The 288,358-nt window shown below is 42.5% G+C and overlaps 8 protein-coding genes and 1 non-coding gene across 15 annotated transcripts; 5 read left to right on the top strand and 4 right to left on the bottom strand.

The window, feature by feature from the left end:
• Window positions 1–90,625: 90,625 nt before the first annotated feature.
• On the bottom strand, window positions 90,626–92,000 carry LOC139413806 (GTPase IMAP family member 7-like). Its single transcript, XM_071161581.1, has 2 exons — window positions 91,917–92,000; window positions 90,626–91,801 (listed from the first exon to the last, which is right to left on the bottom strand). Exons 1-2 carry the CDS (start codon window positions 91,996–91,998, stop codon window positions 91,023–91,025), a joined length of 861 nt encoding a protein of 286 aa, XP_071017682.1. The 5' UTR covers window positions 91,999–92,000; the 3' UTR covers window positions 90,626–91,022.
• Window positions 92,001–96,771: 4,771 nt separating this feature from the next.
• On the bottom strand, window positions 96,772–101,793 carry LOC139413805 (GTPase IMAP family member 7-like). Of its 2 annotated transcripts, XM_071161580.1 has the most exons (3): window positions 101,695–101,793; window positions 99,156–99,245; window positions 96,772–99,040 (listed from the first exon to the last, which is right to left on the bottom strand). In XM_071161580.1, the coding sequence occupies exons 2-3, from the start codon at window positions 99,235–99,237 to the stop codon at window positions 98,268–98,270; spliced, it is 855 nt and encodes a 284-aa protein (XP_071017681.1). In that variant the 5' UTR covers window positions 99,238–99,245; window positions 101,695–101,793; the 3' UTR covers window positions 96,772–98,267. The 2 variants fall into 2 exon arrangements, with proteins under 2 accessions (XP_071017681.1, XP_071017680.1); XM_071161579.1 differs by lacking the exon at window positions 101,695–101,793 and having other exon boundaries at window positions 99,156–99,389.
• An 11,280-nt stretch (window positions 101,794–113,073) lies between these two features.
• On the top strand, window positions 113,074–176,819 carry LOC139414441 (disks large-associated protein 4-like). The gene is made up of 11 exons (XM_071162356.1): window positions 113,074–114,387; window positions 115,144–115,367; window positions 118,235–118,330; window positions 120,527–120,689; window positions 123,899–124,163; window positions 150,493–150,941; window positions 152,416–152,513; window positions 158,466–158,965; window positions 161,233–161,324; window positions 166,938–167,102; window positions 174,370–176,819. Exons 1-11 carry the CDS (start codon window positions 113,074–113,076, stop codon window positions 174,607–174,609), a joined length of 3,606 nt encoding a protein of 1,201 aa, XP_071018457.1. The 3' UTR covers window positions 174,610–176,819.
• A 9,272-nt stretch (window positions 176,820–186,091) lies between these two features.
• Window positions 186,092–193,583, top strand: LOC139413804 (homeobox protein TGIF1-like). Its single transcript, XM_071161578.1, has 3 exons — window positions 186,092–186,389; window positions 188,423–188,673; window positions 189,846–193,583. The coding sequence occupies exons 1-3, from the start codon at window positions 186,371–186,373 to the stop codon at window positions 190,929–190,931; spliced, it is 1,356 nt and encodes a 451-aa protein (XP_071017679.1). The 5' UTR covers window positions 186,092–186,370; the 3' UTR covers window positions 190,932–193,583.
• Window positions 193,584–196,235: 2,652 nt separating this feature from the next.
• On the bottom strand, window positions 196,236–200,900 carry LOC139413803 (myosin regulatory light polypeptide 9-like). The gene is made up of 4 exons (XM_071161577.1): window positions 200,767–200,900; window positions 198,145–198,346; window positions 197,617–197,778; window positions 196,236–197,340 (listed from the first exon to the last, which is right to left on the bottom strand). Exons 2-4 carry the CDS (start codon window positions 198,326–198,328, stop codon window positions 197,165–197,167), a joined length of 522 nt encoding a protein of 173 aa, XP_071017678.1. The 5' UTR covers window positions 198,329–198,346; window positions 200,767–200,900; the 3' UTR covers window positions 196,236–197,164.
• A 10,625-nt stretch (window positions 200,901–211,525) lies between these two features.
• LOC139413802 (phosphatidate phosphatase LPIN2-like) lies at window positions 211,526–235,166 on the top strand. 2 transcript variants are annotated; one of them, XM_071161576.1, is made up of 19 exons: window positions 211,526–211,593; window positions 215,221–215,421; window positions 215,541–215,636; window positions 217,387–217,640; window positions 219,897–220,004; window positions 220,754–220,862; window positions 222,141–223,149; window positions 223,323–223,419; window positions 225,158–225,336; window positions 225,633–225,726; window positions 225,844–225,913; window positions 226,117–226,215; window positions 226,795–226,883; window positions 227,015–227,153; window positions 230,167–230,315; window positions 230,457–230,543; window positions 230,848–231,115; window positions 231,990–232,093; window positions 232,356–235,166. In XM_071161576.1, the coding sequence occupies exons 2-19, from the start codon at window positions 215,230–215,232 to the stop codon at window positions 232,501–232,503; spliced, it is 3,291 nt and encodes a 1,096-aa protein (XP_071017677.1). In that variant the 5' UTR covers window positions 211,526–211,593; window positions 215,221–215,229; the 3' UTR covers window positions 232,504–235,166. The 2 variants fall into 2 exon arrangements, with proteins under 2 accessions (XP_071017677.1, XP_071017676.1); XM_071161575.1 differs by lacking the exon at window positions 211,526–211,593 and adding an exon at window positions 212,391–212,467.
• Window positions 235,167–236,658: 1,492 nt separating this feature from the next.
• LOC139413801 (E3 ubiquitin-protein ligase TRIM21-like) lies at window positions 236,659–245,872 on the top strand. Of its 5 annotated transcripts, none has more exons than XM_071161570.1 (3): window positions 237,350–237,589; window positions 239,696–239,836; window positions 243,501–245,872. In XM_071161570.1, exons 2-3 carry the CDS (start codon window positions 239,797–239,799, stop codon window positions 245,048–245,050), a joined length of 1,590 nt encoding a protein of 529 aa, XP_071017671.1. In that variant the 5' UTR covers window positions 237,350–237,589; window positions 239,696–239,796; the 3' UTR covers window positions 245,051–245,872. The 5 variants fall into 5 exon arrangements, with proteins under 5 accessions (XP_071017672.1, XP_071017675.1, XP_071017671.1 ...); XM_071161569.1 differs by having other exon boundaries at window positions 237,401–237,589; window positions 239,743–239,836; XM_071161571.1 differs by lacking the exons at window positions 237,350–237,589; window positions 239,696–239,836 and adding an exon at window positions 236,659–236,823.
• Window positions 245,873–250,360: 4,488 nt separating this feature from the next.
• Window positions 250,361–261,920, top strand: LOC139413800 (transmembrane protein adipocyte-associated 1 homolog). Its single transcript, XM_071161568.1, has 11 exons — window positions 250,361–250,567; window positions 251,060–251,225; window positions 252,044–252,176; window positions 252,570–252,656; window positions 254,292–254,364; window positions 255,119–255,198; window positions 255,360–255,470; window positions 255,788–255,848; window positions 257,202–257,304; window positions 259,181–259,261; window positions 259,600–261,920. Exons 2-11 carry the CDS (start codon window positions 251,074–251,076, stop codon window positions 259,859–259,861), a joined length of 1,143 nt encoding a protein of 380 aa, XP_071017669.1. The 5' UTR covers window positions 250,361–250,567; window positions 251,060–251,073; the 3' UTR covers window positions 259,862–261,920.
• Window positions 261,921–262,514: 594 nt separating this feature from the next.
• On the bottom strand, window positions 262,515–262,569 carry LOC139414512 (U7 small nuclear RNA). Its single transcript, XR_011634889.1, has one exon. It is a non-coding gene; the product is annotated as a U7 small nuclear RNA (small nuclear RNA).
• Window positions 262,570–288,358: the final 25,789 nt, after the last annotated feature.

Below are 288,358 nucleotides of genomic sequence, written 5' to 3'. Positions count from 1 at the left end.
GATCAATTGTTTTTATTCAACATTTTTTTTGTATGATCAAAACACTTTTAGAGGCACTTTTCACTGTCCTCCAAGAGTTGCTGAATTTTCTCTTCACTTCAATTTGCTTCTCTATTCGTGCACCTTGGTTGAGGAGTGACTTAGCTGTAGTGTTCTTTTCCCTTTGTACAAAGCCCTCACAGCCTCTCATGAGCAGTGATGCCAATAAACGGCCTGAAGAACCTGCCTCCAGGCAGAACCCTGACCCAGGAAGAACCCTGCCTCCAGGCAGAACCCTGACCCAGGAAGAACCCTGCCTCCAGGCAGAACCCTGACCCAGGAAGAGGTGGCGGCGAGGCCGCACGCAGACGGCCAAAGCGGCTAATTAGAATATCTGGACACAACAGCCTTGTGTGGGTGGCCAATGAAAGGGTTGTGCTGCAAGCAAATGTGTCAAGTGATTCATTCAATTTGTTTTGGGGGCACTCAATGGAGCCGTCTCATGCCAATTGCAAAACACTCAGGGCCCTTTTTCCTTTATTTCAAAGGGCCTGGTCCTGGTTTTTGGGATGAGACAAAATCATTATCTCCATGCACTATGAGAATGCATGTTTGGATCCATAGAACAATGATGAAACAGAGAAAATTACTTAATATTAAAGGAATATACACTTAGTCTGGATTAATTTAGTGAACTGTCTGTTTGAATTAAACATCCTGTCTTGTAGCATATATTGAATATTGTAGGAGGTGAGTGAGAGGCAGTAGGGCATATTTCCTGCAAATGCAAATTCATCGTACCCGTTTTTCAGCAGTACTTCATTGTCTATATGTGTGAGTGTGGGATGCGTGCTTGCATCTGTTGTGTGTGCGTGTGCTTGTGTGTGTGTCGATGAGTACTTTTGTGTGTTTGACAGTTGTACTCATAACTACTCTTATGGAATTTAAAGAACTGATCATCAAAGAGCAAGCAGCCTATCTACTTAAAAACCACAAAGTTGAACATGAAACCTGGGTCATATCCATTAGGCACCAAACACAAGAAAACTGACTGAAACTTGGAGGGATAACATGAACCTAAAGAAAAGTTTGTTTTTGTTTTACTTTGCAAAACTTTTTGGTACAGTGTGCCCTTAATGAATACAACCCTGAGATTACTTCTCTTCCACTGTTTTCAAGAGAATAGTAGAGAATTGCTACACTCACTGTTTTCACGTTTCAGCTTTCATTACATTGTAATTACAGCTTTTTGCCTCTACTTCCATTGTACTGTCCAACCTCTATACCTGTCCAATGCTGTTTTCAGGGTCAATATTGTGATTCAAATGACAAAACCATCATTTTAAGTATTTCAATTAGTGTAATTATGAGTTGAAATGGGTGAGGTTGGTAGGGGCATAACTGTTGTGATATGGTCCACCCCGGGCTATATCTTTATTTTATAATTTTTAAAATTCTATTGTGTCTTAGTAGACTAACTAAGATGACGTTATCATAATGAGCTAACTTCCTAGTTCCTACATGCAGACTGCCTTTATGGATTCTTCCCAACGTGGACATGCAGGGTGGCAGACGTTGTAGTAAACCACCAATAATGATAGTCTTGTCAGAGATGAATTCTGCCAATGTTGTTATCTATGAGTAGGAAGATGCCACATTGTTTTTGATGATGTCATTGTGCTGAGTGTACCATTAACCTGTTTTACAGAGTTTTCCGCCCCTGTGTTGGCTCAGTAGTTATACATCTGTCTGGGAAGCTTGTTGAGTGTGTCTGTATATGCACCTCTTTTTCTCCCCCTCTCCCTCCCTCCCTCCATTGCTCTCTCTCTACCTCTCTCCCTCTCCTGCCTAGCTCTTCTTCTCTCTGTCTCTCCATCTATTTCATACAACATCTTTGGCCATAGCAGTAGCCACTTTAAACCATAGAAACATTCAGTGGATTTTTTACAGAAAGGTCAGCCTCACTGTTCTTTCTCTGTAGCCTTACTATAATCAGAAATAAGATCATCCTATTGGCTTGATGTGAGAGGCACTTCCTGTCTTTGCTATGATTTCATCTGAGAGACTATAGTGTGTTGTTGACAGATTATAAGCAGGTTAAACCTCTAAAGGTCTAAGCCTTGGCGGAGGGATGGGGTTCTACTAAGCCAACATATCTTTTTGAGATATTTATACCATGGATCATTTTGCTATTTCATTTAGAATTTTAGGACCCCTGTAGGTATCTGAAAAAATATTGCATTTGGCCTTTACTACTATCGCCCATAGAAACACATTATATAACACATTCATAAATGGCAAAACAGACATTCAAAAATGATCGTAAGGAAGAAGGTTTTGAAGTTTCTGTTCTATATCTAGGAGATATAAAAAAACTCAGGAAATATTTTTGTTTTTTGGACACGTAACCCCTTTTTTGTTGGCACAAAACTACCTCCATACTTCCATAAACCGTTTAAACCCGTACCTGGTTACCTTCAGATGAGTCCCAAGAACACTTATGGGGGTCGTAGAGCAAAACGGAGAACACCATCGTGTTCGTGAGAATCTCCCCTTTCGATATCAGTTTGTAGCCCAAACCGTTCGGACGCTGGAGACGTTTTCGTGAGAAGACACATTTTCGAGATGTCTCATGATCTGACAGACACCGCTGAAGCTCGGCTACCGCGGCCACCCATCTCTAGCTTAAACTGACGGATTTTGATGGGGATATTTTTATTATGTTACTTAGATTGATACACGGGTGGTCAGATAACAAGGTTACAACCAATTATCAACCTCTTTTTCTGGTCGCTAACATGACATCCAAAAAAACGGCATTTTACAATCAGTTTACAACCTGACCAGAATCTCACAGACAATGCTAGAATGAAGTCATTGCAACCACCCGGCTGGTTCAATGCAGGAAACCAGGAGAGGAAACCTTTTTTGAAACAATTGAGGTGCAACCTAACCCCTAGCACTGTGGACACAGATCCTAAGGGTCAATCATGCTTTGTAAGGCCAAACTGGTCCTAGATCAGTATTACTACTCTGAGATGCTCAAGCTCCCGAGTGGCGCAGAGGACTAGTTCACTGCATCTCAGTGCTGGAGGCGTCACTACAGACCCTAGTTTGATTCCAGGCTATATCACAACCGGCTGTGATTGGGAGTCTCATAGGGCGGCGCACAATTGGCCCGGGGTCGTCTGGGTTTGGCCGGGGAAGGCCGTCATTGTAAATAAGAATTTGTTCTTAACTGACTTGTCTAGTTAAATAAAGGTTCAATAAATGTAAAAAATGCAAACTGATTCAATTTATTGTTGCGAAAGCCACCCTTTTTGACCTGGACTATCTTTCCCCCTTTAGATTAGGACATACTGCATTTCATAGCACAAATTGGATTTAAAGATCCCTTTAAACAAAAAGAGGTTTAGGTAAATAGAAAGCACGGTGGCGTAGCTTTACGTCTGATTAAATGTTATTGCTTCCCTTTTTAAGAGGGGTTTAAAAGTAGGGCTTACTTTTTATTTGCTTAAAGACCACCTGCCATGAGTGAGAGAGAGAGAGAGAGAGAGAGAGAGAGAGAGAGAGAGAGAGAGAGAGAGAGAGAGAGAGAGAGAGAGAGAGAGAGAGAGAGAGAGAGAGAGAGAGAGAGAGAGAGAGAGAGAGAGAGAGAGAGAGAGAGAGAGAGAGAGAGAGAGAGAGAGAGAAGCCGGGGCAGTATTATAGTAATCTAGAACAGATTGATGGGTATGGAAGTGTGGGACTGGACAGTGGAAGCTCCACAGAAGAAATGCCTATGCCAACTCTCTCTGCCCTCATCTGTCAGACCTCTCCCTCTTTCTCTCCCCTCTCCACATCTCCTTTACCGTCACCCTTTCTCTCTGTCTTTTTTCACTATCATTGTTCTCTTCCCACCTTCATCTATCCTCTGTCATTCGTCCACCTCGTCTTAATTTCTCTCTTTCTTTCTTTGCCATCTCTGGTCCCTCTCATCATCCCCCTCTGTTGTCTTGTCATCCGTCTCTCCTCTGTCACTATCTCTTCTCTCACTTTGTTTTCTCTCCCTCCATCCCCTGTCTCTCTATACTGTACATGCTGTATATATTTTATCTTGCTATTCTTACTCTACCTCTCTGTGTTCTCTCTCTCTTTCTCACTCTTGCTCTCTTTTCCCAACCACGGCCTAGCTTGAGGTAGATTCAGTCTCCATGGCGATCGCTGGAGGCTCCGCTGCTCTTACCAAGGTCACCTCTACGCTAGTGTCACCCAGTACAGCGCTACTCACCAACAGCTGAAAAAGAGGGAAAGAGAGAGAGAGAGAGAGAGAGGGGGAGAGCAAGAGAGCGAGAGGGAGGGAAGTTGAGCGATGGAGAGGATAAAAAGACAAAAGTAAAGGCAATGCAGAGTGAAGGAAATGCAGAAATGTATGAAAATGCTGAAAATATTTTTTGATTGAAGTTTGATTGAACAGTATAAAGCAATCAGATGAGAGAAAGACCCATTAAAACCACTAATGTCACGTTCTGACCTTAGTTCTTTTATTTATGTCTTTGTTTTAGTATGGTCAGGGCGTGAGTTGGGGTGGGCAGTCTATGTTTTGTGTTTCTATGTTTAGGTTTCTGTTTCGGCCTAGTATGGTTCTCAATCAAAGGCAGGTGTCGTTAGTTGTCTCTGATTGAGAATCATACTTAGGTAGCCTGGGTTTCATTGTTGGTTTGTGGGTGTTTGTTTCCGTGTCTGTTTTGGTTTGGTTTTCGTTCATGTTCACATTTATTGTTTTGTATTTCTTAGTGTTCAGTTTCTGTTATATAATAAACGATATGGACACTTACCACGCTGGGTTTTGGTCCGATCCCTGCTACACCTCCTCTTCAGACGAAGAGGAGGAAATCTGCCGTTACAACTGACTGGTTCTGCTTCGGTTCTGTTGGCACCTAGTGTGCTTGCATATTCCCTTGAAAGACCTTTGCTTGAAAAATGAGACGCCATAGCCAATATACAATTCCTCAGAATAGACAGAATTAATCTAAGATAACTCAAGAAATCTGTAATTAATTAAGAATTAATTAAACAATTAGGTGGAAATTTTAGTCACGCATTTAACATCTAACTAAGTAGGATGTTTGGTGCAGTATTTCTCAAGTTAAAAAATGTGCATGAAAACGAGTCGTCTATCGTTGAATGAAAATAAACACTTCATTGAAGAATCACTACTGTTGACCAATCACCGATTTAGGGGCGTAGACTTCGGCTTCCGAACTTCGGCTTTCCTCAAGAAAATGCTTTGTGTGCACGAACAGCTGAAAACAAAAACCTTGCCAAAGACCAAAACGAACTAAAACATCACAAAATGTATTCATAATATATACACTAACTGTTTTGGATGGGAAGCAAGTGGACACATTTAAAATGTTTTTGTTGCCACCCTTTTATTATAATAAAACATGATCATACTATTTTGGCAATATTGCAAACAAGAGAAGTGGGTTAACAAAAACATTGTGAGGTTCCACAAAGGAGGGGCTTGTGCGGGAGATCATCTAAGCACCACAGTACAGCACACAGAGTGAATAAGAGCACTGAACAAAACACAGGCATTGCAATTGACAAGCTCTAAAGACACGCCATATGAGCTGGAAGCAAGAGAGTGGATGTCTATAAGCCAGCTGGCAAGTGTTTGGCTATGCCATTAGGATGCTAGCAAGGTTACCGATTTAGCCTACAAAGCACTGGCTGTTATACTGTAAATGGATGATACTGTGCAGTGCTACTGACTGACCTACTTGGAAACCAATGATTATGTTAAAAGGTATATTCTGCTATGGTAAAACTGGGTCAGACAAACACTTCTTACACACACCTATCACACATACAACTGTACACACACACACACACACACACACACACACACACACACACACACACACACACACACGCACGCACGCACGCACGCACGCACACACACACACACACACAAACAAACACTCGCACACGCACACGCACGCACACGCACAAACACACACACACACACAAACAAACACACTCACCCTCACCCAGACTTCATACCTCTTCTACAGTTTTCTCATCCCTCTTACTTAGGTTCATCCCCCTCTCTCGTCCTCCCTCTCTCCGTTCTATGGCCTCCACCTCCCAGGGAGTGTGCTGGAGGAGTCTTAGATACATTAATATTTCAGCCACTACCACGCACCACACACACACACTAGGGGATCCACAAGTTCAGCATATGGGAGAAGATAAGAGGCTGAGAGAGATGCAATGGGGAAGTGTGTGACAGCGGGAAGGAGAGGGAGAACGAAGGAGTGAGAGAGATAAAAAAATGGAGGGGATATCAGCGAGTTGAAATGGAGAAGTGAGGGAGGGGGGTTACGAAACAAAGATGGAGCAAGTGTCTCGTTTTTTTCCCCGTAACCATGTCTTTGGTGAAATTGTCTCGCTTTTGTGAAGGTAGTAGTCGCAGTCACGCCACTAAAACATAACATTGAAATGTAAAGCGAAAGAGAGGAAAATAGAAAGAATGGAAGAGTAGCAGAGAGAAAGAAAGGAATACAAGGGGGAGATTTAAAAGGATATGTGTGTATAAGAAAAATTGAAAACACAAGATGAAAATGCATTATTTAAAGAAAGAGAGCGCTAACAGCATAATGTGATCCAATACCATGTAGGAGAAAGAGGGGGAAAGGATAGAGAGAACACGGCCCATCCGGGAAGGAGGAGGGAGTGATGGGGAGGGAGAAGAGGGAAGTGGTGAAGGTGTGCCAGACACAGCAGGATATCCTGTATGGCTGATGATTGAGGGCTGTGGGCAGGCTTCCCCTTCCTCTCTGTGTGAACTGCAGTGTGGCCAACTTTTTACCTCCTGTTAACTAGGGCGGTTGCCACAATGATGTTTGTCATGGTTACGGTTGGTACTTTCCTGTAGTCAAATGACCAAATCGCCCTTAATGGCCTCATGGGTGGAATGTTAATGTTTTAATAATTTCAGAATTAATAAAAAAAAATATTTTTAATGCAGATGATCCGGTGTTTCTATGTCAAATTGTTTTGTTATACAAATACTGGGATTGTTGTTTAAGCCCTTAACCATGTGTGTGAGGTGTATGATTTTGTGTGGTCCTGATTTAGCCCACTGCAGTAAAAGGCTAACACGGCAAGGGCCATCCCAGGGGAAACCAGAGGGATGCTATACCTGGTGGTTAACTGTTTTTTTACTCTATGTCAAATCTACGTTTGTGTGATGCCACGCCAGCAGGAGCAAACATTTTTGCGGTTATCTCAGATTGTTCTGGCAATTTTCATGTAGAAACTTAATTAGGAGGAAATATTTTTTAAATGCTTTTTACACAAACCATTTGTATCACCAACCATTTAAAAAAAAAGATAATTAAAGTGTCCATTTTAGGCCCTTTTCAGACCTATACATGCCTCATGTACATGTAAGATCCTATGATCGGTGAATATTAATATATACAGTGCCTTGCGAAAGTATTCGGCCCCCTTGAACTTTGCGACCTTTTGCCACATTTCAGGCTTCAAACATAAAGATATAAAACTGTATTTTTTTTGTGAAGAATCAACAACAAGTGGGACACAATCATGAAGGGGAACGACATTTATTGGATATTTCAAACTTTTTTAACAAATCAAAAACTGAAAAATTGGGCGTGCAAAATTATTCAGCCCCTTTACTTTCAGTGCACCAAACTCTCTCCAGAAGTTCAGTGAGGATCTCTGAATGATCCAATGTTGACCTAAATGACTAATGATGATAAATACAATCCACCTGTGTGTAATCAAGTCTCCGTATAAATGCACCTGCACTGTGATAGTCTCAGAGGTCCGTTAAAAGCGCAGAGAGCATCATGAAGAACAAGGAACACACCAGGCAGGACCGAGATACTGTTGTGAAGAAGTTTAAAGCCGGATTTGGATACAAAAAGATTTCCCAAGCTTTAAACATCCCAAGGAGCACTGTGCAAGCGATAATATTGAAATGGAAGGAGTATCAGACCACTGCAAATCTACCAAGACCTGGCCGTCCCTCTAAACTTTCAGCTCATACAAGGAGAAGACTGATCAGAGATGCAGCCAAGAGGCCCATGATCACTCTGGATGAACTGCAGAGATCTACAGCTGAGGTGGGAGACTCTGTCCATAGGACAACAATCAGTCGTATATTGCACAAATCTGGCCTTTATGGAAGAGTGGCAAGAAGAAAGCCATTTCTTAAAGATATCCGTAAAAAGTGTTGTTTAAAGTTTGCCACAAGCCACCTGGGAGACACACCAAACATGTGGAAGAAGGTGCTCTGGTCAGATGAAACCAAAATTGAACTTTTTGGCAACAATGCAAAACGTTATGTTTGGCGTAAAAGCAACACAGCTGATCACACCATCCCCACTGTCAAACATGGTGGTGGCAGCATCATGTTTTGGGCCTGCTTTTCTTCAGCAGGGACAGGGAAGATGGTTAAAATTGATGGGAAGATGGATGGAGCCAAATACAGGACCACTCTGGAAGAAAACCTGATGGAGTCTGCAAAAGACCTGAGACTGGGACGAGATTTGTCTTCCAACAAGACAATGATCCAAAACATAAAGCAAAATCTACAATGGAATGGTTCAAAAATAAACATATCCAGGTGTTAGAATGGCCAAGTCAAAGTCCAGACCTGAATCCAATCGAGAATCTGTGGAAAGAACTGAAAACTGCTGTTCACAAATGCTCTCCATCCAACCTCACTGAGCTCGAGCTGTTTTGCAAGGAGGAATGGGAAAAAATGTCAGTCTCTCGATGTGCAAAACTGATAGAGACATACCCCAAGCGACTTACAGCTGTAATCGCAGAAAAAGGTGACGCTACAAAGTATTAACTTAAGGGGGCTGAATAATTTTGCACGCCCAATTTTTCAGTTTTTGATTTGTTAAAAAAGTTTGAAATATCCAATAAATGTCGTTCCACTTCATGATTGTGTCCCACTTGTTGTTAATTCTTCACAAAAAATACAGTTTTATATCTTTATGTTTGAAGCCTGAAATGTGGCAAAAGGTCGCAAAGTTCAAGGGGGCCGAATACTTTCGCAAGGCACTGTATATATTAATATATAATATTAATATTTCAAATCCAGACTTTTTTATTTTGTTCATTTTAAGACATATTGTTTGGAACAATATACTCTTCAATTAAATCACATTTTCAGAGAGGGCTCTCTGCTGTTTCTGAAGATATGATACATTTTATGAGCGCCACCAACACAGTGAATGGGAAAATGGATTTAAATTGAACCCTGCTGGTAATTTGCTGAATGTACAATCTTAAATGAGTGTTGTAATTGGTTAATGACCTATAATATCCATTTCTATTTATAAAATGGGTCATATCATTAAAAGTACCAGAGAGCCTACTCTGGAACTTGGACATGTGTGAAGAGTACAGTATATTCTTACAAACAATATGTCTTAAAATGAACAAAATAAAAAAGGCCGTTTTTACGATATTAATATGAATATTTGTAATGTTGAATTAATTCATGTGGATTTTTTTAAATTTTAGAATCAAAACATACTACATTTTTTAGAGCACACTTTAAGGAGTATGACACCAAGATGTTGTGAGTATCATGTATGGTTCACAGATCATAGGGTCTTACAGGAGGCATGTATAGGTCTAAAATTGAATCAAATAGATTTTTGTGATAAATGTAAAAAGCATGTTAAACATCCTTCCTCCCAATAAAATGTGAGGATTGCCAGAACAATCTGAGATACCAAAAATATTTAACTGTCGTGGAACCGCCCCATTTTAGTACATTGTGTACAGTATACACAGTGCTAGTGTAGATGTGAAACTGACAGCTCAGCCTAAAGTGTCGCCAATTGTGCCGCTAAATAGTTCACTTTTCGGTGTCTCGACTGGTAAGACACTTCGGGAGGGCGGTCACGTGTGCTAGCCAGGCAGAGGTCCTCGGTTCGAGCCTTGGTGGACCCAAATCAGGTGGTACTCGCTAAGCGAGTGGTACTCGCTAAGAAAGCAGTGTGACATCCTTTACACTAGCAACCCATATGTAGTTGATAAAAACACATTGGATGGCTTCACATTCAGTTGAAATTGCTGCTATATTTGGTTGTCTCATGGTATTGGCATGGTCAAAATACTGCACCAATCGGGCCTCCCGGGTGGCGCAGTGGTCTAAAACATCGTAGTGCTAGCTGTGCCACCAGAGACTCTGGGTTTGAGCCCAGGCTCTGTCGCAGCCGGCCGTGACCGGGAGGTCAATGGCCTAGCATCGTCCGGGTTAGGGAGGGCTTGGCCGGTAGGGATATCCTTGTCTCATCGCGCACTAGCGACTCCTGTGGCGGGCCGGGCTGACCAGGTCGCTAGGCGTAAGGTGTTTCCTCCGACACATTGGTGCGGCTGGCTTCCGGGTTGGATGCGCGCTGTGCAGCTTGGTTGGGTTGTGTTTTGGAGGACGCATGGCTCTCGACCTTCGTCTCTCCCAAGCCCGTACAGGAGTTGTAGCGATGAGACTAACAATTGTATACCACGAAATTGGAGGTAAAAAAAATTATAATAATTAAATACTGCACCAATCAAGTGTCACACACATGATATTTTATCAAATTCAATAAATGTTTGTTATATCTTGTTATATTTGTTATATCTTGCAACTTGTTATTACAACTCACTCTTTGCTGTCTTGTAATAGAAGACAAAGAGCATTTGCGCTTGCATAAATCAATGACAAACTGATTCCATCGAACAAACAACTTTACAAACCACTGTCACATAAGACATCAAACTACAAACTCTTCACAATGGCCAAATCACTCACCCAAACACCAAACTCACATTTGAGCTAAATGTCCCCATCATCTCTACAGTCCCTTCTTCCTTATGCACCACAGCTCCCCCAGTTCCACAGTGTCTTTGTTTTTGATTAAGGTGTTTCGATGGATGTTTTTGATTCAAGCCTTATTTGCCTAGCTATGAACCGCATGTTGCTCTCTCCATATTTACCCCGGACTATAAGGCTAGGCCTGTCGATGACCATAGAGAGGGAAACAGACTCACTGCACCCCTCCAGCCAAAACAGATTATGGGAGCATATCTCCCATGGTGCATTGCGTGGTCATTGTGTGTGCCTGAGGACCTTTGTAACGGCCAGGGGGTGCATATCACAATAGAATGAACAGAGAGAGAGAGAGAGAGAGAGAGAGAGAGAGAGAGAGAGAGAGAGAGAGATAACAGAGGGGTGATATGTTCAGTTTGTTTATCTGGAAATAGATTTCTTCACACTGATCTCCCAGCGGAGTAGCAGCCGTTGCTATGCGCCCTCTGTGATTCGAGTGTGAGAGGAGAAGCATGGAGGAGGAGGTGGAGGAGAAACGGGGGGAAGGTTGGACTGTCTTTTTAATCTCAAGAAGAGTTTGGTCATTCATGCTATAGATGCTGAGGTAGAATGATAAAAAGTAGGCCAAGTGTGTGCGTGCGTGCGTGCATGCGTATCTGTATGAGTGAGTGAGTGAGTAAGAGAAAAAGAGAGAGACGGGGAGAGAGAGTGCCCTGAAGTTAAGATTTCTCTGAGTGGACTGTGAGTGGTTGAGCTCAGATGGCCCCACTGCGCTGCTGAAACAGAGGCTGTAATGTATGTGTGTCAGTGGAGTGCTACTGTAGGTTAATGCACCACCACTCACTGAGCTATGTATGCTATGAGGGTCCTGTGGTTAGCACCAGTGTTAGCGATGCCTTAGGAAACTGAAACTGCATTGAGCCCTAATGGCTGGTCAGCTGTACAATACATGGTCAAACAAACCCTCCAGTCAAGACTTCCTGATGACTAATGTTAACTTGTGAGCTATGTGTACATCTTTTGTCGCTGCTCAGTCAGCAAAACATGAAGCCTTTCTTTTTCTTCTATGTCTAACATGATCCGACATATCCCTCTCCCTCAGGCTTCAGCATCTTAACTCAAGCTTCCATCGTTTTGGCTGGTCTATTTGTGCGGTCTAGTCCGAATATTGATTTAACTTTTTTTCTATCTAGTTTATCCTGTCGGTCCTGTCACTATCATTAATTATCATGGCTCTCACCTTGTGTTGATGTATGTGGCTAAAGGCTAGAATGATAGGAATGATATGTTCAAATCCCTCTTGATGTGTCTCTAAGGGGGTCCTGTTCTGTTGGATGAACAAGAGCTGAACTGTGATAGCATTGATTGAACAAGAGCTAACTGCATGCAGACACACACACACACACACACACGAGTGTACGCACGCACGCACACACAGAAACACTCACTCACACACACACACAGGATCAAACTCAAGCGCAACAGCAGGTTGCAGGGCAATGGTAAACTATGACTCCAACCTGGCCTAGATGGCCCTATTGGGTTCAAGCCAAGGTATCATGGGACTAGGCTTCCATAGTAGTAGTCAGGGCTGGTACGGCCACATTTGCTATCAATCAACATTCATCCCTTATCAGTGTGTGTTACCAAAAAGGAAGACAGAATTAGTAATAGACTTACTGTGCAGTGGAGGCTGCTGATGGGAGGACGGCTCATAATAATGTCTGGAACGAAGCAAATGGAATGGCATCAAACACATGGAAACCATGTGTTTGATGTATTTGATACCATCCCACTTATTCCGCTCCAGCCATTACCACAAAACCCATTCTCCCCAAATAAGTTGCCACCAACCTCCTTTATTATTGTGACAACTCTTATCCACACTACTGTATATGTATGGGTTTTGCTATGTGGCGTCATGTGATGGTAATATGGGTGTAGCTTTATCTCATTGAGGACCTCCACCAGTATTGTAAGGGGGCAGAGTTTTGTCTGGTTTTCTCAACTACCATGCACGTTGTTGCTTACACTCAACTCTATGGTTTTGAAGTTTTAATGATTATTACAGCCAACAATGCTTTTCCAACGCTATGTGGTATGTTCAATATTGTGAAACAATTCTCATTGGGAAAATATCCTTTCTAAAACTTGGTTCCCTTTTAAGGGAAAGTACCTGCCGGAGCTTCTTTCTGAAGAATGATCTTAATCGGAAGTTAGGATTCTTAATTAAATTGTCTGATCTCCAAAGTTGCTCCAATTCGCATACCTCTGAAAGATTGGCCTAATTGATTTCCAAAACAAAGAAATGGCTGGATAATTAAATTTCTTCTGTTGATAATTACCGAAAAGATAAATAGGGTTTTGAAGACACTAGATTAAGATGAAGTGCATTAAGTCTTCTGTTATTTGCTGACTCATTGCCTTTTAAGCTAAAGCTATTCAAATCTCTGAAAAACTCATTAATTCAAACTCGAATCAGCAGTATTAATGTACAGATTCTATATCCCTTAATTCCTTGTACCCTGCCAAGTCCTCTATTTACTACAGAAGGCTCACAAAATATGTGAATGTGTATTGTAACTTTCACTATTACTATGGCTAATCATGCTAATGTTTCCCTCCATTTTGTGTTGCAGGATTTCTTTATCTATTGGCCACTACGTCCATGTCTTTGAAGACGGATTATCCAAACCATTCAACAAGGTATGTGTGCTGGAATATCAGATATCTTCTACCAAAGTGTCCCTGGTCTTCAAAAGTGCAAAGTGACATTCCCTCCTCTTTGGGTCCTGTCACCTCCTTGCTTTCCTCCTTCCATCCGAATCTGTCTGACATTGTGAAGGATACCGGTGGTTTGAGTCCTAAGGAGACACTGACCTACTTGTGGTTGATGATGGATTTTTTGAAAAGGCTGAACTACCTAGGGAACTCGCTTATGGGGGAGGCAGTTGACATTGTCCTTGCCCAGGTTAAATGTTGATGGATACCAGACATTTGGATGGAGCGTCACTGTCAGGCTCACAAAAGGATGGGTCTATGAACGGTGGAACTTTTTATCCAGTGTTATGAGCTTTGATGAATCTCTTGCTTTTCTAAGCTCACTTTTGTCCTTTTGAGCCTGATGCTCAACATTATGAGTGGTGTCGGGATATAACCCTAAAGTACACCACTGGACTAAGTTATTTCTTGTAGTCTTTTAGGATTTAATTCAGAGCAAGTGTAGATATGTTTAATTTTACCTGGGATACTGTTCCTTTTGAACAGCTACTTCTGAAGTACAATGAAACATTTTTAAAACAATCCCTCCTCTCTCCTCTACCAATTGGATGGAAGGAATCAAATTAGGATGATTAGAAAATAAATAAATCCACTTTGGTTTTGTATAAAAACAGGAATGTGTGTATTTGCACTCTGCTAGAAGCATGACTCTAACTAGTTAAGCTGTTTAACGGTGGGTGTTAAATATTCCAGGACAGTGATAGTGGCTACTTGGTTATCACACTTCAGACCAATTCAATATTTTGCTGCAGCTGTGATTTCTCGCTCTGTTGGGTTCCCGGAACATACATGGTCATGAAACAGTGACCCATTTGATAAAAGCTTATAGAATGAAACATCAGAGAAAGCAGAAGCTACACATACTTAGAGCTGTTGTTTTCAAAGAAGACCCATGTGATAACAAGGAATACAACATGCATGCTCTGTGTATGCATTCTGCAATCCTCAAACATCCCCTTTTACATAGAAATGGTTGTTCCCATAATGCTTCCTAAACACACACACACACACACGCACAGCAACTCTGACCTCTGAATTCAAATCTTATAGGGTTCATTTAGAGGAGCCTGTCACTCTATAGCAACATGGTGATGTTTCAGAGCTCAAGGCCAATCATATTCCTCCTTGAGTTCAAACAGCCTTGGGAGACCAGCACATGATTGGGCCTGAAATTAGCACATGGCCTATGGCCTCTGGAACAACCGTTGCAGACATTCGTCATCATTTTAAGGGGTAATAAACATGTAAATAAACATGCTAAGGAGGAACAAACCCATTCATTTATTTCTCTAATTGCTCTTTACATGGCAGGGTGTTGGGAAGAGGATCAGTGCCTCCCTGGAGGGCTTGGGTTCCCCGCCCTCCAGGGATTCGAACCAGTGTTTCTGTTTGTCAAATCAGTCTTTCCCCCTAACCTTCCAGGCCATATTGTTGAATGTTGTAGATTTTTACATTAGGGTGTTCCTACAAATAAAAGGCAGCAGGGTTATTAGGGAGAGCTTACCATTTCATCTGAATTGCAAATGGAAGTGAATAGGTGTACTGTAAATATCTATGCATACTAATTACAATGTACTTTAGGCCGTGTGTTCTCTCTCCTGTGTCACCAAGAATAGAAGCTTCTGCCCAGCTATGATGATTTATGATTTCATTACAGAAATGTCCGCCACACTTTCCCGCTGTTCATCAAGCAAGCCCATTGAGAAATGTGGTTACACTTACAATTTCAGGTATGTTGCAATTGATGATAGCTATGCTGTACACATACTGTCTATAGACTGTTGTAAGGCTAGCTCTATGTCAGCAAAACATGTAGCCCTTGGATTATGTCAAGTAATTATTTCATCAGTGTTCAGAAATTCCAATTATATTTATCTGTCTGATACCCAGAGGTTGTAAAGCTCTGGTCTTAAATAAAACAGACAGAATTCCCAGCTCAGAATTGATCAGATCCCAATTTATTTGCGAGAGTTTTCACAAATACATTTCTTCTTATACCATCCTAAACTACGCACATACATACACACCAACATGGATTTTCTCATGAGTCTAACCACAGTTTATAACCCCTCAGCTGACCGTTCCAGTCTCCCCCAGACACTATAACTCTGGAGGAGCTCTCCCTGTCCTCTCTTATCTCCACATACATTCCTTTCTTCCTAGGTACATGCCATATAACCTCTTCCTAAGGAACAAACATTATGTAATACTACAAGAAAGACAGGGTAGAATTCTTGCAAGTTATAGTGCAGTATACCTCATTTAGTCATTATTGATAAAAAATCCCATAACAGATTATCAGAAGGAGTGCTAGTAAACAAATAGCTGATTTATCCCATGATGATACTGTTTGAGAAATATTTAATATCCAAGCACGAGAGATTCTCTAGGTTCCCCCAAGGCTTATTACATTTGCTTCAATCAGCCCACTCACTTTTACTCACTTCTATATTGTTTTCTCGGAGAGCTCGGCTTATTGCATTGCATTTTATCTAGTTGATGAATTGTTGATGCTATTACTCTGTTTTGATTGTATCTATCAGAGGCTACTGTGTACTAGTGTATCTACTGTACACCCACTGCATATCTTTTTTTGCAAAAGCTCCACAACATGATGCATATAAACTGATACCAGGTTGGCAATCCGCTTGCGTTATTTATCATGGGAACGTTGCAAGGGAGATTGCCGATTTTACCCTATGACTGTGGCATACTGTTTAGTCAAAGTAAACCCATTTACAAGAGCTTGGGACTATAAAGTTCTGTCTGCAAAAAGATAATTCAGAGATAACTGGCTTTAAGGTTCTGAAACCTCATTGTTTGAATGGTGTCAGCAATTTTTTATCTTCAATTCTTTTGAACTTAACCTGAATTGGGGTATTTAGACTACTGTACGTATAGGTAGTGAACATTGAACAGAACAAGGCAATGTCAATAACTCAATCTTGACCAAGATGCAGATAGAAACTTATAGTCCCACGCTCTTTATTTACTATGATTTCTGCTGGAATCATACACTTGATAGACGAGTATGAAGGGGCTAGCATAACATTTGCTCAGGGGATATTCCCCCTGACTGCTGATTGGCTGACAACCGTGGTATATCAGACCGTATACCAGGGGTATGGCAAAACATTTCTTTTTACTGCTCTAATTATGTTGGTAACCAGTGTCGTGTCTTTGGCTATGCCGGATTAAGTGATATGACATGCTATTCTATAAAATCCTTTCTCTGTAATTAATATTACATGATTATGCTATTCATATAAATGTAGTTAACTAGAAAGTCGGGGCACCACAAAAGAGTGTTTATAGAGCTGTTATCTTCCGAATAAACTCTTAAAGACCTAGTAATATTTTACATCAATAGCAGTCAATATTAATCGTCACCTTATTTCAGTCTCATCTGAAAGTTGTAAGTTATTGGTTATCTTCACGAACCCTGGCTAACAAGTTGAATCAGCAATACAAAATTGGGTTTAATTATTTATTTTTAAAATGTCCCTGGTGGATGGAGCCGACATAATTTCTGGTTACACAAAGGAAAGGAGGTTGGGTTTGAGTGAAAGAGCGGGAAGACTGAGGAACAAAGGGAGAAGCCATGCTATCGTAAATACAGTATCTTATGCATTCTAAATTACCGCCCATTTGGAAAAGGAAAATGCAATAAGTATTTACTCTGAGCTGCGCTTCGGTAGGTTGGACGTAGATGCTGGCCGTGTTGGCCAACAGAGACCTTCCTGTCCTCGGAAGAATGTCTCTGGTGGTAAATTGGATATGTTGTAGTATCGTCGTTGTGTGTTAGACTGGGTATGTCGTCCATCCTTTCCTAGCCCACGTTTACAGCGGCCGCTGCTAACTCAACGGCTAGGATGTCTCACTTCTTTAGTGAATAAGAGTTCAAAGTTCATACCATTCACAACCAAAGCTCACGCTGAGGTTGGCTTAGTTCTGTAGTTGACATGTTAGTCATTTTTAACGTATGGTCCATCGTCCTATTGTCCTCGGAACAGAAAGTTATTCGCCCTTTTAACGCAGAGGCTGCAGGCCTCACGTACTCGGAACAGAAGGTTACATTTTCGTCAAGGACTTATATAGTGGTGGGAGAGAAGGGTGTGTTTCATAGTTTATAACCCATGTCTCTTCACAGGGACGGGCCACTGATTGAGCAGAGCTCTAACCTTATGAAAACTCAATTCTCTCATTTGGAAGCTAAAATTACATTTAATGTTTTCACAAATAGTTTCATATTCAAACATTTAAATTGCAGAACAATTCCATGTGAATCTGATCTGTGAATCTGACTTTCCCAGATACAGTTAATGTCGTCCTGTCATCAGTCATAATGTCTCAGATGACAACCGAACTGACATCATATTCATTAAGTACCAACGCATATTTTCAACTGGTCCTATTACAGAAATATGGCTCCTTCCCCCTCACTTGTTTGATGTTCCCAGACTCTCTATGTTTAACAAAGGCTATTCAAGAGTCCTTCAGTAGAGTCAAGAGAGAGAGAGGGGAGAAGGGTATATATGAGAGGGTCATAAACCTTACCCACAGGCCAATGTCATGACACCAGTATAATAGCAATAAGGCACCTCGGGGGTTTGTGATATATGCCCAATATACCACGGCTAAGGGCTGTATCCAGGCACACCGTGTTACGTCTTGTGTAAGAACAGCACTTAGCCGTGGTATATTGGCCATGTACCACACCTCCTCGTGCCTTATTGCTTAATTATACTGTATGTAATGAACCCATTAGACAATACAGAGCTATGCTATGTTTACAGTAGCTTATAGCAATTCATTGCAGGGTATAGACCCACACTGCCAGTCATTTGTACCACTCCACAGCTCTGTGTATACCTTTCAGTCTTACCTTTGGCTAAATGTAACCATGTCCATACTCCATATGTTATGCACGGATGCTTTTCTCATCCACGGCGCATAAAGTCACTCACCAACTATCTCAGTGCATCTGGCTTTTCCATGTTAAATCAAATCAAATAAGATTTTAATCATCACATGCTTGGTAAACAACAAGTGTAGGCTAACAGTGAAATGCTTACTTATGGGACCTTCCCAACAATGTAGAGAGAAAATGAGAGTAATCAGTAAAACACGTAATAATAAAATGAATAATAAATACACAATGAGTAATAACTTGCCTTTATACACGGTGTACACGTACCGAGTCGATGTACAGGGGTATGAGGTAATTGAGGTAGATATGTACATATAACTAGGAATAAAGTGACTAGACAACAGGATAGATGATAAACAGTAGCAGCAGCGTATGTGATAAGTCAAAAAAGTCAGTGCAAAAAGGGTCAATGCAGATAATTAACCAATTAGCTACCCAGACTATTTAACTAACTATTGGTAAAAACTGTTGAGAAGCTTTTTGGTCCTAGACTTGGCACTCCGGTACCGCTTGCCATGCGGTAGTAGAGAGAACAGTCTATGACTGGGATGGCTGGGGTCTTTAACAATTTTTAGGGCCTTCCTCTGACACCGCCTGGTGAAGAGGTCCTGGATGGCAGGCATCACTGGGGGCGCACAACTGATCGCTGTCCTGATATCCAGAAGCTATTTTCTGCCGTAGGATACGGTTGCAGAAACATTATGTACAAAATAATTTACAAATATCGCGAAAAAAACCCACATAATGGCACAATTGGTTAGGAGATCGTAAAACGGCGGCCATCTCCTCCGCCGCTCCTCCTGCCCTGACACCACACTGCCAGGTCTCTGACCTCCTCCCTATAGGCTGTCTCATCGTTGTCGGTGAGACAGTGGTTTTGGTGTCGTGCCTGGCCATGCAGTCGTGGGTGAATAGGGAGTAGAGGAGGGGACTAAGCACGCACCCCTGATGGGCCCCTGTGTTGAGGGTCAGCGTGGCAGATGTGTTGTTGCCTACCCTCTCCACCTGGGGGCGGCCCGTCAGGAAGTCCAGGATCCAGTTGCAGAGGGGGGTGTTCAGTCCCAGGGTCCTTAGTTTAGTGATGAACTAGGAGAGACCTATGGTGTTGAAGAGCATTCTCACATAGGTGTTCCTCTTGTCCAGGTGGGGGAGGGCAGTGTAGAGCGCAATAGAGATTACATCTCTATTGTGTGTATATGTATATATATATACATACACAGCAAAAAAAGAAACGTCCCTTTTTCAGGACCCTGTCTTTCAAAGATAATTTGTAAAAACTCAAATAACTTCACAGATCTTCATTGTAAAGGGTTTAAGGATACATCAATTCTTTTCAATTTTCGACTAAAATGACATACCCAAATCTAACTGCCTGTAGCTCAGGCCCTGAAGCAAGGATATGCATATTATTGGTACCATTTGAAAAGAAACACATTACACTTTGCGGAAATGTGAAAGGAATGTAGGAGAATATAACAGAATAGATCTGGTAAAATATAATACAAAGAATAAACCAACCCTTTTATATATTTTTTGTACCATCATTTTGAAATGCAAGAAAAAGGCCATAATGTAGTATTATTCCAGCCCAGGTGTAATTTAGATTTTGTTCACCAGATGGCAGCAGTGTATCTGCAAAGTTTCAGACTAATCCAATGAACCATTGCATTTATGTTAAAAATGTTGTTTCAAGAATGACCAAATGTGCCTAATATGTTTATTAATAACTTATCATGTTCAAAATGATGCCCTCTCCTCAAACAATAGCATGGTATTTTTTCACTGTAATAGCTACTGTAAATTGGACAGTGCAGTTATATATACACAGTACAAGTCAAAAGTTTGGACACACCTACTCATTCAAGGGATCTTCTTTATTTTTACTATGTTCTACATTGTAGACTAATAGTGAAGACATCAAAACTATGAAATAACACATATGGAATCATGTCGTAACCAAAAAAGTTTATTCAAAGAAGCCACCCTTTGCCTTGATGACAGTTTTGCATTCTCTCAAACAGCTTCATGAGGTAGTCACCTGGAATGCTTTTCCAGCAGTCTTGTAGAAGTTCCCACATATGCGGAGCACATGTTGACTGTTTTTCCTTCATTCTGTGGTCCAACTCATCCCAAACCATCTCAACCGGGTTGAGGTCGGGTGATTGTGGAGGCCAGGTCATCTGATGCAGCACTCCATCACTCTCCTTCTTAGTCATATAGTCCTTACACAGCCTGGAGGTGTGTTTTGTGTCCTTGTACTGTTGAAAAACAAATGATTGTCCCAATAAGAACAAACCAGATGGGATGGCGTATTGCAGCAGAATGCTGTGGTAGACATGCTGGTTAAGTGTGCCTTGAATTCGAAATAAATCACTGACAGTATCACCAGCAAAGCATCCCCACACCCTCACACCTCCTTCCTCCATGCTTCACTGTGGGAACCACACATACAGAGATCACCCGTTCACCTAGTCTGTGTCTCTCAAAGACACGGCAGTTGGAACCAAAAATCACACATTTGGACTCATCACACCAAAGGACAGATTTCCACCGGTCTAATGTCCATTGCTCGTATTTCTTGGCCCAATAAGGTCTATTCTTCTTATTGGTGTCCTTTAGTAGTGGTTTCTTTGCAGCAATTCAAACACGAAGGCCTGATTCATGCAGTCTCCTCTGAACAGTTGATGTTGAGATGTGTCTGTTACTTGAACTCTGTGAGGTGCAATCGGAGGTGCAGTTAATTGCAGATTTCTGAGCCTGGTAACTCTAATGAACTTATCCTCTGCGGCAGCAGTATCTCTGGGTCTTCCTTTCCTGTGTCCTCATGAGAGCCAGTTTCATCATAGCACTTGATGGTTTTTGCGGCTGCACTTTGAAACGTTCAAAGTTCTTGAAATTTCCGCATTGACTGACCTACTTAAAGTAACGATGAACTGTCGTTTCTCTTTGCTTATTTGAGCTATTCTTGCCATAAGATGGACTTGGTATTTTACCAAATAGGACTATCTTCTGTATACCACCCTTACATTGTCACAACACAACTGATTGGCTCAAACGCATTAAGAAGGAAAGAAATTCCACAAATGACCTTTTATCAAGGCACACCTGTTAATTGAAATGCATTCCAGGTGACTACCTCATGAAGCTGGTTGGGAGAATGCCAAGACCGTGCAAAGCTTTTATCAAGGCAAAGCGTGGCTACATTGAATAATCTTTGTTTAACCCTTCTTTGGTTACTACATTATTCCATATGTGTTATTTCATTGTTTTGATGTAGAAAAGAGTAAAAATTAAGAAAAACCCTTGAATGAGTAGGTGTGTCCAAACTTTTGACTGGTACTGTGTATGTGATGGGATGTATAGACATTATGGACAGTATGTGGATAAAATATATAGTATATCTGAAGAATACTTGGATAGAATAGTATATGTACAGCAATCGTTGAATAGAATGGACTAGAATACAGTAAATACATGTGAAATGGGTCAAACAGTATGTAAACATTATTCATGTGACCAGTGTTCCATTTGAAAAGTGACCAGTGTTCCATGTCTATGTACATAGGGCAGCAGCCTCTGAAGTGCAGTGAGGAATAACCGGGTAGCCGGCTTGTGACAGTGACTAAGTTCAAGGCAGTGTACTGGATGGAGGCCCGCTAGTGATGGCTATTTGACAGTCTGATTGCTTTGAGATACAGTAGATGCTGTTCATCTGTCCCAGCTTTGATGCACGTGTACTGACCTTGCCTCCTGGATGATAGCGAGGTGAACAGGCCGTGACTCGGGGGGCTGAGGTCCTTGATGATCTTCTTGACCTTCCTGGGACACCAATTGCTGTATATATCCTGAAAGACAGGCAGTGTGCTCATTGTGATGCATTGGGCTGACCGCACCACCCTCTGTATGTATGTAAGTATGTACAGTGCATTCGGACAGTATTCAGACCCCCTTTTCAAAATGTTGTTACGTTACAGCCTTACTCTAAAATGTATTAAATAATGTTTCCCCTCATCAATCTACACACCATACCCCATAACGACAAAGCGAAAAACGTTTTTTTAGAAATGTTTGCAAATTTATGAAAATAAAAACCAAAATGCCTTATTTACATAAGTATTCAGACCCTTTGCTATGAGACTTGAAATTGAGCTCAGGTGCATCAATTGTGGTAAATTCAATTGTTTGGACATGATTTGGAAAGGCACACACCTGTCTATATAAGGTTGCACAGATGACAGTGCATGTCAGAGCAAAAACCAAGCCATGAGGTCGATGGCATTCTCCGTATAGCTCTGAGACAGGATTGTGTCGATTCACAAATCTGGGGGAGGGTACCAAAAAATGTCTGCAGGTCCCCAAGAAAACAGTAGCCTTCATCATTCTTCTATGGAATAAGTTTGGAACCACCAAGAATCTTCCTAGAGCTGGCCACCTGGCCAAACTGAGCCATCGGGGGCCTTGGTCAGGGAGTTGACCAAGAAACCGATGGTCACACTGACAGAGCTCCAGAATTCCTCTGTGGATATCAAATCAAATCAAATTTTATTTGTCACATACACATAGGTAGCAATGTTAATGCGACTGTAGCAAAATGCTTGTGCTTTTAGTTCCGACAGTGCAGTAATATCTAACAAGTAATCTAACAATTCCCCAACATCTACCTCATACTCACAAATCTAAAGGGGTGAATGAGAATATGTACATGTAAGTATATGGATGAGCAATGGCCAAGCTGCATAGGCAAGGTGTAATAGATGGTGTAAAATACAGTATATACATGCGATATGAGTAATGTATTTAGTGTGCATTGTATAAAGTGACTAGTGATCCATTTATTAAAGTGGCCAGTGATTTGGTCTCAATGTAGGCAGCAGCCTCTCGGAGTTAGTGATAGCTGTTTAGCAGTCTGATGGCCTTGATATATAAGCTGTTTTTCAGTCTCTCGGTCCCAGCTTTGATGCACCTGTACTGACCTTGCCTTCTGGATGGTAGCGGTGTGAACAGGCAGTGGCTCGAGTGGTTGATGTCCATGATGATCTCTTTGGCCTTACTGTGACATTGTGTTCTTTAGGTGTCATAGAGGGCAGGAGGTTTGCACCCCGGTGATGCGTTGTGTGGAGAGCCTTGCGGTTGAGGGCGGTGCAGTTGCCGTACCATTTCTTCAGCCTCCTGAGGTTGAAGAGGCACTGTTGCGCCTTCTTCACCACACTGTCTGTGTGGGTGGACATTTTCAGTTTGTCTGTGATGTGTACGCTGAGGATCTTAAAACTTTACACCTTCTCCCCTGCTATCCTTTCGATGTGGATAGAGGGGGGCTCCCTCTGCTGTTTCCTGAAGTCCACGATCATTTACTTTGTGGAGGAAACCTGGCACCATCCCTACGGTGAAGCATGGTGGTGGCAGCATCATGCTGTGGGGTTGTTTTTCAGCTGCAGGGACTGGGATACTAGTCAGGATTGAGGGAAAGATAAATAGAGCAAAGTACAGAGAGATCCTTGATGAAAACCTGCTCCAGAGCGCTCGGGACCTCAGACTGGGTGAAGGTTCAGCTTCCAACAGGACAACGACCCTAAGCACATAGCCAAGAAAACGCAGGAGTGGCTTCATGACAAGTCTCTGAATATCCTTGAGTTGCCCAGGCTGGACTTGAACCGGATCTAACAGCTCTGCAGAGACCTGAAAATAGCTGTGCAGCGACGCTCTCCATCCAATCCACCCAATCCGCTCCCCATCCAATCAATTCGAACACCTCTGGAGAGACCTGAAAATATCTGTGCAGCTACGCTCCCCATCCAATCTCACAGAGCTTGAGAGGATCTGCAGAGAATAATAGGAGAAACTCCTCAAATACAGGGGTGCCAAAGTTGTAGCGTCATACCCAAGAAGACTAGAGACTGTAATCTCTGCCAAAGGTGCTTCAACAAAGTACTGAGTAAAGGGTATGAGAACTTATGTAAATCAGCTTCTTTTTTTTTTTTGCTGAAATTTCTTTAAACCTGTTTTTGCTTTGTCATTATGTGCTATTGTGTGTAGATATGTATATTTTTTACCCATTTTAGAATAATTATGTAATGTAACAAAATGTGGAAAAGGTCAAGGGGTCTGAATACTTTCTGAATGTACTGTATTTATATATGTATATATGTATGTCACAGGAGGTTGGTGACACCGTAATTGGGGAGAACGGGCTCGTGTTAATGACTGGAGCGGAATCGGTGGAATGGTTTCAAATACATCAAACACATGGTTTCCTGGTGTTTGATATCATTCCATTTGCTCTGTTCCGGCCATTACTATGAGCCGTTCTCCTCGGCAGCCTCCTGTGATGTATGTACTGCATGTATGTATGTTTTGAGCTGTTCTGTGTGTGTTCACTCTCTCACACTCTCTCTCTTTCTGTATTCCTCTCTCTGTTTCTCTCTCTGTGTGTTAGCAGTGTGTCCAGTCTGTATAGGGCTGTAGGCATTACATTAACATGCTCTAATCCTGTGGGTGGCTTATTGGAAACAAATCCCCCTCAAAGCTTTTAAAGCTCCTGCCTTTTTATTTTTACCCCACTCTCGTCACCCTCCTCGCCCTCCTCCCCCCCAAATGGCCACCGTGGCCCTATGGCTCAATTCTAAATAAACCAATAGCTAGATGTGAAAGGATTGGTATATGGAATATGGTAATAGTTCCACCTGACTTTCTGATAGGCTATATTGAATTTTAAATCACCTATCCAGTCCTTTCAGGGGGTGTATAACAATTTGAACGATATATATATAATTTTTTTTACAGGAAAGCTCAGTAGTTAATTTTTCCTAGACCTAGTAGGCCCCTTCACTCGTGAGTTGGTTTGCATGATTTAATTGACATGCCATATCTAAGAAAACCTGTTTCTGTGCTGTTCCTCTATCCCTGTGAACAATGAAACAATGGAGAGTTTGTGGAGAGTGAGTGAGTCATTGTTGACTGTGGATTGTATGCTTGTTTAAGTCCTAGATTACCATGAAGTATCTGGATGCTGAACATGGGAGAGTTCACCTGAGGCCATAGATATGGATATTGTTCATATCACTTGTCCTTGTATGTGCTGAGTGTATCATCTGTGCTGTCAGATGAGGACACATGCAGGGTCTGGCTTTTGTTTTCCTAGCTTTTGTTCTGTAAGCTGTCCCTATGTGGGAGGGACATGGGTTTTGTAGTTCAGTGTTCTATGTCATACCTTACATTTCTAGCATTGAGAATGGACTGTTCCTTACTCTAGGTAGATGTCACCCTTACAGACACAGACCTATGATCAGATTACTTCCTTTTCAGAGAGTTACAAATGGCTGCCTTATTTTGTGACCTCCTTGCTCATGCCTGTATATTGCAGTAGTACACAAGCTCTCAGCATCCAGATACTTATTGCTGACCTGTCGGAATAACAGACAGGGATCATATCAGCATACGCCGAAAAGTAAGAAAAACAATTGCGAGAAGAAGGGGGGGGGGGGGGGGGGGGGTTGTAGTTCAGTGTTCTATGTCATAACTTACATTTGTAGAGAATGGACTGTTCCTTGCTCTAGGTCAGTCCTTCTCAAATAGTGGGGGGCTCGGAGTGATGCCAGGGGGGGCGCGTGTGACCCCGGGGAACATGCTTTTTTTTGCCGCAGGGAGTAGGGTTTTTTTGCACCGAACAAGAACACACAGCACAGAGCAGGAGATATGAACCCCACTCCATAGCAGAGGAGCTGATACTGCCTGCAGCATTAGACATGGTCTCTGTCATGCTGGATGAAGCAAGTGCTGCAAAAATAAAAACTATCCCTCTGTCCAATGACACTGTCGCCAGACGTATAAATGACATTGCTAACGATCTTAAAGAACAGCTGGTAGATAAACTCAAAGACAAACACTTTGCCTTACAGTTCGAAGCAACTGACAGCAACAAAGACTGTTTGTTTATCGCTTATGTACGTTTTGACATGACAAACTCCCTGTGTGAGGATCTACTGTTTTGTAAATATGTCAGAGACAGAGTCACAGCTGAAGACATATTCAAAATGCTGGACTGCTTCCTGACTGAGAATTGGCTAAAGTGGGAGAACTGCATTGGTGTTTGCAGAGATGGTGCACAGACCATGGCAGGGATGAGAAAAGGACTTCGGGCACTCATCAAGAAGGCCTCACCTAATGCTGAGTGGACACACTGTGTTATACACAGAGAAGCACTGGCATCAAGGCACCTTTCCTCTGAATTAAGTGAGGTTATGACTGACATTGTAGGTGTAGTCAATTTTATAAAGACCAGACCACTAAAAACAAGAGTCTTCTCTGCTATCTGTGAGGAGATGGGAGCTGAACATCAAGCTGTGCTGTTTCACAGTGAAGCAAGGTGACTGTCACGAGGAAAAGTCTTGTCCCGAGTTTTTGAGCTCAGAGAGCAGATAAGAATGTTTTCGGAGCAGGAGCACAAGTATGACCTCGCAGAAACATTTTGTGATGAGAACTTCCTGGCAAAACTGGCCTACCTGAGTGACATATTTGGAAAGCTAAATGAACTAAATCTACAGCTTCAAGGGAAAGATAAACACCTCCCTGAGGTCACAGACAAGATCAGCTTTTTTACTCGAAAGCTTGCAATGTGGGGCAGGCGACTTGATGAAGGAAATACTGATTCATTCGAGAACCTGCATGAATTTGTTGACACTACTGACTATGATACCACCTCAGTGATTCCATATATTAAGGAGCATATTTAATCACTGATGGGATTCTTTAAAAAGTACTTCCCTGAAAACAGTTCCCAATATGTTGGGTGAGAGATCCTTTCAATGCACCAGCTCCAACTGGTTTCAGCTCTGCAGAGGAGGACCAGTTCATTGATATGACGTCTGACTCCACATTGAGACTGAGGTTCACATCACAGACACTGAGTGAATTCTGGCTGAGTGTAGAGAGGCAGTATCCACTCTTAAGGCAGAGGGCCATGGGCATTCTTCTTCCTTTTGCAACATCTTATCTTTGTGAGACTGGCTTCTCTGCTGTTGCTGCACTGAAGACCAAGTACAAGTCCCAGCTAAACATTGAGCAGGAGCTGAGAGTTGCAGTATCATGCTTCAAACCCCGCTTCGAAAAGATGTGCACTGCAAAACATGCTCATTGTAGCCATTAATCCTGACTTCCTCATTTTGATTTTAAAAAATCAGCACAAATGTTTTTATTCATTTTTGTTTTATAGGTCAAAGTGTTTCATATATTGTGCTCCTGAGTTAATGTTGCTGATTAATTTTAATTTATTATTATTTATTGATTATATTTTATTTTATTTTTCAGTATCAAATGGTCAAAAAATGTTTCCAGTTTAAATAAGGTTTGAATTTTATTTATTTTTTCAGGCAAATTGATGCACTTTAAGTATTTTCTGTTACTAAAAAACAATGTTAATAAAGTTATTCTTTGTTGTAAGTTGATCTATATTTCTTTCTTCTTTTTTTATTTTCTTTAATGTTAATAAGGATACAATGTTATGCAGAGGTGTACTTATAACAATTTTATAGACAAATTATACTATTTACAGTCGCGGCGGAGAGTTGGGGGGCGCAAAATGTTTACTTCTTCCTAGGGGGGGCGTAACAGAAAATAGTTGAGAAGCACTGCTCTAGGTAGACATCACCCTTATAGACACAGACCTACGATCAGATTACCCTTCCCAAATCCTAACCATAACAATTGATGTTGGATTCTTAACTGACTAGTATTTAGGGTGCGACCTTCATCATACTCCCAGTTACTTCTCCGACACACATGAAGCAATGGCTCCTTCTCATAGAGCTCGGACTATAAAAGAGAACGAGTTTGACAATGCATACATTTATTTTCTGCTTATTTGCATCAGTTCTCAAGAAAGAAAATGAAATTCCATTTTTCTTTCTCATTATTCCAAATGTCTGGCTTTAGCTCTGTTCGCACGGGACTAGTATTACTAGAGAAGGTTGGTCATTTATTTATTACCCCAGAATGTCTGTTATCCCAGAGGATGATTCGGAAATTGCCCCCTGTAATTCTATCTTTTGTTTTCTATAAATTGACAGTTATGACGGATGTCCAGGCGATAACAGGCCACACTGACAACTCCAGCTTGGTTCCCAACTTTCTAAACCAAACTAAACCATCTTTGATATAGTGTCACCATAATATTTGAACTGAGGAAGTGTGATCATAATCATTAGGATATTTTAGTGATCCTAAGTAGAAGTGCTCACTTGCACTTGATGTGCATTTTTAGGCTATGGGTGGGAAAGTGAACTTGTCATTTGTTAACGTTTACCTGAACTGTATGCTGCTTTGAGATCCAGTAAATAGGCACCATTTTTTTTATGATGCATTGGCCAGTGTTCAGTGAATTTGCACAGTACCTATGAAGAAAAGTATTCACTGTGAAAGTTGATACATGTAGGCCCTTCATCTATAGGCCATGTGCAGCACTTTGTTCTATTTATCGCTTTCTTGCTCAAACCGCAAGTAACACCTGTCAAACTCAGACATTTCTCTCAAAACACAGGGTTGTGCATTCGCACAGGGCTAGTATTATCAGAGGACTTTGGAGTTTGCCCCAAAAAAGTAGGTTATTCTGGCTGGAATTGCTACTCTCCTGCCATGTAGAAACATGGCTGATTCAAACAGGAATATAATCACAGATGTGGTGTTTGTGCTCATGCACATAATTACATTACCGGACCTCCACCAGTAAAACCAATCCTGTGTTGGAATTACACTCAGTCAAGACAACTAGAATGATACAATTGGCTTAAAATTAACTTGTGGTTACCATCCCTCTACTTTGGGTTTCCATTTGTGACTAACAACACATTTAATGTAGTGTAATCAGATCAATGTGACAGATAGTTGTGAGGCTTTTGTTCTTGGACAGAGCTCTTTTTCATGCCACTGTGATATTGTAGGCTATTAAGAGGATAAGGTGAGTGCAAGCTCAAAAGCAGCTTCTTTGATTGACAGGAGAGTTGATTGTGTATGAACGCTCGTGTAGTTGTCCGTTATGCGTTTCATCTGTGGAAAACAGCATGTGAAAATATCTGACCCACGTTCAATCAATAGTTAGTTATTTTGATACACACTTAATAACGCTATGGCAGTGATTCCTAAATAGTGGTACATTTTGTTGGAAACATAGATCCTATTTACACTTTAGATTACCTTAATACGTTAATAGTAATGTTAAAATGATACAAAATATGACAGTGTGATACAAATAAAATATGCTAGACATGAAATGGTATGTTTACACTTCCTGTTCAGCGAGTTAAAAATGGTTGCCTTATTTTGTGAACTTCTTGCTCATGCCTACTGTATATTGCAGTAGTACACAAACTCTCAGTACATGGTCACCTTGCTGACCTGTCGGGATAACAGACAGGGAGGTAACCGTGTTGCCATAATTCGGGTCAAGCCTCAGCCAGACGTCAACAACAAGTTGACAGCTGCAGGACAAATTGGCCACCTTTGAATGGTGCTAGTTTCTTTATCGACATTGCTTGTTAGAGGTTCCTGAGACCCAGCTCCACTATCGCAGCTCACACATTTACTTTTTTAGCCTCATCGAACAGTGAAGTAATTAAATATACATAAAACGGCCCAGTTTTTATTTCACATTGATATCTTAGCCTTGTGAGTTCACCTTCCCTTGCAAGCCGACATGTCTCTTTGTCCTAGTTTATGAGTGAAGCTGAAATAGGAGCTCTGTATTAGTGTCAGGAATGAACATCGATCACTTTTTTATAAAGACATAATCCTGTAGATGAGGTGTATTTAACAAACAATGCAGGCTTTTCGAAGAAAACTTTCTAGTTTGGAATTACATTTTCCTCACAGATTGACAGTGTTCTTGTTGTTGTTTCAACACCTGGCTTTGCCCCATGCATATTTCAAAATGTTGTCCAGAGTTTTCAACATGCACATGATGACGGTAAGCATTTTTTAAGGACAGTGTTGTGAGCTACACTGTCTCGTAGCTTGCAGTGACAGCAGGGCTTATACTTCCTGTGATTTTCACTGACTCGTTTCTCCTTTCTTGCTCTTCCTCTCTCTCTCTCTCTCTCTCTCTTTCTCTCTCTCTCTCTCTCTCTCTCTCTGTCACCTACCTCTCTCTGGTGCTTCCTCCCTTTCCTCTCTCTCTTTACCTCTTTCTCTCTCCCATTCCAGTGGATGCTCATTGTTTTACCTCAAATCTGCAAGTCATCTGCTCTCAAGTCTTCCTCCTGCGTCTGTTTGATGTATCTCTCTGCTCGGAATCCATTTGGCAAGATTGATAGATTAATACAGTGAATCTCAGACAAAAATAAGCTGCTCATTTCGCTAAGGGATTCATGAATCGCTCCAAGCAGATACAGTCAGTTCTACGTTCAGCTCTGCTCAGGAGTCGTCTTCTTTTTCTCCTCTTCTTTTTGTTTTACTGTTGACGGTTCACCGGGCCAATCAGATAGGATTGTGGGTAAACACTGAACTGTGACCTATTCCTTTATTGCATTAAAAGTGTTCTGTTTAGATTTTTACAGTTCAGCCTTTTAGACCCGAAGTGCAGTATGAAAAACAGACATGCAAGCATGACCCTGGTGTTTTCATAGGTCTTCTTGGGTCGTAGATAAATTACATCCCATTGGATTGAGTTGGAGGGCCTAAGAAACCCTGTTGACCTGAACCAGGGTCAGATTTAGGTAGCATCAGGTTCAGTCACGACAGAACCAGGCTGATCTGGAGGTTCAGGTGTAGTGTGCGATGCAGTGTTCTTTCATTTGGGAGACAGTGGCCCATGATCCTCTGCTCTGATCAGATTGTTGTTTTTTTACCTCCCAGAATTAGTTTTATTTCACAATGAAACATATGACGAAGATAAATGATGTAATCATGTGTATTTCAATTGTACCGAACCTACATAGCCTTCCTCCTGGGCTTGGCTCCTCCAGTATAATAGTATAACATCTCAACATCAACTGTTCAGAGGAGACTGCGTGAATCAGGCCTTCATGGTCCAATTGCTGCAAAGAAACCTCTACTAAAGGACACCAATAAGAAGAAGAGACTTGTTTGAGACTTTTGTGTCCAAACTTTTGACTGGTACTGTATATATACACAGTATATTAGAATGATGGTGGATGAACGAGGACAGGAGATGTTGAGAACAGGCACTGCCTGTCACAGGGGGACAAACCAACTGGCACTGGGACAAACCACTGGGGCAGGGGAGGAGGGGTGGATGATTTAGGCAGTCAGGACATGAGGGCATCTAAGAACAGAGAATATATCTCTAGAGTAGGGAAAAGTGGTGTGAAAATCAATTATGTGTATATTTTTTCATTGAGATATCGGTTGACACTTCTGAGATTGATCAGAAGAACCCTGACCTGCAGAAGTGGGAAATGAACTACAAAAATAAGTCTCTGCAGCATGCATACATCACATTAACTATTTATGAAAAACAAACAGAATACATTTGAATGAAGTACAGCTTTTTTATGGATGTGAAGACATAATAAGCAATGATGAACATAGAAAGAACATTATGATCTGAACACAGTGGGTTGATGTGAAAAAACATATGGTTAGATATGGCTCCATAGATGGATGGATGTGATGTATCCGCCCCTCCTGATGTGAAGGGGACTGCTTAGTGTGCGAATGTTTACTGTTTGCAGCTCCCTCACGACTCCCATCAGCCATCACACCTCCTGTCAATCACCCAGTGCCCACACCGCTCCACCCACTAGAGCATCCACCTATAGAGAAACCCTTATAAAGTACTGTATCCTCTGGCACTGTCACTGTGCTTCCTCAAGAGTAAACATATTAGAACTCAGAGCTCATTGCCTGAACCTAAAGTTCCCTCCTGCAGAATCTTCGGTATAGGCTTTTATTTATGTCAAGCTAAAAACATGAAACGTGTCTTTAACATGCTATTTGACCTTTTCTTCAACCTTTATCAATTTATTAGCTCTGGAAAAAACAGCTGTAACCTTTGCACTGGTGCAAACCAGGGATGGGGTCTATTCTGAATTTCTGAATCTAATTCAAATTCAAACAATGGATTTGAATTGAAGGAAGTAGAATTTAACTCAAACCAATTCAACTAAGACATGAGACATGAAAGTCTCATTCATTTGACAAATCATTTATCAAAAGGATATGCCACTTATTAATGTAAAATACACATACCATTTCAGATATTACTTTGATTATAACTCAAATATATCAAACAGTATTCTTCTTTGTCATGAGATAGATTGTTCCCTTCCATACTGCAGTGTTTGATCTAATGCATTCTGGGAAATGTATTCTGATACTTAAAAACATTAAGGGAATTTTGAATTATTATAGACAACCCACAACATGATCTTATAATATTTCCAGACCACTAATTATGTTTAATTGTTTTAAGAACATTTGTTTTAAAAATCAAATGTTTCAAGATTATAGTGGTAACCATACAGATATAAATGCAGAAGCCATTTGAATTTCATTGAATGTGATTGAATTATATTAGACTTCCTTTCATTCCAATTCAATTCAAATTCTGCTTTCCGTGGGGTGTGGCCAATTTAAATTAAATTCAAATTCAAGAATTTAATTGGAATTAAAGAGCAATTCACAACTCAATTCAGAGTTGACCCCAACCCTGGTGCAAACGCTTTTCAAAGCCTATGTTGTTATTCTGTAATATGGGTTTGTTCTCAACGGAGTCGTGATGAAGACCTGAGTGGTCGAAACATTGTCAACAAATCCCACGGGAGCATAGAATGCAGTATGCAGAGTCTTTTAACTTTCACAAGCTTACAGTGAAACTCCCCTTAACTTACCCCAGAGTCCAGGTGAAAACATGTACAACCCAAGCAATAATTCTTGCGATCTGTCAACATTTAAGAGCTTTTTTGTATTTACTCCCCCAGGTCTAGCGCATTGTCCTCTTCCTCTCTTTTGTTTTCTCCCCTAGTCTCCAAACCTCTCGCACCCTCTCACTGCGTTTTCCCTTTCCAGACAGCTAATTTAATTTGTGAGTTAATTAACGAGGTTGACCTCAATTAAAAACAATAATTGCACCGTTACGTTTGGAAACCCAGACTGGGACACATTGCAGACACATAGGAAACCATTTGCAGCAATTGGAGAACCAAAGTTTATTTTTACTGCAGATATGAAACATCAGAGAAAGATGACTGAATGATATTCAAATTTACTAGACTATTTTCTGTTGTGACATATCATGGTAACTAGAGTTAGGAGAAACAAAGTGCTGATGAAGAGAACCATGTTGATAGAGTTGAGGAACACTTACTCTCCTGAGAATGGAGAAAATAACTTGGATTGGAAATCATCAGTTATCTGAGACCTTGAGATTGGGGCAATTCAGAAAGGAACGATTGCCGGCCAGCACTTGCAATCGCCTACAGTTTTTCCTGTAGATGTCCGTTCTTGTTGTTTCCAGGCTGCTGAGGAAGTACAGTGGTGTGTTGCTGGTACCCCGTCTGATGGGTTGGTAGCTCACAACTTGTTAGCCAAGAGTGGAGTGGAGGAGGCAGGTTGGACTAGGTCAGATCATGTACTCAGACTAAGTCTCATCTCATATTCATCAACCTACTTCAGGTTCTCTCTCTCTGTTTCTCTCTGTTTCTCTCTCTGTTTCTATCTTTCTCTCGATCTGTTTCTCTCTCTTTCTCTCTTTCTCTCTCTCTACTTTTTCTCTGTTCATAAGAGTTGGATGATGGATTATCATACAGAAAATGATACCCTCTGTCTTTAATCCCATATGTTCTATGCCCACATGAACAAAAGCACTTGCATAAAATCAGTGTCCCATAGTGCCTGTAATGGACCTCGTGAGATGAACAGAGACCAACATCCATGATGCCTAAAATGGACCTCGTGAGATGAACAGAGACCAACATCCATGATGCCTAAAATGGTCCTTGTGAGATGAACAGAGACCAACATTCATGATGCCTATAATCGTCCTCGTGAGATGAACAGAGACCAACATCCATGATGCCTAAAATGGTCCTTGTGAGATGAACAGAGACCAACATCCATGATGTCTATAATCGTCTTCGTGAGATGAACAGAGACCAACATTCATGATGCCTATAATCTTCCTTGTGAGATGAACAGAGACTAACATTCATGATGCCTATAATGGTCCACGTGAGATGAACAGAGACTAACATCCATGATGCCTATAATCGTCCTCGTGAGATGAACAGAGACCAACATCCATGATGCCTAAAATGGTCCTTGTGAGATGAACAGAGACCAACATCCATGATGTTTATAATGGTCCTTGTGAGATGAACAGAGACCAACATCCATGATGTCTAAAATTGTCCTTGTGAGATGAACAGAGACCAACATCCATGATGTTTATAATGGTCCTTGTGAGATGAACAGAGACCAACATCCATGATGCCTATAATCGTCCTCGTGAGATGAACAGAGACTAACATTCATGATGCCTATAATCGTCCTTGTGAGATGAACAGAGACCAACATTCATGATGCCTGTAATGGTCCTTGTGAGATGAACAGAGACCAACATTCATGATGCCTGTAATGGTCCTTGTGAGATGAACAGAGACCAACATCCATGATGCCTATAATCGTCCTCGTGAGATGAACAGAGACTAACATTCATGATGCCTATAATCGTCCTCGTGAGATGAACAGAGACCAACATCCATGATGCCTATAATGGTCCTTGTGAGATGAACAGAGACCAACATCCATGATGCCTAAAATGGTCCTTGTGAGATGAACAGAGACCAACATTCATGATGCCTATAATCGTCCTCGTGAGATGAACAGAGACCAACATCCATGATGCCTAAAATGGTCCTTGTGAGATGAACAGAGACCAACATCCATGATGTCTATAATCGTCTTCGTGAGATGAACAGAGACCAACATTCATGATGCCTATAATCTTCCTTGTGAGATGAACAGAGACTAACATTCATGATGCCTATAATGGTCCACGTGAGATGAACAGAGACAAACATCCATGATGCCTATAATCGTCCTCGTGAGATGAACAGAGACCAACATCCATGATGCCTAAAATGGTCCTTGTGAGATGAACAGAGACCAACATCCATGATGTTTATAATGGTCCTTGTGAGATGAACAGAGACCAACATCCATGATGTCTAAAATGGTCCTTGTGAGATGAACAGAGACCAACATCCATGATGTTTATAATGGTCCTTGTGAGATGAACAGAGACCAACATCCATGATGCCTATAATCGTCCTCGTGAGATGAACAGAGACTAACATTCATGATGCCTATAATCGTCCTTGTGAGATGAACAGAGACAAACATTCATGATGCCTGTAATGGTCCTTGTGAGATGAACAGAGACCAACATCCATGATGCCTGTAATGGTCCTTGTGAGATGAACAGAGACCAACATCCATGATGCCTATAATCGTCCTCGTGAGATGAACAGAGACTAACATTCATGATGCCTATAATCGTCCTCGTGAGATGAACAGAGACCAACATCCATGATTCCTATAATGGTCCTTGTGAGATGAACAGAGACCAACATCCATGATGCCTATAATCGTCCTTGTGAGATGAACAGAGACTAACATTCATGATGCCTATAATCGTCCTCGTGAGATGAACAGAGACCAACATTCATGATGCCTGTAATGGTCCCTGTGAGATGAACGGAGACCAACATCCATGATGCCTATAATCGTCCTCGTGAGATGAACAGAGACCAACATTCATGATGCCTATAATCGTCCTCGTGAGATGAACAGAGACCAACATTCATGATGCCTATAATCGTCCTCGTGAGATGAACAGAGACCAACATCCATGATGCCTAAAATGGTCCTTGTGAGATGAACAGAGACCAACATCCATGATGTCTATAATCGTCTTCGTGAGATGAACAGAGACCAACATTCATGATGCCTATAATCTTCCTTGTGAGATGAACAGAGACTAACATTCATGATGCCTATAATGGTCCACGTGAGATGAACAGAGACTAACATCCATGATGCCTATAATCGTCCTCGTGAGATGAACAGAGACCAACATCCATGATGCCTGTAATGGTCCCTGTGAGATGAACGGAGACCAACATCCATGATGCCTATAATCGTCCTCGTGAGATGAACAGAGACCAACATTCATGATGCCTGTAATGGTCCCTGTGAGATGAACGGAGACCAACATCCATGATGCCTATAATCGTCCTCGTGAGATGAACAGAGACCAACATTCATGATGCCTATAATCGTCCTCGTGAGATGAACAGAGACCAACATTCATGATGCCTATAATCGTCCTCGTGAGATGAACAGAGACCAACATCCATGATGCCTAAAATGGTCCTTGTGAGATGAACAGAGACCAACATCCATGATGTCTATAATCGTCTTCGTGAGATGAACAGAGACCAACATTCATGATGCCTATAATCTTCCTTGTGAGATGAACAGAGACTAACATTCATGATGCCTATAATGGTCCACGTGAGATGAACAGAGACTAACATCCATGATGCCTATAATCGTCCTCGTGAGATGAACAGAGACCAACATCCATGATGCCTAAAATGGTCCTTGTGAGATGAACAGAGACCAACATCCATGATGTTTATAATGGTCCTTGTGAGATGAACAGAGACCAACATCCATGATGTCTAAAATGGTCCTTGTGAGATGAACAGAGACCAACATCCATGATGTTTATAATGGTCCTTGTGAGATGAACAGAGACCAACATCCATGATGCCTATAATCGTCCTCGTGAGATGAACAGAGACTAACATTCATGATGCCTATAATCGTCCTTGTGAGATGAACAGAGACCAACATTCATGATGCCTGTAATGGTCCTTGTGAGATGAACAGAGACCAACATTCATGATGCCTGTAATGGTCCTTGTGAGATGAACAGAGACCAACATCCATGATGCCTATAATCGTCCTCGTGAGATGAACAGAGACTAACATTCATGATGCCTATAATCGTCCTCGTGAGATGAACAGAGACCAACATCCATGATGCCTATAATGGTCCTTGTGAGATGAACAGAGACCAACATCCATGATGCCTAAAATGGTCCTTGTGAGATGAACAGAGACCAACATTCATGATGCCTATAATCGTCCTTGTGAGATGAACAGAGACCAACATCCATGATGCCTAAAATGGTCCTTGTGAGATGAACAGAGACCAACATCCATGATGTCTATAATCGTCTTCGTGAGATGAACAGAGACCAACATTCATGATGCCTATAATCTTCCTTGTGAGATGAACAGAGACTAACATTCATGATGCCTATAATGGTCCACGTGAGATGAACAGAGACTAACATCCATGATGCCTATAATCGTCCTCGTGAGATGAACAGAGACCAACATCCATGATGCCTAAAATGGTCCTTGTGAGATGAACAGAGACCAACATCCATGATGTTTATAATGGTCCTTGTGAGATGAACAGAGACCAACATCCATGATGTCTAAAATGGTCCTTGTGAGATGAACAGAGACCAACATCCATGATGTTTATAATGGTCCTTGTGAGATGAACAGAGACCAACATCCATGATGCCTATAATCGTCCTCGTGAGATGAACAGAGACTAACATTCATGATGCCTATAATCGTCCTTGTGAGATGAACAGAGACCAACATTCATGATGCCTGTAATGGTCCTTGTGAGATGAACAGAGACCAACATTCATGATGCCTGTAATGGTCCTTGTGAGATGAACAGAGACCAACATCCATGATGCCTATAATCGTCCTCGTGAGATGAACAGAGACTAACATTCATGATGCCTATAATCGTCCTCGTGAGATGAACAGAGACCAACATCCATGATGCCTATAATGGTCCTTGAGAGATGAACAGAGACCAACATCCATGATGCCTATAATCGTCCTTGTGAGATGAACAGAGACTAACATTCATGATGCCTATAATCGTCCTCGTGAGATGAACAGAGACCAACATTCATGATGCCTGTAATGGTCCCTGTGAGATGAACGGAGACCAACATCCATGATGCCTATAATCGTCCTCGTGAGATGAACAGAGACCAACATTCATGATGCCTATAATCGTCCTCGTGAGATGAACAGAGACCAACATTCATGATGCCTATAATCGTCCTCGTGAGATGAACAGAGACCAACATTCATGATGCCTATAATCGTCCTCGTGAGATGAACAGAGACCAACATTCATGATGCCTATAATCGTCCTTGTGAGATGAACAGAGACCAACATCCATGATGCCTAAAATGGTCCTTGTGAGATGAACAGAGACCAACATCCATGATGCCTATAATCGTCCTCGTGAGATGAACAGAGACCAACATTCATGATGCCTATAATCGTCCTCGTGAGATGAACAGAGACCAACATCCATGATGTCTATAATCGTCCTTGTGAGATGAACAGAGACCAACATTCATGATGCCTATAATCGTCCTCGTGAGATGAACAGAGACCAACATTCATGATGCCTATAATCGTCCTCGTGAGATGAACAGAGACCAACATCCATGATGCCTGTAATGGTCCTTGTGAGATGAACAGAGACCAACATCCATGATGCCTATAATCGTCCTTGTGAGATGAACAGAGACTAACATTCATGATGCCTATAATGGTCCTTGTGAGATGAACAGAGACCAACATCCATGATGCCTATAATCGTCCTTGTGAGATGAACAGAGACCAACATCCATGATGCCTAAAATGGTCCTTGTGAGATGAACAGAGACCAACATTCATGATGCCTATAATCGTCCTCGTGAGATGAACAGAGACCAACATCCATGATGCCTATAATCGTCCTCGTGAGATGAACAGAGACCAACATCCATGATGCCTATAATGGTCCTTGTGAGATGAACAGAGACCAACATCCATGATGCCTATAATCGTCCTTGTGAGATGAACAGAGACCAACATCCATGATGCCTAAAATGGTCCTTGTGAGATGAACAGAGACCAACATCCATGATGCCTATAATCGTCCTCGTGAGATGAACAGAGACCAACATCCATGATGCCTATAATCGTCCTCGTGAGATGAACAGAGACCAACATCCATCATGTCTATAATGGTCCTTGTGAGATGAACAGAGACCAACATCCATGATGCCTATAATCGTCCTTGTGAGATGAACAGAGACCAACATCCATGATGCCTAAAATGGTCCTTGTGAGATGAACAGAGACCAACATCCATGATGCCTATAATGGTCCTTGTGAGATGAACAGAGACCAACATCCATGATGCCTGTAATCGTCCTCGTGAGATGAACAGAGACCAACATCCATGATGCCTGTAATGGTCCTTGTGAGATGAACAGAGACCAACATCCATGATGCCTAAAATGGTCCTTGTGAGATGAACAGAGACCAACATCCATGATGCCTATAATGGTCCTTGTGAGATGAACAGAGACCAACATCCATGATGCCTGTAATCGTCCTCGTGAGATGAACAGAGACCAACATCCATGGTCGTTGTGCTCATGACTCGCCTAGAAATTCACTTGATTATATTCATGCTATGTGCGTTATGAAACGTTGACATATGGCTGAGCTTTTGTCTGGATGATGAGATGTATGGGAGTTGCTGAAAATTTACATAATGATATCAAATCAAATCAAATTTATTTATATAGCCCTTCGTACATCAGCTGATATCTCAAAGTGCTGTACAGAAACCCAGCCTAAAACCCCAAACAGCAAGCAATGCAGGTGTAGAAGCACGGTGGCTAGGAAAAACTCCCTAGAAAGGCCAAAACCTAGGAAGAAACCTAGAGAGGAACCAGGCTATCCTCTTCTGGCTGTGCCGGGTGGAGATTATAACAGAACATGGTCAAGATGGTTCAAATGTTCATAAATGACCAGCATGGTCGAATAATAATAAGGCAGAACAGTTGAAACTGGAGCAGCAGCACAGTCAGGTGGACTGGGGACAGCAAGGAGTCATCATGTCAGGTATTCCTGGGGCATGGTCCTAGGGCTCAGGTCCTCCGAGAGAGAGAAAGAAAGAGAGAATTAGAGAGAGCATATGTGGGATGGCCAGTCCTCTTCTGGCTGTGCCGGGTGGAGATTATAACAGAACATGGCCAAGATGTTCAAATGTTCATAAATGACCAGCATGGTCGAATAATAATAAGGCAGAACAGTTGAAAGAAACTGGAGCAGCAGCACGGCCAGGTGGACTGGTGACAGCAAGGAGTCATCATGTCAGGTAGTCCTGGGGCATGGTCCTAGGGCTCAGGTCCTCCGAGAGAGAGAAAGAGAGAAGGAGAGAATTAGAGAACGCACACTTAGATTCACACAGGACACCGAATAGGACAGGAGAAGTACTCCAGATATAACAAACTGACCCTAGCCCCCCAACACATAAACTACTGCAGCATAAATACTGGAGGCTGAGACAGGAGGGGTCAGGAGACACTGTGGCCCCATCCGAGGACACCCCCGGAGTTTCTCCCATTCAACAATGATACTTGTGTGTCAAATTATAAATAATATTTCAAATGTATTACATTTCTATAGCGTTTTTTATATAAGCACTTCAAACTATTTAGTTCTACTTGTGCTTTCAAAAGCAGCTCAAACATAGAACATGTAAGAACGAACTACAAAGCCATTGAATTATACTGTGCATTATAGGGAAATAATGCACTCTCTAGAATGCCCTTCTAGCCAATTAGAATTGAATATTCAACAATGCCATGGTATAAGTGAGGTATAAATGTCAACGTTCTGTACATTACCTTGGAAATAATGATTTTGCCTGAGTTTGCCTTCTCGTCAGGACACTCAACACTGTTCTTTACGAGGAGATTGCATTGCATATCAAACACTATGCTAGAAGCTACCTAAGCTAAACAGTTTGTTGCTAGCAAACCTGCCAATATACCGAGCATTAGGAAAGTATTCAGACTCCTTGACTTTTTCCACATTTTGTTACGTTACAGCCTTATTCTAAAATGGATTACATCATTTCCCCCCCCCTAATTAGTCAACACACAATACCCCATAATGACAAATCAAAAACAGGTTTTAAGAAATGTTTGCAAATTTATAAAAAATAATAAACATAAATATCACATTAATGTAAGTATTCAGACCCTTTACTCAGTACTTTGTTGAAGCACCTTTGGCAGTGATTACAGCCTCGAGTCTTCTTGGGTATGACGCTACAAGCTTGGCACATCTGTATTTGGGGAGTTTCTCCCATTCTTTTTTGCAGATCCTTTCAAGCTCTGTCGTGTTGAATGGGGAGCGTCACTGCACAGCTCTTTTCAGGTCTCTCCAGAGATGTTCGATCGGGTTCAAATCCGGGCTCTTGCTGGGCCACTCCAGGACATTCAGAGACTTGTCCCAAAGCCACTCCTGCGTTGTCTTGGCTGTGTGCTTAGGGTCATTGTCCTGTTGGAAGGTGAACCGTCGCCCCAGTCTGAGGTCATGAGCACTCTGTACTTTGCTCTGTTCATCTTTCCCTTGATCCTGACTAGTCTCTTAGTCCCTGTCGCTGAAGAACTTCACCACAGCATGATGCTGCCACCACCATGCTTCACCGTAGGGATGGTGCCAGGTTTCCTCCAGACGTGATGCTTGGCATTCAGACCAAAGAGTTTAATCTTGGTTTTAACAGACCAGGGAATGTTGTTTTGGATGGTATGAGAGTCGTTTAGGTGCCTTTTGGCAAGCTCCAAATGAACTGTCATGTGCCTTTTATGGCCACTCTACCATAAATGCCTGATTAGTGGCGTGCTGCAGAGATGGTTGTCCTTCTGAAAGGTTCTCCCATCTCCACAGAGGAAGTTGGGTTCTTGGTCACCTCCCTGACCAAGGCCCTTCTCCCCCGATTGCTCAGTTTGGCCAGGCGGACAGCTCTAGGTAGAGTGTTGGTGGTTCTAAACTTCTTCCATTTAAGAACGATGGAGGCCACTGTATTCTTGGGGACCTTCAATGTTGCGGAAATGTTTTAGTACCCTTCCCCAGATCTGTGCCTCGACACAATCCTGTCTCGGAGCTCTACGGACAATTTCTTCGACCTCATTGCTTGTTTTTTGCTCTGACATGCACTGCCACAGGCTAACCCCCATTAGCATTTCCGTAGGGAAACTTACGTTACAGTAGTTAGCCTTAAGATTGTTAAGGACACAGTACTAGGGTTAGCCCTTGCTAATGCTAACAGTATATCATCTAACAGTTAACCACTGTAATGATCACCTTTACTCCCTTTTAGTAGTGCATAGGGCTCACTAACTGCCTTTAGCCTTTTGTGTATTTTAAAATGGGGCATAGGAGCTTGAAGTAAGAGGATTCAGTTAGCACTGAGATGCTAGCTCGTGTGTCCGTATGTCACATGCTATTTTCACTGCCGTTGTGCCGAGGGAATTCGAGTAGGTAGCTAAAATAGGTAGAGGTCTGAGGCTTCAGTTAGCAATGAGTCGCTAACCTCACTGCATCCGCAGGCCACATGCTAAGTTTGATTAAGCCCAGATGAATGGATGAGTTGGCCATGATCCACGCTAGTCGCGAGTTTTAGCATCGTTGACGCACCACAACAGGATGTCATCACCGACACGCAAAGCCTCATCAAAACGTGCCTGCCCAGATTCCCTCCTCCTGACACACTCACACCCTGCCAACAGCCAAATAACTAGCACACATCAGGGTCAACAAGTCACAGTCTATCTCTCTCTCTCTCTCTCTCTCTCTCTCTCTCTCTCTCACACTCTCTCTGTTTGTCTCTCTCTCTCGCTCTATAACACAACTATATTTGTAGTTCATGGTGCGCTGTTATTAAAAAGATGACACATTTTGATTGTAGTCTTTTTCAAGGCTTCCATTTCTCTTTCTGATAAACTGTCACTTTTCCACATAGCTCACGACCCATTCTGTGGCAGTCCCTCATCTTATCTATTCAAGCTAAATGTGTAGCTGTGGTGGCCCTTCCGATGCCATTATATGCCCTCTGTGCTCCAGAAGCTTTGATGTCATGTGCCCAATAGAAACAGATGACTTGTGACTCTTGTCTGGTTTAGGATTCTGAGAAGCTGGCTTCTGTTGCTCCCAGTCTGGGATGGAGGGATGTTGATGGAGGGAAGGATGGAAAAATGGATGGAGTGAATGAGGAAGTTGTTTTGCATTGAACAGCTGCACTGAGGCCTGGAAGCATGATGGGGGCCTGCGTATACATTGTAGGATCACAGACAGACATGGATAGTCTCTCTCTCTGTCTCTCACAAAAACACACACACTCTAATCACAGAACCAGTGCTAATAAATATTATATCAGACACACACATTCATAGGCATACACATAAATATGCAAGCACCTACAGTACACACACACAACATCAATATATAAACTTCCTCTCACTGTCAACTGTGTTTATTTTCAGCAAACTTAACATGTGCAAATATTTGTATGAACACAACAAGATTCAACAACTGAGACATCAACTGAACAAGTTCCAAAGACATTTGACAAACAGAAATGGAATAATGTGTCCCTGACCAAAGGGGGAGTCAAAATCAAAAGTAACAGTCAGTATCTGGTGTGGCCACCAGCTGCATTAAGTACTGCAGTGCATCTCCTCCTCATGGACCACCAGATTTGCCAGTTCTTGCTGTGAGATGTTACCCCACTCTTCCACCAAGGCACCTGCAAGTTCCCAGACATTTCTGGGGGGAATGGCCCTAGCCCTCACCCTCTGATTCAACAGGTTCCAGAAGTGATCAATGGGATTGAGATCTGGGCTCTTCGCTGGCCATGGCAGAACACTGACATTCCTGTCTTGCAGGAAATCACGCACAGAACGAGCAGTATGGCTGGTGACATTGTCATGCTGAAGGGTCATGTCAGGATGAGCCTGCAGGAAGGGTACCACATGAGGGAGGAGGATGTCTTCCCTGTAACGCACAGTGTTGAGATTGCCTGCAATGACAACAAGCTCAGTCCGATGATGCTGTGACACACCGCCCCAGACCATGATGGACCCTCCACCTGCAAATCAATCCCACTCCAGAGTACAGGTCTCGGTGTAACGCTCATTCCTTCGAGGATAAACGCGAATCCGACCATCACCCCTGTTGAGACAAAACCGTGACTCGTCAGTGAAGAGCACTTTTTGTCCGTCCTGTCTGTGGACAAACCTATGGGTTTGTGCCCATAGGCGACATTGTTGCCAGTGATGTCTGGTGATGCCTGACAACAGGCCTACAAGCCCTCAGTCCAGCCTCTCTCAGCCTATTGCGGACAGTCTGTGCACTGACGGAGGGATTGTGCGTTCCTGGTGTAACTCAGGCAGATGTTGTTGCCATCCTGTACCTGTCCCGCAGGTGTGATGTTCGGATGAACCGATCCTGTGCATGTGTTGTTACATGTGGTCTGCCACTGCGAGGATGATCAGCTGTCCGTCCTGTCTTCCTGTAGTGCTGTCTTAGGCGTCTCACAGTACGGACATTGCAATTTATTGCCCTGGCCATATCTGCAGTCCTCATGCCTCCTTCCAGCATGCCTAAGGCATGTTCACGCAGATGAGCAGGGACCCTGGGCATCTTTCTTTTGGTGTTTTTCAGACTCAGCAGAAAGGCCTCTTTAGTGTCCTAAGTTTTCATAACTGTGACCTTAATTGCCTACCGTCTGTAAGCTGTTAGTGTCTTTACGACCGACCGTTCCACAGGTGCATGTTCATTATTTGTTTATGGTTCATTGAACAAGCATGGGAAACAGTGTTAAAACCCTTTACAATGAAGATCTATGAAGTTATTTGGATTTTTACGAATTATCTTTCAAAGACAGGGTCCTGAAAAAGTGATGTTTTTTGTTGTTGTTGCTGAGAATAGAACTGTATGAACTCAAGAAAATGCATAATGTAATTCCCACGTAGAAAAAATACTGCATTTGACTATAGAATACGACAGTACTTACTGTAGAATTTTGTAGAAATTGTAGTATACTGTAGAATACTGTACTACACACTATTTTTTTTGTTATTTTTTATTTTATTTCACCTTTATTTAAAACTAGGTAAGCTAGTTGAGAACAAGTTCTCATTTACAACTGCGACCTGGCCAAGATAAAGCATAGCAGTGTGAACAGACAACAACACAGAGTTACACATGGAGTAAACATGTACTCTTTTAGTTTTTGTCCTGTAGGTTTCCACAATGAGAAAGCCTCCACTTCTATGTCAAAGGTAACAAAACAAAAACACTTCACTAAATACTACAGTAATGTCCCCAAAAACACTACAGTATACTACAGTCTGCAATTACTTTCATTTACATACTATTTTTTTACTACAGTATTTATACTATAGTAAACTGTAACTATTACAGTATACTACAGTAAATACTACAGAGAATACTATAATATTCCTACCATAGTTTACACTATGGTATTTTTTCATGTGGGTACACATCTGTGTCTGTTCAACTCACCACCACTGAAACCTGTAGGCATTATTCAGTCCCTGGGGCAAAAATATGTTCTAATAAAAAAGCATTCACACACACATTCATGAGTAGGCTAAACACACACACAGACAGACACACAGCCTACTGACATTCACTCCAGCAGAGACTAGACCTAAGCACCTCAAGGCAATCCAACTCCAGCATGTCATGTATGTGTCAGGTATTCACTCCACCATTGGGGAAACACAATAAGCGGGGAGAGGAGGTGGAAATATATATAAATAGACAAACCACAATGGGGGTTTCATAACCTTGTGTGTCACTGAGAAAAGGTCGACACTCAGCTCTGACTCACATTTGACATGCCATGTTTGTTTTGGTATTAGCAATAACTGCCACTTGACCCTGGGCACCTTGTGTGTCCGTGCGTACTGTAAATATAATTATGTAAATGAGGGCTTTGGATGTGTAGATCAGAAGTCAATTTAGACAGTAGGTTAAACAGCTTGAGAGGACTAATCCTCTATAATTATCACTGGCGACTGGGCAGCAGGCCTGGGTTCAATTACTATTTGAAATCCTTTCAAATACTTGAGCTGGCTTGATTGAGTTTGCCTTGTGCAAGGGAACCAATAGGATTATTTAAAAAAACTGCCAATCCTGCCCATCTGGTACTCCAGGCAGGCTAAAGCAAACGCTAAACATATTTGAAAGATTTGTAATATTATTTGAACCCATGCCTGCTGGGAGGATTACAGAGAGGATGGGACTTCTCTTTAGGGAACATTTTCTACTAGTCAAGATGGCATTTTTCAGGCTGTTTATAGTCATTGTCAATGTGCAGATACTCTGTCAAATGTACATTGTAAATCTTATCTCTCTCGCTCTCTCCCCCTGGACAACTTTACAGAACAATTCTGCTGACATTAAATGGCTTTGTATTTTTCTCCTTTGACTGGTTTGTTTTATTTGACTTGTCTGTATTATTTGACTTGTCTGTGCTATTTGACTTGTCTGTATTATTTGACTTGTCTGTGCTATTTGACTTGTCTGTGCTATTTGACTTGTCTGTGCTATTTGACTTGTCTGTGCTATTTGACTTGTCTGTGCTATGCCATTTTGATGCGTGTCGCAGTTTTCTGACATTACAACACCTTCTATTAATCCATTAAAGATAAGACAGCAAAGGCTAAACATTTCAAACAGTTCCATGAAAACGGATCAAAAGAGGGCATATAGACATAAACAGTCTTTACTGGAAGTCCCTGACACGTGGTTTCAGCCAGCAGCAGTGTAATAAAGAGCATCCATAGCCTAATGGTTACCAGGATGGAGACAAGACACTGTCCTTTTCCTCAAACACTGTCTAGGAAGGAAGTGATGCTACTTTCATTTTGCAGGTTGACATTTATTGTCATGAATCTCTCCCTGGAGGCAGCTCTGCAGTGGTCACTAGCTGGCACAGCCACAAAGTCATACAATCTTATGTTAAACCTAACCCTAACCTTAACCCTAACCACGCTGCTAACCCTAATGCCTAACCCTAACCGTAAATTAAGACCATAAGACCATTTTCATGAATTTTTCCAATATGTGACCCACCACCTGGATTCGGGCCTATGTAGCTACATTTTAAATAGTGTTTTTTACATTAGATAAAAGTAGAGACATGCACTGCAGTTGAGGAACAATGAGAAAATGATTCTGCTTTGAAAGATGATAAACTTTTTTCCCCACTTTAGAGAAAATGGCCTGTGAATGTTTTGGTACACCTACTGGAGAGCCGTTCTTTGTCTACACCCACTAAGCATCGTTCACACCCTCTTAAGCCTTAGCCCCACCCATCTATTTAAGGATTCAGAGTGTAGGTAACAACCAATGTTTTCAACACTAAAAGTGGTGAAAGTAGTAGAAAAAATTCACTTTATCTAGTCCTTGGCCTATATCCTAATCTGACTTTGGTTCAGGTCATGTTGTTCTTCACATTACCGTCTCTGGTAAACACACACTATATCAAATCAAATCTAAGTTAATTTATCACATGCACAGGATACAGAAGGTGTAAACAGTACAGTAAAATGGTTACTTGCATAGTGGAGTCTTTTGTTTAGACATGTAGCTAGCTAAACAATGAACCATAATCCCAACTAATGCCGCATTCAAAACAACTGGGAACTCAAAAAAAACGTGACTGGAAAAAATCGATTTGAACTCTCATCAAACTCGAAATTCCAACTCTAGAACTCAGGCCTCTTTCTAGAGCTCATACACAGATCATACACGTAATGTTAGCTAGCGAGCCAGCCAGCTAATATTAGCTAGCTAGCTAGCAGTATGCTTTAACTTGTAATGAAGATGACTTTCTGACAAAATTATAAATGCACAATATCAGAAAATGTAGCGAGACTCCTACACAATGATGAACGCTTCTCCTTCTGTCATGGATGCCATGGTTGCCCTTAGTTTGAAGATGTAATCCGGAGACGGGTGTTTCTGTTTTCTCTTTTTGGACTCTCTGTATTTGGTAATCATCTCTCTGCTTCCCCCGGGCATTCCACTGATTTCAAAACCCGGTCAACTTCTTCAGTGACAATGAAACCGTTTCATCCCCACCATTGTTATCAGAAGACTCTACGATGTCTAGTTCAATTAAATAGTTTTTAGCTAAATTACGTAATTTCCTCATTGTCTGATTCAGAGACAATGAGCATTGCACAATGATTCTCCAGAAAGTAGTCCAGCACAATGTTTTCCCACTGAACTTTGTCGATAGCACAATTAACTTCAGGGCAGAAATGTTGAGAGCAGTAGCAAAAAATAAATTCAGTTCTTCATGATATCTTAAAAAAAGCAGTGGTAGACAGGATTATCCACACATATTTAGCAGCGCATGTTATAGACAGAAGCATGCTACATGGCAGACCAATCTGAACTCATCTCTCAGCATGTCCAGCCCAGCCCTTATCTCAGCCAATCATTGCTAGCAGGAAGGTTCCTGTATTTTCCCATGGCTAAACCAACTAGGCTTGTTATTTAACAATTGTATTCATATTTACAGATGGCATAAAAGTTTGTTATTAAGGCACATAAAAGTTTACATGTTCCAGAAGGCATTTTTGCCAAAAAAAAATTTTCAAAAATTTTGATAACAAAAAATCAAAAAATTTTCAAATGCCTCTCCTGTGAGGTATTGATGTGCAACATATGCCTAGTTTCTTGAAACGGGTCACATATATCCCATTTTGACTTTGCAGCTGGCTGATCTACGAAATCGCTCAGTTCTGCCTCCAGGGCAAGATTCATGACAATATACGTCAACCTGCTATCACTTTGTGGCACTGAAACTGAGAGAAGAAAGCCTTCACTGTAAGGGTGACTTTTTCTCTGGCTTCAAAATCATGGCAGCCATTTTGTCTTTGTCGCATTATGTACCGTACTGCATTTGGTGTCAGGTGAAGGCAGATATAACTATAACCAGGCTGTATTCTTTTGGTGGAGCAGAAATAGTTCAAGCGGAAGTTGTATTCAGTAGTGTCTCTAAACAGGCGGGTTGCCTCCCAAAATGTACGAATGTTCCAGTTTACACGTCTGTATGGATACAGTTTGGCATAGAGGAACTACGTAATTGCCGTATCCCCTTGTTGCCCACATCCCCCGGACACAAAATAGTAGCTAGCAAGATGGAGGTCACAGAGGTTCTTTTTAATGAGTGCATTTCGCAAGTGGCTAGTTTGCTTCAACTACCTTCACTAAAACTAATGCAAAGATTTTGCCTGCACATTGTGGTTTTGAATGTTTGCCTGCTGATTTGTTGGAAGAGTTGTCTTTCTGATGAGGACTCACCCTGGAACATTTTTTTTTTCCTTTTGAAAGTTTCCAAGAGAGTCCGTTGCCTACGGTCTGGATTTACGAGAATATTCATCAGTTGGCAAATTGCGAGAATCAGAACAGGACAGAGCAGAGAATATGCCAACAGCTGAATGAGGCAGAACAACAACAGAATAGAAAAAGGAACCAATATATCATACAGTATAGTGACATACAGTATAAGTAATATGTTGCTGTATGTGACATAAAGTACAGTATGTTACTACAATGGTTACGTGACTATTTTGACATGTTGTAGTGAGAACATGTTGTCGGTACACAGGAGTTTAAAAATGAGGGTTGAAGGTGCTCTTTGGTTTGGGGTCTTCTAAAGTCATGGGACAGTGAAGGACGAAGGCACTCTTAAAACCAGTCTTTATAATAGCTTTATGAACACGACATAGAAATAGTCGCTTATACATTTTTTTTCAAGAAGTCTTCGTTAATCCCACAAAGGCAGAACAGGGCTTTTAAAAAATCCTCACTCTTTAGAAATCATCTGTCTTGGTATGTCATCATATCAGCTCTCTGCATGCAATGGCGCCATATATTTTCTTTTTTCTTTCTCTCCCTCCTCCCGTCACTCATTTTTCTCCCCGTTTCTCTGTAAATGTCCTTTGTTCCAGACTTCCAACATAGTAGAGTTCGGCCCACTGACTTCCATTCAGGATTTCAAGGGCGGACGGAGAAATCAGACTGACAGGCCCCTGAGTGAACCGTGTGTCTCTCTCCTAAATATGGACGTTTCCAGAGAGAGGGGGGTAGGGGACAAGCAGAAAGTTGAGTCTCCTGGACGATAAACTTTGAGTGAGAGTCACTGCAGGCTTGAGTGATGGCTAAACTGATTTAATTAATTCTATATCTAAATCCATCCAAAAGAGGACTAATCGTAGTACAGTATTTTGAGAGACACATTATGAATCTCAAATAGTCCCCTATTCCCTACATAGTGTACTCCTTTTAAAAGTAGTGCACTATAAAGGGAATAGGGTGGCCATTCGGGAAGCAGAACATAGGGTAGTAGAGGGGAATAGTAGAAATAATGTCTTCTAGTATCTGAATTGTCTACACTTTAGAGACTTGCTAGCTAGTAGATGTGATCAAAATAGCTTTTTACCACCTGAGGAACATTGCCAAGGTGTGGCCGTTTCTATCTCAGGCTGATACAGAGAGACTCATCCATGATTTTATTACAAGCAGGCTTGACTACTGTAATGCTCTCCTGTCTAGTCTACCCACGACAGCCATTGGTCAACTGCAAAACATACAGAATTCTGCAGCACAGGTAATGACCAAGACCAGATGGAGAGCACACATTATACCGTTTTTTTAGTGTTTTAGAATTCATTTTATGGTTATTATTTTGTTTTTTAAATCTATCCATGATTGTGCACCACAATACATATCAGACATGCTTTTGAGTTATGTACCCAGTAGGTTCCTCAGGTCCTCTGGCACTGGCTTTTAACTATCCCAAAGTCTAGGACAAGAGGCATGGAGAGTCAGCATTTAGGTAATATGCCCCCAGCTCTGGAATAGCCTGCCAGAGAACCTGAGGGGGGCCGAAACTGTGGACATATTTAAGAGATCTTAAAACACACCTTTTTAGCTTTGTTTTCTTTAAGGTGCTTTTTAGTCTTTCAGTTTTTATTGTTATTCTTTTGGTTTTCATCCTCTTATGTTTGATGTGTAGTAAATATTTCTGTATTTATTTTCATTATTTTTCATTTATGTTTTTTTCCTGTGAAGCGCATTCATGTCTGAAATGTGCTATATAAATAAAGCTTGAGTGGATTTCATTTAGACAACAACAAAGACAAACGGCTTCATCATTCACTACACTCACAAAGACGTTTTGATACATTTGGGAACTCTCTTGTGCTCTGATCATGCCCATGCCATGTGTGTTTCTACCTCAGCTGTTGGCTACACACACATTTTATTTTTAAAATATTTGTCTTATTGTTTTATTGTAATGATTCATGAGCAAATAATGTAAAGTATTCTTAACTCTTATTTGGGCTGGATAACTGCACAATGTTATAACAGATGTCAGAAGATCAATACTTGGCCAGATCAGTGTATTTAGTAAAATGAATGTTTCCCTAAATACAGTAGTCCAGAGAGGACATATGAAGAAAATAATATTCCTCCATTATGTTGAGATCACAACTTATGTATCTCATGATCATGACATAACAAAAGTTGTTTTGTCGAGATCACAAAATAATTAAAAGTACCATGCATCATCCATTAGTTTGTTCAGATCCCTGAGACTGCAGTTGATCGCAATGCGCTCGTGGGGCATTTAAGCCCTGAACGATGCCAGATTGACAACACTGTTTCCCAGGCTGCGTGTGCTGCCCACAAAACCACAGCCAATCGCATGCAAGGAACAACGCAGCTAGTCTTGTGAGCAAGCCAGTTAGCTAGTTAGTCTTGGTAGCTAGCTCGCAAGCTAGCTTGTTATCTATGCTGGTTGTTAGCTTTCATAACTGATACAGTATGTGTATAAATATAAGGGACACTTCATGTTTTGTAGATAATAAAAAAATGTACCGTGGGTGAGCTTCATTCTTGACAGGCTGGTCCGATTCCATTTCAGCTTCAGAGGCTGATGTCAGGATGCTGCCTTGTAGGCTGTTTCATATGTAAAGCTCCTTGCACGCATATTAGCCGTCAGCACTTTATAGGCTGATTCATATATGCTGACGACTGTTTCAGATCATAGTCACATACATCATGTAGCCTAGCCATTAGGCCTATATGTTTTTACAAGGTTTTTATCAGAACTAAAGTAGGCAAATAACCTTAAGCATAGCCTACATGCCTAGAATCCCTGGAACAGGGTTGGAAAGCCCATAGCCTACTGAAACGTGTTCTAACAAGCCCAGTCATTGAGCAATCGCGTGTGGCCGCTATTTGGCCACTGTTTAAAACATGATCCCAGCTTTCTCATGCTGCTATATCTATTGCTCAATTCTTAAATTGAAGCACATTCATCCACTTTATAACCGGTGTAGCCTACCTGGCATATTACAAACGTAACTGCGGGAAGTGCTTTTTTTATTTTTATTCAAATTTGCTATTCGAGAGCAGGCTACGGATTATGTTTTTTTTGGTGGGATATTCGAATAAAAAAATAATTCCACACATATAGTAGTAGGCTATATGTTAAAACCAGATTAAATTTAGAATAATCTGATGGGTGAGAATATTATCAAGTTCTTGTCAAATTGTTACTGAGAGACTGATGAAGTCTGTGTAGCCTGTGCAAGAAACAGAGCGGACCGCATGCCTTTCATGTGAGTCACATCATGCAGCCTGAGAATGTATTAGAAATCAAAATTTATAGCATAAAATGTGTATCACAACTAAAGTTTACATGAATAATACTAAATTAGGCATATAAGGAGGACCTGTTTCATATGATCACTTTGACATGGAAACCAACCACTAGGGTTTTTATACTGCCCTCTGGGTAGCCAATGTTATTTCAACCGGCTTTGGTTTTGATAGGGCGTAAGCGTCTGGTTCCACAGGTTGCATGTTCAAATCCAGCTATAGAAAGATTTTGTTCTATTGTTGTTTTAAGCCTATCCCAAACCTTAACCCTTACCTTAACCATTTGGCGTTAATGCCTAACCTTAAGAATTCAGAGTTAATGTCTAAACGTAACCTTGGAATGATACAGAGAAGTAACCAAACACTTTGGAACATGGATGAATGTGAGACTGTGAGTGTCTGTTGCTTTGTTAACTGCTCAACACAGAATAGCCACATGTCCTTTCTATTGTATTCAGCTACGTTCAATTGTATTCGTCTTCCTATAAGATGATTCCATGGGCATTATAAGCCAATCTTGTCTGCTAAATGAGCGTGTGTAGACCACAGCCATATGACATAGCCAGATCAGGGACTAACGTAAGGACGACTCAGAATATGCTATTCTGTCTGTTCTTCTGAAATAGGCTACACTTTCTTTATATCATAGTGTTTCTTTAGACCTGCCTAAAATAAATAGTGGATTTATTGTGATGTGTAGGCTATATTACATTGATTTATTTGACTTGTTTAAATGTAGATGGTCCAAAGGTCTGCATCAGTGGCTTGTAGGCTATGCGTGGGAGCCTGGAGATATTAAACGTGTTTATGTTAATTCATGGTCAATTACCATCGGTTATTTGCATGACAGTTACCGGCTTATAAAATTTCATGACCGCTACAGCCCTAGAGGCATCACACCGGTGGTCTGTGGTTTGGGCTGTGTGTTGCAAAATGTCCCTAAAATGTTTTTTCTTTGAATACACACACACACGTATACACACATACACATATACACACACACACATATACACACATACACATATACACACACACACATATACACACACACACATATACACACATACACATATACACACACACACATATACACACACACATATACACACACACACATATACACACATACACATATACACACACACACGTATACACACATACACATATACACACATACACATATACACACATACACATATACACACATACACATATACACACATACACATATACACACACACACAAGCACATATAACTATGTACAGTGACACTGGCAATCAGACCTATGACAAACAAGCACACACACACGCACACACACACACACACACACACACACACACACACACACACACACACACACACACACACACACACACACACACACACACACAGCACTCTTCCCTCTGACCTTTACCTCATTGTGTCAGCCAGTGTCAGGTGACGTGGCCACATCACATCATGTCAGATATGTCCAAAAGGAGACCTCTCTTCTCTGTACATCATGCATCAAAGGCTCCATGACGCTCTGAGCCTCTGAGCCAATCACTGTCTATACAACAACAAGGCCAGTCAACCCGCATAGCAACACCCACAATGTCCATCAAGTGCACATCCAAATCAAATGGAGTGTACTGACCTTTTCACTGTGGAGGAGGCCCTCTGTATTGTATCTATTCCATCATTCATTTGGGTGCCAAGGCTGATGTATTCGGAGATCTGCCTCTTAGCTTTGGATGGATCTATCCATCTTCCTAGTGCTTCTTCCCAAATGTCACCCAATTCCCTATTTAGTGCACTACTTCTGACCGGAGCCTTATGGGGCCTAGTCAAAAGTAGTGCTCTATATAGGGAATAGGGTGCCATTACAGCCATTAGGGATGTAACCTAGATATGCCCCCACAAGTTCCTCCTCGATGGGAAATAAAAAATGAAGCCTTAGTAGCGACAAGAGTAAATTGATTAGAAGAGCATTCCCCTTTTTGTATTGTGTTGTGTCAACTTGTCTTTTCTTGAGCTGTATGACTTTCTGTTACCTGCTCTGTTGTTGCATCGTTTCGAGTGTTTAGAGAGAGACAGAGACAGAGAGAGACAGAGACAGAGAGAGAGAGAGAGAGAGAGAGAGAGAGAGAGAGAGAGAGAGAGAGCTGAAATCTGGTGGGGGTTTTCAGTCTATATCCTTGAGTGTGTTTGGTGTACTCAGCTCATGGGGGAACACCTGGGCTGTGTGAGCTTTTAATTTCCTCTTGTGCTCTATCTATAGGCTATGAGCAACATGTTTGTCACGCAAAACAGCACAAAAAATACCTTAAAACTCCTCATTATATGGAGTACGGTTTTATTTTGAACTTTTCTTCAGCAAGGTGTATTATAATAATGTTTCTGCATAATTACATTGTGTGTAACAAAGCATACAACACTTACCAATGATACACAAGTGGTTAAATAAGGATTTCAAATGCATTGAGAGGCCATGGTTCCATAGCATGACATGGAATGTGACTGCGGACTATTGAAGCCTCCAGGCTTTGTCCCAAATGGCACCCTTTTCCCTGTTTACAGCACTGCATTTGACCAGGGCCCATGGTAAAAACTAGTGCTTTATATAGGCAACAGGGTGCCATTTTGGGACGTAGGCAGCGTTTCACAGAGGAACATATACTCTTCCCGGAAAAGCCTCTGTGACAAAGACATAAGCTTTTCATTGGCTTTGGATTGGTTTGAGTGAGACAGGCTAGTGTAATAATGTTAAAGTGGCTAAGCCTTCGGGCATCTTTAAAGCTCTTTGAAATGCTGGGCAGGGAGAGAGTGAGAGAGAGAGAGAGAGAGAGAGAGAGAGAGAGAGAGAGAGAGAGAGAGAGCAAGAGAGAGAGAGAGCAAGAGAGAGAGAGAGAGGACTAAAAGGACCGAGTGGCTTGTCTGAGTGTCCACTGTTGCCACATGCACAGGTCTATGCTGTCACATACATTATGTTTCCCTCCATAGATTTCCCTGAAATGTCGTGATAGTGTCTGTAGTTATGGATGACAGATCGAATTGTCTTTAGCCCCTTTAATGTGACACAAAAAGCCTTGGTGGGCAATGCCAGTTAACCCATCTCCCCCTGCATGTCAGAGTTGGCATGAGACTGTCACTGTGTCAAAGCAGACAAGGAGCATTTGTAACACTCTAAATTGTTGATTTGACTGTTTTATATAGGAATTGAGTTGAGATTTGAATGTGTATCTGCTACTCAAACCGTTATTACTTGTTCAAACCAATGCGGTGACTTCTGACCCATTCACTTGCTAAATGTATACTCAAAGTATGGAACACTTTTAAACTCACTCCGCATACTGTCTAGGCCATTGAGCACAAGGTTAAATTCACATTAAATGCACATACAGTATATCAGGGTTAAATGCACATGCAGTATTTCAGGATTAAATGCACATACAGTATCTCAGGATTAAATGCACATACAGTATCTCAGGATTAGATGCACATACAGTTCCTCAGGATTAAATGCACATACAGTATCTCAGGATTAGATGCACATACAGTATCTCAGGATTAAATGCACATACAGTATCTCAGGATTAGATGCACATACAGTTCCTCAGGATTAAATGCACATACAGTATCTCAGGATTAAATGCACATACAGTATCTCAGGATTAAATGCACATGCAGTATCTCAGGATTAAATGCACATACAGTATCTCAGGATTAAATGCATGTATAGTAAAACCGGATTTCAGCCTTGGATGAATCCACGTGGTGTAAACACCAGTAAATCTATCTATCTAGCTAGGCCTATCTATCAGACGACATCAAGGTCAGGAATATACCGTCTCATCCCTTTGCTCTCCTCCAGTTGGTTTGATCATCATTCTTAAAGCGGGCGGCTGTTGCAATTCCCCCTGGGTAGAACGAGCGGGACGTCCGACGGTGGCAGCTTTTGACGAATCGCTGCCTTTAAACTATTAAACATTATGCAGTTAACGTAGTCCGCCATACATTCTAAATCCAACCAAGAGAGAGGAGATGAGGGACTATTTTCTCTCTTCCAGATACCATAAAACTCCCAACTCCCCCTACCGCCGCTGCCGCCGCCGGAGAGAGCCTCCTTCGCCACCGCGTTTGAGGGACGGTATGTAGCTGAAAATACCTGTTTCCCAGTCCTCCTCCATCTGTGGCGTCGGTTCAAATAAAATCTAAATCAAATGAAAGTGTATTGGTCGCAAACACAGATTTGCAGATGTTATCACAGGTGCAGTTAAATGCTTGTGTTTCTAGCTCCTACAGTGCAGTATTATCTAGCAACACAAAAAACAATACACATGAAATCCAAAAAGTAAAAAGAAAGAAATTAAGAAATATCCAAACGAGCAATGTCAGAGTCCAGAATATAAATATGCAGTGTTTAACCCCTCTAGGGTACGTGGGACGGTAGCATCCCACCTCGCCAACAGCCAGTGAAATTGCAGGGCGCCAAATTCAAAACAACAGAAATCTCATAATTAAAATTCCTCAAACATATATGTGTTTTACACCATTTTAAAAATACACTTGTTGTAAATCCAGCCACAGTGCCACAGTTTCAAAAAGGCTATACGACAAAAGCAAACCAAACGATTATGTTAGGTCAGAGCCAAGACACAGAAAAACACAGCCATTTTTCCAGCCAAAGAGAGGAGTCACAAAAATCTGAAATATAGATCAAATGAATCACTAACCTTTGATGATCTTTATCAGATGACACTCATAGGACTTCATGTTACACAATACATGTATGTTTTGTTCAGTAAAGTTCATATTTATATCCAAAAATCTGAGTTTGCATTGGCGCGTTATGTTCTGTAGTTCCAAAACATCTGTTGATTTTGAAGAGAGCCACATCAATTTACAGAAATACTCATAATAAACATTGATAAACGATACAAGTGTTATTCACAGAATTACAGTGCTTGCGAAAGTATTCGTCCCCCTTGAACTTTGCAACCTTTTGCCACATTTCAGGCTTTAAACATAAAGATATAAAACTGTATTTTTTTGTGAAGAATCAACAACAAGTGGGACACAATCATGAAGTGGAACGACATTTATTGGATATTTCAAACTTTTTTAACAAATCAAAAACTGAAAAATTGGGCGTGCAAAATTATTCAGCCCCCTTAAGTTAATACTTTGTAGCGCCACCTTTTGCTGCGATTACAGCTGTAAGTCGCTTGGGGTATGTCTCTATCAGTTTTGCACATCGAGAGACTTAATTTTTTTCCCATTCCTCCTTGCAAAACAGCTTGAGCTCAGTGAGGTTGGATGGAGAGCATTTGTGAACAGCAGTTTTCAGTTCTTTCCACAGATTCTCGATTGGATTCAGGTCTGGACTTTGACTTGGCCATTCTAACACCTGGATATGTTTATTTTTGAACCATTCCATTGTAGATTTTGCTTTATCTTTTGGATCATTGTCTTGTTGGAAGACAAATCTCTGTCCCAGTCTCAGGTCTTTTGCAGACTGCATCAGGTTTTCTTCCAGAATGGTCCTGTATTTGGCTCCATCCATCTTCCCATCAATTTTAACCATCTTCCCTGTCCCTGCTGAAGAAAAGCAGGCCCAAACCATGATGCTGCCACCACCATGTTTGACAGTGGGGATGGTGTGTTCAGGGTGATGAGCTGTGTTGCTTTTACGCCAAACATAACGTTTTGCATTGTTGCCAAAAAGTTCAATTTTGGTTTCATCTTCTTCCACATGTTTGGTGTGTCTCCCAGGTGGCTTGTGGCAAACTTTAAACAACACTTTTTATGGATATCTTTAAGAAATGGCTTTCTTCTTGCCACTCTTCCATAAAGGCCAGATGTGTGCAATATACGACTGATTGTTGTCCTATGGACAGTGTGATCATGGGCCTCTTGGCTGCATCTCTGATCAGTCTTCTCCTTGTATGAGCTGAAAGTTTAGAGGGACGGCCAGGTCTTGGTAGATTTGCAGTGCTCTGATACTCCTTCCATTTCAACATTATCGCTTGCACAGTGCTCCTTGGGATGTTTAAAGCTTGGGAAATATTTTTGTATGCAATCCGGCTTTAAACTTCTTCACCACAGTATCTCGGACCTGCCTGGTGTGTTCCTTGTTCTTCATGATGCTCTCTGCGCTTTTGACGGACCTCTGAGACTATCACAGTGCAGGTGCATTTATACGGAGACTTGATTACACACAGGTGGATTGTATTTATCATCATTAGTCATTTAGGTCAACATTGGATCATTCAGAGATCCTCACTGAACTTCTGGAGAGAGTTTGCTGCACTGAAAGTAAAGGGGCTGAATAATTTTGCACGCCCAATTTTTCAGTTTTTTGAAAAAAGTTTCAAAAGTTTGAAATATCCAATAAATGTCGTTCCACTTCATGATTGTGTCCCACTTGTTGTTGATTCTTCACAAAAAAATACAGTTTTATATCTTTATGTTTGAAGCCTGAAATGTGGCAAAAGGTTGCAAAGTTCAAGGGGGCCGAATACTTTCGCAAGGCACTGTAAATATATACTTCTCCTTAATGCAACCGCTGTGTCAGATTTTTAAAAAAACTTTACGGAAAAAGCAAACCATGCAATAATCTGAGTACGGAGCTCAGATGACAAAACAAGCCAAATTGATATCCACCATGTTGGAGTCAACATTAGTCAGAGATAGCATTATAAATATTCACTTACCTTTGATGATCTTCATCAGAATGCACTCCCAGGAATCCCAGTTCCACAATAAATGTTTGTTTTGTTCGATAATGTTCATAATTTATGTCCAAATAGTTACTTTTGTACAAATCAAACAAATCCAAAGTCACGAAGCGCGTTCACTAGGAGCAGACAAAATGTCAAAAAGTTCCGTTACAGTCCGTAGAATCATGTCAAACCATGTATAGAATCAATTATTACGATGTTTTTAACATGAATCTTCAATAATGTTTCAACCGGAGAATTCCTTTGTCAGTAGAAATGCAATGGAACGCAGGTTGCTCTCACATGAACGCACGAGACTGAGCTCGTGGCTGCTGGCAGACCTCTGACTCATTCCCCTCTCATTCGCCCCCACATCACAGTAGAAGCATCAAACAAGTTTCTAAAGACTGTTGACATCTAGTGGAAGCCTTAGGATGTGCAACATGAACCCATAGACACTGTGTATTCGATTCTAGCTTTTATGGCAGAGTAGCAGGCAATTTAATTTGGGCACACTTTTCATCCAAAATTCCCAATGCTGCCCCCTACCCTAGAGAAGTTAAACAATAAAGCCCTCGAACCCGGGGATTATCATGTGATAACTTCCGACTAAGGGCTGTTCTTAGGCCTGTGTAAATTAGTTTTTAATTTTTTCAACTTCATTCTGAAGTTGCTACCCAAGTGGGCTGGTCATTAGTTATTTTCTCATGTTTTGACCCAGTTGTTAATTATAATAATTATATTCATTCAACATTGCTATGCTAAACAAATCATTAACATGTAACTAGCCAGCAGAGATTAAATGATGATGAGAGAATAACTTTTTTTAAAATAATTGTGTGTAGATGGGTTAGAGATTTTTTATTTAATACATTTTGAATTGTAAACACAACAAATGTAACAAAACAAATAATTGGAATAAGTCAAGGGGTATGAATACTTTCTGAAGGCGCTGTATAAAGTGGATAAAACAGTATGTAAACATCATTAAAGTGACCAGCGTTCAATAACTCTATGTACATAGGGCAGCAGTCTCTAAGGTGCAGTGTAGAGTACTGGGTGGTTGCCGGCTAGTGACAGTGACTAAAGTCCAGGGCAGGGTACTGGGTGGGGGCTGGCTAGTGGTGAATGTTAAACGGTCTGATGGCCTGGAGATAGAAGTTGTTTCTCAGTCTCTCAGTCCCAGCTTGGATGCACCTGTACTGTCTCCACCTTCTTGATGGTATCGTAAGGGGGGGGCATTGGTGGCTGAGGTCTTTGATGATCTTCTTGGCCTTTCTGTGACACCGGGTGTTGTAGATGTCCTGGAGGGCAGGCAGTGTTCACCCCGGGTGATGTTGACTTGACTGACGGCGTGGAACTTCGTCATGTTAATGCCTGTCAGGGAGGAGGAGACGGCGAATGAGACGAGAAGAAGTGCTTTCTATTTAGAACATGCCCTCACTTCACATGAAGTAGGAATTAGCAGGGGAACTTTTGTTTCAAGTGTGTGTGGTGTCCTTTGATTTGGACTGTGTGTTCATATGATTTGCCCCTATTTGTCCCTTTCGCTTGGCCCTATTGGTTGGCCCTTGTTGTTTTCCTTCTGTAAAGGAAAATGTCTGCTTTCTCGACATGCTCCTATCACAAGAGTGATGATGCATGCTAGGAGTGCCTCTGGGTGAAGCAGGGAGGGATTTGAATGTTTCTCTCTCCTTCACTCGTTGCCTTGTTTCTCAGCCTCTGCCTGAAGGAAAGATGGTGATTACTTAGTTTGTCTGTCTCACTTGTGTCTCTCTCTCTCTCTCACCCTCTCTCTCTCTCTCTCTCTCTCTCTCTCTCTCTCATTCACTCTGTTTTTATGCATCTTTTCACTTTCCTGTCTCCTTCTCTCTCTCTATCTGTATCTTTGCTATCCTACCTTGCTAAGAGGAGGCTGGGGCGGAAATGGTGCTTCTTTTAGAAGTGTGCGTGCATGTGTTCTTGCGTGCAGGTGGGTGGGTGGCTGTGAGAGCATTCAGGAGCATGTGTCACAGAGACAGCTCTTACAAAAGATGAGTTACATTGCCGTTATTATACAAAATATTACATTTTCTCACTTCACAATGCCAGTCATGTTTTGTAAGGCGATCAGCAGGATCAAGAGTCTGTTTTGGGGTATATATTGTTGTCAGAATTCCCCACCACACCAGTGTAGGGACAGGGACAGCCCCTGGAGTTGACCGACATGCAAATGGTGATAATACTGCTGCAGACTGTCGCAGTCCCCATCCTGAAACAGCCCGTGGGAGTGTGACACAGCTGTAACTCAAGGGATCTGGGGCAATCACTGATTCAGACAGTCTGTGTACTGCAGCAACAGAGCCACTACAAAAGAGTAGCTACTACAGTGCATACTCAACCAAACTATGTGGTACATGCTGTGTTGGTTAGTGCTGTTATTTGTCTTTTATTTGAGACGATTAAGTGAAATGCTTGTTGTGGCTACTTCTCTATGATATCTCACATCCACTTAGGCTGATAACATACGGCAATATAATGTTTTATTTAACTAGAAAAGTCAGTTCAGAACAAATTCTTATTCACAATTACTGAATTGTAATTATTCGCCTACCTCCTCGTGCCTTTTGCACACAATGTATATAGACTATTTTTTAAATTAAATGTTTAAAAAAAAATCTACTGTGTTATTGACTTGTTTATTGTTTACTCCATGTGTAACTCTGTGTTGCTGTCTGTTCACACTGCTATGCTTTATCTTGGCCAGGTCGCAGTTGTAAATGAGAACTTGTTCTCAACTAGCCTACCTGGTTAAATAAAGGTGAAATAAAAATGTAAAAAATAAATAAATAAAAATTACGACCTACACCGGCAAAACCCAGACAATGCTGGACCAATTGTGCACCACCCTATGGGACTCCCAATCAAGGCCGGTTGTGATTCAGCCTGGATTTGAAACATGGTGTCTGTAGTGACAGCTCTAGGACTGAGATACAGTACACAACACCATATTTGCGGACCAGCAATGTATGGCAACAACCATGTGAATCATCTTGTGATCAGTGATCTCTCAAAGCTGGCACCAAATCACCAGCTCTATCATACACTGAAGTAACTACGGTGTCAGTTTTATTCACACATGGGGACAGACAGGAGATGATACCAGAACCAAAATGATGACACATTTATACTGTGTCCCAAGATGGATAGACTAGAACGTTCTGGAACATGGAGCTCTGGGCCTGTATTCACAAAGAATGCTGATCTAGGATCAGGTCCCCCCTGTCCATGTAATCATATTCATTATTATCTACAAAGCAAAACTGATCCTACATCAGATCAACACTCCTACTCTACACTTTGCTGAAACTGCCATTTTGATCTTAATCCTTGGCGTCTCCCGGCAGTAGCTACTGGAGAACAACTGTCAGGTTGAGGATTACTGTAAGTTGAGTTGAACAGGAATCACCACAATCATATACTTACTCTTAGACCCATTACATGGTCTGTATTATTTAAACGTTTCCATCAGATTTTTCCTAGTTTTCATCTTTCCTGGAAATACCTGATCTGATAACACACCCTGTTTCTAGGAAAGCACATGGATATGAAATGTGCCCTCAGAAAGTACGCTAGACATAAAGTACACAGATTCCATTCACACACCATTCACACATCATTCACACAACATTCAAAATATACCTTAGCTAGCCGATAAGCATCAGCTAGCATATGGCTACATGTAATATAATCAGAAATAACACTAAACTTCTAACAGTGTTATGCATTTGTCTTTCCAGAGAAAACACACCAAAATAATACATGTACAATATACATAGCAACAACTGTACAAATAAAATCCAAATAATAACCAGAGTAGTAACGGAAAAAGATGAAACCTCACAAAGTCTTTACCCTGGTGTGATAATCATCATCTCCAAGTGAATGCCCGAGGCAAAGTGAGCTAAATAAATAGCCTTCCCTCCAGCTGTCTTCTTTAGTTACTCTGCTGATGAAAATCGAGCCTGTCCCGAATGGCTCCCTATTCCCATAGGGCTCTGGTCAAAAGCAGTGAACTATATAGGGGATAGGGTACTATTTGGGATGCGATCCCCTTTCAAACAGTAATGTTCAGCTTCTTTTAGTTCATCCTCTATTCACAGTTGATTCATGCAGCAATAAACTCCAAAGTGTTTCTCATCCACAACAGACTGCATACATTCCCCCCGATTAACGCCCAAAACGAGTCATGCCAATCCAAAATATGGAGCATTCAAAAATCTCTGCACACTCTTGTTCATGTTTCCCCCTCAGTTTAGGGGGACGGCATAGGCAAATTAAGTGATTAGATCAATGACCAGTGTGCTGTAATAGCATGTTGTTCTTGAAAAACACCTGCGCATTGACATTGCCCCTGAGTCTCATTCAAACAACCTTGTTGCAGTAATGCTCAGGCAGATGTTAGCATTAGCGCTAGCACTCGAGGAGCAGACCAGATGTCTGCTTCAGCCTGTTGTTCTGGAGAATAAGTAGAGCAGATTGTAATGGTGTGTTTGGGTAATCGGGATCCCTATTGTGCCAAGGAAAACACATCCACACTGCACTGTACCTTCTGGTTCATTCTCTACTCTTATTTCCTTCGGCATCCCCTGCTTGACCATGCATTTGTTCTATGTGATTATTTTAAGCCTTCTCATTGAAAGCAGGAGGATGTGTTAAGTGGGTCGGCTGTGTATTTTAGATCAACCTAAAGGGAACACTTCTCTTTTTGAAGAAATGTTCTCATCAAGTCACAGTGGTTCCCACTTCTGACACCAAATGTGCCTAAAGAGTATAATCTCGCACTTCATTATAGGTGAGCATGCCCAAATGCCTATCCTGCTGTTCTGGGTCATTTGAAGGATTCTACAAGCAGACTGGTAAGAAGTAGAACTAGGCTGGTATGCACAGATCCCTCTGCAGTAGATCCAGCTACAGGTAATTTAGCACTCGGCGGTACCGTTCTGTAAACTTGTGTGCCTACCACTTAGTGGCAGAGCCGTTGTTGCTCCTAGACGTTTCCACTTCACAATACCAGCACTTATAGTTGACTGGGGCAGCTCTAGCAGGGCACAAATTTGATGAACTGACTTGTTGAAAAGGTTCCATGTTGAAAGTCACTGAGCTCTTATGTAAAGCCATTCTACTGCTAATGTTTGTCTATGGAGATTGCATGGCTGTGTGCTCGATTTTCCACACCTTTCAGAAACGGGTTTGGCTGAAATAGCCGAATCCACTAATTGGAAGGGGTGTCCACATTTTTTGTATATATAGTGTATTTCCTAACCTTAACCCTAAAACCTAACCCTAACCTTAACCCTTAAACCTAACCCTAACCTTAACCCTTAAACCTAACCCTAACCTTAACCCTTAAACCTAACCCTAACCTTAACCCTTAAACCTAACCCTTGCAGGTCAGGAGTGTCCATATAGCCTTTTCCTTCCAGTAAGGGGAAGTGAGGTATGACTTTTGCTGCGAGCACCATTTATGGCCAGAACAACATTGTTGGGACCGGCAGCGATATTTAGACGGAAGGTCTATGTGATAATTGTGTTGTTACTCGCGGTCTAAGTGTTGCTCCACACTGTAATTGAAAGTGACTGATTCAGTTACAGATATTTATTTATCCCGCAGGTCTTAGGAAACCTAATGGTCGGGCCTTAAGTGCCTCCAGTGCCTGCCATAAAGGAAGGAGAGGCCGTAATAATTGTGACTGTAGCTTGGCTCACATAATGGTGGCTACCTGCCACAATAATTAATCATTAGAGATGGCACGCTGGTGTTTGGGGTATAGCGGCCTGGCGAGGTAATTGCGTTAAACACCCCGTGAATCAATCAAAACAACAGGTGCAAGAACTGTAACCACGGGCCCACGGCAACGCCTGTGGGAAACCATCACACAGCCCTCTTGAGTGTCTAACAAGTCAGTTTTACCCCCAGACAGAGCGTCCGGGGCATTGGAGTGATGGCATAGCCGACATGCTATACTGAAACAACTTCTAGTTAGTCTGGCTGGCGATGCAAGATATCCTAATGGTCAGTTGACAGGCATGGGGAAACGGATTCCTGTGATGTGTTGACTGTGCTTGATTGTCTCTAACGTCTCCAAGAGGCTTAAGAGCATGATTCTGAGATTGAACCTGTTGTTCCACTGCCCACGTTACATAAGGGCATGAACAGGCCTCGGGCAATGTACCATATGGGTATGGCTGCTCTTGTCAGCAACAAAACAATTCAGACTGCTGTCTGTCGGTCTATCCATCTGTCCCTCTGTCCTTCATTCCATCAGTCTGCCTGTCTGCTTTCCCTCAACCTGCCAGTGTAATTAAATGATGTGATATTCCTTTGCCTCATTGAGTGTCAATGCAGCATGGATGTCAAACTAATTTTGCCTCGGGGGCTGTATTTGCTTTGGTATATATTGGTATCTTGGTATATTTCCTCAACATTGTTTTGGGAATTTTCTATACCTCCTGACTGTCTAGCTTTAATTTCAGTGATTATTAGTGGGCTGGACACAGTCAATAAACGGTATAAATATAGGTCCATTATCTCTTCTACACAGTTTTCATTTGGCTATAATCATTTTTAAGTATATTGAGATCGTTGTATAAAAAAAAAGTAATTATTCAGCCACCTTAGGGAAGAGTGGTGGTGTTGTTGTTCCATGTCAAGTCTCTGTGATGAGGACGCCGTGGAACTTAAAACTCATGACTCTCTCTACTGTAGTCCCGTTGCTGTGGATCAGGGAGTGTTCCCTCCTCTGCTTCCTGAAATCAACATCCAACTTCTTTGTTTTGCTGACTTTGAGGGGCAGGTTGTTATTTTGGTTAGGTCAAGGTGTGACGAGGGTTGTTTGTTAGTTTTTGTATTGTCTAGGGTTTTTTGTATGTCTAGGGGTTTTTGTAAGTCTAGGTGTTTATATGCCTGAATTGGTTCTCAATCAGTGGCAGCTGTTTATCGTTGTCTCTGATTGGGGACCATATTTAGGTAGCCATATTCCTTGGGTATTTTGTGGGTTCTTATTCTATGTTTAGTTGCCTGTCTGCACTAGCCATATTAGCTTCTTGGTTCGTTTTGTTGTTTTGTTCAGTGTTCTTTCTTTATTAAAGAAGTATGTACGCTTACCACGCTGTGCCTTGGTCTCCTCCATATGACGACCGTGACAGAACAACCCACCATAACAGGACCAAGTAGCATGAAAAGGAGGAGCAGCGTTTAATGGGGAGATGGACCTGGGAGGAGATATTAGATGGAGCAGGACCCTGGACACGGCCGGGGGAGTATCGCCGTCCTAAGAGGCAGCGAAAGCAGAACGGTGATACTATGAGGAGAAATACCGGAGAATGGAGGAACGGCAATGATATTAGGGTACACGGCTAGCACGGAAGCCCGAGAGGCATCCCCAATATTTTTTGGGGGCGGGGCACACGAGGAGATTGCATGAGTCAGGTTGGAGACCTGAGCCAACTCCTTGTGCTTACTGTGGGGAGTGTGTGACTGGTCAGGCACCGTGTTATGCAGAGATGCGCATGGTGTCTCCAGTTCACATTTCTAGCCCGGTGCGCTCTATTCCAGCTCCTCTCATTGGCCGGGCTAGAATGGGCATCCAGCCAGGAAGGAAGGTTCCGGTTCAGCGCTCCTGGTCTCCGGTATACCTCCTTGGACCAGGATATCCTGCGTCCTGTGCCAGCGCCCTGCATATGCAGGGTGAAAATAAACATCCAGCCAGGACGGGTTGTGTCAGCTCTACACTCCAGACCTCCAGTGCGCCTCCACAGCCCAGTACCACCAGTGCCGGCACCACGCACCAGGCATACAGTGCGCCTCCAGAGTCCAGTACGTCCTGTTACTCCTCCCCGCACTTGCCCTGAGGTGCGTGTCCCCACGCCGGTACCACCAGTGCTGGCACCACGCACCTATCAGGCCTACAACCATGGTGTTGTCAGCAAACTTGATGATGAAGATAGTGTCGTGCAAAGCAATGCAGTCGTGGGTGCACATGGAGTACAGCAGAGGGCTGAGGACACTGTTTGAATAGGACCCTTGATTATCTATCTGGTCTTTGAATCCTGGCAGCACCCATCAAGAACAACATAGACAAGCAATATTTGTTGTATCTGAAGTATATCCGCCGAACTCCTACACCAAGGACAGGTGAATGTATATAATTATCTATCTAATCTAGTCTGAATACATCTAGATGAATAGCTAAATGAGGTGGGTTGAAAGGATGGCCTTGTAATTAAAACAACCAATTGAACCAGTCTAGCATAAATACTTCACCCCCACAGTATTTTTAGTTACTAAATACTTTGATTTGATTTATTAGGATCCCCATTAGCCGCCTTACTGGGGTCCGACGTATAACGAGAAATACATTACAGACACGGGCCGAGTGGTGCAGTGGTCTAAGGCTGTGCCGCCAGAGATTCTGGGTTTGAGTCCAGGCTCTGTCGCAGCCGTTTGCAACCGGGAGACCCATGGGGCAGTGCACACTTGGCCCATCGTCGGGGGAGTGTTTGGCTGGCAGGGATGTCCTTTTCCCATCGCGCACTAGCGACTCCTGTGACGGGCCGGTGCAGTACACGCTGACACAGTTGCCAGGTGTACGGTGTTTCCACCGACACATTGGTGCAGCTGGCTTCCGGGTTAAGTGGGCATTGTGTCAAGAAGCTGTGCGGCTTGGCTGGGTTGTGTTCCTGAGGACGCATGGCTCTCGACCTTCACCTCTCCTGAGTCCATACGGGAGTTGCAGCGATGGTACAAGACTGTAACTACCAATTGGAGACCACAAAATTGGGGAGGAAAATATTATAAATAAATGCCACAATTTACGTACAATAAAAAACATTAGCATCTAGTGTGTGTGTGCATCAGTTACACATACATGTCAGTACATACACACAACAAGTAGGTCACATGTGATGGAGGGACACAGAGCCAATGACAGCTTAGTCAAGTAGATGTTAAGGCACACACCGCTCAAGTCCCAAGTAATCAAGTTAAATTCTAACAGGCTGTACAGTACTCAGGAGATAGGCTTTCAAAAAATGTAGTGTTTTTAGGAACTGCGCTCTAACTTTGTTTTTAAGCTACGCTAACAAGTCATTTTTCCCCTGTATGACTTCTCAATCCCTCTTGTCACCTATCCTCCACAAACGCAAGCTGTCCTGCTTCATATCACTGTCACTGGATATTTCTCCTTTTCTTATTTTGACTTCAAGTGTCTCTGCGAAGCCATGAATGTGCTATTTGTTTCTTTGAACAAATCTATTTTGGGCAGTGGGTCCAGGACATGCTGTCCTCATAACGTCAAGGAGATAAAGAAGAACTAGTTCAAGACTTGGACTGGATTTTTTTCCCTCATTGCGTTCACATTTGCCAACTGGTGCCTCTGACTTATAAAGTACACTACTCATAGTGAGTGATAGGCACTTTCGTTAGTTAGGTGACATATTATAAGGGATTGAATTGAGATGTGAACACCTGCGCGAACTCTCTATGTTAATGCCTAGGTTTTAGATCTGCGGGCTAACATAGTCTTATGGTGCGCAGGAGCCCTGGGTTCAGATCCATTTGGTCAATTACATAATTATAGTGATGTATTGTATACTGTTGAGGTAATCACTGTAAATGAGGGAACTCCAAGCCTATGTTTGACCATTTTTGTACAGGAGCATAAAATAGTATGATAAAGATGGTGCATCTGATTTATGAGAGAGAGAGAGAGAGAGAGAAAAAAAAAATTGGCATGATCTACATTCTCAGCTCAGAGGTAAATGACAGACATTACATTTAAAGTTCCTAGCAATCCCTCGCCAGTGCTTATAAAGGGTCTTTGCGTCATAGCTGATGTCTTTATATTCACACCCGTGACTTTAATAGCTTTACTTCAAGACCATAGCTGTACATTCAATCATGAATTAGTGAGGCAGCTTTTTGTTATCCTACACAGGGGAAATAGAATCCACTGAGTGTACCAAACATTGGATTGTGTGTGTGAGCCATTCAGAGGGTGAGTGGTCAAGACAAAAGATTGAAATCCATTTGAACAGGGTATGGTAGTAGGTGCCCGGCGCACCGGTTTGAGTGTGTCAAGAACTGCAAAGCTGCTGGGTTTTTCACGCTCAACAGTTTCCCGGTCCACCACCCAAAGGACACCCAGCCAACTTAACAGCAGTGGAAAGTACTGGAGTCAACATGGGCCAACATCCCTGTGGAAAGCTTTCGACACCTTATAGAATCCATGTCCCAACGAATTGAGGCTGTTCTGAGGGCAAGAGGGGGTGCAAATCAATATTTAGGAAAGGGTTCCTAATGTTCTGTACACTCAGTGTATTTCCTCAGTTAAAAGATTTTCCTCAACTATATGCATGCCCAGAAACTATTTCAGCACTCAATTATCATTGCTCAGTTTGGAATTACCCATGCAAAATCTCTAACAGATACATTGTTATTGTTACTCAGTAGAGCCATTTACTGTTAGTGAGGACTCCTACCCCACACACATGCCCAATCTGGGAGAAAAATGTACCCACGAAAGTTGAGTTGACATTCATTATGCATTTCCTAAATTAAAATAAGAGCCTAATCCAACAACCCATCACCCGCAGATCCCTCATTGTGCTTACAAATGTTTTCTCTCGTTTGTCTTATAGTACTTTCCACTCCACAACCCCAGTGTGTGTGTGTGTGTGTGTGTGTGTGTTTCTATGTGCCTGCATGTGTTGTGTGTGTGAGTGTGTATGTTTTCTAGCGCCTGTGTGTGACTTCAAATCCATCTGCAGTGGGCTAAAAGAAGCCAGTGAATTCTGCTCAACATTACTCCCACTACTTCTAAATTCTGCTCAACATTACTCCCACTACTTCTAAATTCTGATCAACATTACTCCTACTACTTCTAAATTCTGATCAACATTACTCCCACTACTTATAAATTCTGATCACCATTACTCCCCCTACTTCGACATTCTGCTCAACATTACTCCCACTACTTCTACATTCTGCTCAACATTCTGCTCAACATTATTTTTGAATAATCATAATTCTGCCAAATGTGAATTATTTCATTGTGGTCAAAATGATCTTGTTGTTGTTGTTACAGTAAGTGCTCTAACTGGGTAGAAGGCTATGAGAAGATGACTGTGTTGTTTTATCTGATTTTGTTCCATCCGCACGCAGCACTATTGATAGACATTGTGACGATGAGGGGTTTTGAAATGAATCTGACTGAAAGAAAAGTGGAATGGAGATGGAAATAGAATGAAGTAGAAAGACATAACATCACTTCCACCACAGTTTGAAAGGATTCAATGTTTAAGGGGTACTTTCACATTTGCTTTGCTGTGCTACATTAAATGCTGCCTAACACCTTGACAAGGAATGACAAACCAAAACAGTTTTATTTTAAAACTGGAAGATAAAGTGAGATTTCAGTACTTGTGCATACTGGCTGTTCGTGAACCAAGACAGAGGTTGAGTCAGACACAGCATCACTTTTTGTTAACGCAAGTCTCTCCTCTCTCCAGCCAGTCTGTGCTGCTGTAGTCTGTGTCCCTCCTCATACAACATATTGGCTGTCTACTTTCATTCTTCCATAAAACAAGAGCAGGACTTCATGCCGTGATACTTTTGCTCCCCCAGTCTTCAAACGGGCTACATCCACTTTGAATAGACATATAGAGGAGCATATTTTCCGTTCCTTCATATAGGAAAGTATTAAATGCTTTATGCGTCATTTCTACCATCTCCCTTTCTTGAACCTTTGTAGTTGGTCTTTGTTTTTTGGGATAGAGCAGTGGTTGATGGTCCTTGTACAGTATGCACACACACACACACGTAGGCGCGAAGCACATGCACGCGCGTATGCACAGACACACACACACACACACACACACAAACAATTAATCTCTGACAGAGAGACTCTGAGGCAGTTCTCCCTATGTAGTTGAAAGATTAGCCTCTGCCCTCGGGCCACTGTTAGCTCTGCCCAAACGAGCCCTCCACACATCAGAGTTGCCTTCGCTGGGACCCACTATGGTCCTCGATTAGTGAGCTCCAACAGGGCCTAGCCATGTCCAAACTCCAGCCTATAGTCCCAGAAAAAACAGACTGGGGGCATTATAATTGGATGGTCAAACTGAACTCCCATAGCTAAGCTAACCCATCCCTAGTCAGCTGGATCCAACCCCAGCCTAAAGGCCCATAAATAACCCAGCCTAAAGGCCCATAATAACCCAGCCTAAATGCCCTTAACCCAGCCCCAATCAACTGGCTCCAACCACAGCATAAACCCAAACTTTTTCACTCAGGCCCCCATTCCAGCATTGGGGAACATCTACATCCCTATATATGTCACTCCCTTGGGTTCTTCTGCCTGATTACCATCCCTATATATGTCACTCCCTTTGGTTCTTTCCCTAGGCATATTGTTTCTGTTCCTGTGTTTCGTGTCTCTACGCTACTCGTGTTTGTTATATTGTTCAATATTATGTTTATTATTAACTCACCACCTGCACTTGCTTTCCTACTCCCAGTGTCCACATTACACATAAGCACTGTTCACGACACACCTCTGATGTTGTCGGAGAGAAAATGTTGCATGTTCCTGCAATTCCACACATTTTTTCATGGGGTTCATAGGAAATGTAGCCGTTTTAAAGCAAATTTTCTAGCAATTCTAAACAATTTGCCAGGTCTAATGTAGAGGTCGACCGATTATGATTTTTTCAACGCTGATACCAATACCGATTTTTGGAGGACCCACAAAAAAAAGCTGATACCGATTAATCGGCCGATTTTTTATTTTAATTTATTTGTAATAATGACAATTACAACAATACTGAATGAACACTTATTTTAACTTAATATAATACATCAATAAAAATATTTTTAGCCTCATAAATAATGACACATGTTCAATTTGGATTAAATAATGCAAAAACAAAGTGTTGGAGAAGTAAAAGTGCAATATGTGCCATGTAAAAAAGCAAAAGTTTGAGTTCCTTGCTCAGAACATAAGAACATGAAAGTTGGTGGTTCCTTTTAACATGAGACTTCAATATTCCAAGGTAAGAGGTTTTAGGTTGTAGTTAATATAGTATTTATAGGACTATTTTTCTCTATACCATTTGTATTTCATTAACCTTTGACTATTGGATGTTCTTATAAGCACTTTAGTATTGCCAGTGTAACAGTATAGCTTCCATCCCTCTCCTGGGGAATAACTACTCCAAGTCTCAGAGCGAGTGACGTTTGAAACGCTATTAGCGCGCACCCCGCTAACTAGCTAGCCATTTCACATCGGTTACACCAGCCATTAGGCTGATAGGCTTGAAGTCATAAACAGCGCTGTGCTTGCTAAGAGCTGCTGGCAAAACGCACAAAAGTGCTGTTTGAAGGAATGCTTACGAGCCTGCTGCTGCCTACCATCGCTCAGTCAGACTGCTCTATCAAATATCAAATCATAGACTTAATTATAATATAATAACACACAGAAATACGAGCCTTTGGTCATTAATATGGTAGAATCCGTAAACTATCATCTCGAAAACAAGACGTTTATTCTTTCAGTGAAATAAGGAACCATTCAGTATTTTATCTAACGGATGGCATCCCTAAGTCTAAATATTCTTGTTACATTGTACAATCTTCAATGTTATGTCATAATTACGTAAATTCTGCCAAATTAGTTCACAATGAGCCAGGCTGCCCAAACTGTTGCATATACCCTGACCCTGCGTGCAATGAACGCAAGAGAAGTGACGCAATTTCACCTGGTTAATATTGCCTGCTAACCTGGATTTATTTTAGCTAAATATGCAGGTTTAAAAATATATACTTCTGTGTATTGATTTTAAGAAAGGCATTGGTGTTTATGGTTAGGTACAGTCGTGCAACGATTGTGCTTTTTTCGCAAATGCGCTTTTGTTAAATCATCCCCCTGCGTTGCATTGATTATATGCAACACAGGACACGCTAGATAAACTAGTAATACCATCAACCATGTGTGGTTAACTAGTGATTATGATTGATTGATTGTTTTTTATAAGATAAGTTTAACGCTAGCTTCTACTGCATTCGCGTAACAGGCAGGCTCCTCGTGGAGTGCAATGAGAGGCAGGTGGTTAGAGCGTTGGACTAGTTAACCGTAAGGCTACAAGATTGAATCCCAGAGCTGACAACGTACAAATCTGTCGTTCTGCACCTGAACAAGGCAGTTAACCCACCGTTCCTAGGCCGTCGTTGAAAATAAGAATGTGTTCTTAACTGACTTGCCTAGTTAAATAAAGATTAAATAAAGGTGTAACAAAAATAATAATAATTGGCGTCCAAAAATACAGATTTCCGTTTGTTATGAAAACTTGAAATTGGCCATTCCGATTAATCGGTCGACCTCTAGTCTAATGTAATAGTTGAGTGACTCGAACATTACTACAAAATCTATGACCTAAAAAACATTGTTTTGATCTGGGCATTTTGGGACATTTCTGACAGGTTATAAATAGCTCTCTAAGGTATACAATGACAGGCTTGACAAGAGAACACTCACACTTGTTATTTCAGGGTCAGTAAGCAGTGTATGGTGATCAGGGTCTCACACACACACACACACACACACACACACACACTAAGGCTGTAGTGCCCTTGTCTCCACTTGTATCCCCCTGTAGTATATCCTCTATGCATGGCTACACACACACACACACACACACACACACACACACACAATCTTGCATAATGAAGAACACACAGTTCACCCCAAGCCCCAGTCAAGCCCAGGTGTGAAAGCACCCTGCTGTTGAAAGGAATCTGAGCCAGCAAAAAACGTAACGGAACAATTTGACAACCCCTAACAAACGTTGAAGTTGTTACACAACAGCTTTTTAATACAGATGAAGATGAGATGTTGTGAAGCCAGTTGGTACCTTTGTTCTCTATACTCTCAGGTGCAAAGAGAGAGAAAGATGAACGTAGGCCAGGGAAGTACAGTACAGTACGGTTGAGTACAGTACCGACTAGGACAGTACAGAATAGAATAGTACAGTACATATTAGTACAGTACAGAATAGAATAGTACAGAATAGAATAGTACAGTACAGACTACTACAGTACACAATAGAATAGTACAGTACATATTAGTACAGTACAGAATAGAATAGTACAGAATAGAATAGTACAGTACAGACTACTACAGTACACAATAGAATAGTACAGTACATATTAGTACAGTACAGAATAGAATAGTACAGAATAGAATAGTACAGTACAGACTACTACAGTACACAATAGAATAGTACAGTACATATTAGTACAGTACAGAATAGAATAGTACAGAATAGAATAGTACAGTACAGACTACTACAGCACAGAATAGAATAGACAGTACAGAATAGTCCAGTACAGAATAGAATAGAATAGTACAGAATAGTCCAGTACAGTACAGTACAGACTAGTACAGTACAGACCAGTACAGTATAGTATAGTACAGAATATTACAGTAATGTATAGTACATTACAGTATAGTACAGAATATTACAGTAAAGTACAGTATAGTACACTACAGAATAGTACAGTACAAAATAGTGCAGTACAGTATAGTACAGTGCAGAACAGTACATAATAGTGCAATACATAATAGTACAGTACAGAATAGTGCAGTACATTACAGTACCAAATAGTACAGTACAGTACAGTACAGAATAGTACTGTACAGAATAGTACAGTACATTACAGTACCAAATAGTACAGTACAGTACAGAATAGTACAGTACAGAATAGTACAGTACACTACAGTACAGATTAGTATAGTACATAATAGAATAGTACAGAATAGAATAGTACAGTACAGACTAGGACAGTACAGAATAGTACAGTACATAATAGAACAGTACAGTACAGAATATAATTGTACAGAATATAATAGGACAGTACAGAATATAATAGTACAGAATAGAGCAGTACATAATAGTACAGTACAGTACAGAATATAATAGTACAGTACAGGATAGATTAGTACAGTACAGACTAGTACAGTACATAATAGAATAGTACAGTACAGACTAGTACAGTATAGTACAGAATAGTACAGTAGAGTATAGTACAGTATAGTACAGTACAGTGTAGTACAGAATATTACAGTGAAGTACAGTATAGTACAGTACAGAATAGTGCAGTACAATATAGTATAGTGCAGAATAATACAGTACAGAATAATACATAATAGTGCAGTACAGTACAGAATAGTAGAGTACAGAATAGTACAGTCCAATACAGTACAGAATAGTACAGTGTTTTTTTTATATATATTTCACCTTTATTTAACCAGGTAGGCTAGTTGAGAACAAGTTCTCATTAACAACTGTGACCTGGCCAAGATAAAGCAAAGCCGTGTGACAACAACACAGAGTTACACATAAACAAACGTACAGTCAATAACACAATAGAAAAGACAGTACAGTACTGTGTGTGTGTGTGTGTGTGTGTGTGTGTTACTCAGGGATTTTCCATAGCAACAGCGTGTTTTGAGTTTACCTAAATTACATTAGTTATTCCCTTTACATTACTAAACTCATAATTGTTCTATTTTTCTTTGACAGGAAACTCCTTCCTATCGAGACCTTGGCTCCCCAAGAATGAGCTGTCAATGTAAGTACCTGGGTTGAATAAATTATTGAATGAATAAATGAATGAGTGAATGGGTGAATGGATGAATGAGTGAGTGAGTGAGTGAATGAATGCCCTGATTGAAGATCATAGGAACACATTCCCAAATGCAGCCCAGTCTCATCAGTTTATGTATATTGGCGGCTTTGGTGCTGTCTTTTCATTAGACCATCTTCCGTACCAGGAGAGAAAAGGCAGCATTCAAAATGGATGATCAGGGCTGCTTTCAAGGAGTGGCACTGCTTGTAGTCGTAACCTTTCAGGCCTGTCTCCCTGACCCTTGGAAGGAGACGTTGTGATTCCAGTGTTGAGGAAAATCAAGCTTCCATCTGCAGGTTGGGTACCTGGGTATTCTAAAGTTCCCATAGAATTGCAGTCCATGTCATCAGAACTTTTCATTATAGCCTCAGATCAAAAGATATGTGTCTTTATTCATAAAACGCTGATCTAGGATCAGTCTGTCCATGTTATCTTATTCATTATGATCTGACAGGCAAAGTTGATCCTAAATCAGCACTCCAGAAGCTTTTTGAAAGTGACATGGTCTGAAAGTGGAGAAAAGTATCATCAAATAAATGTTGCTAGTCTCTCTCAGACCATGTTGCTGGTCTCTCTCAGACCATGTAGTTAGTCTCTCTCAGACCATGTTGCTAGTCTCTCTCAGACCATGTAGCTAGTCTCTCTCAGACCATGTTGCTAGTCTCTCTCAGACCATGTTGCTAGTCTCTCTCAGACCATGTAGCTAGTCTCTCTCAGACCATGTTGCTAGTCTCTCTCAGACCATGTTGCTAGTCTCTCTCAGACCATGTAGTTAGTCTCTCTCAGACCATGTTGCTAGTCTCTCTCAGACCATATAGCTAGTCTCTCTCAGACCATGTAGTTAGTCTCTCTCAGACCATGTTGCTAGTCTCTCTCAGACCATGTTGCTAGTCTCTCTCAGACCATGTTGCTAGTCTCTCTCAGACCATGTAGCTAGTCTCTCTCAGACCATGTTGCTAGTCTCTCTCAGACCATGTAGCTAGTCTCTCTCAGACCATGTTGCTAGTCTCTCTCAGACCATGTAGCTAGTCTCTCAGACCATGTTGCTAGTCTCTCTCAGACCATGTAGCTAGTCTCTCTCAGACCATGTAGCTAGTCTCTCTCAGACCATGTAGCTAGTCTCTCAGACCATGTTGCTAGTCTCTCTCAGACCATGTATCCAGTAAAGAGACAGACCCATATCATCCTTCTATCCAGTCAAGAGACAGACCCATAGCATCCTTCTATCCAGTCAGTCAGTCAGTCAGTGTCTTTCAGTTTATCTTGTCCCAGTCTGTCTTTCTATCTTTCTGACCATTTGACTGTCTGTCTGTCTGTCTGTCTGTCTGTCTGTCTGTCTGTCTGTCTGTCTGTCTGTCTGTCGCAATCTATACAGTCTTTCTCTCTCTCTCTGTCTGTCTCCATCTTGGCTGTGTCCATCTTATGTAACCCCCAACTTAAGGCCCTTTTCCAAAGCTTTCCAATGCATCGTCCAGTTGTTACTGAGCCATTGATTACTTACTCTGTCTGTCTGTCTGTCTGTCTGTCTGTCTGTCTGTCTGTCTGTCTGTCTGTCTGTCTGTCTGTCTGTCTGTGTCGCAATCTATACAGTCTTTCTCTCCTCTCTCTCTCTCTCTCTCTCTGTCTGTCTGTCTGTCTGTCTGTCTGTCTGTCTGTCTGTCTGTCTGTCTGTCTGTCTGTCTGTCTGTCTGTCTGTGTCGCAATCTATACAGTCTTTCTCTCCTCTCTCTCTCTCTCTCTCTCTGTCTGTCTGTCTGTCTGTCTGTCTGTCTGTCTGTCTGTCTGTCTGTCTGTCTGTCTGTCTGTCACAATCTATACAGTCTTTCTCTCTCTCTCTGTCTGTCTCCATCTTGGCTGTGTCCATCTTATGTAACCCCCAACTTAAGGCCCTTTTCCAAAGCTTTCAAATGCGTCTTCCAGTTGTTACTGAGCCATTGATTACTTCCATTGAGCGAGCATGGATGGGTCGGTGGGTGGATGGATGGACGGATGATTTTCCATTGTTTTTGAATAGGTCCTTGGTATAAAAACATCCCAGCCTGTCCTCCCTCCGGGAATGAGGACAGAGGAGAGGAACGGAGGAGAGAGGAAGGTGGAGTAGAAAGAGAGGGATGTGATTGATGCATTTGTCTGTCTCCACTGTCGCAGCCGGGGGAGTAGACTGATTGGCAATTTCCTTGAGTCAGAGAGCAGAACTTCTCTTCCCTACCTCCTTCTCCTCTATCTCTTTCTCCCCTTTTCCTTCATTATGTTCTCATCCTATCCTCTTGGACTCAAAAACAACAAACAAACAACACATATGATCTACAGTACCTCAACTTGCCTACTGTACCTCAACTAGCCTACTGTACCTCAACTGGCCTACTGTACCTCAACTGGCCTACTGTACCTCAATGGTCCTACTTTACCTCAACTGGGCTACAGTACCTGAACAGGCCTACAGTACCTCAACTGCATTCTGTACCTCAACTGGCCTTCTGTACCTCATCTGGCCTACAGTACCTCAAGGGTCCTACTTTACCTCAACTGGCCTACAGTACCTCAACTGGCCTACTGTACCTCAACTGGCCTAGAGTACCTCAACTGGCCTTCTGTACCTCAACTGGCCTACAGTACCTCAAGGGTCCTACTTTACCTCAACTGGCCTACAGTACCTCAACTGGCCTACTGTACCTCAAGTGGCCTAGAGTACCTCAACTGGCCTTCTGTACCTCAACTGGCTTACTGTACCTCTACTGGCCTTCTGTACCTCTACTGGCCTTCTGTACCTCAACTGGCCTTCTGTACCTCAACTGGCTTACTGTACCTCTACTGGCCTTCTGTACCTCTACTGGCCTTCTGTACCTTACCTGCCTACTTTACTTCAACTGGCCTTCTGTACCTGAACTGGCCTACTGTACCTCAACTGCCCTTCTGTACCTCAACTGGCCTACTATACCTCAACTGGTCTACTGTACCTCAACTGGCCTACTATACCTCAACTGGTCTACTGTACCTCAACTGCCCTTCTGTACCTCAACTGGCCTACTGTACCTCAACTGGCCTACTGTACCTCAACTGGCCTACTGTACCAAATGGTTTACTGTTACTGTATATATATATATATATACAGTAGTATATGCTGAGCAAGAGTGTGCAAAGCTGTCATCAAGGCCAAGGATGGTTACTTTGAAGAATCTCAAATATAAAATATATTTTGATTTGTTTAACACTTTTTTGGTCACTACATTATGTGTTATTTCATAGTTCTGATGTCTTCACTATTATTCTACAATGTAGAAAATAGTAAAAATAAAGAAAAACCCTTGAATGAGTAGGTGTGTCCAAACTTTTGCTTGGCACAAATTGCAGTCGTTGCCGTGGTGACGGGCGGCTCATCCCAGCTGATGTGTTGATAGGTTGATAGACGGCCATTAGTGTATTATGGTGACATCATGAAAGGATTGGGAAACTGACTGACACAGTTCTCTGAGAGGGAGGGGCCCCTGACCCTGTCACACTACTGTCACACTGCCACCCTACTCACACTCCCAGACAGGAAATGTTGAACGTGACCTCCAATACCATCTGTCAAAAGAGGAAGTGCTCTTTCCCTTTCCTTCCTGTGGAAGGTCAAGGTCATGTGACTAGATCAGAACGGCCGCCATGACCCCTGAATGCTGTGGATTTGCTAAGCATTTTGAAATGGATCACAGCTAGTTTGGGTTTATTGTGTAGATTTTAAGGATTTAATAGCCTAGATATGTTGTTTGTTCATTAAAATAATGTTATTTGTTTATACTGCAGTTGGCATGAGATTATGTGTGTATCCTGTTGATGGAGAGATAAACTGCTGTAGTGTGAGAGCTTTGGGTTGAGCATGTGGATTTTTGGACCATGTGTAAATAGTGTAATAGGCTTTCTATTGTACTGGTATGGAATATATTCCACTTTGGTCTTAATAGAATAGTATGCACAGATGGGGTTACATCACAGAGTTATGCTGCTTTATCTGCTGGTGTGTGTGTGTGTGTGTGTGTGTGTGTGTGTGTGTGTGTGTGTGTGTGTGTGTGTGTGCGTGTGCGTGTGTGTGCGCGTGTGCGTGCTTTTGAGCGTCTCTATTAGCCTCAGCTCTGCTCTAAGCGCGGCACTTTGGGATAGCTTCCCATGTCCGTTTTATCCTCCCTTGCTAAATAAACACCCATTGTGCTACACACACACACAATCATGAGAGGCTGAAAGTAAAATAGCACAAGACTGGGACAACCTCATAACGTTGCTCCAAACTGCCGCAACAGACGTCAGCATTGCCTAATTTAAAGGGAAGCTCTCTTGAAATAGAGTGAGTTCCAATCTGGGATTCAAGTACACTACCCAGTTGACTTCACTCTCTTCAATCTGATTGGACTGGATTAGGTAAGGAAGTGTCATAACAATAGGGTATTCCATCCTGTTGCTCTCACCTCTCCATCTATCCACCTCAAATCCACAAGGGGAAGTCAACAAGGTTAGAGGGTAAGGATTTAGGTTTTCAGAGTGGAACTCAGACCATGCTTTCTACTTGTTCAGAGTGGACCTCAGCCCTGCCATCTACTTGTTGTCACAGATGAGAGGTAAACACATTTCATGGCTAAATCACCACTTGTTGAAGCATCCCTTTTAAGCTGTTAGTTCATTCTCTCTGTTGCGGCTTATAACTTGCGATATATCTGAGATTCAGAATAGGAGCTATAGACAGTATTAGGTAAACACACTTTTGTATACCTATACACTGAGTGTACAAAACATTAGGAACACCTGCTTTTTCCATGACATAGACTGACCAGGTGAAAGCTATGATCCCGTATTGATGTCACTTGTTAAATCAACTTTAATCAGTGTAGATGAAGGGGAGGAGACAGGTTAAATAATTAATAAGCCTTGAGACAATTGACACATGGATTGTGAATGTGTGCCGCTCAGAGGGTGAATGGCCAACCAAAAAGATTTAAATGCCTTTGACTGGGGTAGTAGGTGCCAGGCTCACTGGTTTGTGTCAAGAACTGCAATGCTGCTGTGTTTTTCACACTCAACAGTTTCCGGTGTGTTTCAAGAATGGTCCATCACCCAAAGGACATCCAGCCAACATGACACAACCGTGAGAAGCATTGGAGTCAACATGGGCCAGCATTCGATGGGCCAGAGTCCATGCCCCGATGAATTGAGGCTATTCTGAGGGCAAAAGGGGGTGCAACGCAATATTAGGAAGGTGTTCCTAATGTTTTGTACAGTCAGTGTATATGCCATAGCATGAGGCAAATAACTGCCCAGCACCAATTTATTTATATTATACTAATTTAAAATGATCGTTAGTTCCATTGCTGTAAATGGCTCTACCTTCCGTTAACAGACCCAAATTAAATCCATTCCACACAGCCACGATAAATACTTATAATTCCGTGTTCACATCTTAGCTTTTAAATTAACAATTTTTTGAGGGCACAGAAGTTCCCTATTCGTCCCCACTGTTGCTAGTGAAGCAATGCTTCTGTCTTTCAGTGTGTGTGTGTATGTGGATGTGTGCGTGTGCGTCTGCCTCATGGTCTTCAGAGATTGGCTGAATTGAATTGGCCATCCCTCAGAACAGAGGAGTGGTACATTAATAGCTGTGAAAATAGTCCAGAGCCCAGTACTGAGGTATACAGCGTATACAGCGTAGTGTAATTAGGACACGGTTAGCACAAGCTACTGCTGCCTCACACACAAGACTGCCCACAGACACACACATACACATATTTAGTTAAATAAACAATCTCAGGGACACACACATAGTCTACATATTGTATCTTCTTTCATCTTCTCTCTTTCTCTTGTCATTGATTTTTCTTTTGCCCTCCAGCTCTCTATTTCTCCTCCTTCTCTCCTGTTCTCTCTCATCATATCCCTACGTCCATCTCTCCCTTTCTCTCTCATCATATCCCTTCATCCATCTCTCCTGTTCTCTCTCATCATATCCCTACGTCCATCTCTCCCTTTCTCTCTCATCATATCCCTTCATCCATCTCTCCCGTTCTCTCTCAGCATATCCCTTCGTCCATCTCTCCTGTTCTCTCTCATCATATCCCTTCGTCCATCTCTCCCTTTCTCTCTCATCATATCCCTTCGTCCATCTCTCCCGTTCTCTCTCATCATATCCCTTCGTCCATCTCTCCCTTTCTCTCTCATCATATCCCTTCGTCCATCTCTCCCGTTCTCTCTCATCATATCCCTTCGTCCATCTCTCCCTTTCTCTCTCATCATATCCCTTCGTCCATCTCTCCCTTTCTCTCTCATCATATCCCTTCGTCCATCTCTCCCTTTCTCTCTCATCATATCCCTTCGTCCATCTCTCCCTTTCTCTCTCATCATATCCCTTCGTCCATCTCTCCCTTTCTCTCTCATCATATCCCTTCGTCCATCTCTCCCTTTCTCTCTCATCATATCCCTTCGTCCATCTCTCCCTTTCTCTCTCATCATATCCCTTCGTCCATCTCTCCCGTTCTCCTCTTTCATTTTACAACAGATCTTCTAATTCAGCATTTAGCTTTAGATCTTTTAGTTTTTTACCAGTGTCAGCACACCTCTCGTTTGCACCTCTCTCTGTATTATCCTTCAAATGTACATAGAATTTTCAGGTGAATCTATCAAATGTTATTTGTATACTGCTTTGTAAGTTTAGCATTCCAAATTGGGAAATTATTGATGTTGGTATGGAAACATGTGGCTGCCAATATTCATTCATGTTGAAAAGCGAATTGGATAGTGACTAATCAATAACACCGGTTTTGACATATATATCCGTCCATAATTGGAGATACATATTGTGTAGTATTGTGTCTCCTGTGGGGCTTTATTGCTCCTGATGGCCCAGTCACACTTCACTTTATAAAAATGACCTTGTAATGACCAATCCTAAAGCGTTTCTGAGCTAAAACGTTTGGGATCCACCTGATACTAAAGGAGGCTCCAACGCCAACTGGATCCTTGAAGAAAATAAATATTTCCCAACAAGGCTTATATCCGGCAGCTTACATCTGAGAGACTCTTGGTGGCTTTTACACTTGGAGTTTATCACCTCTAACAAAACAACCAAATGGCCATTGTGTACAAAGATTTCACAATAAGATAAAACAATAGTGATGCATTTTTACACCTGTTATTGTATTAAAACACCACGTTGATTTTAAAGGATTACCCATTTTAAAACTGTATATTATGATTCTCTCTGTGTAGAAGTTTCCCTTTAGTACAGATCTGGGATCAGCTTAACCATTACATATCTTAACCTTATCCAGTAGGTAGTAAAAACACACAAATGCAAAAACAGACCTTAGAAAAGTGTCTAGGGGCAAATCCATCCCACTCCATATGAATGCAGGGAGATAGTTATGTTTGTATTGGATAATATCACCCCCTAATGGTTAGAAGGGCACATTGTTTCTATGTTTGTGAATGGAAATGTGGCGAGGTCAGGGATTGGACACCATGCCAAACTCTCCCTTCCCATTGGACTACGAGCAGATGGCAGCTCCCCTGTGCACGAGGCAGGGATAATTCTCCTCCCATAAGCCGGTAGCAGGGCATGCACACACAAAAGCAGACATCTTGACACAGATATACACACAGACAGACACATTGACACAGATATACACACAGACAGACACATTGACACAGATATACACACAGACAGACACATTGACACAGATATACACACAGACAGACACATTGACACAGATATACACACAGACAGACACATTGACACAGATATACACACAGACAGACACATTGACACAGATATACACACAGACAGACACATTGACACAGATATACACACAGACAGACACATTGACACAGATATACACACAGACAGACACATTGACACAGATATACACACAGACAGACACATTGACACAGATATACACACAGACAGACACATTGACAGAGGTAAAAACACAAAACATCCAGATACAAATACAGACAGGACAGACACACAGACTCAAATACAAAAACAAGCCGACAGACAAACGGACACGCACGCACACACAGTTCAATTGGTCCTCCAGGCCTGCCTTTGATGCAGCTAACTGCATAATGATGCTTTCTGCTCACCCCTCCTTTATCTCTCTATCTATTCTCCTCTTGAATCACCTCTTCTTTCTCTGTTAAAGAGATGTTATGGCTATAATGGTAGCAGGAGTTATGCAGTATCTATACCATTGTGCTGGTTATAGATTTCTTATAATAGTCATATTTTTGTGGACCGGGGTACTAAATGTTTGAAGAAATAGTGGGATTGTAAGTCGCATTGGATAACAGCGTCTGATAAATGAGTAAAATGTCAATGTAATAATCAGAGTGTTATTTCCTACCACAAGTTTCTTCATAATGAAAAGTCCATCAGACCATATTGACCTCGCTGCTCTATCAATCATCGCAGTGAGAAGCAGCTAGACCCAACTCAATACTTTAAATAGAGAAATAGCTGAATCAATTCTCTCCTACCACTGCATGTGCTTCCATATTTTCAACTGCATGGACTCACTCACTCATTCAATTATATTATAGAATTTATTACAGTAACAGACAGAACTGCATGCAGAAAATAAAATCAGAGTAGGCTAGCTACCTAACCCAGGTCTATTCCAAACACAGGGCTAAATCAGAGTAGGCTAGCTACCTAACCCAGGTCTATTCCAAACACAGGGCTAAATCAGAGTAGGCTAGCTACCTAACCCAGGTCTATTCCAAACACAGGGCTAAATCAGAGTAGGCTAGCTACCTAACCCAGGTCTATTCCAAACACAGGGCTAAATCAGAGTAGGCTAGCTACCTAATCCGGGTCTATTCCAAACACAGGGCTAAATCAGAGTAGGCTAGCTACCTAACCCAGGTCTATTCCAAACACAGGGCTAAATCAGAGTAGGCTAGCTACCTAACCCAGGTCTATTCCAAACACAGGGCTAAATCAGAGTAGGCTAGCTACCTAATCCGGGTCTATTCCAAACACAGGGCTAAATCAGAGTAGGCTAGCTACCTAACCCAGGTCTATTCCAAACACAGGGCTAAATCAGAGTAGGCTAGCTACCTAACCCAGGTCTATTCCAAACACAGGGCTAAATCAGAGTAGACTAGCTACCTAACCCAGGTCTATTCCAAACACAGGGCTAAATCAGAGTAGGCTAGCTACCTAACCCAGGTCTATTCCAAACACAGGGCTAAATCAGAGTAGGCTAGCTACCTAACCCAGGTCTGTTCCAAACACAGGGCTAAATCAGAGTAGGCTAGCTACCTAACCCAGGTCTATTCCAAACACAGGGCTAAATCAGAGTAGGCTAGCTACCTAACCCAGGTCTATTCCAAACACAGGGCTAAATCAGAGTAGGCTAGCTACCCAAACAAGGTATAGTACACACACAGGGCTAAATCAGAGTAGGCTAGCTAGGCTGATGACTCTGTAAGTGAGGCTGGGTGAGACCTAAGCATAATTATAAGGCATCTTTCTAATCACGTATAGCATATTGACTCTATTAAATCTTCACAAATGTGTGTGTATCTTCACTGACAGTCTGTACCTTGCTTGTCACAGGCGACAACAGCAATTATCATTCAGGAGGCTACACTAAGCCAAGCCGCGTGGCAGGATGTGATATGAGACAGTCAGCTAAATGCACTGTGAATTGATTGTGAGGAGTTGACCCTCTAGGCTATCAATCGGTGTAGAGATTGTATTTAGAGTTCTCTGTGACATTAAATGAGCATGTGTAGGATGCACGTTAATAGCGGTAGGATAGAAGTGGCAGTTGGTTGTGTGGGGAGAGATGCGCTAAACTAATCGTCGGTTGTGTGGACGGGTGTCGTAATGAATGATAGTTAGGCTACTCTCTGGGAGCTGGGTTATCAAGCGTGTGTGTGCATTCTTCCTGCGTGTGTGTACGCCAGTGTGTGCATTCTCGCTGCACCGTCAGCATCATTAATCTCATTTGCCTATAAGTAAATCACACTCCATTTTCATGGGGCTGTGAATTAATGGAGATATAATCCGTGAGGTATTTGTTTGTCTGTTGCTATCATTTGCAGTCAGCCTAATAGTACTGAGCTTCATGCATCTATTCTATTTTATTCTTCCCTTTTTAATGAGTGTTCAAGGTTGTTAGCATGTGATTGGAGAGTAACACGGTTTATAACATATGTCCTCTATTCCTAGATTACGGTCTAATAATGAGTGTTCAAGGTTGTTAGCATGTGATTGGAGAGTAACACGGTTTATAACATATGTCCTCTACTCCTAGATTACGGTCTAATAATGAGTGTTCAAGGTTGTTAGCATGTGATTGGAGAGTAACACGGTTTATAACATATGTCCTCTACTCCTAGATTACGGTCTAATAATGAGTGTTCAAGGTTGTTAGCATGTGATTGGAGAGTAACACGGTTTATAACATATGTCCTCTACTCCTAGATTACGGTCTAATAATGAGTGTTCAAGGTTGTTAGCATGTGATTGGAGAGTAACACGGTTTATAACATATGTCCTCTACTCCTAGATTACGGTCTAATAATGAGTGTTCAAGGTTGTTAGCATGTGATTGGAGAGTAACACGGTTTATAACATATGTCCTCTACTCCTAGATTACGGTCTAATAATGAGTGTTCAAGGTTGTTAGCATGTGATTGGAGAGTAACACGGTTTATAACATATGTCCTCTATTCCTAGATTACGGTCTAATAATGAGTGTTCAAGGTTGTTAGCATGTGATTGGAGAGTAACACGGTTTATAACATATGTCCTCTATTCCTAGATTACGGTCTAATAATGAGTGTTCAAGGTTGTTAGCATGTGATTGGAGAGTAACACGGTTTATAACATATGTCCTCTATTCCTAGATTACGGTCTAATAATGAGTGTTCAAGGTTGTTAGCATGTGATTGGAGAGTAACACGGTTTATAACATATGTCCTCTATTCCTAGATTACGGTCTAATAATGAGTGTTCAAGGTTGTTAGCATGTGATTGGAGAGTAACACGGTTTATAACATATGTCCTCTATTCCTAGATTACGGTCTAATAATGAGTGTTCAAGGTTGTTAGCATGTGATTGGAGAGTAACACGGTTTATAACATATGTCCTCTACTCCTAGATTACGGTCTAATAATGAGTGTTCAAGGTTGTTAGCATGTGATTGGAGAGTAACACGGTTTATAACATATGTCCTCTACTCCTAGATTACGGTCTAATAATGAGTGTTCAAGGTTGTTAGCATGTGATTGGAGAGTAACACGGTTTATAACATATGTCCTCTATTCCTAGATTACGGTCTAATAATGAGTGTTCAAGGTTGTTAGCATGTGATTGGAGAGTAACACGGTTTATAACATATGTCCTCTATTCCTAGATTACGGTCTAATAATGAGTGTTCAAGGTTGTTAGCATGTGATTGGAGAGTAACACGGTTTATAACATATGTCCTCTATTCCTAGATTACGGTCTAATAATGAGTGTTCAAGGTTGTTAGCATGTGATTGGAGAGTAACACGGTTTATAACATATGTCCTCTATTCCTAGATTACGGTCTAATAATGAGTGTTCAAGGTTGTTAGCATGTGATTGGAGAGTAACACGGTTTATAACATATGTCCTCTATTCCTAGATTACGGTCTAATAATGAGTGTTCAAGGTTGTTAGCATGTGATTGGAGAGTAACACGGTTTATAACATATGTCCTCTATTCCTAGATTACGGTCTAATAATGAGTGTTCAAGGTTGTTAGCATGTGATTGGAGAGTAACACGGTTTATAACATATGTCCTCTACTCCTAGATTACGGTCTAATAAGCTTTTTGTGCAGCAGCTGAGCTTGTATTTCTTTTGTCCTCGGTCAGAATCCCCTCAACTTGTATTCGGGGGTCAGAACTACGGACCGTATGTATTCTAACTATCAACTATGATACCGCATGATGTTTTTATATCACGCTATTAAGACCATATCAAATCAAAAAACAATATCCTGACACCTGAAGTTTTTGAGAGTGCGTATAGAAACTCATACAACGGGTGGGTCTAATCCTGAATGTTGATTGGTTAAAAGCGCATTCCAGACGGTGTCAATTTTTTTTATTGACCCTTTCACTAAATATACTAATCAGCCACGTTCTGCATAAAGAAAACAGTGATAAATCAGACACAACATGCAGTGTTTAAAAAAAAAAAAATGAAAAAAACAGCTACAGGCTTAAACTTGTACAGTTGAAGTCGGAAGTTTACATACACTTAGGTTGGAGTCATTAAAACTTGTTTTTCAACCACTCCACAAATTTCTTGTTAACAAACTATAGTTTTGGCAAGTCGGTTAGGACATCTACTTTGTGCATGACACAAGTCATTTTTCCAACAATTGATTACAGACAGATTATTTCACTTATAATTCACTGTATCACAATTCCAGTGGGTCAGAAGTTTATATACACTAAGTTGACTGTGCCTTTAAACAGCTTGGAAAATACAAGAAAATGATTTCATGGCTTTAGAAGCTTCTGATAGGCCAATTGACATCATTTGAGTCAATTGGAGGTTTACCTGTGGAGGTATTTCAAGGCCTACCTTCAAACTCAGTGCCTCTTTGCTAGAACTGTTTGGCCATAATGACCATCGTTATGTTTGGAGGAAAAAGGGGGACGCTTGCAAGCCGAAGAACACCATCCCAACCGTGAAGCACGAGGTGGCAGCATCATGTTGTGGGGGTGCTTTGCTGCAGGAGGGACTGGTGCACTTCACAAAATAGATGGCATCAGGAGGAAATAAAATTATGTGGATATGTTGAAGCAACATCTCAAGACATCAGTCAAGAAGTTAAAGCTTGGTCGCAAATGGGTCTTCCAAATTTTTATTTTACCAGGCAAGTCAGTTAAGAACAAATTCTTATTTTCAATGACGGCCAACAGTGGGTTAACTGCCTGTTCAGGGGCAGAACGACAGATTTGTACCTTGTCAGCTCGGGGGTTTTGAATTTGCAACCTTCCGGTTACTAGTCCAACGCTCTAACCACTAGGCTACCCTGCCGCCCCCAAATGGACAATGACCCCAAGCATACTTCCAAAGTTGGCTTAAGGACAACAAAGTCAAGGTATTGGAGTGGCCATCACAAAGCCCTGACCTCAATCCTATAGAACATTTGTGGGCAGAACTGAAAAAGTTCTGCCCACAAAAGGCCCACAAACCTGACTCAGTTACACCAGCTCTGTCAGGAGGAATGGGGCAAAATTCACCCAACTTATTTTGGGAAGCGTGTGGAAGGCTACCCGAAACGTTTGACCCAAGTTAAACAAATTGAAGGCAATGCTACCAAATACTAATTGAGTGTATGTAAACTTCTGACCCATTGGGAATGCGATGAAAGAAAGAAAAGCTTAAATGAATCATTCTCTCTACTATTATTCTGACATTTCACATTCTTAAAATAAAGTGGTGATCCTAAATGACCTAATCCTTTACTAGGATAAAACTTCAGGAATTGTGAAAAACTGAGTTTAAATGTATTTGGCTAAGGTGTATGTAAACTTCCGACTTCAACTGTATATGGGTTTCATTCCTTTGACTCTGCTGTTCCATTTTCAATTGTAAAGTAGCAGAACTCCCTGTGATAAAAAGACATGCACCCCAGTGGAGGAGGATGGCTCATAATAATGGCTGGAACGGAGCCAATGGAATGGCATCAAAACACATAGAAACCATTTGTTTGTTGTATTTGATATCCTTCCCCCAATTTCTCTCCAGACATTAACATGAGCCTGTCCTCCCCAATTAAGGTGCCACCAACCCCCTGTGATACACCCCCATTTAACATTTTACTGCAGTGGGCTAAATCAGGGTCACACAGTGTTTCTTGCTCGAAAAAAAATCCACTTTGCAACAAAAGTATACACCCCACGCACATGGCTATGGTCTTTAAAAAAAGAAGACACATGTACCATGTAAGATATAGAGTTTAAATATATTCAATTTTGAGTTTGCATCCCAATATTACACTGTAAATACATCACAGAAAACTGAAATACAACAAAACCGTTTCACATAGAAACACCGGATTTTCTGATTTTACGTTTTTTTTGTGTTTATTAATTATGAAGAATATTAACAACATTCCACCTGTGAGGCCACTAGAGGGCGATTTGGTCATTTGACTGCAGGAAAGGGCCACTACTTTACTACTAAATAGATACTGTAAATATACTATATATATATATATATATATATATATCCCCATTAAATTCCAATTAGACCCAGTTCAAACGGGAGCAAACATATCTTAAAGAACAGTATACAGTCGAAAACACAATAAACGTTGAACAAACTGAACATACCCCTGGTGTTTTAAAGGCCAATCATCTCCTTAGTACATTCATAACCCTGGCTGAGGCCTCCAACTAGACCTGCTGCCATCAATATTGGTGAAAAATAAAATGCCCTGGCTAACGTTACAGCTGCCCCACCAAGTGCTGCCCATGGACAGTATTTCCACATCTCTTCTCTGATCTTTTCCTGTGCCGTCTCATAATCCTCATTGTGGTAGTACTTTCCTCCATTATCCTCCACTATCTGCTCTATCTTCCTCAGCAGCTCTCTGACCTGAGTGTAGTTCTTTCTCTTGACATTGATGATTGAGTGATATCTGTTCCCACAGCTTGTAACAAGTCTCCGCAGCTCCTTGCTCTTTTTCAGAAACTCAGAAACTGATTTTTTCCCTATCTGATCTTCACCAGTGAACAGCACCATGGTGTACATTGAGGCATCTTCCCCAAAGTTCTCCTGGATCCACTTCACAGTGTTCCTTTCCTCCTCTGTGAACCTCCCCAGCCTGATCACCAACAGGAACACATGGGGTCCTGGAACTGACATGTAGATGCATCTTTCTAGTTCCCTTTTCATTTGATCTACACTCATTGTTGGGTCAAAGAGTCCTGGCGTGTCAATCACATCGATCTTCCACCCATCCACCTCTTCACTCCCTTTCTCACACTTTGTAATGACAGAATCAGCTTTGGCCTCCACTGTAAACACCTCTCTCCCCAGGATAGTGTTTCCTGTTGCACTCTTCCCCACTCCAGTCTTACCCACCAGAACAATCCTCAGATCAGAGGGCTGCCCTGAATCTGTGGAAACAGACGAAAAAGTGGGGGATGCTTGAGTTGATCATAAAAGCAAGCTTCTAGATAAGATAGAGAAAAACATGTGTTCTGTGTGCATGTGAAGTATATGGATGCGTACCTTGACATTGACCAGTAAAGATTTGCAGACACAGTGTTACCAGCAATAGAATCATCAGAGTCCTTTCTCTTCCTTGTGCCATCTCAACAACTGCAGTGACCAACCAAAATCACAGAAACAGACAATTATGTCATTAGTAAGGTTGCAAAGTTCTGGTAAATTGTCCCAAACACCCAGGTTTTCCAGAAATCCCGGTTGTAAGATTCCTGGGTTCAGGAAGGAAAAAAAGGGAAATCCCATTATCCTACAACCAGGATTTCTGGAAAACCAAGGAATTTTGGGAAAATTACTGGAATTTTGCAACCCTAGTCATTACCAACAAAACCAGTCCACACTTCTACAGAGACTCATCGGATAATGTATGGCCGCGTTCACAGATGGTTAAACCAATTATAATTTATTCTTAGCTGAATGATAAAACGATCTAAACAATAGGCTTACTCTGCTTCACATCACCTGCCATCACATGGTTGGAGAGTTATTTATCCAATAGAGCCCAGAGAGTGTTCTTCAATGGAAGCTTCTCTAACATGAAAAATGTACAGTGCGTTGGGCCGTTGCTCTTCTCTATTTTTACAATTGATTTGCCACTGGTCTTACACGAAGCTAGAATGACTATGTATGCCGATGATTCCACATTCTACATGTCAGCACCCAAAGCCAGTGAGCTCACTGACATTCTAAATAAGGAGTTACAGTCAGTATCAGAATGGGTGATTAATAATGAACTGGTCTTTAATACATCTAAACCTAAAAGCATTGTATTTGGTCCAGAACATTCTCTAAGACCTGAACCTCAACTTGAGTTGTGTATAAAGGTTGTGACCATTGATCAAGTTGAGGAAGCTAAACTCCTGGGTATAACATTGGATGGTCAATTATCATGGTCAAGTCATATTGACAAAGTTGTTATGAGGATGGGGAGGGGTATATCTGTTATAAACATCAACTGTACTATTTGTTCAGGCTATATAAACGCAGCATGTAAAGTGTTTGTCCCATGTTTCATGAGCTGAAATAAAAGATCCCAGATTTTTTCCAGACGCACATGAGCTTATTTCTGTAAACATTTTTGCACAAATTTGTTTACATCCCTGTTAGTAAGCATTTCTCAATTGCCAAGATAATCCATCCTGTGGCATATCAAGAAGCTGATTAAACAGCATGATCATTACATTACAGGTGCACCTTGTGCTGGGGACAATAACAGGTCACTCTAAAATGTGCAGTTTTGTCACAGAACACAATGCCACAGATGTCTCTAGTTGAGAGAGTATGGAATTAGCATTCTGACTGCAAGAATGTCCACCAGAGCTGTTGCCAGAGAATTTAATGATACATTAAAGCAGCCTCCAACGTCATTGTATGGAATTTGGCAGCATTTTCTTGAAAGAATGAAATAAAACAACATATTTCATGATGGTTTTTATTTGATTTTAGTCCGTTTTGGAGTGAAAGATAGTTTCAGTATAGTTTTAGTTTTTCATACAGGTTTGTCAATTATTCTATTTTAGTGTACTAAATTGTTTTTTCATTATTAGTTTTTGTTTTAGTTTCAGTTTAGTATTATAACCTTGCTATGGAGGAGGGAGGTCAGTGACCTAACATCAATGGTTTTAGATGTATACGCCATTTGGACTGGAAGCTATTGAAACTGTGATCTGTATGTGAATTAATAACCACAGTTGTAATAGAATAAACATTTGTAGAAAATCAAAGATGGGCAATTTAGAAAAAATGTAAGGTGTACATTTGATGAGAGATGTTAAAGAACCTACCACGCTTGTATGTAGATCTGTAGCTCATATGGATAGGAAGGTATTGAAAGTTAGACCTATCACAATAAGTATGTCTGTAAAATCAGGGAAGTGGTGAACTGGAATTCTAACGAATGTAGCTGTCACACCCTGACCATAGTAAGCTGTTTATTCTCTGTGTTTGTTGGGGCGTGATAGTGACTAGGGTGGGTCATCTAGGTTTTTTGTATGTCTATGTTGGCCTGATATGGTTCCCAATCACAAGAATTATCGTTGTCTCGGATTGGGGATAATATTTAGGTAGCCATTTCCTCATTTGTGTTTGTGGGATCTTGTCTACATTGAGTTGCCTGAGTGCATAACAGTAGCTTCACGTTTAGTTTGTTATTTTTTGTTTTGTTTGGTTTGGTTTTGTTTGGTGAGTTTCTCTTTATTAAAATATTTGGAACTCTATGCACGCTGTGCCTTGGTCTATTCATTACGACGAACGTGACAGTAGCATGGATGACGGGGTCAGTGACTTCACATTATCTGGTTTTACATCTCCATTTCATCTAGATATTGAGCACCCTTAGTAGTTAGTGGTAACTAATACAAATATTTGGCCCTTCAGCGACTGGAGGCCCTATGCAGTGTGTGTCATCTTCATATTTGGTGAACCCTCCTGAATGGGAATTGCAATAACCTTTATTGCACTTTTACGAAGGTCCCTAAACCACCTGAGTGCCAGAAAAGCATGTAGACTACTTTCCGGCTTTGTTAAAACTTTTTAGGGCTGCAATCCCGTAAACAGGTTTGATATGACAACAGCCAGTGAAAGTGTAGGGTGCCAAATTCAAAACAACAGCAATCTCATAATTAAAATTCCTCAGACATACATGTATCTTATACCGTTTTAAAGGTAATCTTGATGTTAATCCCACCACAGTGTCCGATTTCAAAAAGGCTTTACAGCGAAAGCACCACAAACGATAATGTTAGGTCACCACCAAGCCACAGAAAAACTCAGCCATTCTTCCAGTCAAAGAGAGTCACAAAAAGCACAAATAGAGATAAAATGAATCACTAACCTTTGATGATCTTCATCAGATGACTCTCATAGGACTTCATGTTACACAATACATGTATGTTTTGTTTGATAAAGTTAAGATTTATATTAAAAAAATCTGAGTTTACATTGCCGTGTTACGTTCACTAGTTCCAAAAACATCCGGTGATATTGCAGAGAGCCACATCATTACAGAAATACTCATTATAAATGTCGATGAAAATTCAAGTGTTAGACATGGAAATATAGATATACCTCTTCTTAATGCAACCGCTGTGTCAGATTTCGAAAAAACTTTACGGAAAAAGCAAACCATGCAATAATCTGAGACGGTGCTCAGAAAACAAATAAAATGTTCCGCCATGTTGGAGTCAACAGAAATCAGAAATTACATTATAAATATTCCCTTACCTTTGATGATCTTCACCAGAATGCACTCCCAGGAATCGCAGTTCCACAATAAATGCTTGATTTGTTCGATAATGTCCATTATATTTATCCAAGTAGCTACTATTGTTAGGGCGTTAGGTACACATATAAAAACGCTCGTGCAGGTCAGGCATAACTTCAGACGAAAACTTCAAAAAGTTATATTACAAGTCTTAGAAACATTTCAAACTAAGTATAGAATCTATCTTTAAGATGTTTTTATCATAAATCTTCAATAAAGTTCCAACTGGAGAATTCCTTTGTGTGTAGAGGAGCAATGGAACGCAGGTCGATATCATGTGAAATGCGCGTGACCAGGAAATGGCTCTCTGCCAGTAACCTGACTCATTCCCCTCTCATTCAGCCCCACAACACAGTAGAAGCCTCATTCAACTTTCTAAAGACGGTTGACATCTAGTGGAAGCCCTAGGGAGTGCAACGTCATCCAATTCATTTCCTGACATATAAGTTTCATTTTCCCTGTAACTAGTATGTTCTAGCCAATCAGAAAGTGTTTTAGGCAAAAACCCAATCCAGTGCAGAGATAAATTCTGATATATTATTATCAAGTACTCTGTAGCCTTATGCCAACAACCATAAAACGAGTGAAAATATGTGTCAGATAGAATCTGTATACAGAGAGTCTGTCAGTGCCATACGGTAGCAACAACACAGTGAAAGCCTTTTATGCATAGTTATAGTATCCAACAACAGGTTGTATAGTATAGGATTCTATTGAGCCTCTGCTTATGTTGTGCTGTCTGTCTATAAGGCAGCAACGTGGGTGGTAGCAAAGCAATGTTAGAAAGTATTAGGAAGGGTGCTCTTTGGATGAAAGGGTCTTGGCAATAATGAAAACACCTGTACTTTCCAAGGCACTGATATCTGGTACTTGATAAGAGCACAGATTTGTATACATTTGTATGGGTGTATGGCTCGGTTTAGGCCATAATCTCTCTCCTCCTCCTGCACCCTTCGCCTCACAGTTTTTGAGAGTGCTTATATATCAAATGTATTTGTAAAGCCCTTCTTACATCAGCTGATGTCACAAAGTGCTGTACAGAAACCCAGCCTAAAACCCCAAACAGCAAACAATGCAGGTGTAGAAGCATATATCATGCTAAGGTCATATCAAGTTAAAAGCAATACCCTGACACATGAAGTTTTTGAAAGTGTGTATAGAAACGGAGGTAACCTGGCGGTTAGAGAGGCGAGCCGGCAACCAGAGGCTGGGTTGCCAGTTCGAGACACGGGTCCGATGGGAAAATTCTGGCGGGAAGTGAGCTGGCAACCGGAGGTTTGCAGGTATTAAATCCTAGGTGCTGTTGTGCCCTTGAGCAAGGCACTTAACTCCCCGGGCACCCCCGCACCTCTCCAAAGCCTGTATGCGTATTTATTTGTGTCTTTCAGAGGGATTGGGTTAACAGAGGAAATAACATTTTGGTTGGACATTGCGGGTAATTGACCAATAAAGTGATCTTAATCTTAATAACAGACAAGAGGTAGTTACACTCTTAATTTATTTTTATTTAGCAATTCACCAAATATATTAATCAGACCCATTTTACATATAGAAAACAGTGATAAAATAGATGCACCTTTTTGTCTTATAGACCACATGGAAAATTCAATAAATAGGATTTATTAAATATGAATAAAGAATTGCTAAAGTGCCAAAACATGTGCGCTTTGACATGTCCCTAGTCATGTTTTTCCAGTTTGTAAGAATATTTAACCCACATCACCCACACATGGTTATACATTATTCCCTTTAACATATTTGTTACAAAAGAAACGTTGAACATATAATAGTCCCATTATAGTGTAATAGCAGGTGAGCTGCTTTCTGATATTTTATGGTGGAAAACTGAGCCCGTTGAGCATATCACGTCAAATTCAACCCTGTTACTTTAATGACACGTCCTTTGAACTTACTATACTCCTTTTGTTATCGCTTGAGACGGGAAAACGTGTTTTTTATGGAGTTGATCATGTGCTCCTTATGGCAGAATGATAAAATGTGGTTAAATGAATCGTTTTTTTGTAATCAAGTTACACTAACCAAAATGTACTCTATTCGTGTAACGACCCAGAACATAATACCACACACCAAACTAAACATAGAGCTTCAGGCTTAAACTTAATTTGGGTTTCATTCCCTTGACTATGCTGTTCCATTTCAAATTGTAAAGTTGCAGAACTCCCTGTGATTTTGAATTGTATATCCCCATTAACACACACTTACTAAATACATACACCCTTAATACACACATCCCTATAAAAACATACACCGCTATGTAATACTTTTAATACCACTAAATGCATACTGTACATACTATATATCCCCACTAAATAAATACACACCCAGTTGGCCTACACCTGCTTTGTTCAGAAAGTGTAGTGAACGTTAAAGTAAACAAAACATTGAGCATTGTAACTCCTGTTGTTGATTGGGTGATTATGTATAGTGCACGCCGCTTTAGCAGGAGTTTTGTGTAAGTCAGTCAGGAAATAAGGGCAAGGCCAGACCAGGACACGTAGATTTTATCGTATCCGTGAATCCAGTGCTTTCTCAGTGGTAATCATACGTTGACGTAAGGGGAGATGACGCATCGATATCCATACAATTTCCATCCATTTCCACAAATAAAAAGTTGAGATGAGTTGAACTTTTGACGTGCCGACTGTTACGTAACCATCCGTTTAGCCAATTAGAAAATAGGGTATATTATACATCGCACACTCTACATGCACCTGGACCATGGACTAAAATGAATCCGTTCTAATTTGGTGTCCACAGACAGTCTGGCCTCGCCCTCAGTTGCCTCTGCTCCATTCCCCGTCATACCCATAAAATAGGAGCAAATGCATCTCAGTTGTAAGAAAACATGTAGTTCAGTATACTGTCGCAAAACATAGCAAAACATTTAACCAACTGAATGCACCCCTGGCATTTTCAAGGTCAAGCATCTCCGTAGTGCAGTGTTTCTTAATCCCGGTCCTGGGGACACAAAGGGGTGCACATTTCTGGTGTACAGTATTGTTTTTGCTTTACACACCTGATTCAAATCATCAAATCTTGATGATGAGTTGATCATTTGAATCAGCTGTGTAGTGCTAGGGCAAAAATGTGCACCCCTTTGTGTCCCCAGGACCAGGATAATAAAACACTTGCTTAGTGAGTACAGGTACAGGTATTGGCCACAAACCTGCTAAGCCAAACAACGTCCATGGACTGTGGTATTTAAATTGAGGCCAGATCTCTTCTCTGATCTTTTCCTGTGCCGTCTCATAATCCTCATTGGTGTAGTACTTTCCTCCATTATCCTCCACTATCTGCTCTATCTTCCTCAGCAACTCTCTGACCTGAGTGTAGTTCTTTCTCTTGACATTGATGATTGAGTGATATCTGTTCCCACAGCTTGTAACAAGTTTCCGCAGCTCCTTGCTCTCTTTCAGAAACTCAGAAACTGATTTTTTCCCTATCTGATCTTCACCAGTGAACAGCACCATGGTGTACATTGAGGCATCTTCCCCAAAGTTCTCCTGGATCCACTTCACAGTGTTCCTTTCCTCCTCTGTGAACCTCCCCAGCCTGATCACCAACAGGAACACATGGGGTCCTGGAACTGACATGTAGATGCATCTTTCTAGTTCCCTTTTCATTTGATCTACACTCATTGTTGGGTCAAAGAGTCCTGGCGTGTCAATCACATCGATCTTCCACCCATCCACCTCTTCACTCCCTTTCTCACACTTTGTAATGACAGAATCAGCTTTGGCCTCCACTTTAAACACCTCTCTCCCCAGGATAGTGTTTCCTGTTGCACTCTTCCCCACTCCAGTCTTACCCACCAGAACAATCCTCAGATCAGAGGGCTGCCCTGAATCTGTGGAAACAGACGAAAAAGTGGGGGATGCTTGAGTTGATCATAAAAGCAAGCTTCTAAATAAGATAGAGAAAAACATGTGTTCTGTGTGCATGTGAAGTATATGGATGCGTACCTTGACATTGACCAGTAAAGATTTGCAGACACAGTGTTACCAGCAATAGAATCATCAGAGTCCTTTCTCTTCCTTGTGCCATCTCAACAACTGCAGTGACCAACCAAAATCACAGAAACAGACAGTAATGTCATTAGTAAGGTTGCAAAGTTCTGGTAAATTGTCCCAAACACCCAGCTTTTCCAGAAATCCCGGTTGTAAGATTCCTGGGTTCAGGAAGGAAAAAAAGGGAAATCCCATTATCCTACAACCAGGATTTCTGGAAAACCAAGGAATTTGGGGAAAATTACTGGAATTTTGCAACCCTAGTCATTACCAACAAAACCAGTCCACACTTCTACAGAGACTCATCGGATAATGTATGGCCGCGTTCACAGATAGTTAAACCAATTATAATTTATTCTTAGCTGAATGATAAAACGATCTAAACAATAGGCTTACTCTGCTTCACATCACCTGCCATCACATGGTTGGAGAGTTATTTATCCAATAGAGCCCAGAGAGTGTTCTTCAATGGAAGCTTCTCTACCATGAAAAATGTACAGTGCGTTGGGCCGTTGCTCTTCTCTATTTTTACAATTGATTTGCCACTGGTCTTACACGAAGCTAGAATGACTATGTATGCCGATGATTCCACATTCTACATGTCAGCACCCAAAGCCAGTGAGCTCACTGACATTCTAAATAAGGAGTTACAGTCAGTATCAGAATGGGTGATTAATAATGAACTGGTCTTTAATACATCTAAACCTAAAAGCATTGTATTTGGTCCAGAACATTCTCTAAGACCTGAACCTCAACTTGAGTTGTGTATAAAGGTTGTGACCATTGATCAAGTTGAGGAAGCTAAACTCCTGGGTATAACATTGGATGGTCAATTATCATGGTCAAGTCATATTGACAAAGTTGTTATGAGGATGGGGAGGGGTATATCTGTTATAAACATCAACTGTACTATTTGTTCAGGCTATATAAACGCAGCATGTAAAGTGTTTGTCCCATGTTTCATGAGCTGAAATAAAAGATCCCAGATTTTTTCCAGACGCACATGAGCTTATTTCTGTAAACATTTTTGCACTAATTTGTTTACATCCCTGTTAGTAAGCATTTCTCAATTGCCAAGATAATCCATCCTGTGGCATATCAAGAAGCTGATTAAACAGCATGATCATTACATTACAGGTGCACCTTGTGCTGGGGACAATAACAGGTCACTCTAAAATGTGCAGTTTTGTCACAGAACACAATGCCACAGATGTCTCTAGTTGAGAGAGCATGGAATTAGCATTCTGACTGCAAGAATGTCCACCAGAGCTGTTGCCAGAGAATTTAATGATACATTAAAGCCGCCTCCAACGTCATTGTATGGAATTTGGCAGCATTTTCTTGAAATAATTAAATAAAACAACATAATTCATGATGGTTTCTATTTGATTTTAGTCCGTTTTGGAGTGAAAGATAGTTTCAGTATAGTTTTTGTTTTTCATACAGGTTTGTTAATTATTTTATTTCAGTGTACTAAATTGTTTTTTCATTATTAGTTTTTGTTTTAGTTTCAGTTTAGTATTATAACCTTGCTATGGAGGAGGGAGGTCAGTGACCTAACATCAATGGTTTTAGATGTATACGCCATTTGGACTGGAAGCTATTGAAACTGTGATCTGTATGTGAATTAATAACCACAGTTGTAATAGAATAAACATTTGTAGAAAATCAAAGATGGGCAATTTAGAAAAAATGTAAGGTGTACATTTGATGAGAGATGTTAAAGAACCTACCACGCTTGTATGTAGATCTGTAGCTCATATGGATAGGAAGGTATTGAAAGTTAGACCTATCACAATATGTATGCCTGTAAAATCAGGGAAGTGGTGAACTGGAATTCTATAAATGTAGCATGGATGACAGGGTCAGTGGCTTAACATTATCTGGTTCCATCTAGATATGGAGCACCCTTAGTAGTTAGTGGTAACTAATACAAATATTGGGTCCTTCAGCGACTGGAGTCCCGATGCAGTGTGTGTCATCTTCATATTTGGTGAACTCTCCTGAATGGGAATTGCAATCACCTTTATTGCACTTTTACGAAGGTCCCTAAACCACCTGAGTGCTAGAAAAGCATGCTGACTACTTTCTTGCTTTGTTAAGGGAAGAGTTCGACTATCGGTCTAAAATAATAATCATAATAATTTAAAATAATCTAATTCTAGATATCACTCTCATCATCCTAGGACCCTCCGTCGGAGAACTATTGATGAGCCAACCCCTGAATATCGAAAGTCAAAACAAAGTTAATGTGGTGATCAACCATGCATAAAGACTTGGCATGAAGGTATCAATAAACCAGTTGCTATACAGTTATTCAACTATTGTAGAGGAATTGCAGTTGAATACTAGCCGGCTTTCTAAAACTGGCACATTTACAGTAACATTGATTCATGTGCACTGTCCCTGTAAAACGAAATTGAACAAAGGAGAGTAGATTGTTGTAGAACGTTTAGCAAAATATTACTCCTACGGTATGAAGTTGAATACTCACTTTTACTGCAGTTAAATGATTTGTGAATTGGTGCCTCTTGTGACTATGAGAGCTGAAGCAATGTGCAGTGCCATACGTTATGAGTTTCGTTTTCCCGGCATATATAAGTTTCGTTTTCCCTGTAACTAGTATGTTCTAGCCAATCAGAAGTGTTTTAGGCAAAAACCCAATCCAGTGCAGAGATAAATTCTGATATATTATTATCAAGTACTCTGTAGCCTTATGCCAACAACCATAAAACGAGTGAAAATATGTGTCAGATAGAATCTGTATACAGAGAGTCTGTCAGTGCCATACTGTAGCAACAACACAGTGAAAGCATTTTATGCATAGTTATAGTATCCAACAACAGGTTGTATAGTATAGGATTCTATTGAACCTCTGCTTATGTTGTGCTGTCTATAAGGCAGCAACGTGGGTGGTAGCAAAGCAATGTTAGAGAGTATTAGGAAGGGTGCTCTTTGGATGAAAGGGTCTTGGCAATAATGAAAACACCTGTACTTTCCAAGGCACTGATATCTGGTACTTGATAAGAGCACAGATTTGTATACATTTGTATGGGTGTATGGCTCGGTTTTGGCCATAATATCTCTCCTGCTGCACCCTTAGTCTCACAGTTTTTGAGAGTGCATATATATCATTTTAAGGTCATATCAAGTTAAAAACAATACCCTGACACATGAAGTTTTTGAAAGTGTGTATAGAAACGGAGGTAGCCTGGCGGTTAGCACAATTGGAAATGCAAACTTGTAGTGTATTTGAGGTTTAAAAAACATATAATTTCCACTGACATTTCAGACTCGAGTTGCCCTAACGAAAAATGTATCAAACCCTACAGAAATGTCCATTAATTATAATCTACATAATAATTTACGTTTCCTGTTGCTGAAGGATTATTTTCCTGCTGTATAAAACTGGCTCAAATTGAGATACTACATCTGTGTGGCTTGGCTATGGCCACATCTCTCTCTACCTGCCTCCACAGCAACTCAGACTGCCATTCTAGTCAGTATTTCACAGATTTCATTAATGGCTTCCATGGAATCAGCCTTCATCCATCCACCTTCTGTAAATTCTTGTTAATCTAACTGCACTGCCAATTTACAGTAGCTATTACTGTGAAAGAATGCCATGCTATTGTTTGAGGAGAGTGCACAGTTATGTACTTGAAAATGCATTATTAAACCAATTAGGCACATTTGGGAAGTCTTGATATAAACAATTTAACAGAAATGTATTTTCTATTTAACTACACAAGTCAGTTAAGAACAAATTCTTATTTACAATTACAGCCTAGGAACAGTGGGTTAACCGCCTTGTTCAGGGGAAGAACAACAGATGTTTACCTTGTCAGCTTGGGGATTCGATCTAGTAACCTTTTGGTTACTGGCCCAACACTCTAACCACTAAGATACCTGCCGGCCCAGAAATACAATGATTCATTGGATAAGTCTAAAACTTTGCACATACACCGCTGCCATCTAGTGGCCAAAATCTAAATTGCGCCTGGGCTGGCATTGCGCCTGGGTAGCATGTTTTTTCTATGTATTATCTTTTACCAGATCTAATGTGTTATGTTCTCCTACATTAATTTAACATTTCCACAAACTTCAAAGAGTTTCCTTTCAAATGATATCAAGAATATGCATATCCTTGCTTCAGGTCCTGAGCTACAGGCAGTTAGATTTGGGTATGTCATTTTAGGTGAAAATTGAAGAAAAAAAAGGCTGGATCCTAAAGATGTTTTAACCACCTTGCCAGGCAGGGCACTGGCACAGACCGTCTGGGGCTTGGCAGGCTTGCTGGAGTGGCACCAACCAGCCATCCCCCCTCTGCCACTCCCTGCCACCCGCCGCCGGCCCAATCCTCTTTACCTGCCTCACAATGCCAATCGGTGTGCCACCCTTTGTGCCTCATGCCAGGGATGCCCGTTGGAAAAGCTCTTCTGTTTTGGAGTCTGGCGAGAGAGAGACAGATGGGAAGCTGGGAAGAGGGAGGGGTCTACCCGGAGGTAAGGGCTCTCCTGGTGACAAGACACTAGGGCTGTGGCTGTGTACCTGCCGGCTGTGAAAGGGGAGGTAGGGGAGATAGTCAGCAGCAGAAGGTGTTGCTATCAGAGTGGAACAGAAGCGAGGTGGAGGTTTGATGTTGGACGTGTGAGAGGAGAGGAGGGGACTCCTTGCTGGGTTTCAGCTGGCTACTCATGCGATGCTGAGAGCAACGACATACTGTATCTCCATCCATCCCCATGCATGAACACACACACTCTCTCTCTCTCTATCTCTATTGCACGCTCTCTCTCTCTCTCACACACAACATACACTCTCTCTCTCGCACACTCTCTCTCTCTCTCTCGCACGCTCTCTCTCTCTCACACAACACACACAATCTCTCTCTCTCACACACACACACACACACACACACACACACACACACACACACACACACACACACTATATAAAATGAACAGTTAACAAAAGTTCCAAAGGAATAGAGACATTTCAAATGTCATGTAGTGTCTATATACAGTGTTGTAACGATATGCAAATAGTTAAAGTACAAAAGGGAAAATAAATATGGGTTGTATTTACAATTGTGTTTGCTCTTCGCTGGTTGACCTTTTCTTGTGGAAACAGGTCACAAATCTTGCTGCTGTGATGGCACACTGTGGTATTTCACCCAATAGATATGGGAGTTTATCAAAATTGGATTTGTTTTCTATTTCTTTGTGGCTCTGTGTAATCTGAGGGAAATATGTGTCTCTAAAATGCTCATACATTTGGCAGGAAGTTAGGAGGTGCCGCTTAGTTTCCACCTCATTTTAAGGGCATTGTACACATAGCCTGTCTTCTCTTGAGAGCCAGGTCTGCCTACGGCTATGCTCACTGAGTCTGTACATAGTAAACACTTTCCTTCATTTTGGGTCAGTCACACTGGTCAGATATTCTGCCACTGTGTACTCTCTGTTTAGGGCCAAGCAGCATTCTAGTTTGCTCTGTTTTTTTGTTCATTCTTTCCAATGTGTCAAGTCATTATCTTTTTGTTTTCTCATGATTTGGTTGGGTCAAATTGTTTTGCTGCCCTGGGGCTCTGTGGTGTCAGTTTGTGTTTGTGAACAGAGCCCCAGGACCAGCTTGCTTAGGGGACTCTTCTCCAGGTGAATCTCTCTGTAGGTGATGGCTTTGTTATGGGTTAGGAACCACTTCCTTTTAAGTGGTTGTAGAATTGAACAGCTTTTTTCTGGATTTTGACCATTAACAACAACCATAAAGGACAATGTATTCTAAACTCAGCAAAAAAAAGAAACGTCCTCTCACTGTCAACTGTGTATATTTTCAGCAAACTTAATTAACACGTGTAAATATTTGTATGAACATAAGATTCAACAACTGAGACATAAACTGAACAAGTTCCACAGACATGTGTCATGTGTCAAGTGTCAGTGTGTAGTGGGTCGGATGAAGTCAGGCGCAGGACACAGAACTGAGTAAAAACGTAACTTTACTCGAAAATAAACCAAACACCAGCTCACAGAAATACTGACCACTTAACAACGAACAAACACACACAAAAACCATGGGGAAAACAGAGGGTTAAATAATGAACATGTAATTGGAGAATTGAAACCAGGTGTGTAAAACAAAGACAAAACAAAAGGAAAATGAAAGGTGGATTTGCAATGGCTAGAAGGCCGGTGACGTCGAACGCCGAACGCCGCCCGAGCAAGGAGAGGGACCGACTTCGGCGGAAGTCGGGACAACATGTGACTAACAGAAATGGAATAATGTGTCCATGAACAAATGGGCGGTCAAAATCAAAAGTAACAGTCAGTATCTGGTGTGGCCACCAGCTGCATTAAGTACTGCAGTGCATCTCCTCCTCATGGACTGCACCAGATTTGCCAGTTCTTGCTGTGAGATGTTACCCCACTCTTCCACCAAGGCACCTGCAAGTTCCCGGACATTTCTGGGGGAAATGGCCCTAGCCCTCACCCTCCGATCCAACAGGTCCCAGACGTGCTCAATGGGATTGAGATCCAGGCTCTTCGCTGGACATAGCAGAACACTGACATTCCTGTCTTGCAGGAAATCACGCACAGAACGAGCAGTATGGCTGGTGGCATTGTCATGCTGGAGGGTCATGTCAGGATGAGTCTGCAGGAAGTGTACCACATAAGGGAGGAGGATGTCTTCCCTGTAACACACAGCGTTGAGATTGCCTGCAATGACAACAAGCTCAGTCCGATGATGCTGTGACACACCACCCCAGACCATGATGGACCCTCCACCTCCATATCGATCCTGCTCCAGAGTACAGGCCTCGGTGTAAAGAATATGCCTTCGAGGATAAACACGAATCCGACCATCACCCTGGTGAGACAAAACCGCGACTAGTCAGTGAAGTGCCAATCCTGCCAGTCCTGTCTGGTCCAGCGATGGTGGGTTTGTGCCCATAGGCGACGTTGTTGCCGGTGATATCTGGTGAGGACCCGCCTTACAACAGGCCTACAAGCCCTTACAATGAAGATCTGTGAAGTTATTTTGGTTTTTACTAATTATCTTTGAAAGACAGGGTCCTGAAAAATGGCTGTTTCTTTTTTTGCTGAATTTATAACTGATGAAAGTATTTTTAGCCTGAACCTAATTGGTATGTCGAATTTTATGTTCCTTTTGATGACGCAGAAGGCCCTTCTTGTCTTGTCTCTCAGCTCGTTCACAGCTTTGTGGAAGATACCTGTGTCGCTGATGTTTAGGCTGAGGTATGTATCGTTTTTTTGTGTGCGCTATGGCAATGGTGTCTAGATGGAATTTGTCTAATCAACAAGAGTATGAGAAAACTTTGCCTTTGTTTTGGTTTTTTTTTTTTGTCAATTAGGGTGTGCAGGGTGAATATGTGGTCTGTCGTACGGTAATTTGGTAAAAAGCCAATTTGACATTTGCTCAGAACATCGTTTTCGCTGAGGAAATGTACGAGTCTGCGTTAATGATAATGCAGAGGGTTTTCCTAGGGTTGCAGTTGATGCATATATCATGGTAGTGTCATGACGTTGGCCTCTTTGGGTATAGCAAGCCCATCCCCCTCTCCCTGCCTCCCCCTTTCCTCCTTCAACTAGGTTGCTGTGGTCAGAGAGACGTCGTAAATTCCTGAGAATCTCCTCATGGACACACAGTATAGAGAGAGTAGATTTTCATGGAAAACAAAGGAAATCCTTCCACCTCACAGAACTTGAGGTACAAACATTTAATGTTTCGGAGAAAGTATAAAAGATCGGTGAAGAATCCAGCTACGAACTGGTCCGTTTGTCACAACTTGGGGAAGCTCATGGGAGACGGTGTGGCCACATTACCATAACGCTGTTTATATAATAGCCTCACATATGAGGTTTACCTAATTTATATAATTGTTGTATAAGATGAATGAGTGAGTATGATACTGTTTGTATAATTGTGTAATATGATTTTGGACTGTTTAATGAAGAAAAATACAATTCCCTTTTGATTTGAACTAAATCAGAGGACCGCCCCTGAGCCCACTTAGGGTCAGGCCTCCTGGGACAGCCCCTTTTCTGCCATTCCAAATAAAACCCAACTTTAAGAAATTATCAGCAGACCGAGCTTACCTCAATTACGAGATGGCTAAAGGCTGCAGAACATGTTTTTCTCCATTAGGAGGACAAAGGTTGCAGACCATTGCTGAATCTTTTAACCATACCACGTGGTTAAACTCTTAGACTATCGATACAGACATAATAAGAACAAGTCTTTGATATGAATTACTAGTCTGCAGCTAGGAATTCGGTATCATTGAACGTGAACAACGACAACCCCCGAAACAGACATTCTATAACAAATTTCACTCTGAACAATCCCCTCTAACCACAACCGAGAGAGAAAGGGAGAGAGACGGACAATTCTACAAAAGACATGAAGTTTTCAGCAACGATCAAGACGACACCCTGAGCGTAAATATATATATATTGATTGCAATTGTTCCCGAATGAGTGAGCGTTCATGTGTAAAGGATTAGCATTTCAATTGTTATAATTATCACTCTGTAGTGACTTCTTAGTCGACCCCCACTTCCCCTTTTGTCTAACAAGCCGCCATGCCGGTTTAGCCCACTAGGGCACATTCTCCTATCATTTCATGTAACCACATTTACCTTGTTTGTTTATGCATTTCTGTGAATTACTTAGTTAGTAATAAATAAATGATTTAAAACAATTGATGTATGGATGACTCATAGTGAAGACTGGGTTTGTGCAGATAACCAACAATTTACGACGTTTAAAATGAGACTAACGTGAGGTAAAGTAAATAATTCATTAATTCGAAGACTAATTGATCAGATAAAATATCTGAAAAGTTATTTTAGGAAATGATAACTTTGTAATCTGAATATTTTTCCTTGGTGCCCCGACTTCCTAGTAATTACGGTTACATGATTAATCAGTCTAATAACTAATTACAGAGAATCTTTGATAAAACTAGAAGTCTTCAGTTAATGATAGTAAAGACATGACAGTAGTTATTGGGGTCAAAATTGTGTCCACTTTTGTGGATTGGGGTCATCAGTCCTTGGTTCCAAATATTGGGGAAGATGCCAGAACTGAGGATGATGTTAAAGAGTTTAAGAATAGCCCATTGGAATTTGTGGTCTGTATATTTTATCATTTAATTTAGGATACCATCAACACCACATGACTTTTTGGGTGGGAGGGTTTGTATTTTGTCCTGTAGTTTATTCAATGTTTTTGGAGAATACAGTGGGTTCTGGTAGTCTTAAATAGTTGTCTCTAAGATTTGTATTTGATCATGTACAGTGCCTTTGGAAAGTATTCAGAACGCTTGACTTTTTTCACATTTTGTTAGGTTAGAGTCTTATTCAAAAATGTATTCAATTGTTTTTTTCCCCTCATCAATCTACACACAATACCCCATAATGACAAAGCAAAAAACAGGTTTTTAGAAATTGTTGAAAATAAAATATACAAATAAACTGAAATATAACATTTACATAAGTATTCAGACCGTTTACTCAGCACCTTTGGCAGCGGTTACAGCCTTCTTGGGTATGACGCTACAAGTTTGGCACACCTGTATTTAGGGAGTTTACTTTCTAGAGCTCTGTCAGAGTGACCATTGGGTTCTTGGTCACCTCCCTGACCAAGGCCCTTCTCCCCCGATTGCTCAGTTTGGCAGGGCGACCAGCTCTGGGAAGAGTCTTGGTGGCTCCAAACTTCTTCTATTTAAGAATGATGGAGGTCACTGTGTTCTTTGGGATCTTCAATGCTGCAGATTTTTTTCTTGCCCTTCCCCAGATCTGTACCTCGACACAACCCTGTCTCAGAGCTCTACGGGCAAATTCCTTTGACCTCATAGCTTGGTTTTTGCTCTGACATGCACTGTAGAACATTATATAGACAGATATGTGCCTTTACAAATCATGTCCAATCAATTGAATTTACCACAGGTGGACTCCAATCAAGTTGTAGAAACATCTCAAGGATGATCAATGGAAACAGGATGCATCTGAGCTTTTTTAAATCAATTTTAGAATAAGGCTGTAATGTAAACAAATGTGGAAAAAGTCATGGGGTCTGAATCCTTTCTGAAGGCACTGTTTGTTTACGCTGTTGGTTCTTTTTTTATTTCTTTTTTTACAGCTTTTTTGCTACATATTCATACATTTTACATGTACATTTTACATACGTGGTACTTTTATATAAAGCAGTCACATAACAATAATACATTACCAAACATAAACTCTTTAATCCCACCCCTCAGCCACTCTCAGCCCATCCCACCTATCACCATAGACCTCAGCTCTTTAATCCCACCCCTCAGCCACTCTCAACCCATCCCACCTATCACCATAGACCTAAGATCTTTAATCCCACCCCACAGCCACTCTCAGCCCATCCCACCTATCAACATAGACCTCAGCTCTTTAATCCCACCCTTCAGCCACTCTCAGCCCATCCCACCTATCACCATAGACCTCAGTTCTTTAATCCCACCCCTCAGCCACTCTCAGCCCATCCCACCTATCACCATAGACCTCAGTTCTTTAATCCCACCCCTCAGCCACTCTCAGCCCATCCCACCTATCACCATAGACCTCAGCTCTTTAATCCCACCCTTCAGCCACTATCAGCCCATCCCACCTATCACTATAGACCTCAGCTCTTTAATCCCACCCTTCAGCCACTCTCAGCCCATCCCACCTATCACCATAGACCTCAGTTCTTTAATCCCACCCCTCAGCCACTCTCAGCCCATCCCACCTATCACCATAGACCTCAGTTCTTTAATCCCACCCCTCAGCCACTCTCAGCCCATCCCACCTATCACCATAGACCTCAGCTCTTTAATCCCACCCTTCAGCCACTCTCAGCCCATCCCACCTATCACTATAGACCTCAGTTCTTTAATCCCACCCCTCAGCCACTCTCAGCCCATCCCACCTATCACCATAGACCTCAGCTCTTTAATCCCACCCCTCAGCCACTCTCAGCCCATCCCACCTATCACCATAGACCTCAGCTCTTTAATCCCACCCCTCAGCCACTCTCAGCCCATCCCACCTATCACCATAGACCTAAGATCTTTAATCCCACCCCTCAGCCACTCTCAGCCCATCCCACCTATCACCATAGACCTCAGCTCTTTAATCCCACCCTTCAGCCACTCTCAGCCCATCCCACCTATCACCATAGACCTCAGTTCTTTAATCCCACCCCTCAGCCACTCTCAGCCCATCCCACCTATCACCATAGACCTCAGTTCTTTAATCCCACCCCTCAGCCACTCTCAGCCCATCCCACCTATCACCATAGACCTCAGCTCTTTAATCCCACCCTTCAGCCACTCTCAGCCCATCCCACCTATCACTATAGACCTCAGTTCTTTAATCCCACCCCTCAGCCACTCTCAGCCCATCCCACCTATCACCATAGACCTCAGCTCTTTAATCCCACCCCTCAGCCACTCTCAGCCCATCCCACCTATCACCATAGACCTCAGCTCTTTAATCCCACCCTTCAGCCACTCTCGGCCCATCCCACCTATCACCATAGACCTCAGCTCTTTAATCCCACCCTTCAGCCACTCTCAGCCCATCCCACCTATCACTATAGACCTCAGCTCTTTAATCCCACCCCTCAGCCACTCTCAGCCCATCCCACCTATCACCATAGACCTCAGCTTTTTAATCCCACCCCTCAGCCACTCTCAGCCCATCCCACCTATCACCATAGACCTCAGTTCTTTAATCCCACCCCTCAGCCACTCTCAGCCCATCCCACCTATCACCATAGACCTCAGCTCTTTAATCCCACCCTTCAGCCACTCTCAGCCCATCCCACCTATCACCATAGACCTCAGTTCTTTAATCCCACCCCTCAGCCACTCTCAGCCCATCCCACCTATCACTATAGACCTCAGCTCTTTAATCCCACCCCTCAGCCACTCTCAGCCCATCCCACCTATCACTATAGACCACCCTCGTTTGGTTTCCATGTAACATGTATTTTTCAATTGTGATGTTTTACATAATTTTTTTACCTTTCTAATCGTATAGTATCCACAGATTGTGATGAAAAAAAGATGAAAACCTTTCCTACGAATTGTATTATATTATTTATTGACTGACTATTGGAGATGTGGTTTATCCATACATCTCTGTTTTGGATAGATAACTCTTCGTGTTGTTGTTTGTTTAGTGTGTTCCAATTTTCCCAGAAGTGGTTAGATTCTATGGATTCTTCAATTACATTGAGCTGATTTCTGACATGCTATTCCTTCTTTTTCCGTAGTTTATTTCTGTATTGTTTTAGTGATTCACCATATTGAAGATGTAGGCTCAGGTTTTCTGGATCTCTATGTTTTTGGTTGGATAGGTTTCTTAATTTCTTTCTTAGGTTTTTCCATTCTTCATCAAACTATTTGTCATTGTTGTTAACAGTTTTAGATTTGAAAGGGAATCTGAGAGGTCAAATATACTGTTTATGGTTGGATAGGTTTCTTAATTTCTTTCTTAGGTTTTTCCATTCTTCATCAAACTATTTGTCATTGTTGTTAACAGTTTTAGATTTGAAAGGGAATCTGAGAGGTCAAATATACTGTTTATGATTCTACTGCCAAGTTTGCACCTTCACTATCACAGTGAAATGTATTGTCCAGGAAGTTGTCTAAAAGGGATTGAATTTGCCTGATTGTTTTTTGGTAGGTTTCCACACTACTTTCCTTCCATCTATAGCATTTCTTAATATTATTCAGTTCCTTTGGCTTTGATGCCTCATGATTGAGTATTGCTCTGTTCAAGTAAAATTTGATTTTGTTGTGATCTGATAGGGGTGTCAGTGGACTGACTGTGAACGCTCTAAGAGACTCTGGGTTGAGGTCAGTGATAAAGTAGTCTACATTACTACTGCCAGTAGATGAGCTATAGGTGTACCTACCATAGGTGTCCCTTCGAAGCCTACCATCAACTATGTACATACCCAGCATGCGACAGAGCTGCATGAGTTGTGACCCGTTTTTGTTGGTTATGTTGTCGTTGTTGTGTCTAGGGGGGGGCATATGGGGGAGGGAATGCTGACACCTCCAGGTAGGTATTTGTCCCCCTGTGTGCTGAGGGTGTCCGGTTCTTGTCCAGTTCTGGTGTTTAGGTCGCCACAGACTAGTACATGTCCCTGAGCCTGGAAATGGTTGATCTCCCCTGTAGGATGGAGAAGCTGTCTTCATTAAAGTATGGGGTTTATAGTGGTGGGATATAGGTAGCACACAGGAGGACATTATCCTCTGTTGAGATAATTTCCTTTTGAATTTCTCTCTCTCTCTCTCTGTCTCACACACACACACACACATTGACTCTACAATGCCATAGCTTTAGTTGTTCATGACTGCTAACATTTGTTGGTTTCCACAAGACAAAGTTAAAATGAACCCCCTGAATTGCATTGTTTCATTTCACTTCCAGTGATTCAACACTGATGTTCACCATGGAAAGCTGTGGGAAGCTGGCTCATTGAGATCTAAATATTTCCTTCACAGCCCTCAGAGGGCTAGTCTGTTTCTGAGCATAAATGGGTGTGTTTGTTTGCCTGCACATTTATGTACTGTATGATCAAAATGGTGTGTGTGCATGCGTGCGTGTTTTTGAAAGTGTGTATATTATATTGTACAATGGTGCCTTCAGGGGTGCGCTCGTGTGCATATTTGTGTGTACAGCATGACAGCATGCATCGGTGCGTTTCGGTCTGTCTGGGCAGAACCTACTCTCGCTATCTCTCTTTTTTTTGTAGGACTTATCCTCCAGGCCTGTCGTCTCTTCCCGGCTGGGGAGTCTTCTAGAAGGGGGCCCCTCTTGACCACCATGAAAGGGTTAGGAGCCAAACGCAACCGCCATCTGTCTGACTCCTGCGACCCCACCCAGGGCCCCCCGGAGCCCCTGTACTCACACCAGGCCTCCACCCTGCCTCGGAGCCCCTATCTCCTCAGCCCCACCAGCATGGACCACTACGGCACCATGGATCCCCGCCACTACAACCCCAGTATGGAAGCCCACCACAACCAGGGATCCCTGCCCCCGGACTACTCCCTCCCCCTCAACAACCAGCTGTCCAACAGCAGCACCTTCCCCCATGTCCACTACAACTCCCATTATGACCCCAGCGACTTCTCCCCGCCACAGGAGGACAGCATCGGCGGCATAAGTACAGGAACCCTGGGCACCTCCATGTCGATGGGGATGGGGATGCATGGAATGGGGGGCCTACAGAGCAGCCGGGGGGCCATGATTACCAGTGGTTCGGCTACTATCTCCGGCGGGGCCAAGATGAACCGGCAGTTGCAGCCCAACCTGTTGGACCAGTTGGAGAAGCAGCTGCCCGGGGGGCCTCGTGACGGCTTCAGCACGCTGCAGTTCCACCGGAGCACATCGGCTGCCCTCTCCGTCGCCTCCAAGCAGCGCACCGACAGCCCCGGGCGCATCCGTAACCTGATGTGCTCCGTCCAGAAGCTCTTCGCCAAGTCACAGTCCATGGACGGTCACAACCTCAAGGGCGTCAACGGGCGTTCAGGGACAGGTAGCGGTAGCGGCGGGACCTCGTCCGGAACCGAGGACAGCGGGAAGCGGGACCGGCGAGCAAAGAGCAAAGACCGGGGCGGAGCCAAGTCAGATGGGGGCGGGACGGGCAAGCGGCGGCCGCGTTCCAACATGTCGGGCTACTGGAGCTCGGACGACCTGGACAACGCCGACCTCAGCAACTACCGCAACCCCATAGCCATGACGCTGGGACGCCCCACCACCCATGCCACCCAGCACACCACCCATGGTATTACCTACGATGCTCAGCAGGGGGCACTACAGCAGCAGCAGGGACAGCAGAGCCGCTACGTGGTCCACAGTGGCTACAACACCATTAGTTCGTCTAAGAGCAGCAACGAAGTCATGAAGTACCAGCAGATGCTGGCAGGACCCGGAGGTGGGGGAGGAGGAGAAGGAGGGATCAGCATGGGAGTGAACACTAATGACTTTATAAAGGGAGGTTCGTGGTCGACGCTGACCCTGGGTCAGCCCAGGCAGGTGCTGCAGAAGGGCCACTCGGCTACCCTAGACCGGTCCATGCTCAAGTCCAAGTCGTGCCAGCAGGAGCTTGCCTGCCACTACCTGCAAGTGGGCCGACAGGTGAGTATTATCTAAACAATTTCTGTTGTCAAACAGTTATCATCATATCGGATGAAGTGCTGGACATAAAACAAATGTGGAGACAAAGAATAAAGCATACTTAAATACAAATATATTTACTGTCAAGACAGTTTGTCAGGTCTGACAAAGATCTGTTTGGATCAAAACATAAAACATAAAAGTACTGTAAGTGTTGGACCATTTGAGTGTCAGGTTGATTATTCCTCCACTATGTCTCAGTCAGCTGTCAGTTTGTTCCGTTTATTTAACTAAAATATGGCCATTTCTGCAAATGTTTTCTTTTATGAGCCTGACTTTATGTGCTGACATTTATGACATACCACTGTAAATGGCACACACAATTCCATGTGACATTAACATGCTGTTATATAAATGTCAGTTCCAAGTCTACCCATAGAATTGTTTTGACTTTGTTTTAGTAAAGATAAAGAAAAGTAAAGATATTCAGGGAGGAGTTGGTAACTGCCCCGTAGCACTCAAATAATTGTATTTATTTATTGTGTAATCGATAAAACCATATCTATGGTCAAGAAAAGTAGAGTGGGAGTCCCTCAGTGATACATTTTGGATCCTCTTTAGCCCATACTGTAGATACTGTAGATTATAGAGTGAATACTGTAAAACAATTGACATTATGTAAAAAAAAATATTATACTGTCACAATCATGTCAATATAAATGGCATAAGGATATAATGTCATATAGAAAAACATATCTGGGTTGCTGCTTCTTGCAGGGGGACTGGAGTAGCACCCTGGGCCGCAGCGGCGGAGGAGGAGGAGCCAATGAGATCCCATGTCGGCGCATGCGGAGCGGCAGCTACGTGAAGGCCATGGGTGACCTAGAGGACAGCGACGACTCGGACGGTAGCCCCAAGCCCTCGCCCAAAATGGCCGCCCGCCGTCAGAGTTACCTCAGGGCCACCCAGCAGTCTCTGAGCGACCAGCTACCGCCACGCAAGTAAGCTCAGTGCCAAAGTTTCATCGCATGGACAATGGACATGTAAGCATAATGACATACAGTGCATTCGGAAAGTATTCAGACCCCTTGACTTTTTCCACATTTTGTTATGTTATAGACTTATTCTAAAATGTATTAAATAAAACATTTCCCTCATCAATCTACACACAATGCCCCATAATGACAAAGCAAATCTATTTATTTATTTATCCGTTATTTTACCAGGTAAATTGACTGAGAACACATTCTCATTTGCAGCAACAATCTGGGGAATAGTTACAGGGGAGAGGAGGGGGATGAATGAACCAATTGTAAACTGGGGATTATTAGGTGACCGTGATGGTTTGAGGGCCAGATTGGGAATTTAGCCAGGACACCGGGGTTAACACCCCTCCCCTTACTATTAAGTGCCATGGGATCTTTAATGTTTTTAGAAATGTTTGCAAATTTATAAAAATAATAATAATAATACCTTATGTATATAAGTATTCAGACCCTTTGCTACTAGACTCGAAACTGAGCTCAGGTCCATCCTATTTCTATTGATCATCCTTGAGACATTTCTACAACTTGATTGGAGTCCACCTGTGGTAAATTCAATTGATTGGACATGATTTGGAAAGGCACACACCTGTTTATATAAGGTCCCACAGTTGATAGTGCATGTCAGAGCAAGAAGTCACAAGGTCGAAGGGATTGTCCGTAGAGCTCCGAGACAAGATTGTGTCGAGGCACAGATCTTTGGAAGGGCATCAATAAATGTATTCAGCATTGAAGGTCCCCAAGAACACTGTGGCCTCTATCATTCTTAAATGGAAGAAGTTTGGAACCACTAAGACTCTTAGAGCTTGCTGCCCGGGCAAACTAAGCAATCAGGGGTGAAGTGTCTTGGTCAGGAAGGTGACCAAGAACCCAATGGTCACTATGACAGAGCTCCAGAGTTCCTCTCTGGAGATGGGAGAACCGTCCAGAAGGACAACCATCTCTGCAGCACTCCACCAATCAGGCCAGACAGAAGCCCCTCAGCAAAAGGCACATGACAGCCCACTTGGAGTTTTCCAAAAGGCACCTAAAGGAATCTCAGACCATGAGAAACAAGATTCTGTGGTCTGATGAAACCAAGATTGAACTCTTTGGCCTGAATGCCAAGCGTCACGTCTGGAGGAAACCTGGCACCATCCCTACGGTGAAGCAGGGTGGTGGCAGCATCATGCTGTGGGGATGTTTTTCAGGAGCAGGGACTGGGATTAAGGGAAAGATGAACAAAGCAAAGTACAGAGAGGTCCTTGATGAAAACCTCAGGACCTCATACTGGGGTGAAGGTTCACCTTCCAACAGGACGATGACCCTAAGGACACAGCCAGACTTGAACCAAATCAAACATCTCTGGAGAGACCTGAAAAAAGTACTGAGTAAAGGGTCTGAATACTTGTGTAAATGTGTAATTTAAGTTTTTTTTATACATTTGCAAACATTTCTAAAAACCTGTTTTTGCTTTGTCATTCAAAAATCGAATTAAAACAATTATCCATTGTAGAATAAGGCTGTAACCTTCCAAAAAATGGAAAAGGTCAAGGTGCCTGAATACTTTCCGAATGCACTGTATGACTTGGTAAAACATTCAGGTGGAAAGGAACCTAGACTAACAACAATAATTATTTTGCATTTCAAACACGCAAGCAAAAACACACACAAATCCTCATGCCCACTCTCTCTTTCTCTCTCAAATCCATACATGTACACACATACACACACAGACTAACCACACACACATGGCCCATGGCACCATTTCAAACGAAGGTGTAACGAGGAGAAAGGAGATGGTCAGGCTTCCAGCTCTTGGCATTCCAGTTAACAGGCAAACTAAAAGAGACTATAGCAAACACACACAGTCAGACAAGCTGTGCTCACTCAAGCGTGGGATTAAGCACTGTCAGACTCCCACCCCCTACACATGCCAGAGCTCCGATTACGGTTTCCTCATCCTTCATTTATTAAACTTTCCCACAACGTAACGGCTTGGCCTGAAATGATAGACTCCTCATACCGTAGCGTTTCCGCAACATCACAAACACGATGCCGCTTTCAGCTTCTGCTCAGACAGACAGTGAGTCACCACAAACTAAGCTATAGTCTCATCATCTCACACTGACTCACTGAGGTTTCTAGCACGTTGTCTCTAGATGACATCTCTTTCTGAAGCAGGCAGACACAGACTGGGCTAGACACAGAGGGACACAATGCATTTGGTATCCTATTCATTTTCACATAATGACAAAGAAAATGAACCCCCATTTGGATGAATAGTGGCAGAGAGTGGGAGCACCAATGAGCAAGCTGCTGTGTTTTGTTTTTAACGTCTGTTGATTTGCTCAAACAAAGACATTTGTTGTGTTCTCCGGGTTCTCTGTGGTCAGGGCTGTAATTGAAGTAAATTTGGCCCAATAAGATCTTAAACCTAATTTGGCACAAATGTAATTCCATTGGGGAGTTTAGAGTGGCTGGCTATTATTTGGTTCAGATTGCCACCACAAAATGAAGAAGTCTAAAGGCAAAAAGAATACAGTACAATTTCAGTCCACAAGAGGACAGCAAATCACGAAGCAATAAGCATACATGCCTGGTAATATCACTTGATCAAATTACGTCATTATAGAATATATTGTTTTTGTCGACAGAGACAACACACACACCATAATAACGTAGCAGGAAGGTTTTCTTAAAGAAGTAAAAACATGGAGAAAAAAACACTTAAATGAATTTCAAACCTGCACGCTAAACAATTCTAACCCTGCTCCCCTCCCTGCCAAAAAACCAAATGCCACACCCCTGTTCTCCCTCGTGGTCTGCTCCACCCTGGTTGTCAGGAGCAGCAGAGCCCTGGATTACGCCATGCTGCAGGGGGAGCTGGAAGCACTGTGGTCTCCTCTGCACAGTGTGTCCTCTCTGCACCAACTGGGCAGGTCAGTGCTATGCAGCCAGCCAATCACCACCAAGGGGACAGGTTTACGCTTGCACCAGATTGGACGCTGTCCCCAATCAATCAGTCAGTCACCCAGCCCCCCAGGTCTTGCCCACCTCTTCGGTTCACCCATGCTCCGTCAGTGCCAACGCCATGCCACTCACCACCAGCCCTTTCCTCCAAGCTAATTCTCCCACCCCATAAAAGGAGTGTCATTTCCCAGCTTAGCACATTCCATGCCAGGGGTACCCTGTCTGTACTCAAGGATCATCACAATCACATGACAAGTGCAATGTCACTGTGTGCCAGGAAATACCAAAAAATTATAGGCTCTCTTTTGGTAATCCCATTCAGTATTTCTGAGCTGAATTTGGATAATTTTCCCTAATGCTCTTTAATGTTGGCACCATGATGCGTTGAACAAGGCTTTACATATGCTTGACCTGTGTATCATTGGCTTTGCATTGTTTGGGTGCTATATGGGGAATATTAATGTAATGAGATGAGATGGGAGATATATTATTCACAGGTGTTATAATGGGGCAGTGATGCTGACAGGTGATATGATGGGGGCAGTGATGCTGACAGGTGATATGATGGGGGCAGTGATGCTGACAGGTGTTAGTAAGATGGGGCAGTGATGCTGACAGGTGTTATGATGGGGCAGTGATGCTGACAGGTGTTATAATGGGGCAGTGATGCTGACAGGTGATATGATGGGGGCAGTGATGCTGACAGGTGTTAGTAAGATGGGGCAGTGATGCTGACAGGTGTTATGATGGGGCAGTGATGCTGACAGGTGTTATAATGGGGCAGTGATGCTGACAGGTGTTATAATGGGGCAGTGATGCTGACAGGTGTTATAATGGGGCAGTGATGCTGACAGGTGTTTAATGGGGGCATTGATGCTGACAGGTGTTATGATGGGGCAGTGATGCTGACAGATGTTATGATGGGGGCAGTGATGCTGACAGGTGTTATGATGGGGCAGTGATGCTGACAGGTGGTATGATGGGGCAGTGATGCTGACAAGTGTTATAATGGGGCAGTGATACTGACAGGTGTTATAATGGGGCAGTGATGCTGACAGGTGATATGATGGGGGCAGTGATGCTGACAGGTGTTATAATGGGGCAGTGATGCTGACAGGTGTTATAATGGGGCAGTGATGCTGACAGGTGTTATACTGGGGCAGTGATGCTGACAGGTGTTATAATTGGGCAGTGATGCTGACAAGTGTTATAATGGGGCAGTGATACTGACAGGTGTTATAATGGGGGCAGTGATACTGAGAGGTGTTATAATGGGGGCAGTGAGGCTGACAGGTGTTATAATGGGGGCAGTGAGGTTGACAGATGTTAGTAAGATGGGGCAGTGATGCTGACAGGTGTTATACTGGGGCAGTGATGCTGACAGGTGTTGTAATGGGGGCAGTGATACTGAGAGGTGTTATAATGGGGGCAGTGATACTGAGAGGTGTTATAATGGGGCAGCGATGCTGACAGATGTTCTGTTGGAGGCAGTGATGCTGACAGGTGTTATACTGGGGCAGTGATGCTGACAGGTGTTGTAATGGGGTCAGTGATACTGAGAGGTGTTATAATGCGGGCAGTGAGGCTGACAGGTGTTATAATGGGGGCAGCGATGCTGACAGATGTTCTGTTGGAGGCAGTGATGCTGACAGGTGTTATGATGGGAGCAGTGATGCTGATAGGTAATGAAAGGAACCAGGGATGAGAAGTGACCTAACCTGAACTTCTTTCTACCTTTCTCAATTCCTCTTTCCTATCATCTCCGTTCCTCTTCTTTTCTCTGCTTCTCTCCTCCTCCCCTTTCCTCTGATCTTATCCCCTTCTCTCACATCAACTCCACCCTCCTCCTCTCCTCTCCCTCATCCCCTTCTCTCCTCACACCAACTCTACCCTCCTCCTCTCCCTCCTCCCCTTCTCTCCTCACATCAACTCTTCCCTCCTACCCTTCTCTCCTCACATCAACTCTATCCTCCTCCTCTCTGATCTTATCCCCTTCTCTCCTCAAATCAACTCTACCCTCCTCTGCCTCCTTCCCTTCCCTCCTCACATCAACTCTACCATTCTCCTCTCCTTTCCTCTCCCTCCTCCCGTTCTCTCTGATCTCATCCCCCTCTCCTCTTCTCTCCTCCCCCTCTCCTCTCTTCCCCTGCTCCTCTCCTCTTCAGCTGTCTTCCTTCACTGCGAGAGCTGTCTACCAATCGTAGCCTGGACAACCTGGACTGTCTGGGGGATCCGGTGAGGGGCTCCCTGTTCCCCCGCTGGGACGATGAGGACTTCAGCCAGGGAGGCGGCTGCAGCACCCTGGGGAGGAGCAGCTACATGGGCCAGGTCAGAGGTCACCAGGGATGGGGTAGTGAGGTACAACTGGCATGTGACTTAAACTTCTCAGGATAATATTTTTTTTTTCTTCTCCTGATCCCCTTTCAGGTTTGTATATATTTTTTGTGTCAGAATAGTGGGACTGTACAGAAAGAGGGAGATAGATGTAGGAAGGCACAGACAGGAGAGTGACTGAGACAAGGCTCAAACCCTGTTGCCAAATGCTATGCGTTGGGAGCGTTACCACTACACCAGACTCTGGCATTTTAGACCATTTCATTGACCAGATTTTCATTTTAGAATGACCTATCACATAAACTCTCCACTCCTACACCTCAGTAGACTCTGTTCTAGAAGATTTTGTATACACCGGAATCCCAACACAGGAAGACCCATTACCCTTCTACTGACAAGGTCACCAAGGTCATAAAGAGTGTGCCTTTTACAAAAGGCCTGTCAAACTAGGCTTTACAGTCCATTAGTAAACTCAGCAAAAAAAGAAATGGCCCTTTTTCAGGACCTTGTCTTTCAAAGATAATTAGTAAAAATTCAAATAACTTCACAGATCTTCATTTAAAGGTTTTAAACACTGTTTCCCATGCTTGTTCAATGAACCACAAATAATTAATGAACATGCACCTGTGGAACGGTCGTTAAGACACTAACAGCTTACAGATGGTAGGCAATTAAGGTCACAGTTATGAAAATTTAGGACACTAAAGAGGCCTTTCTACTGACTTTGAAAAACACCAAAAGAAAGATGCCCAGGGACCCTGCTCATCTGCGTTAACATGCCTGCAGCAAGGAGGCATGCTGCAAGGAGGCGTGAGGACTGCAGATGTGGCCAGGGAAATAAATTGCAATGTCCATACTGTGAGACGCCTAAGATAGCGCTACAAGGAGACAGGATGGACAGATGATCGTCTTCGCAGTGGCAGACCAAGTGTAACAACACCTGCACAGGATCGGTACATCCGAACATCACCTGTGGGACAGGTACAGGATGGCAACAACAACTGCCCGAGTTACACCACCAGGAACGCACAATCCCTCCATCAGTGCTCAGACTGTCCGCAAGAGGCTGGACTGAGGGTCACGGTTTTGTCTCACCAGGGGTGAGATTCAATTTTATCGTTGAAGGAATGAGCGTTACACCGAGGCCTGTACTCTGGAGCGGGATCGATTTGGAGGTGGAGGGTCCGTCATGGTCTGGGGCAGTGTGTCACAGCATCATCGGACTGAGCTTGTTGTCATTGCAGGCAATCTCAACGCTGTGCGTTACAGGGAAGACATCCTCCTCCCTCATGTGGTTCTGAACTGGCAAATCTGGTGCAGTCCATGAGGAGGAGATGCACTGCAGTACTTAATGCAGCTGGTGGCCTCACCAGATACTGACTGTTACTTTTGATTTTGACCCCCTCTTCATTCAGGGACACATTATTGAATTTTTGTTAGTCACATGTCTGTGGAACTTATAACTGTGGAACTGAACGTCTCAGTTGTTGAATCTTATGTTCATACAAATATTTACACATGTTAAGTTTGCTGAAAATAAACACAGTTGACAGTGAGAGGACGTTTCTTTTTTTGCTGAGTTTATATGTTTAGCATTTCGACCCCATCTTGGGGAATTTAAAACGTTTAATTCCGAGAATGTGTGTTGATTTACATGTAAATTAGTAGAAGAGTCTAACGGTTTTCTACCGCTGAAGGAGAGGAGGACCAAAATGCAGCGTGGTTAGAGTTCAACATGTTTAATCAAGACCATACATGAGAGCACTACAAAATACAAAAACCGAAACAGTCCTATCTGGTGCAATGACACAAAGACAGAAGACAATCACCCACAAAATACCCGAAGAACATGGCTGCCTAAATATGGTTCCCAGTCAGAGACAACGACAGACAGCTGCCTCTAATTGAGAACCAATCTAGGCAACCATAGACATACAAATTTACCTAGAAAGGAAACAGCCCCATAAACATACAAAACCCCTAGACCAGAGAAACACATAAATCCCCCATGTCACACCCTGACCTAACCAAAATAATAAAGAAAACAAAGATAACTAAGGCCAGGACGTGACAAAGAGTTATTTGGAGCTGCAAGGTACGATGTTAATTATTACACCCCATTATTTCAGAAAGCCTTCCTGTGAAATTTTACTGTATAACAAACAAAACAGTACAACAATGCAATTGAGTAGACACATGCTGCTGTTATAAATATACAGTACTATAAGACTACTGGAGCAAAAACAGGTCTGGGACCAGGTTATAGATCTCATGCTCTCACTTTATCTCTCTCTTTCTCTCACTTGCTCTCTCTGTCACTGCTCCCTGCTCTTTGATTTGTTACCACTAAATCGTGAGGCCGAGCCAACTCCATAAGTTACAACTCAAATACCATATTTATTATATTCCTGTCACTCCAACACTGTGTTAGGCTTGCATTTTAGTAAACTTGGTCATGTCCCTCAGTCAAATCTCAGTCCTTCATTTGCACTGATGCTCTGATCTAATTTCTCACCAAGTTCATGCGAGTCAATCAAATTACTATTTTTTTATGAGAAGTTAAGACATCTTTGATTAATACTATGAAAGTGACACAAACTAATTGGCAGTAAAAAAAAAAAAATATATGTAGCTTGTTAACTACCTTGGACTTTGACTATAAGTTGCTATAAGGAGTTGATTCGGGGTCGGGACAAAGTGTAACTGCTGCACTTTGCTTTCCTCTCACCCAGCCTTAATACTGTAATGTGTCCTTTCGGCTGCATTTGATTGTATCCACAACTGTCACACAGGTGGAGCTAGCTCACCCCTCTAACAGACACTGTCAGCTATGCTCTCCATGGCAGACCTGGCTGAGTTCAAATAGTATTAGACATTTGAAAAACTCAGGGTGTTTTCTTCAGCCTGCCTGAAGTACCTAATGGGTAGTGTTGGCACTTTTGGGACTATTCCATTGCTTCCAATATGCTAGGTAAGCCTGATTAAGCACAGTTAAAGTATTTAAAAAAAATCTAAATACTACTTGAACCCAGTTCTAATGACCATGCCTCTCTTGTCCTGGGTCTAACCATGCATTTCTGTCCCAGTCTGGACATCTAGCCTGAAGTAGTAGCCATGCAATGCTGTCCTCTCACTCTAGCACTGCCACCCAGACCATGATGCCAACCTATGCCACTAGTGCCAACCTGCCTCTCTCCTTCCAGCTGCAGGACCTGGAGATGATTAGCCAATGCTACGATGATAGCTGCTCTGAGTCGGCGTTCCGAGAATCCCACACACTCTCACACTCCCATTCCCAGGCGGTGGAGCCTCCGGATCTACCAATGCCCACGTGCTTCCGATCCCGTAGCCATAGCTACCTGCGGGCCATCCAGGCCGGATGCTCACAGGATGACGACACTGCTTCCGTGGACTCGGATTCACCGCCGCCCACCGCCACTACTGTTCACACCTATAGCACCAGCACTGGTGAGTAGGCTTACCTACTGATGCTGATCAATGGTTAGTTTTGCACTATTACCTGCTAATGGTTGAGCTTTACATTAGGGAGCTGGGTATTAGGTTAAGCTGATTCTAGATCTGTGCCTATGGGCAACTTTGCTGGATTCTTATTGTTGTTGCATTGTCGAGAAGGAACCCGCAAGTAAGCATTTCGTTGGATGGTACCATGTACATAAGACTAATAAAATGTAAACTTGAAAAAAGTGAATTATTGGATTATGGATTATGCAACATATCCTACACCGTCGCTGATTAAATTAAATTCCTGAATTAAGTTTTGTGTTATTGGTTTGTGGCTGCAAACTGTAATGCTGTGAGAAGAGGATTGTGAAAGTGATGTAATCTAATGGGTCGAGATTGACAGAGATTGACCTGGTTATTGGTTATGTTTGTGCATAGAATCATACCTGTGAGCTCTCTCTGTTTGAATGAGGCGTAACCAATAGAACTCTACATGAATCATTTCTTCTTGGCTAGTGACAGTTACCTAGCAATGGCCATTTTGTTTGTGGTGGCTGCAGGGGCGGAGCCAGAGGGATGTCCGGGATGGACATTAACTTTTTGTTGCTCTCCTGCAGAAGCTTTATAACTTTGTATCTGGCTCGTACGTTCATCTCAAGTGTCTTACAGTTCAGAAAGAGCTGTATCCACAGCAGCAGCCCAGGGAACTACAAAGACTTACGGATGGAAGGTGGGCATGCAGATACATGGCATGCCGTAATCTGAGGGACAGGCTTCCAGCAGTTCTGAGAATGCTACAGGATATCACACTTGAAAACAGTGGTGATAGATCAGTGGAGGCAAAGGGCCTTCTTTCTTAGATAGATTTATATTTCATAGGGCTTTGGTTACCTTTTGTAAAGTGCTTGGTGATGCCAAATGTCTTTCTGACATGCTCCAATCCAGCTCCCGACCTAGAAAGGTTTGTGGGTCTAGTAGGTGCCCTTACAGACACATTACAGGAAGGGCTGTGGATCTAGTAGGTGCCCTTACAGACACATTACAGGACTACAGAAGTGAGGGTTACTTAGGAAAGAGGTTGAAGAGATTTCAGAGCACTGCAAAATAAGTGTACAAACAGTGTGTAAAAGATTTCACGACTCGTTACTGATGAGCACTGGTGGACAGAATAATAGTGACCAAAGTGATGGTGAGAGCTTCCAAAGAGCTATCTTTTATCAGGTGCTTGACAGTCTCATAGCTGAGCTGCAGAGTCATTTATCATAGAAGAATTACGAGATAATGCAAAGGGTCCAGTCTCTCAACCCAAAGACTACAACATTCTTGAATGAGGAGCCTGTTTACCTTTGCTCAGACCTTTGAGTCAGATTTAGAGGACCTCAAACATGAGGTTCATCACACCAAGCGGCTTCTTGATAAGAGAGAGAAAAGTGGAAGGGACAGACCGTCTACTCTCCTTGACTTTGTTGTGTTTCTAGAACCTTATAAATATATCTTACATGAGCTATTTCGACTTTGTAAGATTTCTGTTGTTACACCAGTCAGCAGTGCTTCTTGCGAGAGAAGCTTCTCAGCTTTAAAACTGATTAAAACCCACCTTAGGACAACAATGGTTGATGACAGGTTAAGTCACCTCTGAACTCTCAGTGTTGAGTCAAGGAGGCACTCTCCCTCAACATGGATGAGTTTGCGAAACATTTTGCCAGTTCTCACCAGAACTGCAGAATTATGCTGTTTTAAATCTATCTAGGATAATTTGGCACTTAGGCAGTCCCTCTGGTCATGATTAACACCTGCACTGTGTACTAGCTAGTACACTGACCTTCTAAAATTATAAATCCAAAGGGTATCATGTCACACAGATTTAATTTGGTCTTGATTAGGCCAATTCCAAAACGTTTTTTTGCTATTAGTTAACATAATATATATGAGCATAAATATGATACAGTACGTTTGTAATATTGATGAGCACCAAAATTATTTATATTTTTCAAGTCCATTTCTGCTTGATCCTGGTATTTCAAATTGCAGTGTTTTTTTGTAAATAAACTATACAATTTATGTAACACACAAATGCTCTTATCTCCTTGGTGCTTGAGCTTTATTTTCTGAAAATATTTTGGATGTTCAACACTTATAGACCCAGATTATATATTCATGAAAACAGAGTGGCCCAAGTCTCTCCCGTATGTGAGTACAGTGTGTGTGCGTGCGTGCGAGAGACAGAGAGAGAAAGAAATTGAGCTGCAGTTCTGAGGTACAGACACTGACTAGTCATAGTATGTTAAAGAATTCTAGTGAAGTAACCCTTTTGGACTACACCATCTGCCACATTGAAGAACTCCGGGTTAAGTGAATTATCACTTCTACCTCTAATCAGCAATCATAGGATTCATTCATGCTCCTTAGATGCCAGGTTAGGGTTACACACACATTTTCTGTCATGGTCTATGGATCCCCTGAAGTAGTCTTGGCCACCCCCTGGCCACCCCATGTATACAACTCTAGTTCCGCCACTGGGGGCTGGCTGAGCAAGTACAGAGGCTGAAATAGACACTCGGTTCGTTAGAATTGACATCGTGAATTTCTTTGCTATTTTGTATCCACGTGCTACAATGCAGGTTACAGTGTGTCATGTTGGTTGTTGTCAAAAGCCTCCACATCGCGGCGCTGTTGACCGTTTTCGCCACGCCACTTGACCCGGTTTAAAGAGACCGTTTCCTGGACAGTAGGCTTTACCAAAAGCTTGCTGTTACTATTTATCGTCTTTGACAGATACTGTTTCGACTTTGGATGTTTAGAAGTCAACAGCTCCTGCGATGTTGTCTTCATTTAAAAAAAAAAATAATGTTTTCTTCTGATAGGCTACGAGGGTAAGTGTTTGGTGCCAATAGTGTGACTTTTATGGAAATATCTATCTCAATCGCTTCTCAAGTCCTGAACAGCTTTGCATTGTATATTGTTCGAGCATGTGACGCAAAGGATAGGCTACTGTATATACGATACTGTAGCCGCTGCTATTTGATTTTGAAAGTAAACCTGCGGCGAGGACACAGTTGAGCTCTCTGAGGTATAACATTTGGCCACTGTCTATAGATGCGCAATAATCGGCAATCGAGATCAGAGCGCGCGCGATGTAGCCTAATGTAAAGTCAGGTTTCATTCATTATTGTGTGCGAAAGGCGGATCATATTGTATTTAACTGTACGTCGCTATGGATAAGAGCGTATGTTAAATGAAAATGTATTTTGTTTTGTGTAGGCTATTACCAATAAGGTATCTAGGTGTATCTGAGCAACTTCATTCTACATTTCTGTGAAAATAGCCTGCCCTATAGCCAAGGAGAAGTTGTTCATATGGATATGTCTTGGTAATCAATTCTCATTGTCAACGAAGAAACCTCACTTGTAATGTATGCTTTTGGCTATGTAAGCTATACAAATAAAATGGGCATAATAGCTATATCGCCCTGAACCAGTGAAAGCAAATCTGTTAGTCACATGGTAAGACCGGTAAGACTGACTGTGGGAATTATGTGACATATTCCATTTGTTTTGTTTAGCATCATTGTAGCCATACAGCAAGGTTTCTCAAAATTGATCCTGGGTCCACGGTTAGTTTTTTGCCTTAACACTACACAACTGATTCAAATAACCAACTCATCATCAAAAGTGTTGATTATTTGAATCAGCTGCGTAGCGTTTCCAAAATTCAGTCCTCGGGACCCCAAGGGATGCCCGTTTTCTTGTTTTTGCCCGAGCACTACACAGCTGATTAAAATATTAAAAGCTTGATGATTAGTTGATTATTTGAATCAGCTGTAGTGGGGGCACCTGCCAAGTCCTAGACCTTTGGCCTGGTGGAAGGAACAAACACACTCCATCATGGGAGGGATATTCCAGGGTGAAAGCTCAACAGCTCTCCCAGAAAAATGTCTCATTAGTGGAATTTGTGTAATATGTGCACATATCCTCTGGGTACTCGGTTAAAGAGCATATTTGGCCCCTGTGCCCCTCTATTAGCCACTTCCCCTCTTCTGCTCTCTTTGCTAATCTGTTTCCATGTGGAGGGAGGAGATCTGGAGTAACATCTGCTAAATATGTGTATGAGACCAATAAAATTTGATTTGGATTCAATATGAGACAGCAATGCTCAGGAAACTAAATACCCACTGGGCAAAAACTAGTTGAATCAATGTTGTTTCCATGTCATTTCAACCATCAAAGTCATCAACGTGAGGGAATTTATTTATTTTTTCAACCAACTTTAACCAACATTTTGGTTGATTTCACATTGAATTCACATTAGTTGACAACTCAGTCAAATGTAAATGAAAACTAGACGTTGAACTGACTTGTCAGTAAATAGCTTGTCAGTAAATAGCTTGGCAGTAAATAGCTTGTCAGTAAATAGCTTGGCAGTAAATAGCTTGGCAGTAAATAGCTTGGCAGTAAATAGCTTGTCAGTAAATAGCTTGTCAGTAAATAGCTTGTCAGTAAATATCTTGGCAGTAAATAGCTTGGCAGTAAATAGCTTGGCAGTAAATAGCTTGGCAGTAAATAGCTTGTCAGTAAATAGCTTGGCAGTAAATAGCTTGGCAGTAAATAGCTTGGCAGTAAATTGTTGTGTTCTTCACTTACGTTCTAAATCAATTCTTTACATACTTTGGTCTTTTAAAGCCCTTTAATGGAGTTCCATCACCAACAGGGATGTAGGTTGTGGGAATGTGGTTGGCCAATTTCCCTTTTCCAGAAGATTCTCATAGCTAACTGTAGAATCCTATTAATAAGGGACAGACTCACTTGGCTGCGGTGAATCGACTGTGGTGAATGTCGAGAAAATTGTAGTTTTCAGTGATTAAATAGTGGTCCAGTTACCGAAGGGAGCCAAGAAACTGCAGTGTGTAATTTTCCTGACTCTCAGCCCTGCCTAGCATAGCAAAGAGCTAGTGAGCTACACAGTCGGCAGTGAAAGGACTGAGGATGACTCATTCATACCCATGAGCTCATAATATGACACTGAAACCTGGGTGTTAAGGGAGAGGTTAACTGTAGCTATGTGGGTGTGATCTATGATCCATGAGATCATACCATTCTAAATGACCATCCTCCTAAACTCCTCCTAACCCACCGATGGAGATAAGCTATAGGGACTTTCTCAGCCTCACGATGTGTTCAGTTGGTGTAAACACAACACAGAATTCACAGGACTGACAGGAGTTAATTTGCCCTTTTCAATGTCGTCCTTGCTTAGAATAGCAGCGGAATGTCTGGCTTTGGTTGAAGCAAGCCTTGTGAATTCTAGAGGGAAAGTGTGTTTTGTGAGTGAGATTGTGGCTAGTGTGGTCACACTGAAACAATAGTCCTAATTCTTTTAGGTCTGTTTTACTGTGGGCAGCAGTAATTGAAAAGAGGTTGGGGAGTTAATTTGGCCACTGAATGGGCTGAAGTCCTTAAGGGAAGGTAGCCAAACCACCAAGGCTAGGTCCAATCCTTTATGTTCTGTGGAGAGATTACTTGTCCAAGTAGGGATGACAGGAAGGCTGGCAATTCCAAGATGGCAGATAAGCAGAAGCAAGTTAGGTTTTCGGTTGCTAGGATCAGGAAAGTAGGCACCTGATTTGTCTGTCCATTGTTTCTAATTGGCCAATCTCATTCCTATCTATGGTACATTTCCCATAAATTAGCATAGCGAGCCAAGAACATTTGTTATGTTCATTTTGGTTTTGTTTTATATAGTAGTTGGCAAGAGACCTACTACTAAGCACTTTTCTTGGAAGATGCTTAGTGCAATGTTTCTCAAATGATTGGGATTGTACTTTACGGTTCTGTGTGAGTGGAGTCATTTGGACACTACCTATGTTCAGTTATGTATTTTTTTTTCAAATCAAGCCGTCCCTGACCTCCAGTTGTCTCTGGGGAAGCAGGACAAACGGCAGTACTAAATACAAGCTGCTGATATGCCTCTACCCCTTTACGTTGCCAGTGCCACGGCATCTGTCTGTTTCTTTTCACCCCTGATGACTAGTGAAAACTTTAGCACCCCCATCGACAGAGAGAAGGCCTTGTCCCACTTAGTATGGTCATTATTTTTGTAATGACAGTGTGCAAATCTATGGTAAGGTGACACTCTCTCCCTCCGACACCCCTGGATTTACGAGCAGATGTTAAATTTGTGCCACATTGCCAGGGGAGGCAGCTTTTCACCACCTTTTCGGCGGTGTCATCTCTGTCATGTAATAACCATCAGGCTGCCAATTAGGGCAGTGGCGGTCACAAAATGTAATCAGTCAGAGATTATCAAGCAATTAACTGTCGGTCTCACGGTAATTGAGCGTTAATTAACATAAACACATGTAGCATCTCCTGGCTTCCACACATAGCCTACAAGCCCTTATAAAAAAAAGTATAATAAATCCATGTAATATAGCCAACACCTTCACATAAGTCCATTATTTATTATAGACAAGTCTAAAGAAGCATAATATGAAGAAAATGTAGTCTATTTCAGAAAAAAGAATAGCATACTCTGAGTTGTCCTGATGTGGCTTTGTGAAATGGCTGTGGGCTGCACTTGTTCATTTAGCAGGCAAGATTAGTTTATTATTCCGTGACATTATTTTATAGAATGAATAATACAATTGAACAAAGCTGAATAAAATATAAATATTTTCTCCAAACGATTTGAGGGAGTGTGCACATGCAGCTATTCTGTGTTGAGCGGTTAACAAAGAAATAAGTATTCCTGTATATTTAATTTAGAGTTATTAATGTGCCTTTAGTTGTTCTACAAACATTGGGCTATGTTTTGATTTTTAATACATAGTATGGCTGCATGATGAGACTGATGATTTAAAAAAAAGTTGTTTGAAAGGCATGAGCTCTGCTTTGTTTTCTGCACAGGCGGTACTTACTCCAATAGTCTCATTCACAATTTGACATGCACTTGATAATGCCTCAAATTTCATGGCGGCATCCCCTTGTGGCCGTAATTCACCCTAAAAAAAATCCTGCCTGCTAATTATCTATAGGCTATGTTTCAACTTTTCAATTTCAAATGATTTTCTAACAAGTTGTATTTTCTAACAACAGTTTGAATTGAGCTGTGTTCCGCCTCCTCATTAATTCACATTCAGCGTTGCAGACACTTTATTTTTGAGGTTTTACTGAGCCAGATAAACTTCTCTCTTCGAGGAGAGCCCCCCCCCCCCCTCATGGACTGCACCAGATTTGCCAGTTTTTGCTGTGAGATGTTACCCCACTCTTTCACCAAGGCACCTGCAAGTTACTGGACATTTCTGGGGGGAATGGCCCTAGCTCTCACCCTCCGATCCAACAGGTCCCAGAAGTGCTCAATGGGATTGAGATCCGGGCTCTTCGCTGGCCATGGCAGAACACTTTCATTGCTGTCTTGCAGGAAATCACACACAGAACGAGCAGTATGGCTGGTGGCATTGTCATGCTGGAGGGTCATGTCAGGATGAGCCTGCAGGAAGGGTACCACATGAGGGAGGAGGATGTCTTCCTTGTAACGCACAGCGTTGAGATTGCCTGCAATGACAACAAGCTCAGTCCAATGATGCTGTGACACACCGCCCCAGACCATGACGGACCCTTCACCTCCAAATCGATCCCGCTACAGAGTACAGGCCTCGGTGTAACGCTCATTCCTTCGACGATAAACACAAAGTTGATCATCACCCCTGGTGAGACAATACAGCGTCTCTTCAGTGAAGGGCACTTTTGCCAGTACCGACTGGTCCAGCGATGGTGGGTTTGTGTCCATAGGCGACGTTGTTGCCGGTGATGTCTGATTAGGACCTGCCTTACAACAGGCCTACAATCCCTCAGTCCAGCCTCTCTCAGCCTATTGCGGATAGTCTGAGCACTGATGGAGGGATTGTGGTATAACTCGGGCAGTTGTTGTTGCCATCCTGTACCACTGCAAGGACGATCAGTCCGTTCTGTCTCCCTGTAGTGCTGTCTTAGGCATCTCACAGTACAGACATTGCAATTTATTGCCCTGGCCACATCTGCAGTCCTCATGCCCCCTTGCAGCATGCCTAAGGCGCGTTCACACAAATGTGCAGGGACCCTGGGCATCTTTCTTGTGGAGTTTTTCAGAGTCAGTAGAAAGGCCTCTTTAGTGTCCTAAGTTTTCATAACTGTGACCTTAATTGCCTACCGTCTGTAAGCTGACCGTCCGTAAGCTGTTAATGTCTTAACAACGTTCAACAGGTGCATGTTCATTAATTGTTTATGGTTCATTGAACAAGCATGGGAAACAGTGTTTAAACCCTTTACAATGAATATCTGTGAAGTTATTTGTATTTTTATGAATTATCTTTGAAAGACAGGGTCCTGAAAAAGGGATGTTTCTTTTTTTGCTGAGTTTATGTAGCATAATGTATTTACAGTTTTATTCACAAGTACTCGTGACAAATAATGCATTCCGATTATTTCATATATTGTAATGGACACCTATGATGTGTGTAAAATACTTTTTTGAAGGTTGTACTGATTATAATGAGCTAATCTATTTGCCAGCTATGTGTGGCGCCATGTTTGTTGACATTATACAATGCATTCTGGGTGTCACGTAATCTGTCAGACCAAAGATGTTATAATGAGGTGAAGGAATGGTTCACTCATCTTTCGGGTAAACTTCCGGAAGTGAATGAAGGCAAGTGGATGATCGTAGACGACACACCCCCTTCAACATGCATACTATAAACAGACCAAACTCATGTTGTCTCCTTTTAATATCTTTGGTTGATGAAAAAAAAAACATTCCAGCGCACAAACTACCCATTTTCAGAATACTTTCGATTTCTAGAAAGAGTTTTACTTCATTATTTCGATCAATGGTGAGCTCACCCATGACTTAATTAATTATAACTTTGTAAAGACTTTGTAAAATGTTTCTGTGAAAAAAAGTGTTGCCAGCTCAAATGCTTATTGTTATGTCAATCGAAAATGGACATTCTAAATAAGCATTCTAATCAAACGTTCTCATCACATCGGTTTGATCATAGGCAACAGGGACCACTATAGATTGATCACACCTGTTTGTTGGTCCGTGTGAAAAGGTTAAATATATTGTTAGAACTGTCCACATTGACTTTTCGTCAGCCAACAAGATGAGTAGGACTAACCTACAGAAAAAACACTAGTCTATGTCAATCTACTATCCCCCATAGTACAAAAGTCAACCTATTCTATTCTGCGCGACAAATAAATATTCCAAACATAGTCTGGGACAGTTGTGGGATGTGATAGATCCCAAATTAATACAACCACTAGCATAAAAAAAAATGTTTTATGCAATGTGGCTGATGCAACAGATCAAAACTTTTAGCTTAAAATGTTGATAAACTATTAGGCTACTTCTTCACATTATAAGCGCAGCAATGCGCACGTGGTACTAGACTATAAGCGCAAATGTTCCATTAGCGGAAAACACCATTATCATAAGTGACTGCAAATGCAATTATGCAGGTAATGCTTTTATTATAAATGTGCATTATTTTTTTTATTTACCCCTTTTTCTCCCCAATTTCATGGTATCCAATTGGTTGTTACAGTCATGTCCCATCGCTGCAACTCCAGTATGGACTCTGGAGAGGTGAAGGTCAAGAGCCGTGCTCCCAGGCAGACTAAATAACTTTTTTGCCCGCTTTGAGGACAATACAGTGCCACTGACAAGGCCTGCAACGAAAACATGCGGTCTCTCCTTCACTGCAGCCGAGGTGAGTAAGACATTTAAACGTGTTAACCCTCGCAAGGCTGCAGGCCCAGATGGCATCCCCAGCCGCGCCCTCAGAGCATGCGCAGACCAGCTGGCCGGTGTGTTTACGGACATATTCAATCAATCCCTATACCAGTCTGCTGTTCCCACATGCTTCAAGAGGGCCACCATTGTTCCTGTTCCCAAGAAAGCTAAGGTAACTGAGCTAAATGACTACCGCCCCGTAGCACTCACATCCGTCATCATGAAGTGCTTTGAGAGACTAGTCAAGGACCATATCACCTCCACCCTACCTGACACCCTAGACCCACTCCAATTTGCTTACCGCCCAAATAGGTCCACAGACGATGCAATCTCAACCACACTGCACACTGCCCTAACCCATCTGGACAAGAGGAATACCTATGTGAGAATGCTGTTCATCGACTACAGCTCGGCATTCAACACCATAGTACCCTCCAAGCTCGTCATCAAGCTCGAGACCCTGGGTCTCGACCCCGCCCTGTGCAACTGGGTACTGGACTTCCTGACGGGCCGCCCCCAGGTGGTGAGGGTAGGCAACAACATCTCCTCCCCGCTGATCCTCAACACTGGGGCCCCACAAGGTTGCGTTCTGAGCCCTCTCCTGTACTCCCTGTTCACCCACGACTGCGTGGCCACGCACGCCTCCAACTCAATCATCAAGTTTGCGGACGACACAACAGTGGTAGGCTTGATTACCAACAACGATGAGACGGCCTACAGGGTGGAGGTGAGGGCCCTCGGAGTGTGGTGTCAGGAAAACAACCTCACACTCAACGTCAACAAAACTAAGGAGATGATTGTGGACTTCAGGAAACAGCAGAGGGAACACCCCCCTATCCACATCGATGGAACAGTAGTGGAGAGGGTAGCAAGTTTTAAGTTCCTCGGCATACACATCACAGACAAACTGAATTGGTCCACTCACACAGACAGCATCGTGAAGAAGGCGCAGCAGCGCCTCTTCAACCTCAGGAGGCTGAAGAAATTCGGCTTGTCACCAAAAGCACTCACAAACTTCTACAGATGCACAATCGAGAGCATCCTGGCGGGCTGTATCACCGCCTGGTATGGCAACTGCACCGCCCTCAACCGTAAGGCTCTCCAGAGGGTAGTGAGGTCTGCACAACGCATCACCGGGGGCAAACTACCTGCCCTCCAGGACACCTACACCACCCGATGTCACAGGAAGGCCATAAAGATCATCAAGGACATCAACCACCCGAGCCACTGCCTGTTCACCCCGCTATCATCCAGAAGGCGAGGTCAGTACAGGTGCATCAAAGCTGGGACCGAGAGACTGAAAAACAGCTTCTATCTCAAGGCCATCAGACTGTTAAACAGCCACCACTAACACTGAGTGGCTGCTGCCAACACACTGACACTGACTCAACTCCAGCCACTTTAATAATGGGAATTGATGGGAAATGATGTAAATATATCACTAGCCACTTTAAACAATGCTACCTTATATAAATGTTACTTACCCTACATTATTCATCTCATACGCATACGTATATACTGTACTCTATATCATCGACGGTATCCTTATGTAATACATGTATCACTAGCCACTTTATACTATACTATGCCACTTTGTTTACATACTCATCTCATTTGTACATACTGTACCCGATACCATCTACTGTATCTTGCCTATGCTGCTCTGTACCATCACTCATTCATATATCCTTATGTACATATTCTTTATCCCCTTACACTGTGTACAAGACAGTAGTTTTGGAATTGTTAGTTAGATTACTTGTTATTACTGCATTGTCGGAACTAGAAGCACAAGCATTTCGCTACACTCGCATTAACATCTGCTAACCATGTGTATGTGACAAATAAAATTTGATTTGATTTGATTTGATTTGTAACGTCTGCTTCCAACTCATAAAACACATAAATCTCCTGAACACAGATCACTTTCCAGCTCTCTCTCGCAAACACATAAATCCCCTGAACACAGCTCACTTTCCAGCTCACATTTTCAGACACATAGATCCCCTGAACACAGCTCACATTCCAGCTCACATTTTCAGACACATACAGTGCCTTGCGAAAGTATTCGGCCCCCTTGAACTTTGCGACCTTTTGCCACATTTCAGGCTTCAAACATAAAGATATAAAACTGTATTTTTTTGTGAAGAATCAACAACAAGTGGGACACAATCATGAAGTGGAACGACATTTATTGGATATTTCAAACTTTTTTAACAAATCAAAAACTGAAAAATTGGGCGTGCAGAATTATTCAGCCCCTTTACTTTCAGTGCAACAAACTCTCTCCAGAAGTTCAGTGAGGATCTCTGAATGATCCAATGTTGACCTAAATGACTAATGATGATAAATACAATCCACCTGTGTGTAATCAAGTCTCCGTATAAATGCACCTGCACTGTGATAGTCTCAGAGGTCCGTTAAAAGCGCAGAGAGCATCATGAAGAACAAGGAACACACCAGGCAGGTCCGAGATACTGTTGTGAAGAAGTTTAAAGCCGGATTTGGATACAAAAAGATTTCCCAAGCTTTAAACATCCCAAGGAGCACTGTGCAAGCGATAATATTGAAATGGAAGGAGTATCAGACCACTGCAAATCTACCAAGACCTGGCCGTCCCTCTAAACTTTCAGCTCATACAAGGAGAAGAGTGATCAGAGATGCAGCCAAGAGGCCCATGATCACTCTGGATGAACTGCAGAGATCTACAGCTGAGGTGGGAGACTCTGTCCATAGGACAACAATCGGTTGTATATTGCACAAATCTGGCCTTTATGGAAGAGTGGCAAGAAGAAAGCCATTTCTTAAAGATGTCCATAAAAAGTGTCGTTTAAAGTTTGCCACAAGCCACCTGGCAGACACACCAAACATGTGGAAGAAGGTGCTCTTTTCAGATGAAACCAAAATTGAACTTTTTGGCAACAATGCAAAACGTTATGTTTGGCGTAAAAGCAACACAGCTGAACACACCATCCCCACTGTCAAACATGGTGGTGGCAGCATCATGGTTTGGGCCTGCTTTTCTTCAGCAGGGACAGGGAAGATGGTTAAAATTGATGGGAAGATGGATGGAGCCAAATACAGGACCATTCTGGAAGAAAACCTGATGGAGTCTGCAAAAGACCTGAGACTGGGACGGAGATTTGTCTTCCAACAAGACAATGATCCAAAACATAAAGCAAAATCTACAATGGAATGGTTCAAAAATAAACATATCCAGGTGTTAGAATGGCCAAGTCAAAGTACAGACCTGAATCCAATCGAGAATCTGTGGAAAGAACTGAAAACTGCTGTTCACAAATGCTCTCCATCCAACCTCACTGAGCTCGAGCTGTTTTGCAAGGAGGAATGGGAAAAAATTTCAGTCTCTCGATGTGCAAAACTGATAGAGGCATACCCCAAGCGACTTACAGCTGTAATCGCAGCAAAAGGTGGCGCTACAAAGTATTAACTTAAGGGGGCTGAATAATTTTGCACGCCCAATTTTTCAGTTTTTGATTTGTTAAAAAAGTTTGAAATATCCAATAAATGTCGTTCCACTTCATGATTGTGTCCCACTTGTTGTTGATTCTTCACAAAAAAATACAGTTTTATATCTTTATGTTTGAAGCCTGAAATGTGGCAAAAGGTCGCAAAGTTCAAGGGGGCCGAATACTTTCGCAAGGCACTGTAGATCTCCTGAATGCAACTCACTCTCCAGATCCCAATCACCTGAATTCTGTGTATGACCTTCGGCCTGCCCCTGGACCCAGCAACCTGCCTCCTCCTGTTGTCCTTTACTAATAAACACCTGCTGTGCCCTGCGCTTGAAACCAGCACTCTGTCTCCCATTATAATCATTGCAGCATCCTCCGAAACACAACCCAGCCAAGTTGCGCTGCTTCTTGACACAATGCCCGCTTAACCCGGAAGCCTGCACCAATGTGGTGACCGTGTCAGCATGCATTGTGCCCGGCCCGCCACAGTAGTCGATAGTGCGCAATGGGACAAGAACAACCCTGTCGGCCAAACCCTCCCCTAACCCAGACGACACTGGGCCATGGGTCTCCCGGTCGCGGCCGGCCGCGACAGAGCATGGACTCGAACCATGGTCTCTAGTGTCACAGCGATGCAGTGCCTTAGACCACTGCGCCACTCTGGAGGCCCTAAAGGTGCATTTTTATGGAGAAAATTATCTTCCCCAAACTTGAAACTCACGCGCTGCTTATACAATGGGGCAAAACAGTATTTAGTCAGCCACCAATTGTGCAAGTTCTCCCACTTAAAAAGATGAGAGGCCTGTAATTTTCATCATAGGTACACTTCAACTATGACAGACAAAATGAGAAAAAAAATCCAGAAAATCACATTGTGGGATTTTTAATGAATTTATTTGCAAATTATGGTGGAAAATAAGTATTTGGTCAATAACAAAAGTTTATCTCAATACTTTGTTATATACCCTTTGTTGGCAATGACAGAGGTCAAACCTTTTCTGTAAGTCTTCACAAGGTTTTCACACACTGTTGCTGGTATTTTGGCCCATTCCTCCATGCAGATCTCCTCTAGAGCAGTGATGTTTTGGGGCTGTTGCTGGGCAAAACGGACTTTCAACTCCCTCCAAAGATTTTCTATGGGGTTGAGATCTTGAGACTGGCTAGGCCACTCCAGGACCTTGAAATGCTTCTTACCAAGCCACTCCTTCGTTGCCCGGGCGGTGTGTTTGGGATCATTGTCATGCTGAAAGACCCAGCCACGTTTCATCTTCAATGCCCTTGCTGATGGAAGGAGGTTTTCACTCAAAATCTCACGATACATGGCCCCATTCATTCTTTCCTTTACACGGATCAGTCGTCCTGGTCCCTTTGCAGAAAAACAGCCCCAAAGCATGATGTTTCCACCCCCATGCTTCACAGTAGGTATGGTGTTCTTTGGATGCAACTCAGCATTCTTTGTCCTCCAAACACGACGAGTTGAGTTTTTACCAAAAAGTTATATTTTGGTTTCATCTGACCATATGACATTCTCCCAATCTTCTTCTGGATCATCCAAATGCTCTCTAGCAAACTTCAGACGGGCCTGGACATGTACTGGCTTAAGCAGGGGGACACGTCTGGCACTGCAGGATTTGAGTCCCTGGCGGCGTAGTGTGTTACTTATGGTAGGCTTTGTTACTTTGGTCCCAGCTCTCTGCAGGTCATTCACTAGGTCCCCCCGTGTGGTTCTTGTGATCATTTTGACCCCACGGGGTGAAATCTTGCGTGGAGCCCCAGATCGAGGGAGATTATCAGTGGTCTTGTATGTCTTCCATTTCCTAATAATTGCTCCCATGGTTGATTTCTTCAAACCAAGCTGCTTACCTATTGCAGATTCAGTCTTCCCAGCAGGTCTACAATTTTGTTTCTGGTGTCCTTTGACAGCTCTTTGGTCTTGGCCATAGTGGAGTTTGGAGTGTGACTGTTTGTGGTTGTGGACAGGTGTCTTTTATACTGATAACAAGTTCAAACAGGTGCCATTAATACAGGTAACGAGTGGAGGACAGAGGAGCCTCTTAAAGAAGAAGTTACAGGTCTGTGAGAGCCAGAAATCTTGCTTGTTTGTAGGTGACCAAATACTTATTTTCCACCATAATTTGCAAATAAATTCATTAAAAATCCTACAATGTGATTTTCTGGATTTTTTTTTCTCATTTTGTCTGTCATAGTTGAAGTGATGAAAATTACAGGCCTCTCTCATCTTTTTAAGTGGGAGAACTTGCACAATTGGTGGCTGACTAAATACTTTTTTGCCCCACTGTATATGCCAGTTAGGCTCTGCACCACTTGTAAAGCGGATTAATGTGCTTAATTTTATTAAGTTATTTGGCCACTTTGGTTGGGGTACAAACCTTATTAAAAATATAGGCCCATGGGCTAGGCTACATAAGGTGTGCAACTGTGATTTGAAAAAGTCGCAAAAAAAGGCATTGTTTCTTATGCTGGGCATCATTCACAAGTGATATTATACTGTATAATTCACAATAATATTGTCATCCATTAGACTATTCTTGATTTAATCTTGTCTTTACATATACTAAATAATATTTGTGACATTTGTTTTGATTTAGAATGGACCATTATCCTGCACCTGTATCCTAACGGGCAACAGGGAAAAATACATGTAATCTATTCACTTAAATAGTGAATGGAGGACGCTTTTCCCTGTGGTTTATTTTCATGCCAGCCAGGTAGGCTATACTCCTGTTATAAATATAAGCAATGTGCTTAATATTAGGAAAGTTGATTAAAAATATATAGTTGGACTAGCCTATAGAAAGCTGATGTGATCCTCGTCTTTTTATTAGTGGCCATCACTCTATTTTCTCCTGCAATTTCATAGCCTATAGAAATGTTGTGCAACATGAGCTCACGGCTCTCATGAAGATTCACCATTACATTTGCATTGCTGTCATATTGATTAGAGGGACAATAGAGGACTGAATACCAGGCAGTTATCAAGTTTGGTAGGCTACTAATGAACAGCAGCAGCATCAGAGCTTGGAGAAGCCTAATTACCGTGACTAAACGGTCATGTGGAATTTGACTGCCTTTATGACTCGTGACCGCCGGTGTGGCGGTAAGAAAGTCACCGCAACAGCCATACTGCCAATGGGCCTGTAATCATCTCATTTTTTTTGTTTGCATCGCCAGTTCTTCTTGGGAGCGAGATCTAGTGGGGGAGAGATTAAGTGATAGATGCTGAATATTTGTTTTAGTACACTGTTTTGTCATTAGTGTTGCTGGGGTATCTGCGGTTCATTGTCATGTGTGCTTATTACCTGACATTTTGTTCATTATGTAATGAAGTCCTTGCCTTTGCATCAGTGTGAAAGTTTCAGGTTCTCAGCTAAACAGTAAGTAATTTGTAAACAGACACGTACAATGACTTGTCATGACAACTATCCTGCTTAGTTTGCATCAGGAGGTTGCCTTGCAGTTGGACAGTTTAAGGTGCCACATGGTTGGGTTAGCGTCTGTCCATTATGCAGCATTGTTTACACCTCCAAACAACTCATGAACTAGTCTCACAAGTGGACAGCTAGACCAATGTCCAGAGGGCAGGATAAGACCAGACCGTTGGCTCCTTTCACATTCCACAGAGTAAACATTTTGAACAAAGCTCCGGGTTGTTGCATAACTTCTGGTTAAGTCAGAACAGCTACTCTTATTTAATATAATTGCACTTCGGGGGTGGCAGCCAGCAATGAGTACAGAATGAGCTTCATTAAGTCAGGAAAGGTATTTAGATTGACTGTTTGCAAAGCCTTAAACTGTTTTGCAGATGGGTTCTGAATGCGAGCTTTGTCAGCATCACAATTCTGTACATTACTGGTGGAAGGATTAGTTGCATTATCGCAGTCATCACACACTGGGCTGACTATGTTGTATGTAAGTGATTAGGCGTAACAGACAGAATTTGGAGGGAAATTTACTCCGGAGACCTGCACTCTCTTCCGCTATCCATATTAGATCTCACATTTAATTGGCATTTAAAGGAAAATTCCACCCTAAAACTATCTTTGAAAGTTAAATATCTTGAAAACTTTGCTGACATGCAAAATATTTTTGGACTACATCAAAAATGGACTAATAAAACAAATGCCAAAAGATGGTTTAATTTCAGTGGCTTCCTTTCCTTCATCTTGACTAATCTGAAGATATCAGGCTAGGGAAAAGCAATATGGGAGGATGCCTTCACCAGTCCATTTCTTTAATGGCAGGTGCAAATGGCCCAAAGAAGACATTTAAAGGAATCTACTTTAAACTATTGAGATGCATGTTTTTGCCTTCTTTAAATGTTTTCACTCTCCTGTATCCTGAGCTAGCCTGATGTACATTGCCTTCAGAAAGTATTCACACCCCTTACCTTTTTCCACATTTTATTGTGTTACATCCTGAATTTAAAATGGAATAAATGTAGATGTTTTGTTCCTGGCCTGTACATAATGCCCAATAATGTGAAAGTGGAATTATGTTTTTAGAAATTTTAATTAAAATTGACAAGCTGAAACGTCAATATATTCAACCCCTTTGTTATGGCAAGCCTAAATAAGTTCAGAAGTAAATATTTCTTAACAAGTCACGTAAGAAGTTTAATGGACTCACTGCGTGTGCAATAAGTGTTAAACATGATTTTTGAATGACTACTTCATCTCTGTACCCCACTCATACAATTATCTGTAAGGTCCCTCAGATGAACAGTGAATTTCAAACACAGATTCAATGACAAAGACTAGGGAGGTTTCCAATTCATCGCAAAGAAGATCACCTATTGGTAGATTGGTAAAAATTAAACAAGCAGACATTGAATATCCCTTTGATCAATGTGAACTTATTAATTACACTTTTGATGGTGTATAAATACACCCAATCACTACAAAGATACAGGAGTTGTTCCTAACTCAGTTGCCGGAGAGGAAGGAAACCAATTCAGGGATTTCACACAAGGCCAATCGTGACTTTAAAATAGTTAGAATTTAATGGCTGTGATAGGAAAAAACGGAGGAAAAACAACTTTGGAGTTACTCCACAATACAAACCTAAATGACAAAGTGAAAAGAAGGAATCCTGTTCAGGTTTAAAATAAAGTAAAACTGCAAAAAATGTGGCAAAGAAATTGACTTTATTTCCTGAATAAAAAGTTTGGGGCAAATCCGACAACCCATACTGAGTACCATTCTTCATATTTTCAAGCATGGTGGTGGCTGCATCATGTTATGGGAATACTTGTCATCGGCAAGGACTAGGAAGTTGTTTTTTTAATAATAAAAATAAACAGAATTGAGCTAAACACAGGCAAAATCCTAGAGAAAAATTTGGTTCAGTCTGCTTTCCACCAGACACTGGGAGATTAATTAACCTTTTAGCAGGACAATAACCTAAAACACAAGGCCAAAGGAACACTGCAGTTGCTTACCAAGACGACATTGAATGTTCCTTAGTGGCCTAGTTACAGTTTTGACTTAAATCTGTTTAAATCCATGGCAAGACTTGAAAATGGCTGTCTAGCAATGATCAACAACCAACATTGACAGAGTTTGAAGAATAATAATGTGCAAATATTGTACAATCCAGGTGTGAAAAACTCTTAGAAATATACCTGGGGGGCGCTAGAGAGCGTGCTATGGCGTAGACGTGCTTTGCTTAACCTCTCACAACCTATAACTTCAAACATTGTCTAGCAGTATGACAAAGGGAAAAGGCAGCAAAAAAGGGGGCGCTAAACGAGATAGACAACAAACCAATTTCAACATCGCCGACCCACAAGGAGTTATCTGAAGATGCTAGCTCCCAAGAGTTCCCATCAGAACCTACTCAAAGTGACCTACTGGCTGCTATAAACTTACTAAGCAAAAAGGTGGACACAAGGTTGGCTGATGTCTAAAAGATTATTGGGACTTTGACTGAAACTGTGAAGGCAACTAAGGGCAGGGTGCATGAGGTTGAGCAGACGACAGTAGATCACGAGGCCAGGCTACAGGACAAAGACACCAGAACATCTGAAATTTGGGAACCAGGAGGACACTGAGAAAGGGAAACACACTGAATTTTTCTCGGGGCTGATACCGGCATTGCTGGGGAGTGAACACTTCAAAACAGCCATCCAGATCGACCGCACACACAGATCACAGGCAACAAAGCTGGCCAAGGGCGCGCCACCAATGCCATTCATTGCACAGCTGCACAATCCCCAGACCAGGGATCACATCCTCAAGCTGACTAGTCAAAATTTCCCCTTTAACTACAACGGAGCGAGGGTGTCTTTCTACCCAGATCTTACTTTGGAGTTGAGGAACCGACGAAAAGAGTATGATGAGTTACGCAAGAAATGCAGGGCGGCCAACATCCGACATGGATTCCTCTTCCCGGCCCAGTTTAAGGTAACAGTTGAGGGATCAACACGTACGTTTGACAACCCAAAATTGGCCGATCTGTTCTTGTCAAGCAAGCTCCCTCGCTGAGGATACAGAACGGTTGTGTCAACCGGCTAAGTGGCGAAATACAGGCCAGGAATGTGTTTGAATTTCCTGCCAATGTATTTTCGATCAGAAGATCAGAAATTGGGACTTACAGTGCTGTCAAAAAGTATTTGCCCCCTTCCTGATTTCTTATTTTTTTGCACATTTGTCACACTTAAATGTTTCAGGTCATCAAACAAATTTCAATATTACACATAGATAACCCGAGTAAACACAAAATTCAGTTTTTATTTATTAAGGGAAAAAAGCTATCCGAAACTTCATGGCCCTATGTGAATAAGTAATTGCCCCCTAAACCTAATAACTGGTTGTGCAACCCTCAGCAGCAACAACTGCAATCAAGCGTTTGCGATAACTGGCAAGAGTCTTTCACATCGCTGTGGAGGAATTTTGGCCCAATCTTCTTTGCATAATTGTTTTAATTCAGCCACATTGGAGCATTTGAGCATGAACCGCCTTTTTAAGGTCACACCACAGTATCTCAATCAGATTCAAGTCCGGACTTTGATTAGGCCACTCCAAAACCTTCATTAAGTTTTTTTAAGCCATTCAGAGGTGGACTTGCTGGTGTGTTTTGGATCATTGTCCTGCTGCAGAACCCAAGTGCTCTTCAGCTTGAGGTCACGAACAGATGGCCGGACATTCTGCTTCAGGGTTTATTGGTATAGAGCAGAATTCACAGTTCCATCAATCACAGCAAGTCGTCCAGATCCTAAAGCAGCAAAGCAGCCCCAGACCATCACACTACCACCACCATATTTGACTGTTGGTATGATGTTCTTTTTCTGAAATGCTGTCTTACTTTTACGCCAGATGTAACGGGACGCACACCTTCCAAAAAGTTCAACTTTTGTCTCGTCAGTCCACAGAATATTTTCCCAAAAGTCTTGGGGATCATCAAGATGTTTTTTGCCAAAAGTGAGACGAGCCTTTATGTTCTTTTTGGTCAGCAGTGGTTTTTGCCTTGGAACTCTGCCATGGATGCCATTTTTGCCCAGTCTCTTACTTATGGTTGAGTCATGAACAGGGACCTTAACTGAGGCAAGTGAGGTCTGCAGTTCTTTAGATGTTGTTGTGGGTTCTTTTGTGACCTCTTGGATTAGTCGTCGCTGCACTCTTGGGGTAATTTTGGTAGGACAGCCACTCCTGGGAAGGTTCACCACTGTTCAAAATTTTCTCCATTTGTGGATAATGGCTCTCACCATGGTTTTTTTAAATATATATATATATATTTTTACCTTTATTTAACTAGGCAAGTCAGTTAAGAACAAATTCTTATTTTCAATGATGGCTTGATGGCCTTGTAACCCTTTCCAGAATGATGTCAATTACTCTGTTTCTCATCGGTTCCTGAATTTCTTTGGATCACGGCATGATGTCTTGCTTTTTGAGATCTTTTGGCCTACTTCACTTTGTCAGAATGGTTCTATTTATTTATTTATTTATTTATATATATATTTTTATTTTACCCCTTTTTCTCCCCAATTTCGTGGTATCCAATTGTTTAGTAACTACTATCTTGTCTCATCGCTACAACTCCCGTACGGGCTCGGGAGAGACGAAGGTTGAAAGTCATGCGTCCTCCGATACACAACCCAACTAAGCCGCACTGCTTCTTAACACAGCGCCATCCAACCCGGAGGCCAGCCGCACCAATGTGTCGGAGGAAACACAGTGCACCTGGCAACCTTGGTTAGCGCGCACTGCGCCCGGCCCGCCACAGGAGTCGCTGGTGCGCGATGAGACAAGGAATTCCCTACCGGCCAAACCGTCCCTAACCCGGACGACGCTAGGCCAATTGTGCGTCGCCCCACGGACCTCCCGGTCGCGGAGGAAAGGAAAGAATGAATGGGGCCATGTATCGTGAGATTTTGAGTGAAAACCTCCTTCCATCAGCAAGGGCATTGAAGATTACACGTGGCTGGGTCTTTCAGCATGACAATGATCCCAAACACACTGTGATTTTCTGGATTTTTTTCTCATTTTGTCTGTCATAGTTGAAGTGTACCTATGATGACTAAATACTTTTTTGCCCCACTGTATATACTACAATTTGAAACGCCTTTTCAACGTAATGTATCATGATCATAAAGTTGAGGCAGTGGTAATTGCTCTTGACGCAGAGAAGGTATTTGATCAAAATATGTCAGCCGATACTGGATAAATGGTCTAGTCCCGCTTCATAACTGGGTTGATGATCTGCTCCTACTCTGTGCTGTACTCCACTCAATATTTATGGCTTAACTACACTGCTTGTAATGACTATATGCTGTCTTCTTATACATGTACCACCTAATAGGATTTAGTTTTATTTTGTGTATGTGTGACTTAAGTTTTGTTTTGTCCTCTAAATTGGCCATCCCATTCAACAGTACAATGAATGTCAATGTTTGTATCGCTGTCTTTTTTTATTTATTTTTTATTTGAAAATAATAAACATATATATATATATATATATATATATATATATTGTTTTTTTTTATTTTTTTTTTTTATGTAGATTTACCCAGAAAGATTCACAGCTGTAATCACTTCCAAAAGTGATTCTAACATGTATTGACTCAGGGGGTTGAATACTTATGTAAATTATATGTATTTCTGTATTTGCAAAAATGTCCCTTTTTAGTGTAGATTATTGATAAAATATGACAATTAAATTCATTTGTAACACAAAATGTGGAAAAAGTCAAGGGGTGTGAATAGTTTCTGAAGATAATATAGGTTATAGCCAGCTAACCCAAATACTGTAGGACCTCAATAACCCTCTAGCCCAAAATAAATGATGTCCTAGTCCTATGTAATCTGAGAAGAGGTCATTTATGATTTTCCAGTTGTAAGAAAAGCTGATTTTATGGGTTTTCCACCCAAGGGTAAATTCTGTTTAGATTGATGCAAGCGTGCTATGACACTTGGAACCCATAGGGCAGGGAAGGCATCCAAATCCTGTCACCCATGCACGCGCACACACACACACACACACACACACACACTGCAGAATGGAATCTGGAGCAGAGCCAGCATGTCACATAGCTGCCATTACGACAGCAAACCCTTCCAGCCCCGGGAACATCTCTGTTATTCGAGGTGGCAGTGGTCACTGGTCCCACTATCAGCACCATCTTCCTCTGACATGGCTGTCTGTTATAAACTATGGAATATAGTATATGTCTGGTACTGTATAGCATTAAACAGCAGGGAAACACTTTTTCCAAGATTATTTACAAGGTTATTTATGTCATACACAATCTTACGTAATTGTCTTGCACCAGCCGTATGGTGCTTACCTGTTGAAATACATTTTTATAATTTATAACCCAGGTATTTACTCTGGTACAGGGTCTTTGCAATATCAAGTTTGACCAACAGAACAATATGACACACTACCTAACTAACACAAAGGAACCAACCACTCACAGCAGTTGACATGCTAGTACATTGCCACAGCATGTGTTGCCTTCTGATTATTTTTAGAAAATTATCCTTTATTTTCTCCCAAAGCAGTTGGCCTTGCTGTAAGGCAGTCTATGGTCATAGACTAGTGTGAGTGATTTATGGGGCGGGCAGAGCGTGAGGAATCTTTCCTGGGGCCGTGTAGCCAGGTAGTTACAGGATATGGTGTCAATGGTATGTCAATGAGGAGATGGATGACTACATTGGAAAGATGAACTTATTCTCATCCTTACACAAGCTATGTACTGTTGTTGTTGTTGTACGGCTATAATGCTCTACTGTTGTGGGGAATGAATGTTGTTGCTGCCCTATTTGAACCAGATATGTGTGAGGTGAGGCAACGTGTAAAGTATGAGAAGAGATAGGAGCAACTGGGTATAGTGTTGTTGTTCCTCATAGTGATGGAATAGTGAAGGCCAGAGATTTCCGAAGAGCATCCTTCATTCAGGGTTCAACCCGTCATGCTGGTGTGTTCATTGCCAATGTGATACCTATCTATTTCTAACATTCTGTGTATTGTTGTTGCATTCCCCATCTTGCTCTTGGACTTGTAATAGGGATTCACACACTATTTGTGCAATGCATTTTTTTTGCTCCACCCACTCTTTTAGCGGTGTGCCTTACGATCTTTCCTACTCTTCTCACAGTAAATGTATCTCACTGTGAGATAAGGATGAGACGATTATAACCTTTGAGACAATATGAGACGATAACCAATATCTGAAAGATATGATACTGTCCTCCTGTTGTAGTTTGTAGTTGTTTAGTAAGACTTAAAACTATGAATTCATTGCCTGTAGTTTTAGAGTTATACAATGGCTTAAAGTTTCTAAATGCTGCAGAGTAGTTTCACTTTGAGACAAACCTTACCGAGGTTGTAGTCTGCACTTTGACAGAGCAACGAGAGGCAGTGTAAACATTAGCTTGCTGCTTTGCAGTGAAATGAGAGTGAGCTCATGTGAGCATATCATTTGGTGAGGCCACGACACACACAAAGGCTATAAGTCCTATAAAGCTATAAGTCTGTGGATCAAGACGCACAACAGATCTTTTGTTTTGAGTGTTTTCTTTCAAGCTCCCTCACGTGTTTATGTTGCTCGTAGGGTTCAAAAAGCCTCTCTCAAGTAGCTGAGATTTACAGCCATAGGGAGATATTACTAACATAGCAATGTTAATTCTAAAAAAAGCTGTCATAGCCGTACACGTTTCCTTTAGGCTAAGGGTGAAACATTTGGAAATACACCTCAGGGAATATGCTAGAAAAAGATCATGGCTATTAACTATTTAGCTTTGTAGGTGATCACATGTTGACTTCGATGTCCAAAAAGTGACTGTGTCATGCCAGTGCTTGTTACAGGCTACATCTAGCCTACAGCTGCAACTGCCTGTCATTGAGGATGTTCAACTCACTTTTGATATAATAAATATCTCTGGGCAGATAGAATTACACCAGGCTAAATTCATCTTCACTTTCAAATAGTATTAAAATATAGTAATTCGAGACTGGACAACTTGACACACGTCCAGAGCCGTCTTAGGACACACCAAAGCAAAGTGTCCTCAGACAAAATCCATTGTCTTGTGCGGCGGTGATGTCAGCATGCGCATTGGTTATATTCATGTGAACATTTTTCCTTTGGCACATTCAGACCTTTGCCAAACCCACTCCAAGCTCCAAAAATGCTAGCTCCCCCACTAAGCCTATGTCCTTACTAACCCTCCTCTAGAAGCCTGCTACGTATCCCCTCCATAAGGAGTGGAAAACAAGGAAGCAAAGTTGTGTCAAAGCCATTATTTGGGCTACAGTAAACGTTGGTGTTTTGGTGAGGCAGATGTCCTCTGTCAAAGGCAGCTATGCTGATTTTTAAACACTCAAAATAGATCCATTCAGACTCGTCTGTAGCATGATGCTAGACTAAAATTGTATGACATTATTTGAGGATAATTTTGAGTCAATGTGGTTGCCTGTCACCTGGCCTATAATTTGAGAAGTCACTTCTCCAGTCCTAGATTTGAATGCTGTTTTGGCACTGATTGGTCATTAGGGGACCAGGCTAACTGTCGTCAGTTGACTCTGATTGTTTACAATGACATTCCTGACCACCACTTGAGTTCGAGATCCTGGTTGCCCCTCTCTACCCTATCAAGTCTATAGATGGTTTCAGATACAGCCTCCATTAGGTGTCAAGTAAGGTTTCCATTGTATATATCTATTGTAAACATCCCACAGCAACCACTGAATTTTTGTGAAGTGCACTCATCCCACTCTTATTTCATGAGGAAGACTTGACGTGGGGTGATCAAAAGGCAACAGTGCCACTTTGACACTTTGTCCTGCATGGTGATTGACTGCGCTATTTTGGATTAGTTTCACACCTGACCCCTGTCTGGGAAGAGCAAAAATATATATATTGTACACAATGTGTGATATTCATCACTGAATGCATTAGACCAGGGGTGGGCAGCTGGGAGGGGTGGAGGGTGGAACTCAGTCAGGGTCTCAACTTACTGTTGAGAATTAGAATAATAGAATATGCAATGTGCAATTTCGAAAGTTGGTTGTGCATCAGCAGTCACTCAATTAGATTATCTTCTACAATGGAAACACATTTTTAGACGTTTTTAGACAAATGTATTAAAAATACAAAACAGAAATAGCTTATTTACATAAGTATTCAGACCCTTTGCTATGAGATATGAAATTTAGCTCAGGTGCATCCTGGATCCATTGATCATCCTTGAGATATTTCGACAACTTGATTGGAGTCCACCTGTGGTAAATTCAATTCATTGGACATGATTTGGAAAGGCAAACACCTGTCTATATAAGGTCCCATAGTTGACAGTGCATGTCAGAGCAAAAACCAAGCCATGAAGGAATTATTCCGTAGAGCTCCAAGACAGGATTGTGTCGAGGCACAGATATGGGGAAGGGAACCAAAACACTTCAGTAAAATTAATGGTCCCCAACAACACAGTGACCTCCATCATTCTTATATTTAAGAAGTTTGGAACCTTCAAAATTGGTGTCCACACTACATACTCTATAGGAATCTCTCTCATGCTCTTTTGCTTTCTCTCTCTCTCTCTCTCTCTCTCTTTCCCCCTCTCCTCCAGTCTCCACATGCATCACCAACTGTAAGAAGCCTGCGCCACCGCCCGTGCCACCCCGCACCACTTCCAAGCCCTACATCTCTGTGACGGTGCAGAGCAGCACTGAGTCAGCCCAGGACACCTACCTGGACCACCAGTCTGAGCGTGATCGCCGCAGCAAGACCATTACCAGTCAGTCCAGCCAAGCCCACAGCAACTCCTCCGACAGCCTCGACAGCACGCGCGCCAACAGCTTGGCTCGGGGTGTCCCTTGGCCCATCCCCGTCCCCATCGCCATCCCCCGGGAACCCCTCACCACCACCACCGTCCACCACACCACCACCGGGACTGACACCAACGACTCCCAGCGTGAACCCTTGAAGACGACGGGCACCAACAGGGGGAACCTGATGGCAGAGGAGTCCCTCGTGGACATCGTGCCCCGGAGGAAGCTTTCCTCCATAGGCATACAGGTAGGAGCGCCGTTACGAGCGCCGTTAGTCAGTGACGTTATGGTATCGTCAGTGAAGTTAGAGTCATTAACGTTACATTAGTCAGTAACATCACAGTAGTGGAGCTAGAGTTTCTGTGGCAGTATGGTTGAGGCCCAGCAATGGACTGGCGTGCAGCAACCAATTGGCTGCCGGTTCAAATCCTGAAATGGGTGCGTGGGGGTGTGTACTACTATTGTTTCCTTAACAACAGCAATAAATATAGTATCAGTCAAAAGTTTAGACACACCTACTAATTCAAGGGTTTTTCTTTATTTTTACTATTTTCTACATTGTAGAATAATAATGAAGACATAAAAACTATGAAATAACACATATGGAATCATGTAGTAACCAAAAAAGTGTTAAACATATCAAAATGTATTTTATATTTGAGATTCTTCAAAGTAGCCACCGTTTGCCTTGATGACAGTGTTGCACACTCTTTGCATTCTCTCAACCAGCTTCATGAGGAAAGCTTTTCCAACAGTCTTGAAGGAGTTCCCACATATGCTGAGCACTTGTTGGCTGCTTTTTCTTCAGTCTGCGGTCCAACTCATCCCAAACCATCTCAATTGGGTTGAGGTCCGGTGATTGAGGAGGCAAGGTCATCTGATGCAGCACTCCATCCCTCTCCTTGGTCAAATAGCCCTTACACAGCCTGGAGGTGTGTTTTGGGTCATTATCCTGTTGAAAAACAAATTATAGTCCCACTAAGCGCAAGCCAGATGGGATGGCGTATCGCTGCAGAATGTTGTGGTAGTAATGCTGGTTAAGTGTGCCTTGAATTCTAAATAGATCACAGTGTCACCACACCATCACACCTCCTCCTCCATGCTTCACGTTGGGAACCACACATGTGGAGATCATACGTTCACCTACTCTGCGTCTCACAAAGACACGGTGGTTGGAACCAAACATCTCAAATTTGGACTCATCAGACCAAAGGACAGATTTCCACTGAATGTGCAATACTAAATTTCTCAATATGTCAAAATATGTACTTTTACCTTGGGCTCATATTTACAGAGGGTATTAAACCTAACCATTGATTGTTTTAAGGAATAACCAAGCACTATACTGCACTGATGCAGAATGGATTTTTCTTGTGCTTACAGCTCAAATGGGGCTTGCTGAATTTTTTGAGTGTGCCATCTGGAAAAGGAAAAACCCAAAAGAGTACTCCCCATGTTTGCCTGAGGCAAATATTATGCTTTCACTTCATTATTTAAGATGTTTATTTTTTCAGACTCAAGTGTTGAAGGTTTGGATTTAGACAGGTAGTCCTTTTTTTTCATTCGCACTCTGCAAATGGTCAAATCTCACAATGCTAGGAGAAGTGTTTAATGTCTCAAGAACCACATTGATATATCATTTTAATCTTGGAATTCTGGATGACCACCAAATTCCTCCAGATTCAACCTTTTGATGACTGTGTTTTCTGATTGGTTGCCAGGTTGACTGCATTCAGGAGGAAGTTCAACGAGTGGAGACACCGACACCACCATTGGCCAGATTCCAGTCAATCGGAATACAGGCGGACGACGGCTGGCAGTAAGTATGCCACACTCGGCTTCACTCCCCTTTGTTCCCTCTCTTTGAAGTTTTATGTTTTATTAGTTGTATGTACAGGATACACATGGTATACACCATCCAATGAAATGCTTAATTGCAGATTCCTTCACGACAATGAACAACAATAAGAAATAAGAAAATACAAGAATATGAGCATGAAGTAAATGGCTCAGGAGAATGGAATTAACATTGTAGCATAAGTATAATACAGGAAGGCACAATTTATAGTAAATGTACACATGTATCAGGGACGGGAGGGAACTCCTAGTTTGCATGCAGAGTGTTGTGAAGTTGGTTGTCAGAATTCTCTCACAATTTGATTACTTCTGAATGTGGCCTGTATCAGTTGATATCGTAGAAAGAGCCTAAACAAAGAACTTTGTCTTACTTGACAAACAAAACGTGTATATATACAGTTGAAGTCAGAAGTTTACATACACCTTAGCCAAATACATTTGAACTCAGTTTTTCACAATTCCTGACCTTTAATCCTAGTAAGAATTCCCCGTCTTAGGTCAGTTAAGATCACCACTTTATTTTAAGAATGTGAAATGTCAGAATAATAGTAGAGAGAATCATTTATTTCAGATTTTATTTCTTTCATCACATTCCCAGTAGGTCAGAAGTTTACATTCACTCAATTAGTATTTGGTAGCATTGCCTTTAAATTGTTTAACTTGGGTCAAACATTTCGGGTAGCCTTCCACAAGCTTCCCACAATAAATTGGGTGAATTTCAAACCACTCCTCCTGACAAAGCTGGTGTGACTGAGTCAGGTTTCTAGGCCTCCTTGCTCGCACACGCTTTTTCAGTTCTGCCCACAAATGTTCTATAGGATTGAAGTCAGCGCTTTGTGATGGCCACTCCAATACCTTGATTTTGTCGTCCTTAAGCCATTTTGCCACAACTTTGGAAGTATGCTTGGGGTCATTGTCCATTTGGAAGACCCATTTGCGATCAAGCTTCAACTTCCTGACTGATGTCTTGAGATGTTGCTTTAGTATATCCACATACTTTTATTACCTCATGTAGCCATCTATTTTGTGAAGTGCACCAGTCCCTCCTGCAGCAAAGCACCCCAACAACATGATGCTGCCACCCCCGTGCTTCACGGTTGGGATGGTGTTCTTCGGCTTGCAAGCGTCCCCCTTTTTCCTCCAAAAATAACGATGGTCATTATGGCCAAACAGTAATATTTTTGTTTCATCAGACCAGAGGACATTTCTCCAAAAAGTACAATCTTTGTCCCCATGTGCAGTTGCAAACCGTAGTCTGGCTTTTTTTATGGCGATTTTGGAGCAGTGGCTTCTTCCTTGCTGAGCGGCCTTTCAGGTTATGTCGATATAGGACTCGTTTTACTGTGGATATAGACACTTTTGTACCTGTTTCCTCCAGCATCTTCACAAGGTCCTTTGCTGTTGTTCTGGGATTGATTTGCACTTTTCGCACTAAGATACGTTCATCTCTAGGAGACAGAACGCGTCTCCTTCCTGAGCGGTATGACTGCTGCGTGGTCCCATGGTGTTTATACTTGTGTACTATTGTTTGTACAGATGAACGTGGTACCTTCAGGCATTTGGAAATTGCTCCCAAGGATGAACTAGACTTGTGGAGGTCTACAATTTTTTTCTGAAGTCTTGGCTGATTTCTTTTGATTTTCCCATGATGCCAAGCAAAGAGGCACTGAGTTTGAAGGTAGGCCTTGAAATACATCCACAGGTACACCTCCAATTGACTCAAATTATGTCAATTAACCCATCAGAAGCTTCTAAAGCCATGATATAATTTTCTGGAATTTTGCCAGCTTTTTAAAGATACAGTCAACTTAGTGTATGTAAACTTCTGACTCACTTGCCAAAACTATAGTTTGATAACAAGAAATTTGTGGAGTTGTTGAAACACAAGTTTTAATGACTCCAACGTACGTGTATGTAAACTTCTGACTTCAACTGTATATATGGGTATATATAAGGGTATACTGTATAACTATTGTTGTCTAAACAACAGTATTCCATTTTCAAATAAAAACCTCAATGCTATTTTATTGGCACCCCAAACCAACAATTAAAGTACAGTGCCTTCGGAAAGTATTCAGACCCCTTGACTTTTCAGCCTTATTCTAAAATGTATTGAATATATTTTTTTCCTCAGCAATCTACACACAATACCCCATAATGACAAAGCGAAAACAGGTTTTTACACATTTTTGCTAATTTATCAAAAATAAAAAACAGATACCTTATTTACATAAGTATTCAGACCCTTTGCTATGAGACTCAAAATTGAGCTCAGGTGCATCCTGTTTCAATTGATCATCCTTGAGATGTTTCTACAAATTGATTCGAGTCCACCTATGGTAAATTCAATTGATCGGACATGATTTGGAAAGGCAAACACCTGTCTATATAAGGTCCCACAGTTGACAGTGCATGTCAGAGCAAAAACCAAGCCATGAGGTGGAAAAAATTGTCCGTAGAGCTCCGAGACAGGATTGTGTCGAGGAACAGATCTGGGGAAGGATACTAAAAAGTATCTGCAGCATTGAAGCTCCCTAAGAACACAGTGGCATCCATCATTCTTAAATGGAAGAAGTTTGGAACCACCAAGACTCTTCCTAGAGCTGGCTGCCCGGCCAAACTGAACAATTGGGGGAGAAGGTCTCTAGAATTCCTCTGTGGAAATGGGAGAAGCTTCCAGAAGGACAGCCATCTCTGCAGCACTCAACCAATCAAGCCTTTATGGTAGAGTGTCCAGACAGAAGCCACTCAGTAAAAGGCACATGACAGCCAGCTTGGAGTTTGCCATAAGGCACCTAAAGAGTCTCAGACCATGAGAAACTCGATTCTCGGGTCTAATGAAACCAAGATTGAACTCTTTGGCCTGAATGTCAAGTGTCACGTCTGGAGGAAACCTGGCACCATCCCTACAGTGAAGCATGGTGGTGGCAGCATCATGCTGTGGGAATGTTTTTCAGCGACAGGGACTGGGAGACTAGTCAGGATCAAAGCAAAATTGAATGGAGCTAAGTTCAGAGATCCTTGATGAAAACCTGATCCAGAGCACTCAGGACCTCAGACTGGGGTGAAGGTTCACCTTTCAACAGGACAATGACCCTAAGCAGGAGTGGCTTCGGGACAAGTCTCTGAATGTCCTTGAGTGGCCCAGCCAGAGCCCGGACTTGAACCCATTTGAACATCTCTTGAACATCTCCATCCAACCTGACAGAGCTTGAGAGGATCTGCAGAGAGGAATGGGAGAAACTCCCCAAATACAGGTGTGCCAAGCTTGTAGCGTCATATCCAAGAAGACTCAAGGCTGAAATCGCTGCCAAAGGTGCTTCAACAAAGTACTGTGTAAGGGATCTGAATTATTGTGTACAGTGCCTTGCGAAAGTATTCGGCCCCCTTGAACTTTGCGACCTTTTGCCACATTTCAGGCTTCAAACATAAAGATATAAAACTGTATTTTTTTGTGAAGAATCAACAACAAGTGGGACACAATCATGAAGTGGAACGACATTTATTGGATATTTCAAACTTTTTAAACTTTTTTCAAAAAACTGAAAAATTGGGCGTGCAAAATTATTCAGCCCCTTTACTTTCAGTGCAGCAAACTCTCTCCAGAAGTTCAGTGAGGTTCTCTGAATGATCCAATGTTGACCTAAATGACTAATGATGATAAATACAATCCACCTGTGTGTAATCAAGTCTCCGTATAAATGCACCTGCACTGTGATAGTCTCAGAGGTCCGTCAAAAGCGCAGAGAGCATCATGAAGAACAAGGAACACACCAGGCAGGTCCGAGATACTGTGTTGAAGAAGTTTAAAGCCGGATTGCATACAAAAAGATTTCCCAAGCTTTAAACATCCCAAGGAGCACTGTGCAAGCGATAATATTGAAATGGAAGGAGTATCAGAGCACTGCAAATCTACCAAGACCTGGCCGTCCCTCTAAACTTTCAGCTCATGCAAGGAGAAGACTGATCAGAGATGCAGCCAAGAGGCCCATGATCACTCTGGATGAACTGCAGAGATCTACAGCTGAGGTGGGAGACTCTGTCCATAGGACAACAATCAGTCGTATATTGCACAAATCTGGCCTTTATGGAAGAGTGGCAAGAAGAAAACCATTTCTTAAAGATATCCATAAAAAGTGTTGTTTAAAGTTTGCCACAAGCCACCTGGGAGACACACCAAACATGTGGAAGAAGGTGCTCTGGTCAGATGAAACCAAAATTGAACTTTTTGGCAACAATGCAAAACGTTATGTTTGGCGTAAAAGCAACACAGCTCATCACCCTGAACACAGCATCCCCACTGTCAAACATGGTGGTGGCAGCATCATGGTTTGGGCCTGCTTTTCTTCAGCAGGGACAGGGAAGATGGTTAAAATTGATGGGAAGATGGATGGAGCCAAATACAGGACCATTCTGGAAGAAAACCTGATGGAGTCTGCAAAAGACCTGAGACTGGGACGGAGATTTGTCTTCCAACAAGACAATGATCCAAAACATAAAGCAAAATCTACAATGGAATGGTTCAAAAATAAACATATCCAGGTGTTAGAATGGCCAAGTCAAAGTCCAGACCTGAATCCAATCGAGAATCTGTGGAAAGAACTGAAAACTGCTGTTCACAAATGCTCTCCATCCAACCTCACTGAGCTCGAGCTGTTTTGCAAGGAGGAATGGGAAAAAATGTCAGTCTCTCGATGTGCAAAACTGATAGAGACATACCCCAAGCGACTTACAGCTGTAATCGCAGCAAAAGGTGGCGCTACAAAGTATTAACTTAAGGGGGCTGAATAATTTTGCACGCCCAATTTTTCAGTTTTTGATTTGTTAAAAAAGTTTGAAATATCCAATAAATGTCGTTCCACTTCATGATTGTGTCCCACTTGTTGTTGATTCTTCACAAAAAAATACAGTTTTATATCTTTATGTTTGAAGCCTGAAATGTGGCAAAAGGTCGCAAAGTTCAAGGGGGCCGAATACTTTCACAAGGCACTGTACATTTGATATTTCAGTTTAAGAGATTTGGCACATTTGCAATAAATTCTAAAAACCTGTTTTTGCTTTGTCATTTTAGGGTATTGTGTGTAGATTGATGAGGGGGAAAAACAATTTAATCTATTTTAGAATAAGGCTGTAAATAAAAAAATAAAAAAATAAGTCAAGGGGTTTGAATACTTTCTGAATAAACTGTATGTCCCTTATTCACTATTATTATTATTATTATTGTTTATTATTATCCTATTAAACATGAATATTCAGACTTCTTTTCACAGATTTACATCTTCCCCTTGTTTGATGTTTTCTGTTCTATCACTTGAATGGGAAGGCAGGATCGTAGTCATGGTCAGATGATGGTCAGGGTTTGTGTGCCTGTTCCCCAGCCAAGTTCTTTTCCCATACATGTAATGAGTCATCGAGATGGATAGAGGTTGAACTTGCCACAAAAGACTGTGATACCATGTGCAACTACATTTTTTAAAGTAGTTAACTGTGTGGTATGCCCTGTATCCATCTCTATGGTCTAGTCTAGGTTCTGTGTGTTATTCCTATATTGATCAGTCCAGGATGAAGTGTCTAGCATTGAGAACATTGGTTGGTTTGTTTTGTAGCAGGAAAAGGCTTTGTCATATGTTTTCCCCTGGTGTTTGTTTTTACACACAAGAATAACAAATGTGATGTTTTTTTCACATACAGAAGCAATCAGGGTTGGTTTGACTTTGGTTGGCTTTAGTTTGGAATTGGTGTTAGGTTGCAGGCACATTCTGGTTCATGAAGTTTACTTATACATATTAGTTTACCAATACTATATATCGCATTGCCTTGACAACATTAATAGAGATGCAATGTCTATTTTCACCATTGTTATTGATTGAGCATTGACCACGTTTTCCTATGTCACTTCTGTGTGTTTTTTCAGGCTCAGTCGCTCCAGTAACATGACTTCCAAGCAGGAGACAGACTCAGACACACAGGACCTCCCTGTCATCTCCCACGCCAAGCCCGCCCCCGAGAAGAAGAGCATGGTCAACAACGCCTGCCAATCCATGGACTCTCCCCCGAGCGGCGGCCAGTTCAGCCAAGGCAACGGATCAAATCCCACCGCTGACACCAGTACGTCTCCACCTCCGCTACGGCAGTTCCTCAACCGCTCCACCACACGTTCCTCCTCCGACTCCTTCGCCGAGAGCCTGGATCCGGCCCTGGACCCCTCGTTCCTACCCCCTCCGGACCCCTGGCTGGAGAGTGGGAATGAGAATGGGGGCAGTGGGAACCCTAACGCGGTGCCCCCTCCAGGCCCTGCATGCCGGCGGGACGGCCATTGGTTCCTCAAGTTGCTGCAGGCAGAGACGGGCCGCATGGAGGGCTGGTGCCAGCAGATGGAGCAGGAGACCAAAGACAACCAGCTCTCAGAGGAGGGTAAGACACACTTTAGTATATAGCCCCACCATCCACATCATGTCAGTGAATTGATCTACAAAGTGTTCTGACCTGATGACCTGATCTGACCTGACCCAAGGGCTTAAAGCCTAGCGAGGGTTCAACCACAACACACACACACACACCGACACTCTGCAGTGGATAAGGCGGTAATAGCTGGAGTTAACACACAGACAGGCCTCTAATTCCATAATTACACTAATGTACTCTGGACCTGATTACAGATCCAGATTAGATAAGTATCTCAACATCAGGCTGAAATGACACACATAGACAGACACACTGAACAGTCCTCACACAAAATCTCAGTCAAGCATGCACGCTATATCAGAATATCTTGACCAAACTAAGAAAAAAGCAAAGGGTAATTTTGTGTCAGTGTATGTATCTGCCATTTGCAGTGTGTGTGCTTGCGCATTCATTTCTCTCACTGTTGGCACGATAGAGTTGACATTGAATCTGATTAGTGCTGGACCATAGAAACACCTGGTTCTGCTGGCCCCCTAATCTCAAAGAATCTGATTTATTGCAGGACTATAGAAACGCCTGGTACTGCTGGCCCCCTAATCTCAAAGAATCTGATTTATTGCAGGACTATAGAAACACCTGGTACTGCTGGTCCCCTAATCTCAAAGAATCTGATTTATTGCAGGACTATAGAAACACCTGGTACTGCTGGCCCCCTAATCTCAAAGAATCTGATTTATTGCAGGACTATAGAAACACCTGGTACTGCTGGCCCCCTAATCTCAAAGAATCTGATTTATTGCAGGACTATAGAAACACCTGGTACTGCTGGCCCCCTAATCTCAAAGAATCTGATTTATTGCAGGACTATAGAAACACCTGGTACTGCTGGCCCCCTAATCTCAAAGAATCTGATTTATTGCAGGACTATAGAAACACCTGGTACTGCTGGCCCCCTAATCTCATTGAATCTGATTAGTGCCGGACCATAGAAACACCGGGTTCTGCTGGCCCCCTAATCTCATTGAATCTGATTAGTGCCGGACCATAGAAACACCGGGTTCTGCTGGCCCCCTAATCTCAGTGAATCTGATTTGTTGTAGGACCATAGAAACATCTGGTTCTGATGGCCCCCTAATCTCATTGTCATAACCTCATCATCCAGTGGTCCTATTTAAAAAAATTAAAAAATTGTTTGTTTTTGATCCATCATTAAAACAGGGACTAAAGTCATAAATACTGGATGAAGAAGACTCAAGTATCTATTAGGCCCGGGACGATACCAGTATCACAATGCTCGTTACTATATTGGCAAGGAAACAAACAGGAAGCGGATTTCACTTCTTTAGAAAAATAGCCCTAATGTTGGAAAAAACATCATTATGTTGTCATCCAGAGTCAGATTTATTTATTTTCCATGCTATAGCACACTATATTTTACATACAGCAGGTTTTTATAGGACCAATTGACTCTGCGTCGTGTTTTCATTTTTGCCATGGAAAAAATATTGCGACACAGGTATTGCTCTAGTAGCTATGTAGGCTTAGAGTGCTACCTTTAAAGAGGATAACACTGCCCATTACACTGTAATCCTCTTGGGTGCTCCCCATGTAGTCGTTTAGACACCCCACATTTGCTTGGGTTTGTTTTGGGAACGTTGCTGGGATGGTTTGCTGTGTTATTGTGATGTTTCTGTTTGAACAGGCTGACATTTTTCTCCCTCACAAATCATCTTGTCTCCCTGTGACACATCCTTTTCACAAATGTCCTTGTGTGCAGTCTAGCTGTCAATTTAGTTGTACAGATAGAGGGAAGTGTGTAGAGACAACCACATCTCCTCTCTTATGATGGTAGTGTTCTAAACCCATACTTTCTTGGGACGAGTGACCTTTAGGCGTGGTGTCCGTGCTCAAAAAAGTCCTCGACTCTTAGTACGAGGCAGAACAGTCTTGTTTTTGAGAATGTACTGAAATGAATGTATAGGAAGACCTGATACACATCAGTTGCTAGGGGGGAAAGTTTATTAGCATTAGGTTCGAGTTTTGTACCTAAATGGAGCAATGAGAGACACTCCTTGACACACTCTGTTTATTGGTTTTGCATTCCCAATGCCCCAACAAACTGTGTGTGTGTGTGAGTGTCTGCCTGACTACCTAACTGTCTGTCTGTGTCTGCCTGCCTGCCTGTCTGTACCTGCCTGTCTACCTGTGTCTATCTGTCTGTCTGTGCACGTGTGTGTCAGTATGACTCAATCTGTATGTATTCTTGTTATCTGCAGTGTTGGGGAAAGTCCGCAGTGCAGTGGGCAGTGCTCAGCTCCTCATGACCAAGAAATTTGAGCAGTTCAGAGGACTGTGTGAACAAAACTTGGTAAGTATCAACTCTCCATGTTACAACTCGCCCATACACACATCACCAGACAAAACAATACAACACCATCACCAGACAAAACAACACTACCACAACACCGTCACATCACCAGAAAAAAACAATACAACACCATCACCAGACAAAACAAAACAACACTACCACAACACCAACACATCACCAGACAAAACAATACTACCCCACCACAACACCATTATACCATCACATCACCAGACAAAACAGTACTACACCCTCACATAACCAGACAAAACAATACTACCCCACCACAACAATACTACACCATCATATAACCAGACAAAACAATACTACCCCACCACAACACCATTATACCATCACATCACCAGACAAAACAATACTACACCATCATATAACCAGACAAAACAATACTACCCCACCACAACAATACTACACCATCACATAACCAGACAAAACAATACTACCCCACCACAACACCATTATACCATCACATCACCAGACAAAACAATACTACACCATCATATAACCAGACAAAACAATACTACCCCACCACAAAACCATTATACCATCACATCACCAGACAAAACAATACTACACCATCATATAACCAGACAAAACAATACTACCCCACCACAACACCATTACACCATCACATAACCAGACAAAACAGTACTACACCATCATATAACCAGACAAAACAATACTACCCCACCACAACAATACTACACCATCACATAACCAGACAAAACAATACTACCCCACCACAACACCATTATACCATCACATCACCAGACAAAACAGTACTACACCATCATATAACCAGACAAAACAATACTACCCCACCACAACACCATTACACCATCACATAACCAGACAAAACAATACTACACCACCACAACACAATTACACCATCACATCACCAGACAAACAATACTACACCATCACATATCCAGACAAAACAATACTACCCCACCACGACATCACCAGACAAAACTATACTATTCCATACTCTACACACACATCAAATAACCAGACTAAACAAAAGTTAACACAACCCAACACACTTACATTACCAGATAATCAACCCCACATACTTACATTACCTGAAAACCGCTTATATTACCAGATAATCAACCCCACATACTAACGGAGCATACAGAAAGTATTCAGACCCCCCCCCCCCTCCCCACCACCCCTGATTAAATCAACTTTTTTCCTCATCAATCTACAACAATACCCCATAATTAAAAAGCAAAAACAGGTTTTTAGAATGTTTTGCAAATGTATTACAAATAAAAAACAAATACCTTATTTATAAATGTATACTTATTTATATAAGTATTCAGACCCTTTGCTATGAGACTCAAAATTGAGCTCAGGTGCATCCTGTTTCAATTGATCATCCTTGAGATGTTTCTTCAACTTGATTGGAGTCCACCTGTGGTAAATTCAATTGATTGGACATGATTTGGAAAGGCACACACTTGTCTATATAAAGTCCCACAGTTGACAGTGCATGTCAGAGCAAAAACCAAGCCATGAGGTGGAAGAAATTGTCCGTAGAGCTCCAAGGCAGGATTGTGTTTAGGCACATATCTGGGGAAGGGTACCAAAACATTTCTGCAGCATTGAAGGTCCCCAAGAACACGGTGGCCTCTATCGTTCTTAAATGGAAGAGGTTTTGAACCATCAAGACTCTTCCTGGAGCTGGCCGCCCGGCCAAACTGAGCAATTGGGGGAGAATGGCCTTGGTCAGGAAGGTGACCAAGAACCCGATGGTCACTCTGACAGAGTTTCTCTGTGGAGATAGGAGAACCTTCCAGAAGGACAACCAGCCAGTCCTTTATGGTAGAGTGGACAGACGGCAGCCACTCCTCAGTAAAAGGCACATGACAGCCCGCTTGGAGTTTGCCTTAAGGCACCTAATGGACTCAGACCATGAGAAACAAGATTCTCTAATCTGATGAAACCAATATTTAACTATTTGGCCTGAATGCCAAGCGTCACGTCTGGAGGAAACCTGGCACCATCCCTACAGTGAAGCGTGGTGGTGGCAGCATCATGCTGTGGGGGATGTTTTTCTGCGACAGGGACTGGGAGACTAAAACGTTCCACGGGTAAAACGTTCCACTGCAATAGTGAAGGTGTAAACTTGACAGTAGAAAATCTTAACAGTATATTTGACCTCTCAGCTTCCCTATCAAATCTAAAAATCTCAAATAGAAAACCGAAGAAAATTAACAACAATTACAAATGGTTTGATGAAGAATGCAAAAATCTAAGAAATTGAGAAACCTGTCCAACCAAAAACATAGTGAGTCTACGCCTTCACTATGGTGAATCACTAAAACAATACAGAAATACACTACGGAAAAAGAAGGAACAGCACGTCAGAAATCAGCTTAATGTAATTGAAGAATCCATAAACTCTAACCACTTCTGGGAAAATTGGAAAACACTAAACAAACAACAACACAAAGAATTATCTATCCAAAACAGAGATGTATGGATAAACCACATCTCCAATATTTTTGGCTCTATAACAAAGAATAAAGAGCAAAAACATATACAGTGGGGCAAAACAGTATTTAGTCAGGCACCAATTGTGCAAGTTCTCCCACTTAAAAAGATGAGAGAGGCCTGTAATTTTCATCATAGGTACAGTTCAACTATGACAGACAAAATGAGAAAAAAAATCCAGAAAATCACATTGTAGGATTTTTTATGAATTTATTTGCAAATGATGGTGGAAAATAAGTATTTGGTCAATAACAAAAGTTTATCTCAATACTTTGTCATTGCCAACAAAGGGTATATAACAGAGGTCAAACATTTCTGTAAGTCTTCACAAGGTTTTCACACACTGTTGCTGGTATTTTGGCCCATTCCTCCATGCAGATCTCCTCTAGAGCAGTGATGTTTTGGGGCTGTTGCTGGGCAACACAGACTTTCAACTCCCTCCAAAGATTTTCTATGGAGAAACTGCTTCAACAAAGTACTGAGTAAAGGTTCTGAATACTTATGTAAAGGTCATATTTCAGTTTTTTACTTTAATACAATGGCAAAAATGTCTAAAAACCTGTTTTTGCTTTGTCATTATGTTGAGGGGTTTTTTTTAACACGTTTTATAATAAGGCTGTAACGTTTACAAAATCTTAAATGCTTTCCGAATGCACTGTACATGACCACAAAACCCCTTACATTACCAGATAATCTACCCCACACACTTACTTGACCAGATAATCAACCCCACACACTTACATTACCAGATCATCAACCCCACACACTTACTTGACCAGATAATCAACCCCACACACTTACATTACCAGATAATCAACCCCACACACTTACTTGACCAGATAATCAACCCCACACACTTACATTACCAGATCATCATCCCCACACACTTACATTACCAGATCATCAACCCCACACACTTACATTACCAGATCATCAACCCCACACACTTACATTACCAGATAATCAACCCCACACACTTACTTGACCAGATAATCAACCCCACACACTTACTTGACCAGATAATCAACCCCACACACTTACTTGACCAGATAATCAACCCCACACACTTACTTGACCAGATAATCAACCCCACACACTTACATTACCAGATCATCAACCCCACACACTTACTTTACCAGATCATCATCCATCCCACACCCTTGTTTACTTTACTTTGTTAAGTTTATTTTTACATGGACAGTGCACATTGATCAACATTTCTGAAAAAGTGCTAGTTTTAGCCAGGCCTGCTAATTTTCGACCACAGTCCCTGGGCACACTTCATCACATCACTAGACAAACACATGCCAAATGGAAAGACACAGAGCTTAAATTTGGCTAGCTAAGTGACAAGCTGAATGCTAACAGACAGTAAGGTCAATGGAGAAGTGATTGATGGGACTTTTTTCAGACCTGAGTGGTTAAACTATCGTAAGGGGTGGACATGGCTGTATCGTTCTCAGGGCAGGTTTTGACTAAGATAAATAACTTTTCGTATCAGGTTAGGAGAATTAACGTGGCAAGTTAGGAGAATGTTTAGGGTTAGCTAAAATGCTAAAATTGTCGCAGACACGACTTGAACATATCTTGCTACAACCAGGCCTGCCCGTGGAACAGTCTTGGTTTACACTAATGTGATGCTGTGTAGACATGTCTCTTTGTATCACGTCACTCTAGTGATCTCAGTACAGGGTACTCAGACTGACATCCCCAATTATTAGGATAAGACTAACCTCAGGTTGACGGTCTGCAAACGCCTGCATTTTGTTGGTAGCATTCTCTGACTGTTAGCTATTCTCAGTGGAAATTCACTGTCATCATATTCGGAATGTATTATGTTCTCTCAAATGAAAGAGAGACCAGCAGTTATTCAGACAGAGGACCGACAATCTGTGGTTGTTAATGCAGTTTTAATGAATAATGATAATCTCGTCATGAAGCTCAGTGTAAGTATCAGAGTAGCAAAGGCTACTGATTGTGTTGATTGAGTCGGTTATAATAGGAGTCTATTTTAATGCAGCTATATTATTGAACTCATGTTTTGTATTAATCGTTGTGCAGTGAACCTTTTTGGTTAGCGATTAATTGTGAAATGATGTGGTATCCTGATAAAATTCAATGAAAGGGCACCTTGATCCAAAATAAGTTGAACCATTGTACAATTGCAAAAAGAGTTTGACATCCAGAATAATGTTTTTCCTACATGTAAAAAAACAAATATTTTGTGTTTATGGACAATTTCCTATGGATGCTTTTCATATCATTACACAGAAAGTCACTCTTTGCATGCTAGCGCTACCATCTTTTGTTGTGTGTTTTGTTCTGTGTGTTCTCCTATTTGAAGATCCAGAATGCAGAATTAGCATGATAAAAACTTGGCGGAGAGTTGAGTCAGAAGGCTCTGGATAAGGGCTCAAACCCCAGTCTAGTTGCAGCTGCAAAGATGCTGTGTGGGCAAGAAACACAAGCAGACCCAACCATAACAAAGAGCATTAGTAACAGAATGAGTGAGTCAGGTGGGAAGAAAAACTATGGGTTTCCGTATGTGGCTCTGGTTCTCTGAAGGAAATTAGAGCGTTATCTCACTATGGGGAATGCTAGAGAGGAAGTCGAAGTGTGACCGTCATCCCATCCATCTGCTCTGACTGACTTATTTTACATACTTTAAAAGGAGATGAGGTTTACGGTTTATGTGAAGTGGTCAGTCCACCTTTTAAAAAAATGTAGTTTTTTTCTTCATAGGGAAAAAAATCAGTATAAGTTTTTGACAGGCATACATTAAACGATAATACAGTAGCATCAACATCGACACCTTCCAACATACACAATATTTACCCAGAATAGTCAGATGGAATTAAACTATTCAGTTTGACGAGGTCTCCTGTCATTGTGTTGTAAGACAGCTCCCTCTAGTGTCAAAAGTGGACAAAGCAACACTGAATTCATTTAAATCTCCTCTTTTCAATCTCCTCTTCATGCCTCTCTCCTTTTCTCCCTTTCTGCCCTTCTTACATCCTCTCTCTTCACTATTTCTTTATTTTCGTCCACTTTCCCACACCTCTCTTTCTCCCCCATTTTCTCCTTTCTCCCTCCCTTCAGAATGTGAACGCCAACCTGAAGACCACAGCCCAGGACCTGGCAGGCTTCTGGGACCTGCTGCAGCTCTCCATCGAGGACATCAGCCTCAAGTTTGATGAGCTCTACCACCTGAAGTCCAGCGACTGGCAGCCCCCTGCCGTGGCCCACTCGCCACCCGAGCAGAAGGTACTTCCCACCCCTGCTGCCCAGTGCACAGGCTGGGGTAGGAAAGCCGCCGTAATCGGCCTCTCTCCTCCCTCCCCACCTCCCCTCTCACTTCCCCCCTCCCTATGTGAAGTGAACACTAAAAGGGGCTTCCCAGACCAATGTGAAGGGGCTTGGTAGAAGGCACCTCCCTTTACACATGCATGGGCCTCAATCTCAAAGAGGACAGTTTATGACTGTTTCTGCGGTTTAAGCCCCTCCTTTAAAAATGCATGTCGGGGTACAAGACATGCTCTGCTCTGATGTCTCAAGTATGGTAATGGCAGAGCTGCATCACGTCACAGAATGTGGCCTGGCTTTACGCTCTCTCGTGTGTGTGTGTGTGTGTGTGTGTGTGTGTGTGTGTGTGTGTGTGTGTGTGTGTGTGTGTGTGTGTGTGTGTGTGTGTGTGTGTGTGTGTGTGTGTGTACCAGAAGTCCTTACAAGGATAGTAAAACACAGAGAATTCGGACAAGGGGGGACATTTGGCTGGTCCCCACAAGGAAAAAGGCTATTTTAGGGTTAAGGTTAGGGTTATGTTAAGGCACATGTCAAACTCATTCCACAGAGGGCTGAGTGTCTTCGGACTTTCGCTCCTCCCTTGTACTTGAATGATGAATTAAGGTGTCTAATTAGTAAAGAACTCCCATCACCTGGTTGTGTAGGTCTTAATTTAAGGGAAAAAAACAGAACTCGCAGACACTAGGCCAACCATGGAATGAATTTGACACCCCTGGTTTAAAGGTTAGGTTTTGGGGTTAGGAAAAATATGATTTTGAATGGGAATCAATTGTTTTGTCCCCATAAGGATAGTAAAATGTGTGTGTGAGTGTGTGAGGGAGAGCTCTTTGTGACTGTGTGTATGTGTGAATATATAGTGGGGGATTAGTTGGTATGATGTGTGTGGAGGGGGTGGGGGGGTGATTAGGTGGTATGATGCGTGTGGGGGTGGTAGGGGGGTGATTAGGTGGTATGATGCATTTGGGGATGGTGATTAGTTGGTATGATGTGGAGGTGGTAGGAGGGGTGATTCGGTGGTATGATGGGTGTGGAGGTGGTGGGGGGGGTGATTAGGTGATATGATGCTTGTGGAGGTGGTAGGGGGTGATTAGGTGGTATGATGCGGGTGGAGGTGGTAGGGGGGTGATTAGGTGGTATGACGCGTGTGGGGTGGTAGGGGGTGATTAGGTGGTATGATGCGGGTGGAGGGGGGGGGGTGTTTAGTTGGTATGATGCAGGTGGAAGTGGTAGGGGGGGTGATAGGTGGTATGATGCGGGTGGAAGTGGTAGGGGGTGATTAGGTGGTATGATGCGTGTGGGGGTGGTGATTTGTTGGTATGATGCATGTGGGGTGGTAGATGGTGATTAAGTGGCATGTTGCGGGTGGAGGTGGTAGGGGGTGATTAGGTGGTATGATGCATGTGGGGTGGAAGGGGGGTGATTAGGTGGTATGATGCAGGTGGAGGTGGTGGGGGGGTGATTAGGTGGTATGATGCGTGTGGGGTGGAAGGGGGGTGATTAGGTGGTATGGTGGAGGTGGTAGGGGGGTGATTAGGTGGTTTGATGCGGGTGGAGGTGGTAGGGGGGTGATTAGGTGGTATGGTGGAGGTGGAGGTGGTAGGGGGTGATTAGGTGGTATGATGCGGGTGGAGGTGGTAGGGGGGTGATTATGTGGTATGGTGGATGTGGTAGGGGGGTGATTAGGTGGTATGATGCGTGTGGGGTGGAAGGGGGGTGATTAGGTGGTATGGTGGAGGTGGTAGGGGGGTGATTAGGTGGTATGGTGGAGGTGGTAGGGGGTGATTAGGTGGTATGGTGGAGGTGGAGGTGGTAGGGGGTGATTAGGTGGTATGATGCGTGTGGGGGTGGTAGGGGGTGATTAGGTGGTATGATGCGGGTGGAGGTGGTAGGGGGGTGATTAGGTGGTATGGTGGAGGTGGTAGGGGGGTGATTAGGTGGTATGGTGGAGGTGGTAGGGGGGTGATTAGGTGGTATGGTGGAGGTGGTAGGGGGGTGATTAGGTGGTATGATGCGTGTGGGGGTGGTAGGGGGTGATTAGGTGGTATGATGCGGGTGGAGGTGGTAGGGGGGTGATTAGGTGGTATGATGCGGATCGAGGTGGTAGGGGAGTGATTAGGTGGTATGATGCGTGTGGAAGTGGTAGGGGGTGATTAGGTGGTATGATGCGTGTGGGGGTGGTGTTTAGTTGGTATGATGCATGTGGGGGTTGTAGGGAGGGTGATTAGGTGGTATGATGCAGGTGGAGGTGGTAGGGGGGTTATTAGGTGGTATGATGCAGGTGGAGGTGATAGGGGGGTGATTAGTTGGTATGATGTGGAGATGGTATAGGGGTGATTAGGTGGTATGATGCAGGTGGAGGTGGTAGGGGGGTGATTAGGTGGCATGATGCGTGTGGGGGTGGTAGGGGGGTGATTAGGTGGTATGATGCGGGTGAGGTGGTAGGGGGGTGATTATGTGGTATGATGCGGGTGGAGGTGGTAGGGGGGTGATTAGGTGGTATGATGCGGGTGAGGTGGTAGGGGGGTGATTAGGTGGTATGATGCGGGTGGAGGTGGTAGGGGGGTGATTAGGTGGTATAATGCGGGTGGAGGTGGTAGGGGGGCTATTAGGTGGTATGATGCAGCTGGAGGTGGTAGGGGGGGTGTTTAGTTGGTATGATGCGGGTGGAGGTGGTAGGGGGTGATTAGGTGGTATGATGCAGGTGGAGGTGGTAGGGGGGGGGGGGTGTTTAGTTGGTATGATGCGGGTGGAGGTGGTAGGGGGGTGATTAGGTGGTATAATGCGGGTGGAGGTGGTAGGGGGGCTATTAGGTGGTATGATGCAGCTGGATGTGGTAGGGGGGGGGTGTTTAGTTGGTATGATGCAGCTGGAGGTGGTAGGGGGGGTGTTTAGTTGGTATGATGCAGGTGGAGGTGGTAGGGGGTGATTAGGTGGTATGATGCGGGTGGAGGTGGTAGGGGGTGATTAGGTGGTATGATGCAGGTGGAGGTGGTGGGGGGGGGGGGTGTTTAGTTGGTATGATGCAGGTGGGGGGGGTGATTAAGTGGTATGATGCGGGTGGAGGTGGTAGGGGGGTGATTAGGTGGTATGATGCGTGTGGAAGTGGTAGGGGGTGATTAGGTGGTATGATGCGTGTGGGGGTGGTGTTTAGTTGGTATGATACATGTGGGGGTTGTAGGGAGGGTGATTAGGTGGTATGATGCAGGTGGAGGTGGTAGGGGGGTGATTAGGTGGTATGATGCGGATCGAGGTGGTAGGGGAGTGATTCGGTGGTATGATGCGTGTGGAAGTGGTAGGGGTGATTAGGTGGTATGATGCGTGTGGGGGTGGTGTTTAGTTGGTATGATACATGTGGGGGTTGTAGGGAGGGTGATTAGGTGGTATGATGCAGGTGGAGGTGGTAGGGGGGTTATTAGGTGGTATGATGCAGGTGGAGGTGATAGGGGGGTGATTAGTTGGTATGATGTGGAGATGGTAGAGGGGTGATTAGGTGGTATGATGCAGGTGGAGGTGGTAGGGGGGTGATTAGGTGGCATGATGCGTGTGGGGGTGGTAGGGGGTGATTAGGTGGTATGATGCGGGTGAGGTGGTAGGGGGGTGATTATGTGGTATGATGCGGGTGGAGGTGGTAGGGGGGTGATTAGGTGGTATGATGCGGGTGAGGTGGTAGGGGGGTGATTAGGTGGTATGATGCGGGTGGAGGTGGTAGGGGGGTGATTAGGTGGTATAATGCGGGTGGAGGTGGTAGGGGGGCTATTAGGTGGTATGATGCAGCTGGAGGTGGTAGGGGGGTGTTTAGTTGGTATGATGCGGGTGGAGGTGGTAGGGGGTGATTAGGTGGTATGATGCAGGTGGAGGTGGTAGGGGGGGGGGGGTGTTTAGTTGGTATGATGCGGGTGGAGGTGGTAGGGGGGTGATTAGGTGGTATAATGCGGGTGGAGGTGGTAGGGGGGCTATTAGGTGGTATGATGCAGCTGGATGTGGTGGGGGGGGGGTGTTTAGTTGGTATGATGCAGCTGGAGGTGGTAGGGGGGGGTGTTTAGTTGGTATGATGCAGGTGGAGGTGGTAGGGGGTGATTAGGTGGTATGATGCGGGTGGAGGTGGTAGGGGGTGATTAGGTGGTATGATGCAGGTGGAGGTGGTGGGGGGGGGGGTGTTTAGTTGGTATGATGCAGGTGGGGGGGGGTGATTAAGTGGTATGATGCGGGTGGAGGTGGTAGGGGGGTGATTAGGTTGTATGATGCGGGTGGACGTGGTAGGGGGTGATTATGTGGTATGATGCGGGTGGAGATGGTTGAGGGGTGATTAGGTGGTATGATGCGGGGGGAGGTGGTAGGGGGGTGATTAGGTGGTATGATGCGGGTGGAGGTGGTAGGGGGTGATTAGGTGGTATGATGCGGGTGGAAGTGGTAGGGGGGTGATTAGGTGGTATGATGCGGGTGGAGGTTGTTGGGGGTGATTAGGTGGTATGACGCGTGTGGGGGTGGTAGGGGAGATTAGGTGGTATGATGCGGGTGGAGGTGGTAGGGGGGTGATTAGGTGGTATGATGCGGGTCGAGGTGGTAGGGGAGTGATTAGGTGGTATGATGCGTGTGGGGGTGGTAGGGAGTGATTAGGTGGTATGATGCGTGTGGGGGTGGTGTTTAGTTGGTATGATGCATGTGGGGGTTGTAAGGGGGTGATTAGGAGGTATGATGTAGGGGGGGTGATTAGTTGGTATGATGCGGGTGGAGGTCGTAGAGGGTTATGCTTATGGAGGTGGTAGGAGGGGTGATTAGGTGGTATGATGCGGGTGGAGGTGGTAGGGGAGTGACTATGTGGTAGGATGCGAGTGGAGGTGGTAGGGGGGTGTTGGGTTTGTAGATTGAGTGAAGTGGTACACTACCATTCAAAAGTTTGGGGCCACTTAGAAATATCCTTATTTTTTTATAGAAAAGCACATTTCCCCCCCCCCCCCTTAAAATAACATCAATTTGATCAGAAATACAGTGTCTAGTTTGAGAATCAGATGCCTCACAAGTCCTCAACTGGCAGCTTCATTATATAGTACCCACAAAACACCAGTCTCAATGTCAACAGTGAAGAGGCGACTCCGGGATGCTGGCCTTCTAGGCAGAGTTCCTCTGTCCAGTGTCTGTGTTCTTTTCCCCATCTTACTCTTTTCTTTTTATTGGCCAGTCTGAGATATGGCTTTTTCTTTGCAACTCTTCCTAGAAGGCCAGCATTCTGGAGTCGCCTCTTCACTGTTGACTTTGAGACTGGTGTTTCGCAGTACTATTTAATGAAGCTGCCAGTTAAGGACTTGTGAGGCGTCTGTTTCTCAAACTAGACACTAATGTACTTGTCCTCTTGCTCAGTTGTGCACCAGGGCCTCCCACTCCTCTTTCTATTCTGGTTATAAACAGTTTGCTCTGTTCTGTGAAGGGAGTAGTACACAGCGTTGTACGAGATCTTCAGTTTCTTGGCAATTTCTCGCATGGAATAGAATTTATTTCTCAGAACAAGAATAGACTGACGAGTTTTAGAAGAAAGTTATTTGTTTCTGGCAATTTTGAGCCTGTAATCGAACCCACGAATGCTGATGCTCCAGATACTCAACTAGTCTAAAGAAGGCCAGTTTTATTGCTTCTTTAATCAGGACAACAGTTTTCAGCTGTGCTAACATAATTGCAAAAGGGTTTTCTAATGATAAATTAGCCTTTTAAAATGATAAACTTGGATTAGCTAACACAACGTGCCATTAGAACACAGGAGTGATGGTTGCTGATAATGGGCCTCTGCATGCCTATGTAGATATTCCATTTAAAAAATCTGCCGTTTCCGGCCTCCCGGGTGGCGCAGTGGTTAAGGGCGCTGTACTGCAGCGCCAGCTGTGCCATCAGAGTCCTGGGTTCGCGCCCAGGCTCTGTCGTAACCGGCCGCGACCGGGAGGTCCGTGGGGCGACGCACAATTGGCCTAGCGTCGCCCGGGTTAGGGAGGGCTTGGTCGGTAGGGGTGTCCTTTTCTCATCGCGCACCAGCGACTCCTGTGGCGGGCTGGGCGCAGTGTACGCTAGCCAAGGTGGCCAGGTGCACGGTGTTTCCTCCGGCGCATTGGTGCGGCTGGCTTCTGGGTTGGATGTGCGCTGTGTTAAAGAAGCAGCGGCTTGGTTGGTTGTGTATCGGAGGACGCATGACTTTCAACCTTCGTCTCTCCCGAGCCCGTACGGGAGTTGTAGCGATGAGACAAGATAGTAGCTACTACAACAATTGGATACTACGAAATTGGGGAGAAAAAGGGGTAAAATTCAAAAAAAATAAAAAAAATATAAAAAATAAAATCTGCCGTTTCCAGCTACAATAGTCATTTACAACATTAACAATGTCTACACTGTATTTCTGATCAATTTGATGTTATTTTAATGGACACATTTTTTTTGCTTTCTTTCAAAAACAAGGACATTTCTAAGTGACCCTAAACTTTTGAGTAGTAGTGGATGTTTTGGTGGATGTGTGCTTCAACTACTTTGACTTCATGCCGCTATTTCACTATGACTGCAGTGAATTAAGTGTGGTTCATCCAATGTTCGCATCATAAAATGTATTATTTGAGTACCAAACCAACCCCTAGCCCATACCCACTAGGCACTAGGTATATTTGAGAAGAGGTTATTGTTGGTTTGAGATTCAGGGATCCAATAATAATTCAGTGTCTAGTCCAAGGAAGAGTTGCCATCAATGTCATATATTTGGCTGCACAGTCCATATTATGTCTTCTTGTCGTAATTTGTCTAGATTGTCCATGTCAAGCCTACTTTGTACATATTTTGTAGAAACCATAATCAAACATCACTGTCAAAGATCCATGTCTACCAAATGGAACTCACTATGCTCTTTTTTTATAACCTCTGTATTACCTTTCGTTGCTTCGTTGCTTTCGGAAGAAAACCTTGCATCTCCAAAACTGAAGCTTTTCAGGAAACAAAAAAAGCTATATTTTACCATGTATGAACATACAAGCACAAAACTTCAGAAGTTGTTTCGAATACTTTTTCTTGGTCCTAAAGTCATAAAATCTTCAAAGTGGGGAGTTACCCCTTTCAATTCATCAACAAAAAAAAGGTTTTCTTTCAACAGCAACAACGCCTTGCATCCTCTCACTCTCTCTCCCCCCCCCACATGTCTTTTCTGTTTCCTTGTGGTTGACGGTTGACTTCGTCCATTGCGGCCCTCCACCAACACCACCAGGAGGACCAGAAAGAGCCCCCTCCTCCAGTGCCAAAGAAGCTCGTTAAGGGGAGGCCGATGCTGGGACGTGAGAAGAGCGTCGACTCCGCCTCTTCCACCTCTTCAGCGGAGAAGCACCGGACGGAGGCCCGCAGGCGACTGCTGGCCGCTAAGAGGGCCGCCTCGGTTCGGCAGAACTCAGCCACGGAGAGTGCCGACAGTATTGAGATCTACGTCCCCGAGGCCCAAACACGTCTCTGAGAGAAAGAGAGAGCGAGAGAGGGGGAGAGGGAGAGGGAGATAGGAGGAACTGCCTCTGAGATGGAGGGGAGGGTTGGGGTCTTCTCGCCATACACACACAGGGTAGGCTGGTCCTGGTGACAGCAAATCTAGATTAAGTGAGAAAGAGAGGAAACAAGAAAATAAAAACTATTGGGCTGTAGACTATGGGGAACTCTCGTCTCCTCTCACGAGGCTGCCATGGAAAAACCTCAACCGCAAACTTTGTTACTATTGTTAGTACTCTTGATTATTACAAAATTATACAAATGGTTATTGATGATGATATTATCTCCTAAAGAACCTATATCAAGACTGTTTTAGATGTACCTGTATCTTGGCTGTAACAGATCTAATAAGCGGACAGAGTAAGCATTTGTGCTTTCCGCCGCTCCTCCCTGACTCCCTCCCCCATGCCTTGGCCAACACGTAGTTTGCACAACGCCACCATGTGGTTTAATGTACACACTTACTCAGAGGAGCACACACACACACACACACACACACACATGCTTCAGACCCTCAGCTATCTATGTCTTCCTGGTGCTTTTTTGTTTGTTTTTATTTGTTTTGTAAGAGCCCCTTGCCTGCATTCAAAGCAGTTCTAGATTCTTAAGAGGTTTTGGAGAGCAAGGAACCGAGAACCAAGGGTGGAAATAACAAGTATCACCACTTGTATAAGTGAGATCTATTGAAAGCACAATTGATGTTTACTTAGTTCATTTTTTGTTTTTAAAAAAAAAAATGTTTTTTTAAATTTTTTATTTATTTCACATTTTAGGTACTTTTTAACTGACTCAAAACACACTCACAAGTCAATATTTTCTGGAATGTAATTTGAATATCCTACTATTTCATTGAGATTATATTGTTTTCTGCCATTTTAGTTTTAGGATGTATTCATCAGCCAATGTCCACAGTCCCATGACAATGGCCACGCTTTGTACTTTCATTTCTTTGTATTGCTCTGTGAATTTATTTCTAGGTCATATTCATTAGGCAGTTAATCAGTTTCACCTCTTGCTACAGTGTGCCCTAATGAATAATATCATGGTGTGGGTATATCAGAGCAATTGAACATAATTCAGGTTTGAGTGAAGGACCAGGACCACCATTGAGAACAATCCCACTGTGCAAAGTCTGCATTGTTTCCTCGTTGTTTCAAGATCCTTTACCAGCGTAATGATGTTGCATCATTGTGGCTATTTCATTGAACATTTAAAAATCCAGTAGGTTTTTAAAGTATGTACTTCCAGCAACTCAAGCTGGGTTGCAGCAGCAGCAATATCACAGGAATTGAAAGGTTAGAGGGGTTTCTTTCCCTCAACTTCTGCCCCAGCGTCTCTCTCTGCAATGAACCTTTTGTTGTTTTGTCGTCACTGTATTTCAATGAGTAAATTAGTTGGCACGGATGCAGGTGCGTTTCCCACATGGGACCCTCACTCAATATACATGGAAAACATGTGGTCCATTCCACCGTGAAATTCCAGTCACTCCAACCATGATTTGAATTGCCCTCCTATAGAGAATTTAAATGGAATTACGCCCAATTTTGACTTGTAGTTAAGCATTAATTAACTTTGACTAATGGCTGCACACTGTACTCGGCAATGGGAATTTGATATTGATACATTACACTGAATATTCGGTACTACTATAGGTATTTGCTACTGTATAGGGCGGCAAGTAGCCGAGCGGTTAAGAGCATTTGGCCAGTAACCGAATGGTCGCTGGTTTGAATCCCCAAGCCGACTAGGTGAAAAAATATGTCTGTGCCCTTTAGCAAGGCACTTAAGCCTAATTACTCCTGTAAGTCGATAAGTGTCTGCTAAATGACTAAAATCATGTAAGTGTAATATATTTTTCCACATCATGGATCTTGACCAGACACCCTCTTGAAAAGAGATGGCTAGAGAAAGGAAAGGAGACAAGGGAAGGGACTAGGAGAGGAAACCCTGTCTGACTATTGAGATGCTTCAGTGACACTGTGTGAAACCAGGAAGTTGTTATTTTATCTTCCTATTGGTCATATTTTGCACTACAAATTCATCCTGGAATGAAGAAGAAACGCATAGTTTTTTAAATTTGTTCAACCATATTGCTATCTATCATTGTTGTTTTTGTTAAATATCATCCCCAAATGCCTACACTTTTTTTAAATTGAGACAAATCATTAAATCTCTATTACATTACATAAATGTAATTTGTTTGCCATCCTTTGTTTTTGAAAATGCTGTTGTTGGTACAAAAAAATAAATGCATTATCATTGTGCCTCTATGGGAAGTAAGTATAGTGATATCAAAACTGATTCACTCTTTTAATAGGCCTGTGAAAGTGGAATGGGGGCCTCCCGAGTGGCGCAGGGGTCTAATGCACTGCATTGTAGGCATCACTACAGACCTGGGTTCGATACCAGGCTGTGTCACAGCTGGCTGTGACCGGGAGATCCATGAGGCGGCTCACAATTGGCCCAGTGTCTCCCAGGTTAAGGGAGGGTTTGGCTGGCTTGGAATTCCATGTTCCATCGTGCTCTAGCGGCTCCTTGTGGCGGGCCGGGCGCCTGCAAGGTGACCCCAGTCACCAGCTGGACGGTGTTTCCTCCTACAAATTGGTGCGACTGGCTTCCAAGTTAAGCTAGCAATGTGTCAAGAAGCAGTGTGGCTTGACAGGGTCGTATTTCGGAGGATGCATTGGCTTTCAACCTTCACCTCTCCCGTAGGGGAGTTGCAGCGATGGGACAAGACTGTAACTACCAATTGGATATCACAAAATTGAGGAGAAAAAATTACAAATAAAAAAGAAAGTGGAATGGAAAATGGTTCCAGGAAAGTGATTTAAAAAATGGTAATCTAACAAAACATTAAATCAAATTTATTTTCAAATCAAATCAAATTTATTTGATTTATTTCGTACATCAGCTGATATCTCAAAGTGCTGTACAGAAACCCAGCCTAAAACCCCAAACAGCAAGCAATGCAGGTGTAGAAGCACGGTGGCTAGGAAAAACTCCCTAGAAAGGCCAAAACCTAGGAAGAAACCTAGAGAGGAACCAGGCTATGTGGGGTGGCCAGTCCTCTTCTGGCTGTGCCGGGTGGAGATTATAACAAAACATGGTCAAGATGTTCAAATGTTCATAAATGACCAGCATGGTCGAATAATAATAAGGCAGAATAGTTGAAACTGGAGCAGCAGCACAGTCAGGTGGACTGGGGACAGCAAGGAGTCATCATGTCAGGTATTCCTGGGGCATGGTCCTAGGGCTCAGGTCCTCCGAGAGAGAGAAAGAAAGAGAGAATTAGAGAGAGCATATGTGGGATGGCCAGTCCTCTTCTGGCTGTGCCGGGTGGAGATTATAACAGAACATGGCCAAGATGTTCAAATGTTCATAAATGACCAGCATGGTCGAATAATAATAAGGCAGAACTGTTGAAACTGGAGCAGCAGCACAGCCAGGTGGACTGGGGACAGCAAGGAGTCATCATGTCAGGTAGTCCTGGGGCATGGTCCTAGGGCTCAGGTCCTCCGAGAGAGAGAAAGAGAGAAGGAGAGAATTAGAGAACGCACACTTAGATTCACACAGGACACCGAATAGGACAGGAGAAGTACTCCAGATATAACAAACTGACCCTAGCCCCCGACACATAAACTACTGCAGCATAAATACTGGAGGCTGAGACAGGAGGGGGGTCAGGAGACACTGTGGCCCACTCCGAGGACACCCCCGGACAGGGCCAAACAGGAAGGATATAACCCCACCCACTTTGCCAAAGCACAGCCCCCACACCACTAGAGGGATATCTTCAACCACCAACTTACCATCCTGAGACAAGGCTGAGTATAGCCCACAAAGACCTCCGCCACGGCACAACCCAAGGGGGGGGGGGGGGGGCGCCAACCCAGACAGGATGACCACATCAGTGACTCAACCCACTCAGGTGACGCACCCCCTCCAGGGACGGCATGAGAGAGCCCCAGTAAAGCCAGTGACTCAGCCCCTGTAATAGGGTTAGAGGCAGAGAATCCCAGTGGAAAGAGGGGAACCGGCCAGGCAGAGACAGCAAGGGCGGTTCGTTGCTCCAGAGCCTTTCCGTTCACCCTCCCACTCCTGGGCCAGACTACACTCAATCATACGACCCACTGAAGAGATGAGTCTTCAGTAGAGACTTAAAGGTTGAGACCGAGTTTGCGTCTCTGACATGGGTAGGCAGACCGTTCCATAAAAATGGAGCTCTATAGGAGAACGCTGCCTCCAGCTGTTTGCTTAAAAATTCTAGGGACAATTAGGAGGCCTGCGTCTTGTGACCGTAGCGTACGTGTAGGTATGTACGGCAGGACCAAATCAGAGAGATTGGTAGGAGCAAGCCCATGTAATGCTTTGTAGGTTAGCAGTAAAACCTTGAAATCAGCCCTTGCTTTGACAGGAAGCCAGTGTAGAGAGGCTAGCACTGGAGTAATATGATCACATTTTTTGGTTCTAGTCAGGATTCTAGCAGCCGTATTTAGCACTAACTGAAGTTTATTTAGTGCTTTATCCGGGTAGCCGGAAAGTAGAGCATTGCAGTAGTCTAACCTGGAAGTGACAAAAGCATGGATTAATTTTTCTGCATCATTTTTGGACAGAAAGTTTCTGATTTTTGCTATGTTACGTAGATGGAAAAAAGCTGTCCTTGAAATGGTCTTGATATGTTCTTCAAAAGAGAGATCAGGGTCCAGAGTAACGCCAAATGTATTTATATAGCCCTTCTTACATCAGCTGATATATCAAAGTGCTGTACAGAAACCCAGCCTAAAACCCCAAACAGCAAGCAATGCAGGTGTAGAAGCACGGTGGCTAGAAAAAACTCCCTAGAAAGGCCAAAACCTAGGAAGAAACCTAGAGAGGAACCAGGCTATGAGGGGTGGCCAGTCTTCTTCTGGTTGTGCCGGGTAGAGATTATAACAGAACATGGCCAAGATGTTCAAATGTTCATAAATGACCAGCATGGTCAAATAATAATAATCACAGTAGTTGTCGAGGGTGCAACAAGTCAGCACCTCAGGAGTAAATGTCAGTTGGCTTTTCATAGCCGATCATTGAGAGTATCTCTACCGCTACTGCTGTCTCTAGAGAGTCGAAAACAGCAGGTCTGGGACAGGTAGCACGTCCGGTGAACAGGTCAGGGTTCCATAGCCGCAGGCAGAACAGTTGAAACTGGAGCAGCAGTACGGCCAGGTGGACTGGGGACAGCAAGTAGTCATCATGCCAGGTAGTCCTGAGGCATGGTCCTAGGGCTCAGGTCCTCCGAGAGAGGGAAAGAAAGAAAGAAAGAAAGAAAGAAAGAAAGAAAGAAAGAAAGAAAGAAAGAAAGAAAGAGCATACTTAAATTCACACAGGACACTGGATAAGACAGGAGAAATACTCCAGATACAACAGACTGACCCTAGCCCCCCGATACATAAACTACTGCAGCATAAATATTAAAATGGTCAAATATCAAATTATCATAACATATTCTCTGTTTGTGGTTGAGAGATCAAGAAAGTTTGTGTCTCACTGTAGGTATTTGATTGTCCAAAGTGGTGTAGGGTGATGTTGCCCCTGGACGCTGATTTTGGGTAAGTTTCGCATTTCCCCCACATGGTTAAAGTTAAGATTGGAGGGGGGAAACTGATGCTAGATCTGTACCTAGCGGAAACTTCAGCCTGGAGTGCCACAGTCGGGTTAAAAAGATCTCACTTGCCAGACTCGCAGAATGAACAGCATTTTTTAACAGTTGGTCATCACAATCATGCTTTCCATCATATATTTCCAACCAATAGTCGTTTTTATATCAAATTATGACTTCAAATGACTAACCTTTGTATTTGCATGAACACGTCTGCTAAATGGCATATACACTGAGTATACTAAACATTAGGACTACCTTCCTACTATTGAGTTGCAACCCCCCATCCCCTTTTGCCCTCAGAACAGTCTCAAGTTGTTGGGGCATGGACTCTACAATCTACAAGGTGTCAAAAGGGTTCCATAGGGATGCGGGCCCATGTTGACGCCAATGCTTCCCACAGTTGTGTCAAGTTGGCTGGATGTCCTTTGGGTGGTGGACCATTTTTGATACACACAGGAAACTGTTGAGCGTGAAAAACCTAGCAGCGTTGCAGTTGTTGACACAAACCGGTGAGCTTGGCACATAAGTACCATACCCCGTTCAAAGGCACTAAAATCTTTTGTCTTGCCCATTCACCTTCTGAAAGGCACACATACACAATCCATGTCTCAGTTGTCTCAAGGCTTAAAAATCCTTATTTAACCAGTCTCCTCCCAATCTACACTGATTTGAAGTGACATCGATAAGGGATCATAGTTTCACCTGGATTCACCTGGTCAGTCTATGTCATGGAAAGAGCAGGTGTCCTAATGTTTTGTATTTCTGTGTTACTTTCTTGGTCGTGCGAGAAAACACATGCAGTTTTCATGGCCAGGGCATACACATGGCTAGGGCATACACATGGCTAGGACATACACATGGCTAGGGCATACACATGGCTAGAGCACACAGTAGTGGCTAGGGCATACACATGGCTAGGGCATACACATGGCTAGGGCATACACATGGCTAGGGCATACACATGGCTAGGGCATACACATGGCTAGGGCATACACATGGCTAGGGCATACAGTAGTGGCTAGGGCATACACATGGCTAGGGCATACAGTAGTGGCTAGGACATACACATGGCTAGGGCATACAGTAGTGGCTAGGGCATACACATGGCTAGGGCATACAGTAGTGGCTAGGAAGTACACATGGCCAGGGAATACAGTAGTGATAGGGAGGGAACTCTCCACCTACGTTTGTACTGCGTAGGTCAAAGTCAACTTTATTGTTGTTTGCTCCTCGTCAGGTCTTAGAACAGCCCTTAGTTGAGTTATTTACGCTATAATCCCTGGGTTCTCATGCCTTATTGCTTCACCAGTTTACTCTGGTTCATCTGAGCATAATTTGTTTTCTTTACATTTCTTCTCCTTGTCCCCCCACATTTGTTGTGCTGCATCAAATGGCCAGCAAATGAACACTACCTTTCCCTGCTAATCAAATAGTGGTTCTTATGTTACAATGGTTCTGTCGTTTGGAAGATGGTGCTTGCAACACCAGGGTCTCTGCATGGGCCACATACTGTGTTCACTTGAATAAAAAGGACATTCACTTTTACTTAACCATATGTCGGGTTGCTTGTTACCTAGTTTCTCCATGTCTCTTTTAAATTTGTTGTTGTATTTCTCCCCCCACCAATGCAAAGCTTGAGGCTTTGCATTGAAAAGGCCTGGCTGTATTGGCCATCATCCACTCCCTCCTGGGAAGAGATCTCTCTTGATTGCAGGCTATTGTTTGCTGTTGTGTGTTTGCCTAAGCTGCTGATGGTCCCTTTACTCTGCTTAGTAAAAGGTAGGGTGTCAATGGCTCTGGCCCCTCCCTGGTTGAGGCATCTGAATGCTCCTCCATTTGAGCATGTCTCCAATCGTTAGCGCCTTCAGGCTTTGTGTGACAGTGGTCTGTAGTTGGTGTGATCCTTTACCAACGAGGGGGTTTGTGTGACTGCGTCTGTTAAATTGTGTTCTTGATTTGCTGTTGTGACCAACTAAGTTAGTACTGGCTATTTGTTTTTCCATTGCTAGTCCTGGAACAGTCCTAACTATTTTCTGATGTTCTTGTAGTCCAACGACATGTACTAGGATTTGGACACAATCTGTTATAACATATAACATGCTTTTTTTTTAACAATATATAGGATTCCCGCTAGATTGCAAAGAGATGATTTACATCGAATGGAGTTAAAAGAAAATAATGTAATTTCCATACAGGATTTACCCCAGTGTTTTACCCAAAAGGCTCAGACCTTTCTGTTTCCATCTACGTTGGCCAGCACCCGTGTTTCACTGAGTTATGGCTCCAGCGGACCTGCTCTCACTTGGGGCCAAAGCCAGGCCACTGGTACTTCTCAGCTGTCATTTACATAACAATGGTTAACTGTGGATTTTATTACCTTCTCACAAAGCAACAGTTTTGATTATGCAGAGGTTGTTGATTCTGCTCTTCACAAGTCCTCAATGTCAGCCCTAGCTAAGGAAACAATTGTAAGGGTGTATACACTAGTGTAACACTGATGTTACAGTTGAAAAGCAGACTGTATCCATATTGATAGCATTGGATGTCCCCATCACCTGGGGAATTCAGGGATCCTGAGTGGCGCAGCGGTCTAAGGCACTGCATCGCAGTGCTAAAGGCGTCACTACAGACCTGGGTTCGATCCCGGGCTGTATCACTACCGGCCGTGTTCGGGAGTCCCATAGGGCGGCGCACAATTGGCCCAGTGTTGTCCAGGTTTGGCCGGGTTAGGCCATCATTGTAAATAAGAATTTGTTCTTAACTGACTTGCCTTGTTAAATAAACAAAAATAAACAAAAACAAAAATATATAAAACGTTGGTGGTACTGTTCTGGCCCTCAAAAAACCCTCTCACACATTGATAAAGGGCAGTTGGAAGTACTGTTCCCATGTGGTCTCCCATTGAAGCTCTAACCAGGCCCAATAGCTTCAGACGAAAGAGATCGGTCGACCCTATCAGCTGTATTTTGATTTGAGTCTGTGCCTGACTGGAATTTAAATAATTCAATATGCATATGGGGAGAGTGAGAGAGAAACGTATGTCAAGGACAGAAAGCTATTACAGGGTGACAGAGAGACAGTCCGCTGCTGCTCTAAACTGCAAAGACATGAATACGTAAATGACAGAAACTATCTGTCACTGAGAGACTAAGGGGTTCGTCTCATACATTTAACGAGGCCCTGGTCCAATACACAAACCAGAGGGCCACACCTAGGCCTATTTCATCAAGGTCCTGACTCTCTGTGAAAGATCATATCCTATGGCACACTGTTGAAGTGTTTTAAATCATAGTGATATGCATATAGTACCCCTTCATTTTGTTGTTGTATGCTATTGTTTTGGAGATATATGCCTAGCCTAAGAGCATTGAATTGGTTTATTTATTCACATACTGTCGCATTTGCTTAAAATTACAAGGCTATTTATTCACTTTCCTAGTTTCCAGGTGAAGTGGCTGTGGAATTTATAAATGGCAGTTGGAAGTACTCTAAAACCAACAACAACAACAATTTCATCATGGTCTCTTTGGTGTGGATTACACGATGTGTGTACTGTATATTGAGTTAATGTGTTTTATGAAACTGCATTTGGCCATGTTGTTTCTATGCGTTAAGTATTCACTTGATATTCCTATGCGTTATAGGCCTACCAAACAATACATTTGTAGCAAACCTGACAAGGAAGAGATGTTTTAGACTGTCTTATAATTCACAGCTCTTGTATAATTCACAGCTCTTATATTTTCAAGACTTACAAAATGTGTAATGTGTGGCCATGGTCTGGGTCCTCTTTATTTAGTGTTGCTGTTCGCCTTTCACACCCTAACTTCCTATACTTCAGCAGGGTTTTTTCTCAATTTATTTTTAGGAGTTTTCACTGCACCTGTTTTGACCCAACACACCTCTGCTGTCAGTAAGTGTGAAATATTAGGAGAGGAAACAATATTTTTTGGATGTGTTCACTATGGAATTCTGACTGCAGAAAAATGTCCTGTACATTTTTTGACAATTTCGAACTTCTAGAGGACATGACTGTTGTGGTGGACACTTGCCATACTCGCTTGGAGAATACAGCCAACTAATAGCAAACTAATTTCTGTGAGAGTGAAGTCCCTTTGAACTGATTTACAGTACATTACTCTCAACGCTAGGCTTTAACAAGACTTTTGAGGGGTTGTTGAGGCACAGCATGCCTGGAAAGGGTAGCCCAAGGTAAGGGTACCTGTCAACCCACTCCCCTGGTTCAAAGGCCTACAAAGTAAAAAGAAGCCCCCTCCTGAATTGTCTGTGCACTTTGGTTTGTACCCTTGGCCTACAAGGGTTGGGAGTGTAGAAGAACCAACACTCTTAGCAGAAGAGATATGTAGCAATTCTTTTTTTACTATAACAAACAATAATGAAATATTTTATGAAACAAGCATATATTTTATTGACTAGGATTTGTTCAGTATTGATAATGCTTCACAAGTTAGGCTGTGTATGTCAGGGTTTTGGTTTAGTATAAAGGGTTGAGATAAAATGTGAATGAGTGGTTGTTTTGTTCATAAAATGAGATTTACTATGATTCTTGTATTTATATCTACTCTGGTAACATTAATGCATATTGTGGAATACCAAATTAAGTAAAATTGGTATATGTTAAGATTTTATGATATCATTTTATGATAAAGCAATTCCATAGCCTGGTCTCTGTTCGTGCTGTGTCTTGGCTTGCCAACTACTATGGTCATTGTCATGCAGCACAAACAGATCTGAGACCAGCTAGTAATTCCCCATGTGCTAATCAATTTATTTTACTTTTTATTTAACCTTTATTTAACTAGGCAAGTCAAATCACATTCTGTTGTAAATAAAAATGAAATCTGAATGCAGAGAACCACTCCATCTTTTACAATGCTGTAGATTTATTTATACAATTACAATGAGCTCATTTGTTAAAATATGTACTGTAAAATACTATGAAGAGAGAATATCATTCAATAAAATGCACACAATACTTTCTCAAACCGTTCACAATGGTCATTTTGTTAATCCTCTATCAGGTTGATGGTGTCAGAGATTATTTTATTACAGTGAGTAATGGGATTATTATAATCTACACAGGGCTATATAGGCTAGTCTATAATCTAATCTAGACAATCTAGAGATTGTAGTCTGTCTAGTGCGTCATTTGGTTAGTCTTCCACACCAGTGACTATTTACATTCTTGTCACATTGTATTATCACATAATGCAAATTCCTACCTAAGTGCGAGACAAAAACTAAAATAATATTGCCTGACATGTAGATATTGTGCAGTGGCAACAACAAGCTTTCAGAGGCAGCCCCACGTACAGCACCTAGAGTATTTTGCTGCATATGAAAGAGGATGGGAGCAAGGTGAGAAAGCTTCGACTTTCTCCTGCAGTTGTTAGGAAGATTCTGCTGTTCTATTGACCAGACTTTTTACTGTTTTATCACTGCATCCATTAGTGGCCGTGGCCCACTGTTGCTGTCAAGATTTTTGATCCCGTTTATGTAACAAGAAAACTTGATCGTTTCGGTTACATAATAAACGCATATTCCGAGTACATGAGGAAACCCCCTTGGTTTGCTGGCCACTATAATATGTTGGCAAAAACAATAGGTCGTGTGTGTTAATTTCAATAATGTCGGAAACAAAACAACATTATTCAATAAAATCTTGTACTGGATTTTGAATTAAATGCTTCGCCTGTCAGTCACTCAGGAATGATGACACGGCATGTCTACTGGAAAGAAAGAGCGGTGATTGGATCGCGCAGATACAGGAGGCGGGATCATTCCATCTTCTACTGTCAGATTGGTATAGAGTTGGCTTTGCTTCTGCAGGTAAAAAGAACTGAGCGACACAAATTATGAAACATTTGTTCTAGCAAGACATCGAAACGCGATAGAACAACTGCACGCTTATGTCCCAAGAAAAAAATATTTGAAGCCTTGAAAAGCAAAGTAAAAGCGTGCAACACCTTTAGCGCTTGGAAACAAAATCTCGCTTTGTCAACATTTAGCCGGGGCACGCATTTTACAAGGAACTTCGACAGCTGCGTGTTTTCGAGCAAGCCATCAACAAAGAATGAAACCCCTAAAACGAGGTAGGCTGAAATTAGCCATGTTATTTTTATTTCCAGGTATTAATTGTTGCCCTGACCGTGTCTGACGGTTTGCCTGGTGTGCTCGCACGTTGGTGTTAAATGGAATGCAGTTTTTTGTTGCGAGCAAATGCAGCGTGTGTTTGTTTGAATTTGGAGGGACAGCTAACCAGCTAGTTATCTTTGGAAGCAAGCATGGTGTCCATCTGGCGGAGCGACAGAACAGTCCTACATGCGCTATGGCGTGCGTTCAAAGGGTTCTTTGTACGTTTGCTACGTGACGATGGGAAGATGGCTAGCAAACTTAGTCAATGTTTTCTTTGCTCATTTGTCGAGCTCTAACAGGAATTTCTTATTTTCGCTATTTTTTTGCATTTGGAAATTGATTGCTTTCAGCTAGATAATTTTGATTTCACTGGAACTGTTAACTGCACTAGACCAGATTGAATGGAACAGAACAGAATACCAATCACTGACGCGAACTTCATTGTTTGCTTTGTAGCCTGCTAGCCTTAACAGCTAGCTAGTTAACTAGCTAAGTTACGTTGGCTGTAATGCCATTTTCGCCTTGAGGATTTTAGTGAATTTAGCAACTCGATTTCTACTCACGCCTTTGAAGTTTAACGCATTGAGTAATTTAGAAAATATCATATTAGCTCTAAGATAAGAACGGCCTTTACTTTGTAGACAGTTGAGGTTTGATAGAGGAGCAACGTGTGACGTAAATTAACTGACTTCAAGCTAACCTCATCAAACTAGTTAGCTCAAATTATCCCACTTTTTATGACCCACCTGGAGTGCATTCATTAGCTACTAGCTAAAATACAGTCATTACCAGCTGTGTAACGGGATCGCTAGTAACTTTAATTGCTACTTTCAAGCTGTTCAATGGACAAAATATTGACAGCACAACTCAAACCACTGAAAATCCAGTGTTTTAGGCAGTATAAAAATAACTAGTTTACCAATTTAAGTCGTTGGCATATTTAGTTTGCTATAATCAATTATCAGTTTTGCCCTTTCATACACTTACAACTTTTAAAAAGATTATAGCCGCAACGTTACTGTAAACAATTGGATGGACATTCAATTTGGGCATACAAACAAGTGAGGAGTGTCTCCAGGACTCTGAATTTCCCTGGCAAGAGGTGAAACTGGTCCCCCTGCACGGTCTATAGCTCGCCTCCCGCTGGAGATGGTGATATGCACACAATCTCCTTTGTAAGGACAGGCTGCCCCCCGGGGGTCAGATTTCAACCAGAGAAAGACATTTACTGCATTCTATACCCTGGGAGAAAGCATGCTTCATTTTGAGTTGCCCCCCCCCCCCACAACATAAAGTGATTTGGGGAATGAATATATTGTTCTGAATGTGTTTTAGTTCAATTAATGGCACATCACTTTAATAGTAAGTTGTCATTGATGAATGCTTTTAGTTGTGCTTACCTGACTGCTTCACCCATACTAGGTCTCTAACTCTAGGTGGCATTCTGTCTTGTCCATACAGTTCGCAACCATTCACTTCGACCCACGACAGCCCCACGTGAACCACAATCGTCTGGATTGTAAACGTTTAGAAATGTAATTCATCGCCCGTGGTACGGCGTTTGAAACATATGGCCCTTATTGTACATCAGTGAAAGAATCCAAATAAAAAATATGCACTTATTGTAGCAGTTTTGGACAGATGCATACAGCTATGGGTGCCTCCATCCGACAACGCTACACTACCAGAGTAGCTTACACACAGGTGTTCAGAGCATACTAGATGGCTAATTGGCACAGGTCACCCCATGTTTTCTGTAAACAAGCGTCTCAATTTAACCCTTCACCAAAGCTATTTCTTTATAGGTTGGTGAATGTACAATAACAAACAGGCCTACACAATAAGTAGATACGTAACATGGTAATCTGATGGAGGAAACAATGCATTCCATAACAAATGAGTGAATGTCCAACCCTGTGAACAGTGTCCACCATACAAACACTAGCTCAGCCAAACTGACCCCCCCCCCCCCCCCCCCTCTCCTCCTCAGCTCTGGAAGAGGAGCAGATACAGGAGCTGTCGTCAGCCATGTCTGACAGCGACCCCTTTGAGGATGACGGCTTTCCCCTTGACCTGTCAGGGGGCGGCGTGGCCTCGGGTAAGCGGCGTCGCCGCGGCAACCTGCCCAAGGAGGCGGTGATTGTGCTGCGGACCTGGCTGTATGAGCACCGCTACAACGCCTACCCTTCAGAGCAGGAAAAACTCAGCCTGTCAGATCAGACCAGCCTCTCCGTGCTACAGGTGAGTGGACCGGCCTAACATGGTAAAATGTTCTGATTATGCTGTGGGGTAGATCTCACACTGACCCTAACAAGGCTGGATAGATTTAAACTCACACTATTTGAACTGTTACAAATGTTTTATACATTTTAGGTCTGGTTTCATCATGCTCCCCTTACAAGTGTAGTGTTGAAATGAATGATTTACAATGTCCTCCAGTTGAATGGTTCCAGATATGCTGATTAGCTCCTGATGCAGTGTAAACAGTTGATCACAGCAGACACTTGGGGCAAGATGAAGCCATGACCACCTACTCGCCCTGTCGAAGATAGTTGTTTATGAGATATTGTGTTCTCTATTGGCCTCGTGTGCGGGGCGCTAAACGCCGCAGCACCTATAGGCCTACTTCAGGCCGTTGCTAAGTATTCTATAAACAGCGATCCATCCCATGGTATTTACTTCGTACTTATCATCGTACTTCAGCCCTTGGGTGTTTCACAACAGTGTAGCAAATATCCCATGACTGATGTACTACTGTACAGATGAATTTGACACCGTTACAGCAGCCCTTGTAGGCCAACCATGTGATGTTTCCTCTTCCCTCCAATACACACACACACACACACACACTCTCACACCCCAGGAGTTGGTGACATGAGCAGACAGAGCAAGAGGCTAGAGCAGACAGCCGGCCCAGTTTTAACTCTTTATTATATGAGTCAGTTGAGCTAATTATTAGGGTCTTCTAGTTGACTTGAAGCCAGACAACCGGGCTGCAGTGTTGTGCCCCTGGCTGGCTGTGCACTTCTCTGTGGCTAATTTTTCACCCGAGACTTCTTTAATGCCAACAGTCTGAGGCCCCTCATCTCACTGTGTGTGGGGGAGATGTTTCCCACTAGAGGGCGGTAACCAGGCCTAAAGGTGAGGGAGACTGAGAATATGTGGGCGGAAGTCTATTTCCAAACAACTGGCCTCGGCCCAGTTTTAACACTTTATACTGGTCAGTTGAGCTAATTATTAGGGTCTTCTAGTTGACTTGGCACACACACACCAAAAAAACATTTTTCTAAGTGACTTGAGATTTATTTCTGTAGTTTGGCTCTTGGCGGAAGCCTAGTTGGGCCCTTGAGATGCACCCAGTTTGTTTTCTCAGTCATGCAGGCATTGTTAAAGGAACTTCCTCCACTTTCCAGATATGCAACTGGTTCATCAACGCCCGTCGCCGCCTCCTCCCTGACCTCCTCCGCAAGGACGGCAAAGACCCCACCCATTTCACCATCTCCAGGCGGGCAGGAAAAGGCGAGGGTCGCTCATCCACTGGTGGTGGAGGTAGCTCCCCTGAAAGCCCCACCTCCTCGGTCCCCTCACCAGCCCTGCCCCCACTCCGGCCCTCGGTCATCCGGCCAGCCCCCACGCTGGACCTCAGCCTCCTGGGCAACACAGCCACGGCCATTCTGACGGGAGCCGGCTACCCAGGCCAAGAGGGCTGCTGCGTCCAGGCCCTGATGCAGCTGGACATGCACGTTCTCCTGAGGGAGGTCGAGGAGAAGGGCTCTACGGTTATTAGCGCCAGTCCCATTGGCGGGCTATTCAACACGCCACCCCCCACCCCTCCGGAGCTGTGCCCCGGCCAGGACTTCAGTGACCTGAGGCTGCTGGTGGACGCAGCTCTCCAGAGGGCCGCTGAGCATGAGAGTCAGACGAAGGCCACTACAGAGGCCACGGTCTGCAGCAGTGCTATGGGTCTGACCCTTCCACCAGAGCCGAGCCAAGCTACGCTGAGTCCCACGGAAAAGGCTGTGGTGTCCGCAGTTTCAGTCCCAAGCCCCGGCACGGTCTCTTCAGCACCTAAACTCACCCCAGCCCTTTCCTTCATTCCTGCGCCAAGTCTGCCTCCTCGCCAGGCCAAAATTCCAGTCCTAGTGCCAGTTTCAACCTCTGTCCCAACATTCATCCCAGCACCAATCAAACCCCCTGTGTCAGCCCTAAGTCCTGTTCAAACCTTCACCCCATCACTAACTTTATCCCCTGTCCCAGTCTCATCCCCAACTTTAGCCCTAGTCCAAGCACCTCCGCCAGCCCTCACCCCATTCCTAGGCCTTTCTTCCTCCATCCCCAGCAGCAGCAGTGTCCAGAGGGCCCAGTCGGTGGCCAGTGTGTGGAGCATGGTCCACAGCGATGTTCCAGTTCGACAGCCTGGTCCCGTGGCACAGACTCCCATAGCCACAGTGTGGGGGGCGCAGCACACCCTGCATGCTGTCAGCGAGACAGTCAACTAGAGCCACGGCCCACACCCTGGTCTGTATATGGGGGCGCACCAAGCTGTGTATATCTGAGAACATATTCCTTTCATCAACCCACTGATCCTGTATGTCTCTGCTCTGCAGTTTGAATATGACAGAACTGTCATATACATCAGACACGGGGATGGAAATACAAGTGTTTTAAAGACGATGCTTTTTTAAAGCATTTTTTAAATCAGGACTTTAACAAAATATTTTATCCAATAGAGCCTGTTGCTGGGCAGAAGCTGTCTACTTGTCAACATTCCAGAGTATAGGTTAAATGTGACGTCAACATAGAACGACAACACAACGTTCTATTATGTAGTTTTGAACTTACTATCTCAACCATTTCCAAACGAGGACATTTCCTTCCCCTGTTATACATTTTTTTTAATGTCTTGAAGCCAGCACCAGCAGATCTAGCCTCATCAGTAGCAGTACCGGACTTGGTTGAATGTATAAAGCGGAACTCGATGACTTTAAACCCTGGCTGTCTAGCCTGTCAATCATTCCCACCAAGGGCGGACTTGGGGCGGAGACAACCGTGTTTGTTTCAAGCGCTAGTGTCGTGCTCCTCCAGTACAGTTTATGCACTTTAGATTTTCATTTTTTAGTCCGGCCTTCACAATCTCAAGCATTCCGACGCCCCCTTCCCCCTCCTCACAATGCCGGAAGACAGGCGGAAGGGAAATTGATTGTACTGCAGTGTGCCTGACTGCACAGCTCCAATGTCCTTCTCTCCTTGCCTTAAAGTGACTGTAAACATGTGGCCACCAGGGATTCTACATTGAAGACACACACCCAAAATTATCAGTCGCAAAGTATATGAACACTACCATTTTGTTTTACTTAAAAAAAATATTCATTTTAACCCATTTCCAAAATTGTATCTCAACGGGTAAGCAGTATTTGTGTGTATATATGAAAAAGGAGGAATGTTTTTTTTTTGTATTGCTCTCTGTTATCTTTATGTATTGTGTATGATTTCCTGGGATGTTTTTAATGTGGATGTGAAGGAGGTGACATCCCTGTGTGTGTGAACGTAAGGTCATGTAACACAACTCAATTTCTGTGGTCGACGCTGAAGGCTTAGTCAGGTGACGCCGTCAGGCTAGTGCCCTAGTATGCCATAGTTGATGGATGAAGACTGTTACAAACATTTTCAAGCTTTTGGGTCATCCTGTTTGGGGAGGGTTTGACCCAAGTAGCAAATCATTGGAGCCTTAAGATCTGGTCCTTGTATTTCAAACCAAAATGTCTGAATTGAAATACTCTTAGTTGTTCCCTCGGATGACAAAGGCTGGTCAGTGTTGTATTGAAGTCATTGATCAATGTTGAGGTTATTGAGAAGCAAACTGTCTGGAAAATTTGACTCTCCTTTCCTCTCCTCTCTGTATTTTCTCTCTGTTAGTGGACTATATCCTCTCTACAGTGTTACTTATTCTTATACGGTTGTAGTTTCCATGAAACGGTCTTAGTTCACATTTTATGGCTAAATCCTAACTTTGTCGCAGCACAAACATTACTGCTGCTGCAAAGTCTTATATTCTGTCAGGTCAGTTCAAACAGGTCCAACTTCGACTTTTCTCTATTCTTTTCAACTCTTAAGCTTTGAAAAGACCATTGTGTTACAATTCCAGAAAATGTTTGATCTTCCAGCTAGAAAGAAGCATGATAAGAGCTGATATGGAATGTTGTTATTATTAGCCTGGGTTTGTGACGCGCACTGATCCCATTCTCTCCGTCATGTCTCCCAGATATGTAGGGTTAGGGCTACTCCTGGATTTCTTTCATACGGCTGGATGTCGGCATTGTTTCCTGATTTGTCGTTGGGAAAGGTAGATCGTACAGGTACTCCACTAACGGAGATGTGCTGAAGAGTTTTAAGGCTCACACACGCCGCACCCAATGTGGATCTAGCATTCTGCCTGTCATTCAGCACGCTGTCTTTTGGGGACCTGCTGTATATTGACTGCCAAAATTTTAATGTGTTTCTATGTGTAAAATCGGTGCGCACTCGGTTGGCAAATTATGTTCACAGGTGCTAAGTATTCTCGGCCAGCAAACACTTTTGGTGCGTCTGAGCCCGTAACTCCTCAAACAGTTTGGGGGAAGGAAGGGGTTCCTGGTCATAGTGATTTGTAAGAAATAATGGTGTGAATAGATATACAGTACAATTTAAGCGGGTACGTGGTTTATTCATTACTACATGCCACTGACTACATGTTACTTGTTGTGATACTGGAAACAACCTGGATACTGGACATTATTTAGAAAGATATATATATATATATATATATATCAGGTTTTGGATGCAGAATGAAACTTGGGTCGTAGATGCCAATGTGAAAATGCATGTAAATTCATCAAGGTCAGGTGTTTCTCTTTTGGCATGAATTGTAGCTGAAATGACAATGTGTAGCTTCTCAATATGACCAATTGCATCCTAAAGATGTTTTTCCATTTCACTGTATGAATCATGGCTGATGTATTGAAAGTATAACTGGCTATCGTGCCTTAAACATGGGATTGAGGGATATACCCCTTCTACATAGAAACTTTTGAATAGTCTGTGCAATATATGCCTTAAACTTTAAATGTGTTTTGTACAAGCATTTCAGAGAATAAAAGTTTTTCTTTTTCATATGCTTAGTGTCACATTACCATGTCCTTTTGTCTCGCAGCACTAAGATTAATGACACAGAATTGACATTGACAAGATATTGTACCATGGGTGCCCTCCCCCAGTTCTATCCAAGACAACAATTTTCATCTAAGTTGAGTCCAAAGGTCTACTGAACCTTTTAGATGGTCACCTTCCTGCCACCCAGGACCTCTATACTGGGCGGTGTCAGAGGAACTCCCTAAGCAGACTGTTCTCTGCTACTGCATGGCAAGCTGTACCAGAGCACCATGTCTGGGACCAAAAGGCTCCTGAACAGCTTCTTCCTCCCAAGCCATAAGACTTGGAACAGTTAATCTGTATCCTGAGTGGAGCAGTGGTCTAAGGCACTGCATCTCAATGCTAGAAGCGTCACCACAGACACTGGTTCGAAACCGGGCTGTATCACAACCGACTGTGATTGGGAGTCCCATAGGGCGGCGCACAATTGGCCCACCGTCATTGTAAATAAGAATTTGTTCTTAACGGACTTAAATAGTTAAATAAAATTATCATATGACTGACTACCTGCACTACTTGCATACACCCCCCCTTTTTTTTGCAATTACCCTAGCACAGGCTTGACGTACACTCACTGGACTCTAACCACACAATACCTGGATAAACACAGAAAACAAATCTGTCTGTGGTAAATTAAATTGATTGGACATGAGGTCCCACAGTTGACAGTGCATTTCAGAGCAAAAACCAAGCCATGAGAAGGAATTGTCCGTAAAGCTCCGAGACAAGATTGTGTCAAGGCACAGATCGGGGGAAGGGTACCAAATTTATATTGATGCCAAACTTTGCATTTGGTCAGTATTCAGACCCCTTCACTTTTTCCATATGTTACAGCCTTATTAAAAAATCTACACTACTCCCCATAATAAAGCAAAAACTTTTTTTTTAAAGATGTTTGCTAATGTACATATTATAAAAAATAAATCACGATTACACAAGTAATCAGACCCTTTACTCAGTACTTTGAGGCAGCATTTTACAGCCTCGAGTCTACTTGGGTGTAGTTAGGGTCGTTGTCCAGTTGGAAGGTAAACCTTTGCACCAGTCTCGGGTCCTGAGCTCTGGAGCAGGTTTTCATCAAGGATCTCGCGGTACTTTGCGCCGTTCATCTTTCCCTAGATTCTGACTTGTCAAGTGGGAGACTGCTGAAAAACATCCCCACAACATGGTGCTTCACCGTAGGGATGGCAATGGCCAGGTGATGAGCGGTGCCAGTTTCCTCCAGACGTGACGCTTGGCATTTAGGCCATCTTGGTTTCATCACTCCAGAGATTCTTGTTTCTCATGGTCAGAGTCCTTTAGATGCCTTTAGGAAAACTCCAAGAGGGCTGCCATGTGCCTTTTACTAAATAGTAAAGGCCTGATTGGTGAAGTGCTGCAGAGAGATGGTTGTCCTTCTGGAAGGTTCTCCCATCTCCACAGAGGAACTCTGGAGCTCTGTCGGAGTGACCATCGGGTTCTTGGTCACCTCTCTGACCAAGGCTCTTCACCGATTGCTGTTTGGCCAGCTCTAGGAAGAGTCTTGGTGGTTCCAAACTTAAATTTAAGAATGGAGGCCACTGTGTTCTTGGGGACCTTCAATGCTGCAGAAATAATTTGGTACCCTTCCCCCCGATCTGTGCCTTGACACAATCTTGTCTCGGAGCTTTACGGACAATTCCTTCTCATGGCTTGGTTTTTGCTCTGAAATGCACTGTCAACTGTGGGACCTCATGTCCAATCAATTTAATTTACCACAGACTCCAAGTTGTAGAAACATCTCAAGGATGATCAATGGAAACAGGATGCACCTGTGCTCATTTGAGTGTCATAGCAAAGGGGCTGAATAGTTATGTAAACAAGGTATTTTTTACATTGGCAAAAATATCAACCTGTTTTTGTCATTACAGGCTATTTTGTGTAGATTGCTGAGGATTTTTCATTTAATTCATTTAGAATAAGGCTAATGTAACAATGTGAAAAAAGTCCAGGGGTCTGAATACTTCCGAATGCACTGTACATTCATATTCCTTCACATGCTGCTGCTACTCTAGGTTTATATATGCAGTCACTACCCCAACTAACCCGTACCCCTGCACATTGACTTGGTTCCAGTGCCCCTTGTAAATAGCCTCGTTATTTAGTTTATATTTTTCCTTTATTATATTTAGCTTTTTTTGTTGATGCATGAGGTGAAACAATATTAATGACCTTTAAAGTTGATCTGCATTGGGAGAAATGTCGACACTGGCCGCCCCAGGCACATTTTTGTTTTTGCATCGTCATAAAACAAATCTGTACATAACACTGTTCTCTCACGTGCAATGATGTCCGGGGGGGGGTGTTCACTGTTTGAAGTAACATATTGTAATATCGCAAACGGGGTGGCAGTTTCACTGCTACTGATTTCAGCTAAGACTCGGTGACTCTTGAAATACTGCCTAGTCTACATCTGGTGCTAGTGCTTTAACCTGGACCACTTCATTTGATCATACATTTTTATGGCACATGCTTCTTAAATGACAGGTTGTAGACTAACAGTGAAATTATTTCTTGCAGGTCCTTTTCCAACAATGCAGAGTTAAAGACACACAGTAAATATGAAGTATTCTTCTCAAAGTGTCACAACTGCAATGTAAGAGAATATCAATCAGTTTATATTTTATTTTCTCTGATATAATATTAAAAGGTATTGAATGCTGCACTGAATGCAGCAGGACATTGAAATTACTAATCTGGAATAAAGGACACAGTGGAATGTCACTTCAGGGTCCTTTGTTAGTCCTATACAGGCATGATCATTTTCCTTAAACAATAATTCAACCCAAACATGATTATACCCGAACACAACCAAGCCCAACCTCTTCCTTCTGTTCTCTCTTATGAAAGAGCAACGAGTAAACAATTTCAAAAGGCTGACTTTCTTCACGACATCATCCCTCGCTTTCTTGTACAGGTCTGACCCTTCATGTTGAGTGTTTTATCTTGAATGAGGTTGTGGTGCATCAATGCAGGCAGAGTTAGAATAGACCTGACCAGATGACAAGGAGATATGACTAGCACTGGGAAACATGTCCAACGAAAGAAGGGTGGAATGATAAGCATTTAAGCAATGAAGGTAACATACAACCCGTCAAAAACATTACATTAATAGACAGAAGAGAGTCCATTACAATGTGGTTTTCCAACACAGCTCCTGGATAGAAGGTGCAGTTCTTTACAGAGGCGGTGCTGGTGTGAGGCAAGAAGAGGTACTTGGCTGGTATGTAGTGCTGAATGCTTTTTGGGGGGAGTGGGCCACACATACAAAGGCGTTCAATGCATCTCAAGAGTCTAATATTGCTTCCTTTCACCTTGTCACCTTTCCTGGAATGGATTAGAGTAAAGCAATATTCCGATCACTGGGAATTTCAGAAAGGATCCAGAGAGGAAGCCACTACAGACTTATTGAGATGCACTTAGCTGAGATACACTCCTCAATGGATAATCACCATTGACTATAAAAGAGAAGTCCATTCCATCTAAAAAGCACTGTGTGTGCGGGCCGCAAAGCAGTTGTCTCTCCCTACATGTCGTCCTTGTCCTTAGCTCCGTGTTTGAGGATGCGGGTGAACTCGGCGTAGTTGAAGTTGCCCTTCGTGTCAATAGGCGCCTCACGGAACAGCTCGTCCACTTCCTCATCAGTGAAGCGGTCGCCCATTGTGGTCAGTAACTCTCGCAGGTGGTCCTCATGGATCACTCCTACAAACGGGAGAGTGAGGCGGGTCATCATCTGTCTCTTTCCTTGATTCTTCTCATCCTCTCTCCTTCTCTAAACATTGGAGAAGAAGGTCCGAGTGGGGGGACCTTGAACCTTCCCAATACGGTTGAGAAGGTGGTAAGAAGAGAAGCTGAGAAGAATCGAGGATAAGAAGTCTGTTTTTTTTCTCCTTTTAAGTGTTTGACATTACTGTGAAGGTGGATGCTAGTGGTTGACATTGAAGAGTGTTTGTGAGTGTGCGTGCTCGTGTGTCTCACCAGAGCCCTCCTCATCGAAGCAGGCGAAGGCGTTGCGGATAACGTCCTCGGGGTCGGTGCCGTTGAGGCGCTCTCCGAACATGGTGAGAAACATGGTGAAGTTGATGGGCCCCGGCGCCTCCGCCATCATCCCCTCCAGGTACTCATCTGACGGGTTCTTACCTGGGGACCACAACAGAACACTCACACCATAGTCAACATTAAGTGGTAAAATCTGAATTCTGTTCGAAGGTAGACATTGAGGAAATATAAATATTATGGTTCAATCCCCATTGAACCAATGTTAAATTGACTTATGTGCCCAGTTGGACGTTATTACCGGTCTGCATGCTTATTGGTAGCGCTCTATCTGACAGTACTGGTATTTAACTGGGAAACGTTCTGTTGCTATACATCTCTAAGGTTGTTTTTGGGGAGGATGTTTCAGTCTAGAATTGATGAGTATACGCTCGTTAGGTCTTGTATATAGAATATAGTCAACCCACTAACAACAGGTTCCTATGTGTTCCCCTTTGGCCTATGTCTTACCCAGTGAGGCCAGCATGTCATGAAGATCCTCCTTGTCGATGAAGCCGTCTCGGTTCTGGTCGATCATGTTGAAGGCCTCCTTGAACTCCTGGATCTGAGACTGGTCGAACATGGCGAACACGTTGGACGTGGCCCTCTGGGGCCGCTTCTTGGTGGTCTTCCCCTTTGCACGTTTGCTCGACATGGTGGTGGTTGGATGGGCCTAAGGCGTGCAAAATAGGATATGGATGGTTACGGTTGGGTGAAAGATACGACTCCCCAAAGTGGGCTGTTGTATTGGGGAAGCGGATGGTTCTCATCTCTCCCACGGGAAATGTCTCCCCCAAAAAAGACTGAATAAAGAAAAATGCTCTTAATTTATCATGGCACAAGAGTATAAATGCAAAAGCCTGACAGTGATGATTTAGTTAGGCCTACTTGTCAACCTCATCAGCGTGATTGCGATATGCGCTGAATAGGATCATACATGAGCAAAAATTTTACATAAATTGTCTAGGTAAGGCTAGGGACTTCACTTGGTGCCAGAAAATTGGTTATTACTTAGTCTCAATTATTCAATATTCAGTCTCTGCATTGGTGCCAGATGCCATCGACCTCCAAATTACACTTTCTCTCCGCACCAAAGATTCAGGTTGTGCCACTGCTAACTGTCATCTGCAGTGAACAGTGTGAAGAGGTCACAAGATAGCCAACTGGTATCCTGGGAGAACAGGCCAAACTTAGACCCGTCACTCAGTGTGCGTCATTGACGATGTGTGCACAGGCGGGGATAGTGCTGCTGGGTGGTGGCACATCAGAATACAGACTGAGCGAGAGCCAATACCATACAGGAAGTAACATGTCATTAAGGTTGAGGTATAATGAGTTCATTGACTGCCAGACTATGACATAATGCATTGAGAGCCACTGAAGCATGTTATTCATATCAATGATTCGCTTAGACTCAGGGACGCTCTCCACACAAAATCTCTTCCTCATGTTGGATGACTGACAGAGAAACAAAACATACTCTCTCTCTCTCTCTACTGGCATGTGGTACAGGAGATAACAGCACTGGTAACCAAGATATAAAGCAGACTACCATAACATCATTTAGCAAGCCTTATTTGAGCATAGATGGGAACGACGTGTGTGTTTGCATGAGTGTGATAGAGGTAGATCACAAAATCATGGCCATGTTCAGCAGGCACAAAATTAGAGATTGTTTTTAAACGTCAAAACGTTCTCATTGGGGCAATGTCAGTTGGTACCAAAATATTTTCTACCATTTCATCCCTACTGAACAAGACCCAGTTGTCCAGTGACATAACCCAGTCAAATGTTAGGCAAACGACAAGTCTCTCTCACTCAGTGTGTCTCCGCTTGCTATTGGAGGTAACAGAGATGTAAGGGAGTTGTCACTGGCGAACTGCTTGCTCATTGTCCAGCTTCATTTCAAAGGATGAAGGAATTTTAAGATTTGGGCCTGGGGGCAAATGTTTCTTCTCAGAAGTTCTCAGTCCTTCTCTTTTCCATGTGTTAATAACACATCACCATGACTAGGGGGCTGTTCAAAAATGAGAATGTTAGAAGTGAATTTCTCAGGGTTGAGTTGCCTGATTTCCTGTAATATTTCATATTCTTGTAGAGGGATGACTAGATCACTATGTCATTGTAAGCACATCTTGCACAACCATTTAAAACGGATCAATTAGTCTTGTCCAAACCCTCATCTCATTCTAACTAACTAGATCTTTAGTCTGAAGCCACCTTGGAAATCTGTGTTTCCCAACTTCACTCTAGAATTAATTTCTAGGCCATTATTACTTCACTGCTTCTGCAACCAATTGAATTCCTCAGGTTTCTCGACTGGCTGACTCACCGATTAGGTTTAGAAAACATTTCAAGATCATCATTGGTTTGTTATTCTCTGGGATGTACTGTGTGTTTATCAGTGTACCAACCACACCTCATCTCTGCGGTCAGGGCCCCACTGACCAGACACACACACTAGCAGTTATGTCAATCACTGTCTTGACCTAACCACCTAACCTCTCATCACGGACACCACTACTACTTCTGAGGGGTCAGCACTGGGGAAGTTCCTAAATGCGACATACTTTAACAGACCTAACCAACCTCTCGGTGTCTAAAAACAGGTAAACATAAGGCTCTAGATTAGAAGTGAGGCAGTTCCATTGCGTTTTTTCATTGTTCCCCTCTAATCATTGACTGATTTAGACCTGGGACACCAGGTGTGTGCAATTAATTATTAGGTAGGACAGAAAACCAGCAGGCTCCTGACCTCTTCGAGTAAGAGTTGAAGAGTTGAATACCCCTGCTCTAGTGTTTAGAAAGCTCTATACGGGGCACAGAGTGGTGACAACTGGTCAAATCTTAATTCCACAACACCGTGATGAGTAGCTACACCAGATGACCCTAGACCTGTGACTGGTCGCTTTAGGCATACAAGAAGAACTCAGAAACCCTATCCAGCCCTCACCTTGAACTCAGCTTTTACAAATGTTGACAGTTTCCCAAACAATTCTGACTAATGCTTTAAAAGTGTCACATCTAATACCAACATAAAATCCCTCTAAGATAAACAACATTAAGGAACATGTTTTTAAAAATCCATCTCACCTTGGCTTCAGGTGAATTGTAGTTGTTTTGGGGAGTTCTCTGAGGCCTTCTGTCTGGGTCTCAGTGCTTAGTTGGAAGGGAAGCAGGCAGTACCACTGAAAAGTTTGTTTAAAGAAAGTCTTCAACCGGCCCATCCCACTCCTCCATTGGCCAATCGCCTTGCCCGGCTGTCCCAAACAGAGCCAGCCCTGCTCAGGCATTTACCCATACAAGGGAAAAGAATGTGCAGGCCTGCAGCTCACCACTGCCACAGCGGAGCCAGGGTTGTTTGGCAATGGGAATATGGCTGAAATGACAGGAACTCTGATAAGCTGCCTTATTTAGAGAAAAAGCTAAAGGGCCGCTGTGCGGACGATCTGTCTATGGTTTGTGGTTTTACATCTGGGAGGGAGGGAGAAGATGATAGGAGCCGCGTTCTGAAGCTCCCAGTTGTTTGAAAAGCTGCCTGGGGGACTCCTTAATAAGGCAGTTTGTCTGGCCAAGCTACTGTCTGGATCTCTAGGGAACACCTTTTTATCATGTCATTGCTGTACAGTAGCATAAGTTCTTCTGTGGTACTGTTCTCTGCCATATTGAAAACAACTGTTATGCTGTTCCAATGAAATTACACATTTATATTGTGTTATTGTTCTTGCAAATACCTACCAAGAAACAAAATATCTGGTCACATTTGAGTTGCACAGATGCACTTTTTGTAACTACACAGTAATTGTGTTAGCATAATTTGGTCAATGTCTTTTACGTTTCACCTTTTAACACCTGATTTACTTAACAAATGGCAAATCCAATAGGTGGTCCAGGTCGGGGGGGGGGGGCTTCCTCTTTTATTCTCCATCCTTCTCTATTGTTCCTCAACCAAGGGGGACGGCTGATGACATCACATTTGACCATTAGACCAACTCCTTGAATGCCCTACTCCTTGGAAGTTTGCAGTTGTCTAAAAAACACTATTTTGCTTTAGTGTGTGTACTTTACTGTACTAATACTTGGGATATTGCTTTTCAACAGGAGAAGTTCAAAAATGGCTAGAGGACATCTTTAAGAGAAGTATAAAATAGTGTATTATGGATGTAAGTTTAAAGTGTATGAAGGGTTTGTCAATGACTTTTCAGGTTCTCTCTTTCAGTGGACTTATGCAAATGATGTGTTTATGGAAATTGTGTTTTTTTATCAATATAGATTTGCAATAAGAGTTTTGCTTTGACCACATTTTACATTTGCAGAATAACCTGTACTTCATATGTACAAATAAAAAAATGTGTGTATTGAGCTTGCAAGTAAGCATTTCACTGTACTGTTTACACCTGCTGTATCCTGTGCAGGTGACAAATACACATTTGATTTGTTTACATGCAATGGGTATAAATGTCTGCCTGGAATGATGCTCCTATGAAACTCCTATACTTTGCTTTATATTGCCTATGATACTACTGTGTGCAGAGCATACTGGAGTCCATTGCATACCATGGCCTGTAAACAAGAAAAGGATGCCGTCTGGTGGCCAGAGAAAGTTCGTTTTTTTTGTATAATCTACAATCATAATGATCGTTTTCTGATTCTATCATAAACTAGCGTTTCCCAAACTCTGTATTCGGGACCCCAAGGGGGTGCACGTTTTGGTTTTTACCCAAACACTACACAGCTGATTCAAATGATCAAAGCTTGATGATTAATTGATTATTTGAATCAGCTGTGTAGTGCTAGGGCAAAAACCAAAACGTGCACCCAACCCAGTTTGGGAAACCCTGAAAAACAATACAGTACTATAATTGTGACGTCAACGAATTGTGTGACAATTCTGATCTGTTATATAATTTTTCATCTTATTAATTAATCGATCCCATCATTCATAAATTATACTTTATATGTTTTATTTATTTCACCTTTATTTAACCAGGTAGGCTAGTTGAGAACAAGTTCTCATTTACAACTGCGACCTGGCTAAGATAAAGCATAGCAGTGTGAACAGACAACAACACAGAGTTACACATGGAGTGAACAATAAGTCAATAACACAGTAAAAAAAAAAAGAGAGTCTATATACATTGTGTGCAAAAGTCATGAGGAGGTAGCAGATGTTTAAAGTTGGTGAGGGAGATAAAAGTCTCCAACTTCAACGATTTTTGCAATTCGTTCCAGTCACAGGCAGCAGAGAACTGGAAGGAAAGGCGGCCAAATGAGGTGTTGGCGAGGTGCACCTGCTTGAGCGCGTGCTACGGGTGGGTGTTGCCATCGTGACCAGTGAACTGAGATAAGGCGGAGCTTTACCTAGCATGGACTTGTAGATGACCTGGAGCCAGTGGGACTGGCGACAAATATGTAGCGAGGGCCAGCCGACTAGAGCATACAGGTCGCAGTGGTGGGTGGTATAAGGTGCTTTAGTAACAAAGTGGATGGCACTGTGATAAACTGCATCCAGTTTGCTGAGTAGAGTATTGGAAGCTATTTTGTAGATGACATCGCCGAAGTCGAGGATCGGTAGGATAGTCAGTCTTTCTAGGGTAAGTTTGGCGGCGTGAGTGAAGGAGGCTTTGTTGCGAAATAGAAAGCCGACTCTAGATTTGATTTTCGATTGGAGATGTTTGAAGTATTCGGCCCCCTTGAACTTTGCGACCTTTTGCCACATTTCAGGCTTCAAACATAAAGATATAAAACTGTATTTTTTTGTGAAGAATCAACAACAAGTGGGACACAATCATGAAGTGGAACGACATTTATTGGATATTTCAAACTTTTTTAACAAATCAAAAACTGAAAAATTGGGCGTGCAAAATTATTCAGCCCCTTTACTTTCAGTGCAGCAAACTCTCTCCAGAAGTTCAGTGAGGATCTCTGAATGATCCGATGTTGACCTAAATGACTAATGATGATAAATACAATCCACCTGTGTGTAATCAAGTCTCCGTATAAATGCACCTGCACTGTGATAGTCTCAGAGGTCCGTTAAAAGCGCAGAGAGCATCATGAAGAACAAGGAACACACCAGGCAGGTCCGAGATACTGTTGTGAATAAGTTTAAAGCCGGATTTGGATACAACAAGATTTCCCAAGCTTTAAACATCCCAAGGAGCACTGTGCAAGCGATAATATTGAAATGGAAGGAGTATCAGACCACTGCAAATCTACCAAGACCTGGCCGTCCCTCTAAACTTTCAGCTCATACAAGGAGAAGACTGATCAGAGATGCAGCCAAGAGGCCCATGATCACTCTGGATGAACTGCAGAGATCTACAGCTGAGGTGGGAGACTCTGTCCATAGGACAACAATCAGTCGTATATTGCACAAATCTGGCCTTTATGGAAGAGTGGCAAGAAGAAAGCCATTTCTTAAAGATATCCATAAAAAGTGTTGTTTAAAGTTTGCCACAAGCCACCTGGGAGACACACCAAACATGTGGAAGAAGGTGCTCTGGTCAGATGAAACCAAAATTTAACTTTTTGGCAACAATGCAAAACGTTATGTTTGGCGTAAAAGCAACACAGCTCATCACCCTGAACACAGCATCCCCACTGTCAAACATGGTGGTGGCAGCATCATGGTTTGGGCCTGCTTTTCTTCAGCAGGGACAGGGAAGATGGTTAAAATTGATGGGAAGATGGATGGAGCCAAATACAGGACCATTCTGGAAGAAAACCTGATGGAGTCTGCAAAAGACCTGAGACTGGGACGGAGATTTGTCTTCCAACAAGACAATGATCCAAAACATAAAGCAAAATCTACAATGGAATGGTTCAAAAATAAACATATCCAGGTGTTAGAATGGCCAAGTCAAAGTCCAGACCTGAATCCAATCGAGAATCTGTGGAAAGAACTGAAAACTGCTGTTCACAAATGCTCTCCATCCAACCTCACTGAGCTCGAGCTGTTTTGCAAGGAGGAATGGGAAAACATTTCAGTCTCTCGATGTGCAAAACTGATAGAGACATACCCCAAGCGACTTACAGCTGTAATCGCAGCAAAAGGTGGCGCTACAAAGTATTAACTTAAGGGGGCTGAATAATTTTGCACGCCCAATTTTTCAGTTTTTGATTTGTTAAAAAAGTTTGAAATATCCAATAAATGTTGTTCCACTTCATGATTGTGTCCCACTTGTTGTTGATTCTTCACAAAAAAATACAGTTTTATATCTTTATGTTTGAAGCCTGAAATGTGGCAAAAGGTCGCAAAGTTCAAGGGGGCCGAATACTTTCGCAAGGCACTGTAGGTACTTATAGATGTCCACATATTCTAGGTCGGAACCATCCAGGATGGTGATGCTAGTCGGGCGTGCGGGTGCAGGCAGCGAACGGTTGAAAAGCATGCATTTAGTTTTACTAGCGTTTAAGAGCAGTTGGAGGCCACGGACGGAAGGAGTGTTGTATGGCATTGAAGCTCGTTTGGAGGTTAGATAGCAAGGTGTCCAAGGAAGGGCCAGAAGTATACAGAATGCTGTCGTCTGCGTAGAGGTGGATCAGGGAATCGCCCGCAGCAAGAGCAACATCATTGATATATACAGAGAAAAGAGTCGGCCCGAGAATTGAACCCTGTGGCACCCCCATAGAGACTGCCAGAGGACCGGACAACATGCCCTCCGATTTGACACACTGAACTCTACAAAGTAGTTGGTGAACCAGGCAAGGCAGTCATTAGAAAAACCGAGGCTACTGAGTCTGCCGATAAGAATATGGTGATTGACAGAGTCGAAAGCCTTGGCCAGGTCGATGAAGACGGCTGCACAGTACTGTCTTTTATCGATGGCGGTTATGATACCGTTTAGTACCTTGAGCATGGCTGAGGTGCACCCGTGACCGGCTCGGAAACCAGATTGCACAGCGGAGAAGGTACGGTGGGATTCGAGATGGTCAGTGATCTGTTTGTTGACTTGGCTTTGGAAGACCTTAGATAGGCAGGGCAGGATGGATATAGGTCTGTAACAGTTTGGGTCCAGGGTGTCTCCCCCTTTGAAGAGGGGGATGACCAAGGCAGCTTTCCAATCCTTGGGGATCTCAGACGATATGAAAGAGGTTGTACAGGCTGGTAATAGGGGTTGCGACAATGGCGGCGGATAGTTTCAGAAATAGAGGGTCCAAGTTGGCAAGCCCAGCTGATTTGTACGGGTCCAGGTTTTGCAGCTCTTTCAGAACATCTGCTATCTGGATTTGGGTACAGGAGAAGCTGGGGAGGCTTGGGCGGAGCTGTTGGACGAGGTTGGAGTAGCCAGGAGGAAGGCATGGCCAGTCGTTGAGAAATGCTTGTTTAAGTTTTCGATTATCATGGATTTATCGGTGGTGACTGTGTTACCTAGCCTCTGTGCAGTGGGCAGCTGGGAGGAGGTGCTCTTGTTCTCCATGGACTTTACAGTGTCCCAGAACATTTTGGAGTTAGAGCTACAGGATGCACATTTCTGCTTGAAAAAGCTGTCCTTTGCTTTCCTGACTGACTGCGTGTATTGGTTTCTGACTTCCCTGAACAATTGCATATCGCGGGGACTATTCGATGTTATTGCAGTCTGCCACAGGATGTTTTTGTGCTGGTCGAGGGCAGTCAGGTCTGGAGTGAACCAAGGGCTATATCTGTTCTTAGTTCTGCATTTTTTGAACGGAGCATGCTTATCTAAGATGGTGAGAAAGTTACTTTTAAAGAATGACCAGGCATCCTCAACTGACGGGATGAGGTCAATATCCTTCCAGGATACCCGGGCCAGGTCGATTAGAAAGGCCTGCTCGCAGAAGTGTTTTATGGAGCGTTTGACAGTGATTAGGGGTGGTCGTTTGACTGCGGACCCTTAGCGGATACAGGCAATGAGGCAGTGATCGCTGAGATCCTGATTGAAGACAGCGGAGGTGTATTTGGAGGGCCAGTTGGTCAGGATAACGTCTATGAGGGTGCCCTTGTTTACACATTTAGGATTGTACCTGGTTGGTTCCTTGATGCTTTTTGTGAGATTGAGGGCATCTAGCTTAGATTGTAGGTTAAGCATATCCCAGTTTAGGTCACCTAACAGAACAAACTCTGAAGCTAGATGGGGGGGCGATCAAGTCACAAATGGTGTCCAGGGCACAGCTGGGAGCTGAGGGGGGTCGGTAGCAGGCGGCAACAGTGAGAGACTTATTTCTGGAGAGATACATTTTTTAAATTAGAAGTTTGAACTGTTTGGGTATGGACCTGGAAAGTAAGCCTGCAAAGTAATGTCAATCTCTGCCGTAGACTGCAACTCCACCCCCTTTGGCATTTCTATCTTGATGGAAAATGTTATAGTTGGGTATGGAAATCTCAGAATTTTTGGTGGCCTTCCTAAGCCAGGAATCAGACACGGCAAGGACATCGGGGTTGGCAGAGTGTGCTAAAGCTGTGAGTAAAACAAACTTAGGGAGGAGGCTTCTGATGTTGACATGCATGAAACCAAGGCTTTTTCGATCACAGAAGTCAACAGGTGAGGGTGCCTGGGGACATGCAGGGCCTGGGTTTACCTCCACATCACCCGCGGAACAAAGGAGGAGTAGGATGAGGGTGCGGCTAAAGGCTATCAAAACTGGTCGCCTAGAGCGTTGGGGACAAAGAATAAAAGGAGCAGATTTCTGGGCGTGGTAGAGTATATTCAGGGCATAATGCGCAGACAGGGGTATGGTGGGGTGCGGGTACAGCGGAGGTAAGCCCAGGCACTGGGTGATGATAAGAGAGGTTGTATCTCTGGACATGCTGGTTATAATGGGTGAGGTCACCGCATGTGTGGGAGGTGGGACAAAGGAGGTATCAGAGATATGAAGAGTGGAACTAGGGGCTCCATTGTAAACTAAAACAATGATAACTAACCTGAACAACAGTATACAAGGCATATTGACATTTGAGAGAGACATACAGCGAGGCATAAAGTAATCGCAGGTGTTGATTGGGAGAGCTAGCTAAAACAACAGGTGAGACAACAGCAGCTAATCAGCTAACACAACAACAGCAGGTAAAATGGCGATGACATTTATTCTGACAAATAAAATACAATTTTATTGGCATACACATATCTGCAGATGCTATCGCAGGTGCAGCAAAATGTTTGTGTTTGTAGCTCCAACAGTGCAGTAATAATACCTTGCAACACAAAACAATAAACACATATTCCAAAAATGTTAATAGAAAGAATTAAGAAATATCAGATTGAGCAATGTCATAGTCCATAATATAAACAGTACCAGTCAAAAGTGGACACACCTACCATTCCAGGGTTTTTCTTTATTTTTATTAGTTTCTACATTGTAGAATAATAGTGAAGACAGCAAAACTATGAAATAACACATGGAATAATGTAGTGACCAAAAATGTGTTAAACAAATCAAAAAATATTTTATTTGAGATTCTTCAAAGTAGCCACCCTTAGCCTTGATGACAGCTTTGCACCATCCAGCTTTTGTAACTTTTGGAGTACCCAAACTCAGTAACGTAATCTTAAGAGGGAAGACAAATGCATGTTAGCAATTGAACGACATCTATTGCAGGATAAATCAATGTTAAAGTTGACATTGCTGGCTATATATGGATGTTACATTTTACTTTATGGGTTGGTTATGGTTGGTTAGGCTTCTTCTAACCCATCGCTTTCTACTACATATAATAATATGATTAAAGTATATCTTTACATTAAATACCAAAGTCTAACAGAATTCCAGTCATTCCAATAAATGTAATGCCCCTTGATCTGTTATCTTCAAGTATAGATTAGCCAAATTGTTTTACCTGAGCATGACCCCAAAACTAAGGATTTATTAACCAGCCCTACTGTTGTTTATGATTTTGTTGTCATGGGGGACTGATTGGACTCATTGATTCCAGTTGAAAAATGCTGCACTCATGGAATGACATGCTTTGAGCACTACTGAAAAGTGCTATTTACATGTGAAAAATGAATGCCATATGCTGCATTTGCTATAGGCCTATTGTTTAACTTTTTGTTGCTGACACTTGATAATATGCAGCTGTTTTAAAGGGCAAATCCACAGATGAAACAATAACAAAACAGTTGCCCTGCCTCTTTTGATAAAAGCTGAGGGATGGGCCTGGAGAAATGTGACCACTCTCAGATTAATATACAGAGCTATGGATGCAAGGACTGACCATCCATGATATATATTTTTTTGTTTTAACCATGTTAGGAGGCTATTCAGTGTGTGTTTACATTTACAATGTTTACAAACATTGGAATAAAACAAGCTTATATTTTTGGTTCTCATGAGTGTGACAGTTGAACTAAGCTCATAAAACATTAAAGAATCAATGAAGATATATTTATATTACCGTTCAAAAGTTTGGGTTCACTTAGAAATGTCCTTGTTTTCCATGAAAACATACATGAAATTAGTTTCAAAATGAATAGAAAATATTGACAAGGTTATAAATAATGATTTTTAATAGAAATAATAATTGTGTCCTTCAAACTTTGTTTTCGTCAAAGAATCCTCCATTTGCAGCAATTACAGGCTTGCAGACCTTTGGCATTCTAGTTGTCAATTTGTTGAAGTTATCTGAAGATATTTGACCCCATGCTTCCTGAAGCACCTCCCACAAGTTGGATTGGCTTGATGGGCACTTCTTACGTACCATACGATCAAGCTGCTCCCACAACAGCTTAATAGGGATGAGATCCGGTGACAGTGCTGGCCACTCCATTATAGACAGAATACCAGCTGACTGCTTCTTCCCTAAATAGTTCATGCATAGTTTGGAGCTATGCTTTGGGTCATTGTCCTGTTGTAGGAGGAAATTGGTTCCAATTAAGCGCCGTCCACAGGGTATGGCACGGCATTGCAAAATGGAGTGATAGCCTTCCTTCTTCAAGCCTTCCTTCAACCCTGTACAAATCTCCCACTTTACCACCACCAAAGCACCCCTAGACCATGCCTGACAAATGGCATCAAGCACTCCTCCAGCATCTTTTCATTTTTTCTGCTTCTCACAAATGTTGTTCTTTGTGATCCGAACACCTCAAACTTAGATTTGTCTGTCCTTAACACTTTTTACCCCAATCTTCCTCTGTCCAGTGTCTGTGTTATTTTGCCCATCTTAATGGCCAGTCTCAGATATGGCTTTTTATTTGCAACTCTGCCTAGAAGGCCAGCGTCCCGGATTCGTCTTTTCACTATTGATGTTGAGATGCGTGTTTTGCGGGTACTATTTAATGAAGCTGCCAGTTGAGGACTTGAGGACTTGTATGTTTCTCAAACTAGACACTAATGTACTTGTCCTCTTGCTCAGTTGTACACCGGGGCCTCCCACTCCTTTCTATTCTGGTTAGAAACTGTTTGCGTTGTTCTGTGAAGGGAGTAGTACACAGTGTTGTACGAGATCTTCCGTTTCTTGGAATAGCCTTCGTTTCTGAGAACAAGAATAGACTGATGAGTTTCAGAAGAAAGTTGTTTGTTTCTGGCAATTTTGAGCATGTAATCGAACCCACAAATGCTGATGCTCCAGATACTCAACTAGTCTAAAGGCCAGTTTTATTGCTTCTTTAATCAGGACAACACTTTTCAGCTGTGCTAACATAATTGCAAAAGGGTTTTCTAATGATCAATTATCCTTTTAAAATTATAAACTTGGATGAGCTAACACAACGTGCCATTGGAACACAGGAGTGATGGTTGCTGATAATGGGCCTCTGTGACGCCTATGTAAATATTCCATACAAAAATCAGCCGTTCCAGCTACAATAGTAATTTACAACATCAATGTCTACACTGTATTTCTGATAAATTGGATGTTATTTTAAAGGACAATTTTTTAAGTGACCCCAAACTTTTTAATGGTAGGGTATATATCATTTATATGTCCAAAAAATTGATGTAGCAACTACCGATTGGCCCTTTAAATCTATCAAAAGTGTGCACGTTTGAACATGTGTCCATTAGGCACATGGGCTTTTTTTTATCCGTATGAATTTGATTGAGCAATAAAAGCCCAATTTCTATTCCATAGATTTGGATCCGCACTATGTAGCGCATTTTTCATTGGCTGTCCACTGGTTTCAAAAACAATGATTGATAGGCAGCTACAACTTCTTGAATTTAACCATTATTGGGTTCAAATACACATTTAGATTTGTGAACAGCCATCCACAACAACCACCATCTGTAAAGCACAATAAGTGACATCCTTATCGCCGTAGATTACACCACTGCTGTCATCCTTACCTCCAAGCGTTTGTTCTAATTGGATAATCTGTGGATGCCGACAACAGTTGCACCATTGGAAGACATTGCTTCGAATGTAGCCGACAAAAACCTATTCCTGCTATTTTCCGTGACCGTGGTGTGTCATCATACGGGTCTCTGATTTGTGGTCAGATTCGCTCAGGTGGAACAAACTTAAATTTGAGCCTTTTTTCTATGCTGATTTGAATGTCATTGGGAAATATATTTTCGGAATTTCAAAGTAATCCTCGAAGTAATCTAGTTTTTCAAAAGTATCTGTAATCTGATTACAATATTTTTGCTGGTAATGTAACGGATTAGTTTTTGTAATCCCTTACATGTAAGGAATGACATGTAATCTGTTACTCCCCAACCAGCATTCAATAATATATGTTTTATTTATTTAACCTTTATATCCTCAGTTCAATAATTTTATTAAACTACGGCATGTTTATTGCGTTTGCCCCAGATTAACCCTTTACGTCTAAATACGTAGCTCTGGGTGCACGCATTGAGTACAAAACAAACCAGAGGCGTGTTCTTTGCCTTTTCCCCATATATTTTAATTGGTTATTCGAATGATTGACTTGCGTCTTCTTCCATTCATAGAATCGTGTGTGCATGCGCCTGAAGTAGGAAGTGTCACTTAATAATTTTTCGGAAACTGTCTGCCAGGTAAGATAAAATCAACAGAATCGTGACTTTAGTGTTGTTTAAGAGTTCCAAAATGCCAATAGAACGTTGATGTGTGAGACAATCATACGTTGATATGTTATAAAGCTTTGTTTTGTAAAGTGAACCTAATAGTTGCTATTTCAGCCAGCCGCGTCGCAAGAGACGGGGAGTTGGGTCGATCCTGTTGTTATCCAGAATATGAATTCCCTGACAACTATCTAAATTAGCTATGATGGCTGGCTAGCTGGTAGCCCACCACCAACTGCTTTTAGCTACGCAACTGGTTTGAAAACGATAGATAGTTATCGAATGTAGTCTGTTTTAGACATGCATACTGCCAGGCTAAGTGTCTGGATGTTCGTCATTATAAAAATAATAAATTCATCATAATTTGGAAGCGCGGTTTGTTTGTCTGACTGACTAGTTAGTTACTATAGCTAGTTAGCACAGCCACAATGTCAAATTTATTTTTGGAATATTATGGCTACATTTACACAGGCAGCCCAATTCTGATATTTTTTTCCCACAAATTGGTCTTTTCACCAATCAGATAAGATATTTTGCCAACAATGGGCAAACAAATCAGAATTGGGCTGCCTGCCTCAAGGTAAATTCTGTTCACGACATCTGACGTCCCCCAGTTAGGCATGTCACAGTTTTTGTCCAAATAATACCCTGTTTGAAATCTGACCCATCCCTTAAATTAACAAACTCACTATTGAGGGAGTGAGGATTTTGGCATCAAATTTGACGCTGTTAGATCATGTGACCATGGCAAATTCCACCTACACCTGTTTTACAGGTCATGTCATGGCCATTATTTGCTCCACATCAGGGGCATGCTGGTAGCACATATGTCAGAGGTACACACACAGTAAGTGGATGACATTAACAGATGGGATGAGTCTTTATTTATTTTTGCCTCTGGGCTTGTTTGCCTTTGAATTATCTCTACCACTTAGGCTAATCTGAATGAATGGTTCTCCATGGCTATGATGCATGTCGTGGCTAAGATGCGTGTTGTAGCCTGTCTGACACATCAGGACATGTAGAAATCGCACACTTTGTCTAACGCTTGAAAGGATCAGCAGCAAAGTCACAAGTCATTCGCATACCGGCCATTCATAGTGATCTGAGAAGCCTTACTGCAGTAGTACTACAGTTCAACTAGCTTAATCATGGATGGACGTCTAAATGTAAAATAATATGCCTACTCTTGGTTTGTAAGAAATGTATCATCAAATGTCAGTTTTCCCACACCCCCATACTCAATTTGCTCTACCTCCATTTTGTCCATCGTGGGCTTTGTGTCCAGACTCCATTTTACTTCTGACCGCATGTATTATTTCACAAAGTAGCCTAATGTATCACAAAAATTAGCAACCACAACTAGAAAAGCCTGAAATAGCAAAGAGAAGAACACAATCACACCACTATCGCTCTAGCCCAGGAGCTTTCCAGTGGCCCTGCCTACTTTTCTAGAAGCAGCATGGCTAGGTTATTAGGTCAATTGCACCGTGTGGACCTCTACTCACACCATACTTTCTTCCTCACCCCCTTGTGAAGTGTGCACCAACTCACCCTTATTGAAGAATAGCTACTGTAGCCTAAGCTGTTTAACATAGAATTTCAGACAATAGGTCTAAGCAGAGTACCACTATCTCTAAATGTATTGATTTGTTAGGCCTAGAGCCTGTTACATTGTCATAACCTCAGACCTGTCTTAGTAACAAAATAGTTAGCAGTAATCTGCAGTTCAAACAATAACAAAGTGTCAACCAACCACTGATTTCAATGGACAAATATATAATACATTTAAGTGTCTAAAAATGGATGTAGCAAATGCAGCTATCCCCTATGAATTAAGAGAGCGAGTTCACCCAATGAATAGGAACTATATAAGGTGTGTTGATTCATCATCATGAGTAGTTCAATTAAATCACATCACTAGATTGTTGTGTTGGTTCTGCAGTGCTGAACCTTGATCTTGATCAGAGTAGTGTATCTTTAACCTATTTCTTTCATTCCAAAGGTCAGTAAAGCTTGTTCAAAACACTTAGGCTAGCCTATTAGCATCTTGGTTTAGCATAACAAAAGATTTGACAGTGGACTTGATCCTGGTACACACAACATTAGGAACACCTTCCTAATATTGAGTTCCTTTTGCCCTCAGAATAGCCTCAATTCATCGGGCAAGGTGTCAAGTGTTCCACAGGGATGCTGGCCCCATGTTGACTCCAATGCTTCCCACAGTTGGGTCAAGTTGGTGGACAATTCAAATAAAGTTTTATTTGTCACATATACATGACTAGCAGATGTTAATATGAGTGTAGCGAAATGCTTGTGCTTCTAGTTCCGACAATGCAGTAATAACCAACGAGTAATCTAACCTAACAATTCCACAACTACTACCTTATACAAACAAGTGTAAAGGGATAAAGAATATGTACATAAAGATATATGAATGAGTGATGGTACACAACGGCACAGGCGAGATGCAGTAGATGGTATAGAGTATGAGGTGAGTAAGGTAGGGAATGTAAACAAAGTGGCATAGTTTAAAGTGGCTAGGGATACATGTATTACATAAAGATGATATAGAGTATAGTATATACATATTCATATGAGATTAGTAATGTAGGGTATGTAAACATTATATTATATTAAGTGGCATTGTTTAAAATGGCTAGTGATACATTTTTACAGTCTGTTGGCCTTGAGATAGAAGCTGTTTTTCAGTCTCTCGGTCCTTGCTTTGATGCACCTGTACTGACCTCACCTTCTGGATGATAGCGGGGTGAGCAGGCAGTGGCTCGGGTGGTTGTTGTCCTTGATGATCTTTATGGCCTTTCTGTGACATCGGGTGGTGTAGGTGTCCTGGAGGGCAGGTAGTTTGCCCCTGGTGATGCGTTTTGCAAACCTCACTACCCTCTGGAGAACCTTACGGTTGTGGGCGAAGCAGTTGCCGTACCAGGCGGTGATACAGCCCGACAGGATGCTCTCGATTGTGCATCTGTAGAAGTTTGTGAGTGCTTTTGCTGACAAGCTGAATTTCTTCAGCCTCCTGAGGTTGAAGAGGGGCTGCTGCGCCTTCTTCACAACGCTGTCTGTGTGGGTGGACCAATTCAGTTTGTCCGTGATGTGTACGCCGAGGAACTTAACTTACTAGCATCTCCACTTCTTGATACACATGGGAATTGTTCAGAAGGAAAACCCCAGCAGCATTGCAGTTCTTGACACAAAACCGATGCACCTTGCACCTACTACCATACCTAATTCAAAGGCACTTACATGTTCTGATTTGTCCATTCACCCTCTGAATGGCACACATGGACAATCCATGTCTCATAACTTAAAAATCCTTCTTTAACCGATCTCCCCCCCTTCATCTAAACTGATTTTTTAAAATGGTTTTAACAAGTGACGTCAATAAGGGATCATAGCTTTCACCTGGTTAGTCTATGTCATGGAAAGACCAGGTGTTCCTAATGTTTTGTACTTTCAGTGTATGTAAATATTCTGCTTTGCCAACAAACTTGGATGATATATCTCAAATCAATAAGCTTGGTAAAGAATTGTGTAAACATTGGACAAGAATTGCCCCTTGACCTGCTTTCTCCCCTCCAGTCCCAGACCATGAACTACGTGGGGCAGCTGGCGGAGACTGTGTTTGTGACGGTCAAAGAACTATACCGGGGCCTGAACCCAGCCACGCTTACGGGGGCCATCGACGTCATCGTGGTGCGTCAGCACGACGGCAGCCTCCAGTGCTCTCCGTTCCATGTGCGCTTTGGCAAGCTGGGGGTGCTGCGCTCCAAGGAGAAAGTGGTGAGTATGAAGAAGAAGAAGATTGGAGTGTGTGGTGTTGTTTACAAATGGAGGGTGCATGTACTGTATGTACGCGGATCGTCTCTCACACACACACTGCCTGTGACCGTGTGTTGCAGGTGGACATAGAGATCAATGGGGAGCCAGTTCACCTGCAAATGAAACTGGGGGACAATGGAGAAGCTTTTTTTGTGGAGGAAAATGAGGATTTTGAGGTATGTTTTTAAACATTTTGTTTTGACTATCTGATCCTATAGGTTTGTTCAGTCATGGAGGTGAACCTCTCTTTATAGTTGTGTTGAGCTAATAGGGAAGGTGACATGATGTAACCTATTTTGTTTCTTCTGTAGCTTATTGATGCTGTACAGTACATTCGGAAGGTAGTCAGACCCCTTCACTTTTTCCGTATTTTGTTACGTTACAGCCGTATACAATTGGCTCATTCATCCCCCTCCTCTCCCCTGTAACTATTCCCCAGGTCGTTGCTGCAAATGAGAATGTGTTCTCAGTCAACTTACCTGGTAAAATAACGGATAAATAAATAAATAAATTATAAAATGGCTGAATTTGTATCCCCCCCTTCATCAATCTACACATAATACCCCACAATGACAGAGCAAAAACAGGTTTTTAGAAATTTTAGCTAATTTATTACAAATATAAAACTGAAATATCATATTATACATAAGTATTCAGACCCTTTACTCAGTACTTTGTTGTAGCACCTTTGGCAGCGATTACAACCTTGAGTCTTCTTGGGTATGACTCTACAAGCTTGGCACACCTGTATTTGGGGAGTTTCTTCCATTCGTCTCTCCAGTTCCTCTCAAGCCCTGTCAGGTTGGATGGGGAGCGTCACTGCACAGCTATTTTCAGTTCTCTCCAGAGATGTTCTATCGAGTTCAAGTCCAGGCTCTGGCTGGGTCACTAAAGGACATTCCGAGACTTGTCCTGAAACCACTCCTGCATTGTCTTGACTGTGTGCTTAGGGTCGTTGTCCTGTTGGAAGGTGAAACTTTGCCCCAGTCTGAGGTCCTGAGCGCTCTGCAACAGGTTTTCATCAACGATCTCTCTGTACTTTGCTCTGTTCATCTTTCCCTCGATCCTGACTAGTCTCCCAGTCCCTGCTGGTAAAAAACGTCCCCACAGCATGATGCTGCCATCACCATGCTTCACCGTAGGGATGGTGCCAGGTTTCCTCCAGACGTGATACTTGGCATTCAGGCCAAATAGGTCAATCTTGGTTTTATCAGACCAGAGAATCTTGTTTCTTATGGTCTGAGAGTCTTTAGGTGGCTTTTGGTAAACTCCAAGTGGGCTGTCATGTGCCTTTTACTGAGGAGTGGCTTCCGTCTGGCCACTCTAACATCAAGGCCTGATTGGTGGAGTACTGCAGAGATTATTGTTCTGCTGGAAGTTTTTCCCCTCCCCACAGAGGAACTCTGGAGCTCTGTCAGTCACCTCCCTGACCAAGGCCCTTATCCCCCGATTGCTCAGTTTGGTGGTGCCAAACTTCTTCCATTTAAGAAGGATGGAGGCCACTGTATTTTTGGGGAGCTTCAATGCTGCAGACATTTTTTGGTAACCTTCTCCAGATCTGTGCCCCGACACAATTCTGTCTCGGCGGTCTATGGACAATTCATTGGACCTCATGGCTTGGTTTTTGCTCTGACATTCACTGTCAACTGGGACCATATATAGACAGGTGTGTGCCTTTTCAAATCATGTCCAATCAATTGAATTGACCACAGGTGGACTCCATTCAAGTTGTAGAAACATCTGAGCTCAATTTGAGTCTCATAGCAAAGGGAATGAATACTTATGTAAATAAGGTATTTCTGTTTTTTTTATGATGAGGAACAACTTTGATTAACTTTAGAATAAGTCTGTAACGTAACAATGTGGAAAAAGTCAAGGAGTCTGAATACTTTCCCAATGTAATTCAAACCCCACCCCCCCTTCCAGTCCAGAGTGCCAGCCCACCTCTGCACGTCGCCCATCCACATGGAGCTGCTGGAGGTGGCCGAGGAAACCTTAGAGGGGCTCCCCAGTTCCGGAAGCACACGAAGGAAAAAGAGGCGGCGAGTACGCATACGCTCCGACTCCCACCTAAGAGAAGATGGTAGCTCCTCGTCTGACGAGAGGGAGAGGGCGAGGGAGCAGTCAGGAGAACAGGAGAGTCACTCCAAAGAAGAGCCCAGCACGCCCATGCTTGCCAGGTCAATATCAGGGTTGTTCCACGAATAGAGTACATTTTGGGTAGTGTAACAGGTGTCGTTTTAGAGTTCAGAAATCAGCATTTGAAACTTTTTCACCTGCATTTTATATTGAAAGTCACTTTTTTTTGTTGTTGCTTCGATAGAATGATCAGGGGCGTGCACCTATAATTTTCCTTTGATGAAAATACATTGCTGCAACACATTTGGCAGAAAATAGCTTCATTCATCAGATGCAATTTGACGCAAGTTGGCTAGCAGCCACAAAAGTAATTACAATGAAAAAGAAAGGTATGTTTTTGCCAAAACGATACATATTTCTAATGTTTGTCATAGAAAGAATGTAGCCAGCTACGTTTGCTTGAAATTAGTCTTGCATTTTACCTGAGAAAAGTAGCTACACATCTCTCTGCTGATAGAATGCCCATTCGTGAATTCTCATCCGAGTGCAGCTGAAGCACAAAATTAGTCTGAGCAGAAATTACAATGAGATCTGCATTTACAAAACGCAGCAAGATATTTCATTTGCGTTTTTATTTTTTGCGTGAAAAACGACACTTCTGTAACTTAATTTTAGTTTTTTTATATTGTCATAAAGAGCACACGTTCAACTTAATAAAACATGTATTTTTCTCATCTCAAAATAAAATGACAGAGTTGAGGTTTTCCATCTTAAATCATCCATAAATAACCTTGTGACAGGGGGAATAGAAGCTTGTTGTGTGCAACAGGGAGAGCAATTCAATGCAAGCTTCACCAAAAAGTTAACATTTTTAAAAGATTTCTAGACTATCTATTAGTGCTCAGCGATTAACCGAAATGTCAGTTATTTTTCAATGTCTAATTGTCCAACTTCAGTTCAGTTGTTTGAATTCCATTTAGTTCGTTACATTTTGTCCATTTCGTTCGCACATTGCATTGCAGTTTCTCAGATAATGCCTAAACTGTGGGACATTGTAGGGAGTTGTAGTTTAACAGGCCAATGTTCTACGTACAGTATCAGTCAAAAGTTTGGACACACCTATTAATTTCACGTTTATTTTTACTATTTTCTACATTGTAGAATAATAGTGAAGACATCAAAACTATGAAATCATACAGTAACCAAAGTGTTCAACAAATCAAAATATATTTTACATTTGAGATTCTTCAAAGTAGCCACCCTTAAAAAAAAAAAAATTAAGTTTAAAAAATACAATAGAAAAATAACAAATAATTAAAGAGCATCAACATAACAGTAGCGAGGCTATATACAGGGAATACCAGTACAGAGTAAATGTGCGGGGGCACAGGTTAGTCAAGGTAAACAACAAATAAAACAAATGTAATATACACAACAACTTAAATATTTTAGTAATGTAAATAACTGATGGTTAAAAAGTGATAAGCAGTCACTACTGTCATGGGACTTTTATATAATCGAAAATTCTAAAATTATCAAGTTTTCAAACCGAGCTGACCTCATGACTGTCTGTGGGTAACGGTTGACATGTTATGCTCGACGGGCTCAGTTTCCCACCACAAAACACCAGAAAATGGACAAAAAGATGACAACCAGCTGTCCTGCTTTTACAGTATAATTTGATTCCATGTTCAATGTTTCTTTTGAAAATATAATTTAAGGTATAATTTCATCATATTAAAAAGAGTTAAGTTCACCTATCAGGGTTGACCTTAAAATGAGGGACTGAAGTAAAGTAATCACATGATAATCTTCAGAAATGATTGTCAAAGCCAGAACGTAAGTAGGGCCTTACAATGATGGTGAAAACGTGGACAAATGGTGGCGATAAGTGGGTTAAAATCTTGCTAGAAGTTTGAAAAACTAGAAGAGAGACAGATTTTTGGCAATTAAGAAAGTCTTTATTCATATAAAAAATCTAATTTATTGAATTTTACATGTGGTCTATAATAAAGGGCACTTCATGTAAGATAACAGGCTTTTTAAAATGAAATATTGGTGCACAAATGCTACTTAAAATATCAAAGGGTTGCAAAATGTACTCTTCGTTGAACAACCTATCAACTACAATTTGAAAACATTGATTCCTTTGGTTGAAAATTACTATTCTATCGGTTTCATTGTGCCGTCCAAGATAAATCAGGCACACCTTGAGTGTTAGGTGGAAGGCAAATACATATTCAACCCAGGTCTAATTGTTAGATTTAGCATCCGGTATGTGGCTTTGAGTGATCAGCTTTAGTGTTCTGAAACCCTGTGGCTGACTTTTTTTATATATTTCTTTGTCTCCCTAACAGTAAGTCTGTGTACTTCTCGCTGTCAGAGGAGCCGCATGAAGAGTTGGTGGCCGTGCAGACCAGGGACGTCCACCCTCACTCTGATGGAGAGTGGTCCCCCTCAGAGAGGTCAGACACTCAATCAATCAAATGTATTTTATAAATCCCGTTTTACATCAGCAGTTGTCACAGTGCTTTACAGATACCCAGCCTAAACTCCCAAAGAGCAAGCAATGCAGGCAGAAGCACCGTGGCCACGAAAAACTGAGGAGCCAGGCTCTGAGTGGCCAGTCCTCTTCTGGCTGTACCGATTAGAGATTTAAGAGTACATTTGGCCAGACAACAGGTCAGGCAATTTACCTGCACTCTAAGGGGCAGTTTCCTGGACACAGATTAAGCCTAATCCCAGACCCTAAAAAAATTATCCAATGAGTTTGTTTTTTGATCCAGGACTAGGATAGTCTAATCTGTGTCCTAGCAACCGCCCCTGGTAGTCAGTTAAAATAAGTTTGTATTTTCATTCTCTTTTACTGCCTGTCCCCCTCTTTCTCCAGTTTATGAACCCTCTGTCACTTTTTCCATCCTGTCTTTTTCTTCTCCTGCTCTCTCTAATTAGGAAAAACACTCACACATCTGAGGTTAATTTTTGCAGGTGTGTGGGAATTATTTGTAATTGTTGAAATAAGAAAAAAAACCTGCACGCTCCGCTTGCCGCTATCAGTTGTTTATCTAGCTTAGTTTACGTGTGCATGACCTTCGTCAGAGCCTTCTGAGAGCTTCTTCTGCCCCCCCCCATCTCGTTCTGTCTCTCTTTCTCAACAGTTTCTCTCTCTCTTTCCTTCAGTTAATTAGCCTCTCTCTGTGTCTTCTATTTCCAGTGTGTTCTATAGTCGTCCTTCCTCCCCCAAGAGTGACTCTGAGCTGCTGGTGAAGCCTCCGGAGTCTTTAGGGCCTCCGATGCAGTGGAACTGGGGTGGCTTTCCCGAGGTATAACATAACAGGGCATATTGAGGCCATAACTGGGTGTACAGGTGTCATAACAGGACATATGGGTATCATAACACGGCATATGTGTCATAATGGGACAGAGAGGTCATAACAGGTGTCATAAAAGGACATTAGGGATGTAACAATTCACTGATGGGCGTCCATCCCTGGTTCAAAAGTGGCATGAATTGGTCCAAAAATGATTTAACACATCATGAACAGCCGCTTCACTAATGTTTTTTTTTACTCATATAATTGTATTCCCCCCCCCTCCAAAAATATCTAATATTGTGACTAAGTTGGTGTCCTCTCCTTCAGTAGCCTAACTAACTGCGCATGTAAATGTGTATGAGTCATTGATCTTTAAGTCTGATAACAACTGTGCACAGAGTGCAGCTGCTCATGCCAACCAGAGCCTCCCTGATCTAATATTCCTAGCATATTCAGCATTCAAATGTTTGTAAAATAGCTTTCGCAATGCCAACTCATAGGCTTTATTAGTTGGGTGACAACCAATGTTATTTGCTTGGTCATTGTTACCAAATGCACTGTAGAAAATCTTTTTACCGACAGAGTTGTGTAGGCTACCGGAGTGTCACAACTCACTGCTGCTGATAGGGGCTTTTCGATTGCCAGGTTCACCATTGGAAAGATGAAGGTAGTTTTGCTTTAAATAGTCAGTTTATTTGGTCATTTTTACATGGCCAGGGTAAAGTTGTAATTTCTGCTGTACTTATTTTGAACTGCACTGTAGGCCTATGGTCTGAGTGGGAGTCGGAGTAGAGCAGCTCTCAAAGCTCTAAACATTTAGCAGATGCTCATATCCAGAGTGACTTAGACAGGCGCAATTAGGGTTATGTGCCTTGCTGAAGGTCACATTGACAGATTTTTTTTCTCACCAAGTCTGCTCGTGGGATTCAACACTCTTAACCGATAGACTACCTACCGCCCCAAATGGTCAAAACCGTTCACTTTTAAGACTGGGGTGAATTCCAAAGCTGTTCTATAATAATTGCTAATTTCTACAGATAAATATTGATATATTACTAGCGCCCCAAAAAATGTGCTGCTAAAATGCCAAGTTAATTGGTTCCCCCCCACCCACACACTCACACAGTACAGTCGTTCTTGTACTGTATCAGAGCCCATGTATCTAGATGCGAATCGAATCGTGGTTGAAAGGCACATCCCTACATGACACAGGACGTACAGGTGTCATAAAAAGTTTGTTCAGTAGCTCCCATCACCACACTGCTTTGTTTTCCCTGCTCCCTCTAGATGTGTCCAACGGAGAGAGGGAGGGTGGAGGTGCAGCATGTCTCTGCTGGCATCCACTGCTCGGACAGCTCCCACTTCCGCACCATCCAGCGGCAGGACTCCTTCGACATGGGCTTGGAGCCCGGGGTCCGCTTTGTCCGAGAGAGCAGTAGCGTCACGGTAGTGGTCAGGCCCACGCCCAGGACCGGACCAGCGGTCCAACCCACAGAAAGTTCACGCATAGACCTGGAGAGAGCCTCCAATATGACCCACTCCACCCCGAATCACCACACCTCAGAGCTTCTCTCAGAACCGCTAACATTGGCATCGTTAGCGATGGCTAACATAGAATCGCCCCAAGCCCCAGGGCCTAGAAAAACAAAAACGCAGCCACAAGTAGAGACCCAGCAGGCAGGGGATGAAGTAGCCGAGGAGTCCCCATCCAACCCGGAGCTGGAAGACTCCAGAAACTCCCTGGCTAACACAATTAGTATGGCTAATGTAGACAACACTGATAGACAAGCTAGCGAAGAAAGCACAGCAAATGTTGAATGTGTAGCTAACAACATGGTTAGCCAAGTTGAAAACGACTGTATAGACACACATATCCCATCCATCCAAGGTAGCAAAGCTGGCACAATCAGCGCAGACAGGCTAGCTAGCGACAGCACAGCTGCTTTAGATAACAAGGCTAGTTTGGCTAACACAACTAGCTATGCCAGTGCAGCCAACTTAGGTCTCATTACCACAGAGTATCTGGGTAGCAGAGCACAACCAGAACAGCACAGTGCCTTTCCAGAACCCAATGGACAAGGGCCAGAAGTTGTCTTGAGTGAGGGTGACAGCGGGATTGAGCCCTGCACCGAGGGAGGGGAGAGCACAGAGAACGGCTCTGTAATGATGGACAAAGCCACAGACGGCTCCCTGACCAATCAGGCTGCAGAGAGTGTCGGAGTGACAGACTTGTTAGCCACTGAGGCTCTGGGGGAGGAGCAGTCTAGCTCAGCAGAGCACCAGGACAAGAAGAAAGGTGAGAAACCGATCTCGTCTCACTCCCTAAACCCTGGGCACGCATCCTGTAGATCTGAGAGGATTTGACAGGTATACGCATTATAGTAACATCTTCAAGAGGATTTGAGTGTTGGTTGTGACATGACATTGAATTGTGTGGTCTGTCTCTGCTGCTGTGCTGTGTGAACACAGGTAAACGCAGTCAGCACCTTGGACCCTCTGACATCTACCTTGATGACTTGTCTAACCTGGACCCAGAGGTGGCAGCTCTCTACTTCCCACCTAAAAGGTAAAGGGCTCCCAGCTCTCCTTCCGTCCGTCCTTCCTTTTCTTCCTCAATAGCATGCAGTGAATTCATATTAGACGAAAAGCCGAAACAAGTATGACATCCTAGCATTGAAAGTGCAGGTTGGCATTTATTGTAATGCATCTTGCACTGGAGGCAGCTCTGCAAAGTCAGAAAATCTGATTTTAAACTTAACCACACTACTAACCCTAAAGTGTAACCCTAACCAAGACCAAAAAAGCTCCTTTTTGTTTTCAGGAATTTATATAGCCAATTTTGACTCATCTAAATTGGCCCATCTAGTGAAAATTGCTCAGTTCTGCCTCCAGGGCAAGATTCATGACAGTGAACGTCAACCTGCTTTTAAACCCTTGTCCTACAATTCTCTCACCCACACCCCCCACCCCGTGGAAATCAAATAATAAAATCTCCATTAAGAATTAATTTGCTTAAGCTAGAGAGATGCTTATTTTTTTTGCATTGTCTGCTTCTCAATCCACGAAATCTGCTGATATCACCCTTCCACATCAGCGGTGAAATGAGGTAGAGCTAGAGCAGTGTTTGTCAGACCATGATACATTCCAAAAATCGGTCTTCTCACGAAAACGTCTGTAGCATCCGAACAGTTTGGCCTGAACAATTATGAACCCTATATTGACAGATGACTAAATACTACCCCCACAAGCCTCTTGGGACTCCTTTGAAGCTTCCCAGTACTAGTTTAAAAAATGAATGGAAGTGTGTATATATGGAGATAAATGCATGTAAAACAAAATATAAAATCTTTATGTCTCTCAGAAATAGGGCCGACATTTCAGAACAAACTTCCTTTAGATTTTTTTGGGGGACTATCTGTTGTAACATGTAGTGAATCTGTTATTCAATGCATTTCTATTGGCTAATAGCAGTAATGCAAAATTCAATGTTCCCTCTAGATGGTTAAAGCATACAAAATATTTAATGTCACATTATTTAACTTTCTATTTTTGTATACCCATAATGCCTACTATTTAGAATGCAAGTACAGGTATTCGGACATGGCCAGTGAGCTTACATAGTAGGTGAGTGCATGGATTCTAACATGGAGCTACTTATCGTTAGAACGGACATTACTCTTTATCACCTGGGGGTTTTCATGCACCACAGAATTATGTTTTGGTATTTCCCATGGAATGGAGGTCAACAGGCAATGGATTTCATAATATGTAGCCCAAAATATGTCACCTTTTTCCCCACTTCTGTTGAGAAATGACCCAAGTTCCCAGTTGGCATGCCTTCCGCAATCCACACTTACTCAGTGTCAAGGATGACACAAATCAGTTAACTTTGTGTATAATGTAGCATGATGCGTTCCCTAACCAGATCATGAGTAATGTTATCTTCTTTTAGGCTTGACTGTGTCCTCACAAGGCAGGTCACACTGGTAGGGACTCACATGGACATTGGCAAACATAAGATATCATAGACTGTATCACATCCTATACCAAATCAATAGTCATTTTTGAGTGTTTCTCAAAGTTAACCTATTGATCCCACTCCTGAATAGCACCTGATAAATGCAACAGCTTGGAACTTTCTATTCCCTCATAGTGATGAAATATTAGTGTTAGATTATCCATTATGTACATGGAATTAGCATGGGGATCAATTCCATTTCAACTCAGGCAATTCACTTCTCAAGTAAACACGTAAAAGGCATAGTGGTAGAAGATTTTGCTAATGGTTATGCCTCTCCACTCAGTGAGGCAGAAGGATGCTCGCAGCTCAGTGCGGAGCAAGGGTCCGGTTCTGGTAACCAGTCTCCCCAGTCGGTGGGCAGTGGGGCCATGGACAGCGGCACAGAGTACCTGTCTGACTCTACCACCGACCACATGGACGTTAGCATGTCCCTCTGCGGCCACACCAGTCAAATCAACAAAGGTGTGTGTGTGTGTGTACAGATGTGGATCCTAATTTGATCACCCTGTTGCAGAAGAACTTTCCTGCGGTGTCTATTTCTGTGCAGCTGTGTATGTGTCCGATGGAAGGAACCACATCCGCTCACCATTAGCTGCTTCTAGTGATTATCTTTAACAAGCTAGAGAGAACAATGAAGACTGACCTTTTTTAGATGAAATATGAACACGTGGTAACCTATGCATTCTTACCAATTTCTAACAGTTGGATTGATGAGACTTTTTCTTGACTTTCTCTATTGCCATTTGCCTCTGTTCCAGATCAGTTTATGGAGCACGTTGTGAACTACCAGGATTTGGTGAGCAACCCTGGAATCATTGAAGATCCAAACCTGGTTATCTGCATCAACTCAAAGTAAGTGTTAGAGTTGCATTTGGTAATGTATAATACGTTGTTTGCTTGTAGTTCTGCCATCATATTTTGAATGTGTCTGTCCATTGACAAATTCATGTTTTTTTTGTGCTCTTTTAGGTATTATAACTGGGCAGTGGCTGCCCCTATGGTCCTGTCAATGCAAGTTTTTCAAAAGAATATACCAAAGGTAAATCTCTAATCTCTACCCTTGTTCACTTCCCTTCGTGAATTTGAAATTAAATGACGAGTATAAATAAATATGAAGGGAAGTTTCTCTCTGGCTCATACCTACTGACACCAATGTATGGGGAGTAGTGTACGAGTGCACACTTCAGAAGGAAGTAGGGAAAGTGGTGACAGGTGTGATCTTTAACCTTGTACTGTATGTAGAGTGCCATTGACCAGCTGGTGAAGGACAAGATGCCCAAAAAGTCTGGCCGCTGGTGGTTCTCCTGGAGGAGGAAGGACATGGACACTAACTCAAACCAGGTAGCCTATCACAGGGTTTCTCAATCCATGCTAGGGTTGTGTTCAGTAGGCACAAAACGGAAGAAAAAAGGAAGGTACTATCTGAACTTGTCCAATAAGAAACAATCGTTTTGTTTTCAGTTGCAACATGTTTTGCTAGGGTGTCACATAATTAACACGACCCAGGTTTTCTGGGAACCCCCAGCCATTACACATGTTGTTCCTGTCCAGCACACCTTATAATTAACATTTTAGTCAGTTTGGAATTTCATTAATCATCATCGTATTTAATTAAGCAATAAGGCACAAAAGGCTGTGCTATATCATGAATATAGTCACAGATAAATGCTGTTGAAAGAAATTCAAGAGAAGGTTCGGACAGCATCGTGGACATGATGATATTCTTATGGCGGCGCAGTGATAACGCTGAAGGAACTGTTAGCAGGCATAGGTGTGCCAATTTCAACAAATACGCCACAGCTTTGAACACTGCTCGTCCAATCAGCATCCAGGATCCAAACTACCCGTTTTATAATGAAGGATAATGGTAAAGAGCCGCCTAACAACAACAATATGTTTCTTTGTCTTTCCCTATGGCAGACTGGAGAGAACTCTAAGCAGGACCAAGAGGAGGCACAGACCAAGAATGATGTCTCAACCTCTGTGTCTGGTCCCTCAACAACCATACTGTGAGTGATTACACACATATATATATATATATACACACACACACACACTGTTCCTCATGCGTAACGCATATGACCGATTTTAGTTTATTTTAGCTGATGGACTAGTAATTCTGCCATGTGTGACTTTTCAGGGCGACTCTGGATGACCTGACTAGTGACGAGGAGGCGGGCCTAGGCAGAGTGGGCAACCTATCATCAGAGACCATAAACACTGCCCAGTGTTTTAGCCAAATGTACCGCAAGTCCCTACGCCTCACCTCCGAACAGATAGTACGTCATCACTGCCACACACACACCAGTAATTTTTCTGCCATTGATATCCTTGGGCGGGCCGCCTAAGCATTTTTTCGGATCGCCTAAGTCCATTCCTTTTTTGGGATCGAAAAATGTTTTCCTTGTAAACTTAAATGACTGAAACCCGATATACAGTGCTGTGAAAAAGTATTTGTCCCCAGAGCAGAATTCATGGTTCCTTCTATTAAAGGCAAGTCGTCCAGGTCCTGAGGCAGCAAAGCATCCCCAAATTAACACACTACAACCACCATGCTTGACCGTTGGTGTAAGGTTCTTACTATGGAATGCAGTGTTTGATTTGTCAGGCATAATGGAACCCATCTCATTCAAAAAGTTATTATTTTGACTAATCTTGTCTATAGAATTCTTCCAAGAGTCTTGATGATCATCCAGGTTATTTTTGGCAAACTTGAGTCAACTTTTTGGTCAAGCGTGGTGGTAGTGTGACGGTTTGGGGATGCTTTGCTGCCTCAGGACCTGGACAGCTTGCCTTAATAGAAGGAACCATGAATTCTGCTCTGTATCAGACAATTCTACAGGAGAATGTCAGGCCATCCATCTGTGAGATGAAGCGCAGCTGGAACATGCAACAAAACAGACAGTGATCCAAAACACACAATCAAGTCAACATTAAATGGTTAAAACTAGACATTTTTAGTTTTGGAATGGCCTAGTCAAAGTCCAGAACTAATCCCAATTGAGATGTTGTTGCAGTCCATGCTTGAAAACCAACACATTTCACTGAGTTAAAGCAGTTTTGCATACAAGAGTGGGCCAACATTCTTCCACAGCGATGTGAAAGACTGATCAACAACTACAGTAAGCATTTGGTTGCTGTCATTGAGTGTAAGGGGGCAATTACTTTTTTACACAGGGGAATCGGTTGTTGAATAACTTTGTTAATTAAAAAAAATATATATATATTTGTACGCTCTGGTTCCCTTTATCTACTAAGTTTTGTTTGAAGATCCAATTTAACATTCTGTAGCAAAAATAGAGAATCAGAAAGGGTGCAAATACTTTTTCACAGCACTAACTTGTATAGAAAAGGTAATGGATCAACAGTACCAGTCAAATGTTTGGAAACACCTACTCATTAAATTTTTATTTTATTTTTTTACTATTTTCTACATTGCAGAATAATAGTGAACACATCAACTATGAAATAGCACATATGGAATCATGTAGTAACCAAAAAAGTGTTAAACAAGTCTAAATCTATTTTATATTTGAGATACTTCAAAGTAGCCACCCTTTTCCTTGATGACAGCTTTGCACACTCTTGGCATTCTCTCAACAAGCTTCACATGGAGTGCTTTTTGAACAGAGTTCCCACATATGCTGAGCATTTGTTGGCTTCTTTTCCTTCACTCTGCGGTCCAACTCATCCCAAACCATCACAAATGGGTTGAGGTCAGGTGATTGTGGAGGCCAGGTCATCTGATGCAGCACTCCATCACTCTTTTTATTGGTCAAATAGTCTTTACACAGTCTGAAGGTGTGTTGGGTCAGTGTCCTGTGGAAAAACAAATGATAGTCCCACTAAGCGCAAACCAGATGGGATGGCGTATCGCTGCAGAATGCTGTGGTAGCCATGCTGGTTAAGTGTGCCTTCAATTCTAAATGGATCACTGACAGTGTAACTAGCAAACACCATCACACCACCACCTCCATGCTTCACGGTGGGAAGTATACAAGCAGAGATTATCCGTTCACCTAGTCTGTGTCTCACAAAGACACGGCGGTTGGAACCAAAAACCTAAAATTTGGACTCCATTGCTCGTATTTCTAGGCCCAAGAAAGTCTCTTCTTATTGGTGTCTTAGTAGTGGTGTATTTGCAGCAATTCGACCATGAAGGCCTGATTCACGCAGTCTCCTCTGAACATGTTGAGATGTGTTACTTGAACCCTATGAAGCATTTATTTGGGCTGCAGTGTCTGAGGCTGGTAACGCTAATGAACTTATCCTCTGCAGCAGAGGTAACTCTGGGTCTCCCATTCCTGTGGCGGTCCTCGTGAGAGACAGTTTCAACAGAATGCTTGATGGATGGTTTTTGTGACTGCACTTAAAGAAACCTTCTAAGTTCTTGACATTTTCTGCATTGACTGACCTTCATGTCTTAAAGTAATGATGGACTGTTGTTTCTCTTTGCTTATTTGAGCTGTTCTTGCAATAATATGGACTTGGTCTATTACCAAATAGGACTATCTTCTGTATACCACACCTACCTTGTCAACTGATTGTCTCAAACTCATTAAGAAGGAAAGAAATTCCACAAATGAACTTTTAACAAGGCACAGCTGTTAATTGAAATGCGTTCCTGGTGACTACCTCATGAAGCTGGTTGAGAGAATGCCAAGAGCGTGCAAAGCTGTCATCCAGGCATAGGGTGGCTACTTTGAAGTATCTAAAATATATTGTTTGAATTATAACATTTTTTTTTTTGGTTACTGCATGATTCATAGTTTTGATATCTATACTATTATTCGACCAATGTAGAAAATATTTAAAATAAATAAAAAATCCTGGAATGAGGTGTCGTCTAAAATTTTGGTGTTTGTTAACTAACAATCACAAAAATAAAAGTTAGACCGTCATGAAGAATTGAACATTCCAAAAGCAATTTATTTAGCAGTAAAAAAAAATGAAGTTTGAGCAAAATATTAGCCATGGCAAAATGCATAAAATTGTAGGAAATTACCTTTTTAAAACGGCCACATTCTCTCAGCTCCAGGGCAAAATATGTAGAATCGCAGGACATTTGCTTTAAAACTGCAAACATTTCTCAGGTCCATGGAGAAATGTGCAGAATTGCAGTAAATTGTTTTAAAAATGCTAAACGTTCTCTACACCACCAACATGGCATGGCAGAGGAGCCGACTGTGTCCCCCTGCCACGCCCACCACCTAAGCCCGTTTGATCCAGAAAAAACCCTGCACACACAGTCATACACACTGCCTCATAATCCCTACCCTGTGTTGTGATCAGGAGCGGTTGAACCTGCGTGAGGGGGCCAACAAGGTTATGTTCAGCGTAACCACTCAGTACCAGGGCACCTGTCGCTGCGAAGCCGCCATCTACCTGTGGAACTGGGACGACCACGTCGTCATCTCAGACATCGATGGCACCATCACAAAGTGAGTTTGTGTGTGTAAGAAAGGTACTACCCTGTGCTTTTAGAGACAGTTCAGCACCATCATGGTCCAGTATGCTCCAATCTGTATGTACATGTGAATATGTGTTCAATGCTTTATGATCTCTCTCCTTGCCCATTACAGGTCTGATGCCCTGGGACATATCCTACCTCAGCTGGGGAAAGACTGGACACACCACGGCATTGCCCGTCTCTACCACAAAATCCACCAGTAAGTCACACCAGGGTCCTGTTCAGTAGATGTCTAGATAGTCCCCCTCTTTTTCAGTCTGTTTTCTTCTGTTAGGTTCATAATGAACAAGATGCAGCCGTTCCCTCCACCATCAGTATTTACTGTGCATTTGTTGGTTCTAAAACTCTATTTTGAGCCAAAATGAGAACATTGTGAAACAACACTTCCCGCTCTAAATGAATGTGCCATTCTGTGCCTCTCAATGGAAGCCAGTGATAACTTACAAGATGCTTGTATCCAGTTGTTGTTTTATCAATGGGTAACCCCTCCCTCTCCCTTCTAGAAACGGATACAAGTTCCTCTACTGTTCAGCGCGGGCCATCGGCATGGCTGACATCACCAAGGGCTACCTGCAGTGGGTGAATGACAAAGGCACCGTCCTCCCCAAGGGCCCCGTGTTGCTGGCCCCCAGCAGTTTCTTCTCTGCCCTGCACAGAGAGGTGGTAGAGAAGAAGCCGGAGGTGTTCAAGATTGCCTGCCTCACCGACATCCGAGACCTGTTCAACCCCCAGAGGAAGCCCTTCTATGCAGCCTTTGGCAACAGGACCAATGTGAGCCACACAGTCTCACACACACAGGCCTTGTCCGATTCCCTGACTTAAGTTTTTAGTAGTAGGCGCTTTGGGAAAATATAACGTTTTATAGGGGACGGGCTGTACCAAATTAACAAATGGCGGGAAACAACACAATTATGCATTTGAGCCAAGTATGTTGATATTTTTTGCTCACTGTATACCAAACATATATATTTTTGTACTTTCATGATATCCAATTGGTAGTTAGTCTTGTCCCATCGCTGCAACTCCCGTACGGACTCGGGAGAGGCGAAGGTCGAGAACCATGCGTCCTCCTGAAACACGACACTGCCAAGTCGCACTGCTTCTAGACGCACTGCTCGCTTAACCTGGAAGCCAGCCGCACCAATGTGTCGGAGGAAACACCGTACAACTGGCGACAGTCAGCGTGCATGCACCGGGCCTGCCACAAGGAGTCGCTAGAGCGCAATGGAACAAGGACATCCCAGCCCGGCCAAACCCTTCCTAACCCGGACAACGCTTTGCCAATTGTGCACCGCCTCATGGGTCTCCCGGTTGCGGCCGACTGCGAGACAGCCTTGGATTGAACCCGTGTCTGTAGTGACGCCATTAGCACTGCGATGCAGTGCCTTAGACCGCTGCACCACTCGGGAGGCCCACTGTATACATTTTTACTAAACAGTACTTTCTAAATAGTATGTAGTATTATTAGTCCACCGTATGTAGTTTTAGTAAGTAAGTAAGACAGATTTTAGACACTGCCACACACACACCGCTGACTCACTGTCTGTGTTTGGCAATCGTTTCTCAATCCATTCCCTGGGGGATGGATTGAGTTTTTTTGTATTTTAAATAAACCTTAAATCAAGTGTTGTCTGGGCTTTCCCAGGATGCCAATGCTTATAAGGAAGTGGGTGTCCCTGACACCAGGATCTTCACTGTGAACCCCAAGGGAGAGCTCATTCAGGAGAAGAACAAAGGGAGCAAGTCCTCGTAAGTACACTAGCCACAGAGGAGTGACGGTCATCAGTCCACCCCTCAAAAGTGCACACTAAATACATACAGTACAGTTTGTCTTGATTTAATAATTATTTTATAAAAATGTTAAAATGCTCCTGATAACAGCATGCTTTGGTTTAGAGCATGCTGTCATGTCTGTTCCAAGATGCGGAATCGATCACTCCTAATAATTACAGCTGAATTTATAGAGCTGTGATAGCTCCGGCACATTATTGTGTGTGTGTGTGTGCCACAGGTACACTCACCTGAGCGAGCTGGTGGAGCACTTCTTCCCTATGATCTCTGAGGATGGGAGGTCGTCCTCCTTCGACTGCCCCGAGTTCAGCCACTTCTCCTACTGGAGAGAGCCCCTACCACCACTGGACCTGTCTACTCTGGATTAGAGACACACACACACACACACACACACACACACTCGCCTCTGGATTAGACACACACACTCGCCACTGGATTTGTCCACTCTGGATTAGACACACACACACACACACACCATGGGACCTGTCCACTCTGGATTAGACACACACTCGCCACTGGACCTGTCCATTCTGGATTAGACACACACTCGCCACTGGACCTGTCCACTCTGGATTAGACACACACACACACACACACTTGCCACTGGACCTGTCCACTCTGGATTAGACACACACACACACACTGTCTGGGGCAGCAGGTAGCCTAGCCAAAAGGTTGCTGGATCGAATCCCCGAGAGGACAAGGTAAAAATCTGTCGTTCTGCTCCTGAGTAAGCCAGTTAACCCACTGTTCCCCGGGCGCTGAAGACGTGGATGTTGATTAAGGCAGCCTTCCGCACCTCTCTGTTTCAGAGGTGTTGGGTTAAATGCATTAGACACATTTCAGTAGAAGCCTTTGTTGTACTACTGACTAGACAACTGTACAACTGGTTTTCCTTTCTCCTTCTCTCTCATAACCCATTTTTTTTCCTCTTTCGATCCCTTTCTGAGTTCAGAAATATTTTTAATTGATAAGCATTGATGGCCAGGAATATTGTAGATGTGCAAGGTTCTCATTTAATATACTCTGTTTTATGTTGATTCATCTGATGCAATTGAAAACTAAAGTTTCTGGCGTTCAGCTAAATGTACACATGCACAGATGACACTGCATTTTACGCAACACTATATACTTCATATTGTACAATACTTGATTGCAAAAAGACATACTGCACTGGCCATACCATATTGCCATTATCCAAATGATACTGGCGCAATGTGCATTTGTGCTGCTCAAGAATTCCAGTTACATTTTAGTCGTTTAGCACAGGGTTTTCCAAACTTTGACTCAGGCCCACCTTTCCAGTATTTGGGAACATCCCAAATACATTCCAGGGTTGAGTAAATTGACTGTTTGGGTAATTGAAATGGCCATGGTCTGAAACGGTGCCTTTTTGCTTATGATTTATATGCTTTCATATTTAAAGGGATACTTAGGGATTTTATCTACTTCGAGGGTCAGATGAACTCATGGATACAATTTGTATCTCTTTGCGTACAGTTTGAAGGAAGTTGCTAACTAGCACACGTAGTCAGTTGACTGGATGTCTATTGGTATCTGCTACCACTTCGACTTCCAAGTCATTGTGCTAATGCAAGTTAGTATTGGCTCACAAAACTACCTCTAACTTCCTTCATACTGGAGACAGAAGCTGTGTTCGAATACCCATACTACATACTTAATGAGTATATACTATTAGTTAATTTTAGTATACTTACTGTAAACGTCCTTTCAGTTGAGCGTACTAGCGCTTCCCCTGTCTACCGGAAGTTTTTTGCTGTTGCTATGCAACTTCTTGCTAGCATAACAAATTACTAGCAAGACATTTTACGAGTAAATTCAATATGGAGTGACCGAGTGCGCTCTGAGCGTTTGTAAATTCAGAGCGTTGTCAGATTGTCCTTTCATAAATTCAGAGCGTTTCAATCTGAGCTTCAGAACGCACACTGGATACTGGCCCGTTCTGTCCACACAAGGGCATTCAAGCTAACTTGCTAGCTACTTCCAGACACAAATGAAAGAACACCTCACTCTGACCATTTACTCGCCCAAGCAGAGCTGGTTTTCCAGAGCGTTGGTGACTGCTGCTGGAAACAATCTAATTATGCCTCTTTTTTTTGCCGATGTTCACTGTCAGTGGCTATATTCAACTGGGGTTTGAGCGTTAGTAAATTCATCAGTTATTCTGCGCTCTGCCACATGTGCACTCAGACGAGAGTGCTCTGGAATCAAAGTAGATAGCCAGAGCGAATTTATGAACGCACAAATGTCCATTGTGAACGCACAATGACTATACCACTTAGCTAAACTAAGAATAACGGGAGTAATCAAGTCACTAACCGTTGGGTAGTTAGTTAGATAGCATATAGTAAATATACTGGCAAGTTCGATGTATTAGTAGCCAACTAACCTTAGCTAGCTAGCTAACATACTGGTACATAGTGCTGTAATGATATGCTATGCGCTTTGTAAGGATGGTGTAGCTAACAAATTGTCAGCCAAGGTAACTTATTTGAAAAGTAATTTATTACATTTCTCATTTTCTTGAACGTTTGTCATAATTAGTTAAACCAATTAATTTGTATCCGCTCTCGGACTTCGGCTGCTTATTTTCTTCAAATCTGAAAACGTTGAAGTCACGCCTATTTTCTGAATTACATTATAGGCCCTTAAGCACGGAAAGAATGTCCACTGCTTGTATACTTCATATTTTGACAAATATAGTATTCGAACACAGCTATAGACATGGTATCTACAAGTTCACCGGATTCTTAAGAAGTAGATAAAGGGCCTCATCGGCATTTTGGCAAAGTATCCCTTTAATTATATTTAGAAATATATATATATTTTTGTCATCCTAAGTGATACCAATTACTCTGTTTAGAGAGACATTGCATTGGACCCGAAGATCCTTGTTGTTATTTTCAATTGATCTACACTGAAGAAAATATAAACACAAAATGTAAAGTGTTGGTCCCATGTTTCATGAGCTGAAATAAAATATCCCAGAAATGTTCCATGTGCACAAAAAGCATATTTCTCTCAAATGTTGTTAACTAATTTGTTTACATCCCTGTTAATTAGCATTTCTCCTTTGCCAAGATCACCCTTCCACCTGACAGGTGTGGCATATCAAGAAGCTAATTAAACAGCATGACCATTACACAGGTGCACCTTGTGCTGGGGACAATAAAAAGCCACTCTAATGTGTTATTTTCTTACACAACACAATGCCACAGATGTCTCAAGTTTAGAGGGAGCGTGCAATTAGCATGCGGACTGCACGGATGTCCACAATAACTGTTGCCAGATAGTTTAATGTTAATTTCTCTACCTTAAGCCACCTCCAATGTTTTAGTAAATTTGGCAGTATAAAAGCAACATGCAACAATTTCAAAGATTTTACTCAGTTACAGTTCATATAAGGAAATCGGTCAATTTAAATAAATTCATTAGGTTCTAATCTATGAATTTCTCATGACTGGGAATACAGATATGCATCTGTTGGTTACAGATTCCTTTAAAAAAAGGTAGGGCTTTGGATTAGAAAACCAGTCAGTGTGACCACCATTTGCCTCATGCAGTGCAACACATTTCCTTTGCATAGAGTTGATCATACTGTTGTTGATTGTGGAATGTTGTCCCACTCCTCTTCAATGGTTGTGTGAGGTTTCTGGATATGGGCAGGAACTGGAACATGCTGATCAACACGTTGATCCAGAGCATCCCAAATATACTCAATGGGTGACATGTCTGGTGAGTATGCAGGCCAATGAAGAACTGGGACATTTTCAGCTTTCAGGAATTCTGGACTGATCCTTGTGACATTGGTCCATGCATTATCTTGCTCAAACATGAAGTGATAGGCGGATGAATGGCATGAGGATGGGCCCAGGACCTTGTCGTGGTATGTGCATTCAAATAGCCATCAAAATGAAATTGTGTTGTCTGTAGGTTATACCTGGCCATTACCATAACCCCACAGCTACCATGGGGTACTCTGTTCACATCCGCAAACCGCTCGCCCACACGATGCCATACACATGGTTTGCAGTTGTGAGGCTGGTTGGATGTACTGCCAAATTATTTACTTAAAATGGAAGAGAAATTAACATTCAATTATCTGGCAACAGCATTTTGACTTTTTTGTTTGTTTTGGTTTTCGGCAAGGGTTATTTCGGTTGCTAGTGCACACACAAAAATGTCTTGAGGCAAGCCAAAGTCAGTAGCCGAAGTCTATGCCCCTACGTAGGTGATTGGTTAACAGTAGGGATTCTTCAATTAAGTGTTTACAAATCGTTTTTATAAAAAAAATATAAAAAAAAATTGAAATACTGCATCAAACATCTTAGTTGGATGTAAAATCTCCTTGACAAAAATGTCAAAATGAATGACACTTTTTTTATTTTGCGTTCTTAATTAATTCTGGTTAATTCTGGTTATGGCGAGATTAATTCTGGTTATGGCGAGCACACTCGTTCGCCTTGCCGAGTTTAAACTCGAAGCATGCGGAAGGTTTAAGCAGTCTATTGACACACTTTCGACAGCAAGCCATGCTTTGGTTTAGTTTCCCTGGGAATTTGAATATGATGCCCAAAAAATGATATAATGGGATTTGTGCCACAAATGCTAAAACGTTAGCATGTGAAAACAGTTCCAGGGACTTCTAAACATGGACTGTTTATACGGTAAGGGAACCGAAATACAATTTTGTAATCTGGGTTTGCTATCCCTTTTTAATATTACAGGATAGGACTGTTCCACTCTTTATTTTGTTGACTGTAATTACAGTGAACGCCCAGCTAACTTGCAACATAACAGGAAGTAGGTTAATAATTCATTTCATCATGGACATGTACTTTTGATGTCACGGTGGAAGTAGGCTACGGCTAATTCAAGACAACTATCATGTTTCTAGTTTGTCTTCACTATTAGAATTGACCTAAATTACCATCCCCAGTTGTGCGGTGGTGAACAGGTGCTGATCTGTGCAGTTCCTATCCGAATGCGCGTGAGAAAAAAAAAGTCGCATTTTAATGCAATATCAACAACGACAAAGTCTCCACGTTGAAAATATCGTGTCCTACTAAACAGGATTTTAGGTAAGATACTTTTGTTATGGTTAATTGCATGTTTTGTATTACATGTATTACATTACTTCCAAAGCCACCTGATCCCGCGAGTTTACGTGAATGTTGCGCGGCAGCGTGAATTAGAAACGGAATTCCCAGGAAATCGAAAGTTATCTGCGACTCCTCTCGTGTCGTAGACATATTGGACATTGAGCTCATAAGGGCCACAGTTTGGAGATTTCTGACATGTTGCTTAAGTTTAGCCTAGTCACTCGGTATACATTTGGGATTGTGTTCTAAGATTTCCAAATGTCTGAGTTTCTTTATGAATTATGAACTAATATAGGCTCTACCTCATTCAGAAGGGCTACAGGGCATGCGGGTAAGGTTTGTTTCATTTCTAGACTAGATCAAGTCAAATAAATTTACCTGACACATCCACATGATATAATACGGCCTGCTCTACTGTACAAGGGGAAGTAGGTTTAATACTATTGCTTGATGGTAGCTGTTTGAGGTGTCAGTTGGATTAATCAAATGATTAAACCTCTACTGGGTGTAGTTTTCCTCAGTTTACAACCCCGAGAGACGTAACTTCATGTTTTGGCCATCCAAACATACTCTAAGGGACAGATCGAAATATACTGTGGGGAGATTTTATTTGGGGGAGGGTTTTATTGAGCACAGGGGAGGGTCGTGTGTTTTTTGCCTGGTTTACTGTTGCTCTTCTGCTCGTATTTTCCCTATAAACAATAGCTTGACTTACTTTTTGATATTACCCTAATACAGCTTGTGACAGTTTGGTATGGTGTGGCTATTATTCATCTTTAGATAATTCAGGCCTATGATATAAAGGCAGACCATTGTGCTCCAATTGTCTCCGACAGTTGAACATGACGTGACGTGAGGAAGACTGTTTCAGGATATTGCGGACAGTCTGAGCACTGATGGAGGGATTGTGGGTTCCTGGTGTAACTCAGGCAGTTGTTGCTGCCATCCTGTACCTGTCCCGCAGGCTGATGTTCGGATGTACCAATCCTGTGCAGGTGTTGTTACACTGGTCTGCCACTGTGAGGACGATCAGCTGTCTGTCCTGTAGCGCTGTCTTAGGCGTCTCAGAGTATGGACATTGCAATTTATTGCCCTGGCCACATCTGCAGTCCTCATGCCTTCTTGCAGCATGCCTAAGGCCCGTTCACACAGATGAGCAGGGACCCTGGGCATCTTTCTTTTGGTATTTTTCAGTCAGTAGAAAGGCCTCTTTAGTATCTTAAGTTTTTATAACTGTGACCTTAATTGCCCAACGTCTGTAAGCTGTTAATGTCTTTACGACCGTTCCACAGGTGCATGTTCATTAATTGTTTACGGTTCATTGAACAAGTATGGGAAGCAGTGTTCAAACCCTTTACAATGAAGATGTTAAGTTATTTGGATTTTTACTAATTATCTTTGAAAGACAGTTATGTATAGCAGATGCAGTAGCCATCCTGACTTAAAGAAATGCATGTCTGTGTCGTAGAATGCCCCCGTCATATCTCTATATCTCTGGGGTTAGGCCTAAGCTTCTGTAAACCTACTCATTCAAGGGTTTTTCTTTATTTTTACTATTTTCTACATTGTAGAATAATAGTGAAGACATCAAAACTATGAAATAACACATGGAATTTTGTAGTAACCAAAAAAGTGTACAAAATATATTTGATTCTTCAAAGTTGCCACCATTTGCCTTGATGATGGCTTTGCACACTCTTGGCATTCTCTCAACCAGCTTCATGAGGAATTATTTTCCAACAGTCTTGAAGGATTTCCCACATATGCTGAGAACTTGTTAGCTGCTTTTCCTTCATCCCAAACATTTTCTGTATTGACTGACCTTTGTGTCTTCAAGTAATGACAGACTGTGGTTTCTCTTTGCTTATTTGAGCTGTTCTTGCCATAATATGGATTTGGTTTTTAACCAAATAAGGCTATATTTTGTATACCAACTCTACCTTGTCACAACACAACTGATTGGCTCAAACACATTCGGAAGGACAGAAATTCCACAAATGTACTTTTAACAAGGCACACCTGTTAATTGAAATGCATTCCAGGTGACTACCTCATGAAGCTGGTTGAGAGAATGCCACGAGTGTGCAAAGCTGTCAAGGCAAAGGGTGGCTACTTTGAAGTATTTCAAACACAAAATATATTTAGATTTGTTTAACACATTTTTTGGTTTCTCCATGATTCCATATGCGTTATTTAATAGATTGTCTTCGCTATTATTCTACAATGTAGAAAATTGTAAAAAATAAAAACCCTGTCGTAAGTGTGTCAACTTTTGACTGGTACTGTGTGTGTGTGTGTGTGTGTGTAATACAGTGGACACCTAAGGTTGTGTCTACACTTGACACTTATGTGCAACTTTTGCTATCAGAATACGAAAATTGCATTGAAAAGACCCATCTAGACGCACAAAAGTCACTTTTGGTCTGAATGTGTTCAGATCTGGCTGACCACTTCAGGAGGTGGTCATGGATGTGTTGTGTGCAGATTTCTCCTCAGTCTGGACCCAATCAGGCTACCGAAAAGCGCATAAAGTGACCGATGTCATCAGCACTCCTCCCACAAGTCTCGGGACCGAGAGGTACCTTTTCATTATAACGTTGGAGGAAATACATAAGGAACGTGTTTGCTGGCCTCATAAATGCTAGCCAGCTCGATTAATATTTAGAAAAACATTTTTTTTGTTTGGCAGGAGTTATGCTAACCCTTTTGCAATCTCTTTAGCGTTGCTTGCTAGCTTGCTGGCTAGCTACAGACGTTAGCTTTCTAGTTAGCTATAGTAGTTCGCTACTGCCATCAGTTGTGTTATCATATTTAGCCTATTCCACCTTTTTGTAGATTGCATATTGGCATTTCAATATAGTGCGGGAAAAGGGAATCCAGACACACTAGACATGGTAGACACATTTAAATGTAGGTGTAGATGCATGTCTCATTTGGAATTCCATGATCATAATTCTATGATCAGAATACTAAAGCTGTTAAGTCTAGACACTGCCTAAGCCTATAGGCCTATGCATGCAGTGCCCTGAAACAGTTAGTGCTCAAATCTCTGACAGCTGAACTGTGAGATGGACAATTATTGTTTATGAAGTAGCCCCCCAAAAATAGGATTTAAGGTTTTGCATATACTACACAAGGAATAGTATTTTTGTAATTTGTTATAGGCTGTTTTTAAGGACACATGTGGCTCATTTGGCCAACATCCGTTGTTTATTAATGGTGCTGGCTGCACCAGGTTGGATCTGAATGCATATGGATGTCTGAAAAATGTTTTATTTTTAAATATCCATTAAATTAAAATATTCCCTGTCATGTTGTCTGCCTCCACATTTTCCTAATGGAAACTGAAATAGCATGTTTTTATTAAGATTTTTGAATATTCCCATAAATCTTGATTATGCCTGCACATCATGGCTCACCAGCAGCTCCAAACATCTAAAGAATAAGGTACCAGACAAACAAACTTGTAAGAATTGTACTTAAACTCCCCCTCATACTCATCTGGAGGTTGAGCATTTTTCCCCTCTCCATCTCTGTAATGTTACTGTATACAGCTGCACCATCGAGAGCATCCTGACTGGTTGCATCACTGCCTGGTATGGCAACTGCTCGGCCTCCGACCGCAAGGCACTACAGAGTGTAGTGCGTATGGCCCAGTACATCACTGGGGCCAAGCTTCCTGCCATCCAGGACCTCTATACCAGGCGGTGTCAGTGGAAGGCCCTAAAAATTGGCAGACTCCAGACACCCTAGTCATAGACTGTTCTCTCTGCTACCGCATGGCAGTGGTACCGGAGCGCCAAGTCTAGGTCCAAGAGGCTTCTAAACAGCTTCTACCCACAAGCCATAAGACTCCTGAACAGCTAATCAAATGGCTACCCAGACTATTTGCAATGGAAGGCACATTGGAAGGCACAACTTTATTGCGCACTTTGGAAAATCTTTCTTTATATATGTTTTTTTATTTTACTGACAAATAAAATCAATCAATCAATCCATCCAAACTGTGCAGCGGGCAATTGATGAATGGAAAGAGACGTCTGTTACAAAACAGCAAAAAGTTTAATGACATTCGGAGATTGCCAAGCCTTCTACACTGGGCACGCGAAGGTAGGCAGGGATGTATTTTTTGTTAGTCGAGATTGACATAGTCTATTGTGTTGTTGAAAATGCAAACCATGATATTGATGTCCCAGAAGTCGGTATGCTTTGAATTATTGGTTGTGTGGTACATTGCCACAAAGTTTTTTGTGGAAAATTTGTTTGATATATTTTATATAATTGTAAATATGGCATCAAAATGTTGAAAATATAATTTCAAACGTAGCTGATCATTATCTGCAGCCAGCTCTGATTATATTGTATTGAAACAGGCAGAGCGAGTGAGCTCGTCTGTGGTGGTCGGCGAACCCTCAACCTTCTGGCCCGTAGCCCTGCGTGGCATTGGCTATGCCACAAAAGCATGCTGAAGTGGCAAAGTCAATACCCATGTTATTGTTATTTGTGGTGGTAAACATTATTTTGAGTTAATTATGAGGGGGGGGGAGTGTTCATTTTATTTTACAGTACAAGGGGAGGGTCATGCGAAAATATTTTTAACGTTGGGGGGGGGTGCATTTTTGTTTTTGACACCTTGAGTTGGACCAGCTCCCCCACAGTAAATTTCAAGCTGTCCCTAAAAGGCCTAAAAGGCCAACCGATGAGATCAACTGGTCGATCTGATCTCCAAGGCATTCCTAGTCAATCACCAAACATTTCTGTAAAAAACAACAAAATTTCTATTAAAACAAATTCTGCGCTTTTGGCACTAGGTGCACTTGATTCAGCAGCGCTAGCGCCAGGAAGGCAAAGTGTTCACATTTTTAAGTGTACCTATAGTGCTACCACTGGCCAATCAGATAGCTTCGATCACCCTGTATGCACAGTTTCCTCGAGCCATGGACTGTAAAATTGAGCATTGAATGTACCGCAAAGTTGATACTGTGACTTTGCAAATCTTTTAAAACCATGACTACAGAGACACTCAACGAATACAGCACAAAGCTGCTGTTTTTTTTATTTAAGTTCACGTTTAAGTTGTTATTCAATACTGTCAACACTTCGTTCAACACTTATAAGCCATAAAATGTGCATTCTCCCTACTTACACTACAACCAGCACTGCAGATGCAATGAGTGAGTATGGCAAAGTGTTCCGATAAGCTTGCGTAGTTATTATTAGCGTCTTGTTTTTTGTAATATCAAGGAATATTTCACTTTCTCTGGTCATAGGATTAACAACATGAATTGGTGCATGAGGCAGAAATAATGCAGCACGACTTGTGTTTCACCATCAGCTGGAAGACGGTGTCCACTTTGCTCAGTGGAGGGAGGGAAAGTGAGCAGCGGGATATGAGTGAGAGTTAGCCTAACCGCTGCGCCCTCCCTTCCCTCAGACTGACCATTAGATGCAGGTCATCAGTCCAGTAAAAAACATATCTGGAAATTATTATGCTCACTCAGCTGTGCCTCACAAGTAATACAACAAATTATCTATTACCAGTGTGATCCAATAACTAGCATGTTGAAATATAATTTAAAAATGGTCAGAGAAGAACAACATTGGCAGGGCAATTCAAGCATAGCCAAAATTCCGTGCTAATGTATTGGGTCCACAGCCTACTCCACAAACCTCATTGCTACAGAACTGTTTTTAGTTAGTTAATGTTGCATAGGCTTACGTTTTTAAAGCCATGATTTAAAAAAATTGGAGCGTTATGTTGTGGATATTCTTACACTGGGACACTCAAAGTCAATCTTAAATGAATCATTCTTTATCAGCGCACTGGATAGGTTCCAACCAACTCAATGCACCAAGTACACATGTCGATCAGGAGCTCTCACGGGGAAGTCCTGTTAGTTATCTTATATACTTACACAGAAAGTAATAATTGCATGATTTAGCTTATTCATAATTAATTAATTCTCATTCATGTTTGCTATCATTTATGTGACAGACCAATACTGGTTCATGCATGTGACAGACCAATACCTACCTCTTCTTATCTCCAAGCTGAGACATTGAAACTGAGATATCATTCTCCAAAAAGGGTACTATAGTGAGGATTTCTCCCAGGCGTTGCATGAACAATAACCACAAGAAATGGGTTATTAGAAAAGCACAAACAGAACAGAAATTGCTTGCAAAATTACCTGAATTCTTTAGTTTTTACAACTTTGTTTCTTTTTTATTGTGCATTCTAGAGCCTGCCACTGCCAGCATGTCACTGTTTGAGACTGAAGGACCCCTCGTGCTGGACCTGAGCTGCCCTATCTGCCTGCAACTCTTCTCCGACCCTGTGTCCCTGCCCTGCGGCCACGTCTACTGCTCAGCCTGCCTTGAGAAGTACATGGACACTGACACGGCCCACCACTGCTGTCCCGAATGCCAGGTTGAGTACCAGGGCCTCCAGGCCCTCGTGAAGAACTTCAAGATGTGCAGCATCATCGAGAGCTATAAAGCCACCACAACAGGAAAGGTCCGATCTGTCACAGATGGAGATGGTGGTGATTGCCACCAGGGGGTATTGTCACCTAACCAGAGAAATGATGGTAAGACATCTGAATGTCTATTAGACATAGAGCAACAAGAGTTACAACACACAGGCTTGGGAGATGCAGCTGCAGCGCCCCCTACTTTTCTGAAAAACCAACGGACCAAGATGGAGAAGGCGATAATGGACAAGTCTAAACTTCTATTAGCGTCTCAGGTAACGGAGTTGACGGTGAGGCTGCAGATAGCTGAGGACCAGCTGAGGAGGGAGGAGGAGAGGGAGGTTGAGGTCCGGGCCGCCGATGCCCTTCTGAGAGGAAAGGCAGCCAAGCTGCTGGAGCAGATGACTGAGCTGACGATCAACTATGTTACTGGGATGACAGAGTTGATTGAAGAGGAACTGCGCCCCACCGAGGAGAGCCTAGGCAGCCGAGTACACCAAGTCTCCGAGATCCGAGTGAAGTTGAGGGATGCCCAGCTCCGAGCCAAATCCCTCCTGACCGAGGAAGACAGTGGGGTGTTCAGTGAGGGGCTTCAGGAGGCACAACCGCGCATCATGGAGCTGATGGCCCAGCAACCTCTAGAGGAGCTGGACCACGACAACACCAGTCCTGAGTCGAAAGTTAACCCAGGCCGCGCTTGCGACGAGCTGGAACGGAGGAGCGCAGAGTTGAGGGAGGGACTCGGGACGGCCCAGCGTTCCCTACGCAATGTCCTCAACCCCTCAGAGGTGACCTTTGACCTAGACACTGCCCACCCCAGCTTGGTGCTGTCGGAGGACCTGAAGACGGTGACCTTCAGCACCAAAAAGCAGCCCTACCCGGCCCTGCCAACAAGGTTTAGCAACTTCCTCCAGGTGCTGAGCACCCAGAGCTTCTACGGAGGCGAGCATCGCTGGGAGGTGGAGCTGGACGGATCTTCTCCCTGGATCATAGGGGTGTGCTACAGCGGGGCGCTAGCACGCAGCGGGCTAGCGAGTGCCCTAGAGAGTAGCCGTGGCTCCTGGTGCCTGATGTGGTTCAATAACCTGCTCAGGTCCTTTGAGCAGGGCCATGATGTTCCATTGAAGAGAACCCCGGCAGTACATAGACTGGAGATCACGCTGAGTTTTAAGACTCAGAGGTTGAGCTTCTATAACGTCAGCCAGTGCAGTGGGAAGACTCACGTGTACACCTTTAAGGCGAACCTCACAGAGCCGGTGCATCTGGCTTATAGGATGATGTCAGGCCAACCGAAGGCACGCATAACCGTATGCTCTTGAACGGTCATTGGTACAAAAGAGAACCTAGCAAGATTACATACTTTTGTTTTTATTAATCCTGTATTAGTACCAAACGTTTCTTGTTTACATTTAATGTTGTTCATGGTTGTAGAGACAGTTGTTTTGGTCTGTTACTAGCGGTAGGGGAGAGTGGAGTAAGTTGAGCCACCCCTTTTTTCTAGGAAACCATACACAAAATGTATAATAGATTATCATTTAATGGAGTCTATAAACCACATGGAAAACCACATGGATAAAGTAGTAAGCAAGCTGGTCAAAAAATGTTTTCACAAAGTCAAATTAATATTTTGTCTTATAGGTTTCATGATTCTTGTATCTAAACCAGATTGTTTTAAGATTTGTTTTATAAATCAGTTTGGTTCTCTTTATGCTGCTGTTAAGGGAATTTTTATCAATTATGACTAATTATGTATACATTTCAATCAGGACTGACTAATCAGAATACTATTATGTTACTGTATATGTACTAATCAGAATACTGTTATGTTACTGTATATGTATGAATTTTCTTTTTAATCCTAGTACTGAATATAATGTGTGTAAATATAATCAAGAATTAGAACAATGACTGTCTGTTCCTTGGTAGAAATGAATGAACTATATCGCCAGACTGGCTAGAATGCTTATCTACACAGGCTGACCTTGGCTCTAGGCGAGGTGGGAAGGCTTGAGAACTATAGAGCCTTTCTACCAGTGTCAAGAAAAGATGGAACATTTAGAAAACGCTGATGTCATTTTCAGTTTATAACCTGTGGTAAAATGAGTAAGGAGCAGTACTCTCGTGAATAAAAGCTGCTGGTTGACTTTAAGACTGGGCTCTATCAATTTTATACAAATAAGGGTCATACAAATCCTTATGAATTGACAGAGTGTTTGATTTTAATTGGGTATTAAAACAGAGGAATTTAATTCCTGCAACAGCTGCATGGAATAAACCCAGCATGAAAGTGCATCCTTGTAGCTGTGTGGGCTAATATGGTCAAAATGTTTGCTTTGGGGTAAGTTGAGCCAATGACCACCATACCCCATCCAAATGGTGATTACAGTGTCCGGTTTATGAATAATATGTATATTATTTTTGCAATGTGTCATCCATATGGAATCCAGATGGTGCATTTTTATTGTTGCAGATATCATCATACCCCGTGTATACAAGTGTAAAACAAGCAGGGGTCTTGCCCCCCTTGAGGTTTTTAAGAGCGCAGCCAAGGAAGGGAAGTTCATTTGAGCAGCAGCAAGAGATGGAAAACATGTACAGAATTGCACGAGGAGGTACATCCACAAAAAAAGAAAACAAATATTTATCTGTGCGAAAGAGGCACACAACACAATTGATCTGATAACGTGGAGTCCGAGCTTGTTAAGAATCTCGCACACCAGTTTCTTGGGTTTAATAGCTTCAAATGCAGAGAACTTCCCCACAAATTGGCACATCGAAACTACATCCCTGTCCCTGACAAGAAATGGAAGGGTATATCTGAATGTAGACATACATTTAAGATATACAATATACCTAGAGCCCCACCTTTTGTTTTTTGTTGCCTGTTTTGCATGTTATTTTGGCATTGATACGTGTCACATCAGTTTGCAAACAATGTAAAAAAACATAATTGAAACATGGTCTGTTTTTTGCTTTCTTGAGTAAGGCAGCTCCAAAATGCAGGTGTTTCAGCCTAGCTCAGTGCTTTTTGTGGTGGTGGGGCAGCCAGCAGCAACAGTAGGGGTTGATAATGTTCTCTAGTTGCGCTGTGATTGTCTCAGTATACTGTCCCTCATGGGGACACAACGTCACCGCAAAATCTACCGGCAGAGCTCGACAATTCAAGCCTGTTGGGTGCTGCCATAGAGTTACATTAGAAGTGCCCATCCAAGAAGGCCACAAAAAAAATGACATCAAGTCACATTATAACTACCATAGCTTTGATTGGACTGATCATGTCAACATCATACTTTAAAAATCTTAGCTAGCAAGCTAGACAAGCAGTCATAATCATGAATCACGTCGACAATCTATTGGCAAAATCCTTGTCATATGGAGAGAAATTATAGATAAAACGTATCGGTGCTCATCGGCCATTGGACATGAACATAACACATCAACATGGGTCAAAAAAGTTTCTGTCAATCCAGCGTGACAGTTCAAAACAACTGGGAACACTTCAGTGAGTTCAAGACAACTGGGAACTCGGTAAAAAACAGTTCCAACTGGGGGGAAAAAGTTGCCAGTTGTATTAAAAGCACCATAAATCCAGAGAATGACTGACTTTGATGACAAATCTTGATGACAAACTTTGCACACGAGGACCACCGCGCCACCTTTCTGTTTTTGTGAGCACAGCACAACCAGGTGAGTCCAAAAATGTCTTGTATGCTGCTGCAAACAGTGCATTCGGAAGTTTTCAGACCCCTTGACATTTTCCACGTTTTGTTACGTTACCGCCTTATTCTAAAATGGATTAAATAACACTTTTTCCTCAATCTACACACAGTAACCTATAATGACAAAACTAAAACAGGTTTTTAGAAATGTTTACAAATGTATTACAAATATTTAAAAAATCACATTTATATTTGTATTCAGACCCTTTGCTATGAGACTTGAACGTGAGCTCAGGTGGATCCTGTTTCCATTGATCATCCTTGAGATATTTCTAGAACTTGATTGGAGTCCACCTGTGGTAAATTCAATTTATTGGACATGATTTGGAAAGGCACACCCCTGTCTATATAAGGTCCCACAGTTGACAGTGTATGTCAGCAAAAACCAAGCCATGAAGGAATTGTCCGTAGAGCTCCGAGACAGGATTGTGTTGAAGCACAGATCTGGGGAACCAAAGAATTTCTGCTGCATTTAAGGTCCCCAAGAACACACTGTCCTCCATCATTCTTAAATTGAAGAAGTTTGGAACCACCAATACTTTCTAGAGCTGGCTACCCAGCCAAACTGAGCAATCGGGGAGAAGGGCCATGGTCAGGGAGGTGACCAATAACCCGATGGTCACTCTGACGAGCTCTGTGGAGATGGGAGAACCTTCCAGAAGGACAACCATCTCTGCCTTTATGGTAGAGTGGCCAGACGGAAGTCATGACAGCCCACTTGGAGTTTTCCAAAAGGCACCTAAAGGACTCTCAGACCATGAGAAACAAGATTTACTGGTCTGATGAAACCAAGATTGAAGATGGACACTATCCCTACGCTGAAGCATGGTTGTGGCAGCATCATGCTGTGGGGATGATTTTCAGCGGCAAGGACTGGGAGAATAGTCAGGATTGAGGGAAAGATGAACGAAGAAAAGTACAGAAAGATCCTTGATGAAAATCAGAGTGCTCAGGACCTCAGACTGGAGGAAGGTTCACCTTCCAACAGGCCAACAACCCTAAGCACATAGTCAAGACAACACAGGAGTGGCTTCGGTACAAGTGTCAATGTCCTTGTGTGGGCCAGCCAGAGCCCGGACTTGAACCTGATCAAACATCTCTGGAGAGACCTGAAAATAGCTGTGCAGCGACGCTCCCCAACTAACCTGACACAGCTTGCGACAATCTGCAGAGAACAATGGGACAAACTTCCAAAATACAGGTGTGCCAAGCTTGTAACATCATACCCAAGAAGACTCGAGGCTGTAATCGCTGCCAAGGACACCCCTTGAGACAAGGGGTGTCCTTGTCTCATCGCGCACCAGCGACTCCTGTGGCGGGCTGGGCGCAGTGTACGCTAGCCAAGGTGGCCAGGTGCACGGTGTTTCCTCCGGCGCATTGGTGCGGCTGGCTTCCGGGTTGGATGTGCGCTGTGTTAAAGAAGCAGGTTGGTTGTGTATCGGAGGACGCATGACTTTCAACCTTCGTCTCTCCAGAGCCCGTACGGGAGTTGTAGCGATGAGACAAGATAGTAGCTACTACAACAATTGGATACTACGAAATTGGGGAGAAAAAAGGGGTAAAATGAAAAAAAAAAAGAAAAGTGCTATTTACATGTGAAAAATGAATGTCATATGCTATAGGCCTATTGTTTACCTTTTTGTTGCAGACACTTGATAATATGCAGCTGTTTTAAAGGGCAAATCCACAGATGAAACAATAACAAAACAGTTGACCCGCCTCTTTTGGTAAAAAGCTGAGGGATGGGCTTGGATTAATAGACATAGCTATGGATGCAAGGACTGACCATCCATGATATAAAAATTATAGTTTTAACCATGTTATGAGGCTTGTTAACATTTATAAAAGAGTGTGCAAAGCTGTCATCAAGGCAAAGGGTGGCTACTTAGTCTTAAATATAAAATATATTTTGATTTAACACTGTTTTGGGGTTACTACATGATTCCATATGTTATTTCATAGTTTTGAATACTTCACTATTGTTCAACAATGTAGAAAATTGTTTTTAAAAAATAAAGAAAAACCCTTGAATGAGTATGTGTCTCCAAACTCTTGACTGGTACTGTATGTTTTTTTCTTTTTTTTACTGACAAATAAAATAAATCAATCAATCCAAACTATGCAGCAGCTAATTGATGAATGGATAGAGACATCTGTTACAAAACACCAATAAGTTGAATTACTTTCAGAGATTGCCAAGCCTTTCATACAAGGTTGGAGGGGGAATTTTCTGTTTGTTGAGATTGACATAGTCTATTTATTGTGGTGTTGAATACTCAAACCATGATAATGAAGTGCCCGAAGTCGGTATGCTTTGTTTATTGGTTGTGTGGTTTATTGGCACAGAAACCTGTTGGTAGAAAATATGTTTTATATATTTTATAAATATGGCATCAAAATGTTAAATCTAATTTCCAACCAAGCTGATCTTTATCTGCAGCCGGCTCTAATTGTAGTTTAATGGAACAGGTAGGGAGGTTGAGCTGGTTGGTCTGTGGTAGTTGGAAAACCCTCAACCTTCTGGCCTGTAGCCCAATGTGGCTCGACTTTTCCACAAAAGCATGCTGAAGTGGCAAAGTCGATATCCACGTTCCCTCCCACCAGTACATTTCGATCTGTCCCTTAATGTTAGAGCTTGTCTTCAAAGACAAGATGCAATACTGGCAACCTAAATAGTTTATTCATATAGCTGTAATACGAATTGTACAGTATCGCATATTACTGGTTACTTATCATGATAGCTACTAATAATTGCAATAATGATGCTTATTTGCATTTTTCACGTTTGCATATGGCGTTCCCTAACCTGAACCAAATCGAAGTGAAAGGGAGAATCTCAATCGCACAATTTTCGCATCTTCTCAAAACCCATTGTAGGAGAAATTCAGGGACACGGGACCTCGCTTTCTCATCCACAGTTTTGAGAAGGAGGCGAAGAGAGATGACGCGAGGGTAAAGAAGTGAAAGCGGTTTGTCAGGTGACTAGCTGGCTCGGATAATTCATGAATTTAACAGTCGACAAAAGTATGATATCTAGGTTGTTTGTACCAACATTATTGTCCGCGAAAAGTCCTGCACAATAAACAATTTCCCCCTGAATTTGAGACTACTGAAACGGTAAGATGATTGTTAGCGTGCTAAGTTATGTTATTCAGTTTTGACGTTAGCTAGTTAACTTTTTCTTATCTACTAAAAGTGTAAGTTGGCTCTCTAACGTCAGCATTTAACTTAGTAACTACTAACTTACTGTTAGATGCGTCAGTCAGCATTATACTTAACGTTAGCAAGCTAACGTTACTAGTAGCCAACTAAGTTAACAGCAAGTTTCGTGACACTGACCGGTCCTTCCACCGTATCGGTGGATGTTTACCGCCTGACGTGGAGAAAGACCAGATTGAACAGACAGCCAGTAATTTAAGGTTGTGTGGCTACAGAGCTGACACAACAAGCGTGTCGAAGAAACCCTTGCTGAATAATTTCCCAATCTATCTGCATCTGTAAATATACCTACGTTAGGGAACAAGAAAACCGCTATTAATTGACCTTGAATAACAACAACCCATTGTGGCAATTGTATCCCCTGTAACACATATCTGCCCCTACTACTAGGCTTTGAACGCATTATGTTTGACACCGTGACTGCGGGGGTGATGATTGCGCAATACAATGGCAGTGTATTGCCTACCTCAGTGGAGAACACATCAGCAACACCAACCTGGGGACCAGAGCCTCACAGATGTTTGCAGGTCCTATACGAGGACATTGGCGAGTTAAGGTAAGCCAGTTAGGGCTGTGTTGGTCCTGTCACTATAATTGTGCTTCTTTACAACGTACTGCATTACCTCAATGCAACATTTTGAAACATGTTAAGAGGAGGTGTCAGCTCAGGTGGGACATTCACATTGCTGGAACTGTTGAGTTGTGTATTTAGTGTGGTTGTAAAGACTGTAGTGTAGGAAGAACAACACTTTCTCTTTTGAAATAACAACCATATACACTGTAGAAAACAAACTGAGTTTCCATGACAGACCAAGAAAATCCAGGTGAAAGCTATGATCACTTATTGATGTCACCTGTTAAATATACTTCAATCAGTGTAAATAAAGGGGAGGAGACTGGTTAAAGAATGATTTTTAAGCCTTGAGACATGGATTATGTGTGTGTGTGCCATTCAGAGAGTGAATGGGCAAGACAAAATATTTAAGTGCCTTTGAACGTGGTATTGTGGTAGGTGCCAGGCTCACCAGTTTGTGTCAAGAACTGCAAAGCTGCTGTGGTTTTCACGCTCAACAATGTTCTGTGTGTATCAACAATGGTCCACCACCCGAAGTTGTAGTCAACATGGGCCAGTATCCCTGTGAAATGCTGTCGACGCCTTGTAGAGTCCATGCCCTGACAAATTAAGGCTATTCTGAGGCCAAAAGGGGGTGCAATTCAATATTTGGAAGGTGTTCCTAATGTTTTATACACTGTGTAGACTGCACAGCAGGTGACAAGGTTTGGATTGGTCAATAATAAGGGTTGAGTTTCACAGCCCAAGCTTCCAAGACATGTTCATGTCCTTTTGTCTGTCTCTCCCCATCTCCCCATCAGAGTGCGGTTTTGGGACCTCATGCTGCTCATTCCCAATGTAATCTTCTTCATGTTCTTGATGTGGAAACTGCCCTCAGCCAGGGCTAAAGTCACACTCACCTCCAGCCCCATCTTCATTACCTTCTACATTCTGGTAGGTAACCACTTATATCCAATCTCTGGAAATAGGACTTGTGCAGATAAGAGAAGTGTAGACATATACAAAAAGTAGGCTCTTGCTAGATTTTTTAAAAGGCTAATTACATGTAGTTTGACAGCTCTTTGACATGCTTCAGATGCTGAATAGAGAATTGAGCAAAAATAAAGGGATAACATAGTGGGTTAACTGAATTCATATTGATTCATTTCACAATATCAGATGGTAATTGCTATCTCAAACATGTGTTTCAGATATTGGTTTTCTACCTTACACTGATATGAACACAATGACACTGACAAATATGGATAATGACGAACCTGTTTGCCCCCACTGCCCACAACCCCTCTTTTTTTTATTTTTATGGATGTCTGACCCTTGTCCTCCCAGGTTTTTGTGGTGGCAGCGGTGGGAATCACCCGTGCTATCGTGTCCATGACCGTTAGAGCATCAAGTTCTGCCACCATCATTGACAAGGTAAGGCCACATGTAGGGCATAAATGGTGACACACTATGAACCACCTGTGCTCAAGCTACTTACAGTGCCTTCTATCCCACTTGTAGTGTGAAATAGACTTTCTGTCATCATTCAAAACAGCTAAAGGCTCTTTGCAACAGCTGTTGTAGATGCACAAAGACTTTGGATTTGTAATGCACTACACACAGATGAACGTTATATGGAGGTAGATCATAAGTCAATGAGTGTCCCCGGCTTCAGCCCATCTTGCGTGAAAAGGGGTACCCAGAGGGACTTTCGGATCCAGAAAAGCATAATATCACAGGACATTTCACACGATGATTATCTCAGAACAGAAAGAGGGCAGTCAGATGTCTGCTATGATCAGGACAAACATGGCAGATATCTGAGTGTTTCTTTCTTTTCTGAGATGGTCATCTTGTAGTGTCCTGAGGTAAAATGTGTTTTTTTATAGGTTGCTGTGATAAAAAGGATAGAGGGGAAAGGGGGATACCTCGTCAGTTGAACAACTGAAATGTGTCTTCCGTATTTAGGGCTGTGAAGGGCTTTGGCGTACTGCATTAGCATCGAATAGCCCCCGCGATATGCAACTTTTCAGGGAGGTCAGGAACTAATATACACAGTCAGTTAGAAAAGCGAAGGCTAGCTTCTTCAAACAGAAATTTGCATCCTGTAACACTAAAGTCCACGTCATCCCCAAAGCCAACATGTCCTTTGGCTGCCTTTCATTCCAGTTCTCTGCTGCCAATGACTGTAATGAATTACAAAAGTCACTGAAGCTGGAGTCTTATATCTCCCTTACTAACTATAAGCATCAGCTGTCAGAGCAGCTTACTGATCACTGCACCTGTACACAGCCCATCTGTAAATAGCCCAGCCAACTACCTCATCCCCATATTGGTATTTTTTTTGTTGGTCTCCCAGTATCTCTACTTGCACATCATCATCTGCACATCTATCACTCCAGTGTTAATGCTAAAATGTTAAAATGCTAAAATTATTTCGCCACTATGGCCTATTTATTGCCTTACCTCCCTAACCTTACTACATTTGCACACACTGTATATAGATTTTTCTATTGTGTTATTGACTGTACGTTTGTTTATCCCATGTGTAGTAACTCTGTTTTTTGTCGCACTGCTTTGCTTTATCTTGGCCAGGTCGCAGTTTTAAATGAGAACTTGTTCTCAACTGGCCTACCTGGTTAAGCGAAGGTGAAATAAAAAATGGAAAAAAATCGACATTCACGTCTTCGGCGCCTGGGGAACAGTGGGTTAACTGCCTTGCTAAGGGGCAGAAGGACAGATTTTTACCTTGTCAGCTCTGGGATTCGATCCAGCGACCTTTTGGTTACTGGCCCAACTCTTCCAACTGCCAGGCTACCTGCCGACCTGCACACCTTTGAGAATGTGGATAAATCCAAAACAGAGGCTAAAATGCAAAAATATTAATAATTTATTTGGACGTCATGATGCCCAAAAAGTGCGTGGTGCAGAAAAGAGCATACATAAAATGACACTGCTCTGAGGAGAGCGGATAAGTAAAAGAGAAATGCAGATTAAGGAAAGGTGAAGAGCCGCAGAGGCGTTTTGAGACGACTGAGATTTACCTCTTTTCAATGTTGTCTCCTTTAGGTGCTGTGGGAGATTAGCCGTTTCTTTCTGCTCACCATGGAGCTCAGTGTTATTATCCTGGGACTGGCTTTTGGTGGGTCTTCCAATAACCACCACAGTATTTTGATTCATAACGACATCTCCTGCAACTCAAATCTACTGTACAGTAGCCTGGTCCCAGAATCAGCTTATGCTATCATGTCAACCGCTTGATAGCCTGGGTGCCAGTCTGTTTCCGCTAACTGTAAAATATATGAAAACAAACACTACCGAAGCACATGCTAAATACAAAGATTTCTTAGGACAATATGGAGAAGTACATGACTAATGTGTGTGTGTGGACAGGGTACTAAAAACAGCACATTAGTTAAACAAATGTGCAAGGTACAGTCAAAATGTTTAATGATCTGCAAAACTAAAACACTTCCTGTCGGCCCGTCTCACTTCTGCTGTGAGACTAACACTTGGGATGACTTGGTCACCGCAACTGGTATGACTACAGTCACACATATAGCCATGCACTGTATAAGCAGAGGTGGATATATGAGTTGTTTAAACTTAATGTGTCCTTAGAGGGGGGTGGGAATAGGCTGTATGCAGTTTTTGGCATAGCCAGGGGTGTCAGGGGTGTGAGCAGGACAGATTTCTATTATTGTTTCATCAGGAAAAATCATATTCCTGATTATTACTACAGCATGTAAAATTATGTTTTTATTTGAATTGGCATGGTGGAATCATCGTCATATTACATTCACTTTGTGTTCGTTTCCAGTATTAAAGACCAACGCACTCAACTCCTTAGTGGTGCTGTTGAAAGCAAGGCTTCTAAACGTTTCCTCTGTTGACAGGCCACCTTGAGAGTCAGTCCAGTATAAAGCGTGTGCTGGCTATCACTGCTGTACTGGCACTGGGCTACTCGATCACACAGGTAAGACTAGAGTCCTGAATGCTGATTTTTAGTTTGACGATGTTTTACATTTTTACTATGTTCCCTACGGAACAAGACCCGGATGTTAGACGCTGAACCAATCACAGCTCCATAGATACCACGTTTCCTCTTAGCTAGGCCTATTCCCCTTGCACCCTCAGGGCACACTGGAGATCGTGTACCCCGACGAGCACCTGTCTGCCGAGGACTTCAACATCTACGGCCACGGAGGACGCCAGTTTTGGTTGGCCAGCTCTTGCTGCTTCTTCCTGGTGAGCGGCTAGTGGCTGCAAAGCAAATGCAGTGCTTTGAATAAAATAAAATAAATCTTATTAATGTAATTGTATAAAATATAAAGTTAACTTGTGTTCAAATAATACACGGACAGAGAGGATTTTAATCAGTCATGTGAGAAAGGGTAGAATTGAACATGCGTGTTCCACACATTTGGACCAGCAATTTAGCCGTTTCATAGTTTGGATTGGAACGAAAATAAGCACCAATGTGTCCACCACTGTGAACACAAAGCACTAACTGAATAAACTGTTTGAGAGTACAAAAAGGATAACACTGGTCCTTTTCCTTCCAGATCTACTCTTTGGTTGTCATCCTTCCCAAAACCCCGGTGAGGGAGAGAATATCTCTGCCATGTGAGTAATTGGGGCATTTTATTCACCAAGCAAGCTACACAACATGGCCAAAAGTATGTGGACACCTGCTCGTTGAACTTCTCATTCCAAAATCATGGGCATTAATGTCCCCCTTTTGCTGCTATAACACAGGTCCCCCTTTTGCTGCTGAAACAGGAAAGGGCCTTCCCCAAACTGTTGCCACAAAGTTGGAAGCACAGAATCATCTAGAATGTCATTGTATGCTGTAGCGTTAAGATTTTCCTTCACTGGAACTAATGAGCCTGTCACAAACCATGAAAAACAGCCCCAGACCATTATCTAAACGTTACATTTGGCACTATGCATTGGAGCAGGTAGTGTTCTCTTGGCATCCGCCAAACCCAGATTCATCTGTCGGACTGCAAGATGGTGAAGCGTGATTGATTACTCCAGAGAACGCGTTTCCACTGCTCCAGAGTCCAATGGTGGGGAGCTTTACACCACTCCATCCGACGCTTGGCATTGCACATGGTGATTTTAGGCTTGAGTGCGGCTCCTCGGCCATGAACAGTTCTTGTACTGATGTTGCTTCCAGAGGCAGTTTGCAACTTGGTAGGACTGATGATTTTTACTCCCTTCAGCACTCGGCGGTCCCATTCTGTGAGCTTGTGTGGCCTACCACTTCACGGCTGAACCAGTGTTGCTCATAGATGTTTCCACTTCACAATTACAGCACTTACAGTTGACCGGGGTAGCTCTAGCAGGGCACAAATTTGACCAACTCACTTGTGGCACGTCCTAAGACGGTGCCATGTCGGAGGTCACTGAGCTCTTCAGTAAGGCTATTCTACTGCCAGTGTTTGTCTATGGAGATAGCATGGCTGGGTGCTCAATTTATATACACCTGTCAGCAACGGTTATGGCTGAAATAGCTAAATCCACTAAGTTGAAGGGGTGTCCACATACTTTAGGCAATGTGTATAGATGGCAGAGGATTTTTTACAGGGTCCTTTCCTCATCTACCACAGTGCTTTTTGACTATCTCTTATGTTAATGTTTAGCTGGAGAGTGGCCTAGTGTTCTATACAGCTGTCAACATTCTACAAGGAAAGAGCCACATAATCAACATTATATAATCATTAACCAGATTACCCTGGATACCAGACATAGATGAGTGGTAACTCAGTTCTAGAATGTTGTCATTGATGATAATGAATCTAAAAATCTATTGACATATATTCACATTCAGAATAGTTTAATTGATTGTTTAGCCATCCAGAGACCAATGTTCAAATGCACAGTATCTAGTTTTTAGGAGTGGTCTGCAGTAGATTCTATAGCTGCAGAGCTAATGCACACCCCTTGTTTCCTCTTGGTCCCCTCCCTCCACAGCTAAGAAGAGTTTTTATGTGTACGCTGCCATTCTGTCCCTGCTCAATCTGGTCCAGGGGCTGGGCAGTGCCCTTCTGTGTGCCGGCATCATAGAGGGGCTCTGGTGAGTGGCTGCTTCTGTGTGTAGAAGGATGTGCTGGAGATTCAAGAGTTTGTTAAGCAAAAGCGTAAAAGACTAAATCATCAGACTACGATTTATTCTAATGAAGATCAAAACAGGCTTGAAAACATTCTTATCAATCACACTTTGAAACATTTATCACAGCGCGTCGTCCCATTTCTTTAACATCTGTGTTTAATCAGTCAACTGTAGCCTAAATGGAATGGATTTCTCAAGGTTTTTATCTGCTGGCCTGTTATGGTAGTGTTATGTAGACCTTATAGCTGATGGACCAAGTACATAATAACTGGTGGTCCAAGTAAAAAGGACATATCTGAAATTCACTTTCCCCTCAAAGCGGAGCGGCTTGTTTGGCGTGTCCATGTTCTGATGTTTTCTGTGTAGCCGAACTGAAGCCAAGTGTTATTCTGGTGCCGGCCTATGGAGCTCTTCAAATTGTATTAGTCACATGAGCCGAATACATTAGGTGTAGACCTTACAGTGAAATGCTTACTTACGAGCCCCTAACCAACAATGCAGTTAAAAAAAAAATACAGATAAGAGATAAGTAACAAGTAATTAAAGAGCAGCAGTAAAATAACAATTGCGAGACTATATACAGGTGGGTACCGATACAGAGTCAATGTGCGGGGGCACTGATTATGTACATGTAGGTAGAGTTATTAAAGTGACTTTGCATAGATGACAACGGAGAGTAAGAGTGGTGTAAAGATGGGACGACAATGCAAATAGTCTGGGTAGCCATTTGACAAGATGTTCAGGAGTCTGATGGCTTGGGGGTTTAAGCTGTTGAGAAGCCTCTTGGACTTAAACTTGGCGCTCCGGTACTGCTTGCCATGCGGTATCGAAGAGAACAGTCTACACTGTTGTGTCATTGGCAAATTTAATGATGGTGTTTGAGTCATGCCTGGCCGTGCAGTCATGAGTGAACAAGGAGTGCAGAAGGGGATTGAGTACTCTGACCCCCACTGTGTTGAGGATCAGCGTGGGGGATGTTGTTACCTACCCTTACCACCTGGGGGCGGCCCATCAGGAAGTCCAGAATCTAGTTGCCGAGGGAGGTTTTTAGTCCCAGCATCCTTAGCTTATTGATGAGCTTAGAGGGCACTATGGTGGTGAACACGGAGCTGTAGTCAGTGAATAGCATTCTCACATAGGTGTTCCTTTTGTCCAGGTGTGAAAAGGCAGTGTGGAGGTCAATAGAGATTGCATCATCTGTAGATCTGTTGAGGCGGTATGCAAATTGGAGTTGGTTTAGGGTGTCTGGGATGATGGTGTTGTGATTCATGACCAGCCTTTCAAAGCACTTCATGGCTACAGATGTGAGTGCTAGTCATTTAGGCATGGTGATAGAAATTTTGTAAAACGGATTTAAGTTTCCCTGCATTAAAGTCCCCGGCTACTAGGAGTGCCGCCTCTGGGTGAGCGTTTTCTTGTCTGCTTATGGCGGAATACAGCTCATTCAATGCTTATTTACAGCCAGCCTCTGACTGTGGTGGTATGTAAACCGCTACGAAGAATACAGATGAACACACTCTCTTACCAGATGCCGCTGTTCTATCCTGCCGGTACATCTTCTAACCAGCCAGCTGTATGTTGATATTGTCGTCGTTCAGTCACAACTCCGTGAAGCATAAAATGTTAGTTTTGAATGTCCTGTTGGTAGTTTAATCTTGTGTAACTTGTAGATTTTATTCTCCCAAGGATTGCACGTTTGCTAGAGGAATGGAGGGAAGTGGGGGATTATTCAATCACCTACGAATTCTCAGAAGGCAGCCTGCCCTTAAGGTACGGCTACTGCGTAGGGGTCCCAGTCAGCCCCCTGTTAAAGTTTGATGTGTTTCTGTCATTTGAGCAGCTGCGTAGATGCCACCACCTTCATCTACTTCTCTGTGTTTGCCCCACTCATCTACGTCACCTTCCTCAAAGGCTTCTTCGGGTATGTAGATCAAAGGCCAAAAACTATGGCTTTGTCTGAATGTTACTTGATGTCAAATCCTTGCTTCCGCTGTCCTTTTCTTTTTTGATCAATTCCTCGAGGCTCATTGAGGAGGGTTCAAAGGAGAGGTCTTAGATCCTCTGATCCAATGCGCTTTGAGATGAATTGAGGAAAGAAGGATGGAGGACACGGCAATGTTCTCAAATTTATATTTGGTCACGTTTTACCTTGTGATACAATCTCTCTCTCCTGTCGTCTTTGGTCTCTTTATCCCTCTCACTTTCTCTCCTCTCCCCTCTCTACCATCTCTCTTCATCCTTCTCTCCTTCTTCCTCTAGCTCAGAGCCCAAGGTTCTCTTCTCCTACAAGTGCCAGGTGGACGAGCCTGACGACCAGACGGATGTCCACCTGCCCCCCGCCTCAGGCCTGGGCCACAAGGAGCAGCTGGAACGGGGCTCCTTCTACCCCGGCACCCAGATAGATGGCCTGACTGCTGCAACCATGGGTACCGGCATAGCTGCTTACCTGGACAATGTGGCCTCTGGTCCTTTTGGTCCGGGCAGCATAAACAGCGACCGCTGGAGAGCCATCAACGCCTGAGAGGAGAGGAAATGAGGAGGCTGGATAGGGGATGTTGGACTTGTTGAGTGGAGAAGTTGAAGTTTGCTATGGCTCTCTCTCCCTCCGGAGACACTGTGAATTGATTTCAGCCCCTGTCTGTTCTCCATTTTGGATCTTGCTGCCTTGTCCATTCTGGCTCAAACATTACATTTTCCGCCAATACCTGCAGGGGATATTTCTACAACTTCAGTCAAGTATTTTCCCTCCTGTAAATGCGTGTGTGGCTGACCAAGATAAGAAGATAATGTAAAGGTAATGTCCGATACATTTCCATCGAAGAATTACAACTATAGTCCATTAACTGTGGCCTTGTATTAGATTTGTAATCGTCTCGTATTGAAAAACTGCCTCGCTCCCTTTAGGCCAGCCCTGTTCTTATCGAGCTAGGAGCCTTCTCTAAATTGCATCACTCAATGATTCAAGTGTGCTTAATAATTTTTTTAAATGTTTGATATCAGTGCTCACCCCCCCCCCCTACCCCCTCTTGTTGATGATCGAAATCCTACAGTGTAAAATCATGTACAAATTGAAGACCTGTTTGGCTTGAGTCTACAGGGACTTGGTATGCCATGTCAGATAATTAGCAGTGCAATTGGCATCTATGTAACTTGATGCTGGGAGAGACTCAAAATGGACGCCATTCCTCACCCGCATCGCCTCTACCTGTTTTATTTATTTTAGTGACTGCTTGGTTTTATGTCGATAGGTAGTTCCATCAGCTGATCATTCCTGGTATTAAAGGTGCTTATGACTTAGGTAAAACTTTCCAATCAAATGAGATGGAAAAGGCAGGAACAGCACTTGTGGCGAAACAATGTTTTTTTTTTGTGGACATTTTTATTTCAAGAAATATTTATGCCCATATACATTGGATTCAACCCAAAAGTGTGTTTTTTTTAAACGATGTAAAATGTGTTTTCACTATATGAAATTATTGATGAAGTCACCTTATGGGGTTTCCCTTGTGTTCTTTATAGTCAACCCTGATTTCGTCACAAAGAAAGAGCAACTTTTAAACAAAGTCCATCTGCTTGCTCATGATGCTCAACGCAAACTAAATACCAATTTTCATGAAGCCCTACTTTCTTGCGTTAATTCCTACTTGTATGTCTGCTGTGAACTTAGTAGCCCACCACACATGGCTTGCTGGGAAACCAATTCTATTGGTGCCTGAAAAGGATGTCATTCCAGTTTGTGTGAATTACGATGTCACTTTTTTGATTTTAGTTTTGTTTATGCCCCTCTTGATTTTGTCACTATATTCATTTCGCCAAAAATGATGTTTGCTATGATAAAATGTGAAGTGGGTGAAGTTGTTCATGTGACATAGCATCCAGTGGAGGCTAGTGAGGGGAGGATGGCTCATCATAATGGCTGGAACAGAGTAAATGGATTGGAGACCATGTGTTTGCTGTATTTTATTCCAGTCATTACCACAAGCCCGTTCTGCCCAATTTAAGGTGTCATCAACCTACTGTGATAGCATCACTACGTAATATAAGACATTTATTTTATTCATAAGCGTAAGCCACCACAAATCAGTCGTTTTATATTGTCATTGTAGTATTTTATACAAGTCTTCTGCTTTGCTCTTCCCAATACCTGCCCTGCATCAACAAACTCTGTTGCTTGCTCTCAAACACTGCCTTATATTTCTAGAGAAATGTCGGAAGAGTTGCGTTTGAGGTACGAAATTATACTATACTCAAATTATCATGAGTAAGGTCTCTGGGTGTGGGTTTCAAGTGCAGTCATGTTAAAGACTGAATCAAATATTTAAGATGGTAAATGAAAGAACTTTGAAAAAGAGTGAGGATACGTGATGCCAGAAATTTGTAAAGAATTTATAGCTCAATGATACACTATTAAAAGAAAAGAACGGTGATGTGTTTCAGCATTCCATGAGAGACTATTTAAAATATGCTTCCTTTTCATTCCTATAGCCTGCCCGTATGTATTTTCTTTGGACCGTGTCTCCCCTTGGTGTTTTGTTGTGGTATTGCAAATGGAAAAGCGGTCCCAGTAAATGTTTCAGTTGTGCATGGCATGCAGTGTTTCAGTTGTCTGGGGTTAGCCAAAACTGAATGTATGGCATACAATTGTGTATATATATTTTTGACTAACCAATCATCTTTCTTGTACAAACATGCACAACATTTGGAGATTTAGATTTCTGGGAGGCAGGGGATGCCTATGATGCATGATCAAATGTAATGGCATTCTGATTATTTTATCCACCTATACTGTGGAGAATACTGCATGTCCTGGAAAAGTGACCTTTCCTTTTGGAGGCCCTAAGCAAGATTTGATTTGAAGGGGGGTCACTTCGGATGCATAGCATTTTAGTGGCCCCCCTCTTGATGGTGGAGAGACTTTTTTTTCTCTTTAAAAAAAAAAAAAGTAAATTTCCTGTAGTTCTACACATTTTGCCATGGGGTCTCACATGACAAAATTCTAAAGTATACTTTGGTATAAATACAGAGAATGGTATATTTTATACTATCGTGTTCACTGTAGTGTTTTAACATTATTGTAGTGTTTTTGCGGACATGACTAGTATACTGTAGTGTGTTGGTGGACATTTCTGTAGTATACTGTATTTACTACAGTGTTTTTATTTTATCTTGGACATGTGGGCGCTTTCTCATTGAGGAAACCTACAGGACAAATACTAAAAGAGCACATTTTCCAAAACCTGTAGGTAGGACTGGAGTCTGAATGAGTAGTTCAAAGTTTCTGCTCTTTTCTATAACCTGTAGGGAACACAATATATACACAATATACTTGGCATGTAAGATTTTTTTTTGTGTTTTTATTTTGAGGACATTACTTTAGTATTTACTAGTGTTTTCTGGGGGGATAATACTGTATTTCCAATAGTATACTACAACATTCTATAGGAAGTACTACACATGATCGAGGGATACTTGTGTTGTGTATTCTACTTTATAAACTGGGTGGTTCAAGCCCTGAAAGCTGTGGTATGTCACACCATATACCACATGTAAGAAAAATGTACTTTTTACTCTTCTAATTACGTTGTTAATCTGTTTTATAATGGCAGTAAGACACCTTGTGGGTTTGTGATATGTGGCCAAAATACTACAGCTAATGGCTTTTTCTAGGCACTCCACGTTGCGTTGTGCATAAGAACAGCCCTTAGCATATTGGCCATATACACTATATATACAAAAGTATGTGGACACCCCTTCAAATTAGTGGATTTGGCTATTTCAGCCACACCTGTTTGCTGACAGGTGTATACAATTGAGCGCACTGCCATGCACAGCTCAGTGACTTTCAACATGGCACCGTCATAGGATGCCACCATTCCAACAAGTCAGTTTGTCAAATTTCGGCCCTGTTAGAGCTGCCTTGGTCAACTTGTAAGTGCTGTTATTGTGATGTGGCAATGTCTAGCAGCAACAACTGCTCAGCCACAAAGTAGTAGGGCACACAAGCTCACAGAACAGGACCGCTGAACCACGTAGCAACATCAGCCCAACTGTATTCTCGGTTCCCCCAGCCCGCTATGCGTTGTGGTCTGGCCAGCACGCAACACTGTAGCAGCTGGTAGGCTACAATAAGAAAATTAAACTTTTAACCGTAATAGAGCTCGCCAGCTTGTAGTCCTATTACCCTGAAATGGGTTACCTCTAGTTCGTTCAGCCATCTCTAGGGGAAAATTAATGGGGAAAGAATAGTATTTTGGAATAAACACCAAAAATAAGGTTTGAGGATAATATAGGCTTTGGAGATTTTATTTGTTTTGTTCTATGATATAATAGCAGTTAACATGACCACTACATAAATGCTTTAAAATTCACAAAAAGTGAGCTGATGAATATTATCTCATAGAACAAAACATATAATATCTCCGAAGGGTGAACTTCCCCTTTAATTATCTATAAAAGATTGTACAGTTTTATAACCACCTATAAGTAATTATGCACCCTTCTAGTCAGTTTCAGAATACATTAGAAGTGTATTATAAGGCATTAAAAAGAATGTTGCAAATGTACTTCATAGAAAGTGTTACCCTTAGATTTTATCAGGGTTTCCTTTTTTACACAACCTTAGACTTTGAACACCTACTTCATATATTCTAACTCACATTTGAGAAGGTTCATTATTTGATTGTTTCCATATTAAGGGGCCTAACCTAGGAACAAAAATCTGTCCTCTCTTGAAGATGTTCTCTCTCTCTCCCTTACCTCCCTCACTCGCTCCCTTTAACCCTACTCCTCTTGCAGAACCAGGAAGTCCCTCCCCCTCCCACACACTCTCTTCTGAGCAAACAAAACTGATCTGAGTCTCTGTGTCTGTCTGTTTGCGAGTGAACAACAGTTTACATGTCTCAACAGGGAGTTCTGCTGGACCAGGACCTGTTCTGTCTGTCTGGATATACTAAAGGAGCTGGTTACTGTTAACTGTGAACACATTGACCGTAGGGGCTGTATTGAAGGCTGCTGTGATCAGGATGATGACAAAGGGATCTACATCTGCCCCCATTGCACACAGACCTTCACTCCAAGGCCTGCTCTGATGAAAAATACATGTTTGCTGAGGTGGTAGAAAAACTAAAGAAGATGGGACTCCAGGCTGCTCCCCCTTCTGCTCTGTGCTATGCTGGACCTGGAGATGTGGCATGTGATTTCTGCACTGGAACCAGAAAGCCCTCATGTCCTGTCTGGTATGTCTGGTGACTGCTGTGAGACTCACTATGATATTCCTTGACTAAAGAAACACAAGCTGGTCAAAGCCACCGCATATCTGTGGATCTGTTGGGGTGTAATGAAAATTATAGTGGGTCTAGGGTGTCGGGCAAGATGGAGGTGAAATGATCCTTAGCTAGCCTCTGAAAGCACTTCATGATGACAGTTGAGTGCTATGGAGCGATAGTGAACAGTGCCCTCTGCTGGTTTGAAAATTAAATCACAGTTTGACATGTGAAATACCTTGACCACAACAGACGAGTCATACTTTGTTGACGTGTTCTTTCCAGCCAATAAGCATATTTCTGATAAAACACTGTATTGAAGTCAATAGAAACTTGTAGTTATCTGTGTGGATGTAGATAGGGTAGGCATATTCTACAACACACAGCAGCTGTTCTCTGCCTGACTGTTGGAGTCTCATCACTGACACTTTTGTCTGGGGTTTGCCATGCTCTGGACAAAGTCCTTGCGAGTTGTGTGTGTGTGTAGAATGCATGATACGTTTCAATTGTGTAGCAGTATTTGCAGTCCATCAAACTGCTTCTGGTAGCTATCTGACTCCTTTGCTGGTTATGTCCACTGTGTGTGCACCTGCTCGTGCACAGACAGACAGCTGGGATAAAAGTAGCAAAGCCTACCATCAGTAACACACTACGCCGCCAGGGACTTAAATCCTGCAGTGCCAGACGTGTCCCCCTGCTTAAGCCAGTACATGTCCAGGCCCGTCTGAAGTTTGCTAGAGAACATTTGGATGATCCAGAAGAAGATTGGGAGAATGTCATATGGTCAGATGAAACCAAAATATAACTTTTTGGTTAAAACTCAACTCGTCGTGTTTGGAGGACAAATAATGCTGAGTTGCATCCAAAGAACTCCATACCTACTGTGAAGCATGGGGGTGGAAACATCATGCTTTGGGGCTGTTTTTCTGCAAAGGGATCAGGACGACTGATCCGTGTAAAGGAAAGAATGAATGGGGCCATGTATCGTGAGATTTTGAGTGAAAACCTCCTTCCATCAGCAAGGGGCATTGAAGATGAAACGTGGCTGGCTCTTTCAGCATGACAATGATCCCAAACACATCGCCCGGGCAACGAAGGAGTGGCTTCGTAAGAAGCATTTCAAGGTCATGGAGTGGGCTAGCCAGTCTCAAGATCTCAACCCCATAGAAAATCTTTGGAGGGAGTTGAAAGTCCGTGTTGCCCAGCAACAGCCCCAAAACATCACTGCTCTAGAGGAGATCTACATGGAGGAATGGGCCAAAATACCAGCAACAGTGTGTTGAAACCTTGTGAAGACTTACAGAAAAGGTTTGACCTCTGTCATTGCCAACAAAGGGTATATAACAAAGTATTGAGAAACTTTTGTTATTGACCAAATACTTATTTTCCACCATAATTTGCAAATAAATTCATAAAAAATCATACAATGTGATTTTCTGGATTTTTTTTTCTCATTTTGTCTGTCATAGTTGAAGTGTACCTATGATGAAAATTACAGGCCTCTCTCATCTTTTTAAGTGGCAGAACTTGCACAATTGGTGGCTGACTAAATACTTTTTTGCCCCACTGTACATGTATTTCAGTGGAGGCTGCTGAGTGGAGGATGGCTCATAATAATGTCTGGAATGAAGTAAATGGAATGGTATCAAAGTGGTTTATTCCATTGACTCCATTCCAGACATTATTATGAGCCGTCCTCTGCTGATATAGTGATATGTCTGTCATATTGAGGTATTTATCTATAATTAAACCTGATCAACCAAATGGATAGGTGTAAGCAATTATGGTAATTCCAAATGGCCTTAACTAGGTGTCTTCACTAGACAGAGGTGTGGGAAGAGAGTGGAAGACAGAGAGAGGAAAAAGAGAGAGACAGCAGTGCAAATGTACTTAGACTTGTGTATTTCAACAACTCTTCTCTACCAAACTTGTTAGGCAATCATATGTACCTATGGGGGAAGGATGGCCAGTCACACAGGAGGGTGATTTTTACGGGGGAGGAGGAGGTAATGCTGACCGAGATATATGCAGGCCATTTTGGAGTGACGCGTATGATTGCCAAAATCATCCTACGCTTCTTCTGGTGGAATTGTCAAGGAGGTGGCCAGCTGGGCAAGTGAAATAACCTTTTGTTTATCAATCACATTCTATTATATCTGAAATTATTATGATTTCAATGAATGTCATATCAGAGAGCACACAATGTTTCAATTTGTCACTTTTTGCTTAAAGGTCAGTACCCTGTCTAGCCTGCCAGACATTTGAGAGGGTGAAGACTGTTGAGCCGGAGCTGAAGCCCATCAAAGTTGTTTCACCATGGCACATGATCGGTAAGTGTCCCAATTCAAATTTTGCCCTGATAAATAGTTTTGTAGTGGTTGCTTTATTTGACCACAGCAGAGTTTTTAATATTATAGAACGTGTGTGTGTGTGGAACAAGGTACGGATGTTATACGTCTTATTCTATCACCAATGGTTTTGTTGACTTATTTTATACAATTTGTTTTTCCACGGTACATAATCAGACATTTCAGTATCTTACATTGTCAATAGATATCGCTTTCCTACCCCCTCCTCCAGGTTTGGTGAATGGACCAACCAGACCCTCAAGACTACCATGGGCAAATCCCTTGATTGGTACCAGGAAGGGTGGTCGATCAACCTGAAGGTAATTCTCTTTGCAAACAACAGCAGCATCCCGGCCTGCACACAACAGCAGCATCCCGGCCTGCACACAACAGCAGCATCCCGGCCTGCACACAACAGCAGCATCCCGGCCTGCACACAACAGCAGCATCCAGGCCTGCACACAACAGCAGCATCCAGGCCTGCACACAACAGCAGCATCCAGGCCTGCACACAACAGCAGCATCCAGGCCTGCACCTAGTACGGACAGGAGCCGCAGCTGTTGACTGAGGCAAACAATGCAATAATATATGTGACGCACACAAAATGTCTGGTCACATTTGTGTTTATGTATTGGTTCTTTGTATTGGGGAAGAATGCATTTACTGAAATGTCAGTCCTCCAAGGTTTTGCCATTGCAATGCATTTATACTACTTCTGACGTTTGCTTTGTGTTACGCCCCTGAAAAAGGGGAGAAATAATCACGAGAGTGATACAGTCTTGTTTCCTCAATAATAACTTTTAGTGCAAATCATTTTACAAAAGTAACACATTTTACAGAACAACAGATCTACAGGAATAGATAGTCTTTAGGGTACAAGGCTTATTCAAGTCACAACAGTATACACTAATTCACTGAAACAGATACTAATTTCAATATAACTGTCAAGCACAAAGCTTTAACTCAGTAAACCACAACTCAATTTATCAACAGGCAATAAAGTGTTTGAAAAACCATTATACAAATAATACCGCAAAATATCTTATTAACAACGCACATGTTCATTCACAATCGACATAAAATGGCAGCTACTCTTAGTACGATAATATTCTTCGCTACAACCGAGCAGGGCTCATATTGTTAGAGTTGCGTCAATTCTAATCTGGTATCAGGATAAATATGACACTGAGTCACCGATTGTATACTATGTATTTTTTATTAGCTAAGCAATAAATGGTAAATGCAATTTTCGTATATATGGGCTCTCTGTCCCACCTCGCAGGGCAAACAGAGAACTGACTTGTTCTTGACAAAGATATTATAAATATACTCTGACAGAAATAGTTCCTGCTTCCGAGCCGGCCTGTCAGAGTAGAGACTGGGCGTGGTTTAGACTCACCCAGCCTATCGTTGATTGTTGGCGTAGAGCTGGTCCCAGCCCCCGGGCGCTCCAGTTGATAGATGTAACTGTTGCTGTGAAGAATATCTATGCGCTCATGCTCGATACCGTTATCTCGCACCTGGCTCCTGTTATCTAACAAAATACCGTTTGTTCTCGCAACACTACGTTCTGAATGTGCCCCCCCCAACTCATTGCACAGTTCCTGTCTTCATGTTATTCTGTATTTTTCCATCATGAGAAAGGCCCATGGCCCTGAAACTGTTAACAATGTTTCACGTCAGCTATGTTGCATAACACATACATACATCCACACAAGCCAACAGCAGATAATATTCAATCACATATATGGTAACGGGCTATAGTGCATAACACAGAATCCTCATAATATTGCTCTCTGCAAACTTAATTCTAACTTCCTCAAGATGTTACTAAGACGCACCTTAAACACTCTTGACATGTTAGCGAGTTATCACATTCAAATGACTATTTTTATCATCAATAACGTACCTGAAAAAGGGGAGAAATAATCACGAGAGTGATACGGTCTTGTTTCCTCAATAATAACTTTTAGTGCAATGAGAGAAGCGATTTCCCCGGGAATATGGGTGGAGACCAGCGCAATCGATCTCAGGCTCATAGATCAAGAACATTTAGTAGATCACAGATTAACACTTTTAGGCACCACAAAATAAAGTAATCAATATAACGTTTACACATTCCTCTCACAATTCGTACCCTTGATGGATTTGAACTTTAACACAATTATATGAATGTTATCAATCTCTATCAACTAATACTGAATGCATGATATTTTTAACCTTAGATGTTTTAAGATCCTCACATACTATGAACTTACTAATACTTTTTAATGTATAACAGGCAATGAATATTTCCTTTAACCTGTCACATTTGCACTGGGACAATATATATTTGGCAATCCTGCACCTGTGTTCTCATAATTGAGAGAATCTTTGAAAGAGAAGCCACTTTTTCCTGTTTCATCATTTATCATGCATTACAGGTTAGTAGAGTGCAAAAATACACTGAATACCATATATAATGGTTTTGAACAACATAGTAATTGTAATAACTTTGTACTAGACAGAAAACGCATGTCGAGTGTGAAATGAAATGATGGCGGTGCATTCCTTTGATCAAGAAAAAAACGAATAGTTAACTCCTGAATTTCTTTTTAAGAGACACTCCTGACAATATCCTAAGTGTTAAGAGAATGTAATGTTGTAACTGTGATGTTTAAGATCTTTGTAATTGTTGTACTGTAAATGTTTGCTTTTGGCTAGCTCCGGGTCAACTACAGTCAACTAACTTTACATAATTATAACCTAAACAGGTTATTTAAAGTTAAGAGTAAATGTGTTTGGGGTATAAATCTAAAGAATTCTAGTATGTGAATTGGTTTGGAATTTAATATTTTTGTTGTGTGAATTGATGTATTTTTTAAATATATTTATGAAATACTATCAGGGATTTGAGACAAATGATTAAATACACTTTAAATAAAACATTGAAATACAATGAAAAGACAGAAAAGGATGATTTGTACTTGAGAGAATGTATTTGTAATATGAAATATAACTGCATTTATTCCTGTTATCAATCAAGGTGAGACTGAACATCGACAAGACTCAGGAGAAACTGAAGGGGAGCTACCGGAGCAGAATCAAGAAGGGGACCAAGTGCTACGACATCCAGGCAAGAAGGACGAAAGGAAGGACGAAAGGAAGGACGAAAGGAAGGACGAAAAGAAGGACGAAAAGAAGGACGAAAAGAAGGCGAGACCTGGGAAACTTTGCTGCTTTTCGCTCCTAGTTGGGGTCACCATCTATTAAAGTGAATGTAAAGAATCTCAGATAATAACTATTTGCATTTGCACACAAAATAACCTGAAGCTAGTTTTAGTTTCCCCCCCGGTGTTTGACGTCGCCGGTTTACTGTACTAACCACCAGTCCTGGCAACTATCATTACGCACACCTACGCTTCATCATGAAGCATACTTGCACTCCATTACCTCACTCATTATCTCCCCTTTGGCACTCCTTTAGGTTCTTTCCCCAGGTAGTATTGTTTCTGTGTTTCATGTCAAGACGCTACTCCTACGTTGTATCGTTCCATGTTCTTTGTTATATTAAACTTACCACCTGCTTTTCGACAGAATACTGCCTCACAAAATGGAAGCAGCAGGAAATCAGAACATCTCCTAGACGGTCGACGAGCAAGGATATCTACTTTGTCAACAGCAAGACCAACTGGCACAACTGGGGACGGCTATGGAAGAGGTTCTTCGCAGTGTTCAACGTCTCGAACATACCTGAGACGCGTTGCCTTCTACTACTGGAGGGTAGTCGACCCAGCGAGCCAGCCCATTTAGCAACCCGCCCAGGTCAACAATGCCCGTTTGTCCCTTCCAGATAAATATGACGGCACATCATCTAAATACCCTGGCTTCCTACTACAGTGCTCCCTCTACTTTGTGCACCAGATGGAAGACCCCACGACCGAGAGGTCCAAGGTTGGAGGGCGCAAAGGACCCATTCGTCATCCTCACCGACCATCAGAACCTGAGGTACATATGGACAGCGAGGAGGCTGACTCCACGCGATGTAAGGTGGGCTCTTTTCTTTATGAGATTTGACCTCACCCTAACCTATTGCCCAAGTTCAAAGAACACCAAAGCCGATGCCCTGTCCCGTCTCTACGATTCGGGAGAGGCTCCTGTCCAGAATGTATCCATAAACCCTTTCTCTCGAGTCGTAGCCCCTGTGGTCTGGGACGTAGATGTGGACATTCGCCAGGCTCTGGAGAGGGAGCCCGCACCCACTACCTGTCCTCCTGAGTGCATGTACGTTCCCATGGGGTTTAAGGGATGGGTTGCTGACCTGGGCGCACACAGCTGTCGTCGCTGAACATCCAGGTACTTCTCATACTACTCAATCTATCTCCGAGAAGTATTGGTGGCCTACCTTGGCGCAGGACGTTATTCGCTACATCAACTCATGTTCCTCATGTTATGTGCTCAAACCAAATCCTCCCGGCATGCTCCAGCAGGGAAACTCCTTCCCGTGCTTCATGGTGAGATGCCGTAGTCACTGGGAAGCTGTAACCTATACGTCACCTCCTTGACCTTGAACGGCCCCACAAACCGGGGGCTCAGCTTCTTGCTGGGCAGAAGGAGTGGGAGGATCCTGGTAGAGGTCCAGACACAATCCCCTGGATGGAACGCCCTACACTTCTGTGAAGCCCAATAGACAAAGTATGTTAAGCTTTGGTTGACTTTGCACAGCCATTGAAGAAGACTGGGACAACATTCCACAGGCCACAATCAACAGCATGAGGTAAATGGTGGTCACACCAGATACTGACTGATTTTCTGATCCATGCCCATACCTTTTTCAAAAAGCTATATGTATTCCCAGTCATGTGAAATCCATAGATGAACGCCTAATGAATTTATTTCAATTGATTGATTTCCTTAAATGAACTTTACCGCCCTTGCTGTCTCTGCCTGGCCAGTTCCCCCTTCTCCACTGGGATTCTCTGTCTCTAACCCTATTACAGGGGCTGAGTCACTGGCTTACTGGTGCACTTCCATGCCGTCCCTAGGAGGGGTGCGTCACTTGAGTGGGTTGAGTCACTGACGTGATCTTCCTGTCCGGGTTGGCGACCCCCCTTGGGTTGTGCCGTGGTGGAGATCTTTGTGGGCTATACTCGGCCTTGTCTCAGGATGGTTAGTTGGTGGTTGAAGATATACCTCTAGTGGTGTGGAGGATGTGCTTTGGCAAATTGGGTGGGGTTATATACTGCCTGTTTGGCCCTGTCCGGGTGTATCGTCGGATGGGGCCACAGTGTCGCCCGACCCCTTCTGTCTCAGCCTCCAGTATTTAGGCTGCAGTAGTTTGTGTTTTGGGGCTAGGGTCAGTCTGTTATATTTAGAGTATTTCTCCTGTCTTATCCGGTGTCCTGTGTGAATTTAAGTATGCTCTCTAATTCTCTTTCTTTCGGAGGACCTGAGCCCTAGTACAATGCCTCAGGACTACCTGGCCTGATGACTCCTTGCTGTCCCCAGTCTGTCTACCTGGTCATGCTGCTGCTCCAGTTTCAACTGTTCTGCCTGTGGCTATGGAACCCTGACCTGTTCACCGGACGTGCTACCTGTCCCAGACCTGCTGTTTTCAACTCTCTAGAGACAGCACGAGCGGTAGAGATACTCTCGATAATCGGGTATGAAAAGCCAACTGACATTTACTCCTGAGGTGCTGACCTGTTGCACTCTCGACAACCACTGTGATTATTATTATTTGACCATGCTGGTCATTTATGAACATTTGAACATCTTGGCCATGTTCTGTTATAATCTCCACCCGGCACAGCCAGAAGAGAACTGGCCACCCCTCATAGCCTGGTTTCTCTCTAGGTTTCTTCCTAGGTTCTGGCCTTTCTAGTGAGTTTTTCCTAGCCACCGTGCTTCTACACCTGCATTGCTTGCTGTTTGGGGGTTTAGGTTGGGTTTCTGTACAGCACTTTGAGATATCAGCTGATGCAAGAAGGGCTTTATAAATACATTTGATTTAACTCAGTAAGAACTTTGAAATTGTTGCAATTATTTTTGTTCAGTGCAGAAACAGCAGGTGTTTTGTTATCCATAGCTGTTTTCAGAGTTTGAACAGAAGTGAGAGAGATCCTAGAGATAGTAGTGTTGGCATAAAATCTGATATACCCCCTCTCTCTTTCTTTCTTTCGTGCTTTGTTTTTCTTTCACTCTTTCTTTCGCTCTCTCTTTTTGTGAGGTGGATGAGGGGGGCTTGGTTTTTAGCTTTCTAGTCTGTTCAAATTAAATAAAGTCTTAATTATGTTTTAATTATGTAAGTATTTGTGCCACATTTGTAATTTAAAAGAATCACACACACAGGAGGGATTCTGACAGCATGACTCTTGCTCCAGGGAAATTGCAGTTTTTCTGAAAAGTGTTACCTCCAAACCTTCAGCTATTTCTCACCTTATCACAACTACATTGTGTTTACAGCTTCTTGGTTTGGATTGTGTGTGGAATTGGAGTGTGTGTGCACGTTCGTGTGATAAAGGGACCATCTAAATTAAATTTCTTCTATACGCATAATTTCGTTGCTCTCTTGCCTCATCTGAAAGTTTCAGTCTCATCTGACTCCCATTGTTCCATGAATCCAGTCAACAACAACATCCTCCACTCTCAAATGCAAATCTTATTGTAAGTGGAGTATATTAACTCCAGGAGGGCACTTCGGAGAGAGAGGAAGGAGCGAGAGAGAGAATAGAGAAAGGTAGAGAGTGATTGGAAGAGGAGGCATAGCAGGTCTACTCTCAATGTAACTATATTAACCTTAGGAGTGCACTTTAAGAATATACGACAAAGGTACATTAGCATAAAACTCTCCTCCACCACTCTTCTTTCATTAACACATGCTTTCATTCCTTTCACCCCTCTCTGCAAATAAACTCTTCTTCTTACGCACAGACACCATACACGCAGGCACGCACATAGGCACAGACAGAGAAAAACACACACTGACAATTGGGAAATGCATTACAAGCTCACATATACAGGAATAACCATCTGCTTCAAACACATGTTTATTCAATTTGGAGTCATTAAGTGTTTGAAAATCTAGTTGGGGCTGACAGGTTGTGTGTGTATGCGTGTGTGTACACAACTATGTAATCCATATTAATTTATTTCCAGTATACTTTATCTTGTAGTTCCTAATCCTGAAAATCCTCCCTTCTGTGCTTTAACACCTCAATCCTGGACTTGTGTTTCACCCCAACAGCAGTCCTGTCACGTGGTTTGGGGGTTGGGCTGGGGAAATGTAACGATTCTATTAGATGGTGATTGTTGGACTGACAGTCCATTAAATCGTCATGATCCTTTTAAACATAAAAAAAGGTAAGCCCTCTCTTCACCACTAGATGGCAGTAGTAGATCTTATCATATCCAGGATATGAGCAAGGATTGATCTGTACCCAGCACAGCAACAAGTGCTGTCTGCTAACCAGACTTAATTTTTCATTCCCCTCAACTCTCGTGTGTGTGTGTGTGTGTGTGTGCGAGTGTGTGTGCGAGTGTGTGAGCGAGTGTGAGTGAGTGAGTAAGTGAGTGAGTGAGTGAGTGAGTGAGTGAGTGAGTGAGTGAAATGGACGGCTAAAGATGAGCCACTGCAGTGCTTCTGACACTGTCCAAAAGAATGATGTTGAAAGACCGAATGTTCATTAAATTCAAGGCTGGGAAAGACACACAGACAGACCCACCCACCCTGGCTGGCATCTATCAGCAGCTCATGCTCTGCATGTTAACACAGACTCCCTGCTACAGGCTGGAGAATGGGCTGGTTATGACTATGTCATCTCTCCTGTCTACACATTACAAAAAACAGGATTTCCCATAACTTTATAGTTCTTTAGGTGGAGCGGGCTCCATCGAATAGCTCTGTCCTCCCTATACCACAGAGAATACAGCTTTTTTCGCAAAATGTTGACTTCGTCAGCCCTTTGTAAGGAACCTCCAATAACAACCAACCTAACTCCATATTGAAATTCCCTCACCCACACAATATCAAGCATCAGTGTGGAGTGCCACCTGAACGAAAAACCCCTCATTTACAGTGAAACACCTGTTTACCGTTGTTGGCAGACTGAAAACAGCGGTTGTGAAGCAGATGGTGGAATTATTGTGACTGCAGTTTAGGAAGCGATATTGAGATGAGAGGTTACAGGAGACTCTGCAGACGATATGATAATGAATTCATTCAGTCGTCTGGCGCTAGGCACTAGCGCTCCTTGTTAGCTGTGTCTTTGGAAGAACACTAGCGAGAGACGCTCCGGGCTTGAGCGGGAAGGGAGGACGGGAGGCATCTTGTCAGTGGGTATGGGAGAGAGTGGGGAAAAAATTTAAAGGTGAGACAGAGGAGGAATAGTGAAAGAGAGAGGAATAAGAGTGAAATAGAGAGGAGGATTAGAGTGAAAGAGAAAGGGGGAATGAAAGAGATGATGAATAGAATGAAAGAGAGGGACATTTGAGTGAAAGAGAGGAGGAATAGAATAGAATAGAGTAGAGTGAAAGAGAGAGGTGGCGAGAAAGCTAAGTGTATTGAAATATGGTCTCAGGGCACCACTGAGAATGAGATCCTGGTCTCAATTGGGCTGTATGTATATTTATTTATATCGATTATATATACAGTTTTAGTCAAGAGTTTGGACACACCTACTCATTCAAGGGTTTTTCTTTATTTGTACTATTTTCTACATTGTAGAATAATAGTGAAGACATCAAAACTATGAAATAAAAAAAGGAGTCATGTAGTAACCAAAAAAGTGTTAAACAAATCCAAATATATTTTGCATTTGAGATTCTTCAAAGTAGCCATCCTTTGCCTTTGACAGTTTTGCATACTTTTGACATTCTCTCTACCAGCTTCATTAAGTAGTCATCTGAAATGCATTTCAATTAATAGGTGTGCCTTGTTTAAAGTTCATTTGTGGAATTTCTTTCCATCATATTGAATTTGAGCCAATCAGTTGTGTTGTGACAAGGTAGGGGTGATATACAGAAGATAGCCCTATTTGGTGAAAGACCAAGTCCATATTATCGCAAAAAACGCTCTAATAAGCAAAGAGAAACAGTCCATCATTACTTTAAGACATGAAGGTCAGTCAATCCGAAAAGCTTCAAGAACTTTGAATGTTTCTTCAAGTGTAGTCACAAAAACCATCAATGAGCTATGATGAAACTAGCTCTCATGAGGTCAGGCACAGGAAAGGAAGACTCAGAGTTACCTCTGCTGCAGAGGATAAGTTCATTAGTGTTACCAGCTTCAGAAATCGTCAATTAGCTGCACGTCAGATTGCAGCCCAATAATTAGAAGAGACTTGCTTGGGCCAAGAAACATTTGACCATTGGAAAGCTGTCCTTTGGTTTGACGAGTACAAATGAGATTTTTGGTTCCAACTGCCGTGTCTTTGAGAGACGCAGAGTAGGTGAACGGATGATCTCTGCATATGTGGTTCCCACGTGAAGCATGGAGGAGGAGGTATGATGGTGTGTGGGGCTTTGCTGGTGACACTGTCAGTGATCTATTTAGAATTCAAGGCACACTTAACCAGCATGGCCACCACAGCATTCTGCAGCGATACGCCATCCCATCTGGTTTGAGCTTAGTGGGACTATCATTTGTTTTTCAACAGGACAATGACCCAAAATACACCTCCAGGCTGTGTAAGGGCAATTTGACCAAGAAGCAGAGTGATGGAGTGCTGCATTAGATGAGTAGGTTTCCACAATCACCTGACCTCAACCCAATTGAGATGGGTTGGGATGAGTTGGACTGCAAATTTAAGAAAAAGCAGCCAACAAGTGCTCAGCATATGTGGGAACTACTTCAAGACTGTTGGATAAGTAATCCTCATGAAGCTGATTGAGAGAATACCAAGAGTGTGCAAAGCTGTCAAGGAAAAGGGTCTAAAATCTAAAATATATTTAACACCTTTCTGGTTACTACTTGATTCCATATGCGTTATTTCATAGTTTTAATGTCTTCTAATATTCTACAATGTAGAAAATAGTCAAAATTAAGAAAAACCCTTAAATTAGTAGGCGTGTCCAAACTTTTGACTGGAACTGTATGTAAAATCCTTTCTATGTTTGGGGGCTAGGGATTGATTTGTGATTTGGGTGATTGACCGATTGACATATAGACACACACATCATCGAACTACATTACGAGGAGAAGAGAAAAGCACCAATGGGCCTCCAGATCCACCCGGGCATTATCAGTCTATGTAATCACCAGACTTGACATATTTTGTACATGTTAAAGCCGTTAAGCTCCACTCTCTCTCAGCTCTTCTCCCATCTCCCACACTCTTCCCACCCCTACCAACGACAGCCTCTGTAATTATTAAAGAGTTGACCACACGGGCTGAGGACATTGAGAGTGACGTCTGACGGTAATCCTGGCAGCGCAAACGTCCTAGGAATACCATGGGCTCAGATCTTATTGTGTGACTTAATGAGGCAGTGGGATGAGGAGAAGCGTTTTGAACCATGTTGTCTGACACTGTCTGTGTGTTCTAGACCATTTTGGTTCTGTTCCTGAGACAATGGTTATAGCAATCAAATATGCGGACGGATAGGGGATAACGTTTTTTGAATAAATTTGATGTGTATTTTAACCTGTTCGTGGTGTAGTGGTATGAGTGGCTAACCGTTCTCCTAGAGAGCTAACCGTCCTCCCGGAGAGCTAACAGTCCTCCCGGAGAGCTAACAGTCCTCCCGGAGAGCTAACAGTCCTCCCGGAGAGCTAACAGTCCCCCCGGAGAGCTAACAGTCCTCCCGGAGAGCTAACAGTCCTCCCGGAGAGCTAACAGTCCTCCCGGAGAGCTAACAGTCCTCCCGGAGAGCTAACAGTCCTCCCGGAGAGCTAACCGTCCTCCCGGAGAGCTAACCGTCCTCCCGGAGAGCTAACCGTCCTCCAGAACTAAGAGTCCTCCCGGAGAGCTAACAGTCCTCCCGGAGAGCTAACAGTCCTCCCGGAGAGCTAACAGTCCTCCCGGAGAGCTAACAGTCCTCCCGGAGAGCTAACAGTCCTCCCGGAGAACTAACTGTCCTCCCGGAGAGCTAACTGTCTTCCTAGAGATCTACTAGGTGTGTGGGCTTTTCTTCCAGCCCTGTTGTAATGCACTCAATTCTACTAATCAGCTGCTCATCAGGAACTGTGTTAGAGCAGGAATGCACACCCAATAGCCCTCCAGGTGGAGTGATGGCCACTGGTTAAAGCAAGCAATACAACGACTTGGGGCCCAATTGGGTCACAACTGGTTTCTGATATACACTACATGACCAAAAGTATGTGGACACCTGTTCGTCGAACATCTCATTCCAAAATCATGGGCATTAATATGAAGTTGGCCCCCCCCTTTGCTGCTACTCTTCTGGGAAAGCTTTCCACTAGATGTTGGAACATTGCTGCGGGGACTTGCTTCCATTCAGCCACAAGATTATTAGTGAGGTTGGGCATTGATGTTGGGCGATTAGGCCTGGCTCGCAGTCGGTGTTCCAATTCATCCCAAAGGTGTTCGATGGAGTTGAGGTCAGGGCTCTGTGCAGGCCAGTCAGGTTTTTCCACACCAATCTTATTTTTGTATGGACCTCACTTTTGTGCGTTGTCATGCTGAAACAGGAAAGGGCCTTCCCCAAACTGTTGCCACAAAGTTGGATGCACAGAATCGTCTGGAATGTCATTGTATGCTGTAGTGTTAAGATTTCCCTTCACTGGAACTAAGGCACCTAGCCCAAACCATGAAAAACAGCCTATGGCTATTTTTCTACTCGAGAGAATGTTTTTAAATGTCAAAATGTAAACAAGCATTCTCATCGGACAATGTCAGTTAGTATCAAATGTTTTCTACCGTTTAATTCCTACTCAACAAGACCCAGTTGTCTGGTGAAAGTAACCTCGTCAAATGTTAGACTTGTCGTTTGCCTATCTTCACAGTCCTTTATTTCTCTCTCTCTCTGAAACTCTGTTGCTTTCTCTTTCTCACCTCTTTCTTTCTCTTCATTTTTCACTCACACTCATTTGCTTTCTGTTTCTCCCTCCCTTTTATTCAGCAGTCTGTTCTCAGGATAAGCTGATGATGAGGTGCTAATTAATTTAGCATCCCGAGCTATGTAAGGAGAACACACATTTAATGAGTGTGAGAGCAAGCAAGCGTATGTTTGTGTGTGAGCAAGCAAGCGTGACTGTGTCTGAACTTGCAGGTCAAATCAAATTGTAATTGTTATATGCTTTGTAAACAACAGGCATAGTCTAACAGTGAAATGCTTACTTATGGGCCCTTCCCAAGAGAGTAGAGAAGAAGAAAATAGAAATAATAAAAAAAGTAAAACATGTAATAATAGAAGTAATAATGAATACACAATGAGTAACTAGAACTTTACTTTATACACAGGGTGCCAGTACCGAGTCGATGCGCAGGGGCACAAGGTAATTTAGGTTGATACAGTACCAGTCAAAAGTTTGGACACCTACTCATTCAAGAGTTTTTCTTAATTTTGTACTATTTTCTACACTGTAGAATAATAGTGAAGCTATCAAAGCCATTAAATAACGCATATGGAATCATATAACAATCAAAAAAGTGTTAAATATATTTTAGATTTTTAGATTCTTCAAAGTAGCCACCCTTCGCCTTGATGACAGCTTTGCACACTTTTGGTATTCTCTCAACCAGCTTCATGAGGATTACTTATCCAACAGTCTTGAAGGACTTCCCACATATGCTGAGCGCTTGTTGGCTGCTTTTCCTTCACTCTGTGGTCCAACTCATCCCAAACCATCTCAATTGGGTTGAGGTCGGGTGATTGTGGAGGCCAGGTCATCTGATGCAGCACTCCATTACTCTCCTTCTTGGTCAAATAGTCCTTACACAGCCTGGACGTGTGTTGTGTCAGTGTCCTGTTGAAAAACAAATGATCATCCCACTAAGTGCAAACCAGATGGGATGGTGTATTGCTGCAGAATTCTGTGGTAGCCATGCTGGTTAAGTGTGCCTTGAATTCTAAATAAATCACTGACAGTGTCACCAGCAAAGGACCCATACACCATCACACCTCCTCCATGCTTCACGTGGGAACCACACATGCAGAGATCATCTGTTCACCTTCTCTGCGTCTCACAAAGGCATGGTGGTTGGAACCAAAAATCTGAAATTTGGACTCATCATACCAAAGGACAGATTTCCACCGGTCTAATGTCCATTGCTCGTGTTTCTTGGCCCAAGCAAGTCTCTACTTCTTATTGGTGTCCTTTAGTAGTGGTTTATTTGTGACAATTCAACCATGAAGGCCTGATTCACGCAGTCTCCTCTGAACAATTGATGTTGAGATGTGTCTGTTACTTGAACTCTGTGAAGCATTTACTTGGGCTGCAATCTGTGCAGGTTACTCTAATGATCTTATCCTCTGAAGCAGAGGTAACTCTGGGTCTTCCTTTCCTGTGCCGGTCCTCATGAAAGCCAGTTTCATCATAGCGCTTGATGGTTTTTGCGACTGCACAAGAAGAAACTTTCAAAGTTCTTGAAATGTTCCTAATTAACTAACCTTCATGTCTTAAAGTAATGATGGACTGTTGTTTCTCTTTGCCTATTTGAGCTGTTCTTGACAAAATATGGACTTGGTTTTTTACCTTGTCACAACACAACTAATTGTCTCAAACGCATTAAGAAGGAAAGAAGTTCCACAAATTAACTTTAAACAAGGCACACCTGTAAATTGATATATATTCCAGGTGACTACCTCATGAAACTGGTTGAGAGAATGCCAAGAGGGTGCAAAGCTGTCATCAAGGCAAAGGATGCCTACTTTGAAGAATCTCAAATATAAAACACATTTTGATTTGTTTAACACTTTTTTCGTTACTACATGATTCCATATGTGTTATTTCATAGTTTTGATGTCTTCACTATTATTCTACAATGTAGAAAATAGTACAAATAAAGAACTGTATGTACACACAACTAAGAATAAAGTGACTACGCAACAGGATAGTTGATAAACAGTAGCATCAGTGTATGTGATGAGATAAAACAGTTGGTGCAAAAATGATCCTTACAGATAGTCCGGGTAGCTATTTGGTCAACTCTAACTCACTATTTTATGGCTTGGGTGTAGAAGCTGTTCACAATCCAGTTGGTTCCAGACTTGGTGCACACGGTGTGCATATATGTGTGTGTGTGTGTGTTAGCACAAATCAAGGCTGTTCCTGGTCCTTACCGACAGGGGGTGTATAAGTGTGTGTGAGACTGAGAAGGAGAAGACTGAGTTTTTTAGCGGGGCTTACTGTGTCTGTGTGTGCCTGGGGCTGGTACCCGTTATTTTCAGGAGAGGGTAAGCACTCAAGAACTATAAGCTCAGCCCAAAAACCTCTTTCATATACATTTTACTTTCAGACTTTAGACATCTCTCCCTCTGTGTCTCTCTCTCTCCCTTTCTCTCTCTCCCTGTGTCTCGATGCACTTATCGATGAAGCCAATGATTAATGTGGGTTACTCCAATGCCATCGGAGGAATCCCAGAACATATTCCAGTCTGTGCTAGCAAAACAGTCCTGTAGTTTAGCAGCTGCTTCATCAAACCACTTTTTTTATTGATCTAGTCACTGGTGCTTCCTGCTTAAATTTTTGCTTGTAAGCAGGAATCAGGAGATAGAATTATGGTCAGATTGCCAAATGGATGGCAAGAAAGTACTTTGTATGCTTCTCTGTGTGCGGCGTAAAGGTGGTCCAGAGTTTTTTCCCCTCTGGTTGCACATTTAACATGCTGAAATTTGGTAAAATGGATTTAAGTTTCCCTGCATTAAAGTCCCCGGCTACTAGGAGCGCTGCCTGTGGGTGAGCGATTTCTTGTTTGCTTATGGCGGAATACAGCTCATTCAGTGTTGTCTTAGTGCCAGCATCGGTCTGTGATGGTATATAAACAGCTACTAAAAATACATATAAACTCTCTAGGTAGATAGTGTGGTCTACAGTTTATCATGAGATACTCTACCTAGGCGAGCAATAGCTCGAGACTTCCTTAGATATCGTGCAACAGCTGTTATTTACAAAAATACATAGTCTGCCACCCCTTGTCTTACCAGACGCCACTGTTCTATCCTGCCGTTACGGCGTATAACCAGCCAGCTGTATGTTGATGGTGTCATCGTTCAGCCACGACTCTGTGAAGCATAAGATATTACAGTTTTGAATGTCCCGTTGGTAGTTTAATCTTCCACGTAGGTCATCTATTTTATTCTCCAATGATTGCACATTTGCTAGCAGAATGGAAGGAAGTGGAGATTTTTTTGTTTGCCTACGAATTCTTAGAAGGCAGCCTGCCGCGTGGCCCCTTTTACTCCACCTCCTCTTCACACAAATCACGGGGATCTGGTCCTGTTCCAGAGAAAGCAGTATATCATTCGCGTCGGGCTCGTCAGACTCGTTAACTTCTTGGTGCACCCATCCCGTTAGCGGGATCATTTTTGTCAACATCCGCTGAATTGCAGAGCGCCAAATTCAAATTAAATTACAAAAAATATTTAATTTTCATGAAATCACAAGTGCAATATAGCAAAACACAGCTTAGCTTGTTGTTAATCCACCTGGCGTGTCAAAAGCTTTACAGCGAAAGCAAACCAATCCTTTATGTGAGGACATCTCTCTCAGCAGACAAAACATTACAAACAGCTAGCAGCAAAGTAGATTGGTCACGAAAGTCAGAAAAGCAATCAAATTAATCGCTTACCTTTAATCTTTGGATGTTTGCACTCACGAGACTCCCAGTTACACAATAAATGTTCCTTTTGTTCGATAAAGTTTATTTTTATATCCAAAAACCTCCATTTGGTTGGCACATTATGTTTAGTAATCCACAGGTTCGTGCCTGTGGATGAATCAATCCTCAGGTTGTTTTCACAATAAATAATCAATAATATTTCAACCAGACCGTAGCTTTTTCAATAGGAGAGAATGAGAAAATGTCTGCTCCAAGCTGTTGGCGCATGCAAAACTCTGCTGGCACCCAGCCATCTACTGATGCGATGTGATCATTCTTGCTCATTTTTCAGAATAAAAGGCTGAAACGATGTCTAAAGACTGTTCACACCATGTGGAAGCCATAGGGAAAGGAATCTGGTTTTAATAAGTTTTAAAATAAGTTAGAAAAAAACAAAAAAACACAATTGGTTTGGGACACGTAAAACATCAGGCTTCTTCTCTGGCGCCATGTTGAAGTCAAGTATTTATCGTTTTGTTTTCTCATGATTTGGTTGGGTCTAATTGTGTTGCTATCCTGGGCCTCTGTGGGGTCTGTTTGTGTTTGTGAACAGATCCCCAGGACCAGCTTGCTTAGGGGACTGTAGGTGATGGCTTTGTTATGTTTGTTAAGTTTTGGGAATCGCTTCCTTTTTGGTGGTTGTAGAATTCAACAACTCTAATTCTGCTCTGCATGCATTACTTGGTGTTTTACGTTGTACACAGAGGATATTTTTGCAGAGTTCTGCATGCAGAGTCTCAATATGGTGTTTTTCCCATTTTGTGAATTTTTGGTTGGTTAGCAGACCACACAACCACAAAGGGCAATGGGTTCTATAACTGATTCAAGTATTTTTAACCAGATCCTAATTGGTATGTCGAATTTTATGTTCCTTTTGATGACATAGAAGGCTCTTCTTGCCTTGTTTCTCAGATCGTTCACAGCTTTGTGGAAGTTACCTCTGGCGCTGATGTTTAGGCCAAGGTATGTATCGTTTTTTGTGCTCTAGGGCAACGGTGTCTAGATGGAATTTGTATTTGTGGTCCTGGCAACTGGACCTTTTTTTGGAACACCATTATTTTGTTTTAACTGAAATGTACTGTCAGGGCCCAGGTCTGGCAGAATCTGTGCAGAAGATTTGGTGCTGCTGTAGACCCTCCTTGGGTGGTGACAGAAGCACCAGATCATTAGAAAACAGTAGACATTTGACTACAGATTATTGTAGGGTGCTGCAGACTGTTCTAGTGCCCTCGCCAATTCGTTGATATATGCGTTGAAGAGGGTGGGGCTTAAGCTGCATCCCTGTCTCACCCCACGGCCTTGTGGAAGGGAATGTGTGTGTTTTTTGCCAATTTTAACCATAGACGCATATCCCACGGTAGTTATTGGGGTCAAGTTTGTCTCCACTTTTGTGGATTGGGGTTGATCAGACCTTGGTTCCAAATATTGGGGAAGATGCCAGAGCTAAGGATGATGTTAGAGTTTAAGTATAGCCAATTGCAATTTATTGTCTGTATATTTTATCATTTCATTGAGGATACCATCAACACCATCTGTGTCTCTCTCCCTGTGTCTCTCTCGCTCCCTGTTTATCTCTCCTGTCTCTCTCTCCTCAATCTTTCTCTCCCGGTCTCTCTCTCTAGTTCTGACACCAACAAACAAAGTGACGACAAAATATTTCCTCCCCAAACACCCACAGATTTGATTAAAATGTATAATTTGCATAATTGATACACTTCTCTCCATGCGAGTCGGTGTGTGAGACCAAAAGGTCTCGTCCTCTTGGTAACACAGAGACACACACACACACACACACACAATTGCTGTTATATTTGGGATATTCCATATCTTGCCTGCGACGTGCTAACTAGGATATCTGTTCGCTATGGTAGTGCACCTCGGGTCACCAGATGCACCAGGTTGGCAATGGTTCATTCCACGGTTGGGTTACGGTGGAAACCATCTTGCTTTGGCAGGGGGTGGGATTGTGTTATCTTCCAGGGGTGCAGCAGCCACTCTAGCCCAATGGAAAGACCCCATGTTTAGCCTATCTGATGGGCACAAGGATGAGGCTTTGTTGCTATGATGTGCCCAGACAGTACACACACAGACTCAGACACACACACACACACTCTCTCATTTGTGTATGTAATTCAAAATGTGTTGGAGCGTATGTTGAAAATATATGGTTGAACTTGTTTCGGTAAGATGTAAGGTTTGGGCTGACTGCTTGTCCCTAGGCAAACCCAGAGCGAAGGAAACTAATGGCCAGAAACATACATCTGAAAATTTACGGACCATTTTATAGAGCTCAATGGAGTGTAAATCCAGACCCTTAAATTAGTGTGTGTGTGCGCACGCTTTTGTGTACATCCAAAACGAATCCTTAGCATCCAAAACTAATCATTTGGTCAATATTTTCCAACCACAATTGAAATACCAATAGATTCTGTATTACCTAAAACTGTGTTGGTCTAACTCTAACAGTTGGGCTCCCGATTGGTGCAGTGGTCTAAGACACTGTATCTCAGTGCAAGAGGCGTCACTGCAGTGCCTGGTTGAAATCCAGGCTGCATCACATCTGGCCGTGATTGGGCGACGCACAATTGGCCCAGCGTCGTCCGGGTTTGGCCGGGGTAGGCTGTCATTGTAAATAAGAATTTGTTGGGCTCCCGAAAAAAATTGTTGAGGACTATGGTGGGCCCATTTCTATTGTACATTGTTGAGGACTATGGTGGGCCCATTTCTATTGTAGATCATTGAGGACTATGGTGGGCCCAATTCTATTGTAGATTGTTGAGGACTTTGGTGGGTCCATTACTATTGTAGATTGTTGAGGGCTATGGTGGGCCCATTTCTATTGTAGATTGTTGAGGACTATGGTGGACCCATTACTATTGTAGATTGTTGAGGACTATGGTGGGCCCATTACTATTGTAGATTGTTGAGGACTATGGTGGGCCCATTACTATTGTAGATTGTTGAGGAGTATGGTGGGCCCATTACTAATGTAGATAGTTGAGGACTATGGTGGGCCCATTACTATTGTAGATTGTTGAGGGCTATGGTGGGCCCATTTCTATTGTAGATTGTTGAGGACTATGGTGGGCCCATTACTATTGTATTGTAGATTGTTGAGGACTATGGTGGGCCCATTAGTATTGTAGATTGTTGAGGATTATGGTGGACCCATTACTATTGTAGATTGTTGAGGGCTATGGTGGGCCCATTTATAATGTAGATTGTTGAGGACTATGGTGGGCCCATTTCTAATGTAGATTGTTGAGTACTATGGTGGGCCCATTTATAATGTAGATTGTTGAGGACTACAGTGGGCCCATTGCTTTTGTAGATCTTCTCAAATTGAAATGCTTAAAGTATTCTAAGGGTGATTATTAGGTTGCATAAACATGATTAGTGCAAGTCCCCCCCACACACACACACAATTTTGGCCTTCAAATGTGTGAAATAAGGAAGGTTGCTGCTGCTGGTTAGTCTGGGAGACAGGCAAGCCTCTTACTGGGTAGAGGAACAATGTTGCTTGAGCCTACAGCCTGAGGTTCAGAGAAACAGCCCTTCTCTAATTCTATGTTAAGAAGGTTTATAATATTAACAGAGTTATCTTTTAACTCTCCAAATTGAGCCCAATGTAACCGTTGCCAATTATCACTTGTTTTGAGAAATAGCCCTCGCAAGCGAGATGCGCATCTCCTCAGTTCACAATAGAAACTTTCTCCGTTTGAAAAACTATAATTTTCTAGAAAATTCTTATTCGTACTTATGCATTTACCATTACAATTACACCATTGTATATGTGACAAATTAGCTCACAGATTTGATGGCTTGTTACGAAGCGATAGGAGAGATAGAGAAAAATAGGAGATTTTGTGCCTTTCTCCGTTCTCCTCACAAGCCTTGCTTAACTTTTTCTTCACAAACCACGGCCTCTGAGGACCGGGCCAAACCAAAAGCATAGTTGGCCATAGGGGATCCAGCCATAACATGAGAAGTTGAGTAGCACTGTGTTGTGTGAAGCCACTGAAAGCCAGTAGCTGCCTGGCGCTTTGCGGTGGAAAAGTAATTCCCAAACAATCTAATTAATCGTAGGTATATTATTGGTGGAATTGACCTGTCTCTAATATTTGTGGGGTCATAACCCTCCTGTCATAAGTTACGTGCCTGCCAGGGAGGTCTTGCAGAGCGTAACACCTCCTATGTGAATGGCGCCACTACATTCCAACAAACAACACTCATAGTGCACTACTTTTGAGTAGGGTGCCATTCGGGATGCACCCTCTGTGAGGGTTCTGAAGAGAGGGGAGGTTGAAACAGAAACAGATGGTGGGGGCTGTAACTGTTTCACACCGCCCGCTTCTGTAAGCTCTCCTCATTTACCACAATGGGACATTTTATGGCCCGTGGACATATTTTATTAGCCCACACTCCTATTGTACTCCATGTATTTCTATGACCCTGGGTCCAGTGGTGGAGTACTGTTCAGTGTTTTCCAATTGGTTGCTCTATAGGACCCCCAGGACTGTACTTTTCTGTTCCAGTCTGGCACTGTACTGACCTGACTCGATTAATGAAGAGCTTGGTGGTTTAGTTTAGTAATTGGATGGTGCAGCTGCTGGGTTTGGGCTGGAAGAAAATGTTCTGCGACACTGTGATGGATGCAGTTACCGAGCAAGAGAGTCTAAGTAGTCTTAGTCTTAACCTCGGTTGTCTTAACCTCGGTTGTCTTCACCTCGGTTGTCTTCACCTCGGTTGTCTTCACCTCGGTTCTCGGTTGTCTTCACCTCGGTTGTCTTCACCTCGGTTGTCTTAACCTCGGTTGTCTTCACCTCGGTTGTCTTCACCTCGGTTCTCGGTTGTCTTCACCTCGGTTGTCTTCACCTCGGTTGTCTTCACCTCGGTTGTCTTCACCTCGGTTCTCGGTTGTCTTCACCTCGGTTCTCGGTTGTCTTCATCTCGGTTGTCTTCACCTCGGTTGTCTTCACCTCGGTTGTCTTCACCTCGGTTGTCTTCACCTCGGTTGTCTTCATCTTGGTTGTCTTCACCTCGGTTGTCTTCACCTCGGTTCTCGGTTGTCTTCACCTCGGTTGTCTTCACCTCGGTTCTCGGTTGTCTTCACCTCGGTTCTCGGTTGTCTTCACCTCGGTTGTCTTCACCTCGGTTGACATTGTAATGTGGTCCGAAATGCATTATAACATGTCATAGCGAGTCTAATATATAGCATAATCAGTGGATATGAATGAACATAGAGCAGGGATCTCCAACATTGTTCCTGGAGAGACATGCAGGCTTTTGTTCCAGCCCAGCACAAAAATACCACATTTTAAAATACCATATTTCAGTCCATCAAGGTCTAGACATAATGTTACATTGAAAAATGTCCCTAGCTGGATGTTCCAAAGCAAGTATGGGTGGTAGATGTACCCCAGCAGATAGCCTAGTGAAACAAAGCAGACCACTGTATTGCCTACATTGAAAAGAGGTTTCCGTGAATTTGACAGTAACTTAGAAGGCAGCTAGTGGTAAGTTACTGTATTTCATATTGCAGTACACCTACTGTAATCTAAATACAGTATCAAAGCAAGTACTGTGTAATGACACACAGTACAATATTGTAGAATTACTGTATTATACTGTGAAAAAGTAAATGCT

The sequence above is a fragment of the Oncorhynchus clarkii genome, chromosome 7 (assembly GCF_045791955.1).
Source record: "Oncorhynchus clarkii lewisi isolate Uvic-CL-2024 chromosome 7, UVic_Ocla_1.0, whole genome shotgun sequence".
Taxonomy (NCBI): Eukaryota; Metazoa; Chordata; class Actinopteri; order Salmoniformes; family Salmonidae; genus Oncorhynchus; species Oncorhynchus clarkii.
This window is presented reverse-complemented; position numbering and strand designations above follow the sequence as displayed.

What these genes read in the sequence shown, in the direction of transcription:
- LOC139413801 (XM_071161570.1), top strand. Translation starts at nt 239,797, where the DNA reads ATGTCATCAGCACTCCTCCCACAAGTCTCGGGACCGAGAG. An exon ending in ACAAGTCTCGGGACCGAGAG is followed by an intron (nt 239,837 to 243,500) that starts GTACCTTTTCAT and finishes TGTGCATTCTAG; the next exon opens with AGCCTGCCACTGCCAGCATG.
- LOC139413803 (XM_071161577.1), bottom strand. Translation starts at nt 198,328, where the DNA reads ATGTCGAGCAAACGTGCAAAGGGGAAGACCACCAAGAAGCGGCCCCAG. An exon ending in TGACATGCTGGCCTCACTGG is followed by an intron (nt 197,779 to 198,144) that starts GTAAGACATAGG and finishes TGTGGTCCCCAG; the next exon opens with GTAAGAACCCGTCAGATGAG. An exon ending in CTTCGATGAGGAGGGCTCTG is followed by an intron (nt 197,341 to 197,616) that starts GTGAGACACACG and finishes TCCCGTTTGTAG; the next exon opens with GAGTGATCCATGAGGACCAC.
- LOC139413806 (XM_071161581.1), bottom strand. Translation starts at nt 91,998, where the DNA reads ATGGCACAAGGAAGAGAAAGGACTCTGATGATTCTATTGCTGGTAACA. An exon ending in CTTTACTGGTCAATGTCAAG is followed by an intron (nt 91,802 to 91,916) that starts GTACGCATCCAT and finishes CTGTTTCCACAG; the next exon opens with ATTCAGGGCAGCCCTCTGAT.
- LOC139413800 (XM_071161568.1), top strand. Translation starts at nt 251,074, where the DNA reads ATGTTTGACACCGTGACTGCGGGGGTGATGATTGCGCAATACAATGGC. An exon ending in TATCCTGGGACTGGCTTTTG is followed by an intron (nt 254,365 to 255,118) that starts GTGGGTCTTCCA and finishes CTCTGTTGACAG; the next exon opens with GCCACCTTGAGAGTCAGTCC. An exon ending in GCTCTTGCTGCTTCTTCCTG is followed by an intron (nt 255,471 to 255,787) that starts GTGAGCGGCTAG and finishes TTTTCCTTCCAG; the next exon opens with ATCTACTCTTTGGTTGTCAT.
- LOC139413804 (XM_071161578.1), top strand. An exon ending in CCAGCCTCTCCGTGCTACAG is followed by an intron (nt 188,674 to 189,845) that starts GTGAGTGGACCG and finishes TCCACTTTCCAG; the next exon opens with ATATGCAACTGGTTCATCAA.
- LOC139414441 (XM_071162356.1), top strand. Translation starts at nt 113,074, where the DNA reads ATGAAAGGGTTAGGAGCCAAACGCAACCGCCATCTGTCTGACTCCTGC. An exon ending in TTTCCTCCATAGGCATACAG is followed by an intron (nt 150,942 to 152,415) that starts GTAGGAGCGCCG and finishes ATTGGTTGCCAG; the next exon opens with GTTGACTGCATTCAGGAGGA. An exon ending in ACTCGCCACCCGAGCAGAAG is followed by an intron (nt 167,103 to 174,369) that starts GTACTTCCCACC and finishes CAACACCACCAG; the next exon opens with GAGGACCAGAAAGAGCCCCC.
- LOC139413805 (XM_071161580.1), bottom strand. Translation starts at nt 99,237, where the DNA reads ATGGCACAAGGAAGAGAAAGGACTCTGATGATTCTATTGCTGGTAACA. An exon ending in CTTTACTGGTCAATGTCAAG is followed by an intron (nt 99,041 to 99,155) that starts GTACGCATCCAT and finishes CTGTTTCCACAG; the next exon opens with ATTCAGGGCAGCCCTCTGAT.
- LOC139413802 (XM_071161575.1), top strand. Translation starts at nt 212,399, where the DNA reads ATGTCATGGCCATTATTTGCTCCACATCAGGGGCATGCTGGTAGCACA. An exon ending in ATGTCAGAGGTACACACACA is followed by an intron (nt 212,468 to 215,220) that starts GTAAGTGGATGA and finishes TCTCCCCTCCAG; the next exon opens with TCCCAGACCATGAACTACGT. An exon ending in ATCGATGGCACCATCACAAA is followed by an intron (nt 230,316 to 230,456) that starts GTGAGTTTGTGT and finishes TGCCCATTACAG; the next exon opens with GTCTGATGCCCTGGGACATA.